Source organism: Camelus dromedarius, chromosome 5 (assembly GCF_036321535.1).
Source record: "Camelus dromedarius isolate mCamDro1 chromosome 5, mCamDro1.pat, whole genome shotgun sequence".
Taxonomy (NCBI): domain Eukaryota; kingdom Metazoa; phylum Chordata; class Mammalia; order Artiodactyla; family Camelidae; genus Camelus; species Camelus dromedarius.
In genome coordinates, this window is record NC_087440.1 from 68,706,952 (window position 1) to 68,995,309 (window position 288,358).

Sequence of the window (288,358 nt, forward strand, 5' to 3'; positions counted from 1 at the left end):
TTGTTTCTGAGATATCAAAATGCTAGTCCTCCACCATGAAAAACAGATTGTCACCAGAGAAGACAGTAGCAATTCCACTGGGAGGATGTTCCCTCACACAGGGCGAGAGGTGGCTGTGGAGGCAGGCAGAGCAAGTGACAAAGCATGACCAGCTCAGCCGACCTGTGTATAAAAAGGGGGAGGGCAGTTGGAGGAAGGGTGACCGCTGATGTCTGGGCCTGATTTGCCTACAGAATAAAGAGTTTACATTCAGAATGTTGCCACAAACTAGCCTATGGAAAAAAAAAACAATATTTGGAAGGTTTGTAGAGTTTTCACTTGATCTTAGCCAAAAGGCCAAGAAGCGACTGTAGAGTTTTTTCAAAGAGGAAGGTCTCACCTCTCTTTTTATTTCTCATCGGGTTAGTGTGTGGTGCTAGGATCACAGCTCTCACTGTAAATGACTAAATTTCTTGATCAGAAAAAACAGAAGCTTTCTAAGCATCTTGTAGAAAAATCATAAGTGAACAATTTATTAATTTCACTGTAGAAGCAACAGCTAATAAAATCTGGATCTCCGTTTGTTAAACTGTCCCTTGGTTTTAAAAACCCTCCTTCCATAACAGATACCCAAACAAATAATACGTTTAGTACTTGCCCTTTACTTGGCCTCAAAAAAACTTTATACATGTGTTCTTGATCATAATTTGTAGAATGTGAGAGAGATGTGAAACCACCACATGAGATGTGAAACCACCACATAAGATCTTCCAGGGCCAGATGTCTCAAGGAAGTCTCTGATCCTGACCCCCAGTGCCTGCCTGGCCTTGCATATTCGCCCGTTCGTGACCTAGCCCCGAAGAAAAAGAGCACAGAAACCACTGTAAAAAGTTTTGTTTGATGTCTTTTGTGTTCCTGGAGTGGTGCTGGAGTCTAAAGATACAAAGATGAATAAGATACATCCTCAGAATGTAGCTGTAGTCTCTTGTTTTCCGGTATATACCATCTTAACTTAAACTTCTCCAAAATGCTGTATACTTTTCAATTACCCCTTTTCACAGTTACTGCTATTGAGGGCATATAAAATTGATGTTCCAAAGGTGACTTCATTCTTCCAGAAGCCAGTCCTTTCAATAAAGTGTACTCCTTTTTCTCTTAAGTTTGCTTTTGGATAGTCTATAAAAACCGTCTGACCTGCCATCCTTCTCACCTCCAAGGGTGTCCTGAGTGCTGAGTTTGGCAAGAGACTTGAAAACGACATTTGGTTTTGCCCTGGAATGAAACAGTATCATCATAAATTTGAGCCTACAAGTGATCTTTGTGATCTTCTTGCCTCTTTAAACTCCCCAAAGACATGAGATTAGGAACAAAGGTTTCAGCTCTTCACAACCCTCATTGAAATTGCAGAGCAGTGTCCCAACAAGCCCGTCCTCACATTCACATCCCAAATCATCTGGATGGCATCATCTCAAACAGTTCTCTCCTCGGGCAGGAAACACCTCAGATTTGTGCGTTAAGTCAGCCTGCTGCTGAAACGAACCCTTCTCCAATGTCACAGCCATTTCCCATGTCCTCCGACAGCTTCGCATTGCCCTGCGGAAGTAGTTGGATCCACCCTGGGCCCTGGAATCTGGTGTTAGCACTTCAGCCTGGTCCCTGTAGTTAGGAAAGATTTCCCAGAAAGCAGTTTCCTTTTTAAAATAAGTGTGTGTTGCAACAGGGCAGCTTCAGAGTCAACTGAGCAGATATAAGACTGTCACATTGACGGTGCATTTGGAGGTGCTGGATTCAGGTTTCAGCCGGATCATTTACCCTCACTTGTTCATTGTCTGGCTTTTGCTTCTACAGACAGTGCTTTGTACATGATTCAGACAGACTGTGAATACATCTTTTTAAAATATCTTTCAAATTCTTGGTAAGATACAATTTTGATAGATGATTGCAGATTTCCCTGTATTTGTCAAATTAATAAAGACTGCATGAATCCAACTGTGCTAGTTTTCTTACATGTAAGTATAATGTGTACCTGTGAGAATTGTTCGGCATTTATCAAGAAACAGTTTAGAAACACAAATGCGTTGTTTTCATCCTTCACTCATAATAAAGTGGCATGGATTACAGTAGACCACACCTCTGAAGGGTACGATATTAAATCTGTTTATGAAGTTGCAAAGCAACTATCCTTAATACTTAGTTTCTGAAAAATACTTTTTTCTAGAAAATATCTCAAATTAATGTAAAGACTGTCATAATTAGAACTTATAGGACATGTATGTTATACAGTACAGATATTTCAAGTGCTAGATGATTATCTTTTTACAATTTTACTTTTTAATTTCTTAAAGTGGAGGTGCTGGGGATTGAACCCAGGACCTTGTGCATGGTAGGTGTGCACTCTACCACTGAGCTATACCCACCCTCCTAGATGATTATCCTTTAAAAATTATGTAGATCCTATCACTTCAGCCCCAAATCCTACAATATCTTTTGTTTCTAAACAGTGAAATTGCACACACAGTGTTGGAATTGTTGATCAGAGAAAAGTTTGTGGCAGAAAAACCAAAGTTGGCCCATTGTCTCCAGAAGGAACATAGGAGAGATGTGTTCCTGGGTATGCTGGCCAAGGGCATCAGGAAGCAGGGAAGGCATTCATTCCCTCCTTTGGGAATCAGAGGCATCGTTTGCTTTAATGAATCTTGTAGGCAGTGTTGCTAGAGTCTGCCACAGAAGCATCATGATTTGTCCTCAGCTGGGAGGGGTTTCTGATTCTTAGGGACCCTAACAGAGGTGCTCTTGATGGAAGAATGTCCTCGAGCAGATTGAGAAGCAGGAGTAAAGAGGCTGAATTTCCTGCATCACTAGGTAAGTACCGCAGCTCTTTGTAGCCCAGCCATTCTCTCTGGGGATTGTTCTGTGTACCAAGCTGGGCGACCCTGCCCACCAACAGCTTAGGATCTGTTTAGAAGTGAAATGACAGCATGCTTGAGTACAAGCAAGACAGTGTAGACTCACTACGTGGTGTGGATGGGAAGGCAGAGTAAAGGAGGGATCTACAAAAGACAGGGTTTAAGAGCAGAGTTTTCTCCAGCAGCATAAGGTTTGAACCAAGCTTGGGGAGAAGGGAAGAGTCTGAACTGGCAAGAAGACAAAGAGCATATGCTAAAAACAAAATGAAATATGTAGGAGACACCCAGGGGTAACTGGTTTTTGAATTAAAGTGATGATTTATTCAGAGGAAAACTTCATTTGCTAACTAAATCTGTTTCCATATTTACTTAGCCTATACCCTCTTCATTAAATGACTTGGAGAAACCGTGGAGAATGATGACCTGACCTACCACGGGGGCCTTTCAGCACAGGGCCTCTTGTTCTTGGCAAAGATTATCTTATGTGGGCTGGTCCTTCTGTGCCTGGTATGCTGTGCCCTCTAAAGAGGGGAGATGGAAGAGCCCCAGAAACCAGGTTTGTGGGAGTCTTAATTCCTGGGAGAAAAGGTGACATACTCTTCTCTGTTTCTTTTTTTTTCCCCCTAAAATTATTTTAATTACATAGTAACCCAAGGTCAATTCCTTATGCAAGAGAGGAAAGGCTTTTGTTATCCTTTCATCCATAGCACACCTCAAGGTGGATCACAGATAAAATTCTGTTTATATTAGTTTTCTTGGGTAGCAGACCTAGTCAAGAACCACTAGACTCACATATAAGGATGATTTAAAAGTGAAAACAACACTGGGAGCTAGATAAATATATTTATACTATGCCTAAATACCTGAACTTAAGTGAGTTTTTTAAGGGCCGGTGCATCCTCTCCCGACGTGGTTATCACAGATGGACACGTAGTAGTCTCTCAGATATCTGCTGAGGAAACTGAGGAGAGGTTTCTGGGACTTTATCCTGCACTTAGATTTTTCAGAGGTTTTGTCCACTTGTTAGGAAACAACTTGTTTTTCTGCTTACTAACTGGATTTACCTTCATCTGCTATAAAATAGCGTAAATGTGTAGTGCGATGACTCAGTATTAGCTTGCTTAACCTTGATAGATGTGAAAGTGTGATTTCTTCAGTCTTTCTGAAATGTTGAAAATGACTTCCATGCCACCCTTGCTGTTTTGGAAATCTCCTTGTCAAATCTTGTTTCTGAGAGTCCTAACCCAGCTCCCCCCAGCCCTTTCTCTCCTGGTGAGAGGTCTTCTCTGGTCTGTACAGCCAGACAGTGATCCAGTTTGAAAACGTCATCAGATGTGAGTGATGTAACACCCCAGTGGAGGGGAAAGGGCTCTTCTGTCCTGGGCAAGCTGCACAGGGCTTGGGGGCACAGTCTGAGGGCGCCAAGAGAGCGTCTGTTCTCACTCTCATTTCCTCGGTGTCTGTCCTATAAGGCAGGGCTGGGAGAGCTGGGCTAGACTTCACGCTGGTTAATGTGGCTACTCTGACTCTCAGGCTACTTCCTTAGGCATTTGGAAGTGAAGTCCATGGCTGTTCATTAAGGGCCTTCAGCCTTTGTGGGAATCCTACAGTGCACCAGCCTGCCCAGGGGTTAATGTGCTGTTGATGGCATCACCCATTTGACTCTCTGGTTCCGGCCGTCTAAGCCAGGGCACCCTTTTTGTGCCAGATGGGCCCATGGCAATGGCCTCAGAGCAGCTCACCCTCCGGAGAGACAGGGTCCTCTCCCTGCCCCTGTCCACATGCAGCAAGTTATCCTTTGGGGATCTCTTTCTACCCAGCAAAGATTAGAAGTCCCCCTTTGTCCACTTGCACAATAGATCAATTCATGACTTAAATAAGTAAATAATAAAGTCATAGACTTGTTACAAGTGATTATGCAACTTTTGTCATTAAAGAAATGATTTACCAAGCACTCCAAGCATTTGATAATTGCTGCATGAATTGACTTTTGTTTTTAAGTCAGATGCACTGGTGAACATTTTTTATGAGGGGATTTGAGTGATCTGACCCAGAGAGAGCCCGTCCCAGATGGAGCTCACCGGAGACCAGGCCTGGGAGTTACCACCACTCTGCCAGGCTGGGCTGACGTGGACGGCCAGTAGCACTATGGGCTCCTGCCCCATCCGTCCTTGGGGACTTGGAAGGCCCTGCCTGTCTCTTCCTGGCAGTGCTCCAGCCTTCTGGCAGGCGAAGGCTGGCCACCCCCTCAGAGGGCCCCTGCCCATGGGGCTGGAGACAAGTCTGGCCCCATCTCCCCACCGGGAACGCAGCCAACCCAGCTGTTTCCTGCAGCCCCTCCCTGATCACCCCACCTCTGCAGTTTCTCACGAGACAAGCCCCTTCTTCCCAGACAATGTTGCCCCAGGATTCTGTCTCTGGCTGGCAGAGGGCCGAGGACCTGCTTCTTCCCTCAATTTACCTGAGGTGTGGCATCCCACCGGCTCCCCGCACCCTCTTTGACACACTCCTTTGTTATTCTCAGAGCAAACAGCCCTTGTCTGCAGACTGGCTCTCTGGACAGGGAAGCTGGCAGAGGAAACTGTCTAGCTCATCCTGGTGCCTCTGAGCCAGATGAGGGAAGCCAGTGTAGGCACCTTCACACAGACCACGGAGGTGTGCCTTCTGTCTGGCCACCCAACTGCCCAAAACCTCCTGCTCCCCAATGTGTGGGGACCAGCCCGGCCTGAGCAGTAAGAGGGAGCTGGGTGCATGCAGCCACCCACCCCAGGGCTCCTGGGAATTGCTCAATAAGTGTTTAGTGAATAAATGAAGTCATGGGTGGATTAGAGGTCCCCGGGAGGGGATTTCCGTGCAGGATGATATAAACAGGGCACATGTGTGGGAATGTGTTTAAGTAAGAACAAATATTAACCAGTTTTGCCCTTGTTTACAGGGTTTTGCTGGAGACTCTGGAGCCTGAAGTCAATTGGCCTTATCCACTTAAGAGACCCAGTATTTAGAAACAAGTGGTCCAGGCTGACTCCAAACAGGATTCCTCCCCCAGAGCACATTTGTGACATCTTGAGAGACATATGGGTTTGTCCCCATTCAACGTCACCACGTTGAGTGCAGGAGGAATAAAGGATAGTGCAGGTCTTAATACTTCTACTCACCCCTCATTTAACCAAGAAAAGCCCCGGAGAAACGTACTTGCCCCATAAAACCACTGTCCATTGAGCATTTGTTATCAACGTGTCCAGACCCTATGCTGAGCCCATCACAAGCATTGTCTCAGGTCATCCTCATCCAGCCTGTGAGTAGGGTTATCCCCATTTTACAGGTGAGAAAATGGAGGCTTTGAGAAGATGAGTAACAGTCCCAGACACACACAGCAACAAAAGCAGGAGAGGCTGCCTCAGCCCTGAGAAGTCTGACTGCTTAGCCGGAGCCGGTGCGGCTTACCTCCAGGACAGAGGGGCGCTGTGAATGGGACCACCTCTCTGGGCCTCTGGTTTCTCTTCTGTAAAATACAGACAACATTTCTCCAGTGTGCTAACTAAAGCTGCTCAAACAACAGGGGAACATGAGAGACCCTGAGGGTCTGGGACACAGCCCAAAGTGGCAGCCACAGGCAGAAATGTCTCCGGAGTTTTAAGAAAACAAAAGTTTTAATTTTATTTCATAATGCATGTTGTTTTATTCTGATAAAATACACATTACATAAAATTTACCATCTTAATCATTTTAAAATGTATAGTTCAATGGTATCAGTACACTCATAATGTTGTGCAACCATCATCACTATCCACCTCCAGGACTTTTTTTTTTTATCTTGCAAAACTGAAACTCTGTGCCCATTAAACACTAACTCCTCATTCCTCCTCCCCCAGCCTCTGGTGACCACCATTCCGATTTCTGTCTCTATGAATTGTCTGCTCTAGGTACCTCATATAAGTAGAATCATACAGTATCTGTCTTTCTGTGTCTGGCTTGCTTCACTTAGCACCATGTTCTCAAGGTTCATCCATGTTGTAAGTCTGTATGTCTGTTTTAATAGAAAAGTAACCACAGCATCATTATACTCTAAGATAGGGGACTGGGATGATGGGTCTGAAATTTACTGGTTAGAGAAGCACCACAAAAAAAGACGAAAAGTTAGTGTTGGAAAGTCTGTTTCTGAATTGCAAGGTGCTGGTCTTCTGACTTTCTAAGTGAGGTTTCCAGGTCTTTGCCACAGGCATAAACACCTCTCAGTTTCTGGGCTTAGAGTCATCCAAATACAGAGGCTGAAGCAGCAGAGGAGATGAGTAATGCCCTGGGAGAGTGATGGAGGCACCAAGAAGAGAGGACTGCAGGAGACTTGGCTGCTGGCCTCTGGGGGTCCCACCCCGGGACCCCTTCCTGGCAGCCCACAGGGACAGCAGCTGCAGAGCAGCAGATGCCAAGCCAGATGTCAGGACCTGCAACAAGAGAGTGACACCTTGCCCTCTCTCTGCAACGACCGAGGCACCGAGGCCACCCTGCTCAGCCACAGGACACCAGGTATGCTCTGGAGGCCAGGCTGTCCACGCTGGGCTGAGAAGGACCCTCCAGCCTATGCTCTACAGGCAGGTCCCACACCCCACACTGGCCTTTCTGGGGGACTGGGCCTGAGCCTCTCCCACATAGGAAGCAGAGAGTGGGTGAAGGGGGCGCTCCACACACCAGCTCCCTTAATGTCTCCAGGAGTTCAGGTGGTTGGCTTCTCCAGAGAAGACTGTAGCCCAGATCCTTGCAGTGTGTGGTGTGTCCATGTGGAAGGAAGGGGATGAGCTCTCTAAGGCTCGAGCCGCTGGGTGGGAGCCAATCAGGACAGGATTTCCAGAAAACCCCTTCTTTTGCCGTTTCTGATGCTCTCCCGTCTCTGGCCTCCCACCCCAGGGCAGAGTCCTGCCCACACCCAGGTTCCTTGTGTGGCCTCACCCTCCTCCTGGGGCTGTATCCCAAGATCTGGATTCAGGCCCCAGGCCACTGAACGACATCCCAGGAATTCTGTTCTTTCCCTCTGGAGGGCCCTTGTGTCTGTGGGAAGGGTCGGGGAACCTGTATTTCTGTCCCAGCTTTGGGGATAAAACTCCCCTCCAAAGTCCATACACTCCCATACAGGTGGTGTATGACAGCCTCTCATCAGCCACACTGAGCATTGCACGTCTCACTCCTGCAGTCCCGTTTGGCGTTTCAAGGTCCTGACTTGAATACGGCAGCAGCAAAGGGAGGAAGGAGGATTGGTACAGGGGGTGGGGGTTGCAGACTGACACTGAGTGAACACTCTCCTCCCAGCAGCCCCCTGCCCCCCCCCCAACACTTTGAAAGACTATATCAAGGGAAATGGATATGTGTTGGAGGGTAAAGAGGCAGTAGAGAGATAAATGGAGAAATCCTCAAATGTGAAGGGCTCTTTTTTCCTTTTGGATTCGGCTGTAGCATAGGTTGTGAATTTATTGTGGAAATACTTGTAAGATTTGTTTTATTCTAAATTAACACACACAAGGGAAGAATGCAGTGCCCTACTAGAAAGTAAACTCCCCAAGTGGGGACGATCTATGTGTTGGAGCCCACAGCTTGGGAGAGCTGACTGCACAACTCTGTGGTTAGTGACATTACCTTGGTAGCTTGAAAACAGCCTTAGTAGTTACATGTCCCTCTGAGGTGGTGGGACATGAGGCTTGAAGACAAGTGCCTGACCTGGGCAGTGACTGCCAGAGCCTGGCTGGTGGGTCCCAGCAGCATTGTGTGGGTTCTGCCTCCCCAACCTCTGGGTCTCCTTTGCATTTGGGGTGAGGAGTAAGGAATCATGGCCCTGGGTGTGTCTGAGAAGCAGAGATCATGGAGGAAAATTAGGAACAGAGCAGGAAGGTGCCTTGGCTGCCCACCCCCCACGGCAGGAGAGGCAGCTGCCTCCCACTTTACAGGAACCTTTGACCAAGCTCAGAAAATTCCTGGCTGATGGGGGCAGGGAGTAGGGTTTTTGAATGGAAGAAACTATTTTCCTTTTCTAGACAAGCTTTGGGTAATTCCATTCCCTTTTCTCTGCCAAGCTTTATCTTTGCCTAAGAACTCACACAACTTCCCAGGGGCCCCTGCTACACAGCTGCTTCTTCTCCTCTCTTCACTGATAGGTAAGAAATGGGCCAGATTTAACATGTTTATGTTTTAATAAGCATTTTGTTTGAGCATCAGTGATGGCCCAGGGAGATGTGCTGCAGGAGCTGGAGGTCTATAAACGGGGTGAGCTCCCCATTGGTGACTTTTCTCTGCCCCAAAGGAGGCCAGGGGAGAAATGCCAAATGGCCAGGCTAGGAAAGGGGCTGAAGGCAGAAGAGGATGGGGGCAAGGAACCAGACTTGTGATTCCCTACCTCCCATGTGCCCCAGGGCCAGTGCTGTTTTTCTGGAAATAAGTGATTTCCAGTTCCAAAAAAAGAGATGGCAGGCAAGGTTGGGGAAAAGAAGGCCAATTAGGAAAGGAAATTAATTTTATCCCATTTATTGAGTTCCTACCTTGATCCCAACTAGTGCTTTAGACACAGGAGATAGGGATGCAAGCTTTACCCTCGGGGACCTCACTGCTAAGTTAGGGAGACTCCAGTTCCCACAGGGTGATGCATCATAGAACTACAGCAGACAGAGGTGGAGACTGAGGGAGCAGGGAGCCACCAACTTTGCCTGGGATGGTGTGAGGAAAGCTTCTAGAGAAGGTGAGTTTGACCAGGGTCTTGAGGGATGAGTAGGAGTTTGCAAGGGAGAGGGGGTTTCCAGAGTTCATTTTCGGCAGTGGTAAAAGGTGGCTGGGAGGTGGGAAAGAGCAGCAGGTGTGTGGAGAAACTCATTTGTGGCCCAATCATAGAATACAGGGGTAGAAGACAAGCAGGCAGCTGGACGCAGGGATGTGTAGGAGGGATGGCACATAACTGGAAGGCTCAGGCGCAGAAGAAATGGGGCTGGTGCCAGCACAGAGTGGAGGGCAAGCCAAGCCTTGGCACAGAGCCAAAGGAATGGAGGCCCTGGGCATCGCTAGTCACCAGGGATGGATGTCAGCAGGGCTGGGTGTGGGGGAGATGGGGCGGGAAGGAAGACAGCCAGCGGCGGGGAGAGAAAGTCCAACCTCCGCAGACGCTCCGGGTGGCCGGGCCGACCTCCTAGGCTTAGGCTGGGACGGACACCGACGGAGCGGCCCTTCCGGCCCTGCGCGCCCAGGACTCCCGGAGACAGGTAGGAGGTAGAAGAATAGGAACGTTGGCGCGGGCGGCTCACCCCCAGGCTGCTGCAGGAATTCGCCCCGCTGGGCTCGCGGGGAGAGCGGCGTCGAAGGAAGTGGGAGCGCGGGAGGAGACCCGGCCTCCGCGCCCTCGGGCCGGGGTGGGAGGTCGCCGGCGGGAAGGAAACGCTGGGAGCCGGGAATAGGGCTGGGGCCGGGCGGTCGGAGGCAACCAGGGCAGCCTCGCGGGGTTCAGCGCTGCCTTCCGTCGGGCGCAGTTCCTGGCGCAGAGCCCCTGAGACTAGCGCAGTCCCTCCTCCGTATCTCTGCGGCCTGGAGCGCCCGAGCCCCGGGTTCCTGCCGGGCCAGCCCCGCGTCCCATGTCGGAAGCCGGATCTCCCCGCCTCCGGGGCTGCACGGGCGCGTTCCTCTGGCGGCGCGGGGTGATCCTCTTTTGGGGGCGGCCGGGGAGGACGCGCGGGGACCCTAGACTCCCGCCCCCGGCACGCCTGGCGCGGAGCCGCAGACCCGCCCCGCCTGCCAGCCCCTTGTAGCAACTATAAAGTTTTTCCCTCTTGTCCGTCTTGCCGCCTCTACCCTAACCGATGCTCATCCCCTCCCCTGAAAGGCTGTCTCTACCCTAGAGCAGCATCACCTTCGTTATTAGTCCTAGAACAAGGGTCCCCAGGCACCGCGGCTTCCCCTTCTGCCCACGGCTCTTCCAGGAGGGCCCTCAGAGCGAGGCTGGGCCGCGGCGGTGGGAAGGGTGAGGCCGAACCCCACCGCCCTCACCCCGCCAAGCCCTGGGAACCTCAGGTTTGCGGTGAAAATGATTACATGAAACACTGTTGGTGCTAAGTTAACGGAGCATGTGCGTCGTTAAATGTGCCAGGTTGTACTAGGTATGCTGTTTTATTCTTGTAAACTGAAGTCATTTTATGCTTAAAAAATTAAAGAGAACTTTCGTAGAATTACAGATTTTAAACTTTAAGCATACAAGCCAGTACTTGTTTAACGTTCTGTACTGAACGGGGCACGTTGTGTGTGTCATTTTCCAGTACAGTGACATGTATACACATGCACACATACTGCACCCACGCACCAGACTACACTCTGTACACACTGCACTCTCCCACTTCGCATGCATGCACATACCAAACTCCACACAGGCAGTCCCCAAACACACACACACACATACTCCCCCCACGACCCACTTCTGGACCCAGACTGTGGAGCTTTTCCAGTGCAGAAATGCTGGCTTGGGTTTCAAGTAAGATACAATTAACATTTTAAAATCATTTGAATTTGGAAAGTGCCTTAAAAAATTTAAAACATCTATATTAACGAGTTTTTAAACAAGTAGTGTAATGGCTTTTTAAAAGGAACTTCTTGCTGAATTAAAACAGTGAGTTTGATTGTTTCGATTCTGAGCTCTGTTTTTCAACAAGGAAGTATTTAATTGTCCTCTTTTCTCCCCTCAAACCCTGAAACCGCTGAACTTTCAGAAGCCAGTTGTAGACAGGCCTTCCCTCCCTCGCTGTGTGAATGGCACGGCCATTCTGCTGCACCCCACGACGTCCCCTCCCGTCCCTCAGCATGTCTCCGGGTCACCTGTGGGCAGCGGGGAGGGAGGGACATGCTGCCACCGCGCGGGCCCAGGAGACGGCTGGGAGCGGGAGGCTCGGGGTGGGGTGTTGCCGGGTCCTTGCCCCGCCCCCTCCAACCCCGGCCTCTCCGCAGGCCTGGCCGAGATGCGGCTGCTGCTGCTCGTGCCTCTGCTGCTGGCCCCTGCACCCGGGTCCTCGGTGAGTGCGGCCCTGCCCCTTGGGAGGACCCTCCTGGGAGGGGAGAGGGGTGACAGCCTCTCCGTGGGCTCGAGCCCCCTGAGGGCTAGAGAGGGCCAAGGTCGGGGAAGGTGGAGTGGGAGGAGGTGAGCCCTGGTCCCCAGCACCTTCAGAGAGGGGTTAGATTTTTGAAGCCATCTGGCCAAGGTGCCCAGAACTTCCTGCCTGGCTGCGGGGCTCAGTTTGCAGAAATGGCACCTTCCCAGCGCCCTCCCCATTCACTAAGGCTGGGAACCTCTGCCCTGGTGGTCTTCTAGGGCGGAAGGAAGAGGGGGTCAGTGATGACACCAGCCAAGGTGCAGGGCTAGGTGGCCCATCCCACCAGACGTCTGCTACCTGCCTAGGACCAAACTCAGCTGACAGTTTGGGGCTGTTTGGGCCGCCAGCAATTCCCCACTGCTCTGGGGGTTAACATCTGGAGCAGGGCTGTCCAATAGAAACTTCTGAGACGATGGAAATATTTGATATCTGTGCTGTCCAATGAGATAGATAGCTGCTCGGTTCATGTGGTTACTGAGCACATGAAATGTAGCTAGTGCAACTGAGGAACTGAATTTTTAAATTTCAATTAAGGTAAATTTAAATGGCCACAGGTGTGATTAGTGGCTACTGCATTAGTGCAGGTTTAGAGAGTGGACAGTGGACACAGGAAGCCAGCTGATGATCAGAGTAGCTGTTTCATTAACAGAGGCCCCGAAGAACATACCTGGATTCTGAGGAGGTACAGGGAATCTTCTAGACTGCCGGACCCACCTTTGGGGAGAAGATGGTCTGCAGAGCTGGGCTTGGCCCTGGAGGCTGCTTCTGCCAGCCTTCTCCTGCGTTGACAGGATGGAGGTCACAGAGGCAGCCAAGCCCTGCCCCTGGAGAGCTTTCCATGGGGAAGACCCACAGCTCTGCCCAGTCCTCTGAGGCTGGCAGGAGGACCTTGAGAAAAGACTCAAATTATTTGCTGCCTTAGGGAGGGCAGGGGAAATGCTGCCACTAGAAATGTGAGTGGAGGATGAGAAGGGCAGAGAGGGGAAGACCCCAGAATGAAAACCTAACAGCTGTGTCCCTAAGCAAACAAGCAGGTCTTAGCTTCCTTTAAATTGGTGGAGGTGGGGGGAGGTAATAACACCCACCCACAGGTTGCATGCAGATGAAATGAGTCAAGGTATCCAAAGCAACCCGGGTCCTATTAGGTGCTTTCTTCCTTAGAAACACCTGGGTAGCCTTCTCTTGCCTCCTACTCATACGCTGAGCTCAGCTGGGGCTGGACCTGGCCAGGCTGAGAACTTTCTTAACCCCCTCCACTGTCTGGGGCAGGGGTGTGACCCAGGCTGGTTCTAGCTGGGGGGCAGGACCCCCACCACCACCACTGGATCCCCAGCACTTCGTGAGATCATTCTCAGTGCTGACAGGGGTCAGCTTGAGCAGAATGAGTAGCTGATTAAGGAGGAATGAAGCTGAGATATAGCACTACCTCCACGCCCCTCACTACCCCCAAGGCTGGTCGGGGGAGGCTTCCTGAGGGGGCCTTCCAGTCTCCTCATCTCTTCCTCTGTTCCCACTCCCATAACAACCCCCCGACCCATGCACACCAGGCAGCTGATCCCCTAGGAACAGTGCAGCAGGAAAGGGGGCTCCTGAGTTGCCTCACACGGGGGTTGGAGAAGGAGCGAGTCGGGTGCTGAGAGTGGCAGGAGGCAGGTGAAGACAGGCCCAGCATGAGGGTGGACTGGACCAGCTCATTGTGGCTTCACACCATCTTGCAGCTCGTGGCTTGGGTAATTACAGAGAAACAAGATGTGTCTGTGCTGCTTCTGGCTGAATGTGTTTTCTTTCATCAGAGAGACTTGAGTACTGGGCAGGGCCTGGCTCTAGGATGCCTGCCTCACAGGTGCTGGGGGCAGGGGACGAGGGGATTTTGCAAGGCTTGGTACTTAGAGGGCCCTCTGTTCGGGTGAGTCACCCCCCACCCCATCCTGATGGCACAAGGTGGCTGCGTGCCAGGGGTTCCCCTTGTTGCCTTACCCACACTGGTAAGCCCAGCCCCACCCCAGGGCAGGGTGGTTTGGGGAGGGTCAGGTCATGTGCTTCAGGAGCAAGACTGACATCCAAACAGGCTTTGGTCAGAGGTAATTAGCAGCTAGGCTGAGGCTGGCAGGATGAGAAAGCAGCAGTCCCTGTGGGCTGCTTCCAGAATTCTTACAATGTGGTGATGAGTCTGGGATGGGGGTAGGGGGTGATGGTTGTCCCAGGAAAGTCACCCTCCTGGCACTCAGTATCTTCCCCTTTAAAATAGAAACTGATCCCAGTAAACTTCAGTTTAAATTTTATCGAGAGAACACTTACATTTCGGTTCACTGGTTTTTGGAAGCTTGGAGATTTTGGCTCAGTTAGAACTGAAGGGTAAATGATTTGAAGAGTGAAACCTCAGACCTTTAGTCTGGCTGGCCCTTCCTTCTCGATTTTGTATGTGGTTCAGCAAGTGTGTGTGATTTGTTCTGATTCAGGGTTCTGATTTTATTTATAAAACAAGGATAACTAGATGTTTGGCACTGGGGTACTAGAAGTACGCAGTGAGTAATCCGCGCACGCGCAGACCTCCATCCACAGCCCAAATGCTGTGACGTGGCTGGAGGCTTACAGCGGGCGGAAGAGCGTGCTTTTCCATGTTAGGACTCAAGTTCTTTCTCTGGAAAATGGTAGTGATTTTTTTTTCCCCTAGAGATTTTTATGTGGCGATGCCCTGAAATAAAAGTCCCCTTCTGGCAAACAGGACATATTTTCAGTCCCCCTTTTGCCTCCCAGCAGGAAATCAGGTCTAACACCTGTCCAGCTCCTTGGGACTCATCTAGTTTCCCCTTTGGTTCCTCAGGTGAGGTCGGTGGGAACCTAGTATAAGAGCAGAGGTCTGGAGTGAAGCCAACCTGCTGCTATGTCCACACATTGCTACGTGGCTCCCACTCCCTCTGCCTCACTTTTCTTATCCATGCACTGGTGTCTGTCAGGTTGTTCTGAGGTTTAAATGAGAGAATATGTGTGTAGCATGTGGGCTTCTGATGCCAGCTGCAGGGTGTCAGATCTTTCTGGTGGGAAACTATCCATTAGGATTGTATCCCAGTTGCAGAGTCCCAAATGACAGCCCTTCAACAAGAGAGACTTGATCCCTCTCTCACATAAACACACAGAGGTCAGAAGTCTAGGGATGGTCTGTCTTACAAAGTACCCCCAGGTTCTAGGATCCTTCTATCTTTGCTTCACTGTTTGAAGCCTCTATTCTCAAATTACCTCATAGTTTATAAGGCTGCTCCAACTCCAGCCATCACATCTGATTTCCAACTAGCAGGAAGGAGTACAGGAGGGAGAAGAAAGAGGACAAATACACATGCAAGCTATCTCTTAAGGAGGTTATAGGCACACTTTGTTTTATTGCACTTTGCTTTATTGTGCTTTGCAGATACTGCATTTTTTTTTTTAACAAATTGAAGGTTTGTGGCAACCTGTGTCAAGCAAGTCTATTGGCTCCATTTTTCCAACAGCATTTGCTCACTTCATGTCTCTGAGTCACATTTTGGTAATTCTCACAATATTTCAAACTTTTTCATCATTATGTTTTTTATGATGATCTGTGATCAGCGATCTTTGATGTTACTATTGCAAAAAGATTAGGACTTGCTGCAAGTTCAGATGATTAGCATTTTTAGCAATAAAATACCTTTAAATTAAAGTATGTATATTGTTTTTTAGGACAATGCAAAAAAACACACAAAAAGACAACGCTATTGCACACTTAATAGATTATAGTATAGTGCAAACAACTTTTATATGCACCCCAAAATCCATGTGACTCACCTTATTGCAATGTTTGCTTTATTCTGGTGTTCTGGAACCAAACCTACAATATCTTTCAGGTATGCCTGTCCTGGAGGCTGCTGCAAAACACTTTTATTTATATCTCATTGAAAAGAATTTAGTGATATAGCTACGGTTAGCTGCAGGAAATCCAGGAAATGAATTTTCACAGGGGGCAGCCAGGTATCCAACTCAGAGTCAAAGGTTCCTTTAATGGGAGAAGGGGAGGATGGACATTGGAGGATTCCTGGGAGTCTCAGCCACAGATTGACAGGAAGAAACCACAACCCACCCCACCCCCAACCCACACACACATGCAGGATTAGATTAAGTTTTTATTTTAATACAAAAACATGGCACTGCCAGTGGGTGACATTCCCTGCACAGGTGGAGACATATCTACCTGAGAACATGCTGTTCTTCCTGCCCTTTTATGTCTCCCTCCTGGAAGGTATGTTCTGCTGATCCATGGGCTCCATTCAAGGCACTGTTTGCAGATTTCTTGGATCTCAAACCAGACTCTGCCCAGCCAGAGGATATCATGGTCAGGAGAGCGAGCCTCTGCCCCTAGCTTGGTCATTTCCCCACTGTACCTGGCAAATAGCAGGGGCTGCTAGTGGCAGTGGCTTTGACAGATGCGAAGGTTGGGCTTCTTATGGTGAAAGCTGGCTAATTCCACAAATGAGTACGTTCAAGTGCCTGGTGATGTTGTAGTCCTGAAGGGCTGGCTCTAGGAAACACAATCTTAGGATCCTTGCAAAGGAGGGCGGTGTTTGTAGGCAGGGGAACTCGGGGGAGCCCTGAGAGCACTTGTGAGGGCTCCGAGTGCTGACTTCCACTCCTGAGCATCTCCTCCTCCAGGCTCTGAAGGTGAGGCGGCAGAGTGACACCTGGGGCTCCTGGGGCAACTGGAGCCCCTGCAGCCGGACCTGCGGAGGGGGCGTCAGCTTCCGGGAGCGCCCCTGCTACTCCCAGAGGTAGGGACGCAAGAATGGGCCAGGTTGTCAAAAGAAGGCAAGCACTCGGGAGTGGCTGGATCCTGGGCTAGGAGCCCTGGGCCAGTGCTAGGCCACATGGACAGAACCCATCACACAATAGATTTGTGCTGGGAAAAGTATTGGTGGAGTGCTTGAAACTGAATCATTTCCCATGTGCTTACACACTGATTGCAACAGCCACCTTACTTTAGGGGAGCTGGAGCCATGTCCGCTTCATCCACCCTTGAGTCTCTAGCTCCTAACACAGTGCCTAGCATGTGGCAGGTGCAGTGAATTCATGTTGAATTAATGAATAATCTTCAGCAATTCTTAACCTGTGCAGTTTCTCTACCGTCAGCCTCTTTGTCAAGTATAGGTGTTTCCCAGTCTAAGTGACTTATTAAGCACCTGCTATGTGCCCTGCACTCTGACAGGTACTTTAGCGCCCAAAAGGGGGCGTGAAGACACTGCCTGTCGGTCGGTGGGTTAACTAGTTCCTGAAAACTGTGTGAAGAGGAAGAGCAATGAGATACTGTTCTAAGTGCCTTATACTCATTTACTCCTTAAGTGGCAGGATAACCTTACCAAGTGGGTATATGTTACATCTTGTTGTATCTCCAAAGGCAGAATTTGAGTCTTCTCTGGGAATTTGCTTCAAGAGGCAGAGTGGCCTCAAGTTAGACAAATTCCAGAAGAGTTAGACTCCTGCGTCTGGCTTCTCCCAAGTATAAATATGGGCTCACTGCATCTACCTAAGGGGATTTATGTACTGGGGGACACCCCTCCTCTCCTTGCTGCCCCTCTGGCTGAGGGTTGCCCACCATGGAGCCCATCCGTAGCTGGGGGGCCTGTGGAAGAGCTCCAGGGAGGCGGGGTGTTAGTTATGGGGGTTTGGGTCTTCCTGGTGCTCTTGCCCTACAGGAGAGATGGGGGCTCCAGCTGCGTGGGCCCCACCCGGAGCCACCACTCTTGCCGGACAGAGGTAAAGTAAAGCCGGCAGGGATGGGGGACAGCTTCCCAGAACCCCTACTCGGCTGACATCCTAGTGCCCTCCTGTTTGTGCACAGACCGAACTCCAGAAGCCCCTTCCCCACCCTGCACCCAAAACACCCCGCACCCAACCCCCCCCCGAGGGGGGTCATGAGCCCAGGGGCACCTCTGAGCCTCCCAGAAGCCGCAGCTGGCGTGGTGGGGCAGCACGCAGTGGGACCCCAGCAGCAGAGTCATGTGCCCCCTCCCCACCCCCACCCCCCAGAGCTGCCCAGACGGCGCCCACGACTTCCGGGCGGAGCAGTGCTCCGAGTTCGATGGCCAGGAGTTCCAGGGGCGGCGGTACAAGTGGCTGCCCTACTATGGGGGTAAGTGCGCAGGTCCCCGCCCCACCCCCGACACCCTGCGGTTGTCCAGTGCTGGGCCCCATCTTTTGCGGATCTCTTTAACAAACTTCACAATTTGCATTTCACAGTTTTCATTACTATATTAAAGATGCAGTGTCAAGTACATTAAAAAAAAAAACAACCCAACCAGTACCCCCAGGCACATACCCATTACAACACAACAGTGCTGATCATTCTGAGGTTTTTACACCCTTTTTCCCTCTGGATGCAAACAAAGCCATGCCCAGGTCTGTGCCATTTTGAGCCTTGTTCTGTGCGTTGCTTTGGCCTGCTCCTGAAGCTTTCCTCACCTGGCAGGAGTTGCAGGGCAGGGGTGGGGGGGATGCTATCCCGCTGAACTGCAAGGTGGTCTCCAAGGGGTTTGGTGGGGCGAGAGCTCATTCTCTCAGGAACTCTGGGGCTGGAGGCCTGCTCTCTGGGTAACTATGAGGCAGCTGTAGGTCATTAATTTTTAGAGCAATACAGTTCAAGAAAAAAAAAATACTAGCATCTGTGTAATTAGAACATTTTTGATGAGTCAGAAGATACCTTAGGTTAATCCTTCTGAGTACTAGTTTTCAGTGCTCCCTGTAAATGACTCCTGGAAACTCAGTGGCACTCTGGATTCCAACTCAGTGAACGGTCATGTCCTGTGTATGCCTTGGGGGTGGGGGGAGGGGGTCTGGGCTAAAGGGGGTGGCCCCAGTGAGTAGTCATTGTTCCTCCCGGATCCTAAGGTAAACATACGTTGGAAATAATTGAAATATCTATAGTGTAGACAAATTAGAACAGGGGAAAGATTGAGAAAGGGGTACCTTCTTTGTGATTGCAACCCTATTAGCACCTCTAGGCTATTTAAACAATGCGTGTATAATATTTAGATAAATGCAAAAACTGAAACAAAAAAATGACCCCACTTCTTTCATAGGATCATTGCTAGCATTTTTCTAGCCTATTTCATGTTATTTTTTCTCTATGTTTACATGTTTGTAATTACTACATGGTATCACTTTGCTTTCTGTGTTATAAGCATCTTCCCACATTATGTATAGTCTTTGTATCATAATTTTTAACAGCACAGTCAACATGCATAGTAGCCTAGTGATAGATAATAGTTAAAGAGTAGCTGATTGTTAACTCTTGGACTATTATACATAATTCTGAGATAGACCTCCTCAAGTATCTGCCTTTTTCCTTATTCTGGGATTTTTATTTGACTTTGTCCCCAGAGATGCAGCAATGTCATGGAGAGCATCCCTTCTCCATGGGCTAGGGGTGGGATTCAGAGCCACTGGGGGTGGGGATGCTGTAGGACTTCCTCTCCCAGCTAGATGTGTGCTTCTGGCTCCTGCCATGCTTTGCTGTTGCTAGGAGAGGCCTTGAACATTGCTCAGGCTCTCAACTTTCCCATCTTGCCTGCCATAGCCCCAAACAAGTGTGAACTGAACTGCATTCCCAAGGGGGAGAACTTCTACTATAAGCACAGGGAGGCTGTCATAGATGGGACACCCTGTGAGCCTGGCAAACGGGACATCTGTGTGGATGGCAGCTGCCGGGTAAGTTGTGTGCCACCCACCCCCACCCCCTGAGCTGGCTTGGGGCTTTATTATAGGATGTCTCCCTTCCCTGAGCCAGTGGCCAGACCTTGATGTCTTCTCAAGACTGGCTTCTAAGGTGCCTTGCATCACAGATGCCCTGCGACCCTCTTACTTTTGCCCTTTGAAAACTCTAGCACCACAATAAAAGGAACCCTCTGGGTGGCAAGTTACAGAAACCCAGCTAAAACTGACTTAAGGGAAAAAGAAAAGCCACTGAGGCATGGGCGGTCTGGCTGGCTGCGGGTTCCTGAATGACACTGCTGGAAACATCTCCTTGTCTCTTGGCTTTCCTCTCTTCTGGGTCCGCGTTTGCATCAGGCAGGTTCTTCTGGTGAGGTATAAAGATGGCCACCAGCAGCTCCAGACATCAGCTGTCCCAGCCTGGAAACCCCCTGGGACTCCCAGGAATTCTAGTGACCTGGGGTTGCTTCTGGTTTGTCCTGGCCTGGGCCTCCCCCTGTACGTTTTGTGCAAGGTATACAACCCACTGATTGACCCAACCCCTATGCTGGGAGCTGTATCCAAACTCAGTAGGAGAGGTGGCTTCCAAAGGGAAATGACGTGTTGTTGCCAGAGAAGGGGACATGGATGCCAAGCAGGCGGAAGAGGTGGATTGATTGTCAGTCACCATTTACTTGCCCCCATGGCTAGTAAATGGTTACTGCTCTTCCCAGACCTGGCCGGGCCACCTGGATTCAAGTCCCAGGGTGACCATGACTTCCTCTGGTCTTTCCTGTCTCCCCTCATCTCTACCTGGCAGGTTGTCGGCTGTGACCACAACCTGGACTCATCAAAGCAGGAGGACAAGTGTCTGCAGTGTGGGGGTGACGGCACAACCTGCTACCCCATCACAGGCGTCTTTGATGCCAATGACCTCAGCAGAGGTGGGGGTCCTCCCAGGGTCCACAGACAGCTGAGACAAGGGTCTGTTGCCTGCCCCTTCCTTGCCTGTCTCCTGTTCTGGCTGAGTCACTCTCTTGGCTCTGAGAGGGTCTGATCTGGCACTTAGGTCATGCCTCAGGGTGGAGGCCAAACCCTTGCCCAGGAGCCTGTGGGCTGATACTCAGGTCTCGGCCCACCTATCCGGTGGCCACCTGGCTGCCTCATCTCTTCCCACATCGTCCCCACCTGTCCCCTCCTCTCCCACCCCATTTGGGTGTTGGAGCCTGCCTGTCCCTCTGGCCTTTATAAAGCTGTTTCTTCCTTCAGGAACACCAAGCACCCCACCCTGCTGTGTCCTACTTGCCCTCCCCTCACCCAATCTGTGCTGCCAGGCACTTAGCATCCTCAGGGCCAAATCCTCCCTGTGCCCGGGTGGTCCCAGAGTATCTCTGCCCCTCAGGCTACAACCAGATCCTCATAGTTCCTGTGGGGGCCACCAGCATCCACATCGAGGAGGTGGCCGCCAGCAGGAATTTCCTGGGTGAGTGCATGTTTGGGTCTGGGGTGAATCTGGGGCTGGGACTGGGAGGCGTGTCCTGCCCTGGCAGCTGACTAGGGTACTCACCCTGCACAGCGGTGAAGAGCGTCCATGGTGAATACTACCTCAATGGGCACTGGACGATCGAGGGCGCCCGGGCCCTGCCCGTGGCCAGCACCATCCTGCACTATGAGCGGGGAGCCGAGGGCGACCTGGCGCCCGAGCGGCTCCATGCCCGCGGCCCCACCTCAGAGCCCCTGGTCATTGAGGTGAGTGGGGCAGGCAGGAGAGGGCCTCCAGGGCGAGTGGGGGGCACCTGGCCCCCAGGGGGCCAGCGGAAGGGCTGTGGGGCAAGCGAGGGAGGCCCCCCTGGCGTCAGGCTCAGAGGGGACCCTCCTGCACAGCTCATCAGCCAGGAGCCCAACCCCGGCGTGCGCTTCGAGTACCACCTGCCCCTGAGCTCCCCCCGGCCCGGCTTCAGCTGGAGCCACAGCTCGTGGGGCGACTGCAGCGCTGAGTGTGGCGGAGGTGAGGGCAGCGGCCTGGGGAGGGCACACAGCTGTGTGCGGGCACTCCAGCCTTGGGTGGGAGGTGGACAAGTAGATGAGACAGCTGCATGTCACGGAGGTCACCTTGGGGTGACTGGGGGCAGAAACCAGGGGTCAGGGTTCCCCGAAGCAGTGGCGTCTCATAGGAGACAGTGCTCCATGGGCAGCAGAGGCTGGGCCTGGAGCTGCTGACTGGGTGTCAGAGTGGGGCTTCATCCCCTATAAACAAAACTCTCTGAGCCTCAGTTTCCTCATCTGTAAACTGAGGACAATGATGGCACCTACCCCAGGGGGTCATTTGAGGCTTAATCAAGATGATACTTGGGAGGTGTCCAGAATGGTGCCTGGCCTAGAGAATGCGTTCAGTGAATGCTGACTGACCGGCTGCCCACTGTGGCTGGGCCGCTGCAGGTCACCAGACACGCCTGGTCTTCTGCTCCGTCGACAATGAGGCCTACCCCGACCACATGTGCCAGCACCAGCTGCGGCCGGCTGACCGCCGGCCCTGCAACCCTCATCCCTGTCCACACACCAAGCGGTGAGGCCCTTGCTAGCTCCCTCTGCCCATGTGGGGTCCAAGCTCTTGGTGGGAAGGGAGTGGGGTCCCTCAGCTGCTTTAGTTGTGGAGCAAAGAAAGAGGTTGGGGGGCTCCTCACAGAAGTGGCTGGAGTGGGGAAGAGGCAGCTGTCAGCGGGGAGGCAGTGGAGGGGTCTGAGCACGAGACCCCGGGCTATTCTGTCCACCTTTGTGAGTCCACACAGTGCCCATAAAGTCCAGGCTGGTGGCAGGAGGGTTGGGGAGGTACCGGAGGAACCTGTTTGAGCCAGCAGGGAACTTGTCAAATGCCAAGGTGTTGGTAATGCCTTTGTTCGTGCACAAAGGACCTCTTACCTGCACCGGCCCAGAGCGTGGCACCTTGCTGGGGCCCAGCGTGTGTGCGGGAACAGGTAATCCGCTGGCCACAGGCTCCCTGATGGGCTGTGTAGTCCTTCCACCCCGTGGCCTTGGTGGCAGCTGGTCTCTTGGGATGGTGGTGGGCTTGGCTTTGCATGTGCAGTGTGGGTGACCTTTTCTTCTGGGTCCTTGGGCCCCAGGGCCAGGCAGAGCCACTCCACACACCCGGGTGAGCACGGCCCCTCAGGGAGACGCCCCTAAGGTCTGACCCGGAGGGAATGGAGTCTGGCTAGGGGTGACAGGGGATCTGGAGAGAAGAGGGGGGGATGCAGGTGAGGACAGGAACACTGAGGGAGGCAGCCGGCTCCATGTTGTCAGGACCAGCACACAGTGGTAGGAGACAGCAACCTGGGCTGGACTTTGGCCTTTGTGCAAAGCTCTTTGCTCCTCACCTGCACGGCCTGATGCTCAGAGGATGGGCTGGGTCAGGGTCCCCCCTCTGCCTGCGTGTGAGAGCTGGTACCCCCTCAGGCCTGGGCCTTGGCCCCTGCTGCCAGGCCAGCCTCACCGGCCTCCTGCTTCCTGCCAGCTGGAAGACAGGGCCCTGGGCGCCCTGCTCAGCCTCCTGTGGGGGCGGCTCCCAGTCTCGCTCCGTCTACTGCGTCTCATCCGACGGGGCTGGCGTCCAGGAGGCTGCCGAGGACACCGAGTGTGCGGGCCTGCCTGGGAAGCCCCCCACCACGCAGGCTTGCAACCTGCAGCGCTGTGCATCCTGGAGTGTGGAGCCCTGGGGGGAGGTGAGGCCCCTGCTGGGACCAGGCTGGGGCTGGGATTGGGGCAGGGCTGGGAGGCCTGTCCTCCGCTGTGGAAACAGATCCGGGGAGTAAAGTGACCTGCTGGTCATATTGGAAGCTGTGGCCAAGGCTGGGACTAGGAGCAGGGACTTGGACTCCTGCTCCAGTGCTCTTCCTCCTTCTCTAGGTTCCCAGGCAGGGTGGTAAAGGCTTTAGTAGAGGGAAAGAAGAAGCTGGGCGCATTTCTGGGGGGCATGGGAAGAGCTGACACTCTTGGGGCTGCTGGTCACTGCTTCCAGCATCTACATATATTCTGGCTGCAAATGAGGGAACGTATTTTACACCTCAGCCTGGTGTCTGCAGCCCCAGTCTGAATGTGGGCAACAGGGTGCTGTCTGCCCTCCATGCCAGGCCAGTGGGCCTCCAGCTGTCCGAGCTGGCATGGCTCCTCTGGGCGAAGGCCAGCTCCTGCTGACAGCCCGGTCCTTACAGTGCTCTGTCAGCTGCGGTGCCGGAGTCCGGAGGCGGAGCATCACTTGCCGGGGTGACGAGGGGTCTCTGCTTCATGCCACGGCGTGCTCCTTGGAGGACCGTCCCCCCCTTAGTGAGCCCTGTGTGCACGACGACTGTCCCCTCCTCACCAACCAGGCCTGGCACATAGGCGCCTGGGGTCTAGTGAGTACTTCCTCTCCCCATATCTGCTGCCCAGGCCTGGTTGCCTGGGTCTCTGACAGGTGCTGTGCCTGTGCCTGTCCTTGGGTCTGTCGTGCAGGACCAGGCACCTCCCCTCTGCCTTCTGGGTGCCCCCACCCCCAGCCTCAAGGTCTGTCTCTTGATGTGGGCATGTTCTCTCTTCCCACTCCCGCCCCGGCCCCAGTGCTCCAAGAGCTGCAGCTCAGGCACTCGGAGGCGCCAGGTCGTCTGTGCCATTGGGCCACCCGGCCACTGTGAGAGCCTGCTGCCGTCGAAGCCTGCAGATGCGGAGCCCTGTAACACGCAGCCCTGCCATCTTCCTCCAGGTAAGGACAGAACGGGCGGGGCGGAGCCTGGCCTGACCTCTTTCCCCACTGTAAACCTGGCCAGCACTTCCTGTGCTGGGCCTTTGCCTGTGCTGCGTCAGTCTCCTGGACCGCCCTTCTCCCCCATCTCCACCTACTGAAGCCCTTGTCACCCCTGAAGTCCAGCTCTAGGCAACCTCCCAAGCCAGCCCTGTCCCCACCCCGCATAGCTCATTGTAACTGCTGTCACTCTTAGGTTGGTTCTGAGCTGCAGTGGTTGTATATGGTTAGGCCGGCCTACTAGCTAGGAGCTGCCTGGGGGCCAGGACCTTGACTTCCTTCTTTCTGTTTTACCCCTGCCCGCACCCCCCCTCCACCCAGAACTTTGCTAGCATGTGGTAGGTACTCAGTAATATGTTTGTTGAATGACCGTGTGACTGAGCACAGAGAGGGAGGTGGTCCAGGAAAGCTTGTCCTCGTACATTGCCCCTGTCTTCCCCACTTCCCCTCACTCCCATCCCCACTGGGAACGACGGTGCCCAGTCATGAGGAGCTGCAGGACGAAGGGCACGGAGGCCAGCACTTAACTTGGTGTGCGGAAGTGTTATTGAGGAAAGGTGTGGGTTGGGGCTGAGCTGGGGCAGGGGCAGTTGGAGGTGATACTGCAGAGAAGTGTGTTTGGCCCTGACGTGCCCGAGGCGGGGGAGTGGTAGGATTCCGATGGAGGCATGTGGTAAGGTGGCTGAGAACCAATGGCTTGGAGTCAACGGCTAACCTGGGTTCAAATCTCCTCTCCACTGCTGAAGGGCTGCGGGGCTGGGCAAGTGCCTCTCCTCCCTGGTCCTCAGTTTGTGCATCTGTATAATGAGTTAGTAAGAGTGACTTTTCAGGCCTGTGGTGATCTCTTGGCAAGGAACACACAGTACTCGATGAGCAAAGGGTCGGCAGCGGTGGCTCCTGGGGCTCCTCAGCCTGGGCCTGGCCCTTAGGGTGCATGAGCAGGAGGATTCCCGAGCTCTTCCAAGCCCAGCCCCCTGGAGCCACTCAGTGTCCCAGGGCCCTGGACGCCTTCCTGGAAGAGGCAGCCCTGGGCTTGCCCTAGAGAGGCATTTGCAATAGGTAGATAGGAAGGAAGCCGTAAGAGAACTTCAGACCAGGTTGAATTGTAAAAGAAATAACCTTCACTGCTGTTTTCATAAGCATAATAATAATGCATGGTCATTGTGGACAGTTTGGGGAAATCAGAAAAGGAGTGTATAGCGAGAAACTTTAATTACCCTTGATCCCGTCGGTGTTGGGATAAATCTTTCCTGAACTTCCTTGTAATGTAAGTGTGATTTTGTATCTACTCTATGCCCTAAATGCCATCTGGTGTGTGAACATTTTCGTCCTGTGCTTTCTAGGTGAGCGCATAGTGGGTGAGAATTTAGAATTTAGGCGGTTTCTGGGGTTTGGGTACCGAAACCAGTGCTGTAGTGCTTACTGGCGAGCACCTGCGGGGAGGGGCTGAGGGTGGGAAGAGGAGGCCCCCTGAGGGTTGGGTGTCCCATGGACACACAGACAACTCTGCTGCCTCTTTTTTCTGGCCTGTAGGGCAGCACTGGCCAAAAGTAAAAAGAAACAAGTGAATTTATATTTAATAATATGTTTTATTTAACCCAATACAGTATTTTTGACATATAATCTATATAAAAATTATGAATGGGATATTTTATGTTCTTTTTCCATGAGATTTTTTTTAACAAAATGAAGTCTTCCAAATCCAATGCATAGCTTACACTCACGGCACACCTCAGTTCAGATGCTAAAATTTCGCTGGCATACCTGATCTGGATTTAGATGTCATCAAATGTCCAGTTCAAAACGTAGATTCACCTACCCAAGTGGTTTCAGGACCGGGGAGAGAGTTTGAATCAGCCTTGTCTGAGGTTTTGGCCTGAGTGGGATGGGCGATAACGTGAAAACCAAGATTTTACCGCCTGCTTCCTAAGTTATTGTTTTTAAAATATCCCCTGGGGACTGGCAAGATGTAGTCCATATGGGAATGGAATTTTCAATTATTTTATTTTTCATAACTTTGTTCCACCATGTAGTAATATGCTTATTGTGGAAAATTTGAGAGACACTAACAAATAGCAGGAAAGGACCACCCCCAACCCCGACACGAAAGGCCGAGGCACTTCACTGTGAGCACTCTGGGGGTGTCCTGCTAGCCTTTTTTGTGCATCATGAAAAAAAGAATAACTGTTGTCCTCATTTTCTCTACTCAGCCTTCTGCATTTTTTTCTCTAACATTTTATGATGAAAAGTCTTTTTAAGAACTTTATTGAAGTGGTCAAGTATCATATACCAGAAAATTCACTCATTCTACTGGTACAGTTCATGCTTTTTAGTAAATTTACCAGATTAGACAGTGAGATGATGAGAAATTTTAGTCATACAGGAAAGTTGAAGAACTGTAGTGAGCAGCCATGTGCCCACCATTTAAGTTACACAGTCAATATTTTGTTATATTTGCTTTTTCTTTTTTTTAAACAATTTTATTATGGTATAATTCCTGTACACATATTTTGGATGTTCAATTTGATGAATTTTGATAAGTGTGTACACATATATTTGCTTTTTCTTTAAACTAGAGGTACTGGGGATAGAACCCAGGACCTTGTGCATGCTAAGCATGTACTCTACCACTTGAGCTATACCCTCCCCCTATGTTTGCCTTTTCATCATCTACTCTCTTTCTGTCCTTTTCATCTATCAGTCCAGTCGGTTTTAATATGGACTTGTTATTGAGGTGAAATTCACATCACACACAGTGGGCGTTCTGGAGCGCACAGTGCACTGTTATTTGGTGTGTTCTCCATGTTGTACAACCACCACCTCTCCTCTAGTTTCAAAAATTTTCATCACCCCGTAAACGCATCTAGTACCCATTAAATAATCACTGCCCGTTAACCCCAGTCCTCTTCCCTGGTAACCCAATCTGCTCTGTGGGTTTGCCAATTCTGGAAGGCAGCTGTGCTCACCACTATACCACCAGCGCCTCCCTGCCAATTCTGGGTACGGCATATAAAAAGGAATGAGCAGGCCTTTTGTGCCTGGCTTTTTTCACTTAGCAGAATGTTTCTGAGGTTCATCCAAGTTGTGGCATTTATCAGTATTTATTCATTTGTTTGCATGACTAAATCACACCGAATTATATGGATGTATCACAATTTGTTTGTCCATTCATCTGTTGATGGATGTTTGGGTTGTTTCCACCTTCGGACTATGATGAAGAATGCTGCTATGAACAGTCACATACCAGTGTCTGTGCGGACTTAGAATTGGGATTGCTGGGCCATATGGTAACTCTGTTTAACTTTATGAGGAACAGCCAGGCTGTTTCCACAGTGGCTGCACTGTTTTACATTCCCACCAGCAGAGCTTGCGGGTTCCAGTTTGTTTGCACCCTCGCCAACAGTTGTTACTTGCCTTTTGCGTTAGAGCCTTCCGTTTACATGTGAAGTGGTGTCTCCTTGTGGCTCTGATTTGCATTTCCTTCACAACTGATGCTACTGAACATCCTTTCATGTGCTTGTCGGCCATTTATTTATCTTCTTTGGAGAAGGGTCTGTTCAAGGTCATTGCCCATTTTTTAACGGGATTGTTTGTCTTTTCATCAATCTAGTTGAAAAAATTTGTGTATCATTTTTGTTTGTTTTATATAGTTGGGATCAAACATAGATGCTAATTTTATATCTGGCTTTTCTTTTCAGCTAAACATGTAGTATTAGTATTTTCTATGTGATTAAAGACGCTTTTGAAACCTGGGAAGGGTGTTTACGAAAATACAAATCTGCTCCTTGTCACTTCTGCTGTCCTGGGTTTTCCAGGTCCTGTCTGAGCAGTGGGGTGGGAGCAAACATTGGTGGGGGTGGCCGCTGTCTGGGCCCATCTCTCTTCCTTCCCTCTGCTCTGACTGCCTCGGCTCCCTGCAGAAGTCCCCAGCACACAGGATGTGCGCACCAGCCCCAGGAACCCCTGGATGCCTTTGGGCCCTCGGAAGACCCCTGCCTCAGGTGAGAAGCTCAGGGGAAGCCCCCAACCTCAGGCCCTGGAGATGGAGGTGGAGAGTGGGGGCAAGTAGTTTTGGGGGATGGAGATAGGTGGGTGATGTAGACACAGGTGGAGGGTGACGAGCCAGGCAGATACATCATATGTCTTTTGTTCCCTTCTTCTTTCTAGATTCCAGAGACCAGTGGTGGGCACCCCAGGAGCAACCCTCAATTCAGGGTAACCCCAGAGGAGACCAGAGCCCCCATCTGCCAGCCCTGGGCCCAGCCCTGTCTCCGCAGCAGTCCTCACACCAGCAGACCCTGCGGTCTGGCTCAGGGCCCCGTGACTGCAGACACAGCCCCTATGGGTGCTGCCCTGATGGCCACACTGCATCTCTTGGGCCACAGTGGCAAGGCTGCCTGGGGGCCTCATGTCAGCAGAGCAGGTGGGTGCCTCTTCCCCCTCACCAGGTCAAAATGGGAGGTGTGTCTTGGTTGTGGGGTGTATGATGGGGTGGGCAGTGTTTCTGCTCAGAAAGGGGTGGGGTGGGTTAGCAGAGCTCAGGAACGGGCCTCTGAGCTGCTCTGATCGTGCCATTTGAGGACTTGGCTTCCTCTTGCTGAGCTCCCTAATGTGCTAAGCAGGGGGTGTGAAAACCCTTGCCGTCTCTAAAGAAGTCAGACTGTTGAGATGTAGCCTAAAGTGCTGGGAAGACAAATGGAGTATGATTCTAGCTCTCAGATCCAAACCAGGCTCCCACTCCCTCAGGGGCTGGGTGCTAAGGGCCTAGACTTCTGGGCCAGCAGCCTGGGGGTGATTCCCAGCTCAGCCACTTACCAGCTATGTGCTGGGTGACTTGGAGAAACTTACTTAACCTCTCTGATCTTGGCTTTCTCTGCTGAGAATTGGGAACAGTGACAGCCACTGGCTGGGGTTACTGTCAAGATGAAACAAATCACATGTGCCTGGCACACAGACAGCGCTTTGATGCGTTCCTTCTTTCACCTTCCTTCCTGACTCCTGTTGGTGGAGGTGAGATAAGTGGTGGGCTCCTCTGACACCCTTTTCTGCCCCATCTCCTATCTGCTGCTATTTTGTAAAAACTCCCTGGGAACCTGGCATTTGGGCAGGCTCAGGTGAACATCCCCCTCCTCTGTTTTACCGTGGGACTTTTGAGTTGAGAATCTGTCATTTACTGGGAGTTCAGCTCTGCTTATTGAGTTACTGCTGCCCTTTCTGGTAGCCCCTAGGTGGTCAGTGGACATGACAGAGACTGGGGTAAGCAAAATGCTTCACCTTGCATACAGGGACAGACTATCCCCACTCAGGTCTTCGCCAGATGAGCTCCCAGCTCAGGGAGGCTCAGGGCCTGGAATCCTGGGATGCTGGAAGCTCAGGGACCCTGGTAGGGTAGGGTTCAGGCCTGGGTGGTGAGGGGAAGGCTGTGTGATGTCTGTCTAGGTTTGGGTGCTGCTCTGACGGCGTGTCTGTGGCTGAGGGGCCCCATCAAGCTGGCTGTGCAAGGTCTTATGGAGGTGACAACACCGGGAGCAGGCCAAGGTCGAGAGCGGTGGCTTCCATAGTAAGTGTCTGGTCATGTGAGGGGCGGAAGTCCAGCCCTCAAGCCTGCTCAGTGCCACTGTGACCCAGGTTCTTTGCAGCTTTGGCCTTGGAGAAAGGAGGGCTCTGGAGCCTGCTGGCCTGGGCCACCCTCTCCAGGGCACAGGGCTTCAGTGACAGGCCTGGGCTGGGGTTGGGGGGTTCATCTGACGTTCTCCTGACCTCTCATCTCCTCCCAGAACTGGGGTTATGCACCATGGGTTCACAGTTCTGTCCCTCTCTCTTCCTGCCATTCTGCCCCTCAGCAACCTATAGCCAGATCTGTTTCCAACTTCCCAACCCTGGGCTTCCTCCCCAGGCTCCCCAGGCCCAGCAGAATGAGCCCAGTGAATGCCGGGGCTCCCGGTTCGGCTGTTGCTATGACAACGTGGCCTCTGCGGCCGGCCCTCTTGGGGAAGGCTGTGTGGGCCAGCCCAGCTATGGTGAGTGGGTACCCCTGCTCGTCCTTCCTGGTGGGTTGGCACTTGTTCCACTGTGTCCCCCACCCCACTCCACCCAGAGCCAAAGACAATACCAGCTCAATTATTTGTTCATTTCTTCCACAAATACTTACTGATCACCTACTAGGTGCCAGGCCAGAGAATGGTGTCAGATGGTTCTCGTGTCCAACAGTTTGTAGTTAGGCTGCCTGGCTGCTTATGGGAGCTGGGGAGACTTGTCAGAGAGGAGTCTATGGAGAAGGAAGGCCTGTGCTGCCCTTGGGCTCAGCCCCCTCCAGAGGCAGGGCGGTCAGTGTCCCCACCCTGCCTGGGATGAGTCCTGGAGGGAGGACTTTGAGGTCAAAGCACAGGGTGCACAGGAGGAGCTGCCAGGGAGCATCATGGGGACGTTGAAAGCCAGACAGGCTAGTGGTCAGAGTCTGCAGAAGGCTGGGCACCTGGATAGGCTTTAAGCAGGAGCCAGCTGTGGTCACATCTGAATGCAGAGAGGCGGGGCTGTTATTACAGGCAGGCTGGGGGCTGGAGGAGGTTCAGAGGCTGGTGAAGGGCCCTGGGAACAAGGGCAGGCCCCTCGCTGGGCATCTTCAAAGGCCTCTGGGGGCTCAGGGCTGAGTCCTTATTGTCAGCTAAGCTCGCAAGATTTAGCCCTCAAGTTGCTCTGTGGGGGCGCTAGGGGGCTGGGGAGGGGCACGAGGGAGCCCGTCCGGGGAGCTCATGGCCCCGACCTTCTGGAGGGCTCTTGCTCTGGGGGCGCAGGTGGACAGGACTGATTCTGGAGGCTGCTAGAGTCCCAGCCCAAGGCCGGTCAGGGGCCAGGTGGGGGTGTAGACATGCTCTTTAAACTGGGAAGGGCCTCTCTCCTAAGTCTGGGGCCGAGGGGATGGAGGGCGCTCTCCGGCAGGGCTCTGCTGGGCAGCATTTGCAGCTTCGTTCCTGGGCCTGATGACCTGCGCCCTCCCCGCCCCTCAGCATACCCTGTGCGGTGCCTGCTGCCCAGTGCCCACGGCTCCTGCACCGACTGGGCTGCCCGCTGGTACTTCATCGCCTCCGTGGGCCAGTGTAACCGCTTCTGGTACGGCGGCTGCCACGGAAACGCCAATAACTTTGCCTCGGAGGAGGAGTGTGTGAACAGCTGTCGGGGGGGCCAACACGGGCCCCGCCGACCTGAGCCTGGGACCTCTGGCCAGAGCACACACACAGATGGTGACGGCAGTGGTCCTAGGGGCCAGCAGGAGGCCAGCCGACATGGGACGGGGCCCATGGTCCAGAGAAAGCCCTTGCCTTCTGGTGGCCTCTGGTGGCACGACCAAGAGCCTGGGCCAGGGGCAGTGGACCGCAGACAGGCTTTTGGAGAACAGCCCCGGGGCCAGGAGCTTGGGCCCAGTGCCCCTGGACTGAGCAGAGACGCAGGCCGACCGGCACCATCCTCCCACAGCTCCTCCTACAGGTGAGGCCCCTCCTCCCCATGGGGGGAGGGACAGGGACCCGTGCCAGGGGCTGAGCCTGTTGGAGCCAAAACCCTGAGGTCAGCTGGCTCTTCGTTTCCATCCCTAACCTGTAATGTTCCAAACAGCCCAGCCTGGAGGGCCTTGTTACCACCATTCTACAGATGGGGAAGCTCAGGCTTCAGAGACCTGAGACTTGCCCAGGGTCAGGCAGTCGGTGGATGGTGACGCCTGGATCTCCATCAGATCTTGCCGGTATAGCCCAGGGTCTGTCTAGTTGGAAAAGCTCACAGGCTTCATGACCTTAGGCAAATCATCCAACTTCTCAAAGCCTCCATTTCTTGACCTGTAAAATGGTGATATAATCTCTTAAGTTTAGTGTGGGTCCCATTTGTTGTTACCCTTGTGACTGTATCATATTAATTAGAGATTTGGGAAGATTAAAAACAAAATTAATAAAACAAAATTGAGTTCTAAAGGTATGTGTTGAGTCTCCCACCTGAATCTGGTGTTGCTTCTCTCCCAGCCTCTCCATCCCCAGGGGTCTGTGCCTACTCTGTGCTGTTGCAGGAGCAGGCGGAGGTAGCAAAGCCTGGGGGCATGTAGGGGGTTGGGGAGGGTGGATTCCCAAGACCACGGGCTTCTGGAGCTTGGCCTCCCATAAGGCCCTCTGGCCTGCAGGTGCCCGTGACAGGATGGGCACCAAGCTTAGTGTGGGACACGCTGATGAAGGGGTAGTCCCTGGTCCTGGCACTCAGACCCTTCCTCCCACCTTCCCAGGATTACCCTATTGGGCTTGGAGCCCTCCCTGGTGCAGGCAGCCCTAGGGCAGTTGGTGCGGCTCTTCTGCCCAGATGACACCTCCTTGGACCCTCATGCCGGGTGGCAGAAGGATGGACAGCCCATCTCCTCTGACAGGTGTGTGCAGTGTGCTCCCCCAGCGCAGCGCCTCTGACCTCCCTGGGATGGGAGGGTGAGTGTGTGGCAATGGTCCCCTCCAGCAGAAACTCAGAGCACTGTTGCCCTTAGGAACCCAGAGCTCAAGCCCTCCTTTCTTCATTTAGGCACAAGCTGCAGCCTGATGGCTCCCTGGTCATCAGTCCCCTGCGGGCAGAGGATGCTGGCACCTACAGCTGTGGCAGCACCAGGCCAGACCACGACTCTCAGAAGATCCAGCTTCGAATCACAGGTCTCTGTCCCCACCCCGCCCCACCCCAGTGGGTTCTTGTGGGCCGCAGGGTAGGAGGGCTTACCGGGAGGGCCTGGGCCAGTGTGCCCCCACACTAGAGGGCTAGGGTGCTTCCTTGGGCCAAAGCATCCTGATGGCAGGGACCACATGCTCCAGTTAGGCTGGGGCAGAGGTCTTGCCTCTTGTGGCCCTCATTTCTCCATATGTCCCCTGCTGGCCTCACGGCCCAGCCTTCCTTGTGTCCCCTTCTCCCCACAGCTCACCCCTTGCTTCTCCTGGTCTCATGACAGGGGGTGATGTGGCCGTGCTATCTGAGGCTGAGGCAAGGCACTTCCCTCAGACCAGGGACCCAGCCCAGGGCTACAGTCCTCGGGACCCCAGCAGAGGTGGGGATGCTGGGGGCCTTGGGGCCACCTCCTCCTCGCACCCATGGCCCACGACCAGGTAACAGTGTGCAATGCTGTCCTGCCCTCGGCCTCCCCAGCTGAGGGCGAGGGTTGGGGGAGGTCTCAGTGGGTGAAAGGAGGGGAAATTGGATGGTCCCCAGGCCAGTGTGTGCTGTGACCAGGCTCTCTGGCCCCTGCTCAGGGCCCTGTGACATGAGGACTAGGAAAACAAGGACCCCCTTATGGCTGCTTGTTCTGCAGGCTGCGTCTGGACCAGAGCCAGCCTAGGGTGGTGGTCGCCCATCCAGGCCAGAGGATCCGGCTGACCTGTCGCGCTGAGGGCTTCCCACCCCCAGCCATTGAGTGGCAGAGAGACAGGCAGCCACTCTCTTCTCCCAGGTTGGTTCAGCTCCTCTCCCCTCCCTCCTGTCCTGCCTCCAGCCCCCACCCACCTGTGCAGCCCACTGGGGCAGGGAGCTGCGGGCGTCACCTCTGGCCAGTGCTGAGCAAGACTCCAGGTCCTCTCGAGAGCTGGGGCTGCTGGGCGTAGGGCTCCTTGGGCAGACCGTGTTTGGGTGTCTGGGCCTTTCCAGAGTGTGGGTAATGGACAGCGGTAGGAGACAAGCTAGCAGAGGTGATGGCTGAGGGAAGAAATGGAGGTGGACACACTTCTGGCTGTAATCATCAAAGCTAACATTTATTGAGCCCATGCTGAGGGTCAGGCTTGCTCTCCTCTGTCCGATCTGCAGACGAGCCACGTTGCTGTTTTATTCCCATTTGACACACAGTTCAACACCACACAGCTCCTAAGCAGCAGAACCAGGATCTGAGCCTACTAACACTTATAGCAAAAACCCCAGACCAGAATTATTTTGTATCAGAAAATTCGAAATGATTTGTTCATTGCCAGGCTTAAAATCAGGCATCTTTAAGTAAACAAGAGTGCCAGCGGCTGGGGGACCTTCAGGCCTAAGGCTGACTGGCCCTTGGTCAGACCCCACCGGCCAGCAGGGTCCTCTCACCAAGGAGGGGAAGACCTTGCCCCCTCCCCCACCGCCCCTTGCTGGGTATCTGGGGATGGTGCCACCTGACTGTGCTTGGCTCCTAGACACCAGCTGCAGCCTGATGGCTCTCTGGTCATCAGCCGCGTGGCTGTGGAAGATGGCGGCTTCTACACTTGTGTTGCTTTCAACGGGCAGGACCGAGATGAGCATTGGGTCCAGCTCAGGGTTCTGGGTAAGGTGTCAGTCCCGAGTGGAAGGGTCAGGTGGGGCAGGATTGGTGTAGTGGCTGACCGTGCCTCCTCCTTGGGCGCAGGGGAGCTGACAATCACAGGGCTGCCCTCTACTATGACGGTGCCAGAAGGTGACACGGCCAGGCTGCTGTGTGTGGTCACAGGAGAAAGTGTGAACATCAGATGGTCCAGGTGAGGCTCTGTTCTAGACGGCCCTGGCTCGCAGACCCTCACACCTGAGGTTGTACAGCCCGAATAGAGGTGGTCCACCTTTCTGCAGGATGCTGCTGTCACCACCGCACCCCCCCCATCCTTCTACTCCTACCTCCAGGCCTGGTTCCGTGGAGGGTGGCAGCACCCTCATCCCTGCACAGTGAGGCCCCAGAGGACTGCTCTCTTTTCTGTTGGTTGGGCTACACCAGGGTTTCCCTCCCTTGGCGCTACTGATGTTTGGGTTGTTGAGGTGCATTACAGAATGTGTAGCAGCATCCAGGCCATCTACCCACCAGGTGCCAGTAGCACCCCCTTCCAAGTCATAGCAATTAAAAAATGTCTTCAGATGTTGCCAAATGTCCCCTGGGTGACAAAAATCTCTGCTGGGTTTGAGAACCACTGGGCAACACTCAGCTTTGGGGACTTTGGTGGTCTTTTACCCCAAACCTGCTGGTCTTTTATTTATGCAGCAAACGTTTTTTCGTCCCCTTCCTCCTTGCAACGTGTCAGGATTAGGCTAGGCTCTGGGGTCCTGGGGTGATCTGAGCCTCCCAGAATCCCCCAGGCAGGAGATGGCCCAGTGTCTGTCTAGGCTCCAGAGGTCTGCCCTTAGGGCGTCTGTGTACAGAGAGGTGAGGCTGCTCCTGTCTGGGAGAATCAATGAAGGGGCGGCCTTGAAGCTGAGGAGGGGAAGGAGGTCCTTGGTCAAGCCTCAAGGGTGAATGCTGGAGAGATATGCTCAGGATGGAGACTGGCCTGCCTGCTGGAAAGAGCGGTGATGGGGTGGCAGGGTCGGCTGCCTCTGTGTGGGGCCTCCCAGGGCTCCTCAGCGGGTGTCCCAGCCCACCCACCCTGATCAGGCCATGGCTCTGACTGTCCTATCAGGCCTGCCTCTTCCAAGCAGTAAAGGCTCAGGATACCGCTCTTCCAAACAAAACAAACATGAAAACACCCTCCTCTGACCTGGTCTTTCCCTGCAGAGCCGGGCCGTGTACTGCGTGTCCCCTTCACAGCATGGTTGTTCATATTGGTTGTTTCCACCTGCTCACCTTCCTACTAGAGGCTTAGCCCTTGGCCTGGGGCCTCACATCCACCCCCGCCCCAGGGACACCACGCTGGCCAGGGCCACCAACTAGCTCCCTGTTCCTGAGTCCTTGGACACACTCGTCCCACACGACCTGCAGTCTCCTTCCTGCTTCTCTGGCTGCTGCTTCTGTTTTCCTGGCCAGCTCATCTCGTCCCATCCCTGAGAGGCTGGTATACCTCAAGGCCTGTCCTTGGTCCTCAGTGTGCCTCTAACTTCACCTTGGGCAGCCTAGTAGACATGCAGTTTCCAGGACCATCAGTGCTGAGACACTGCCTGGGTCCACACCTCAAATCTGACACCTCTTGGTATCTCACAGGTACCCAAAATGCAAAGTGGTAGAAAATAACCTCCCCATTCACCCCTCATCCCTGCCCTGGATTTCCCTAGTGTGGGGGCACCACCATTGCCCAGTGACCCAGGCTAGAAACCCGTTCCCCGTGATTTCTTCTCCCCCCCACCTCTGACCCTCTGACCTTCCCCTGAGTCCCTTTATTTTACTGCTGTTACCCACCTGGGTGCACTTCTGCAGCAGCCACTCACCTGGTCTCCGTTTTCAGACTTGTCCCCCTCCCTGCACTGCAGTCAATGATCCTTTTGAAGTGCAAATACCATGGTCAGTCCTGCTTAGCTCGAACCCCTCTGTTAACCCAGGATCCAGCCCACTGTCCTTGCTCGGGCTGTGGCCTTCCTTCAAGTGCCTGAGCCCCGCTGTCCTCCCCATCACCCAGCTGACCCTCAGGTCAGGCCTTGGCCAGCTGTCAACCTCCCCACACCTCCCTGGAGGCAGGGGGCGGTCACGTCCTTCATTCAGCGCAGGGCCTGGCGCCTCACCGCTGCATAAAAGGCCTTTGTGGATGAAGAGTGAGAGTGGGACTCCTGTGTGGACAAGGGGCAAAGTTACAGTCACTGAGATCAGTTGGTGTGAGTTCACCTCACTTCTGAATCATTTTGCTTTGATGATGTTCTATCATTTTGGTACCCAGACCCATCTCTTCCTTAAGGTGAGGGGCCACGAAGGGGAGTTGTTGGCTCTGGAATGGTCTTGGATTACCTTCTCCTGGCTCTGGGAGGGCCGGCATGGCCTCCCAGGGCCTGAAGATGAGACCCTGGACAGCTCTCCTAGCGCTCTCTCTGCTCCAGGAACGGGCTGCCGGTGCGGGCTGATGGCCACCGTGTCCACCAGTCCCCGGACGGCACGCTGCTGATCTACAACCTGCGGGCCAGGGACGAGGGCTCCTACACGTGCAGCGCCTACCGTGGAAGCCAGGCAGTCAGCCGCGTCACTGAGGTGAAGGTGGTCCCATCGGGTAAGGAAGGCCTACCCAGGCATCTGCTCGTTCTCCAGAGCTGGCTGTGTGGTGCAGAATGTGGAGGGTGCAGGCTGTGCAATCCGAGGGACTCTAGTCCAAATCCTGCCTCACTCTGCCAGCTATTGGTAGCGTGAGTTAGGGCAAGCTAGTTCCCATGGGGCCTGGAACAGCCCTGGGAGAGCACTGCGAGGGCCTTCCTGTGCTGGTCAGCCTGGATGGTCATGACCACTGTTACATGCCGGCCAGCTTGAGGGTGGACCTGGCCAGCGCTGGTGGTTGAAGTCTGGTAGAAATGTTGTTCGGTGAGTTGGACTGACAGTAGGCTTCCAGTCTTCGAGCTCCTTGAGACAGCGACTGGGACGCATGTTCCAGGGCCCAGCCCAGTGCTCAGCATCACCAGGTGCTCCAGTACTCAGTGACTGAGTACATGTGTGTGTGGGGGCATTACCTTGGTGAAAGCACCATACTGCAGGGGCCACGTTTCACTTCTACCGTGCCCAGCAAATAGATCTCTTGTCCATGTCTTCACACTAACCAAATTTACAAGACTTGAGACAAGCCAGGGCACAGATTTATGTGAGAGACACAGCTGTTAGGAGGACCCAGACGGGCATGTTTGTGATTAGCTACAGACATGTCTACATGGGAAGCCAAATCATAATCAGAAACTTGGTTGATGCTGAAGTTTGGTGGGGCTCCTGATGACGTGTGGTCACCAAGCTGAAGTGGCATGATGTGACCTGCTTCCTAGACAGGACGCTTGCCTTTTCTCCTGCCTCCTGCTGGATGAGTGTTGCTTTTGTTGGGGGGGGGGGCGCCTTTGTTTTATTAATTAGGTCACAGATAACTGCTCTCACCCATTTAAGTGTTTTGTAAGCAGCTCACTGCCTGAGGCTGCCTCCCGGTGCTCTATTCATAGTTTGGCAGCATGTTGGAATTGCCGTGTTGGCATGGGGGGGGGCTTGATCTAGTCACACTCTGGTGTAAGGGACATATTTCTCCTGTGAGGACCCCTCAAGCTTTTTGCCTTAAAGTCTGAGGTGAGAAAATATTGTAGGGTTAAGACATAGGGGAATCACTTACTTTTTCAAATGAGTGGGAATGAGGCTATTGGGCCAAACACAGTTAGGTGCTAAGATTTTAGCCATGGTCACTGCGTCCCAGGTGCTGTTATTATCCTCATTTCAGATGAGGAACCGGAGGCACAGGGAGCTTAGGTGATGACTTTCCCAGAGTCCCTCAGCCAGAAGTGGGAGAGCCGGGCTGGTGCCGGGCGCAGGCTCAGGGCGGGCGTGCTTCCCCCTGCCCAGCACCTGCCTCTCCCGCCACGATGGGCCCAGGGGCTGCAGGGGCTGAGATAAAGTGGACACCAAAGTTACAATTTTTAAAAATAAGCAGAAATGGCTTGCTCTTTATGTAAATGTGGGTAGTTCTTACTCTGATTATACTGGTTGGTATGGTCTCTTCGTTGTGTTTTGGGAGGAAGCAGGGGGCGAGGGGAAGGAGTAGGCCTTCCCCAGCCTCATGAGGTCTGACTTTAGGGAGGTGCTGCTCAGGCCCAAGCCGAGTTATAAGCGCCCCTTTCTGAAAGAAAAGGGAGGTTAACTAGACAGGCCATTTCAGTGCTGGGACAAAGCAGCAGGTGGGGATTTATAAGATAAAGAAGCTCTGAGTCAATTCACAGGGGGAGGCAGCCAGCGCTTTGTCTTCAACATAGCATTAGCACCACAGTCCCAGCCTGTCCTCCTGTCCCCTTGCCTGGTACTGCTTTGCTGAGGGAAGTGGAAAAATTGGAAGGATGGGGAACTAAGTGACTGAGACAAGTTGGGGCTATTGAAGGCACAAAACTTTTGAGGCTGGCGGAAACCAGCCGTGAGTGAGACGACAGGCAGCTCTGGCCGACTCAGAGTTGTGCTCAGGGCTGATCCTACCCTCGCTTCCCGATCCAGAGGCCGCGGCTGCTGTCGTTCAGCTCTTCAGGCCTCAACAGTCAGGGTAGGGAGTTAACTTCCAGAGACGTTTAATCGCCCAGTCAGTCACCGCTGGGGTCTGCGATGCACTGTGCGCTGGGCGGGAGCTGCAAAAGAATCATGGGAGGACCGCTGCTTGCTGACGTGAGGGGGGAGGAGGCTGGAACGCGACCCCTCCTGCAGTTAAAGGGTTACAGGGCAACTGCACTCTTTGGGGAATCTGGTACGTCAAGTGCTGCTTTCCTTTTAGGAAAACGAAATGAAGTGGCAGGTGAGAGTTTTCAGCATACTCAGAGCTTTCTTACCTCTCTCCCCGGTCACCTTGCAGCGCGGGCCGCCCAGCCGAGGGACCCCAGCAGGGAGTGCATCGACCAGCCGGAGCTGGCCAACTGTGACCTGATCCTGCAGGCCCAGCTCTGCGGCAACGAGTACTACTCCAGCTTCTGCTGTGCCAGCTGTTCCCGGGTCCAGCCTCACGCTCAGCCCATCTGGCAGCAAGGATGAAGGCGAGCTCCAGCCCCAGTTCGGAAACACTCACAGAGCTGGGGAGAAGGGAAGACAGGCTCTCGGTCTCCCCTCCCTGGCTGGCAAAGAGAGTTATCCTCTGGAGACACTGGTCTGTGCAAAGCTGCCCCAGCTATTCAGCCTCAGCAGCGGTCAGCACCTGCCTCTCTGTGGTCCCAGCTGTGTTTGCATCTCTGACAGAACCACAGGTGGCTGCGGAGTTGTCAAGGACCTATTTGAATAAGGACACCCTTTACTTTACAACTTCCCTTTATAATTTGTTATACAAGATCCATTCACTGTGTTTTAAAGCATGTTACTAGGGTTCTCACTTCACTTAAAGCCGGGTGGGGAGGTGTGTAACGATTTCAGAGTTTATACCCATCTCTAACAGGAACACTAACTCCTTTTGTGTCAGGGAAGCATTTTTTGCTCGAACTAGATCTCACCTGGGGTCCAAACAATGGCCCATTATTCGAGTCTCTCTCACCCTTCCAGGCAGTCTAGCAACCAGCTTCAAACCCCATCTGTGTGTGCAATTAACAACGTGACGTTCATGACAGCTCTCAGCAAAGTGGAATGTAATATAAGGCTCAGTAAAGGGATATGGGATGCGTCGGTATCTGAGCATGAAAGAACTAGAAACGCTCCCTCCTTTCAGCGGGAGGTGGCGCCCTCCTCCTGAGGACTGCCTCCCACCTGCATGGAGCTGACTGATGGGCCTGCTCTGCGCAGTGGCCAGCGAGGAGGAGCCGCTCTGCCTCAAGCAGGAATCTGTGAAGCAAAGTATTTGCTGCCAGATAAAAACCAGATTATTAAAAGCAGCACCAGCAGGGGCTCGGGGGGAGGGAACGAATGGAGGGGAGGGCAATGTGGTAAGAGGGAAGTGGATTCAGAAATGGTTTGAGTTGGAAGTAGTCATTCTCCATCTCTCAGAGCCTCTTCCTTCCTTGCTGCTAAAACAAGAGGCCTGGTTTCAGTGAGCTTCCAAGTTCCTTTCCATTCTGACCTTCTAGAAACCCTCCAGAGGACTGGCTGGGCCTAGTAACAGGAGATTCTGGGACACAGGAAAGACAGGCATTACAGAAGAAGGTGACTTTTATTACCAACACACTGGCTGGGAAAGAGACAAGCTGCATCATGGGTGAGTGATACTTCGTGGTCTGCCTCTCATTCCACAAAACATGGGCCAGGGGCAGAGGTCTGCTTTTCTTTCCATCCCCTTTCATTCCCCATGGCTGGTTTTGCTATAGAAGTTGGAAAGTAGAGGCCACTTTCTTACAGTCCCCCATTCTCTAGTTAAAGTAATATTTGGCTAATTGATGACACACCTCAGAAGGTAAGTTTGAAGTTAGCTCTTCTTAGAAGTAGGCACAGAATAGTGGGTTGAAGTTAGAGGTGAGAGTAAAAATCTAGACCAGTGGTTTTCAACCCTCTTCCATACTGGGGGCTTTTTTAAAAAAAAAAAACCGCACCTGGAGCTTTACTCCCCTGAGGTTTTGCTTTAATTGGTCTGGAGTACAGGCCAGGCACGTTGATTGATTTTAAAAGCTCCCAGATGATTCTAACGTGAATCCAAAGTTGAAAAGTCACTGCTCACCCCAGACTCCTCAGAATGTGGATCTTGTTCAAACGCAGATTCTGACGACCAGGTCTGGGGTGGGGCTGAGGGTCTGTACCTCTAACCACCTGCCAGGTGAAGTCCACCCTGCTGTTCCAGACCACACTTTGAACAGCAAGAATCTGACAGGAGAGATGTGCTTTGGAACAACCAAAGCCTAAAGTATAAATACAAATATGAATTTTAAGAACATACTAGTCCCAGTAAAAGATTCTCTAGCCATCAGACTAGAGCGCTGCAGCAGCAGTGGGTGGAGAGAGAACACGGCCAAAAAAAAAACCCAACTCACCGGCTAATAAAGAAAAGGGGAAAGAACAGCCCTTCATGGCCAAAAGCTTCTACCACGAACATTTATTTTTGTTAAAGCAGATTATAAATTCTCATCAGTACAAATATATATAACTTACATTTGATTGTAAGGCCAACGTTCAAAAGTAAAAATGAGATGCGATCTCATGTTACGAGAGGTCAAGTGGCTGCAGCTGGCAATGGGATGTTCTGCTCACCACGGGGAGAGGGATGAACAGGAACACACAGCGCTAATAAAACCAGACTCTCCATCCCCACGAAACTCGTGGGAACAAAACTTAAGGACAAAACAAAACCCAAGACCTACATGACAAACCAACACAGTAATAACCTGCGTTCCCGTCTACAGATGTGATTATGTCACTGTCACCTTAGTGTTAAAGGAATAACATAAGGAAACTGTAGCAATATATAAAAGAAGAAAATATTCTCTACAGAGCATATTTAGATTGAGTCCATTAACATAATGACATTAGAATTTCATTAGAGGTTTAAAACCAGGACAATACTGCTCGCTCTTTATTTAAAACTACAACCTAGTGACTGTTGGTCATAAGCATGATTGTTGTTGCAATGTGCTACTTACAGTGAATGATACCAAGTAAGCTAGGGATCCCGCCTGCAACTTCCAGCCCCTCCTCTTTTTACTTCAATAGGCATCAATGATAAATCAATCTTATGTACAATTTCTTACAGCTAGCCTTTTTACCTTTGGCAAGATTACTTACAACTCATACAACTTTTTAATGTTGAGAACTATTTAAAATATTCTAAATGCATAAAAATAAAGATTTTGGCTTTTTTTGATATATATTTATAATATTTATTCTTACTTAAAATGGAAGCTCAGCTTTACCCCTAAAATATAGCTCTGCTGGGCAGCTACTGGGGTGTCCTCCTGGGAATTCTGGCAGCATGGCCTGCTCCTCATCCCCAGCCCAAGCACAGGCCACCCTGTCCTTGAGCTGTAAGATGGGCCAGCACTGAGAGAGGAGGCAGGTGAATGGCCTGAAAAACAATGGGAGATCATTTTGCTTCCTGCTGTGTTTTATACTCTAGTAAATGTGCTTTGAATACAGACTCCTGTTCAGATATTCTGCCTTTCTGTTGCCAGAAGTTTGTAAGGGGCTGAGGGAGGAGGAGGGGGACAGGGGATAACATTTCCTTGACTTCTTTTGTCTGACTGCAGGACAGCGCTTCTCTAGGAATGGTTTTCTCCACTTTTTCAATCACCCTTTCTCAGCGCTCTATGCCTGGACATGCTCCTTGGGACCTTTGGGATTAGTGAAAAGCGTACTGGTTGGGAACACAACCCTTTGCTCCTTTGACCTCCACCCCCCGCCCTGGCCTAAGTCCAGACAAAATACATAAGCCATAAGGACTGCTTAAAGTTCAATTTCAAAAGTCTTCTGCAAGTCGCTGGAGAAGGGGTTGGTGGGGGAGGGGTTGGTACGCTGCTTGGACTTGCTCTCTAACGCAGCCCACTGGGCTTCGAAAGGATCCACCGGGCAGCTGCATGCAGGAGCCTCGGTGTGCCTGTCTCCCGAGGCCAACCTGCCATCATCTATGCCATTGAAAGCCGCAGAACCGTTGAGGTGCTGAGCAGGAGGCTTAAAGAAGGGACTGGCAGTAGCACTGCTTGTCTCATACTGAGGGAATGTCTGCTGCTTGACCAGGCCGGGAGATGGATGAGGCTGGACAGCCTGTGGGTGGCCTGCAGTGCCAAACACGTTGGCGACCATCTGGGAGGGAGTGATGCCCACCACAGGCACATTAGGGGCTGGATAGGGCATCCCGTTAGCCACAGGATAGGACTGGGCAGGGACAAAGGCTGGCTGCAGGGGTGGGACCACACCCACTGGCACGGGCTGAGAGGGGAGGAATGCATTTCCTTGGAAAGGTGGCGCCGGCTGGGAGATGGCAGTGGGTGGAGGAGGCTGAAGAACTGGCTGCAGCGGAGCAGGTGAGGCCTGGGGCTGCTGAGCCCGGACACTCTTGGACACCTCTTCCAACCAGCGGTCGGCCTCAGAGGGAGTGCGTCTGTGACCAGCCTGGAAGAGACCTGGAGAGACAGCACCAGAAGATTGACCCCACTCGGTCCCTAGAAACAAGAGGAAGAGAGAAAAAAGAATCAGAGTCTTTAGTGGCTTCTTTCTTCACTTGATAGCCTTGGTTATTCGAATGATCCTAACGTGGAATGAGCCCCCACTGGGATATGCTGTGGCTTTGGGAGGTGGGAGGAATGTCTCTCGTCCCTACTCTAGTCGTAGCTGAGATCAGGGGGAGGACAGGGAGAACCCGTGAGACCATGTGGCACATCTCAGCCACGCTGAGGAGCTGTCTAGATATGCTCAACCTCATCATACCAAGGTGACCGGCTGGCGTCAGAAACCACGCCCCGCACCCCCATTGCTGCGGCTCATCCATGGTCCAGAAACCAGCTTGCACTTACTCTAAATGGCCCAAGGGGTTCACCTTCTGCGCTAACAGAATGAAAAGAAAATAACCAGTGACTTGGTGCTGTACCTTGTGGCCCCTGCATGGTTTCCAGACAGATGTATGTCTTTCTGGTGAACTGCCTTTATTGCTACTTAGAAACATTTTTTGTTAATAAATGTTCATTATTAAAAGAACTAGAAAGTACAGAAAGGCAAATACGACTGCCACTGTAGGAGGCAGGGTCCTCTTTTTGTAGCCCTGCCACTGTAGGAGGCAGGGTCCTCTTTTCCTACAGGCATGTCCACGGATCCAAATCCAGTGATACTCTCGAGGGAGGACCCAGGAGTTTGCATGGTATGAATGCTCTATGGTTGGTTCTGCAGACCTAAGAACTATCAGTCTCACCTCTTTAGTTCCTCTCCTTCATCATCCTGTTTTAAGGTTTATTTCCAGTGAGGTTTATTGGAACGAGGTTTATTGGAACATGGTTTATTTCCAACAGGGAACATACTTTTCCTAGAAGGACTCCTCCCTGGTTCCCACTCAGGTAAATGGCTGATTTTCAAACCAGGGTCACTTATCTGATCCCAGAATCCTCACCACCTTCTGTGGCCACCTTACCCGAACGTGTGGCTGCAATTCCCTTGTTAGCACCATCAGGGGTATAGGCCCAAGGGTTGGTTTCACGCACAGGCATTGCTACGGGTGCTAGAGCAGTATGGGCTGGCTTAGCAGCAAGCACATGGAAGGCTGAGTCAGTGCCATTAGCTACAATGGGAGCAGACAACATCAACGGGGTTAATTCATGCAGGGTGTACGGGCGATCCCTTGGAGCTGGGTCAGTCAGGCCATTGTGCAATACTGGTAGGACAGATAAGACAGAGAAGCTGGCTCTGAGATAACCATGCCATCTGCAGTGGATACACCTTTTGGCAAAGAGGGAATTAGAGATTGTAATTAAAATGGCTGTAGTGATACAGTTAAATGACTCTTCTAGGAAAATGCGTATCAGGAGAGAGGAAATGAAGACTAGAAAAACAATTTCAAATGAATTTGAACAGAGCTGCTTTGTTTTACAAGCTAACTATTATGGATATAGCTTAGCCTTTGGCATGATGGTGGAGATAAAATATCTTCTTTTCCTACCACTTTTCGAAAAGATGAAATTATGCCAATAATAACAATGATGGTTAAGTTAAATACAGTCATTCCTTATTACGTGCTAGGTACTATGCTGACAGTAATTTAGTGTGTGCCATCTCATTTAACTCTCTCAAAAACCCTGTAAGGCTGGTATTATCCCCATATTACAGATGAGAAATCAAACTTGGTATATGTTTTAATTTGCTTAATAATTTTCTAATTTGCTACAGAATTAATTTCATCTCTCGTTTTTAGTGATTTTTTTCGCTTCAGTAATGTTCATAATATCTCAGTGTGTCTACTACTTTTTCCTGTCTCCCTTTATTAAAATCTCCTAACTCTTGCTCCTTTACTCCAGACGTCCATCGCACCAGTTTCTACTCCTTAGGCTCAGCTCTCTGTATTCAGTATGGAGCAGGTGAGCAGGCACCTTCCCCTGCCCTATACTATAATCATTCCATCTTTAGGGCTGGGCAACCATGCTTACTGCATTGCTGCTACTCACCCAGGGCTTGTCTAAAAGTCTAGCTCACCCACAGACTGAGAGTCCCTTAAAGGCAGGGAAAGGACTATATCCTACTCAGTTTTGTACACCCATTTCCCTGTAAATAGGCACCGAGTCAGTAGAGTATAACAGGAACTACATTTAGAAAGGTTTAAATCCTGGCTGTGCAATTTGGACAATTTACTTAACCTCTCTGAGCCCCATTTTTCATTTTCCTCATCTGTGATGCCTACCTCAAAGGGTTGTTGTGGGGATTAAATGAGATGAGAAGATGCATGACTCTTTACCGTGGTGTATGTGGGCAGACACGGTGCTAAGTGCCCAATAAATTGTGCCTATGACTATTGGTATTATAAATACTTGTTAGATAAAATGAAAAGCCACTTGGTGCACATGATTATTAAGGATTTTTTTTTTTAAAAGAGACTCCCTCCTGGAGGAAAAGCATTTTGTAGCTTCCTCCAATAGGAGCAGGGTTCTGTCTCCATAGCAAAACTTTTTCTGAGCTCTTTCTAGAAAGAAATGAAGAAATAGCAATTACAGGAGCTCAAATTCTAAAAGTCTATAATTTAAGTTATATAGACTCTTTGCTGACCTTTGAGCCAATACCAACCATTAATTCAGTACCTCTGAAAACAACAACTTTTAGTAACTCTTCAATGCCACAAAGGCTAATTCTAGGACACTTGTAATAGAAGATGAAATGAGTCAAAGGGCCAATAGAAGTGCCTTTTTCTTTATGAGCCTCTTGTGACAGGGTAGAGACTTGAGTGAGTACAGGGCTTCTCAATCTTGGCACCACTGATATTTTGGGCCAGAGTTCTTTGTTGTGAGGGTGGCTACTGTGTACACTGAAAGATGTTTAGTGGCATCCCTGGCCTCCACCCAGATGTCAGGAGTAACCACCCCCTACCGGACTGCAAAACCCCAAAATGTCTCCAGACAATGAAAGCCGAATTTTCCCCAAGGGGCAAAATCATCCCAGGTTGAGAACCACTGTGCTAAAGAAAGCATACTGCTAGAACCAATTCTCATGACTGTTTGTTTCTGGAGAACTGGTTGGATACTTGACTCTTAACAGTTAAGTAGCAAGTAAAGCAGTGGGTTGGGACTAGAGAAGCTCCTGAATAGAATGGGATGAAAGATGAGGAGGTACGTGCAAAATGACAAATGCACACATCTCAGGAAACAGGAAGGGGAACTGAGCACAAAGACACTGTTGGAAAGGGAAATTAATGAATCTGAGATAATACCAAACAGGGAAATTAGTGGGTCTGACCAGCTCTTGGGAAACTCAGGATGCCAACTTACAGTTAGTGAGCAGTGTCATAGAAGTACTAGTTTCAAAGAGAACAGCTGAGCAGGCTAAACGGGCACCAACCTTGAAAGGCAGGAGACTGTGGTGCCACCACTGTCACTGGTTTGGTCATTGGGGCGGATGAAAAGGGGTCCTCAGAGGGTGTGCTGAAGGCACTGGTGATCTGTGAGCACAGGGAGCTGATGCTCTCCGCCTCCCCTTCCACCTCCGGCACTGCAAGACAAACGGAAGATAGGTCCAGAGAGAAAAACTGAACGATCCTCAAACAGAGCAGTATGATGCAAGGTGGCATTTTATACTGCATCTTTTATTTGTAGAAAGAAAAGTCTCAATTGTCAGGTGGGGCTGTGGGGCTATAAAAGCAGCTTCAAAAACCTTAGTGACTATTATCCATTGACTTTCACAAGAAAATATAAAATGATTAACAATTCATGTACTAAGTCTATCTTCCTCCCTTGGAAATCCCCAGGTTTCTTTTCCTCTCCTGTGTGACACTGTTCAGAACCTGTTTTCTTTTTGTGCTAGGATGTTCAAGATCTCTGTGCCAAGTTAGCAAGATCTTTCTGGAAGACATCTGCAACCTGTTTGTCCTCCAACCAGTTTCCAAGGCTGTGGTCTAAGTTAAAGTTGAAGCCTTTTGGTGACTCTTGTCAGAAAATGAGTTAAAAAAATTGGGGGGAGGGGCGGGGGGTGGTTAATTAGGTTTATTTATTTATTTATTTTAATGGAGGTACTGGGGACTGAACCCAGGACCTCGCGTACACCAAGCACATGCTCTACTATTGAGCTATACCCTCTCCCCAATAAAATAAGTTAGAGTCAGGGGCACCAGTGGATGCTCAGTCCTTTTCCCTATAATAAACTATGACAATGTCATCACTCTGATTTTTCTCCAAAGTACCAAGTACATGGACTGAGATAACATGAAAAAGTGAACCGAGGTCCAGAACTCCAGAGGCTCTGTTCTTAATATTGACCCCGGGATACTTCTGTATCATGGAGGAAGCTAATTATATGTGCTGAACCTCTGTTTGCTCAACTGTGAAAAGAGAGTAATAGTTTTTGTTTCCCATCTGCTCCAGAGGGAGACAGAAAACAAGGTACTTGAAGCAGCCATAGTTTCAGTTTTTACAGGAATGAAATCTAGTCCAACTGTTCTTTAGGCCTAGTTTTATCCATCAACAAACTTAACTCTCTGTACTTTTTGTACCATCATCAGTAGGAGTGCCCTAATGAGACACAGCTTCCTCATATTCTGTTATAGCACTGGTTCAACACATCTCAGAGTGAAGTAAAATAGAGCCTAATAAAAGCCCTGGCTAGATGTGACACTTAGCTCCGGATCGTATGATGAGGATAGAGCTACCGGGGCTGGCTCAGCTGCACAGAGGCCGCACAAAGGCCTGTGTGGCAGTTCTGAAAGGTAATGAATATGTGTGAGCAAGCCCACTGTCTGATGAACAACAGGTCTCAGATTTATACAGGAGACCCGTTTAGAGTTTCTTCCCTATGGAGCCAACCAGCCACAAGGACAAAGAGAACTTACCCATTTCTTCTGGCACATCTGACAGTAATGCTATTTACCTGGATGTGTTTCCAAAGCCTTTTAAATTAATTCCCTGCTGGGTCCCAAATGGCAGAATGAGAATGGAAACTTGAGACCCTTGATGTTTGGAAGCAGGTACACTTTCATCAGGACAAACCACAAACCTCAGGCTAGGAATTCCCATCATGGCTGTTACCTACTTGTTGAAGAGAAATGAATGATGCACATCCCCCTCAGTGAGCCTCAGTTTTCTCTCAATGGGAAATAACACAAGATATGTACAACCATCAGCCAGCCTCAGCGAGAGAGAGGGGTGGCTAGTTCAGTGGGATTAGTGTCTCCACTGGAAGTGATGACAATGCTTCAGTGCCAGAGCACCCAGTGAGTTAGGTGGGTGCTGCATTACCTGCATTTTTTATGGGGAAATCAGTCTTCCTCTGCATAGTGGAAGGCAACTCGTTGATGCGCAGGGATAGTTGGCGTTTAAAGGGTGACATCTTCTGGCTAAGAGCAGGAAATCCTCTGAAAGATCCTTGGCGAGCAAGTTGTTCAATTGGTGCGTGCCGGCGTGGGATGGCATGAGGATTGTTCATCTCCAGAGAGGCAGAGGCATCCGAAGTGGGAGAGGAGGGAGAGGATGGGGATGGGACAGTGTTGCCAGGGGCCACCGATGAACCAACAAGTGTCTTATCTGTTTCAGCTCAAGAAAGTCAAGAGAAGGGACCTTAGCAATGCTTTCAAATAATCTGGCTTAAATAGCTGAGGAACTAACAAACCCTCCTAGGTCCTTTTACCCATCTCCTTCCCCATATCTCTCTTTTTTTTTTCCTTCTCCATATCTCTTAAAAGATAGGTTATAAGCAGATCAGATCTCCTATTTTTCAGACAAATAAAAGGTTTAATAATCTACTACATGGTACATGGTATAATATATCTACCAAGATATGAATATTAGATCTTTGGTTCCCATGCAGTGATTTATAACATAAGACTTTGAACAAGATTTAAAAAAAAAAAAATAGAACCTATGAACTTCTAATGTGAGGTCTTTTAAAGAATGATGGTTCATAGTTTTCAATGTCTGTTTGCTTGTTTGGGGGAGAGGACTTCGGGAGTGGCAGAGTCAGAAAGATCTAAATAAGCGTAAGTTTGACTAGATGTTAAAGAATGCCCCAAAGAAGACATCAGGTCATGGACAATACGCGTTTGTGGCTCATCTGAATAAAAGCATACAGAAGTAAAAATTTAAACTGGAGTAAACTTAAATACAAGACTGTTTTCATGTGAGTCCCATTCTGATCAACTCCTCTCCCCTTGCAATCCCGTTAGATGTCAGGACTCAACAATCTTGGCAACAAAACGTATTATTTGGTGGTATTAAAATCCGTCTGAAAAATCACTGAAGCACACTAAGTAACAGCTACACATATTACATTTTCTAATTAAAACAGCATTTTTTTTATTCTTTGGTATTCTGGCACAAATGTTTATAAGAAATGGAAACAAATCATAATCAATTGTTTAGTTTCAAATAAAAATATGGATCTTTGTGGCTTAAAAAAATTAGAGCTGTTTGGGTCAGTATTAGATTAATGATATTATCTAAAATGGCTAGTTTAGAATTAAAAAAAAAACCTAGCAAAATTACATTAATGTACATTTAAACTGAACTGTTTAAATCCAAAATATTCCTTGTTGGTTTCAACCCTAGTTCTACACAAGAAAGCGAAGCACTCCCCCTAGGCTCTATCCCTCAGCTCTAAGTATGCCCGACCCAACTCCAGACAGCAGCTCCTGAGCAACCTGAACACCTGTAGGGGCGTTTCTGCTCTGCTGCCATGGGCACCTGAAAACACTCACATTCTGCAAAACCACGTACTAAAATTAATGGAGCCAGGGAATAATGAGTTAGGGGCTAGCTTCTCAAATCTGTGGACTTTTTTCACTAGAACACTGAAAAATAGTAATAATCCAAGAAGAGTATCACTGAGAAACCTCTGCCTCCACTTACACCCGGCATCACCGTCAGTGGGTCCTCTGCAGCCTAAACCTGGGACTTGTACTTCCTCCTTCAAGATGTAGGTCCTTGGAAGCATTTGCTTCTCACAGAGATCAGATGCATGAGAATTAAACATCTGTTCCAGGATGTAAGTTTTCCCAATTTTGCTTTTAAATGTCTCTGCAGCTTCTTCAACTGCACTCTCCCCAGTAGCTTTCCTGGTAGCTTAACGTAATGGAAAGAGCAGACACTTTGAAGCTACTAGACAAATCACTCTAAAAGAAAGGACTTTGTTTAGATTTTCAGCTGTGTTCTTAAGGTCTTCATATGTACCAGTAGGAGTTCTCTCTGTGAAAAAGCTTGCCCCTGACAGCTTCCAAATATTAACCTGTTGGGAAAAACTATTTAAATAAACATACATCATAGTAGAACAGATTGTACCTTTCTTGGCATCCTGGATTTGTTTCATAATCTCCTCTCTTTCTGCTTGCTCGGTGGCTGTTGTGACACGGAATGATCCTTCTCTTGTGAAAGTGGTCCGACTGGCATCAAAAGTAGCTGTCACTCCACATTCCTTCTCCCGCTTTTGCTTCCGTTCTAAACAGGCTGCAAAAGCACAGCCCACTGCATGGCTCAGCCTTTCACCCTGTATATAACAGAAGGTTTAAAAAACTTAAGAGTTATGGTGTCAACAACTACAAGTCAGCTTGGACCACAAATAAGTCTGTTTTCACACGTGGAAAAATGTTAGGAACTCCAGCTTAAAATTAGACTTTAGTAAATTAACATGCCAAATTAATTTAAATGAGTAATTACCTTAGGTAATGCTTATGATCCTTCACTGTAGTAGGCACTGGTAAAGCGACCATCAGTGACCTGTGCTTTGTGAGCAGCCACAGACACCTCCTTATTAGTCAGGCTCCCTCTGTCACTCATGTTAGCTCTGGCCACCAGCTGAGAGGACACTGCTCAAGGTTCCAAGCCCTAAGTCTTGACACGCAAACTTCTATTTGTCATTTAGGGGAATAGTGGGAGTATTTACCAAGCATTTCTAAGAAACCACTGGAGAGGCAGGGCAAATTTCGGAGCTTAAATACTGTCAACATGTCTAGGAACAAAAGGTGCAAACTTAAAACTTCAGATAAATAAATGCAACTCCAGCGATGAGAAGGGAATCAGGCAGAGAAAACCTTAGCTTTCTCCATCTCCCCTTTCTGATGCTTCCCCCTGCCCCGCTTGGGCCCTCAGGGCTTGCAGGCTCTTCCCCATAGCTTCCCTCTCCTTTTGTACCTCTAACTCCACTTCTACCTCCCAACCACACACAGGTGGAAGTTAAAGCATGTTTTCATCCACACTTTCTAGTTACAAAGGAATTAAACAGATAAACTCAGTTTGTTTGTATTTGACAGGAGGGCTTATACAAACCAAATACTGGTTTAAAGATACACGGGATTACCTAGAGTAAATTTAATAAATTCAGTGGATTATTTTTACTAGGGTTATCTGTATTTTAAACTATATCCCTAATTATGGAATAAAAAAGTTAGAGATGATATAATAACTGTTGGCATCATTCACAGTGAGGAGATATTTGAGAACAGGGAGCCCTTTGTGGAGTTTCCAAAATCACATTGTGTGCAGCTGCTGCTACATATGGCTCTGAGTCAGTAATTTCCCTGGATTTTATATGCCAATATCAGATAGCATAAGGAGAGGTAATGTCTGAGATGCTTTGTCCCTAAGATTTCACATGACTGTAAACTGTAAAATCTCACATGACTGCTTATTTAAAGACTAACAGACTTACTCTTTATGAATCCACATGCGTTTCCATCTAACTTCTTAGTAGGATAAAAGGGTAGGCATTGAAGCATGAAACAGGAGAGAGTACCAAAAGAATTTTAGAACCTGTCTGCATTTGAACACAGCTCTATTACAAGGACAGAACTTTAGGTCAAGGAAGCTTATTATTTCTCCTAGGTCTTACAGCAGTTCTTAAAGACAGACCCCCTCAAGCTCTACCCTAGATGCACTGAATGAAAAACTTTGGGGGTGTTTTAACAAGTTCTCCTGGTGATTCTGATACAGGAGAATCACTGGCCAAGGACAGTCAGATAGCCTGAAGGACCAGCATTTGACAACAAAATGGTTTTAAAATTAACATAGTGAAGCTCTCTAACTCTTTGGGTTTTGTGAGCGTAGTGATAGCAAAATACGCTGCTTTGTGGCTTACTTAAGGTCTGAGAGACAGAGGAAGAAAGCATAGTTTAGTTACTTCAGCTCATTCTCAAATCACTTGGTCAAACCAAGGAGGAGCAGCTTTAACAATACCAATCACAATTTTGGAGCAGTTACTGTGGATCAGCCTCTGTGCTAAGAGTGCTTATCCTCGCTACCTAATTTAGTCTTAACAACTGTTACCTCCATCTTATTGGAAGGAGACATGAAGACAGAAAATGTTAAAAAAAAAACTCACCCCAAATCCCACAGCTAGTAAGAACCAGAATGAGGACTGGAATCATATTTGATTCAGAGGCTGAGTTCATAATATTTGTTTACACAACTCTCTCCAAGAGCTTTAAGAAAACCTTTTGGTCAATTTTAGAGTATGGCCACCATACTCTTAAAAATGGTCACCTTCCAGGTGAAGCCTTGGCAAGGCTTTATTGAGCTGTAGCCTTCATGAATGGCTACACTGCCTTACTCTGTTTGGACTTTTAAATACTCAGAAATTACACACTCAATACTATACTATGGTTAAGATCATCATCATCTAAGAGACTTGCCTTTATGTCAGAATTTTGGATAATTTATATGAAGGGTGATAGATTAGATTATTCTCTATTTTTAAACAAATCCCCAAATTTCTGCTATGTAGCAATTTGTAGCAGAGTTCACTGTACCATAATTTAGTATTTCTATTTTTTTTAATTAATTGAAAATATACTCCAACTCAGTTCTTTCATTTGTGGTAGAGTCTCTCTGCAAAGGAATTTATAAGTACCTTTCAAATGCCAGTATCTTATACCCAGATGAGTCAGTAAACAAATACATGTAAGAATCTTGAAAATTGTTCTAATAATGAAAAGTTTCAAATAAAGTTTAGCAGCCACGGTCACCAGAGCACTTTCACTTTCCTTTAATGACCCTGGATCTCAGCCAATGATCTTGCTCTGTGAGCTGCAGGGTTGCACCAAGAGTGTGAACTACTGAACTACTTGAATAAAAGGCGGGAAAGCAAGCTAGTTTAGGCAGTTCCAAGTGCTGAAACAGCACATACTTATTAAAAATGTGGAAACTGCTTGGCTGAGCCAATTCGAAAGGAGCTTGGTGAACTGAGGCTAGTCATGATGAAATCCACACTGACGGACTCACCGTGTCCTTGACAGCCATGAAGCAATGACAAATCCAGCGCCGAGTTGTGCCATCACGACATATATAAGAGAAGGCTCTATCGAAGTTCCTATCTGGGGCACAGAAAGAAACTTTTTCTATTGTCTGGTCAACTATGAGGTCCTAGAAGAGGGGAAGCACAAAGAAAGAGGACTTAAGAGGTTATTCAAGCTTCTCAGAAGAAACACAGGATGTTCGTTTCACAACACAAAACCCCTCCATCTAATGCATCAGGGCAATGGAATAGCTAGGTCTGAGCCAGAAGTCTGAACATGAAGAATTTGACCCAGAAGAGATCATAAGAGGCAATCTGCCCAAAGTCCTCCCTCACACTTCCTCTTCATGTTCTAAAATACATGCTTGCTGGGTCTAGCTTTATCATGGTAAATTCCTTGTTCAGTTTTACAATATATGTAAATCAGTTAATTTAATCCAATTTCCATATAGCTCATATTTAATAACATCATCTCCAGAACAGTTCGATGTATTTATTAACCTACTGATCATTTGAGTATGACTCTCTCTGTTTATATACTTGCTCAATAGCATAGTATATACATTGTATAAATATTACACATTTTTTTTTTAATCTTGAGGCTCTTCTGTGTGATATTTTCAATGGCCTGAAATCCCTAGATGCTGAGGTGAGGGCTGTAGGTGCTAAAACATACAATCAAACAAAATGGCTTTTATAAAGCATAACTATGAGAATTCCTGTTGCCCCACAAACCTGCCAGTCAATTTTTTAAAGTTTTCCACATTCTGGTGGCTCATTATAATTTTATTCTGCATAACCTTGATTACATGAATTTCTTCTTCAGCAAAGTGATTCTTCAAGTCTTGGGTTGTCTGTCATTTCTCTTTTAATATGTGTGAGTAATTATATAGTCTAAATATGAGCCCTTTATATATTATATACATTACAACATTTCTGCTCATGATGGGTCTCAGGGTGACAAATCATCAATTACTGTTATCGCTCAACGTGGGAAGAGCTAATCTAATTAATGGCAGTGCTCTAAGTAGCCACCAGGGGGCAACATCACTTTCTAACTATTGCATAAAGCAATTAAAAAAACAGCCTCCACATACAACAAATTTCATCTACACAAATTCTTAAAAATAAGCTAATTAAAATGATGGTTGTTTCCACCTGTGATGTACATTTAAGACTATCACTTTTCTTGAACTTAAAAAAAAAGGCCTAAGGAAGGTCAAAAGAACAAAAATGTAGCTATATTAAACCACTTAAAATGTATCAGGCAAGCAATCCATCAAAACTGCTCTTTACCTGCCAGACTTTCTCCCCCTTCCAGTGACATCTGAGATTTTTTTTTAAACTGCTTTCTTGTTAAAATTTCTCCAGATTTTAGGTCTCTTAGAAAATTTTAATTAATGATTAACTGCACTTATATAATATCTCATGCTAAGGGCAGAGTTTGTGTCTATTCTTATTTAGGTATATAGGATCACTTTCTTTCAAATGCAAAATGCTATTTATTATTTGAGATACAGTTGGATTCTAAGTAAGTGGTAACCAAATGAGCTGTTAACTAGGCTGTACGATTTCACTTAAATTGAGTTTTCAGTTAAATAACAGATTAATCAGTTCAAATATCACTTTCTAAAAGTATTTCTAAAAATAAAGTGTTTTTTTTAAGGAACAAGAAGAAATTTCAGATGTGGTCCCATCATCTTTTTAAAAAAAAATGTTTAACTGTGATAAAAGGTCCATCATCTTTTACATCAAATTTATGGGGGTAAACTTTTTTTTTTAATGTGTAAGAACAAAAATAGAACTCAGATCTTAACATTAAATACAAATTACCCAGTAGGCTAAACATGCTGTGTCATGTAGAACAAAATGCTGAGAGAATTCTATTTTTCATAAGGTAAATGAGTAACTAAATTTGTTTACTGAACATTAACTAGTCTCTCTGAAGATCGTACTTTGGACAAAGTGGAAGGATACACAGTGACTCCAGCAGCTTAATGGCACTGTATTTGATCATTAGGGATACAAAAAAACATGAGCAGTAACACTTAAGCTTATGAAAGTTTTACCTTAGTTTTTTCATCCACAACTCTGAGTCCATCTGCTGATACCCACAGGACTGCCTTAACTGCTTTTTTCCCAGTCTTTTAAAAGAAACCAAAAAGGAAGGGGGAGAGACATATATATACATAATATTAAAAAATTATCTTCCATAGAAAACACTGATTTCTGCCTTCTAAAAGTCACAAGTACAGATGGAGTCCAAGTTCAGGAGGGGTGCCCAAAGCCAGATACTCAAACCAAACTGCAGAAACATTCAGGAAAAAAACAAGCCAAAGCCATTATTTTAGAAACACAATGCAAAACAGTAAGATAAAATTAAGTAAAGGATAAGGAGGACAGATGGAATAAAAAACCAAGCTACCACATTCTGTATAGGGCAAAGAATAAGTAGATTCTTCACCCATTTTAAAACTCAACCATAAAAACCAAGAGTTAGATAAATATTAAATATATAAGGAGTTACACCACAAGTAGCTTCTACTAGTGTATTTAGAGTAGAAAGTAATAAGTAAGTCTAAATTGAGATGCTGACCATTCTACTATCCTTTGACCCCAGTGTGTATAGTAGGGCCCTTGGTCACCTGAAATTTTCATGTTAAAAACCCAAGAAGTCTTCATTATTCCTTTAACAATCTTTAAAAACCATTATTTCTTCTCTCAGGATTAACACAAAACTGGTTTAGTTTTGAATTTGACATTAAATACATAGAGACATTTTGAGGACATAAGAGGATTAAAAAAACTGTTGGAAAAATAGTCATTGTGACATGAATTCTTACTGGCTCAGAAAAGACTTCTTTTGGCACACAAGAATCACGTGAGAACAAGCTGATGTATGATTTCTCCCATGAAGGAATGAAAATGGGACAGTGGAGATTTGCAATAGTAATTTAACAGTTTCCTTTCTTTTTAACTTCTCCAAGGATACAAGCAAAATAAAACATAAGCAAAGTGAAGGCTGAGAACAGGTATCAGAACATCATAAAAAGTATAGATCAAAAGGAATCTGGTACTAAAAGTTGGAGTAGCAGCCTCTAGAAGGGACAAAGGAGGATAAAGAGATGTCTACCATTCTCCTCTATACACGTCCCAGCCCAGCACTCCTCAATATGGAAGGCATAGCCTTATTTAAGTGGACTGGGGAGCTCACACTGGGCTCATCATCTCCATCACCACCATCACAAATCTGATGAGAGCTTATTACGTGCCAGGCAGTAGAGATACACGAGGAGTTCACAGTCCATTGAAAGGTAACAAAAATAAATAATACAGTAATAAATGCCATAGTAGAGTTGAAAACAGTGTACAACAATGTCAGAAAGGAGGCACAGTCAAATCTATTTGTGAAACTGGGGAAAGTTATTCAGATGAGAAAATTGAATTTGGTACTGAAATAATTTTTCTAGCTGCCCAAGGTGGAGGTTAAGGAAGGCAGGGAAGTAATAGAGGTAGTGAACATTCCAGGCAGAAGAAACAGCAGCACAGGACAAAGGAAACAAACAACACAGCAAATCTGGTCTCTATAAATACTTCAGTGTGGCTTGAAAATAGATGGGTGAGTAAGGTGAAGCGGGAGATAAAGAGCAGGAAAGGCCTAGCCATGGAAGGGCCTCATGTGCCCGCTAAAGAATTCTACCTCAATTCTGTGGGCAATTAGGAGCTACTAAAGGAATTTTAAATAATTTGCATTTTTAAATATAACTTTGGAGCAGTGTAGAGGAGTTGGAAAGAGACTGACAGGAGGTAGAAAAACCACAACAAGATTCTAGGTGAGAGAAAATGAGCTCTCTTGGTTGAGACAGGGATAGAGATGAGAAAGTCTTAAATGGTAAATGTAAGTGAGAAGTTGAAGACTCCTCTCTGGTTCCTGGCTTGGGTAACTGGGTGAAGGTACCACAAACTAAGACAGAGAATAAAACAGATGCAAAAGCAAGAGTGAGAGGGGAAGAATAGGATTTCAGTTTGAGACAAGCCAACTTTGATATGTCTATGCAACATTTAAGCAATTGGACAGATAGGTCTAAAACTCAGTAGAGAATTCTAAGATGGAATTTTAGATTTGGGAGACACTAGTCTACATGTTACTATAAAGGTATTTTGAACATGTGATTAACATTTACAATCAACTGACTTTAGGTAAATGAGATAACCTTTGATAGTATGGGTCCTTATAAGGTCCTAAGGGTAAAAACAGAGGTTTCCCCAGAGAAGGAATTCTGCCTCAAGTCTGTAAGAGCAGTCCTACCTGAATTTCCAGCCTTCTGATCTGCCTGACAGATTTCAGACTTGCTAGCCCCCACAATCACATGGACCAATTTGAAACTAAACCCCCCTCTCTATATATACATATGTATAGTTAGATAAGAGATACCTAAATCGGTCTGTCTGTCTGTCTATCTATCTAAACAAACAGTGGTTCTGTTCCTCTGGAGGGTTCTAAACAGAAAGGTGGAAATCAGACTAGAAGGGTTGAGAAGTAAATGAAAGGCAAGAAGAGTCTACAAGTATTAAATACTCTCTTTAAAAAAGCTTTTCTAGCAGGGGAGGGTATAGCTCAGTGGTAGAGTGCATGCCTAGTATGCACAACGTCCTGAGTTCAATCCCCAGTACCTCCATTAAAAAATAAATAAAAACCTAATTACCTCCCCTTCCAAAAAGAATTTAAAAAATTAAAAAACACTTCTCTACAAAAAGTGCTATAATGCAATGGGGGACAGGCAGAGGACCAAGGGAGTTCTTTAAGAACTGTGATAAACTAACATGATATACTAGAAACAGAATGGATTTTTGAGGAAGACACATATGAGTCTGAATTCAGTGCCACTATTCATAAGTTAAGCAAGTTATGTAGCCCTCTGAGCTTCCATTTCTTTATCTGTAAAGTATCTGCAGGATCTGTTAAAGGATCAGAATACATACAGTATCTGGGATTTAAAGAAGGCAGTAAATAATTGGTAGCCATTTATCATCATTATATTAATAAACTTAAGAGTAATACACACAACAACAACAAATCATGCTTACACACTGAATGGGAAAAGCCAGTGGAAAGATGGAGACTGAAGACCCAAGAGAGAGAAGAGTAACATAGAGAACAAAGTCCTCCAGGAGGCGGAATGGGATGAGGCTAGAATACAAGTTTTTGGTGGGAAGGGGAATGTCTCTTTCTTGAAATGGAGGGATGGAATGAAGCCGAGCAGAAATGAAGATGGATTTGTAAAGGAGAGAGTGACAAGTTGAGGAAGTTCACTTCAAAGAGCCACAGATTCATCTGTGAAGAAGATGAGACAACCCGCTTTACTTTACTGGGAAGAATGCAGACAGGCAGGGTAAAGAAGTAAAGATTTACAACAGCAGTACTGGGGCAGTGCAGTATATTGACTCAGAGAACACACCCTGGAATCAAGCTGTTGTGTGGATATGAATTCTGGTTCTGCCACTTACTAGTATGACCAAGAGCAATTACTTGAGTTCTCTATACTTCAGTTTCCACATCTACACAATGATGTTAATGGCGTTACAACCTCATGGGATTATTATGAGGATTCAATAAGTTAATAGATGTAAAAGGTTTAGAACTAGTGTGGTCATATAATTTACTGTTCAAACTGGGACCCCTTTGAAAGAGAAAAGAGGGTGCTATTAAAACCCAGAAACAGGCGTTATATTGGCGCTGTCCAGGCTAACTGGGAAAACAGACACCCCACCAGCAACAGTAACTGCCCATATTTAACCAATGCTTATTATGCAGCATTATGCTGGAAGGTAAGCTCCACGAGGGCAGGGTTTTTTCCATCCTGTTCACTGATATATCCTCAGAGTTTAGAACAGAGCAGGAGTTTAAGACATAGTTGCTGAAGGAATAAATTTGCTAAATATCTGCTGTAGGGATAGGAGACAGCTAATCCGTGACACAGAAGACTGCCAAAAGGCAATGAAAATCCTGTGTAAGAAATTAAATTTACAGTTTTATCAATATGCTCATTATGTAGCTGTGGCCTACAGAGTCCAGCAACTACTTCAAGGTTCGGAGACTGAAGGTGGGCAGAATAAAAGGCCATTTTAGAATGGGACTGTTCTCCATTTAGTTTCCTTATCACATACAGGAAAATACTTTCTTGGCCCAATTAGACATGAAAACATCTCTGCTTTTTGAGGTATGTCTTTATAATAATTTTTATGGTGTTGTACTAATGTATCAGTGAGGCACTGTATCTGTCAAATTTCATAGCCTTTGATCTCTCTAAATAGGAGAATAGAACAGATAATATGAGTTCTTCCATTTGTCCATACACTTGAGTGCTGTTCTGGAATGTCACTATAGTTTGCCACACTACAGTTACTTCAATCAGGTATTAAGATATTAACACTCAAAGACACCTGCAGCTGAAATTAAGCCTAGACTTCCTCTCATAAATTCTATAGTAGCAATGTTTCTATACTACCTGTAAACTTTAGAGTCTTTCATTCTGATAATAAATACAGAATTTACATACATTTCAGTGACATAAACACTCCTTGGGAAAAAAAAAAGACTGAGGGAGTGGAGGGTATAGCTCAGTGGTAGAGTGCTTGTTTACCATGCACAAATTGCTGGGTTCAAGCCCCAGTACCTCCAGTAATTAATAAATAAATAGATAAATAAATCTAATTCCCCCATGATAAATAAATAAATTAAAAAATTTTTAAGTGTAAAAAATAAAATTATCTTTAAAAAGGGCTATATAATACTTCAGACACTAATAGAAATGTAGTAGGGGTAATGCATATGTGAGACATTAAGAATTATTTCATCACCAATGTTCCAATAGTGTCTATTTTAATAATAATTTCAAGGTTATAGGTAGAATTCTCACTGACTAGTGTCAATGTACAAAAATATAGTTTTACAACAAAGAGAAAACTACTTATTCTTCAAAGAAAGAAAATGGGCCTAACATGAAGAGAATGTCAGTAACTTAGAATTTAAACTGGTAAAATCTGAGAAGGATCAAGCTAATCTATGAGAGAAAAACAGGAAATAGTATAATTTTCAAGTAATCACTCAACTCTCTAAATATCCAGCTTAGAGTTTTAAAGCAAACATCTCCCTTAAACATCTTTTATTATAGGTACATATAAACCAATACAGAAAATAAGCAGACACTGACACTGGGTCCATCACAAATGACTGAATCAGGAAAACTGTGCTGCCATTAAAAGAAATGCACGGGTAACCTTCACATGAAAATACCTGTGAAGAAACACAAAGTGGTTGCAGAAATGACATGGAAATAATAACTAAACAAGCTCAGTATACTATAAGATCACTTTCCCCTAAATACAAAAGACACTCACAATAAAAGGCAACTGAAATAACTAATTTCAATAAAGAACTGCCATCTACCTACCTATTTATCTCCAGAAGTTTTTTTTTTTTTCCATTAGACACCACTTTAAACAGTAAATTAAAGAAGAATGGAGATCACAGGGGAGGGTATAGCTTAAGTGGTAGAGCGCATGCTTAGCATGCACAAGGTCCTGGGTTCAATTCCCAGTGACTCCCTCTAAAAATAAATAAATAAACAAACCGAATCCCCTCCCCCACCCCCAAATCAAAACAAAGAATGGAGATCACAAGTTGAAAATATTCTCAGTATGCTGACAAGTCCTTACAGTCACTTTTTTTACATATCGGTGCTATCTGGGGAAGCACTTCAGATTTCCAGTTGGAGAAGTAAGTTTCTAAACTGTTTAAATCAAGGACTGGCAAACTTTCTCTGTGAAGGACCAGATACCAAGTAGCTAAGGCTTTGTAGGCCATATGGTCTATGTCACAACTATTCAACTCTGCCCTGCAGCACAAAAGCAGCCACAGATAATGTGTAAACAAATAGACATGGATCTGTCTCAATAAAACTTTATTTACAAAAACAGGCAGTGGGGTCACATTTTGATGACCTCTGATACAAACCATCCCTCAGAAACAAATCATCATAATCTCTGGAAAGTGATCATTAATTAAATCTTTTTTGGGAAAGACAATTCATTATACTGAAATAGTAGACCTATTTGGAATTTTATGTCCCTCAATTCTTTCTATCTTTTTCTTTTTTTTTTTTTAAACAAATGCGCTCATATCCTATTACTTTAAATTGAGACCCAGAACTCAGGTGCAGTCCAACTCTAATGTTCTACGATTCCCAAGGCCACCAATGAAATAAGAACATGCAATTAATCAACATAAATAGAAGTGATATTTGAAGGCAAGACAATTGTGTTGGGTGTATGATAGATAAAAGAAAAAAGGTGTTCTGACGTAAGCCAAAGCAAGGAAATGCTATAAAGATACACAGAAGCATAATTTGGCAGAGCTATGAAATGTTAAGAAGCAACAGCAGCAGACAGCCAATCTGGGCAGAAAGGGTAGAGTGAGTCACTCTTTCTGAGCAACAGTGATTTGCCATTCTATTGCACAAAGTTCTCTCTGCTACACACCAAAGAGGTCTTCAAGGGTAACCCATGTGTAAAGAATCTCTGGTCAGTCTTTCTGTCATACCTACACACAGAGATAACCCAGTCATTAGGAGTAATAATGTTATGTTATTGTAATAATATGTTAGTGGGCAACTATGACACAGTATGCCTTGTAATGAATGACAAGAGACTTCTCTTCTTTCACAGGAAACTTTTTTTTTTAAAATATCTGAGAAGGGCCTTAAAATCTATAATTTGATGATACTTGAATTTCTTAATAAATCATGTAATGAACAAATTTTGTCTTACAATTTCAAGATACAGTGAGTGTTCTCCAAAGGACAAAACAGTGAAGGGAAACAACTTTCTACAGAATTTGAGACTGGTACTATCTCCAATGGCTGCTTCATTAAAAGTACAGTAACTTTTAGCCCACACTTTCTTAAGTGAGAGTGGCCTTTAAAGGCTTCCAGGAAAAAAATAAGGGTTGGTAGCATGTTATAAACCAACATAGCAAAGGAGAGATTTTTTTGGAAGCAATTTAGCTCATCTAGTTTGCCAAATCACTTTTAATTGCAGGAAGGGGAAATTATTCTAATATTAAGTTCATATTTCAAATGTGTATAATAGCAGAAATGAAAATTCCACAGGGATCTGAAATTCAATCTGTCCAAAACCAAATCCATCATACGTCATCTCAGAGAATCATTCCTGCACCGCCTTGGTCATCCATACCATAAACTTGGGTCTCATCTTCTGTCTCCTTCTGTATATCTCTAGGTTGAATGAATGAATGAGCTGAGGCAGGTTCTCACTCACCCCAGTGGTCCTGTTAATGCTATTCCTTCTGTCTGAAATGCTTTTCTCCTCTAACTTAACTGGAACTCACAGTTTAAGTCTCAGCCTTAGGTATCATTCCTCTCAGAAGCCTTCATCACTATCTCTAGCATTCATTCTCCATCTCTGCTCCAGTAGTACCTGCTATTTTTACACAATTTAGTAACCAGTATTCTACCTGTCCTGTTTTTCCCACTACAGAGTAAACTTGAAAGCATTTGTCATTCACTGACTCATTTTGGAGCAGCTACTATGGACCACATATTATTCTAGGCACTGAAGATTCAGCAGTGAACAAAATAGGTGAAGATCTCTGTCCACACAAAGCTTATGTTTTAGTGAGGAAGAGAGAAACAAGTAAAATGCATGGGATGAAAAATGGTGATAAGCTCTATCAGAGAAAAATAAAGCTATGAAGAGGAATAGTAAGTGTGTATATATGGAGGAGGGTGGTATTTGGAATTTAAAATAGGGTTCTCAGTGACTGCCTCACTGAAAATGGGGCTTTAGAGAAGAGAATGGAAAGAGATGAGGAAGAAAGCCATGCATATGTCTGGATAATATGTGTTCCAGACTACAGGTTATAGCAAATGCAAAGGTCCTGAGGTCGAAGCATACCTAATATGCTCAAGGAATAGCAAGAAGGCTAGTGTGGATGAAACAGAGGAAGCAAGAGTAGGAGAAGACAGGAAAAGGGACAGGGAGAATTCATGTACAATGGCCTACTCAGCCCAAAAGACTTTGATTTTTACTCTGAGTAGGTCAGGAAGCTACTGGAGGATCCAGTGCAGAGGAGCAACACAATCAGACCTCTGCCTTAAAAATCACTCAGGCTGGTATCTTGAGAACAAATGGTAGAGGGATAATGAAAGCAGGTGGAGTACAACACGAATACAATGATTCAGGCAAGAGGAGAAGCTGGCTTGGACCAGGACAGTAGTGGTGGGGGTAGTGAGACAGGAAATACTGATGGGACGGATACAGGGTATAAGAGAAAGAGGAGTCAAGACTGGATCCAGGATTTTGGGCTAAAGCACAGGGACTGAGATGGGGAAGACTAGGGAAGAGTAGTTTGGGAGAGAGTTTTGCAATTTGGTTTGTGACACGTTAGTGTGACATGTCTGGTGTGAAATGTTTAATGATGATGATGATAATAATATCTCATATGTACCCATATGGCAGGCTGTTCTGTACACTTTGCTTATATTTTACTCATTTAATCTTTACAACAATCACATGAGGTTGGTATTAGTATTATCCTTTTTTTTTTTTCAATTGAGGGGAAGCTGAGGTACAGAATGGTTATGAACCTCTCCCAAAGTCACAGAATTAATAAGTGGCTGAGCTAGGATTAAATACAAGGAATCTAGATCTCCAGAGTCTGTGTCCTTGACCCCTATGCTATCCTGCTTCTAAGACAGAAACACCACTATGGAGTTCAGGGGAGATGTCTGGAAATAGAAATTTCAAAATCATCAGCATAGAGATGGTATTTAAACCCATAACACTAGATGAGATCATCACGGGAGAGGTGTAGGTAGAAAAGAGTCCACAGACTGAGAAGTAGGCAGCAATATAAGGGAAAACTGAGAGAGTACGACCCCTGAACTCCAAATGAATAGTGTTTCAAAGAAGAGGAGAGATGAGCTATGTCAAATGCTGTTGATAGGACTATTGGAATAGTAATACAGAAGACGACTTGACAGGTGGTGAGGGTAAACATCTGATTAAATAAGTTTAACAAAGGGAGGAAGAGCAGAAACTGAAGGCACCAAGAAGAAACTTTTTTTTAAAAGATGGTTTGTTTTTATGCTAATGGATGATCCACTAGAGAAAGAAACATGGATTATGGAGACCTGGGTGGGGGGGTAGCACTGCTGGAATAAGTAAGAGCTGGAACAAGAATCTCATGGAGCAGTTGGCCTCAGTGAGGAGCACAGACAGTTCATCTCTTGAACAGGAGAGAAAACAGACTGTATGTGCATGGCTGCATGTAGGTGAGTAGGTGTGGTGTCATATTTGAGGCTGACTGATTCTATTTTTTCAGTGAAGTGAAGCAAGGTCATCAGCTGAAAAGAGAACAGAGTAAGAAATTCTGGAGGTTTAAGGAAAAGGAAGGACTCATCAAACAGTCATCTAAAAATGAGAGAGTAAATGGACTGAAAAATGGAGACTGTCTTGTTCATCATCTTTGATCTGGATAGCGTGGCACTGTCTCAAGTATGTTTTAAACACTATGACTTGAGGACTGAGAACCACTGAGCTTTCATGAATACAAATAACAAAGGTAACTCTAAAGGTAAGTAAAATTTTTTTAATCTAGAAAAGGTCAGTGACCAGGACATTTCACATATTAGTTGCTCACGTCACAGGAAACACTGGAACCAAGGATTAATGGAAATCCTCTGATTATTCTTGGGATTGTCCACTGTTCCTTTCTTCAGAAATCTTTTATAAAGCACTTCAAAAGGAAAAATAAACCAAATCCTAAAAGATGTATCTAATAAAATACAAGAGAAGGTAAAATTTATAGAAGAAAGGGCATGGGAATTTAAAGCAGAAAGGCAGAATGGGAAAGAGGCAGCAGACATTTCTTCACTTGTAAAGAAAAGGATCTAGAATGAAGATAAGCACTAAGTACAATTTGCCATTGAGGAGAACATCTAAATAGAAAGCAGGTGTGAGTACACTGACTTAACAGTGGTCATAATGCCATGAAATGTTTTACTCTTGAGAGTTAGGTGAAAACAATATAATCATGCATTGCTTTTCAACTATGTATTCTCTAAAACCATTTCTAAAGATGCCATTTAACAATTTTAACAGCATAAAAACTTGGGGGGAAAACATATTTGGCAGTACATCAACAGGATCTGTTAGAACAGGTATTATCGTATTTTTGGTGATTTTTGTACAGTTAGAAGTAGTTACCCACCCCTACCCCCCCCAAAAAAAAATCAAAGCGACATAACAGCCCGAGGAGTTCACAAACTCAAATGCCTACAAGGTTAAAAGCTGGTAACAAAATGAGTGAAGCAGGCTGAGTGTAAGGACCATAGGGAGCTGCAGGGATTGTGGCAAAGAGGCAACCAAAAGGCACAGTTGCTGTTCAGCTCAGGCCATTGTTGCCACATAGAAAGCACGCTGTTTTGTCAGATCTTCTAATTCTTGAGAGAGACATCCTAGTTTTTATGTGAAAGCTTTCAATGTCTGAAATATTGGCAGCTAATTCAAATTTATAAACTGTGTGCAGGCCAGACAATGTATATTTGTGGGAAGCATTCAGGCTCTTGAGCTGTCTAGTGTCTCCTGCATTTGACATTTCTCCATTCACTACAATTAAGATCTACCTGAGGCAAGCAGAGGCCAGAACTTTTGAATGAGACAATGTCAACACGGGGTAGGTGAAAGAACTCTGCACCAAGTTTCAGAAAACTTTGGTTTCAGGGTAGGCACTACCATTTACTGCTAGCTGGATGACCTCCTTGAGTTTGTTTATTCATTTGTTAAAAGTAGTTTCATGAACTATCGTGTCTAATTCACTGAGCTGTTATGAGTAGGAAGCTGGAAAGTAGGTCAAAGCCCATCATAAACTATAAAGCTCTATATAAATACAAGTAAATGGCTGTGAGATAGTAGAAAATACATACTGGTGTCTGCCTCTGGTTCCTGGCACAGAGCTCCTGAAATCCTTGTAATTTCCTAAGTGATAAGAGTACAAGGAGCATCTCTTGTTCTGATTTTTGGTCTCTCTCTGACCCCATCCCTGACACATGGCTCCTAAAACCCTTGTAAATTCCTAAGTGATAAGAGCGCTAGGAGCAGCTTTTGTTCAACAAGACAACTCTGAGTGGGCTCCTGGACGACTCCTGGATGAGGGCTGGTCATCAGAAAGACCAAGCTATGATAAACTTGGGATTTTCAGCCTTATCCCCCATCCTCTAGAGAGGGAAGAGGGGCTGGAATTGGAAATAATAATTGATCGTGCCTACATGAGGAAGTCTCTGCAAAATCCAACAGTACAAGGTTCAGAGAGCTTCCGGGTTGTCAAACACATTGACATGGGGAGGGTGACACACTCCAATTTCATAAGGACAGAAGCTCCTGTGCTTAAGACTCTCCCAGACCTTGCCCTTCATCTGGCTCTTCATTTGTATCTTTCGTCATATCCTTAAAAAAACTGGTAAACGTGTTTCCTTGAGTTTTGTGAGCTGTTCTAGTAAATTAATTGAACCTGAGGAGGTCGTGGGACACTCCCATTTGTAGCCAAACTGGACAGAAGTTATAGGTACCTACTACCTGCAACTGGCATCTGACATGGGTGGGAGCAGTCTTGTGAGACTAAGTCCTTAAATCAGTGGGATCTGACACTATCTCCAGGTAGATAGTGTTGGAACTGAATTAAATTGTAGGACATCCAGCTGGTGTCACAAAGAATTGCTTGGGGTAGGGGAAAAAATCTACACATTTGGTGATGAGTGTTTTGTGTCAGTAGTAAAAGACACACGTGAGAAAGACTCACAGGAAGTAGACTGAACTGAGTTTTTCTAATACAATGGCTTTAAAAAGAGACCTAATAGAGTGGTCTAAGAACATTTTATATCTCTGTGTTCAGTCAGTTCCTCATAAAATGTTAATATAGATTACTCAGCTCATGAGTTTCCTCAACTACATTAAAATTAAAAGATCCTTTTCAAATGTTAGGTGCCATGTAATTGCTTTGTAATAAAATATTTGCCCAATATGGCTAAATACACTAGTGAAGGTACATATAATACCCCTAAAGAGTTGAGTACATTCTTGGCTTTCCTAAAACAAGGAGCAATTTAATGTAGCTAAGTCTAGAAAAAGGTATTTCAGGGTTTCAGGATTTTTTTCCCCTTCTAAGATGTGTGTAATCTTACAATGGGTTAATAATACAGTCTTGAACAGACACAGATTTATCTGTTTCTCATTGCTAAAGCTTCTGGAGGCAATGCTCTCATCAGCTGAAAGAACAGGGAATTCTGGTCCCCAACAGAATAGGACAGGGTGGTCAGGTCTAGGACACACCTTAGCAAAAAAGAAGAAGCACTTCTCCTGGCCATGATTTATAAGTTCAGACTTGGGGTTAATAATTCTTCCCCCAACTACTTTTATATAAATATGTTTGATGGAAACACTTCTTGATAACTATTGTTCTCCTTATCCTGGACCATTAAACCACACATGATGTGAAGGCTAGTAAAGTGTCAAAATTTATGAGGAACTGCACTAGATAAAAACTCCCTGTCATATACTGTTCTATGAGATTCTTCAGTTTTAGCTTTCATCAACACATAATTGACTTAGCAAACTCAACAAACTAAATCTCTTCCACCAGACTACCTCTTACAGATTAGTGTGAATGTGAGTTGAATGATGGCAACTTGAAAGACTTAAACGGCTCCAAATTGAACTTCTTTATTTAAAAGCACCTTTCTGGGAAGATTATGAGTGATGATTTTACCCCCTTGGCTTTCCAAACTCATTTAATGACTTACTATAACTTAAAAAAATTGCATATAAGAATAAAATTGCTCTGAAAATGAAAACAAAGAAAAAAGAATAAAATTGCCTTGCCATAAAAAGAATTCTTCCCACAATAACATAAGAAAAAAATTTCTGTTTTGTATCTATATGAGATGATGGCTGTTCACTAAAGTTATTGTGGGAATCATTTCATGATGTTTGAAGTCAAATCATTACGCTGTACCTTAAACTCGTAAGTGCTGTATGTCAATTCTATCTCAGTAAAACTGGAAGAAAAAAAAGTATTCTAAGAGTCATATTTGTTCACGTTATGGGATTATTTAGTATCTTCTAAGGAAATTCTATGGGAGTCAAACTCACTAGTATTATTTAAATATTTCCAAATAAATAAAATGATAGTTTGAACCACCGAAAAAGATTATTTAAAGCTTTAACTGCAATAAAAAAGTAAACTGACCAGAGATAAAAATCCAAAATTAAATTACTACCTTAAAGAAAAAAGTTAAAAAGTAAAAGTGAGTTTCCAGGCAGCTTTTAATTTACTACCATCTTTTAAGGTTAATCTTTTAAACTTTGCTTATAAATAACCTGAAAACAGATTGTACAGCATAATGATTAAGAGTATAGATTATGGAGTCAGATTATCTGGGTTCAAACCCTAGCTTCTACCACTTATCACATCTGTGGATTCATGAAGGTCACTGAACATCTATAAACTTCAGTTTTCTCATTGTAAAACTGGGAAGAATAATAATTTCAGGGTTATTTTAAGGATTAAGTGAGATAATTCAGAGTTTTCTTTCTCATGCCATATTCATTTACCATGTAGCAAAATGCAATGAAAACAGCTAAGAAATGCAGTGTCACCCAGTTCAGTGACACTTTAGATACACCATGACCCCATTTTATATAGCAATGAATATTGCCACCTTGGGACTGAATCTCAAGTGAGAGCTACCTTTGTTCTCTAACATGTTATATAACCTTTTAAAAATTTTACTTTAACATGTTTTTTTCTATAAGCCAAATCAATGTTTTACTAAAGTAGACATAATTAAAAACTGATCACTTAGATGATAATGATGTGAAATTGCTTTGAGAAATTCTATTTGGGAAAGAATATTCCACAAAAAATCTGCTTAACAATTACAGTGCCTATTTATAATGATGCAAATGTCTACAGGACTCATTCTTTCTAGATATAGATAGATTCCACATTCTATGGACCTGTTAATTTGACTCAGGCTCAAAATATTTACTAAAAAATTTTATTATGACATGTGTGGGTAAATTATGTACCTTTTTATTTCAGATTGACAGAAGTTACTAAATTAAACCATTCAATCTAAAATCCTTCAAAATTGTTTACATTAGTATAAAGATGACCTAAACAAGAATATGTAAAAAAAAAACAGGGTTACAACTAAAATATTTACTTGAGAAAGAAATGGAAACTGATTGTTCTTTAAAACAAATTTCCAAAGTAACAAAACCGCCCAGTGAAAAACTGTGATGGGATTTTTATATTCACGTAAACTTTTAGTAATGTACATTCAGTTATTCCATGACAGTAGTTTTATTTCTCATACTGCCTCGGTCTGAATTATTTTGTAGCACTTACTCAAAACTAAACAATGATATACTTAGACACAAAAATGTTAGAAATGTATTTATCTATTTTTGTATTGTCATCCTATAGTCACCTAAGACTAATTTACAGTCTTAATTCTAAGGAAATCTGAACATTAAACAACCATTCTTTGAAAAGTATCTACCTAAAAAACATTCCACATATAACTGATATTTGGTAGACTACTAATTAAGAGTTTTTCTTAGATTAGCATCCCAGGTTAAAAATCATAGGATCCCCAAAGATAAGCTGATGTACTTTCACTTATTTCATCTGAAATTTAACTTAGATTGAAAAAAAGTAATAGCAATGAATGTAAATCTGGGATACATTTAATTTTCAACTGAATTTAATATTTCTTCTCATTTCTCTGTCAACATTGAGCACTAAATAAAATCCACTTGTTAAAAAACTCAACTAATATGCTAATATGAACAATTTTACAAGATCAAATTAAATTTATTTTAACACCTAGTCTTGAGGTAGACAATCCTTTTTTAACCTACTTGGTTTATTTATTAGACTTTCCTAGAAATCATCAGATTTAGTATCAACAGACACACAGACAGCAGCTTTCCAATTCATTAGTTTCTATATTCAGTCAAATCAATTCCTGTATTATAAAGATACCAAAGCTGTACTTTTAAAAAAGTATGTCAGTGCTATACTAGGGGTGTAACTCCTTATAAAGCAAGCACAAATGTGGCATCAAACTTACTTTTCCAAAGAAGCCTTTGAAGAACTTCCTTTCCTGGAGGAACAGGGGGACAAGTCGAGCGCTATTATTGTACGGGCTAAATGTCCCAGGGTTTCACAGCAATAAGCACATACAGAGGTTGGGAAGGGGCAAAGTAGGAAAAGGGGAGGGAGTGAGAGTTTTAAAGAGTTATCCATACTAGGAGTGACAAGGAAAAAGGAAGGGTGCGTGAAAACGCAGGGAAACATACTGTATGGCCTAAGAATCTATGGAAAGAGTGAAAAGAAATCAGAACCTGTATCCATGCAGAGCAACTAGTTAGTTAGTTAGTATTCTCTATTTCCCCTTAAAATAGAAATTATCCAAATTTGGCAGCAGAGAAAAAGATTAGGACATACTCGTTTGGTAAGATTTATATTTAAAATTTTATAATAGTGGGTGGTAAATAGATTGGTTCCATATATACTTTTCAATTTAAAATCACTGGTCAAATATGTGGAGGTCACCAATTAAAAAACCAGTCCACATTCAAATAACCACATAATAACATTAGAAAGTATCACACATAAAATTAAATTTTGAGTGTGCAGGGAGGGTCCTTGGCAGACTTTTTCTTGCTGAATTCAAAATGTCACATAGAGAATCCTTACGCATTAGGATCGATTTGTAGGTATGTGCGTGATGATCAATCCTACAACAATGATAGGGAAATAATAGATATGCTCTATTTCAAACACAGAATAAATCATCTATAAAGAACACAAGACCAATGCTTTCACTGGAGCTGAGGGGAAAAAATATATCTGGGAGCCAAACCACATCTGTGAACGTCAAATGAAATCTGAGGAATAGGGATGTTTTCTTTTTAAAAATGCTACTGTTTTAGAATAAAGAAACTTGCATTCACAATTATAAATATACAATTCTGAAACTATGTACACAAGAGAGACATAGCTGTCTATGGTCCCAGCATCAATTTTTAAGCATATACAAACTGTGAAAACTGACTACCTTTAAAACCTGAAGAACTTACACAAAGTAGATGAGTTCTAACTCACCCAGCTAGCTTAGCTTTAACATCTCCTAGTTTTGGTGGAACTATACTTTAAGCCTTTGCCATTTACAATTTGCTTTTATTATTGGGTAAATGTCTAGAAAAAGACAACTGTACAGAAATCTGCCTCTCTCAGATTATAAACTCATTCAATACTCTCAAACACTGAATAGCTTGTTTCCTCTCTAGGTTTTGAAAATCACAAACAGCATCAAAGATTTCCACAAAATGTTTCAAACTTAAGCTGCAAATATAATAAAGTAATTGGGGTATAGTTATTGGAAATAAGACTAAGCTTATTTCTGCTGCCAAGTTTGGTGACCCTAGCTTTGTTAGCTTTAAGTAACTACCAGCTTCTAAAGTTGCAGCCAAAGTTAAAAGGTTCACCATCCTTTAGGGATACGGAAATGAGGGAAGGAGATCTGTTAATATTTAATTTAGCTCCCGAAAAGCTCTTGTTAAACATGGAGTTTGCCTTCTTTTTAGAAAAGACCTCGGATGTTAATGAAAAAAGTTGCCATGCAAAATGCATAAAAAGACAGTTACTAGATTAGAAAATAATATTAACTAAAAAAATTAAGTTATGATTCTTTTACCTGCTAAAACAAGAACATACATTAAAACAAATATATCAAATAGTGAATAAAAAACCAACATATTAGAAACTGGTAGTATAATGAAACTAGTCTAAAACCAAGACAGAGAGGGAGAAACATTTACAGAGACAATGGAAGATAAGACCTGTTAGAAGGAAGGGCATCTTGGACCAGTGTCAAACAAGGCAACCAAAAGCCCTATATACTTCTTACAAAATAGACTGATAAATGACAGCACTCCTCACCTTGAAACTAACTATGCTATAAAGGCACTGGAAATGGGCAGTAGCCATTTCTGTTATCTATCCTATACAATCTAAGTCCCTACGTGGCTAACTTGTAAAATTACGCCACAGAGGAAACAAATTGCAATAGCTGTAAATAAGTCTATGCATACAAAGTAAAAAAGAAATTAAACACGTTTATACTCTGAGAAGCATGTTGTTTAGTTATAATATCTTTTCATTTGAGAATATTAAGTATGCTAACTTCTAATTGAAGTTAAATGTTTAATAGATGTTTCTAATTAAAAGTAGGTTGAAGGGGAGAGGGTATAGCTCAGTGGTAGAGTGCATGCTTAGCACTTAATATGAAATACCACCACTAAAAGAATTAAAATTTAAAAAAATTGTTTAATTAAAAAAAAGAAATAAAATTTTTTAAAAAGTAGGTTGAAGTTAAAGTAATCCTAAATTGTGAGGGACAACTTCAAGGGAAAAAAAAAATTGTGCTTGCATATTATCCTGCTTCCTCAATGCCCCACAAACTTAAAAAGCACTAGAATGTTACATTTTTAGTTCAAAGATCATTCAAGTGATAGGTTTAAGATGTCTGTTTTCCTCCCCAACCAAAAAAAAAAAAAAAAAAAGTTTGTTTTCCTACTTAACTGGTACATCTGAGCTTTTGTAATTCTTAAAATTTTAAAACTTTTTGGCATTCAAACTTCTTCTGTAGGCATGCTATTTCTTCTTTAACCTGTAGGTTTGTACATTTTTACATTTGCTTCCATTTATTTGAAATTCCAAGAGGAAGATTTATCATCTATGAAAACAAACAAATCTCCAGACACACTGCTTCTGGCACAATATAAGCACCTGGCACAGCAGATTGGAGTGTTTGTTAGATGAATGTTTGGTAAGAGGGGGACAAGACATCTAGAAATTTCTGCATAGTAAAAATATAAAAAGAAAATAAAAATCACAAATTTTTGTGGACTAACATGATCTGAGAAGAATAACATCTGAAGACTTCCAAGTTTCTGCAAGCTTTTCCATACAGCATTAGAAAGGATATTAATAGAAGGGGAAGCTTCACTGAGTAAGATAAATAGGAAATTGGCACTAGTCTCCCAGAAATTCTATCTTTTAAAATAAAAATACATGTTTGCCTATGTAAAATTATTATACAACACTTGCTCCAAGTCTCCTGGATAGGGTTAGTCTGGACAATTTTAAAGAACTTCTTGAATCGAAAGTTCAGAAGTGGTCAATTTCCCCTCAAAGTTCAAAAGTCTAAGCATGTCCAGAAAAGCAATCAATATATATAAAATTTCATTTTAGTCATAAAGGGCACAGGGAAATAAGGATCTTTTAGAGATATGCAAAAGGGTTTCATAAACTTTAAAATATTGAATATAACAAATGGTTATGATGATTATTGTGAGATTCAATTTGACCACATATTGAAGACTAAGTTGTTTTAATGAATATTTATTCCAGAAATGCTTTTTGAGTGGCTATGATGTGCCGGACACTGCATAGATATTCAAGTGGTAATCTGTTTCCTATTTCTGGTGAAAATAAAAACTAATAAAATTTTATTAAATAGTCCTCAAATAATGCTTATGGTTTATAATCTCCTTGGTTCAAAACAAAAAGGTGAAATGAAACAAAAAGACTTACTCAACTAAAAACTCTGTTTTAAAACTAGACAGTGAATAGTTGGCTATTTCTGGGATTACAAGTGATTTTATGCACTGTTTTTGTTCATTTGCATTTTATAGAATGAATATATACTACCTATATAAAGAAGAGATGTTTCTAATTAAAAACAGGTTGAAAAAAAATAACTAGACAGTTAAGAGGACTGACTGCTCATCAAAACAACTAAATACCACACTTCTTAATCATCTTCTGGGCAAACTTAACCATCCCTAGTTTCTCCTTATTTAGAGTAAACATGAAAACATACTCTGAATTAAAAGACTTTCCAAAGGCTCATTCCACAGTTCCCTTTGAAACGTTATATAAATTGTAAGATTTTAATAACTAAAGTTTGTTTCAGGCCTACCTAGTCTATTCACTGACTTGTCTGTTGTTTTCAGTCATTAGTATTACGATGTTTAAAATATTCTTTAATGACTAGCAGAGAAAATCACTGTATTACTTTTTTCAGTGTTCTTAGATAATCTTACCTTATTCTTCTAGTGAATTTAGAATTACTTTGTTAAAGAAGAGACTGAATTTAAATTTCTTGGAAAATTAAATTATCTGAGGCTGTATTTAACTGGAGAATATATGCAGGCAGACATGGAATTCTATAAAGTTCCTTTAACATTTATGATGATTAACTGGAGAGCACAGAGAGACTAAGAAAGGCTTCAATTATTTAAGAATTTAAATCACCAAAATCTGAGGTAACGTGCATCTATGTGTACATATGTCTATATATTGCGGTCTTTTTCTAGTTTTTGGCATACTATAATTATTTTTCTCCTTTCCTTTCTATGACAGATCCAGACATTTGTTCTAAAATATGATCCACTTCTCTGAGTTCATTGCTTCTTTAATTTTATATCTTTTATATTGAGGAATTATATGTAAGAGGTCATATAGAATGTACCAAGAAGCAGAAAAGTTTTGATTACTAAGCAAATTGAAAAAAAAAAAAAAGTACTCATTAGTAGCCAAAGTTGCGGCAGCCCACCACACCAGCAAATCCAAAGCAACAAGTATTTAATGCTGTTTGGGGCAAGGGCATGCAAAAGTAATGCTTAAAGCTTTCACAGAAAAGGGGGAAAGGCCACACACTGAAGAGAAGGAAGGCTGTGAAGAGGGCTGTCAGAGCTTATGAAACAGTCTTTAAATCTATCCAAAATATGAAGTTAACACTTTAACCTGAAACTTTATCAACTCTGAACCCATTCTCTCCTTTTATGAAACACACAGGCATGTGCTTGGGATGAGTTCTATGGCATAACAGGCAAAGTAAACATTATTCATCCTGGAAAAGGACTCTCCATTTCGAGTACGTGCTGAAGTTTGTGCACAAGGCAGGGGAAATACATAGTTTGTCAGAAGAGAAGGAAACCGAGGAGCAGCAGTCACGATAATAAGTTCCCCCCAAATGTAACCCTCACAAGCCAATAACACAGATATCTCTACTTTCTACTTTTTCCTGGAAAGCTGTTTCTTATAGTAGATTTAAAATCAGTAATTTATAACCGAATTATCACAGTTAGGTTAAAAAGCTAACTGAAATAGTTTAATCCTGGTTTTAGGATATTATTCTTCTATAAGAATTCATACCATGTGTTTAACATGGGTTCTGAATCAAAAATATCTTTTAGGTAATGTCTGGCCTAAAACAGAAGTTGGTCTTTGTAACTTACACCTTTAGATGAACAACACAAGGTGCTCGTTATTAGTGAGCCCACATCTTCTGCCTTAAGAGAAACACTGTTCTTACTGGATAGTGGGTCACTAAAATTTACTGAGCAAAATCTTTTAATATTTACAGCATATAGATCAACACTGGCAACCATCAAATACATACAGCTTTCAATCTTTTTACAGCATCTTCACAGATGTGCATTCCTCTCGATTCATCAACTTCCACATGGCCAAGGTACTGTAGAAAGAAGAGAAAAGTTAGGGCTATTGTTACGTTTACTGAGTAGCTGTTGTATGGTAGGTATTATGTGGCAGAAAACTGAATATTATATTTCTGCACTCAAGAAACTCACAGCCATTATAGAAGAGTTAAGATAATGTTACTTTAATTACCCTCAGGTTTTCATATGAATGAGATTCAGAATAAAGATCTCAAAGAGTTGTTATAGAGGAGTAGGTGAAAAGGTACATGATAAACACTAAATGCTGCCTAAGTACTGGATCTGAGGCATAACCGCCTGTGCTAGACACAGTTACTATATCTCTAGACATAAAAATAACCCTAAAACAAAGTGTATGTGTGTGTGTGTACACGGAAAAAAGCACAAATACAACAGTTATTAAAGGGCTGAAGAGATCACAGACTCCTTTTATGGGAAACACGTAAGAGTAGTAGGGCAGAGAACTAAAACAAATTTTAAGAAGGTAGTGCATTTGAATTGTAAAAGATACGTAGAATTTGAAGATGTAGAAATGGAAAGATTAGGAAACTATTTTAGACAGGCAGAATTAAGCTATAGGTATGGGGTAGAATAACTATATACCAGCAAGTATTCCTGTCTGGCTACAATGAGGTATATACAGCTGGGGAATCTGAATGCTAAAATGAGTCTGTACTTAATCCTAGAGGCAATGGGGCGATAATAAAGCTTTTCTGGCAAGGTAGTAATATGATTCAAATTGTACATTAGTATAGGAATAGTGCTGGGTTAGAAAGTAGAAGGGATAATGGCAGTATCTCAAGTGATCTTTTAAAAGGAAATTCAGGGTCTGGTTCTTGGTAATATGAAGTAGACACACTTTACCCTGTCCCACCCTCTAAATGAAATGGTAAAACGTGGACAGAATACATGAGCACCTATTAGAATTCTCTGTAAAGAGCAGAAGATGCACCAGGGAAGAACACCAGAATTCAAGGTATTTCTGAACTGGCTGGAAGTTCACCTTCTCTGCCCCTCCTCCTCTTTGGTACCTCTAGCCTGAACATAATACAGCCAGATATCAAAATTGAGTGCTATGGCACAGAGAGAACTCTGGGAAAAGTACTCTGGCTCTGGCTCAAGAACCAGGCAAGGGAAGAGTATAGGAATCCTCTGCCCTTTTATCTATCTCTTTTCTTTGTTCTTTCACATCCCAGCTCCCATGAAATCCAGTGGTGGTGGTGGTGGTGGTGGTGGTGCAGGAAACCTGCAAGAGCCACACTTGGGAGACAGGGGAACTGTCTTCTTTATTTACAGTGAATGCAGTTCCAGGAAGGTGGGGCCAAAAGCCTCCTTCCCCTTCTGCTTTCCACCCACTCCCGCTTCTCTAACTCTCCCACCAATTGGCCCTGGATGAAGGTAAATCAATGGGAATTCATAGTAGAGTACAATAACCAGAGCCCTAGGAAACACAGGCATAGAGAGTTTAAGTACCTTGCCCAAGGTCACTCAGCTAGTCAATGCTCAAACCCAAGTAGCCCAACCCAGGACTGTCTTATATGCTCATATGTTGAATTTTTCAGTTTTACTCCTATCTTTCCAATACCAAATAAATGCATAAAACTAACATTAAAATCAATTTAGGAAACTGCTAGACTTTAGGTAACAAAATACCTGAGGTATCAATAATAAAGATCATAAACTAAGGACAAGATAATTAAATGTCTAAAGAATTGTAACAGCTGTAATCTTGAATAAACAATATATATAAAACACCAAGAATGCTCACTTTTTTTTTTTTTAAAGTGTCTGGAAGACTTTCTTAAAATTGAAGTATAGTTGACTTACAATGTGTTAGTTTCTGGTGTATAGCAAAGTGATTCAGATATATGTTATGTCTATCTCTCTCTCTCTATATATAGATGTATATTCTTTTCCATTATAGGTTATTCCAAGATACTGATTATAGTTCCCTTTGCTATACAGTAGGAACTTGTTATCCATTTTATATAGTTTGTTTCTGCTAATCCCAAATTCCTAATTTATCCTATGCCCCTTTCCCCTCCAGTAACCATAAATTTGTTTTCTATGTCTATGAGTCTGTTTGTTTTGTAAATAAGTTCATTTTGTACCATTTTTTTAGATTCCACATGTAAGTGGTAACATATATTTGTCTAACTTACTTCACTTTGTATGATAATCTCTAGTCCATGCTGTTGCAAATGGCATTATTTTATTCTTTTTATGGCTGAGTAATATTCCATTTATTCATGCGTGTGTGTGTGTGTGTGTGTGTGTATACACACCACATCTTCTTTATCCATTCATCTGTTAATGTACATTTAGGTTGCTTCCATGTCTTGGCTAACATAGACAGTGCTGCTATGAACACTAAGGTGCATGTATCTTTTGGAATTAAGGTTATATTTTGGTCATTGATCCACCAAATTAATTTTTTTTATGTGGTGTGAGGTAGGGATCAAATTTCATTCTTATTTAAATGGAAATCCAATTTCCCAGTACCACTGGGTGACAAGACAATTCTTTCCCATTGAGTGGACTCTGCATCCTTGTCAAAATTCAACTGGACATAGATGTATCAGACTAATTTTTATTTATCTTATTTGCTTCTTCAATCTGAGGATTCAAATACTGGTTTGAATTAATTCATCCTCCAGTCTAAACCTGGAACTCCCATTAGGTCTGCTAGTGCTACTGGACTTTTTAATGTGTTCATCCATGTTTCTTCACCTCTTTTTCATATTTTCTCTTCAGAACCTTGTGCTGCATTCTGGGTAACTTTATCAAATTTATTTTCCAGTTTACCAATTGCCTTTTCAGCTAGGTCTAATCCACTATTTAATCTATCTACTAAGTTCAATTTCACTAACGATATTTTTCATTTTTAGAAGCTTAGACTTGACTCTTTGTGAAATCTGTCCATTCCTTTGAAAACTTTTTTCCTTATGGTTGAATTCCTTTTTTTATGTCTCTAATAATTTTATATATACACATTTTACAGTCTCCTTTACAGTCTACTATTTCAACTTCTTAGAGTGCTAATCCTCTTGTTGACCTTTATTGTAGAATCTTTTGTTTCTGCTGATCATTTCCACATATGATTTATAACTTTTTAAAAATTATAAATTCATCTTCAGTGAAGCTCAATTTTTCTGGGGGAATTCATGCATTTTGGATTGTGGAGTGATTTTTACATTTGTTTCTAAAAAGTTCCCCAGGTGTATTAGTAGCCTAAGGCCTACCGTACACTAATTCGAAGATTCTTACACTATGCAGGTTATAGCATATGAAGTCCAAACCCACGGTTTTAATTTTTCCTGGGAGATTCCTTTTCTCTCTGAAGTGAGTAGAGGCAAGCTTTTTTTGTTTTTTGTTTTGTTTTGGATTTTGCTTTTCTTTCGGTTTTTGCTTTTCTTTCGGTTTTTGCTTTTTGCTTTTTGCTCTATTTCGCTGATTGTAAAGAGCACTGAAGGTTCTTGTTCCATGCTGCACTCTCAGTTCTAATTCTTTACTTTTTATGAGTTCAGGACTTGCAGAATGAATGTTAAAAACAAAAGCTCTAGCTCACAAACCCTTTCCCTCTTAGACTGCTCCATCAGCTAGCATGATTTCTGCCTTGCTCTCAAATTTCCCCTTAATTTCTGGTAATTGAAGAGAGCTGTCTTTATTGAAAGCTCAGCTACGATTTAAGAGAAAAAAAGTCTGTTTGTTTGAAAACAGAGTCAGCATTTCTAGATATTTGTGTTGGGAGTATTTCTATGTTAGCTTAATCCACATTCTGCCAGAATCAGACCTATAATATTTTCCAACTAAACTGACTGGTTTTTCTATTTATTGATTTCAGCCTGTCTTATAAGTAGCCAAAATTCTAGAATTTCCTATCATATAAAACATTTTTTTTGGTTGATTCTCCTGGGCAGATAGACATCCTCTGCAGAAACAAACAAGACAAAAACATTATCCAGATTTACTACATTTATAGTTTTTATTTATTTTCTCACTCTAAGGTACTTATTACCATTTCTAAATCAGTGTTGAATAATAGTGGTGTTTAAGAGCAATCTGATCTTCCTTCTGAATTTAATGTACATGTTTTACCATTATGCATGGAGCTGGGATAGTTTTTCAATCATTTCAAGAATGTATTAGAGCTAGTTTTATTTTGCTAAGAAGATTTATCAGAATTGAATAATAACATTTTAAACGTTTTTTAAAAATTGAGATGTAATCCACATCACATAGAATTAACCATTTTAAAGTGAATAATTCAGTGGTATTTAATACATTCACAATGTTGTACAATCACCACCTTTATCTAGCCCCAAGACATTTTCTTTACACCAAAAGGAAAACTGTACACTAAGCATTTGCTTCCCATTGCCCCTCCTCACAGCCCCTAGCAACCAATAACCTAAATTCTGTCTTTATGGATTAATTTATTCTGGATATTTCACATAAATGGAATCATACAATATGTGACCTTTTGTGTCTGACACAAGTATTTCATTTAGCATACTGTTTTTGAGGTCACCACACTGTAGTATGTATGGGTACTTTATTGCTTTTTATAACTGAGTAATAAGTATTTCCATAGTTGGTTTTTCCATTCTTCCACTGAGGAGCATTTGGGCTGTTTCCATCTTCTAGCTAGTGTTATTAATGTGATGTTACAGATATGAGTGTACTTGTATTTACTGGAGTACCTGTTTTTTATTCTTTTGGGTATACAGCTAGCAGTGGAATTGCTGAGCCATATGGTAACTCTATGTTTAGCTTTTTGAGGAGCTGCTAAAACACTTTCCACAGAAGCTAAACCATTCTGTGCTCTCACTAGCAATGTAAGAGGGTTCTAGTTTCTTCCACATCCTCATCAACACTTGTTTTCCTTTTTGTTTTCTATTTTTTTAAGCAGAGGCATCCAAGTGGGTATAATGAGTTACTTTATTGTGGTTTTGGTATGTATTTCCTTAATGACTAATGGTGTTGAATATACTTTCATGTGCTTGTTGGCCACCTGTATATCATCTTTGGTTCAAGCCCTTTACCCATTTTAAAATCAGGTTCTTTTCTATATTCTGGATACTAGACTTTTACCAGACATTTGATTTCCAAATATTTTCTCCCAGTCTGTAGTTGTCTTTTCACTTCCTTGGTAACATCCTTTGATGTACAAATTTTTTTAACTTTAATGAAGTCCAATTTATCTAGTTTTTCTTTTTTCTTGCTCATGCTTTTTGGTGCCATAATACTTAAGGTGGTCATGAAGGTTTACCCCCTATGCTTTCTTCTAAGAAATTTATGGGTTTTAGTCTTATATTCAGGTTGCTGATCCATTTTGAATTAATTTTTGTATGTGGTATGAGGTAGGGTCCAACTAATTTTTGGATATCCAGTTGTTTCATCACCATTTGCTGAAGAGACTATTCTTTCCCCACTGAATGGTCTTGTACTCTTGTCAGAAGTCAACTGGCCATAGATGTTTAGGTTAATTTCTGCACTCTCAGTTCTATTCCATTATTCCATACATCTGTCCTTATGCTAGTACTACAATGTTTTCATTACTATAGCTTTGTACTAAGTCTTCAAATCAGGAAGTGTAAGTCCTTCAACTTTGCCTGCATTGCAATGATAAAGTCTTTTTCCTCTTAGGCCCATCAATGTGATGACCTATATCAAATTTCCTGTTACTAAATCGTTTGTGAGTTCTTGAGTTAAATCCTACTTTGGTCTTTAGTATACTTTTAGATCTCTCTTTTTTTTTTCTGCCTACGTTTTCATCTTAAGTGGAGTTGATCTGTGATCTGTGATCTTTTGTTTTTGTGCTATTTTTGTTAGGTAGTTGTATCAGGATTTTGTTAATGTCATTAAAATTTTTTGGAAACTCCTCTTTTTTTTTCTCCTATGTGCTCTGGTATAGTTAGTTAGCATAACAGTTATTCTTCAGGGTTGTGAAAGAATTGACCTGTGAAACCATTTATACTCAGTCTTTTGGGGGAGACAGAGAAAGTTGTTAAAACCCCAAAACTATTTCCCTCATGATTAGTGGCCTATTTAACTTTTATGCTTCTTCTTTAGCTAATTTTAATAGTGTATATTTTCCTAGAACATCCTTAATCTAAATATTTAAATTTATCAGCATAAATGATACAGTATTCATATACTTGAGTCTGTAATTGGGTCTCCCCTCTTTCTTATCTTTACTATCATATATCCATGTTTTCTTTCTTTTTCTTTATTAAGGTTCATTTCTAATACTACCTGCAAATTATTTAATCTCTTTCCACTTTATATTAATAATACAATGAAAAAGTAGGGATTTATGATCTCTGAGTTGCCTTTAGGTATTAAGAAATTAATACAGGTTTCAGAGTGTTCCAAAGGATTTTATTCTGTCATCTTGACTGATGCAACTGGTCACATATGGGTATTTAAGCCGAGAAAAAAAAGGAGGGAAGACTTGGGAGGAAGAAGAGAACAAAAATATCTCATATATGGACTCTTAGTTGCATAATCTATTTTAGAAATATGGAGATGGAAATCAGCCTTGTGTCTTCCTAGACTATGAGAAAAACATGCCAACTGAAAAAAAACATTACTGAAGAGGTCTCTTCTCTTCTCTGAGACACTATCTCACTGAAGAGTTGCAGCTGATTTATGCTTTAATGGCCAAAATATTTGACACTGGGACTTCCTTTGTCCGTATAGCTTTTCCAAATTCCCTCTGAGTAAGGGACTTTTATTCACAAAACTGTAGTTTAGAAAAACTAGCATGTGGAATTTCATTCTTGGATGAATTAAGTCATTTTTCCTTTTCTTGAAAAAAATTATTTAAAAAGTAGATTCTCCCCCTGCTTTGGTACTGTTATCCATAGAGAAGAAATGCAGAGCTCTGATGTGAGAGACTATACAGTCAGCAGTTCCTAACATTAACAAAAAGTGACATAATAATCATTAATTTATAAGAAGCTATAAGGCATATTATCATACATACATAGCCTATGTTATATAGAAAATATAGGACACAGATGTGCAGAACATGACATCAAACTTGTTTGGGGTCTTTAATCAAAAATGAGTAGTTAAATGAAACTAAAATGAACAACCTTTAAGTACAAACCTGTAGTATAGTTACATTTGAACAAACGATCTAAACTAAGCATATATATTAAATCAAGTCACATAAGTTTAAAGTTTACAAGAACTTAGAGAGATTAAAAAACTTCACTTTCCAAATGTGACACCAGGTGTCAAAAAAGTTAACTGACTTAGATAAGGTCATATAACTAAGTAAATTAACAGAGCCAGGAATAGAACTCTGATTTTTTGAGTTCCAGGCAGAGCTATCATCATTCAACTATCTCAACAATACCTCTACAACCCTCCTATTTAAATAATGACCTATAGTTTATTATGCTTACATACATTAACTTAACGGTATTCTTTTTAAAAAAGAGGGTCAATCAAATGGGGGAGTCATCCATTTTGGTCACACTGCCTATCGCTGAAGTGTGGCCTGATCTTCCTAACAGCGTAGTATTTTTTTCATAAATGAAATTACCCTGCCTTTCCTAATTAAACTATACTACTGCTAACCAAACAGTAAATATGGGGAATTCTGTTTTATAGAAATATTATAGCTGATAAATGAAGGGATGACAGAACTGGAGTATCATCATTTTACAACCCTTAATGATTTAATAATCGCAGGCAATGATCATCAATGAGTCCTGTCACCACAAAAAGACAGATAATCAGCTATTATGTGCTTTATGATAATAGTCCACACCACCAATGAAGTATTCCTGGAAAAAAAGAAAAATCAAAACTAAATCTGATCAACTCTCTAAAACTACTAATCCACAAGAACTATATGAAACAGAGGAACATGTTAAACAGAATGAGTTTTTAGCATTTTCAGTTTGCTGAGGGGTGAAGAATGAGAGTTCAGGATCTACTCAAAGATAGGTTCCAGTGAATACTACAGCCTCTCAGCTGGAACACCTGGAGAAGTATGCCCTAGGAGTGGAAGTAAACCAGAGGGAGACAGAGCCTTGCCAAAACTGTAATTCAGCCTCTATTATGTTAATACAAAACCTGGCAAAGGCATTATAACAAAGGAAACTAACAGACCAATCTGTCTCAGAAATATAGATGTCAGATTTCTGAACAAAATATTAGCAAACGTCATCCAAGTGATATACTCAAACCCAATTTGATCATGATAGATATGGATCAAGTTGAGTTTATTCCAAGAATGAAAGGCTGGTTGACCACTCAAAAAAAAAATCTAGTAAGTGTAATTTACCACCTAACAGAATTAAAGATAAAAACCATATAATCATTTCAATAGGTGCAAAAAAAGCTTTTGATAAAAATTAGTTTCCATTTATAATTTTAAAATTATTTCTTAACCAAGAATAGAAGGGGACTTATTTAATCTTTGATAAACTGCGACAGGATCAGGAATGAGGCAAGGAGTTTTGGTATCACCAATTCTACTCAGTACTGTACACCAGACTCTGACAACTGCAATGAGGGAACAAAAAGAAATTAGAAGTATAAGGAGTGGAATGTAAGAAATACAACTATAATTATTCACAGTACATATAATTGCATTCATAGAAAATCCAAAAGAATGTACAAGTAAATTACTAGAATTAATAAGTGAGTTTATTGGCAAGGTCACCAGATATAAAAGTCAACTGTTATCATTTTGCAATATATACAAATATCTAATCATTGTTTTGTACACCTGAAACTAATATAATGTTATATGTCAATCATATTTCAATTTTTAAAAGTCAATTGTATTTCTATATTAGCAATAAGCAGAAAATGAAATTTTTAAAAATATATCATTTATAACAGAAGCAAAACTGAATGTCTGATGATAACCTCCATTCACAAATTTACTCTTCTACAAACAGTCTTCCCCAAAACAACATATGGCAACTCTACTCTTCCAATTGCTCAGGATCAAAACTTTGGCACCATTCTTGATTTCTCTTTCTCTCTGTGATACTTCATAAATCTAATCCATCAATAAATGCTTCATCAATCTAATCCATCAATAAATGCTACCATCTCTATCTATAAAATACATCCAGAATCTGATGCCTTGTCACCACTCCCACTACTACCACCCTGATGTTAGCCACCATCATCTTTTGCCTGGATTTTTGCAGTGGTCTCTATACTGCTCTCTCTGCTTTCATCCTTGCTCTTCTACAATTGATTCTCAGTACAAGACTCAGAGAACCTTTTAAAATATAAGTCATACAAAGTCATCCCTCTGCTCAAGACTCTCCATTGGCTTCCCATTTTACTCTAAATAAAAGTTAAAGTCCTTAAAGTAGTCTACAAGGCCCTACACTAGTGGTTTTTCAAAGGGAGGTTTAGGAAATGTATGGGGGCATTTTTGGTAATGACTGGGAAAATTACTGGTAGGTAGTGAGCAATGGGCCACAGATGACAGACAGCCTGCTTCTTGTATGACATTTCAATGCCCTACTGGACATTCACTTGTAATAGATTAAAAAACCTACTTGGAATTATTTTAGATTAGATCCTAACTCCATTTTACATACACACAGTATTTTTTGCACAAATGCAATTGCTGTGTCAATCAATGGGAAGACTATACTCTGGTAAGAATTTTTACCACAAGTTGTTTACCATTTCAGAAGACACTACCACCATTTGCAATCCATTTGTGCTATATGAGTTACCGATATATTATATCAGTCTACATTTGCAGCTATCTCATTCTATGTAAAGATGTACTATGTTAGGTCTTTTAGTATAGTTACGTTCAATTACTTTACTAAAAATTTCTTTTGTTTCTTCTTTGTATATTTAATTATGTAAGCATAAGCAGGTTATACTATGTATACATTTTATTTAGTACAGTATAAGGAGTATAAAATATTTGTAATAAAAATGCAGGTGATAGGTCTGACAGTATTGGAAAGTACTAAGCTACATGCATAACCGGGCACCCTGCTACTTACCGGATCTCATCTCTACTTGTGCCATCTGCTCTGAAAACACTGGCCTCCCTGTTGTGCCTCCAACACACCAGGTATTCTCCTGCCCTGGAGCCTCTGCAGTTGCAGCCCCCTCTGTCTACAATCTGCTTCCTCAGGAACCTGAATGCTTGCTTTCTTACTTTCTTTGGGTCTTTGCTCAAAAGTCACATTTTTCAGCGGGGGCTTCCCTGACCATACTAATTTAAATCTCACCCTCTTCCCTAATCCCTACTTCCCTTTTTATATAGCAGGTACTCTGTATATATTTAATTGTTCATTGTTAACTCCCACTAGAATGTACACACTGTGCAGGAATTTTGTCTGTTTTGTTCCCTGTGTTCCCAGTGCCTAGAATATTGCCTGATACACAGCCGGCACTCAGTGAGTATCTTTTGAATATATCAATGAATTATGGACTCATAAAGAAGAAAATGTAACACATTACTTCTTGCTACATTAATAAGAGTCATAACAATGAAAACATTTATAATCAACTCAAGACAAAGAAAGGGAGACAATTTATGGTTGTAGGACAGAATGTAAGTGTTACTGACCTACACAATGTTAAAAATAAAACTATGGCTGATTTAAGTTTGAAGGTAAGAGAATAAAGGGTTTTAGTATTTTTACCTTATATGGCAGTGGGGAGTCAAGGGGTACCATCTAAAATTAATAGAATAGAAACTTTACAAGTATAGGAAACCAAGGGAAAAAAACTAAAAATAATCTAATCCCAAAAGTCTGAGTGGAGAAGGGACAAAGAAGAAGGAAGGGCAGGATGTGTGGGTTAAATCATCCTTTCTCTTCTCTCTAGTGGGGAATGGATAATAAACATGGGGAAATGAAGAACAGACAGTAAAACCATATTGTCTAAAGAAATTAAAATATTACCAATGGGAAGCAGAAATTAAAATAGTTAAAAATGTCACTGTGGAGTGGGGCTAGGGGTAGGGAAGGTGTCATTTTTTAGCCACAAGTATATATCACTTTAATGAAAAAAAAATTTAAGTTTAAATTATATTCAACACTGTTTTAGTGAAGTAATTTTTCATTAACATATTATGTTATACAATTATAATATAGTGCTTAAAAACACAACCCTCTAAATCTAGACAACTGGAGTTCAAGTCCTGGCTTCAAATAATCAGGTATTATCAAGGATTCCCTAACAATATCACGTAACAGAACTCTTAACTGCATCTTATGTCACAAAGAAAATCAATTCTTAAGAGTCACTGAACGGAGCTGAAACTTCTTTGCAAAATATACAGCAAATCATGAGTAACTAAAATGCTTGGGAAGAATAAACCATAAAACATTTCACAATTTATGTTACAAACTTGTATGAAATATCTCATTGCTCTGATCCAAGGACACATTTTCCCAAATTTTTAATGTTTCAGAAAGAGCAAATTATGGCATAGTTGTCATTGCCAGCATGCTAGCAACCTTAGCTGTGAGAACAATGTATCTGTTCAACTAAATGTCACTTTAGTTGATTTATTTCATACAGCTGGACATTAACTTAAGTTTTATAGCAGGAGGCAGCTTTGAAATAAAACATTATTGTGTATGCAGAAGATTGTTACACTCAGGCAATAAAATTATAAGCAGCAGAAAATCTCTTGGGATGAACAGAATTTTTAAAGGTAGGAGAGGTTGGTGACCAATGTGTAAGTAATTCCTCAGGCATCAAACATCTATATTGTAAAAGCTCTGGTTCCTATTTAAGAGAAGATATTTAACTTGCAGTGTCAAAAAATCAATTAAGGGAAAATAACCTAAGAAATAAATGCAGATTAAAAACTCCAGTATTCAGCTGGCATCTAACCAATAACAAGAGCGGCAGCAGTAAAACATTTATGGTGCACTCACTACATGACAGTGTTGTGCTTTCTCACGTACTGTACTAATTTAATTTTCATAACACTTATACTAGTTTTAGTACTAGTCCTCATTTTATAGATGAAAAATGGAGGCACAGAGAGGCTAAGTTATTAACTGGCACAGAGAAAACTCAAACTCAGGTAGTTTGGCTAAAAGTGTATACTTTTAGAGAAGTCTAGGTGTCTCTCTAAAACTTTATTACAGAGTCACTGAAGGACAGGAAGCAGGTAAGTGACATAACTGTATTTGCAATTTAGGAAGATCACTAATACAGCACTAAAATAATAATCTGGACGGTCTATTCCTTCCAAGGAAGAAAGCAAGAAAAACAGTCAAGAGTTTTTATAGTAGTCTAAGGGAGAAAATAAAGATGAGGACCTGATTAAAGCAGTGGCAGTAAGAAAAAGGACAGAAAGATCAAGAGGAAAGATACGTAAGATTAGGTATGATACAGTGACTGGGCCTGGCATTGCTAGTTGCCTACATGGCAGCTATTCTTTCAACTGGTTTCTCTGCCAGAAGAACCGGTTTCCAGACTGAAAACACCAAATAACTGCTTCCTGGATTTTTCTTACAACTATGAATTTGATTTGATTCAATCTTAGCCAATGGAAAGTAGTGGGAAGTCTCTGTGTGTATGCTTGTAAAGACCTGTCCCATTCTGATATAAAACATATTCGTTCCCTTTATCTTTTGATAATAATGAGTGAGGGTATAAATTATTCTTTAATTGGATTGCTAGATTTGGCTTATTAATATTTTATCAAGAGTTCTGTGTTGTATCTATAAATTTAGTCTGTAGTTTCCTTCTCTGATGCTCTGTCAAGTTTTAGAATGATATATATATATAATATATATATATATATACATAAAATGAATTGGTAAGCTTATCAAATGAACTGAAAGGCTTTGATGAACAGATAAAGCATGACTTTTATCTCTTCATTAAAGGCTTAATAGTATTCCCTTGATATAACATCTGTGATTATTTTCCCATTTTACTTTTTACTTTCTGCATGTGTGCATTTTTTCCTAATATATTATATTTAGCAGCTTTTAGTTTGGCCTAACATTTTGCACCAAAATCTTCTGAAATCACAGATTATTAAGTGTTATAGGTTAAGTAAGCCACAACTAACCTCTTAGAAATACTGAAATAGTAAGAGCTCTATATTTTGTGCCATGGCTATATGGTTATACACAATAAGAAAGGCCTGTTATTAAAATACTACGTTATAACTTCTAGCACAATAGCAGTTCTTATCTTGAAAAGGATTGGGCCCCTAAACCACTGGTAGATCACTTAATACAGCAAAACGTTGGTCTAGGAGGTAAAAACATTCAAGTCTAGCATTCATATGCTCAGCTCTCCATTTGGTCTCTTCTGTTTGTAATACCAGCACAATTCCTGGTTTAGGTTTATAAACCTAAACCAAAGGGATAAGAAAGTCCCTCCATCTCATTTAACAGTGAATATTTACTGACAAAATAGTAATTAAAATAATTAGACCAATTTATACTAATAAGTATAAATTCTGTATCCAGCCCCTTAATCTCTATCCTTCCAAATTTGAAGATACATAACCTTCAGAATCTACGTAACAGAAGGCCCATTTTTGCATTCTATATATTCTACATAATCAGAGAATTAAGATTTTAATTACAAGTTAGAGGATCAGGGAGAGGGTATAGCTCAGTGGTAGAGTGCATGCCTAGCATGCATGAGGTCATGGGTTCAATGACCCCAGAACCTCCATTAAAATAAATAAATAAACCTAACTAGCTCCCCCTAAAAAAAGTTAAAAAAAAAAAAAAAAGAGGATTGATGAACTGTTTTGGATTCCACTAATTTATTTAACAGCCAAAATTAATACAAGCTTCTTAAAATATAATGTTATTAGGCAATTACAGGTAGATTCTTACTATATCACTTTAGTTGATGAAACATACTATTTAAATCAATAGTTCTCAAATTATTTGGTCTCAGGACCCATTACACTGAGGATGCCAAAAAATTTTGGGGTCAGTTCTATCCACTGATAATTACTATAATAGAAATTAAAAATAAGAACTTAAAAAATATTTAATTCGAGGGAGTACAGCTCAGCGATAGGGCACACGCTTGGTGTGTATGAGGTCCTGGGTTCAATCCACAGTGCCTCTGTTAAAGGAAAATATAACTTAAAATTAAAAAATATATATTTAGTTTTAAAATAATAAACCCAATTACATGTTAACATAAATAATATTTTTAATAAAAATAACTATATATTCCACCTCAAAAAATTCCACACACACACACACACACACACACACAAACAGTGGCACTGTTTCACATTTTTGCAAATCTCTTTAGTATCTGGCTTAACAGAAGAAAACTGAATTCTCATATTTGTATTTACATTTAATGTGTCGCAATATGTCATTTTGGTTAAGTATATGAAGAAAACCTGGCTTCACACAGATATATAGTTGGAAAAGAAACTACTTCAGGATACCATGAAAAATTTTAGGAACCTCACTTTGAGAACCACCAGATAAAGTTTTTATAGGGAACATTTCACTTTTAACATTAAAATTTTCTCCATTAAAAAATTGTATCTGTTATACTAGCAAATGGAATTGCAAGTAAAGCTCTGAAAGCTACTTTACTCTAATTAATCACTACTTTATAATAAGTTATTATACTCACATAAGCACTAATATATTTATACAAGGCAGAGCTCAAACCAGTTGTAGTTTCACTTGATTAATGTCTAGTAACTGCATTTCTATTTCTAGTAACTGCATATTCTTTTTTTAAAACATTTTTATTGATTTATAATCATTTCACAATGTTTAGTAACTGCATATTCTATATTGTCCATTCTCTAGAGTAGTTATGCCACTGTCTTCAAAACCTAATTCCATAACCTTTCTCCTCACTCTTCTACAGATGTCTTCACTTCCCATTTCCTTGAGAAAATACGTCTTTAGAATAGAACTCCATCCATCTCAATCCACCAACACTATAAATTTAAGTGCATATACCCTGTTTTCTACCTTTGTGACTGTTAAAATAAAAGCAGCATCCTTCCTTCAGTCTAAAACTAACCTACTCTCCAAAGAAGATGTGGTATAGATATACACTACTACTCAGCCATAAAAAAGAAATTATGCCATTTGCAGCAACATGGATGGATCTACAGATGATCATATTAAGTGAAATAAGTCAGAGGAAGACAAATACAATTTGATATCACTTATATGTGGAATCTAAAAAATGATACAAATGAACTTATTTACAAAATAGAAACAGACTCACAGACACAGAAAACAAACTTACGGTTATCAAAGGGGAAAGTAGTGTCAGAGAGAAGAGTTAGGAGTTTGGGATTAGCAGATCGAATCACCCTATATAAAATACGATAAGCAACAAGGTCCTACTGTATAGCACAGGGAACTACATTCAGTATCTTGTGATAAATCATAATGGGAAAGAAAAGAAAACAACCACAAAACGAATCCACTCTTTACATGCCTCTTTGTAAAGACCTGTAACTATCTTAAGTCTCTCCCATCTTAAAAACAAAATTCAACATAAAAGCAAACCACCAGTGATTTACACAATTCAAATGAGTATATTTCATGGTATGTAAATTATATCTAATAAAACTTAAAACACACACACACACACAGTTATTCAGCATCACACCCTCTTTGTTACTCTGCCTTTCTGCTCACTTTTGAAGACAAACTTTTTCATTAAAAACAAAATTTAACTGCCTTCTTGAGGTATAACTGACATAAAATAAACTATACATGTTTAAAGTATACAATTTGCTAAGTACCCTAACCAGAGAAACCATCATCACCATCAGTGTAACAGACAGCCATTACCACCAGAAGTTTCCTTGTACCTCTTGAAATGCTTCCCCCACCCCTCCCCAACCTCACACAAACTTGTCTGACAAACTTCTTGAGTTGGTAATCTCTAGACTTGCTGTCTCCTTATTTTGTATCCATTCACTCCTAAATCTAGACTACATCCTCATGACTTCACTATAAGTCACCAAGACTTTCAAATATTTAATCTAATGAAGTTGGATTTCTTACCTGATCTCTTTATAGCATCTGACCACTTTCTCCTTCCTTGAAACCTTGGCTTCTGAGACCACATTCTCCTGGCTTCCCTTCTCTCTGGCTTCATTCTTATTTTCCTTTGAAGATATCTATTTTACTGCCTGTTCCTTCTAGGTTTGTCCCAGGCCTTCTTCTATTTTTTTTTTTTTTTTAATGTACAAGTCTTGATTTTATTTTTCAGCGTGATGGAGGCCACTTGTCTGACCTATGGAAAGTTTTTTTTTTTTTTTTAACATTTTTTACTGATTTATAATCATTTTACAATGTTGTGTCAAATTCCAGTGTGGAGCACAATTTTTCATTTGTACATGAACATATATATATTCATTGTCACATTTTTTTCTCTCTGTGGGCTACCATAAGATCTTGTATATATTTCCCTGTGCTATACAGTATAATCTTGTTTATCTATTCTACAATTTTGAAATCCCAGTCTATCTCTTCCCAACCCCCGCCCCCTTGGCAATCACAAGTTTGTATTCTATGCCTGTGAGTCTATTTCTGTTTTGTATTTATGCTTTGTTTGTTTGTTTGTTTGTTTGTTTGTTTGTTTGTTTTAGATTCCACATATGAGCCACCTCATATGGTATTTTTCTTTCTCTTTCTGGCTTACTTCACTTAGAATGACATTCTCCAGGAACATCCATGTTGCTGCAAATGGCATTATGCTGTTGGTTTTTATGGCTGAGTAGTATTCCATTGTATAAATATACCACATCTTCTTTATCCAGTCATCTATTGATGGACACTTAGGCTGTTTCCCTGTCTTGGCTATTGTAAATAATGCTGCTATGAACATTGGGGTGCAGGTGTCATCCTGAAGTAGGGTTCCTTCTGGATATATGCCCAGGAGTGGGATTCCTGGGCTATATGGTAAGTCTATTTCTAGTCTTTTGCGGAATCTCCATACTGTTTTCCACAGTGGCTGGACCAAACTGCATTCCCACCAACAGCGTAGGAGGGTTCCCTTTTCTCCACAGCCTCTCCAGCATTTGTCATTTGTGGATTTTTGAATGATGGCCAGGCCTTCTTCTATTCTCACTTCCCCTAGGCAATGTCACTTACTCATGACTTCAACAATCATTTATATACAACCAACCCTCATTATTCGAGGATTCCATATTTGCAAACTCACCTACGCACTAAAATTTATTTGTAACTTCAAAATCAAAGTTCAGGATGGTTTTGAAGTCAGTGAGGATCTGCATGTGCATGTCTGGTGTGTACCTCAAAAGAAACTCATCTTCTCTACCCCCAAACATGTTCTCCTTCCATGAGCATGCCTGCTACCCTACTAGTTGCCTATATGGGAAACTTTTTATACCAATTTATGACTAGTTCAGAATTTAGTGGTCTCTAAGGAAAGGCCAGATAAGACATCATTTGACAGCTAACTCTGACTGAGGAAATGCATCAATTTCTAAGCTATGGAAATTTTCAGGTTCTGATTCTCCTTCCTACCCTGGGTCACTTGTACATAAATTTATGGGATGGGGTGGGATAGGATGGGTTGGGGAAGGAAGGCAGTAAGGGGAGGGCACAACATAGCAGACAGGATGAATGTCTTACAGAAAGGATTTCAAAAGGCCATTTGGAAAAGACCAAACAAAAATGCCCTAAATAAGCTTCCCTACCCGTGTAAGGTATAACCTTGTATCTTATGTGTTTATCTTTAAAGCACATCCCAATCAGCTGTTTCTTATGACAAACAAGAACTACACTGAAAGATTTTGAACCTTACTTATCTCATACAAAATACTTTACAGCTATATATTTCATAGCCAATAGAGTGCTTCAGTTAACTCTACTACAATTATTTCAACACTGTATACCAGCCTCTTAGAATCCTGTGAATGAAAAATTTTAAAAATATATATGCTTATTACAAATATGATATATGCTCATGAGAAGAAATGTCACTAGTTCCAAAAGATATACATTGAAAAGTAAAAGATTCCTAATCTTTCATTCCCATTCTGTAGTTGAGTTACCTGTGTCATCTTCTTACAGATTATCTCTTAAATGTATAAGCATATATACGATTTTTCTTTTTAACTACAAACAGAATCTTTCTATATAAACTGTACTGTACCTTGTCGTTATCACTTAATAATGCACCAAAATCATCCTTCTTAAGCACATGCAGAGAATAAGAATATTCTTTCAGTGTTTCCTATATCAATGATCATCACTTCTATCGGTTTGGGACAATAAAGGAGGTATCAACCTTACACCCTAGTCCAGCCTACCATTATCTCTCCTTGGATTAGGGATCCTTCACTAGACTCCTTGCATCCACTATCGGCTACCTCCAAATAACTGCAGCCAGAGTCCCAGTTTGGGAAGATGAAAAGGTTCTAGAGGTAGAGCTGATGACTGCACAACAGTATGAATGCTGTTAATATCACTGTACTGTACACTTACAAATGGTTAAAATGGTAAATTTTACATTACGTATATTTTACCACAATAAAACAAACAAACAAACAAACAAACAAACAAATAATGAAACACATACCATTTAAGGGTTACCCCTTACTCTAAAAGTCCAAAATCCTTAACATGGCCTACAAAGAATGTGGGCCCTACTACTTCCCACATTCTTCTCATATAACTTCCTAAACTACAGACTTCCTTTAGCTCTTCAATATCATTCCTTCCTCTCACCACTAGGGTCCATGCACATACACTTTTTATAATTTTGAAACACTCTGCCTATCTTTGAACCTAATTCATTCCTACTCAATCTTTAGATATCAGGTCACTCTCTCAGGGAAGCCTTCCCTGTACCCTAGTTTAGGTTAAATTTTTTTTGCTACATGCTCTTACAGAACCAGGTTCCTCTTTTTAAAAGCACTTATCTGGTTTGTAATCATGTACTATTAATGCAAATATCTAATTAAAGTCTGTCTCTCCCACAAGGAGACTCTAAACTCCACAAGAGCAAGATGCTTATCTGCTTACCACTTAGCATTTGTCTGGCACATAATAGGTGTTCAAAATAATTTACCAAATATGTGAATATAGATCTACCTTATTCTTTTTTTTAATAGTGGCAAAGAACTCCACTTAATGGATGTCATGATTTCTTTATCCAATCCCAGAATTATGGTATTTAACTTATGTCCAGATTTTTGCTATTACAAACGATGTTAGAATGATCACTCATGCCAGTATTTATCTATCAATGTATTTAAATGTTATTCTTAAGAGTAAAACTGCTGGTCAATGAAAACTGCATTTAAAATTTTAACTGATACTTCCAAATTGCCCCCCCATGAGGTTGCACTGTATACTTCAAGCAATCAAGAATGTCTAAAAGTACCCACTTTCATATACTTAATACTCAACTTGTGTAATCAAAATGAACCTACTATTTTGCTAGGGGGGAGGGTAGTAGAGAAGAGTGTTAATTTTTATGTAAGAGAGGTGTTTTTTACTTTCATATTTTAATATAATACTAAGCATATAAAATTAAATATTCAAGTTTATTATTCCTACAAAAGAAGTTTCAGCAAACAAGTTGCACAGACAAAAAAGCTAAGTAATCAGGAAAATGTTTAGTTATTGACATATGGTGGAAAATTTGTGTATTTTAAAAACCATGTATCATTTTAACCTGTAGATTCTAAAAATCACTTTTCCTGTCACATAGATTTTTTTTTTCTTTCTGAAGCTTTAGTCCACATTTCAATAAATAATACTGAGGCAATAAAATGGAAGAGAATATCACAATAAGAATATTCACACATAAGAATATTATAAAAAATAGAGAAAAATACTAACACTTTATATTAAATTTTTTTCTTCAAGATATTAACATTTTGGTTTAGTTCCTTTTTTTTTTTTTTACCTATACTTAATACATCTCACAGCATATTTATATAATTACTGTAATTGCTTCTTTTCACTAAACAGTAGAGTATGGACATTTATTCCTTCCATGACCTTAATTATAAACCCTTCTTCTCCAGTTTCAAGTAGCAGTAACAAAAAGCACCTGCATGGAACCTCATCTCTAGAGCTTCACTATGTTCTTAGCCTCTTTAAGCTTCCATTTTCCGATCTGACAAATGAAGGCATTAGTTTAAACGACTTCTGTATGATTAAAAGTCACAAGATTAAAGAGAAAATCTCTTTTGATTTAACTCTTCTGATTTAAGATTTTCTAGAACACACCAGGCCTGTATTTAAGCAGACTCCTGCTCCCTCTGCCCCACCACTTAGTAAGCATATCCCACTGAAAATACTTTGATTCTTGATAATTCAGGATTTACAGATATTTCAAGATTAGTATTCTCATCAAAAGCGATCTTATTTGTAGTGATTCCGTATTATATACCAGAAATTCCTGTTTAAATATAAAGAGAAAACTCATTCATTATAATCTATTTTTCTTCTTACTAATTCTACCACTGAAGCAGAATATAAAGGGATTAACTTTCAGAGCGTTCTTTTTTAACTGCCCCAATTAATGGAATTTCACATACAGTAAACTGTCAAAACTTTTCCACATCTAGATTTACAGAAACATGAGCTCTTACCTTAACTGGAAAGCTACATTTCCCAGTACGAACTCCTTCTTCATCTGTCTGCCACTGATGTGGACGACTGGCCTCTGGAACATAAACATCTTTCTTTCTCCTAAAACTTTGCCGTAGTTTATTCATTTTAATTTTTATAACCTGCAGATAGAGTAAAAGAAATATGAAAACAAAGTTATTATCTTCTCACATAAGTTAAAGTTTAGATTACTACACTAATTAAAAAAAACTAGAATCCCAAATTAAAGAGTTTATTTTGGGGGGAAATGAGCAATTAGTGTACTTTCTCTTAGGGTAACTCTAACTTCACACAAACAAATCATTTCGCTTTCTGAGAAGACAATTAGAATACTAGTTCTTATAAAATGATAATAATCTCTATTAGGATTTGAAGAAATGTTATTCTAAGAATTTTCAAACATTTTTACAGTAATAATCCAATGAGTATCCCCACTCTCAAATTCATTCTAACTCCTGAATAAGGAAATCTGTACATGCATGCCAAAATTATAGACTGCTAGCAATTTCTGAAAATATTCTGAAAACTTTCATCTTTATTAGGATAAAATCATTCTGAAATACTGAAATTTGGGACTATTTTTTGCTTACTATTAGAAGGCACTAAGCAAAGCAGGAGCTAGAAAAGCCTTTTGATAGAATATATTTTATAAAAAGAAATAAAATAAAGTTTCCTTTAAACATATTTACCTCAGTAGTGGAGTGTGTGCTTAGCATGCATGAGGTTGTGGTTTCAATCCTCAGTAACTCCATTAAAATAAATAAACGAACAAACCTAATACCACCCCCCAAAAAACATAAAAATTACACATTTAAATAAAATACGTGCTAAAAAGAGGTAAACAAAAAGCTTAAAAATATTTAAAGAAGAAAAAGTTCTACCAGGATTAAATTCTTCTAAAGAAGAAATTTCTTGCAAGCAGTATAGTATCAGAATATAATTTCATATCTATACTCGTTACAGACACAAAAGTAATCTAATAGTTTTTAGGGACAAAGGTCCAAGTCTCATTGTTGACTCCGTAAATTAAAAAGTATTAAGCTACAGTAAGTGTTTTTGTTTTGTTACTGGAAGAGGCACTTCTCTAATGCTTTCAAAGGCACAGTAGAAATCACAAAACTACAGGGAAGGAAGACCTATCTGATAAGAAACAAAGGAGCATTCAAGAGCCAAGTAAACATAATGAATAAGTGTCCCTTTATACAGTAAATCTCAAAATCTGAAACCAATACCTTTAGTTTTCTGTTAAGGAGCATTGCGGGTTTAAGCACCCCAACCAGCCTAAAAAGAGATCTTAACTCGAGAAAATGATGTGCCAAAGCTATATAAAGGGAATATCCTCTCTGTCAAGAGTGTTAAATAGCAAAGGATTGAACATTAATTCCCACATGACACCAATGAAAGACTTGAAAATCAAAGTTTGCATTCTGAGGGAAATCACTTTGTATTTTGAAGTGCATAATACCACAGCAGAACTATTATCAAATTAGCTAATTTACATAGACAAGCCAATCTTACCACATATCTTCTTAAAAGGTAAAAATTCTGACAGATGAATGGTAATGTAAAAATGCCTGGATTTTCTAAAAATGAATTTATTTCTCAATTCAAAGGTGATTTATATGTAGATGAGATAGATAGTAAATAATCAAAAGACTGGACAAAAGGTAATCCATTCCTTTGCCTTTAAGTAGATCACTCATTCCCAAACTACCTTAAATGAGTCTACTTTAATCTAATAGACTTTCAGAAAAAATTCCACAGCCCTCCCTGATAATACATCCTGCTATAGTCCTTTATATCACATTTTAAAAATACACATAAATGCAAATAAAAGAAAAATGAAAAGTACCTACAGCTTTGCTCAAGTTGGCATTCTAAGGATCTTGAGGCAAAAAGCTTGTATGACTCCTTTCTTTTTATTTCTCTTAGCAAAAAAGACTACATATCTACCTGGCTGGCCAAGCCAGACACCTGAAAGCCATTCTTGCTTTTACTTTTTCTCTGACCAAAAACTACTGATTTTACCTCCTTAGTGTATCTTGAATTAATTTCTCCACCCACCACATCAGTTCTATTCTCCTCATTTTTGTTTACATCATTGCAAAGTCTAATAACTTAATGCCCTCTTTGCTTCCAAGAGAGGTCCATTGCAATCTGTTCTCCTGACTACCACCAGAGTGCTTTCTAAAATATAGATCTGACCATGCAATTACTCTGCTTAAAATCCTTGAATTGCTTCACATCACTTTTAAGATAAAGTCCAAACTCCTAACTGCGGCAAACATAGTCCTTTTTCATCTGGTTTCACTCACCAGTTCTGATTCACTTGCTAAGCTCCAGCCATTCTAAACTACTTACAGTTCTCCAAATCATGTATGCCCTCTTCCAGAGCCTCTGTACATTTTCCTTCCTCTGCCTAGCTAACTTTTCCCTGTTTGTTTCTGGCTAAAGTCTACTCACCTTTAAAGAGTCAGCTCAGAGCCTTCAAAGAAGCTAGCATTTTTTTTTTTTCTCACAAGCCCCCATCTTGTCTGAGTCCTTCCATTTCATGTGATTCCCATTAACACCCTCTGCTTACCTATGTTACTGCAGTCATCAAATCTTACAGCAATTTTCTATTTCCCTAATGGTAGACTGTCTTATTTGTTTAAACTTATTTGTTTAAATAGTACCCTTGTATCCTAATACAGTGTGTATCATATATATGGCATACTATTAATTTGAAGAAATGAAAGATAAAGTAGATACCATCATATTTGATGATATTTACTAGGTAGGATAAATGTAGACATATAAGACCAGAGAATCATCAGTGTTGGAAGAGACTGCATTTAATAGTAGGCCAACCTCCCATTGACAAAGGAACCACTTTGACAACTTCCCTTAAAGGAAAACATCCAACCTTTGTCTAAATAGCTCTAGTACAAGTTTATTTGCTATTTGGGCAGCTATTTACTGTGGTATTATTCTATTGACCAATAAGAGAATAGACTGGAAGTTGTCAACCAATTTGGGGATCGAAATATCTTGCCACTTTCACAGCACTAAAATGGTTTGCTATCAGCATTTCTACAAAGAGTATTAGATGTCAGTAATTCTTGAACTATGCTTTACATAGCCCACGGATTTCTGCAGAGGAGACCTAGGGACCACCGGTTGTTTTGGAAGGAAAGAGAAGGAGGTTAGGAGGCTGGCCACAACTCAGGTGGGTCTTCAGGTCCCTGTCACAGCTTCAGACAGACAAGCTCTGCTTTCTCTGACTTATATGTTCTCATTCCTTAAATGCTCTGCAAAACTTGACACCACAATTCCAGCTCTCCTTTGTACACTTCTTTCCTCTCTGCCTCCCCGCCCCCAACTCAGTATTCTACTCCTCTGGTTTATTTTCTTCACCTCTGTTCTTACTGATGCTTTCAGGGCTTCCTCTACTTTCTCCCACCCATTGAGGGTATTCCCCAAGTATTAGTCCTCGATTGGTGTTCTCCTATTTGTACTATCATTCTTGGAGAAATAATCAACACAAACTACTACCCCAGCTATGATCATTTCCCAATTATATTTTTAAGTCTTGCTCCTTTACTCAAATTTCTGTATTTGGGTACACCAGTGTTGCCTCAATCACATTAATTTAAAGTTAAATCATCAACTCTTATCTCGCATTCCTTAAGGGACTGCCCTCTGAACCAATTCATCTGGGTCAGTAAAAACTGTTAGAAAATTTACTATGTGTATAAACCTGAAGTTCAGGGGAGAGGTCAGGAGAACTATAAACTCATTATAGGCAAAACTTTTCTTGTGATGATCTCATCATTACTTTATTTTTTAGGGTTAGAGTTAGGATACAGCAAATAGAATTAAACCCAGCACACTCAAACATGATAGAGGTGCAAACATCATTTAACTGGCCAGCATGAATTAATATATCCATACCAGTGATTAAAATTTTGCAATGCTTAATCTTCCACAATCCAACAACTGGTTAAACAGAGTACTAAGGCCAGTGAACATTTCCACTGGTCAATAACAGTGCAAGTCAAGATTTCAAAAGTCTCATCTCTCTCAGGCACAGTTGTTGGCTTCCCGCAGGGTCCCCAGATGGTTGGCCTGCCTTCATGTGCCTCTGCCCAGTTCCAGGTGGGCACAGCAAGGAGGATCCAACAGTATTCACAAGACCTCCAACCGTCCACCATGGTCCTGAACGCTGGCCCCCATCGCCACATGTTCCCTCAGTGGAATCAGGAATAGGGGAGACAGCACCTTTAGCAGTGACACTAGTTCCCCAGTAGTTAAACGCTAATTAGCTCTTCATCGAACTGGATAAAAAAGCAAGACCCAACTATATGCTGCCTACAATAAACCCACTTAGAACATAAAGACACAAATAGGTTCAGAGCAAAAGGATAAAAAAAAATATACCATATTAATATAATTCAAAAGAAAGCTGGAGTGGCTATATATCCCTTTTCAATAGTTTTCAATAGTTAACTTTTCAATAGTTAATGGAATAAGTAGGAATAAAATCATCAAGAGTATAAACAGCAAGACCTGAATGAAAAACATTATTGGCCAACATGACCTGATTGACTTTTATAGAGCATTCTACCCCATGACAACAGAATACACCTTCTTTAAATGCATGTGGAACATTTACCAACTATAGACCATACTCTGGGCCATAAAACAAGTCTCAAATTTAAAAAGCTTCAAGTCATACAAAGTATGATCATTCTATGATCTCTGATCACAATGGAATTAAGTTGCCAAATATTTGGAAACTAAAAAATACATTTCAAAATAGCCCATGGGTCAAAGTAAAATAAAAAAGGAATGTAGACAGTATTTTGAACTGAATGAAAACATAATATATCAAAATTTGTGGGATGCCACAAAAGGAGTACTCAGAAATTCATAGCACTAAATCAGGGGTTCTGAACCAGGGAACAGTCTTGCATTAGGGGACAACAAACTTGTCACTAGTGAGATGCTACTGGCATCTTATAAATAGTGGCCAGAAATACTGCTAAACATTCTATAATGCCCAGGACAGCCCCTGACAACAAAGAATTATCCAGCTTAAAATATCAATAGTGCCACTATTGAGAAACCCTACACTATACGTCTATATTAGAAAAAAGAAAGGTCTTACTTAAAACAGTGACTTTAGCTCCTACCTATATAAACTAAAGGGACAAAGACATGCAAATTAAGCAGAAAAAAAAAAGGAAACAGTAGGGGTTAGAGCAGAAAGCAATGAAGTAGGAAAATAGAAAAATAGAGAAAAGGAAGCCAAATGCTAGTTTTTTCAGAAGATTTTTTAAAAACTGATAAACTTGTAGCCGGATTATTCAGGGGAAAAAAAATACAAATTACCAGTATCAAGAATGAGAGAGGTGTCAACACTATAGATTTTACAGATATTAAGAAGAATAATAAGGGAATATTATGAACAAGTTTAAGCAATAAATTCAACAACTCAAATAAAATGGAAAAACTCCTTGCAAGTTTCAAACTTTCACAGCTTACTCAAAAAGAAATAAAGGGATAAACTGGGAGTTCAAGATCTGCAGATACTAACTACCATATATAAAATAAATAAACAATAAGTTTATACTGTATAGCACAGGGAACTATGTTCAATAGCTTGTAGTAGCTTATGGTTAAAAAGAGTATGAAAATGAATATATGTATGTTCCTGTGTGACTCAAGTATTGTACTGTACACCAGAAATTGACATAACATTGTAAACTGACTTCAATAAAAATAAAATAAACTGCACAAACAGCTTCCCCAGAAAAAAAAGAAAAAGACAAAGTAACAGATAACCTCAATAATAAACTGCACAAACAGCTTCCCCAGAAAAAAAAAGAAAAAGAAAAAGAAATAGATAACCTCAATAGAAATTGAATTTATATTTTAAAATCTTTTCACAAATACAACTCCTGGGCTAAATGGATTCACTGGTGAATTCTACCAAATATTTAAGGAAGAAATTATACCAATTATACACAAACTCTTCCAAAACAATTGAGAAAGGAGTATTTCTCAAATCATTCTATCAGGTTAAGATTATCCTGAGACCAAAACCAGACAAAGACATTATTTTAAAAGTCAGCTTTTTAAATAGACAGACCAGTATCTCTCATGAACATACATTCAGAAATTCTCAACAAAGTTTCAGTAAATCAAACCAAACGATACATAAAAAATGTATCATGACCACATGGAGTTTTTCTAATAAACACAGCGTTAGTTAACATTTGAAAATCAATCAACGTTAAGTCACCTTATAGCAAACTAAAAATGCCCCGTCAATATGTAAATTTGAAGTTCATAGCAAACTGTATCTTTCCTTCTTTGAATTCTCACATTACATACTGAACAGAGATTTAAAAAAAAAACAGGTTAAAACTCAATTAATTATAAGCATAAATTCTTTTCTATCTCCCAGAGAGAGTTCATATCTAGTCCTGACTTTGTCAAGTCCAGTTTTGTACTTTGAACTCTAATTCAAATTTATCTTAAAACAAGCTCTTCTTCCTGATTTTCCTATTTCTACATAACATCTTTACATCCATCAATGCTTTAAAGTGACAATAGCAAAGTTTAAGGCTCATCTCTGACATTTTTTCACAATTCTTCCATACCAAGTCCATCCACTGGTGCTATTGATGCGAATAGGCACCAATATCTCTGACACTCTGCCATTCCCTCCTATTCCTAACTGCCCTGGTAGGAAAACCACTTCGTCCATGAATGTCTGCAACAACCCTTAGACTCCAAGCCCTCTTTCCTCGGACCTTCCAACATAGTGATGCCAGATTAATATTCCTAAAATTTATCCTTGAATGTGTTCAAAAACTGTTGAAGGTCCCAAAATTTAATTTCTGAGACTGGCATTCAGGAGCTTCTAGAACTGGAACCCAACCTTTTCCCAGCCTCGTCTCCTAACACATCTTTGCATAATTCTATGAAGATAAGGCCTTTCAAATATGCTGCGGCTTTCTCACTTTTCTCTGTCTTCACCCTATATTTTCTATTTGTAATATTTTACTTTCCTACTCTCTGAACTAAAATACTATGCCATGGTATGATAAAGAAGCTGATTTTATAATAATTTTATCATGTAATAGATCTGACTGTAAAGAACAGGAAAAACAGAAAAGTCTCAGCAAGGCAAATTTGAAAATCTTTCTACTCCTTTCAGAGCAACATGCTTTTATTTATAATTGAGGCCCAATAACTCAGAGAAATAAATTTATGCTATTGTTATGAAAAATACTTCCTATTTTAAAATGAAGGAAAAAAGTTTACATTTCAACAAAGTTTATGTCTTAACACCTAGTACATTTGTTTAAATGAATTTTAAATTACATATAAAAGACCTCAAATATTTTAAATAAAGTTTATTCAACAAGCATTTATTGACTGCCTACCATGCTAGTAAACAAATATAGAACAAAAATGCCCTACGAAGGAGATAGAAAATAAATAGCCAGATTATTCACAGTGATGTGCTTGTTGACAAGATCCAACTGTTAAATTTTCAGCAAGTTTGTAAACTAGGTGTTAAACACAGCTTTTATTAAAAATTCAATTATATAAACTTGTTATTTTTAAACAAAGGTAATAAATACTAAAAACTCATCACTTACTTTTTTTTTTTTTTTTTTTTTGCTACATTTCACTATTGTGCTCTTGGGGTCATTTATGATTTTGTATGTTTGGCAGAAATACCATCTAATGCTAGGCTATTGTATATCTCTTCTCAATGTCACGTTCAGTGACTTCATGTTAGTAGCTTGAAATCGACCACGGTAGAAGTATTTATATTTACATTACGGAATTTGGCAAAACTACCAATCATTGCTTGATTTGCTGTTTTGTGATTGTCTAGATCTAAGAAAGTGATGGAAAAAATGTTACAATGCAGATTGAACTTAAAAGTGTGTGGAATATATAATCATTACATTATGAATTGCACAAAAAGTTGAGGAAATGTTCTTCTCATACTTAAAAACTACTATCCAGTTCAGCAAATAAGCCTCTCACATCATTGACAAATGAGTGAAATTTTGACACACATCTTCATTGTTTCACTTTCATCTTATTCATTAAACAAGCAAAGATATCAACCATCATTCATGTTGGAACCACACTTGAAGAACTAGTTGTGAAATATTACCCACACATTACCAACTCTGCAGTATGTTAGAAGGTGGTAAATGCTAAGCAGAAAAAGATAAATAGGAGAAGTGCTGGAGGCAGGGATAAAATTTAAGTTAAGAAATTAACACTTGAGCAAAGAACTGAAGACGGTAAAAAAGTGAGCCATGCACTAAGATGAAGTTAGAAAAAGAAAATTATCAATGCAAAGCTCCTGAGGGGAGAGCCTGCCTGGAGTGTCTGACAAACAGAAAGGAGGTCAGTGTGTCCAGTGCAAAATGAAAATAAGAGAGTAGGAGAGATGACACCAGATGGATTACACAGGGCAAAGTAATATAGGACCTTGTAGGTCAAACACTTTGATTTTTCCTCTGAGAGAAACGGGGAGCCACCAGAGGGTTCTAAAATGCACTTACATTTTACATTTGGCTGCTGGGTTAAAAATGGATTGAACGGAACAAGAATGGAAACAAAGAGACAATTAGGAGGCTACTATAAGAATCCCGCAGATGATAGGGAACTGGATCTAAACAGTTAATGGTACAAGTGCTCCTGAATCTTGTTTCTGTACCAGTTCTAGAAAATACACTGTTCACTGATAATAGTATCTGTTGAAATCAGATTTATTAGACTATTTAAACAAGAGAAAGGCATATTAAATTCCACTGCTGGAATTAAAGACAGTTTTCTAAAACAAAGTATTTGCTCAACTGTTGCAAACAAAGTCTTTTCTATAATACCAATCACAAGATCAGCTAGATTATCATACCTTTCATGGTAATTAACCTTATGCTTGACAAGATAAACAGATTTCTTGAACATTGCCTAAGTATATGACTGTATGAAAAATTATAAACACACACGGTAATTTGCACTACCCAGCAAAGAACAGAAAAAGAACAAGAAGAAATAGTAAATATTAGGTATCCACTGTGAATGGTACTATAACAAGAGTTTCACATGCAAGTTTACAGGTTCTTAAGAAATAACTGTCCCTAAAAGTCACCAGTAATATACCATTTTACATCTATCAGTTTAGCAAATCAGACAATAGGTATCAGACAATAAGATATGGAGCACCAGGTACTCTCATATACTTATAGGAGCATAAACTGGTGCAACCATTTTCAAAAGTAACTTTGAAATATAACATTTTTCTAGGCAAGCTGAAGACGCACATATCAACAACAATTCCATTTCTAGGTGTATATCGTAGAGAAACTCTTATACATGTGCACCAGAAGGTGTGCAAGATAATGTCTGTATAGCATTGTTTATTGTTTGTTTTAACAGTAAAATAACAAATACTAGAATCTAATTATCCATCAACAGAAAAGAGAAATAGAGTATTCACACATTAGAATACCATGCAGAGGAGGGTATAGCTCAAAGTGCTGCCCTGGGTTCAACTCCCAGTACTTCCTCCAAAAAATAAATAAATAAACCTAATTACCTCCTCCCCCCTCCAAAAAAACAACCATGGGTAGAATACCATGCAGAAATAAAAAATTAACTTAAAAACCCTCAAAAATAATCAAGAGAAAATTTAAAAATAAATTATTTACAACTATAATAATCAACATGGTTAAATCTCACAATCATAATATCAAGGTAGGAGAGAAGCAAATTGTTTCTATGATAATTCCTTTATACAAATACTAACAACAAATAGCACCCAGGGAATATTGCCTGTGAAGCAGGCACTGAACACTGTGCAGTTTGCATATATATAATGACTCACTTCATTCTACAACAGCTCTATCAGGTAGATTCTATTTTTTTTTTCTTTTATACCTTTTCATTGCATGTAGATACTTATTTCATAATTTTAAAAATACAATAAATATATTGTAAATATTATTTGGCAAATTGGTTTCTTTTACTTTGTATACCATGAACTTCTTTCCAAGTTCCATACACATCTATTCTTTTTAATAATGTTGATGTTACACCAATAATACCATACATTTTTTACCTTGAAGCTTTAGGTTTTAACTTTCACATTAAAAATTTAATCTATCTTTACTGTGAATATATTGTGACACAGGGCTCTAAAGTTTATGTTTCAAAATTAAGAACCATGAAAAAGAATATGAAAATGAATACATGTATGTGTATGTATGACTGAAACATTATGCTGTACATCAGTAATTGACACATTGTAACTGACTATACTTCGATAAAAAAAGAAATGTCATGTGCAGAAATAACACCAGTAAATAAATAAAGAGCTTTTAAAAAAGTAAAACAACAAAATTAATAACCAAATGTCTGAATATCATTTAATCAGTAACACATCCATTGGTCACTGATTTGAAATGTCAAGGTAGATTCTATCTTTAATCTCTATTTCATGGATAAGGAAACAGGTATTGAGAAGTTAAGTAATTTGCCCAAATTACATGGTTAGAAAGTGGCAGATTTGCCTGACCCTAGAGTCTGTGCTCTTAGTCCCCCAATATTACCCCTAAAAATATGCAAAACTAAACATAACATTTAGAGATATGCACGTAATTAGCAAAACTGAAAAGAAAAACAAGAGAATGACAAACATAATTGAGGGCAGTGTTACTCCTGAGGGAAAAGAAAGGGGGACATAATCAGGAATGGTTCACATGAGGACTTCAAAAGTTTTGGTAATGCTCTAATTCTTAAGCTAAGTAGAAGATATGTAAGTTTTCATTTCCTTATGCTCTATAACCTATATATTATATATATTCTTTGGTATACATCAAGTATTTTATAATTTTAATTAGGTGGAAAGCAAGACACCTAAAATTCTTTCTGTAACTGAGGACAAAGATGAGGAGTATAGAAATATAAATATATACACACATATAATTATGAGACCCCTAACAAAGCATAAGGGAAACAAGTCACATTTAGTTATAAGTCTCACTTTTACCAAAAAAATAAAAAAATACAGTTACTGAAATATAGTTTGTCCAGCCAAATCTAAAATGAACTAAGGGCTTTTGTAGGGCCACTAGAGAGCTACAACTCTTAGAGAAAAGGGGACTCTTCTTTCTAGAGTTTTTGGTTCTAAATCATGTTTATTTGCCTTTCTTTGTTCTTTTGTCACAATTACACCTCTAACTTTAGGCTCCTCTTGTATATAAGTTTTAAGGAAGACTGGACAAGACAGGAGCTTCAGAAACTCACTATGAGGGGAAAAAAAACCCAAACACTATAGCACATACTTGTTATACATAAGAAATAGATAAGACACACTCAGGAAACTTGACCCTGATACTTAAGATTGTTTCCCTTTACAAAAGGAAAAAAAAAAAATCAAAGCTAGGGAAAATGGTAAAATTACTCTGTTACAACAGTATTAGTTCATTTCAAATGTAAGAATACATAAACTAAAATATAAAACCATGGGTACTATTCTGAATATCTGAAAAAAAAAATAGTAAACTCATAAATTTCCCTAGATTAGCTAAACTTAATAATTTTTTCAGTAGGCTCTAGTCTCACAGGGCTAAGTTCCAAAGACAGCAAGACTAAAAGCAAAAAATCACATAAATTCAAAATAATATTGGGAATACTTCAAATCATCCACAAAGTACAGTACTACACTATCTTGCAATAAATCCAACAGAGCCAAGGATTTTGTTTCTAATATGGAACAGTTTGGTGTTTTCAAATGAACACATTTGAAGTAGCTTGCTTATGTTTAGGAGCTATGCTGTGAGGAAAACATCTACCTAGCACTAGCACCACATAGCATCCTCACACTATGGGAGGCATGAAATCACTGTACAGCAGAAACTCATGGACTAGGACAGCAGAGAGAATCTTAATTTCAATGTAATTGTTCTTTAACTCTCACTTCTATTTTAGTATTCTCTGAACAAACATGGTTAAATGTGAGCATATACAATTTCACTGTAGTCTTCACCACACTTCTATTCCAGTATTCTACAGGGAAAGTCACAAGAAAAAAAAAAAAGTGCACTGACTGTCCATCTGCCAAAACAATAATGATGATGATGATGTTGATAATGATTTGTTCAGTCACTAAAAACCGAAGCTAAAAATGCCATATATTAAATCATCATTACAATAGAATATTACACCACAAAGTATTTCATTTTTTATTTTTCTTTGATTTCTACTTTTCTTAAAATGTGGAACTTGCTTTCAAGATTTAGAGTGAAGAAAAAAACTTATTTGATCAAGTTAAGTAAGTGAAAAAATGTAAGGAATCCCAGACTTCAGCACGGCCAAAGGACTTAGGGGTAGGTCTTCTAGTCAATCCCCTACTCAACCAATGAATCCTAAGAATTCTGGGTTTCATTAAATATTGGTCTAACTGGCATAATTTGCCTAAAAGGAAACAATTTATAACTTATTAAGTTGTATCACGAGCTCAGAGTTCCACTTAGGCACTGAGCCAAACGAACGGTAACAAAGTACAGGTTTATCACCGACAGTGAAATAAATATGTCCGGTACTTAATTTACAGGGCTAGTAAAATTCATTTTAGAAGTTCATGGTTGGTTTTGTGAGAAAGTTATTTAACAAACAGATTCATGGAAAAGTAGAGAGAACAATGGGTTGGTTTGCTTTTTATTTTTCTTCAGTTTATTTTTATTGAGTTATAATCAGTTTACAATGTTGTGTCAATTTCTGGTATACAGCACAATTTTTCAGTCATACATGAATATACATATATTAATTTTCATATTCTTTTTCACCATGAGCCACTACAAGATCTTGTATGTATTTCCCTGTGCTATACAGTATAAAGGTTTGTTTGTGGGTTTCTTTTTTAACATTTTTTATTGAGTAATAGTCATTTTACAATGTTGTATCAAATTCCAGTGTAGAGCACAATTTTTCAGTTATACATGAACATACATATATTCATTGTCACATTTTTATTTTGCTGTGAGCTAGCACAAGATCTTGTATATATTTCCCTGTGCTATACAATACAATCTTGTTTATCTTTTCTACATTTTAAAATCCCAGTCTGTCCCTTCCCACCCCCTGCCCCTTTGGCAACCACAAATTTGTACTCTTTGTCTATGAGACTGTTTCTGTGTTGTATTTACGTTCTTTTATTTATTTATTTATTTTAGATTTCACATATGAGTGATCTCATAAGGTATTTTTCTTTCTCTTTCTGGCTTACTTCACTTAGAATGACATTCTCCAGGAACATCCATGTTGCTGCAAATGGCATTATGTTGCCGGTGTTTGTGGCTGAATAGCATTCCACTGTATAAATATACCACATCTTCTTTATCCAGTCATCTGTTGATGGACATTTAGGCTGTTTCCATGTCTTGGCTATTGTAAATATTGCTTTCATGAACACTGAGGTGCAGGTGTCATTTTGAAGTAGGGTTCCTTCTGGATATATGCCCAGGAGCGGGATTCCTGGGTCTTATGGTAAGTCTATTCCTAGTCTTTTGAGGAATCTCCATACTGTTTTTCACAGTGGCTTTCCTTGCTCCCCTCTCCCACTCTTAATGATTTAGATGTCTTATTTTACAATTTTGTGTTTATTCTATTTGTAATTCATGGTAGTTATCACCTTTCCAGTTATGAGTTTCTCATTTCTGTAGCATACTGCTTCTTTTCTATTTAGAGCAGACCTGTCAATATTTCTTTTAGCACGGGTTTAATATTGCTAAACTCTTGTAGTTTTTAATTGTCTGTGAAGTTCTTTATCTCTCCTTCTATTCTAAAGGATAGCCTTGCTGGATAGAGTATCCTAGGCTGCATCTTTTTTTCATTCAGGACTTTGAATATATCTTGCCACTCTCTCCTGGCCTGTAGTGTTTGTATAGAGAAATCAGCTGAGAGCCTTATGGGGGTTCCCTTGTAACTCACTTTTTGTTTTTCTCTTGCTGCCTTTAGGATTATTTCTTTATCCTTGACTCTGGCCATCTTGATTATGATATGTCTTGGTGTGGGTCCGTTTGGGTTCTACCTGTTTGGGACCCTCTGAGTCTCTTGTACTTCGATATCTGATTCCTTCTTTACGTTTGGGAAGTTTTCAGTCATGATTTCTTCAAATACCTTTTCAATCCCCATTGTTCTTTCTTCCCCTTCTGGAACCCCTATTATGAGAAGATTGGCACGCTTTATATTATCCCATAGATCCCTTACATTGTTTTTCTTGTTTTTTATTTGTTTTTCTCTCAGCTGTTCTGCTTGGGTGCTTTCTGTTGTCCTGTCTTCTAAGTCACTTATTTGTTCCTCTACATTATCTAGCCTGCTTTGTACAGCCTTTAGGTCAGCTCTCATCTCAGCAAATGAGATTACTAATTCTACTTGGTTCTTCTTTATAGCTTCTATTTCATTTTTGACATATTTTATATCTCTAAACACTATTTCTTTTAGTTTCTTCAGTACTTTGATCACTCCTTTTTTGAAATCTTGATCTAGTAGGCTATTGACGTCTATTTCCTTGATCGTTCTTTCAGGGGATTTCTCTTACTCTTTTAATTGGGAGTGGTTCCTCTGCTTCTTCATATTGCTCATATCTCTCTGGCACTAGTGGGCGGGCGGGTCACTCCCCTTCCCGATGTCGCAGTCAGATGCTGCATTCGGGCGAGGCAGGTGGGTGGATCGCGCCCCCTCCCAGCACGGCAGTCAGGTGCTGTGTTCCTGCCAGGAAGGCAGGTGGCCGCCCGCCCTCTCCCAGCGCCGGTTGCTCCGCTGCTCTGCGCAGCTGCCTGCTCCATCTTGGGTTGGCACTCTGTAGGCGGGCTCAGGGAAGACCGCGGAACAGCTCCACCCCTGCTCTGTGCCAAATCTCAGCTCCTTGTTTGTCTTAGCTGTGCGAGTTCTCTGAGGTGCCAGGGCAGAAAGCTCCTATCTGCCTTGGGCTGTAAACAAGTCTCAGTCCTGCCTAGGAGGTTGCAGAGCCTCTGGGTGCAGATTCAGGTCTCAGTCCTGCCCTTGCCTGGGCAGAGCACAGCAGGAGATGGCGGCTGTGGCTGTGCCCTGCCTCTCTTCTCGTGAGAAGCACCAGTAATGGTGGCACGGGGTCTGAGGAGACAAAGGCTACGGCGCCCCTCCCCCCAGGGCACACCAGCCATGTTGCTTTGCTTTTTTCGCAATTTATGGGGGACTGAGGTTGTTCTGCTCCATATCCCCTCCCAGCCACGGTGCGCAGCACCCTGCAGTCCCCTGGGGCTGCCTCAGTGCAGCTGCCTCAGTCCTCCGCCCGGCTTGGGCAGTCTGTCCCGGCCCCCAGATGCCACCTCGCGTCTCGGGCTGGGTGTTGCGGGGACCCTTTGTGCCTATTTAATTTAGTTCTGTCGGTCAAGGGGTGCTCAGGGCAGATCTGAGCCTTGGAGGCTCCCCCTCTGTCCCGTTGGCCTCTCCGTTGGAGGGGGGAGACCCAGCGAATGAGCGCCAGTCCTCCTTTGCTGCTCCTTCCCCGCGGGACCGATCCCACACTGTTTCGCTTTTTCTTCTTTCTTTTTTCCTTTTCTCCTACCAGATTTTTGGCGTCTTTGTCTTTCAAAGAGGGCGATGTTCTGTCAGATTTCTGCAGGTGCTCTGGTTGGCTGAGTGGGTCCGTAGATGTGAGTTTTGGTGTATTTGTGGGAGAGGGTGATCTACGAGCGTCCTTCTACTCCACCATCTTGCTTCTCTGGTTTGCTTGTTTTTTTAAACCTACTTTCTCAAAGGAAATATTCATTCAGCTCCTGTATAATCCTAGGTGTCAGTAAATTTGAAATTTGTTTATATTTCACTTCAACTTTCTTTATTACTAGGCTTCATGTTAGGGTATCCTGAATAGCGTATTGCCTTATTTCAGAAAACCCTGCCATCTATGGCACTTCCAAAGAAAAAATTTTAATAGCTAAAGCTAAAAATTATTTTATCAGCTGTCAGACCAAAAGTTTAAACAATAACAACAAACTGAGTCTGGACTGCCCTGAAGATTAATATTTGAGAAGAGAACACTGTCACAGTTTGAATGTGAAAGCTCTCTCTAGCCACATACTCCTCAGCCCTGATTACCATTTAGACCACATATTCTTGACCAGGGCATCATGTACCCTGGTCTTCAGGTTTAGCAATGCCCTAAGATTATGTACAAATCTGAATACACATGTGTCTGTACACTTTCTGAAGCCAGATTCTTCAACTTTCATTGAAATCTCAAAGGATTCTGTAACTACCAAAAAGTGAAGAACCACTAATTTAAACAGTATTCCACGATCCTTATCTATTATCTGGCTTTGATTTTAGGTTTCTGCTGTACTAATTTTCATCTTCCCACTCATTTTGCCCACAAAATTCCTTCTTTTGTTTGAATACATGGCTTCTTTATTCACTCCTTAAAGATAATAACAGAAAACCAAAGCTTCATAAAATGAGGAAAGACCCTATCTACTTAAAATTGTAGTCAAAGGTGGTTTCAAAAGCTGAACCTCTATGTATTTAAGAAACATTAAAAAAAAAAAGCTATCTCTTCTGAGAGTTTTTCTTTCAGTTACACAAACAATTTTATCTTTTAGTTTATCACTGCCTTTCACTGAGAAAACAACTGGTTAACCGAATTTGCAATTCAGCTATACTTACCTTTATCTTTTAAAAGGCATGTTAAGACTTAACAGATAAAAATACATATGACCATTACCCCTAATCCCACAACACACATATACAGAGACTGATTTCACTAAGATGATCTTCTTTCAAGATTAAACCTTTACTTATAGAACAAAATGGTTTTGCTCTAATATAGCAAGGACTGATTTAGCAAGGAACATCTTGATGAAAAAGGCCAGAATTGCTGAGAACGCTAGCCTACTTTTTAACTGACTTTCCTCCTCTAAGCATCTGTCAAGTGTGGGATGAGAAAAAGGTGCTGGAATCTAGAGAGGCAGACTAGAATTAAAATATATTTGGTTCCCAGAATTTAAAAGAGAGAGAGACAGAAATGCCACTGGAAAAATTATAGAAATAAGAAGGTTAAAAACAGCTCTCCCTTTTACTGACAAATAACTTCACAAATTATCTATCCACATCATCTCTTCAATTCTTTAACCCTCTGTGATCTGACTCCTTTTCCTTCATAATCCTCTCCCTTTATTTAAGCCACCACCAAAAGTCTTGTAAATATATCTTAAATCCATCCACCGCTCTTCATCTCTACCATGAGGACCATGGTCCAAGACAGTTTTGTCTCTTTCCTGGACTAGTATAAGCCATCAACTAATGTTTATTTCTATATCCTCTACTGTCTCCCTCTGATCAACTGTGTACAAAGTAGCCAGAAAAATCTTTAAAAACGCACCACGGCACTGAGTAATAGTTCATGGCTTCCCAATGCATCTTCAAATTAAATCCAAACTCTCAGCATTCAGAGAAATCAGTACGGCATAACAATTCACACTGCTCAAGAAGTGCCTGGAACAGTGCCCAGCACTTCACAGAAGCACAGCCGATGTTAGCATATTGAAGTAAGCCCCGTCTCCCTCTCTTACCTTGAGGTGGTGCTCTCCTCAACTATTAAACTTTCAGTTAACTGCAAGCTATTTCCCACTTTGGGCCTTCTATTTCCCTCTGTCTGAAATGTTTTTCTTCCAGACCCTTCAAGAACTTCTGTCTCCCACTCATTCTTCAAGTCTGAATCTAAATGCCACCTCACTGATGAGGTCTTCTTTTCCTCTCTTTCTAAATACCACCCTCTATAATTCTTCACTGTTACTACTCTTTTCATTTCCTTCACAGTGCTTTGTATTTATTACTTTTTTTGTTTCACTGATTAAACTCTTTCTTGAACATCATCAGATGACTAAACATCCATCTAATAAATTCTCTAACTTGCTTAATGTAGGAAGCAATGGGATCTGTTCTTCATAAATCCAAAATAATCTTAACTAATATAAGTATTAATCTCCTCTCACTAAGAAGCTAAAAACCTGGTTACTAATATAAATGTGTCACAGCCTGTGCTATGATTCATTATATCTACACACTTCCCTTAATTGTTAATTAAATACAAACCCTGTGTCCAACAAAGTATTGTGCTGGGTGCTGGAAGAAGAGGAGGCAGGATAAGAAAATAAGGGTTATTTTCTCCCTTAAGGTCCTGAATGATACAAGCATAGGATAAGAGAGACAAGAAGAGGGCATTTCAAGTAGAGGATGGGGTAAGATGTAGAGTCATAGTAAAAATGCTGTCAAAATTAATTGTTAATTAATAATTATCCATTAATTGTGAAATGTCATCAATGTTAAGATGCACCCCAATATGAGAGATACATCCCAGTTTCAGGTACGTTAAAGAGTGAAGAAAAAGGAAGAGAAGAAAGAAAAAGAGCAGAAAAAGAAGGGGGAGGAGGAGAAAAACAAAAAAATTACCATTAAATGATTAATACAAAATCAGCCGTTTGAGACTTCCTCAACATCTCAAGGATATGGAATACTGGGTATTTAACTAAAGTCTGTTATCAGAAAGGGGAGAAAAAGCCACTGAAGAGTGGTCCTAGAGCAACCTTTTCTTTCTTACTGTTTCCATTTGCCTTATTTTTAGCTTCTCTGTATCACCTTGTGTATCTCTTGTATATAGTACACAGTTGAGTTTTGCTTTGTAATACAAATTGAAAATCTTGGTTTTTTTAAAGGTGAGTTAAATATAACAGCAAAATAAATCTCTTAAAACCCACACATTTCAAAAGTCTTAACTGACTTGCAGATCCTGGGTCATTGCTTAAAAGAGGCAAGTATATTTTAAAATCCTAATAGCAAATTAAAAATATTAACCTCTTATAGTTAATAATAATGAAAATACTCAATTTCAAACCTCATGAGCCACTTATAAATGTACAGCTTTAAATATTTATATTAGAAAATAAGGTTAAATATTGGTGATTTAAGCACCCATCTGAAGGAATCAGAAAAAGAAAAAAAAAAAAAAACCCAAAGAAATTGGAATAAAATACCACTAAATTATTCATCCAATTTTCTCACTGAAAACAACTAAAAGTGATGGATAAAATTTTATTAAAAAAAAATACTAAAGCATTGAAGCGCTTACAAGATGGTAAAGGAATAACCAGACCAAAATCTATGAGAAAGCAGACTCAAAGAGATAAGTGGCATAACAGAACTGCTTTTGCCCTGTAGATATCTAACTCACAATGTTGAGCTTCAGTTCTGATGATCTTCTGGCAAAGAACCGAAGCTGGGGGTGGGGGGAAGGGTATAGCTCAAGTGGTAGAGAGCATGCTTAGCATGCATGAGTCCTGGGTTCAGTCCTCAGTACCTCCTCTAAAAATAAATAAATAAATGAGCAAGTAGACCTAATTACCTCCCCTCCATCCCCCCAAATTAAACAACAACAACAACAACAAAAATACAGAAGTCAAAGTTCAAGACCCACTCAACATGGAAAATCTAATAGAAGACCCTTTCTTCATAAAGCTGGGACCCCCTGAAAGTTTCATCCACAGAAAACAAATGAACGGGAAGTAAACCCAGTCCAACCATTCCCAAAGAAATTTGGCTTCCTATTACAGAAGAGAACAAGGATTCCTAAGAGACTATAAAGACAAGCAAGCCCACGCACATAACTGCAACCCAAATTCACTTCATTTTGGTGGTGCAAAACCTCAAGGGATGAATTTAGTCACTAAACTGTAGTATCTTGAGGCAACTGGGGGAAAAAAGGTAAATCCTCTTGAAGCAATGCATTTCCTTCTTAGGCCTCAAAGAATACTCCCATCTTTTTCCCAGGGAAAATAAGCAGTTCACAGTCAAAATCTCACACAGGATAAATAAAAAGAAATCTATACCTAGGCACAACATACAAAACTTCAGAAAATCAAAAACAGAGGTCAAAAGCAGCCAGAGAAGAGGTTAAAAAAAAAAAAAAAAAAGACAGATTCACTTACATGAACAACTATTTGGCAGCTGATTTATCAATAGCAACAATGGAAACCAGAAGAGAATGGAATTAATTCTTCCAATGGCTACAAAAATAACTGCCACCCCATTATTTTATACCTAATAATATACCTATCAAGAAGGAGGGTGATAAAGATACTTTCAGACAAAAACACCAAAAAATGAGAGTTTACTACAGAAAACCGCATTAAAGAGAATTCTGAAGGAAAAAATTTTTCAGAAATAAAGAATGTAATCCAGATGGGAAAATCTAAAATCCTTAGAGGAATCAAGAGCACATCAAGTTGGGAAGGATGTCAAATTTCAGAGGCTCATTTTCACCATTTTCTGCCTCATAGACTAAAGTGTAGAAAAGTCAGTTGATAGGAAGAGAGAAAGAAATAGACCCACAAAGGAAAAAAGAAGTAAGGTCCTAGTAGCATTATAAGCCTTGGTTCCAGCTGTTCTTAAGACCTAATGAAATCCTGTCCTTGGAAACTGGGAGATACCCCACTGTCCTTATTTTAGATTCTGCATTTCCTTTAATAAATGAAGAAAGGAGAAAGGCCAGAAATTAATGAAACAGAAAACATACAAGAGAGAAAATCAAAATCAAGCACTGCTTTTTTGATAAGACTAAGAAAATACATAAAACCTCTAGCAAGACCGATGAAGGAAAAAAAGGATGGCACAAAAAAAATTAGGAATAAAAAAGAGAGATAAATACTCAGACAACAGAAATTTCAAAGATAAAAAATTAAACAACTTTATGCCAAATTTTTTTTTAAAACTCAGACAAAATGGATGGATTCCTAAAAAAAGAAAAAACTTTCTAAAAACTGACTTAACTAAAAACAGAAATCCTAGATAAAACCATTTAGAAAATGGAATATATATCTCCCTTACAAAATACTAAGCTCACACCTCTCTCCCCAAAAAACTAAGACCAGGTAGTCAAACAGAAGTTCAACCAAACTTTCAAAAAATAGATCATTCCAGTCTTATATAAATACTTCTGGGGTGGTGGGGAGGCAGAGTGGTGGTGTTAGCTCCCAACTCATTCTTTGAGGTTGGCATAATCTGGATACCAAAATCAAATAAAGACAATACTATAAGAAATAAAAATTATGGGCCTTTCATCTGTGAACACAGATGCAAAAATCCTAAATGAAATACTAATAAATTAAATCCAACTATATATTTTAAAAAAAAGACCATCATGATTAAGTTAGGTTCATCTCAGCAACACAACAGTAATTCAACATTAGAAAACCTATAAATGCCATTCACCACATTAACAGAATAAGAGGGACAAACATGATCATCTCACCAATGTAGGAAAATCATCTGATAAAATTCAATATTCATTCTTCACACACATACAAAATCTTAGCCAAACAGCAATAGGAATGTCTTTAACCTATAGAATATCTATGAAAAATCTATAGCAAACATTATTCTTAATGGCAAAACATAAGGAGCACTTCCTTTTAAAAATTAAATGCAATACAAGAACACCCACTATTAACACTTGTACTTATACTCAAGTCCTAACTAGCATGAGGCAACAAAAAGGAAGAGTGTAAGCACTGGAAAGGAAGACACAATTGCAATCATCATACTTCAATAAAATAGTTTAGTAAGGTGGCTGAACATAGATCTCTATACCGAAAAAGCTTATATCAGCAAACAGAAAATGGAAAAAGAGAGGAAAAACTTACTATTTACAATAGTAACAAGAAATATGGTATCTAATAATTAAATTTAAAAGAAGATTTGAGAGATTTTATAGAGAAAGAGACATTTTAATATATCTAAATAACCAGAAAGAGATACCATGTCCAAGGATAGGAAGGCTCAATATCATAAAATAAAAAGAATAAATTAAATTCAAGTGTAGATTAAAAGCTACTGAGATTCTGGGCTCATATACAAAGCAAGCCCCTCTTTTTAACAACAGCTCTTGAATTTTTACGTAACTTGACTCAAATTACTCCCTTTTATGAATATTTTTGCAACTGGCATAAACTTATTAGGCACTAATTACAGGTATTTAACTAAATTACAGCAAAAGTTGATATGGTACTTCAGAACTCTGACAGCTGTAATAGACAAGTATGAGTGAAGAGCACATAAAAGAATGTGCTGTGGTCCCACTGGTTCAAAAGTCAATTAGTGTGCACATTCTCCAAAATGTAAATTCTAATAGCCACTCCTGCAAATGATGAAATGTTGCCAACATTTTACATAAAACATCAAGTCTTTCTTTCTTAATAATTATCTGTAAACACTGCCAAAACACCATCTCCTTAAAAGCCATCTAAAAACGTGAACATTTACTCAATACAAATTCCACTTATAAGTGGAAAACAGACAAAACACATTCATAATACAAAGACCATACTGGGCTCAAAGGGTATCTCTGGTGGGCCTATGTGTGGTTCTCATACATACAATATCCTTGTACATATAAGACCTATAAACACTGCCTAGTCTGCTTTACAATAGATCTGGACTTGATCAAATGTATGATTTTCTCTAGGTCAAACTTATTTAAATTTAATTTTGGTTTATGTGAGTTTTGTGATGTATTGCTGCTTAAACTTTGCTTTATCCAAATTTCCTAATAGATAATTAGAAATAATGATCATCTGTTTTACTGGTTGCTAGGAGATGATAATACCAACAGTTAACATTTATTGAATTCTTATTGTGTGCTACGCACTGTTACAAGTGCTTTGTACATGTTAAATCATTTAATCTTCACAACAACCCAATAGGTGGATGGATAATATTACTATCACCATTTTACAGATAGGAAAACTGAGGTACAGAAAAGTTAAGTAACTTTCCCAATGTCACACAAGTAAGTGGAAAAGCTTACAGATTTATACCCAGGTAGCTGTCTCCAGAGCCCAGACCCTCAATTACTATGTTATACTTCTTTTCACAATATTTAAAAGATGCAATAAAATTATTATGGATGAAAAAACTCACCATTAAAAAAATTATCAGTTAAAATTAAACAACAGCTAAGCAATATTAGTATCAATACAACTTATCATAGGTTGATACTTCACAGCTATTTCAAAGTTCCAAGGCCATGATTAAGAGTTCTGAAGTTGGACAGACCTGGCTCTGAATCTTGGCTGTGCACTTTACAAGCTGTGTGACTTTGGACAAGTTTCGTAACTTCACCAAGCCTCAGTTTCCTCATCTGTAAAATGAGAATAATAAACATCTCACAAAATTGTTGTTAATAACATAATTATTGCTACATTACATTGATATGGTAAATCCAAATAAAATACAGGTACACAAAAGAAAAGAGAAGGTTCACAACTTCCCCCAGAAAACAGGACTCCATTGTAATGATATAACAAAGATGACCACTCCAGGTATTCATAGCAACTATAAGATCCACACATTAATGCAGAATCACAATCTCCTCTAATTCATAATATAAAATTTCCCTGGATAAAAGTCAAATGCCTAGAGGTAAATTATTGGATCTTTGAAATATGAAATATATATACACAGAGAAAGAGACAAACAGTAAGACATGTTTGTTGACAACTTCTCCCACGAATTCCATTTCACACATATCCTTTCTAAAATGAGCGGTATTCAAGGGGCCCAAGACAGGAAGAGTTGTGTCAAGAAGGAGTGATTCCTGGTACTGGTAGGAAGGAATTTTTATATGAGAAAAACAGAAATAGACGTCATCAAAGAAGAGTAGAACCATCATTACAACTAAAAAGAATGATTGTGTCCATTTATATCTGGCATTTTACTAGTTAAAACAAGTTAAACTGTCACTACTGCTCTCTTTAGAATCTCAATAGAACAATTTTAAAATAATCAGATTTCTATCAATGCCTGCATTTACCAATAATGTATCTGAGATAAGGTTAGGTGTTTCTTTGAAGGAAGCAATACAATATAATAATCTTTTTAAAAAAGGAAAATTCTATAGGATAATTTTTCTCAAACAGCTCAATACTATCATTAAGTTTTTATGAATTTTACCAGTCTAACAAATATTAATTATTAAAATGACATATTACATAAAAATAATTATTAAAATGACTATGTTCACTGTAGCTCAAAAATTTAATAAAGAACTTCCACCCCCATCCCCCAAATATCCCCTTTCAACAAATAATTGCAAAAATGGCCTTCAAATTTTCTTTATAAATTTGTAAAACTATCTGTCTAGAACAAAGGCAATCTAATTTTTACAAAGCATCTTTTAAAAGAAAACTTACTAAGTTATATAGGAAATGTTCAAGAAATTCTTAAACTACCAATTTTATAAATGTTTAAAGAAATGAACATAGGACATGAGGTGCTTGAGGTCACTAGGCCATGACAGAAATCCAAACAAAAAAATCAGGTCTTTCTGCTCTGTATCTTAACAATTTGGAGTCTTTCTACTTGATCAGTATTTCTTTCACTACTTTACTTGCTTTAAATGATGAGAATAATTTTTTGTCCTTTTAAATAAATTCTGTAAATAATTAATAAGGATAAGTTGGTTCAATCACAATTCAAATATATGAAAAGATTTTAGTTAAGGAATTTTAAGGTAATTTTTTAATGTAATATGGAGAAAATTTGCTATTTGCCACTAATTATTTTACATTTTATCCCATTTGCTTTGTCATTCTCTCTCTTTTTCACATTTTTCTGAACCACGTGAGAGTTGCAAACACTGTAGCACTTCAGACCTCAAAATTTCCATATATTTTCCTAAGAACATGGACATGCGCTTAAGCTATAATATAGCTAACCAAATCAATCAGCACTGTGTCAATGTTAAAATTTCTATTATATAATTACAGTCCATATGTCTAGTATATAATTACAGTTTAGATGTCTTTAACTGCCTTAAAAATGTCCTTTAAAGCTACTGATTTCCCAAGTTCAGGATCACGCACTGCATTTAGAGGTAATGTCTCTTTAGAATCCTATCATCTGGAACAGTTCCTCAGTCTTAAGTCTTTTAAGATTGAGTTCATTTCTAAGATTGGTATTTAAAAGAATACTAACCAGTTACTTTGTAGAATGTTCTTCAACTGATGTTTAATCTGATGGTCTCTCATGTTTAAATTCAGGCTATCCATTTTTGGTAGGAGTATCACAAAGTAATGCTGGGTCTTTCTCACTGCATCATATCAGAAGCTCCAAGAGGCTAGTGGGTTCTATACCAGCGATGCTAACTTTGATCACTTGACTGAGGAGTATCTGCCAAGTCTCTTAACTGTAACGTTACTCTTTTCCTCTTTGTAATAAGTAAATATTTTGCTAGAAACTATCTTGAGACTATGTAAATATCATATTCCTCATCAAACTTTTCCCCCAGTAGTTTTGGTACCTGCAGATGATTCTTGTGTGAAAGGACTATTTTAATTGTTCCAAAATGGTCATTTTTCAACTCCAACAGTTCTACATTTTATTTGTCATTTTAATGAAGAACTTTCCCTTCTCCCCAACTCAGTAATTTATTCATTCACTTATATTTGTATGGTTCTTACTTTACCAATGGATTATAATCTATAACTATCATTATTCATCTGGTCAGTGGATGCTTCTTTGAACTGGTTCTTTTTCCTTTTGACATGTTCCCATCATTCTTCAACAACCTTCTTACTTTCTGAAACAATAGTATTTTCCTAGCTCCCCTTGTACCTTCCCTGATCCAGTTCTTCCTAGGATCAGCCATTTCTCAAGGAGTTCTGATTTCCTTTAAGTGAGGAATGTTTAGAAACCAACACACAGGAGTTAGGTGTGTTCACTATAACTGTTTCTAGGCCTCTCAGCAAACAAAGATGGAATATACATACATACACACATATATGCATAGGCATGCACATAACATATGTATACATATAGATATACAGTCTCTAAGAGAATAGTGTATACATGCGTACAAGTATTTTTTTCTATCTTTATATAAATAAATGTTAAAAAAAACACGAGTTCATAACCTCTAATTCAAATCCAATGTCGCAGGGTTCATTTGAGTCTTTTCTTCCATATATACGAAACTCCCTTCTCCAACAATGAAAAATCTAGCTCCCATTATCCCCAATATACTTATTCATTTGTTCAATCCTAAAATAGACAGAAAATAGTTTCAAAATTGCCAATTCATACCATTACAAAAGACAGCCTACAAACTAAGATTTGTTATTTGTTTACAGTTCTTTTCATCTTGAATTTGAAAGTATACTATGCTCAAAAGTTACTGGGGTTACTTATCTTTCCCCCTTAAGTGTGTTTGTTATTTATTTGAAACACTAGTTAGGTTCATTTGTTTCTTTTTGTATTTTAAGGTTTTATCTCATCTTTATTGATTTTGTTGGCTGACTTTGTTTTGTTCTGTTTAGCATCTAAAACATTGGCAGGACAATGTTCTCTGACATTCTGAGTTGATGGCATATGCAATGCTACCAGCAGTTCTCTGTCTACCAGTGGTTGTAAAAGAGCTTCACAGTTTAGGAAGAATACGTCCCATAAGAAATGAGCCTTTCTGTAGCCCTCAACATGTATCTATCATCACCCCACTGAAGCCCAGTTGTTTTCTGGGAATTACTGTTTCTAGTTATAGAAAGAAGGATAAAATGAAATGGGTAAACCCTACTCCAGCAACCTCATAGATCATTACTTGTAAGATAAGTTTTCAAACTGTGCTACTTAGACGCCGCAAGGTGGAAGAGGGCAGGACCCAGCGGGGAGAACTTCAGGTCCCTGCCCTGACTTCAATTAAAGCCACAAGGCTCTCCATGAAAGACATGGAAGAAACTTAAAAGACATTACTAAATAAAAGAAGTCAGTCAGAAAAAGCTACAAACTGCACGATTCCAACCAAATGACATTCTGGAAAAGGCACAGCTACAGAAAGAATTAAAAAAAAAACCAAAACCATGGTTTCTAGGGGTTTGGAGAGAGGGAGGGAGGGAGGAATGAATAGATGGAGCACAAGGGATTCTTAGAGCAATGAAATTACTCTGTATAATACTATAGTGGTGGCTACATGTGAATTATGCATTTGTCAAAACCCATAGAATGTACAACATCAAGAGTGAACCCTAATGTTAACTATGGACTTTGGTTGATAATAATGTGTCCATGTCGGTTCATAAATTATACCAAATATACCATATTGATGAGGTATGTTGAGGGTAGGGGCGTATATATGCGTGGGTGGGGAGGGCTATGGGTGAACCCTGTATTTTCTGCTCAATTCTGCTGTGAACCTGAAATTGCTCTTAAAAAAAAGTCTATTAAAAAATTAAAAATAGAATTAAAAAAAAAGCCACAAGGCTCTTACTGGTATAATATATTGGACATCAGCTTGAGATTTTGTTCATCCAACTCATTCAGCAAATATTTACTGAGTGCTTATTTTGTTCCAGGCACTGTTCTAGGCACTTTAGTGAAAAAAGTCTTCATGGGACTTACAGTTCTAGTTGTGGGAGAGACAAACTTTAAACCCAAGTAAATTGTATAGTTAGTCAAAACTTGAAGGAAAAAATTCAACAAGATACAGGGGTTCAAAAGTATAAGGGAGAAGGAACATAGTTTGCAGTATTAGTGTGTTCGGTTTAGATCTCACTGAGAAAGGCAAGCTTCCTTTTACATAAATTTTTTTTTTTTAAGTTTGAAAGTCACTAGGCAAGAAGAAGAGCAGCCCAAGTTTCCATAGCTGGTGCTAACCCATGTCTACAGATCCAAGGACAGACCATCAGAAAAAAGTCATGAGATGTTTTCCTTCCTTCTCTCACTGAATCTTAGCCAAAATCTACAAATATTTAGGTTGGTTTTTCTCAATCCAGATCCTCTACTTTGTAAGTATTAAATATTTCTCTTAGATTCTGGCAAAGGGCTTTCCATCAACCTCAAACTCAGAAATATTAAATTTTTATTTTTCTTCAAACTACTTTAATAAGAAATTGGTAGCGGCAATATCAGGCTATTAATCACTCTTTTAGACCTTTAAACTACATTAATTTTTATCCTATCCAAATCACACTATCATTCCCCTAAGTTTGCAATCAGTAAAAGACTAAGACATCTAATCTTTCTCAGTTGTGCTAAATTGTATCACTCAAATCCTGAACAGCTGAGTTTGTCTGAACCTAAGTGCAGAACTTTATAATAATCACAGGTAGTAGTCAATCAGCCCTTACTATGTGCCAACTATTATTTTAAGCGACTTACGTATATCACTTCTTTTATACTTCATAACAACCCTGTGTGATCAGTACTATCAGTACCTCCCTTTAACAGATGAAGAAATGAAGACATGGAGCAGTTAAATAACCTGCTCAAGGTTACAAAGCTTCTAAGTGAGAGAGCTGGGATTAAAAAAGGTAGTTTGTGCCATTAACTGTGCATATTAAACTGATTCTCAAAAAAATATTTATTTACATAATTAATGTATTTTATATCCTATCTTGCTAGATTTAACCAATTTAGCCTATAGAGGGAAAAAAAATCTGACTTCAATGCTGTCATCCAATATACAATGCCATTCTTCAAAGCTTTAACTGAATATTTGATCAGCATGCCATGAAGGGGTCCAACGAAGCTATAAATAAAAATGTGAGCAGGAATATTAGAAAATCAAATCCAACAATGTATAAAAAGAATTATACACCACAACCAAGTGGGATTTATCTCAGGTAAGCAAGGCTGATTCAACACTCATAAATCATTTAATGCAGTCCATCACATTAACAGGTTAAAAAGAAAAATCACATGATAATAGCAAGAGATACCAGAAAAGGTATTTGATAAAATCCAATACTCATTCATGATAAAAACTCTCAGCTAGGAATAGAGAGGAATTTCCTCAACTTATAAAGAACATCTATAAAAACTTATAAAGAACATCTATAAAAACCTGCTGCTAACATCTTACTTAGTCATGAAAGACTAGAAGGCTTCATGATAAGATCAAGAACATGGCAAAGATGTCTCCTCTCACCTCCTTTTTAACATCATATCACCACTCCGAGTTAACATTAGTAACTAACAAATCCTAGTTAATGGAATAAGATAACAAAAGGAAATTAAATGTACACGGATTGGAAAGAACAAAATACAACTGCCTAAAAACTCTTTGTTCACAGATGATATGATCATCCACCAGAAAACCCCAAAGAATCAACCAAAAAGTTTCTGGAACTAACAAGCAATTAACTATATAGTAAGGTTGCAGGATAAAAGGTTAATATACAAAAATCAATCACTTTTCTATATACCAGCAATGAACAAGTAGAATTTAAAATTAAAAACAATACATTTACATTAGCACTTAAAAAATTATACTTCGGTATAACTTAGGGCAAATCTAACAAGATATGTACAAGATCTTGAAAACTAAAAATCTCTGATGAACAAAATCAAAGAATAACTAAATAAATGGAGAGATATTTCATGTTCATAGATAGGAAGACTCCCTATTGATCTACAGATTCAATACAATTCCAGTCAAAATCCCAGCAAGTTATTTTGTGGATATTGACAAACTCATTCTAAAATTTAAAGCTCCAAAACAGGCCCACATAAATCTAGTTAACTGATCTTCGACAAAAGAGCAATGGTACCATACTGGAGAAAATACAGTCTTTTAAACAAATGATACTGGAACAACTGGACAGCAACATGCAAAAAAATTAATTTAGACATACACTTTGTACCCTTCACAAAAGTTCATTCAAAATGAATCACTGACCTAAATGTAAAATGCTGAACTATAAAACTTACAGAAGATAACATAGGGAAAAAAAATCTAGATAACTGTGGATATGATAATGACTTTTAAAATAGACCAAGGGCATGATCTGTGAAATAAATAACTGATAAGCTATACTTCATTAAAATTAAAAACTTCTGCTCTGCTTATGAACTGTCAAGAGAATGAGAATATAGCTACACAGTGGGAGAAAATATTTCCAAAAGACATATCTGATAAAGGACTATTATCCAAAATACACAAAGAACTCTTAAAACTTAACAATAAGAAAACTAACAACTCAATTTTAAAATGGGCAAAAGACTTGAACAGATACCTCACCAAAGAAGATATACAGATAGCAAATAAGCTCATGAAAAGATATTCAAAATCATACATAAGGGAACTACAAATTAAAATAACAATGAGATACAACTACACACCAATTGGGATGACTAAAATCCAGAACTGACAACACCAAATTTTGACAAGGATGTGGAACAACAGTAACTGTCATTCATTGTTACTGGGAATGCAAAATGGAATAGCCACTTTGGAAGACAGTTTGGCAGTTTCTTATAAAACGAAACATACAATCCAGCAATCCCTCTCCTAGGTATTTACCCAAAGGAGTTGAAAACTCCACACAAAAGTCTGCACATGGTTGTTTATAACAGCTTACTTCATAACTGCCAAAACTTGGAAGCAACCAAGATGTCCTTTAGCAGATGAATGGATAAATAAGCTGTGATACACGCAAAGAATGGGATAATATTCAGCACTAAAAGAAGTGATCTATCAAGCCATGAAAAGACATGAGGAAACCTTAAGTGCCTATACCTAAGTGAAAGAAGCCAATCTAAACATACAATGTGATTCCAACTCTACAATATTCTGGAGAAGGTAAAAATACGGAGACACTAAAAAGATTGCCAGTGGTTGCCAGGACTAGAGGGTTTTGAGGGATAAATAGGTAGAACACAGAAGAAAGACTTCAGGACAGTGAAACTATTCTATATGATATTCTGTATGTTAGATATATGTTATGTATTTGTCAAAACCCATAGAATGTACAAGACCAAGAGTGATCCCTAATGTAAATCACAGACTTGGAATGATAATGATATGTCAATGTAGGTTCATTGATTGTAACAAATGTACTACTCCAGTGCCAAATGTTAATAGGGAGGTTGTGTATATGTGGGCAGAGGGAATATGTGAACTCTGTACTTTCTGCTCAGTCTTGCTGTGAACCTAAAACTCCTCTTAAAAATAAAGTTTGTTAAAAAAAAAAAGGGACCAGACCCAAAAAGGATACTTATAATGGGTCAAAAAGACTTCTCTCCAGGATCAAGTCGCAAATGGAACCATATATGTTTACCCTTTGTGTATAGCATTTTACCCAGTTATTAACTCGCCTACCTGAACGATCAAGATAATCCACCTTTTGGCTGGAGGGCGTAGAAATAGGTGAAGGGGATTAAGAGGTATAAATCTCTAGTTAGAAAAAAACTTGGAAGAAATGAGAAAAAAGGGATACGAAAATCCTTAATAAGACCTGCAAAACTTGGCATAATTCAGCCCTTACCTATGAGGCCAACCATATTGGCCTTCTTTGATGCCTTAAACCTCCAAGCTTCTTTTCACCTGAAGTTCCCTAATTCATGGTTCTAACAACCTCTTACTTTTCCCTAAATTAACTTTATTCATCCTTCAGAGCTCTGCTCAAATATCAGTGTCTCAAAGTAGCTGTCCTTGACCACATCCCTCATCTGAACTAAATCTCTATAATAAGCTCTCATAACACCCTGTATGTCTCCTCTACTGTTTATCACAATATAAATAAATGTGTTCTTGGTATCTCTCCTCCCCACAGAGTACAAACTGCATGAAGGCAGGATCCCCATATGTCAAGTTCACTACAATGATTAAATATATGCCTAAAATTGGTTATAATATTGCTTTATTATTATAAATTACTAATAATATTTAATAAATGATTTAATAATACATAGTGACATCCATTAAAAATTATTATTGAGTAGATTGTATCAGACCAATTCTCCTGGCAAGAAAAACTATAAAAATTGCATTTAAAAACAAACAAAAAAAAAATAGAGAAGGGAGGTATAGCTCAAGTGGTAGAGTGCATGCTTAGCATGCACAAGGTCCTGGGTTCAATCCCCAGCACCACCTCTAAAAATAAATAAATAAACCTAATTACCTCCCCCCCTTAAAAACAAAAACAAAACAAAATAAAATAAAAGAAGGCTGCCAGGATATGAGAAGCCAAAATACCAGCGAAAAAAGAAATGCAGAGTTAAGCCTGACATTCTTCACTACTTTTTCCTTCTAAGGCAACTAGCTGCAGACTAGAGCTTTTGGCGGTCTCACAGGGCTGCAGAGATGGAGTTCAGGGCTTATCGAGACTGGCAGGATTTGATGGACTAAATTTCCAGAGAAAAGGCAACCACAGAAAAGTGAGTCTGGACATTGTGTACTGTTTTGGCCCTCGGGGTATTTACGGAATCCTAACCTGTGTAGGGGCAAAAGGCCAAAAACCAAGCAAAGTGCCTACTTTAAAACAAACAAAAAAAAAAGGCAAGTAGAACTTCTGGTAATCTCACAATGCTAGGGAAAGAAAAATTACAGTTCAGGGCCTGCCAAAAAGGAGAGGCCCTGGCAAACACTCTAGGATTCTATCTGGTATCTCTGAAAGACAGAACTCTTATAGAGTAAGGGGAAACTGGATTTAAATCAGCCCCCCAAAAGCATAAAACAAAGTCTCAAGTCATCTCAAGCCTGTACTGAATCAAAGTTATCTGCTTCTGCTCCTACTTTTAACTATCACCAGAAGAAAATTAAATACTCTCTAGAGAAAAATATCATCACCAAGAGCCTCTACAATTTCTCACACACTAAAAGAAAGAAATTACCAAATGAAGTATGTCAGACAGAGAAAGACAAATATATGATATCACTTATAAGAGGAATCTAAAGAATAATACAAGTGAACCTATATTAAAAATGTCTGACATTAATTTCTAAAATTACCAGGAATGCTAGGAGACAGGACCAAATAACTGAAAGCCAGAGAAAAAGCAGATAATAGAAAAAGACAAAAGGGGGATCCAAATGTTATCATTATCACAGACTGTAAAATAACTGTGATTAATATGTTCAGATGACAAGATGAGAATTTCACCAAAGAACTGGAATCTATAAAAACAAATGAAAAATAATAACACTGAAATTCTAGAACTAAAAAATACCTAATGTAAACTTAATAATAAAACACATGCTTGTAACAGCAGACAGGACACTAAATGAACTAGAAAAGAGGTCAACAGAAAATACCCAGATGAAGGACAGAAAAGAAAAAAAAAAAGATGGAAAATACTGAAAAGCATATGAGAGATATATGGGATGCAGAGAAAGCTATAACATATAGGTATCTAGAATCCCAGAAGGAAGTGAGTGAAACAGTGGGGCAGAAGCAATATCATAAGAAATATTCTACACCAGACAAAACCTGTCAAGCTACACATTCAAGAGTTACCTATGGAACTCAAGCATCTTAAACACAAAGAAAAAAACCTAGAAGCCTTACTGAAAACCAAGGACATTACCTCTCTAACAAAAACAATGGAGTCAAAAGATGATGAGATGATATACTTCAAATGCTGAAAGAAAATAACTGCCAACCTGGAATTCTATGCCCAGTGAAAATATCCTTCAAAAGTGAAGACAAAATAAAAAGTGCTTTCAGACCAAAACAGAATATTCACCACCAGCAGACTCACACTAAAAGAAAGAAATTACCAAGCGAAGTATGTCAGAGAAAGACAAATATATGATACCACTTACAAGAGGAATCTAAAGAATAATACAAATGAATCTGTATACAAAACAGAAACAGACTATAGACACAGTAAACAAACTTATGGCTACCAAAGAAGAAGGGGGGGCCAGGTATAAATTAGGAGTATGGGATTAACAGATACAAACTACTACACACAAAATAAGCAACAAGGTTTAGTGCATAATACAGGGAACTTTATTCAATACCTTATAATAACCTACAATGGAAAATAACCTGAAAATATATATATATATATATATAACTGAATCACTCTGCTACACAGCTGAAACTAATCCAGTATTGTAAATCAACTATACTTCAACTAAATAAAAAATTATTTATGAAGAAATAAAATAATCTCAGTTGAACGCACAGTAACACAGGAAAGAATCAGGAATACTAGAAAGAGAAAACATGTGAGTAAAATTAAGTAACTATGAATAATTTAAAACAATAAAACAAAAAGAAAGCAAAAATACCCCCCAAAAAACAAACAAAAACCAAAACGGGAATGATAAATGGAATAAAAGAGTTGTAAGGTACTTGTCCAGAAAATAATAGCAGTAAACTGTGTACAAAAATGGCCACAATAATTCCTCCCATTCCTTATGCATACTCCTTTACAATGTGACTTTCCTACTCTTCCTATCAAGAAGTGGAATCCATTTCCTCTACCTCCTGAACTTGGGCTTGGACATATAACTTGCTTTGGCCAATGGGACATTAAAAAATGAAAAGCACTTGAAAAGTGCTTGCACACTGATCTGTCCTCTCTTGCTACTCTTAGAACTTGGAGCCATCAGGTGAATGAATATGCCTGCTGGAAAGGCAACATGGAGAACAAACTCCCCAACCCTACCCTGGCCAAAAGCTTGCCAATGAGCACACATATAAGTTAGGCTATTCTATACCATTCAGCTCCAGCCAAACCACCACCAGACCTCAGAGACCAATACACTCCAAGCCAAACTGCCAATCCACAGAATCATGAGCTATTACATGATTTATTTTAAGCTACTAAACTTTTTATGAAGCAAAAACTAGCTGATACAGAACTAATAAATGTAAGTAGATCAGAAGTTCTCAAACAAGACTGATTTTTCTCCCAGGGCACATGTGGCAATGTCTGGAGATATTTTTTTACTGTCACAACTGGGTGAGTGCATCTAGTAAAGTAGAGGCCAGGGGTGCTGCTAAACATCATACAAGGCTGCCACAACAAAAATTATCCTCCCCAAAATGTCAACAGTGTCCAGGCTGGGAAACCCTGAAGTAAAGAATGACAGAACGAGGCAGACTTCAGAACAATCCTATCCAACAGAACTTTCTACAGTGATGAAGATGTGTTATATTTGTGCTACCCAACATGGTAGCCACTAGCCACATTTGGCTAGTGAGCACCTGAAATGTGGCTAGTTTGATGGGGGTACTAATTTTTATTTTACTCAGTTTTAATTAATTTAAATTTAAATAGCCACATATGGCTAGTCGCTTCTGTATTGAACAGTATGGCTCTAAAACTTAGAAGCTAGTGATACTGAGAGAAGTGAAAATTAGTTTGGATAACAGTGGAAATAATGAGTTTGATAAAGTTAAGGCCTTACAGTTACTGGCTACAAAAAAATTCCAGACATTCTTTTTTATTTTAATATCTATAAATTCTGAAATATACTACACTGGTAAAACTATAAACTGAACATTTTTAAATAAATTTACCATATCCTAGTAGGAAGGTACAGCTCAAGTGGTAGCATGCACAAGGTCCTGGGTTCAATCCTCAGTACCTCCTCTAAACATAAATTAATAAGTCTAATTACTTTCCCTGCCAAAAATAAAAAAAATTTTAAATAAATTGCAAAAAAACAATTATTCATGAAATGCTGGCTGACAAACTCAACTAGAGAGCTTCTCTAAATTATTATCATGAAAGCCTGAGGGACTTCCTATGGCTTTTTCTTTTTCTTTTTCTTTTGTTTATGTTTAAAGTGATTTAAGAAGAACTACTGTGCTTTAGAGAGAGGCCTTCAAATTGGACCAAATGAATAGCTTTTAATCAAATCATTTCGGGTAATTAAATATTCACTTACTCCCCTACAGCAGTTCACATCTTTTCTTATCCTCTTCTCTACCGTTCCCTTTCTACCACAAAAGAAAGAAGTTGATCCAAAGCTGGTACAATTCCATAGATTTTTTGAAAACTTGTCAGCATTAAGTAGGTCAGTTTTCTGCTCTAATAGGTGTTTTGGCAATAAGTTTTCTCACTAGAACACAGTGGCTACTCTGCCTGGTAAGCACATGCCACAAAGAAAAAGACCGAATAAACTCTCCTAAGGGAAGAAAAGGCTGCCTAATCTCTAGAAGAAAATCCCTGAGTCTTAACTGAATACTACCAGGAAATTCTGACAACAAAACAAAACAGAAGTAAAGAAAATTCCAATTCAAAATCTGTTCTATATAAGTGAAGTCTAAGGATTTTAAAGGCCCTCAGCATCTAGCAACCCACAAAGACTTTGTTGAGACTCTGACATGTGCTCAGCCCAATTCTAATCACTGAGACTGTAAACCAAAGAAAAGGTAATAAAGAATGTCTGATCTGTCAGATGTTTTGTTGACAATTCTAATAGAAGAAACTTCATTACTAAAACTAAACTTCTAGAAAACCTCTCCCCTGTAAGATGTAAGTTCCTTGTTAGAAATTTTTTTAAGAGAGTAGGACTAAAACTCTTTTTTTTCTTTTTTAAATTAAAATTTTTTTAAATTTTGTTTTTTATTGAAGTGTAGTTGATTTACAATGTTAGTTTCAGGTGTATAGCAAAACAATTCAGTTATACATATACATACTTTTTTTTTCAGATCATTTTCCATATGTTATTATAAGAAATTGAACATAGTTCCCTGTGTTACACAGTGGGTCCTTGTTGTTTATCTATTTTATATATAGTAATGTGTATCTGTTAATCTCAAACTCATAATTTATCCCTCCTCCGTCCTTTCCCCTTTGGTAATCATAGTTTTTTTTTTTTTCAATGTAGAAATGACTTAAAACTTTTAATGACAGTATTATAGCAGAAAGCAAATTTGGCAGAAGTTTACTAGAATAAATAATTTATACATAATTTTGTTATTTCTTTTAAAAATCAGTATTGTCTCCCTATTGTGAGTTTGAGAACTCATTTTTAATCATTTGTAAATCAAATATTAAAGAAGAAAATTGACAAGAACACATTTGATCAGTTAACTTATTTCATATCAGACCAAAAATTCCTGCCGGGGCAAGATTAATATCCTCTATTAAGAAAAGTGGTTCAAATGAAAATGGTCAAAACAACTATGTTGACTGGATTTATTTTCCAGAAAATTCCAAGAATTTTGACAAATTCTAGAAGAAGAAAATGGAAATCCTGTAAGTCTAGATCACTTATTGATGTGACTATAAAACACCCTTAAGCTCACTAAAAATAAGAGTCTCATGCTCTACTGATTGAGCTAGCCGGGCGGGCTTCACTAGAAATAAACTGAAATCACATGGGAAAAAAAGAAACAATGCATTGTGGTCAATATTCATACTGCTATAAAATACATTGATATTTACTTTACCATATTGCACTCAATGTTAGAAACAAAATATTTAGAAATATAGAACATTCCAGATGTAATATAAATTTCAGGAAAAATCCAGAAATTCATTCACATTCATCTTTATTTGAGAACTGAAATAAATGCACTGATAGACTTTTTATTTTCTTAAAGAAGTTTCATCTGAGAAGCTAGCCATTCTCTTCTCCATTGTCCCATATTAAGAGTAGATAAAATCAAATAAGTAAAATTTTTAAATCTGAATGTCAAAATATACAATGGCTATACAGGAAAAATCTCCCATCATTATGACCAATTAACAAGTTCTCATCTTTTATTCTATTATGTTTTTAAAAATAGTTAACTCCTTGACAAAATATCATAAAGTTAGCTGGTTGAAGGAACTAAGATAAAAAGAGAGCATTTTTTCAAGACCAACAAAACCATCAAGAAAAATGACAGGTTTTGTTTTGTTTCATTTCCATTTTTACATAAAGCTGCTGAAGTTAACAAGGTAGTTAGCTACATGGCTCATCTAACTTCTATCCATTAGTTCAATTCTACCTCAATTTCCAGAATTTAGTTTTATAGTCTGAAATTCCCCAGGATGACCAGGATAAATTGTGAACCTTGGAATCATTCTGGAGCTAACAAGCTAATAACAATCCACTAATAAGACTCAAAACTACAGAAGTGGGGTATATGTGTGTGTGTCCAAAATCAGCTCTATCCTTGAGATCAATAATCACCTTAAGAGAACTCCCTTTAAGAATGAAAAAAGGCTTGCGGAGAGATCAAAAGACACTGAAATGACAATAATTCATTTGCATTTCTGCTGTGTCTTCTTACACCCCAGTATCAAGAAAGATATCTTTTAGCCCTATAGTACCATTTCTGTAATTTTCTCTTTATTATCAGTATTATCCATCTCAGAATCTATTCTTGTGTTCATTTAAAATTCTACCATAATCTCCCCCATTAACTTGTTTGGGGACAGGGAGTGAAAGTCAAAGGCTTGTTTCAAAAGAAAAAAAAAAGACTATGGTTGGTATCACAGCAAAGACTAAAGATAGTTTGATGTTGCAATACACTTTCTGTTCTATAGATCTTTTGCTCTATACACCGTATCTCCAATAGGGCTGTAATATAGTGACAGAATATTAGACTTGAAGTCTGATGAACTGTGGCTAAAGACCTGACTACCACTTTCAAACTATACGATTTTAAATATGTCACATAGTATCTCTGGCTTCCATTTTATATACATCTTCTCTTTTTATTTCGTATTATGGGCAAAAACTTAAAGCTAATATTATTCACATGTCATGGATAGGGAAACATATACATGATGAAAACAATTTTAAAATCATATGATTAAATAGTCACTGTTTATGATGGGACCATAATGTGTATCTCCTGATTTCCACTGGCATTCTTTCCTCTCCAGTATACTAATTTAACCTGCATTATCAGAGACACTCTGGTTATGTGTATCACCTTACTCTACATGCCAAAAGACCACCAGAAATTAACCTATGCTTACCTACTTTTCAACAAAATGAAAAACAAATGTACCAAAAACCCCTATAACAAAACCCATGTTACGAAGACAGCATGTAAAACAGAAAAGGGCAAAAGACAATGACAGATAACAAAAGAAGTAATATATATCCATAATAAAAATATTTGATCTAGCAATTCTATTTCCAGGAACTATACTAAGGGCATAATAAAAGCAGACAAAGATGAATGCTTAAAAAAGTTCACGCTAGCGCTATTTGTAATAGTAAAAAATGTAAGCTTAAGTTTTTTTTTAAATGGTGCCTGGTTAGGGGGAGGGTACAGCTCAGTGGTAGAGTGCATGCCTGGGTTCAATCCCCTGTACCTCCACCTAAAAAAAAAAAAAAAAGGTGATTGATTGAATAAATTATGATATATCTAAACCATGGCATACAATGCAGCTTTTAAAAGTATTAAGTGCTAAAACAAACCCCTCCTTAAAAGGGGGACCCTCCTATACTGCTGGTGGGAAAGTAAACTGGTGCAGCCACTATGGAAAACAGCACAGAGATTCCTTAAAAAAACTAAAAATAGTTACTGTGTGATCCAGCAATCCCACTCCTGGGCATATATCTGGAGAAAACTTTAATTCAAAAAAATACATACATCCCAATGTTCATAGCAGCACTATTTACAACAGCCAAGACATGAAAGCAACCTAAATGTCCATCAGCAGATGAATGGATAAAGAAAATGTGGTATACATATAATGGAATATTACTCAGCCATAAAAAAGAACAAAATAATGCCATTTGCAGCAACATGGATGGACCTGGAGATTATCACACTAAATGAAGTCAGAGAAAGACAAACATCATATCACTTAAATGTGGAATCTAAAAAAATGATACAAATGAACTTATTTATAAAACAGAAAGACTCACAGACGTAGAAAACAAACTTACAGTTATCAAAGGGGAAAGGGCAGAGGAGAGATAAATTTGGAATTGGGATTAACAGATACATACAACTATATATAAAACAGATAAACAACAAGGACCTACTTATAGCACAGGGAACTATATTCAGTATCTTGTAATTACCTATAATGGAAAAGAATCTGAAAAAGGATATATACATATATGTATAACTGAAATCACTTTGCTGTACACCTGAAACACTGTAAACCAACTATAGTTCAATAAAAAAATATAAATTAATTTTTTAAAAACCCTCCATTGAGAACACATTAGAATATTGGGGTAGATGGCAAATGTAGTTCAAAAAAATTCTGAAGTTATCATAGTTTGATTTGCTTTTAGAAATAGTAATTAATTTATTTTGAAATTTCATTAAACATGAGAGCAGAATAAGATTTTTGTGCTTATCAAAACATGAAAGGTCACATTCTTCTTCAAAGCCGTCCCCAATCCTCCAAAGCAAAGTCAGGTGCTCCCTTCACTGTTTCCCAAATCACTCTTTTGATATCTTTGTTATAGGAGTCATCACCCTGTACTGTCTGTCTTCTTTAATAAGACTGAGTTCCTTGAGGACAAAAGCTAAATCTTAAGCATTTTTGTATTCTTGATACTTATAAAAGGTCCCCATACACAGTAGGTCCTCTATAAAATGCTTGTTGAATGTCTACATTCAAAGTCTACTTTTCTGCTTATTAGATACTTTAGTCAACTTTTTAAACCTCTCAGTCTGTCTTCTTTTCGGCAACAATGGGGATACAAAACCATGACCTACTTTACAGCATCGTGTGAGGGATTAAAGCACCATGTATAAACATATTTGACCTGACTGATAGATAGCATGCAAAAAATGTTACTTTGCTTTCCTTTTTTCCAGAAGACAGTGCACCATAAAAAGAATTAAAGAAACTCATCTCCTTAAAGAGAACTGAAATGCTTAAAATGAACTGTACAGACAATAATCTTGTAAAAATTTAAATAAAAAAAATCATTTCCAGCTGCACTTGTTAAGGAATGTATGAGAACTAACTGTTCAGGTCAAGAACGTAAACTGTGGCGGTATCAATAAGAACAAATTACTGAATATTTACTTAAGGTATTAAATTACTAAATAATCAAATTATTTCTGAGGCTATATAAATCTGGAAGCTTAGCAATTTGGTGCACTCTGTTAATGCCATCATAAAATTAACAGTTTGAGTCCAAAGCTATCATTCTAGGGGGAAAAAAGTCAACAAAGGATGAAGGCTGGAGCAAGGGCCAGTTTTAGTGTTTGCAATTGCTCTTTAATAAAAGTTCAAAATGAAAAACATAAGTGCCAGTCATCAGGCCAATGAAATATGGCAAATCTGCCTGAATTATTTTTACCAGTACTTGTAAGTTCTGGCTCCTAATCTAATAAAAGTCTTTAAAATGAAGTACTTCCAGCTTACTGTCTATGTGAGCCAAGAAGAGTCACAAGTTCTTGCTGAGATCTTTTCTCCCCTTTTAACAGTTTGGCACCATTAGTAGCAACTTTTGCAGCACGCAAATCTGCATACATTTTAAAGTAGTGTTTGATGTAGAGTTCAGGTGGGAATAGAAACTAGTATACCGTTTTTAGAATATAATTTGGCAATATGCATCCAAAGACTTTAAATGAGCATATACCTAGGAATTTATCATACAGAAATCATCAGACCAATCAGATAATTTATAGCACGTCTATACATACCAGTGGTTCTCAAGCTTTAGCATGCATCAGAATCACCTAAAGAGTGTGAAAGACCACAGACTGCTGGGCCCCAGTAGAAGAGTTTCTGATTCTGTAGGTCTGGGTCAAAAATTCGGATTTCTAACTAATCCCCAGGTAACACTGTTACTGCTGCTCCAAGGACCACATTGAGAACCACTGATCTATACAATGGACTTATATGAAGCCATTAAAAATGAAGATCTATATTTATTGATATAATGTATATACATTGTAGTATGCTGATAAACTGGCTCTGGATGGAATTGGGCAGGGAGGAGGAAGCCCTGATTTGTAGCATTTGCCAACTTCCTTGGTGTAACTATCCACCCACCCCCACCCCCTAGCTAATATCAAGTTACCAATGATTTGAGCTTACATAATTCCTTAATTATTGGCTTTGGTAAGTAAATAATTAAGAAAAACATAAAAAAAGATATAAGGTAAAATGGTAATAAGCAGATTATCTTTAAGTAGGATTATAGGAATTTTATTTTCTTCATGGTTTTCTATATTTTCTTAATTGTTTCACATTGAATATTCTTACTTTTAAAATAAAAAGCTATTAACATTTTTGGAAAATAAAATGAAGTTATCAATTTAGAGCTTTGTCATAGTTGAAACTGAGCCTCTCTATCAGAGGGGACAGTGATATTGAAATGCAGGTCTAAGTCTACTCTTGCACCATCCTTCTATGCTAACCTGGCCTTCCCAGAGTGAAAAATAAGAGAGAAGGATAGGGCAAAACTGAGAAATCTTTTAACTCTAACCCTGGAACATCAAGGGCTAAATGTTGTCTTTATAAAGTGAAGTGTTAACAGCTGCCCTAGAATCTAAGCAGAAAATAGACTAAAACAGCCTGCAATTTGCTATAAACCCAGTTTCACATAGGGAGCAAAAGCATAACACCTCTAGCCCTGCATTATCAAAATACAGGCTTGATTAACAGTTCACCATAGTACTGTTAATGAGAGAAAAACCAAAAACAGCATAAATGTCCTATAAGATTAAATAACTTAAAGCCATAAAATGGAATGATATGCACCTATTACATGATGATGTACAAAAATTTCCAACAACATGGAAAAATGGTCATAAATTATTGTGAAGTGAAAAATGTAAGTTATGAAACTGTGTATATGATCCTACTAATAAACAAAAATACCTATCTGTGTATGTGTATGAATATTTAAAGACCAGAAAGATATAGCCAATGTTATTAGCAGTTACCTCTGGATTAGGGTACTAGAGATGACCTTTTTATATTTTTCTACTTCTATTTTAAAAAAATATCTACAACTAATAAGTATTACTTGGGTAACTTTTTAGTCAGTATGTAGGGGAGACAAAAATGGTATCAAAGTAAATAAAGAGATGCCCAATCTCACTCTCAATCACTGAAATGTAAATTAAAATGAAATACCACTTTATTCCCATCAGATTGACAAGACTAAACACATGGATAAGACCAAATACCAGTGAGCATTTAAGGAAATGAGAATCCTAACACTGCAGTTGGGAGCATAAACTGGGCAACTATTCCGGCAGTATTTAATGAAATTAAATATGTGTATGGACCACAAGTCAGAATTCCTTTCTTCAGTATATACTACAGAGAAACCTTTGCACAAGCCAATAAGGGATATGTATATGGAAGTTCATAGCAGTACTATTTGTGTTAGCAATTTTCAAGCCACACCTAGAAACCCATTATTAAAGAAATGCATAAGTAAAATGAAAAAAATGCATATAAAATGTAATATGATACAACAGCCAGCTGGTATAAACTAGATTTACATATATGTTTAAGTCTTAAAACCATGTTGAGCAAAAAACAATAAATGAGATTCCTAGCACACCACCATTATACCAATGTCCCCAAACTCAAGCCAGTTTTATTTTGCATAACCAAAAAGCTCACCTTCAGAACTAAACTTAAAAGCCTTTTTTTGTTTCCCACAGTAACAGTGTCCAGTTTTTGTAGCCGACCAATTTTTCTGAACAGAAGTGAATCTTATAAAATAGACTTCACAAATTTCTAAAGTAAAGTCAATGACTGATTCCCCCATTATGTGGATCCCAAAGTACAGAAATAATAACTAAAAACACCAGGAACAGATGCTTTTTACTGAGAATCTACATGGAGCTACACTGCGTGTGAACGTATGTGTGTATAAAATCAACAATCCTTCTAACAATTCTGATAAACACTGCACATTGATAAACTATCTCAGAGAGATTAACTGATTTGCCTGAGAACATACATCTAGTGTGCAGTGAAAATAGGAATCAAATCAAGTCTGTCCACTATAAAGTCCATGCTCTTCCACTCTACCATACTGCCCACCCACCAAAAACTATAATAATATCTCCTACCAGAGCGCCTCCAATGTAGCAGGCCCTGTATTAGGTAATTTACATAAACTATCTCCTTCACACTTCACAATTACCCTAGAAGCCAGATATTTCAGATGAGAAAACAGACACTCATAAATTCAATAATGCTCAAAGTCCCAAAATTCAAGCCAAGCTTCACCTTGCATAACCAAAAGCTCACCTTCACACCTAAATTTAAATCCATTTTGTTTCTTTCTGTTTCCCACAGTAACCAGTAAGATGTTACTGTATAATTACAAAGCACCTATGTGTTGAACATCATACTGATAAAACTAATATATTTCTAAAGCAAAATGAATGTGATCATATAATTGTGACAGATGCTGTTAACTGGCTACACAAAAGGCCATTCTCAAATCCTTCCTCCTTCCTTGCCTCTCACTGTAGAGGCCAAAAGGCTAACTACAGTTAGAGATGTCCATTTGGGCTCCTAATTTTGGCCCATGAGACATCAGAAGTGCTTCTAAGGAAGTCACTTCTAGGAAAGCTTTCACTTGGCCTGGATCTTTAGCTTTCCTCCTTAACTATGGGTGGAAGGCTGGAGCTGCAAGCAATTATCTTAGCACCATGAAGACCAAACAAATCACAAAGATATTGGTCCCAACATTGTTGAATCACTGAAACATGAGCAAAAGCCTACTTCTAGACTTACATAAGAAAAACAAACTTCTCTTTAAGCCTTGCAGTCAGATCTTCAATTACAGCGTATATAATCCTTACATATCACCATATCAGAAACTCTACGACTTTAACTATAATGTCCTGGCTAATGATTTAAAAATAAGGTTACGTGCTAGTCCTAAATTAGCCTAACAAACTTATAAACTCCTGATATAGACTATTTTTATGAGTGTCTTCTCAGAGAACTGTAGGAAGTCTGAGCTGAGGGAAGACTGACACAGAACAAGAATACAGAATCAGGAAACTCTGTAGCTCTGAATTGTACACACTTTAAGAGCCCAGACTCTTAAAATAATCACCAAGGGTGTATCATCCCCTTGAACAATAACTTAAGCCTTCAAGAGTCAAAACAAAAGCTCTGGAACACTAAGACTATAATCTGAAAAAACTCACACTGTTAATATTCTTAGGTATGATAATGGTATTGGAGTTATATAGGAAAATAATTTCCTTTTATTAAATGTTTCTTAAAGTATAATATTCTTTTTCTTAGAAGATTTACACTTGAGTATTTAAGGGTGAACTATTTAATGCCCCCAACTTTCAAGTGGTTCACAGAAAAGAGAATGCATACATATTAGAATATATATAAAACAAGCAGGGCAACATATTTAAGTTATTGAATTATCAGTGGGAGACATACAGATGTTCACCATTCTTACACATTTGAATGTTTTATAATAAAAAGTTGGTGTTAATGTTAATTTCCCAGTTTAGATATTGTGTTACACCTATGTAAGATGTAACTACTGGGAGAAACTAGGACCTCTCTCTTTTTACAACTTCCCATGAATGTAAATTTGTACTGAAATAAAATTAAAAAAAAATGTTGGGAAGATTTCCAGTTTGGCATAAACACACACCTTTCTTTATCTTCCACTGAACTAAACTGTAAAACCTGGACAGAATGCATGAACAGCTATTTTAAAACTCTGAAATCTAAATATTACAGGTAGATCTGGGAAGAGTACCAGAATTCAAAGCATCACCAAACTTGCTGTAAGTTTACCATTTTTCCCCTCTAGTATCCCCCAGCCTGAATTCAACACAACCCAAAACCCAGAAGTGAGCACTGTGGTGCAAGTAGAGAGATACATGAGAAACTCTCCTTCAAGGCCAGAAAAGATAACTCTTAAAGCTCAAAGGATGTGTGAGAAATCACCTGGGTATTTTTCCATTCTCCTTTCTCTCCATATTCTCATGTCCCAGGCCCTACATCTTCTGTGGTGGATGCAACAGCAAAATATTAAGAGCATCTGGGAATGGAAAACACCTAGAAGCAAAAATTCTGAGGGATACACCTCTCCATTAAATGAAGCCCATCTCTCCAACCTGGCAGGCCAAACTCTATATTGGTTTTTTTCCCTTCTCTTTTGTTCTCAGGAAAGTAACTCTATTAAAGTTGTTTACGAACTCCTGAGCTCACCTTCAACCTGTGTCAGTATGCATTTGATGCTAATTAACATAATGAAACTTTGAAAACTGAGAAAATGAGCAGACTTCCACCCAGATCCCAGACTGGCCACTGAGTGGAACACACATGGGACAGATCTAAAAAGCAGTGACAAAGCCCTGAAAACTGATCAGACATTGGAACTATAACCTACAAACGCTAAAGTAAAAAAATACCAACATTTTCCAAAGAATTTAAATAAAACCTAGAATCTTAACACAATATTCAGAATGCCCAGAATATAAATCAAAATTGCTCAGCGTAAGAAAAACCACAAAAATCTTAGCTCACATGGGAAGACAAGACCAATGAAGATATGGTCTTAGATATTGGAATTATCTCACAAGGACTTTAAAAATGCTCAAATTAACATCAAATACTCTTAAATATTAAATTAGAAATCATCAGCAAAAAAACAAAAAACAAAAAACAAAAAAACACAGAAGGTATAAAGAAGAACAAATAGAAATTTTAAAACTGAAAAACAAAATAACCAAAAGTTATGGATAAGATTTCAATGGCTTTTAAATATTCTTTTTCTCTCGCTCCTATTTTAGTGTTTTTTTAAAAAAAAAAATCAAACTACTGAAATATGTCCAGTATAAAAAAAGGAAAAAAAGAATGAAAAGAACTCAAAAACCATTCATCTCATTTAATGAACAAGGAGGTACCTAGCATTCTTCTTCTTCATCTTTAACCAACCCTTCTATATAGACTGACCTCTTTTCAGAGTTCAACTTACCTAAAACCTTACCTAACCTTCAAGACACAGCTCAAATGCTGTATCTATCCATGAAGCAAGTCAGAAAGAACACTTTTCACCTATGAGCTCAAAAAGTTGTGTAAGTAGCACTGAAATCTGGCATCTACAGTAAGAAACGGAATTTCTTTTTTATAGTTACTACAAGTTTCATCTCCTCTAATCGATTTAAAATTCTTTAGGACCATAAAGTTCGACTGTCATCTCTTACCTATATAATTCAACATCTTCACTGAATTAATAAATCTGTTGAATGGAACTTCAACTATGAAAAGATCTTTGAAACAAAATGTAATGAATTAAAGAACTTTGAGATACTTCAGAACTTTCAGTTTCTGTTTATTAGTTTTGTTTATGAATCAAAATCTACATAATCTATATAATGATAAATCATTATTTTTCACAAAAAGTGAAACAGATTTACTTTATAGCATAGGGAACTATAGTCAATATCTTATAGTAACCTATAATGAAAAATAATCTGAAAATATATATATATAACTAAATCGCTTTGCTGTACACCTGAAACTAACATTGTAAATCAACTATACTTCAAAAACATTTTTTAAATAAATAAATTTAAAAATCGCCTTATATGAAAAATTAAGCCTCCTCCTATGTTCTACTGCATAAGAGTGGTCAAGTGGGATGTCTCCAGAGCCAGATTTTGTTTGGGTTCAAACTGTATCTCCTTTACATATGGGGATATTTGAGCTTCAGATTCCTCAGCTGCCATGTGAGGATAACAATTATAAACTTATAAACTTGCTATGAGGATTAAATGAGTTAATACATGGAAAGGATGTAGAGCAGTACTTGGCACACAGTAAAAGCTCAATCACTGTTTGCTATTATTATTGCTATTACATTTACCAAACTTTAATTTAATACACTCCTATTATGTACCGAATACAGTATGCAGTGTGTGATACAAGAAAAATCAAGGAAACTGATCTTTAATTTTCAGTCTAAATTATATTATACATCTCTCAATGAAGGTTTTTTTTCCCTATAACACCAGGTATTAAAAACAGAAGGCAGCACGGCCAATCGAAAGACAATCTAAAGCTCATCAGGTCTCATTACAAGTATGGGGAATCTAGTCTACCTTTATTAGGTGTAAGCAGGGTCTAAATAGGATGAGGCAAGTGAGGTGCCTAGAGTATAAAATTTAAGAAGGAACTCACTCTCAGGGTCATGCAAGCGTCTCACCCACAAGGCTACAACCCATTCATTTATTCAAACAGGCCTATTTCTTGTCCTCAAGGAGGTAGCAATCCAGTGAAGGATGCAGATACACTAATGAATAACTGCAATTTAGTTTTAGAGTTGCTATAATAAAGGTACATACTAGATACAAAGGTATCACAGAGGATAAGTGGTTAAATTGACTTGGATAAGCCAGGGAGTAATTCAGAGAAGTGATTTAGCTGCATCTTGAAAAATGTATCATAGTACCCCGAGGAGGGCAGTGGGCAGGAAACAGTATTCCAGGCAAAGGGAATAGTTGGCAAAAGCTCAAAGGCAGAACATTTTGAAGGAATTACAAGGAATTTGGTGAGAATAATCTAAAAGGAAGCACTGAGCTGTAAAGCTAAAGTGGTACCTAGAAAGCTGGTAAGTTTAGGTTCGTAAGTTAGAGTTCCTTAAACACCACACTTAGAAATCTATTTCACAAGTAGTAGAATATGATTATGAGTGGTACAAGGAGACCTGTGACCTAGGATACTTTCGGTTTTCTGACTCTTCTGGGCTAGAATAGTAACCTCCAAACTCTTTTTTTTTTTTTTTTTTTTTTTAATATACAGGGGTTCCAATTTCTAACACTTGCTATTTTCCGTCCTTTTTTATTACAGCCATCCTGGTGGGAGTGAAGAGGCATCTCATTGTGGCTTTGATAGTTATTACTTTTTGTTATCATTTTTATTTTTGGGGGTGGGTAATTAGGTTCATTTGCTTGTTTGTTTAATGGAGGCACTGAGGATTGAACCCCAGGACCTCCTGTATGCTAAGCATGCACTCTATACCACTGAGCTATACTGTCCCCCCAAACTTTTTTGATCCAGTACCCCGAACTAAAAAATTTTGAGCATATCCCTCAATGTATGTCTGTTTATACTACATCTAGACATTACTATAGTCACATATTACATTAAACACATAAGACATTTAAAGGATGAGATGATAAATACAGCAATATAAATATAATAATAGTCAAAAAGTAGAAACAATTCAAATGTCCATCAACTGATAAATAAATTTTTTAAATGTGGGTATATCCATACAATGGAATACTATTCAACAATAAAAAGGAATAATGCTGATTGATACATCCTACAATGTGGATGAGCCTCAAAAACATTAAGCTAAGTGAAAGAGGCCAGACACAAGATCACATATTGTATGATTCCATTTATATGAAATCTCCAGAAAAAGCAAATTTTGAGAGACAGAAAGTAGATTAGTGATTACCTGAGGCTGGGGGTAGGAACAAGCACACAAGAAATTTGGAGGTGGGTAATGATAGTATTCTAAAACTGAATTGTGGTGATGGTCATACAACTTTGTAAATTTACTAAAAATCACTGATCTGTATACTTACAACAACTGAATTTTGTGGTACATAAATTATAGGCATACCTTGCAGATAATGCAGGTTTGGTTCTAGACTCCACTGCAATAAAACAAATATTGCAATAAAGCAAGTCAAATTTTTTGGTTTTCCAGTGCATATAAAAGTTATGTTTATTATGTGTGGAACAAATGAACAAACATAACAGAACAGAAACAGAGCTACAGATAGAACAAACAGGTGGTTGCCAGAGGGGAGAGGGGAAGGGAGGAAAGAAACAGGTGAGGGAGACTGAGGTACAAACTTCCAGTCATAAAATAAGTGAGTCATGGGTATGAAATATACAGTGTAGGGAATATAGTCCATAACTGTATGGTTACGTATCACAGACTTACTGTGGTGGTCATTTTGAAATGCACAGTAATATCAAATCACCATGTTGTATAACAGGAACCAACATAGTGTTGAAGGTCAATTATACTTCAAAAATAAACAAACTCAGAAAAAAAGATGAGAACTGTGGTTACCAGAGGTAGGGCGGGGGAGTGAGTGGAGGGAGGGAACTGGATGAAGGCAGTCAAAAGGTACAAACTTGCAGCATAAGATAAATAAGTACTAGAGATGTAAAGTACAAGGTAAGTGTAATGAACATTACTGTATGTTATAAATGAAAGCTGTTAAGAGTAAATCCTGAGTTCTCATCAAAAGAAAAAAACATTTTTGTATTTCTTTAGTTTTGTATCTGTATGAGATAATGGATATCCACTAAACTTATGATAATCATTTCATGATGTACATAAGTCAAATCATTATGCTGTACACTTTTAACTTATACAGTGCTGTATGTCAATTATATCTCAGACTAGAAAAAAGTTATGTTTACACTATATTTTAGTGTAAATATTTAAAGTGTAAAATAATAGCATTATGTCTATGAAAACAATATATTTAATTGTAAATGTAATTTAATTTAAAAATACTATACTGCTAAAAAATGCTATCATCTGAGCCTTCAGTGAGTCATAATCTTTTTGCAACAGTAACACCAAAGATCACTGATCACAAAATACCGTAACAAATATAATAAAAATAAAAATGTTTAAAATATTGTGAGAACTACCAAAATATGACACAGAGACATAAAGTGAGCGAATGCTGTTGGAAAAATAGGGCCAATACTGTTGCTCCATGCACAGTTGCCACAAACCTTCGATTTGCAACAACAAAAAATAGCATCTGTGAAGTACAATTAAATGAGATTATGCCTGTATTTGTCAATAATTTGCCTAAAAACAAAAAATAACGTGAAAAGCTTAATGCACATATCTATGCAAAGTAAGTTCCTAATAGTCTAGAAAACAAAGCTGGAAGTAAAAAGGCTGGTAAGGGAGCCTATTTGACAGTTGAAAGACAGTATGGAGACCTAAATGTAAGACTGTGACAGTAAGAATGCTAAGAAAAGGACTTCTTGAAGTAAGATTATTAAATTATCCACCACAAAAATCATTCTGAGATTCCATGTTTAGCAGGTACATATTATACTAATAAAATATAACAACAATATTCTTATTAATTTTAAAATTCCAAAGACCAAACTCGATCAATACCACCTCAGTTTTGCTCTGACATAAGAGTTAATTTCAATACAGTACCCTATACTCTGGGAAATTCTTTCTTACGGCCTCGTCATCACTCTATAGACAACTTTGCAAGGTGTTCAAGCCTCTATTCTCCTTTATTTTTTTCTTAATCAATGTGTCACATATCAGGCAAACTGCAACTTGTTGGAAAATGGTGCAGTTTTATGATACGAATAACCAGGTTTTTCTTATATGGTTAATGTACTCAGAAAATAACACATTTTTCATTTGATCATGTTTTTCTGTGAAACAAACTTTCAATAAATATTAACTAGTATTAACATCTTCAAAAGGATGAAATACAATTTAAAGAAATACCAATATCAAAATACTCTTATTCCTTAACTCATCCCTCACTGCTCATTCTAACCTGGTTTTATTAAGCACTGAGTCTTCTAATTTACCTTTAACCACTGCCAGAACTGGACTTTCCTGATGTTTATCCAGTTTTAAGATTCTCAAGAGATTTAAAGATGTCAAAATTCTCAAGCCTCCCTTTTCTAAAGATTAAAATATCCCAATGGAAGGGATTCCTCTGACTTCCTTCTGCTATAGTCAGAAAAGGCTTTTAGGCCTCTCTTGTAAATTTAAGTTTATCGTTATATGAGATTCAGAGTTAATGGATAAGTTTTCTCCTCCATAACCAGAAGAGAAAAGAGAAACATCCAGCAAAATATCTCCATTCATTAATGGACTTCCTTCCAATTAGACCTCAATAATTTTCCTCACCTGTTCATTTCTATTATCCTTAGGTCACTATCTAATGTTAATGTTTACTGATTAACATAAAATCTGTGCCCTTATAAACAGAGACCCATATCACGAAGTTTTTACTGTCAGTCCTCTGACACAGACTGCTCAATTTTTAAAAGTAACTTGTAATTAATACAAATTCCAAACTCAGAAGCTAACATTTAAAAAAATATTATAATTAGGTTAAAATCAATACAAATTTATATCTCTACTGCTATCTTACAAAAATGGCCCTGTCATGAATGATTAAGTTATTGTAATATGCAGAATTTCTAATTTACTGATTTTTTTTTAAATTTCTGAACTGATAAAAAAGAAAGGTTGGTATTCTACATATATTACACATAATATGGTGAAACATCATCATATGTGTCAAAAGGCAAGACCTCCTTGGCAAAATGAAGAAAACAGCCTAGCTCTATTAAACACTGTGAACCGTTAAGCATTAAAAAAGAATGTCCTATTCAATACTATACTAGACATTCTAGTTAGAGAATTAAGCAAGAAAAAGAAATAGAAGGAATCCAAATTGGAAAGGAAGAGGTAAAACTATCTATATTCTCAAATGTCATGATCCCATATATAGAAAATCCCAAAGAATACACACCCAGAGAAACACACACAAAAATACAAGAGCTAATAAACAAAATCATTAAAGTTTTCAGGGTACAAGGTCAATATACAAAGTAAGTTGTGTTTCTGTATACAGTTGACCCCCGAACAACATGGAGGTTAGGGGTACTGATCCTCCATGCAGTTGAAAATCCATGTAAAGCTTTAGTCTGCCCTCCACATTCAAGGTTCTTCCCTGCTCAAGGTTCTGCATCCACAGATTCAACCAACCTTAGATCTCATATTATAATACATGTTTATTGAAAAAAAAAATCCATGTATAAATAGATCCTCACAGTTCGAACCCATGTTTTTCAAGGGTCAACTGTACTAGCAATAAAATATCCAAAAAGGCAACTAAGAAAACAATGCCACTTGCAACAGCACCCATAAGAATAAAATTCCTAGCAATAAATTTAACCAAGACTTCCACACTGAAAACTGCAAAGCATTACTGAAAGACATTAAAGACCTAAATAATTGTAAGACATTTCATGTTCATGGATTGAAAACTTAATATTGTTAAAATGGCAATACTACCCAAAGCAAGCCTACCCAAAGCAATACTACCCAAAGCAAATTCAATGCAATCCCTACCAAAATTCCAATAGTCTTTTTCTGCAGAAAAAGAAAAGCCAATCTCAAAATTCATACAGTATCTCAAGAGGCCCCAAACAGCCAAGCTATCTTGAAAAAGAATAACAAAGTTAGAAGACTCACACTTCCTCATTTCAAAACTTAACTACAAAGCTACCATAATCAAAATAGTGTGCTAGTACATAAGGAAAGACAGATAGACTAATGGAATAGAATTGAGAGTCCAGAAATAAACCCATATACCTATGGTCAGTTGATTTTCAACAAGGATGCCAAGACTATTCAATGAGGGAAAGCACAGTCTCTTCAATAAATGGTACTGGGTCAACTGGATATTCACATGCAAAGAATGATGCTGAGCCCTTACCTCACACTACATTAAAAAAAATAAAAATCAACTCAACCTTACACCATATACAACTGGAAACAGATCAAAAACTTAAATGAAAGGCTTAAAACTATAAAACTCTTAGAAGAAAACACTAGGTAAAGCTTCATGACATTTGATTTGGGAATAATTCCTTGTATATGATATGAAAAACAAAGGCATCAAAAGTAAAAATAGATAAATTAGACTACATCAAAACTAAAAACTTCTACTCATTAAAGGAAACAATCAACAGAGTGAAATGGCAACTTATAGAAGATGAGAAAATGTTTCCCAATCTTATATCTGATACTGAGTTAGTACCCAGGGCTCCTATAATATAACAACAAAAAAACAAAGAACTTGATTAGAAAATAGGCTAAGGTCTTGAACAGACATTCTCCAAAGAAACTATACTTATATTTGTACAACGGCCAACAATATTTATATTTGTACAATGGCCAACAATCACATGAAAAAGTGCTCAAATGGCTCAACATCACTAATCTCTAGAGAAATATAAATCAAAACCACAATAAGATACCTCTCACACCCATTAGAAAGGTTATTATTGAAAAACAAACAAAATACCAAGTGCTGGTGAAGATGTGAAGAAACTGGAACTCTTGTGCACTGTTGCTGAGAATGTAAAATGGTGCAGCCACTATAGAAACAGTATGGCAGTTCCTCAAAATTTAAACAAAATTACCATAATTCCACTTCCCATATACCCAAAAGAATCAAAAGCAGAGGCTCAAAGAGATATTTGTACACCAATGTTCACAGCAGCATTATTCACAATAGCCAAAAGGTGGAAGCAACCCGAGTGTCCATTAAAGGATGAATGGATACACAAAATGTGGTACAAACAGGACAATGTAATATTATTCAGCCTTAAAAATGAAGGAAATTCTGACACATGCTACAAGGATGATCCTAGAGGACATGATGCTAAGTCAAATAGGCCAGTCACAAAGACAGTATATGATTCCACTTATATGAGGTACCTAGAATGGTCAAATTCATATACAGAAAGTAGAATGCTGGTTGCCAGGAGCTAGACAAAGTGGAGAATAGGGAGTTGTTCAATGGGTAAAGAGTTTCCGTTTTACAAGACTTAGAGTTTGGGAGATTGGTTACACAACAATGTGAATGTACTTAATACTACTGAACTATACACAAATGGTTAATATGGTCAATTTTATGCTCTGCCAATCACTTCCTTACCACAAATTTTAAAAACTTTTGTTAAACATTTCATACATAAAAAGTACAATACCTTTTAATAATTGGGGGAGGGAGGGTCACAGGAAGGTCACACAACTTCTGCTTTCCCAAAAACATGTATAAGCATGAATGGAATGCCATTTTCAACTGAAAATCATTATAATTTTAGAAAAAAGAATTTCAATGGAAAATAATGGAAAGTAAGAGAACCACCAACCCCAAAGGAATATTTCTGCCTTCCATAATTATTCAAAATTATTTTTGCATTTTAAAAGACTATTTACATAGTCATACATATTTACAAGAGAACCTCATCATTCACCTCCTTCATGGATTGAATAAAGTGACACAGACTAAACACTACCATATTTGCAATTTCTATAGGGTGTTTTAGGAGTTTTTATTTTTGTTTGTTTTAGCTCCAGTCAGAAAGCAGTATCTCACTTTTTTTTAAATCCTCTTAGGCCTTGTGGAAAGGATGCAAGACAAGGCATTCAATAAACCTGGAAAAGACGTTACCAGCAATTCACCTACTCAGACTACTTAAAGGCAAAAGTGGGCTAAAAAAATGCTTAAAACAAAATACGTGGCAAGTTAACTGCTTAGAAGATTTTATATATGTTTGTACCTGAACACATGCATGTATTTTGTTCTTGTAATTTAAGATATAATATTTCATGCTACCTACAATCATTATTCTCAATCTACTAATTTTTTTAATTGAAGTCAATTACAATGTGTCTATCTCTAGTGTACAGCACAATATCCCAGTCATGCATATACATACCTATATTCATTTTCATATTTTTTTCCATTAAAAGTTATTAAAAGATATTGAACCCAATCTATTTCTACTGGAAAACATCTCATCCTGTTTTTAAAAGCAAAAAAAAAAAAAAAAAAAACTTTTCAATTATTGTATCTTTTGGACTAAAATATATTGTTTCACAAATTCAGTCAATTTTGATTATTCACAGTTGAGAGCAAACTTCTGAAATTACCTCTACTGTCACAATAGCTGGTTCATTTTCCATTGTAGAATATCTATCTACCTGTGAGTAGTGGGGAAATAGTAGTGAACCAACTCAGCTGAATTAGGCTCATTATGACATATATCACCTAGGAATGGGAAAGCATCTAGACAGCAAGAAAACTTTCTGGGTCTAAGAGATTAACAAGATGCTTGCTCCCTAGAACTTATTTCCCAGCTATAGTGAATGAACCAACACCCCCACGTAATGCTTAGAGGATTATCCTGTTATATCCAGAAATTAAATATCTGCTATATTCAAACCTGCCACAGACATACATAATTTATATAATTATATAAATGCAACAATTTATATAATTAATGAGTAAGTGTGATCAATAAGACAACTAACTATTCTATAACTTGGCAAGTTTCCTTGTCCCACTGAAAAAAACTTTAAATATTTACCAGAAATTAAGCAGGTAAAATTGTACAATCCTGAAAAAGATTATATAGTTTTCCTTAAAAGAATCAGCGGACAAAACAAACTTGACACATATGATAATAATACTGGCACCAGTTTCTCAAATCTACTATGTTGGAAAGTTTCCCAAATAATTCTTAATTATTAAAATAAACAAAAAAAAAAATGGAAAAACCCAGTAGACTTTCAACAAAAGTAACTAGCATTTTCTCAAAAACAAAAAATCCAAACTACAAATCTTATTCTGCATCTTGTTTATAAATTTTGTCTCTTTTGATTATAGCAGTATGCTGCTTTGTTGATACAAAAGAAAATTCAAAATTTATTTTATTTCTGTTTAGACATCTTATTTTCAATATCAGACTGTAGTAGACAAGAAGAGCACAAAAAAATTCTTACTCGTACACCATAATTTCCTGAAAATATTCTTCTTTTTCATTTATTACATCCATGATTATATTCTTTGTCTTATACGTAATATAAATTGTGGCAGATTACACAGTCCAAAAATAGCTACAATGGCAGATTCTATCCCGTGTGCATCTTATAATCTGATGTTGATACTCGTCCTCTCAAGTGGTGAGGCCTATGTCCACCCTCCTCTGAACCTCAGTGTATCTATTTATCACTACCTCAAGCAACAGAAGAGAGCAGAGTAACACTATGTGACTTCCGAAAGTCTAACATGTAGTGCAATTTCACCTTGCTCTCTTAGGATGCTCTCCCTTGTAACCCAGCCACGTGTTGTGAGGAAGCCATGCAACCAAAAAGAGAGGTCATGTGTAGAGGTTCTGGCCTAAAGTCCTGGCCAAGGTCCCTGCCAACAGCCATCATTAACCACCAGACACATGAGTGAGCAAGCCTTCAGATGATACTAGCTCCCAGCCATTGAGCCACCCTCACCCCTCCAGCAACCCCACCTCTCACCACATGTTAACAGAGACAAGCTGTCCCCACCAAGAGAGCCTTGCCCAAATTGCAGATACATGAGCAAACTAAATGACTGATTATGTTTCAAACCACTAAGTCTGGGTAATTTCTTATACAACACTAACATAAGCTTAGAAACACAATTTGGAAAATATACAAAGAGAGAAAGAGAAAAAAAAATTAATGACCTTAAGTTTCACCACTGTTAACATTTTGACATATCTTTTACAATCAAGAAAATATTTTGCCCAATCACCTAAGATTTCACATGCTTTGTTTTTACCAGAATAAAGGGTTAAATTTTTAAAGGCTGTCAACTGTTTGCATCTAACAAGAAACAGGAAGGAAGAAAGTTAGCATTCATCCTACTTTTCTTATCCTCACTATCTCCTTCACTTACCTGTCCTAAGTGAGGAGTCTGAGGATGGCTGGTCCAGCAATATTCCAATCTATGGATGTGAATCAAGATCTTGGGTTCAACAGCAGCTGCACTGGGCCTCTTCCCTGGAAGAAGTTGCTTAAGCCCCAAATCTGAAATTTTCAAGGAAAGAAAATGCTAAATATAGACATCTCTTTTTAATCATTTTAACTTCTATCTCTACAACTGAATGCGAGCTGATAGAGTAGGGTAAGATTACATGGAAGTGAATGTACAGGTTTCACTAAAAATGGAGTCAGGTAATATGGATTCAAGTCCAAGCCCTACTTCTTAATAGCTATATGATCTTAGGGAAGGTACAAATTCTCTGTGCCTTGATCTCATCATGGGATAAAGACTGAGGTGGCAGGATCAAAATTTGGGGCTGAGAGTCAGGAGACCTAGGCTCTAAACTCAGTGATCATTCTGCCTTGCTGTAAGAACTCTGATACTTCCCTGGTTCAGATACATTATTTCTAAAAGGAGAGGACTGTATTAGATAATAGTTCCTGAAATCTAATTCTTGAACAGATGCCAGCCACCACCAAAAAATCGGTGTAAAGTTACTACCTATACTTACAATAAATTGTCCTTCCCACTTCTTTGGATGTTACAATGACTTCTTTTATGAGATGATATGATACTAGTAGTTGTGTTTTAAATACCTAAAGAGTCAAAATCAAAAACTGTAGCCCTACGTAAACAATCTCAATTTTCTTTTTAGAAATTCTACTGTCTAAAATTCCTTTTACTTCCAACATTTTACATATTTTTCACTTCTCAACTTTTATTAGGTACCTAATACATAACAAGTCCTCTACTAGTTTTTGAGGGGCCCCACGAATATTTAAGACTAGACTCTACTCTAAAAAAAAGTCCCAAACTAACAGGGAAACAGACACATAAACCTCAAATAAAATACAATGGTTTAAGTCTTCCAATAGAGGTTTTGCACCTACGACATAGAGGAGGTAGAATGAATTGAGTTTTTAACTTAAGTAGGATTTTGGAGCAAGTTTTATAGTGTACGAAAAATTAACTCTTTGAACCTCAATTTCTGTAATGCAAAACAGTAATGATTACAGATACCCCTGAATCGTAAATAGATAAGATGCTAAAAATAAAGGGCCAATCCATTCAAAAGTTCGGCTTATACACCTTCCAGAAGGTAAAATTAAAATGTATCATCTATTAATGATCTGGCACAAAAGGGGTTATTTACAACACTAATTTACACTCAGTGGTACCTTTCTCTACTGACCTCTAAACAACTGAAGGACACAACCAAGGCTGCTCCATTTTATATTTCTAGCACCTAGTACAATGTCTTATAAATGATAAGTATCAATAAATAGCTTGTTAGAAAAAAAAGACAATGAATGGCTTTTTTCTTTTATACGAATTAAAGTGATAGTAGCTGAAAGTAAAAATTCTTAAGATTTTCACTCAAAACTAATTTTAAGTGTACATTTTAAGTGTCCAAACCTGTCATATTGGAATCTGGATATGCATGCCTGTTTTAAAAAGCAAAATAAATTCACCAGAGACAATGCAATAGTAGTGTTCCTGAATAAAAAGACTACCAACAGCTAACATTTATTGAGCACTTACTATTTGCCAAAAACTCTTGTAAGTATTTTCCACTTTAATTTTCTCACTTAATCCTAACAACTCTTATGAAATGGACTGTTAATACTATCATTTTATAACTAGAAAAATTGATGCACAGAGCAGTTAAGTTACTTTCAATATCACAAAACTACTAAGCAATAGGGCTTAGATTAAAAAAAATATATCAGAGGGTTCCGGTCAAGATGCCAGAGTGGTAGGACCACGAGCTTGCCTCTCCTTGAGACTACAGTGAAACCACAATTGAATGCTAACCACCGAAAAAAGACTGGAACCTAGCAAAAAAGATCTTCTGCAACTGGAAACACAAAGAAGGAACCACAGCAGGACGGCAGGAGGGGAGTGCTCGCAATATAATTGGGCCCCATACCCCAGGGTTGGGCGACCCACAAGCTGAAGATTTGTTAAGTCACAGAGGCCCTCCCACAGGAGTGAGAGCTCTAAGCCCCACGTCAGTCTCTCAAGCTCGGGTCCTGGCATTGGGAAGAGAAGGAGACCCCAGGACATCTGGTTTTGAAGGACAGGGGGGAGTGGCTCTGGGAGCCTCATGGGACTGGGGGACATGGAGACGTTTTTGCTTGAGAAGCCTACACAGAAACTCACATGCACCAGGTCTAAGGACAGAGGCAGTGATTTCATAGGAACCTGGGCCAGACCGGCCTGCTGGATTTGGATGGTCTCCTGGGGATGTAGGGGATGGCTGCTGCTCACTCAGGGGACATAAAAGCTGGTGGCGGACATTCTGGGAGTGTTAATCTACATAAGCTTTCCTGGAGGCTGACATCTTGATTGGATCATTAGCATCAAGACCTAGCCCCACCCAACAGCCTGTAGGGAAGCCTCAGGCCGAACAACATACAGGGTGGGAACATCAGCAGACTCCCTGAGCCACAAAGGCCTCTAGACACAGCCCTACCCACCAGAGGTGCAGGACCAAGCTTTACCCAGCAGTGAGTAGGCACCAGCTCCTCCTGCCAAGAAACCTGCATAAGCCTCTAGTCCAGCCTCACCCACCAGGGGCAGATACTAGACATAAGAAAACAATGATCTCAAAGCCTGTAGAAGGAATCCACAAACACATAGAAAGATAGACAATATGAGGCGGCAAAGGAGTATCTCCCAGGCCAAGCCACAAAATCCCGTAAGAAGAAATAAGTGATGAGGAGATAGGTAATTTATCTGAGAAAGAGTTTAAAGTAATGATGGCCAAGATGTTCAGAGAACTCAAGAGGAGTATAGATGCACAGAGTGAAGTTTCTAGCAAAGAGTTGGAAAATATAAAGAATACCCAAACAGAGTTGAAGAATAAAATCACTGAAATAAACAATACACTAGAAGGAACCCAGAATAGACTAAATGGGGCAGAAGGACGGATTAATGAGCTAGAAGACAGATCAGCGGAAATCAGTACTTCAGAACAGAGAAAAGAAAAAAGAATAAAAAGGAATGAGGATAGTTTAAGAGAACTCTGGGGCAACATGAAGAGCTCTAATATTCACATTATAGTGGTCCCAGAAAGAGAAGAGAGAGAGAAAGGACCTGAGAAAATTTTGGGAGAGATAATAACCGAAAACTTCCCCAACTTGGGAAAGGAAACAGTCACCCAGGTCCTGGAAGCACAGAGTACCACACAGGATCAACCCAAAGAGGAACACACCAAGGCACATAGCTATCAAATTGATAACAATTAAGGATAAGGAGAAAATATTAAAATTAGCAAGAGAAAAGCAACCAACAACAAACAAGGGAACTCCCATAAGGTTATCAGCTGATTTTTCAGCAGAAACTCTACACGCCAGAACGGAGTGGCATGATATATTTAAAGTGATACAAGGGGGAAACTTACAACCAAGAATACTCTATCCATCAAGGCTCTCATTCAGACTTGATGGAGAAATCAAAAGCTTCACAGATAAACAAAAGCTAAAAGATTTCAGCACCATCAAACCAGGTTTACAACAAATGTAAAGGACCTTCTCTAATCATCAAACCATTAGAAAAGAGAACAAAAAGAAGAGAGAGAGAAAAAAAAGAAACCTACAAAAGATTGCTTTGGCTATTTGGGGTCTTTTGTGGTTCCTTATAAATTTCGGAATTGTTTGTTCTAGTTCTGTGAGGAATGTTGCGAGTATTTAATGGGGGTTGCGTTGGATCTGTGGATTGCTTTGGGCAGTGTGGCCATTTTGATAGTGTCGATTCTTCCAATCCAAGAGCACAAGAAATCTTTCCATTTCTTTGTGTCATTTTGGTTTTCAGAGTATAGGTAACCTCTTTGGTTAAGTTTATTTCTAGGTATTTTGCTGTTTTTGATGTAATGGAAATGTCTTTGCCAGTTATAAAATTCTGGTTTTTAAAGTGGAAAAAAAAATGAATGAGAATGTGACAATGAATATATGTACGTTCATGTATAACTGAAAAATTGTGCTCTACACTGGAAATTGACACACTGTAAACTGACTATAACTCAGTAAAAAAAATGTAAAGAAAAAAGTGAATGAAGGGCCACAAATGGCAAAATACCCTTCTTTTTTATGAGTGAGTTGCACTCCATTACAAATACATACACACACACACACACACACACACACATATATGCTGTATCTCCATTACTTACTCAACTATTGATGTGCACTTAGGATGCTTCCATATCTTGGCAATTATAAATAATGTTGCTGTTAATAGCAGGGTGTATGTATCTTTCTGAGTTAATTCTTAATTTGTGGTTGGCTTTATTCCTTTGACAACTATGTAAGTTTAAAAAGCTAAAGCTCTAAACGTTCTTAGAAACAATGAACAGCACATATATGTAAATTTAAAAATGTATGTGCAGTAAAATAAAAAAAAAGATCTATCAAGCCATGAAAGACATAGATGAAACTTAAAAGACATATTACTAAATGAAAGAAGTCAGTCAGAAAAGGCTACTAACTGTATGATTCCAACCAAATGACACTCTGGAAAAGGCACAGCTACAGAAACAATAAAAAGATCGTGGTTTCCAGGGGTTTGGGGTTAGGGAGGGAGGGAGGAATGAATAGATGGAGCACAAGGGATTTTTAGGGCAGTGAAATTATTCTGTATGATACTATAGTGGTGGTTACATGTCATTATGCATTTGTCAAAACCCATAGAATGTACAACATTAAGAGTAAACCCTAAAGTAAACTATGGGCTTTTGGCTGACAATAATGTGCCCATGTTGGTTCATCAATTGTACCAAATATGCCACACTGATGAGGGATGTTGAGGGTAGGGAAGTATATATGTATGGGTGGGGAGGGCTATGTGGAAACTGTTATTTTCTGCTCAATTCTGTTGTGAACCTGAAACTGCTCTAAAAGAATAGTCTAGTAAATTACAAAATAAAAATAAAAATAAATAAAAAATCATTTATCAACATAAAAAGAAAAAGATCAAACTACATGAAACCAGAGCCCTCTTTTTCATTTTTCTTTAATAACTTTTTTTAAAAAAGAAAGATTCCTCCAGAACTAGAACATTTGCTCGTAATAATTCTTTAAAAAAAAAAAAAAACTAAACAAAGAGTCCTTTAATATGTGTGCTAAGCAAAAATATACGATATAATCCCTGCTCTCAAAGGTCCCACGCACCAATGTGGTAGTGTAATATTAACAAGTCACACCCTAATTTTACTTTTTAAAATTTAATTGTTTCAACGTTAGGCTTATCTGTAATTTCTTTCTTATTTACTTTACATTTTACATTTATATTACTTTTTCATTTATTTTATATTTCAATTACATTTCCAGGCTATCTTGAGTTTTCAGAATATATATAGAATAGGCTTATATAGTCCTAAAGAAAAAGTAAGTTAAAAACTAGAAGACATTAGAAACTTATTTTGTATGGACATCTACTTTCAGATAATTACATTTTTAAAAACCCACAGACTAAGAACAGCTAAATTTCATTTCCAATAGATGCTCTAACAAAACAATCACATGTAATTTGCAAAATATATTTTTAGCCTACAGTGTGTTTCACTTCATTTCTTCCTTGGTCTGATTCTAGAACAGACTATAATGCTTTTGATGTTTTACTTCCAGTTTTAACAGTTGTGTTAAAAGAGAACTAAATACCAAAATAATGGTAAGTGTCCTAAATGCTTTTAAAAAATGCCAGAAATCTCACTGAGTATGTTACTAGTGAAAACACATGATATGTATTTGATCATAATGAACCAATATAATTAAAGGAACATTTAGATTTTGTCCATGATTACTTTTCACATCTTTCTGCCTCCACAACAGCACAATAACTAAATCTCCTTACTAGACTGTAACCATTTTGAAGGAAATCAATATTCCAATGACACTAAGCAGCCATAATAAATTATGAGTATTAATAGTAATTCCCCAATATCTTCAGAGTGGAACAAACTAGGTACCATATTAAAGAGGATATATGAGTATATATTACTTCTAAAAGTGTACCAGAAAGGAAAAAAAATCTAAATTTCTAAAAACACAACTAGAAACACCAGCATTGTAAATTCCCAGAATTGAATAAAAAGACTGCTGGTTCAAAGATTTGGCCCCTCAAATTTTTTCCCTATGGATAAATGTTCAATACCCACTGGACATTTTATACCACCTCCAAGATTAAGAGTCTTCTGCTAATTCTATGAAGTTAAATGAATTCCCAGGTTGTTTATGCTCCAAGTAGCTGTCACTAGAAGAACAAGATCAGGGAAGGACAACTTAACATTTAAGCTTTATTCCAGCCTGTAAAACAAAGAAATCTGACATACTCTCCTCAGGGAATATGCCTATGGGAAAAACATTACACTATTTAAAAAACCAGTACTTATTTTTACATTTTTTTCCACTAGAATCACCATGCCAGTTAGAATAAGTATAAAGCCCAATTACAAAGTAAGTCCTCCTAGTCATTGCTTAACTCTTTCAAATTTTGTTTATCTGACTAGATATTTACTTTTATCATACCTGAAGATCCTCATCTCTTTTATCTCCTAGTGTCTTCTCAAAGGTTTTAGACCCTACCCACCATCCAATCTCAATTCTGGATGCCATCCAAAAAATAGGTGTTGACTACCTCCTTAATATACCCTCTTTATAGATGAATATTAACAGCTCTTAAAATTTCATTTCACCAAGACCAAGTTCCGAGTTGATGTGCTGCTCAGAATTCCATGTCCGTGCTGCATGGCACCAAACCACTCCTCTCAAAATGGCAGCAGGTTATTCTTCTTTTCTCTTAACTATGTATTAACGTATTATGTATTCTACTCAACGTGTGGTTCAGAGATTGGAAGCAGAGGCATCACCCATAAGTTTGTTAGAAATGCACCATCTCAAGCCCCACCTTGACCTACTGACTCAGAATCTGCAATTTAACAAGATCCTCAGGTGATTCATACACACAGAAGAATCTGAGAAGCACTGTCCTTTTTCACTCATTGAGGGTCCCTTTTTCCTGCTTTACAGTTCTTAATTTCCCATCTGGTATATAAAAGATCAAATCCTCTTTCTTTTGAGCATACTGAGACCCACCAAAATGAAGTCAGAAATCTTTAAATAAAACTACACAGTTTCTTCATAACCTCCTTTTCTTAAAAGGCTGTAAACTCCATGAAGCCAGGATCTTCATTATATCCTCAAAACAAAGACAGTGCCAGGCAAATATTTGTAGAGGGAATAAAATAGATACCAAATAATCCCTCAAGTCCTACAAGTCTTAAATCTTAAGCTCTTCTGTTTGCTATGTAGGTAAAATTCTATCTAAAGCAAGGGAAGCTAAAATATAAGATCATCTAAATTTACAAAATGAAAAATATACCACTTTAAAGGATCTGATCAAGGTCACAAGGTAGATTCATGATTAAGTTCATAAGGCTCAACAACATTTTAATAAAATCATTGTATCATTTTAATGTTATCTTATTATTATATTCTAGGTCAAATAACTATATTTCCTCTACATATACTTCCTCCACCATCATCCAGGGAGCTAGCAAACTCAACTGTCCAAGAAGAGTTGCACACTCAGAGTTTAAGGAAGGCTAAAATGTACACACTGCTGGGAAGAATCTGTACATAAAAATTAAAGATTACATGGTATGAATAATTTCTTTAAAACCAGAAGAAACAAGTGCTTTCAACCCTTATCAAGCTCACACTGAAACAGAGAAAAACAAAAGAAAAAAAAAAAAAAAGAATAAAGGTATGGAAAAGACAAAAAAAATTAGAGACCAGACATAGCAACAAGACAGAGCAAAGAAGAGAAAAGAGATTAAGAGTAATCAATCGAAGGTCTCAAAGAATGACATTTAGGGACTAGAAAAGGCAAAGGCAGCTATAAAGGCAAAGAGCAGAATATCAACAGAAGCAGCATCTACTTAAACTCTAACCATGACACACAATGCAACTAATTTTTAGAGCGAGTGAACTATAGAATACCTCATGAGGTCACTGTATCATTTTTCCTGTCAATTATAACCTACATATCTAAATTAACAAGGAAATAACATTCTGAACTCTAAAGATCAATAAAGAGCAAATTAGGTTCAATAGGTACTTTGTTTTCTATGGCAAGTAAGTATTGGTTTGGAAAAGTTTCCATCAATCTTTATGAAGAATTTCATCAAAAATAAACAACAAGGACCTACTGTATAGCACAAGGAACTATATTCAATATCTGATAATAATATATAATGGAAAAGAATCTGAAAAAGAATGTGTATACACACACACACATATATATAAAACTGAATCACTCTGCTGTACACCTGAAACTAACACAACATTGTAAAGCAACTATGCTTCAACTAAAAAAAAAAAGATGTCCATCAAAAAAAGGTTAAAATAAAGTTTTGACTCCTCACCTGCCTTCTACACCTCATTTTCCCTAACTACTTACAATCTCAGATTTAGTCCAAACAGATGTCATCAGTTCACACAGATTTCTATTTCTAAAAATATTTTCTAGAAACCTCTCAATTATATGTGTGTGTGTATGTTAAATAATTAAGGTTAAACCAGAAGAAATAAGTGCATTCAGCCTTTATCAAGCTCACACTGAAATAGAGAAAAACGAAAGGAAAAATTAAGGTTAGATGAGGATAGAGCAAGACCACCACCACAAGGGACAAAAATAGAAATCATAAAAGACTAATAAAACTGACTATAAAAATGTAAAACATCTACACTGCAAAAGACATTATGAAGAAAAGTTAAGAGACAAACAACAAATTGGTAAAATAGCTACAATATAAAACAAAGATTTAATATCCTTAGTGTATAAGGAGCCCTCACAAATTAATGAGAAAAAGACAGGAGCAGAAATATATGAATACACAGCTGACAAAAGAAGAGATAAAATCATAAGCACAAGATAGTCAACTTCATTAGTTGTGACCAAAGAGATGCAAATTACTATCATTTCAGATTGACAAATAGTAAAAAGATCAATAATAACCAATGTTTTATAAGGATTGGGGAATCTGGCACTCCTACTTACTATTATTGAGACTGTATTTTAAAATAGTTTGTCAGTATAAAAACTTATAGGAAAATAATCACATTTCAAAATATGCCTATCCTCTGATCCAATAATCCCACTTCTAAAAAAATTTATCCTAAGTGAATGGACATGTGCAAATATGTATGTACAGAAGAGCCATTACATATGCCTAGCACATAGCAGGTGTTCAATAAATATTTGGTGAATAAATGAATCATAACATTGTTCATAATAGCAAAAACTGTTAACAATAGAAATGCCTACAAATAAACCATGACATATCCATCACTAAAACCCTATATAGCCATTAAAAGTGATACTGCAGACCTATAATTATTGATTAAAAATACATCTAAAATAAATTACAGATGTAAAAATAACCCCAGTAAAATGTACATCCATTCCTAAGAAAAACTAAACATAGAACTACCATATGATCCAGTAATTCCATCACTGGGTATATACCCAAAAAGAATTGAAAGCAGGGCTCAAAAAGATACTTGTACACCAATGTTCATAGTAGAATTAGTCACAACAGTCAAAAGATGGAAGCAATCCACATGTCTGGTGACAAATTAACCAAATATACATACAATGGAATATTATTCCAAATATACATATACTGGAATGCTGTTCAATCTTAAAAAGCAATGTTCTGACACATGCTACAACATGGATGAATCTTGAAGAAATCATACTAAGTAAATAAAGCCAGACACAAAAGGACAAATATTGCATAATCCCATGTAAATGAGATATTCAGAGTAGTCAAATTCACAGAAACAGAAAGTAGAATGCAGGTTGCCATGGGCTGAGGGAAGAGGAGAATGGGGAGTAACTGTTTATTGGGTACAGAGTTTCAGTATGGAAAGATTAAGTTCTGAAGATGGCTGGTGGTGATGGTTGCACAACAAAGTGAACATACTGAATGCCACTGAACTGTACACTTAAAAATGGTTAAAACACTAAATTTTATGTTAATCTATTCTGCTACAAAAAAAAATAGTGCAAACCATAAAACAACTTCTAGACTGGAATGAATACTGTGTTTATTATTTTTGAGTCCTATGTTCATAAAAAATAAGATTTAAAAATATATTAAAAACAGTACATTGGTTATTTCTGTTCCTAGTATTACTATTCAGGACCACCTACACAAGTCATCAAGAATAATACCAAGTAGGGAGGAGTTCAAGATGGCAGAATAGAAGGATGTGAAGCTCATCTCCTCCCACAAATACATCAAAAATATATCTACACATGGGAACCTCAGAGGCTAGGAGGAGAGTGCAACAGTCAGTTAGCGGCAGGCAAAACAGAGAGACCAATACAGGGAGTCCGTGCCACCTCGCTGCACTCCCCAGCCCAAGATGTGCATCTACTGGTGTGTGTGGGGGCTGTGTGCTGAAACTCAGGCTTCAGAGGACAGACCTGGGGAGAGGACTGGAGTTGGCTGTGGGGAGACAGCCTGAAGGGGCTGGAGCATGGTAAAGGTCACAACTGGGAGTATGTGCAATGGAGACTGGGTCCACCATAAAAAGATCCACTGTTAACACATGCAAAGTGGAGGTGGGGGGACCTTACCACAGCAGCTTCTTCCTTCCATGCCAGTGGGCATGGCTTCACTCTAGAAGCACTATTGTTAACATGCATGCACAAAGGTAGGAGCAGGACTCCGCCACAGCAACCTCCTTCTCCACATGCTCACAACTGAGGAGCCTCTACAAGCTCTGGGAGCACACAAGCAGGCTGCCCCCAAGAGGAGGCCAGACTGCAAGCTGAGTCCATTCCCAGGGGCCATGAGATTTCAGAAGTGGGGCTGAAATCTGAACCGTGTCCCAGGTACCGTTAGTGGATTTACGTTTTTGGAAGCTCAGCACACGCGGGACATCCAAGCAGATTATTGGTGCGCAGCTGGGGCAGGTCCAGCATTAGCAGCTGCAGGCTTTGTGGGTATGAGTGGTGGTGGAGCTGGGGTCTGGGCTGACTCCGTAGCTCCCACGGCAGGTCCAGGTGCATGGTTACATGTGACTACATCGAGTCCTGGTGCCTGACTTCAGCAGATCTACCCTGGTGTCTTTGTGAGAACAGTGCATAAGGGACACCTAGACAGATTGCCTGCATTCCCATGGCTGAGGAGGAGCCAAGGACAGCACCAACAACAGTGTACTTTGTGAGCCCACGCAGTGGATGACAGGTGATACCACAGAGTGCACTTTCCAGGGGACAACTCCTGCAGAATACTCAGTGGCTCCTCACCCAGCAGAAGTGCTCCAGTTCTGCCTACCTCACACAACTCAGAAACAGATCTGGGGACTTCTACTCCAACATTAGGGAGCAGACCTAGCCGCCAACACAGCTATGACAACCACAGAGCAAAGAGTAGGCCCCACTCAACATCCAGTGCAGGATCTGGTCACCACAACACCAAATCACACCCTCTATCGAAGGGATAATAACAAGTACACATCGAGGAAAGACGTGGCAGGCATCCACACTAAAAACAGCCCTTACAATAAAAATATGTAGCTCTCACACAGGCTACACAGGGATATTCCAACGTAAAAACAGCCCTTCAAGACCACAGTAGATAACTGTTACTCCTAAATTCATAGAGTCAGAGAAATATAAGTAAAATGAAAAAGCAGAGGAACTACTCTCAATTAAAAGAACAAGAGAAATCCCCTGAAAGAACAATGAAACAGACTTCTCCAATCTATCAGATTCCAAATTCAAAAAGGAGATAACAAAAATACTGAAGGAATTAAGAAAGGCTATTGATAGAAATGCAGATCACTGTAACAAGGAATAGAAACTATACAGAGGAGCCAATTAAAATTAGAAAACCCATTTGCCAAGATGAAAACTAAGCTGAAGGCAATAAATAGCAAACTAAATAAAGCAGAAGAATAAGTAAGCGATCTGGAAGATAGAATAATGGAAAACCCCAATCAGAACAGCAGACAGAAAGACAAATGAAAAAAAAAATGAAAGCAATATTAGAAACCTATGGGATAATATAAAGCATGCCAATCTATGCATAATAGGGATCTCAGAAGAAGAAAGAGAAAAGTGGATGGAAAATGTATAAGAAATTATCGCTGAAATCTTCCTAAAGTTAAAAAAGGAAACAGATATCCATGTACAGGATGCACAGAGGGTCCCAAACAAGATAAACCCAAGTAAGAGAAAAACAAAGAGTTAGTTACAAGGTAACCCCCATAAGGCTATCACCTGATTTCTCTACAGAAACGTTGCAGGCCAAAAGGGAATGCCAAGATATATTCAAAGTTCTGAAAGGGGAAAAACCTGCAACCTATGATACTGTACCCAGCAAGATTCTCATTTAAACTGCAAGCAGAGAGAAAGAATTTCCCAATCAAAACCTAAAAGAATACAGCAATAATAAACCCATCTTAAAAAAAATATTGAAAGATCTTTTCTAAACAGAAAAGCAAGAATCTACAGAGAAGAGAAAGTCACAATGGAAATATGGTAACTACAATGAACAGCCAAAGAATAAACAAGAAGATGTAAAAGAGGACATCAAAATCATAAAATAATGGGAAAGGGGAGCAAGAAAATGTAGTTCTCTCTCTCTCTCTTTTTTTTTTTTTTTTTTTTGAATGTGTTTGAGTCTTTAGACTACCAGTCTAAAGCAAGTAGATACAGTAATGGGTTAACATACTTGAAAAACAGGGTAACAACGAATCAAAAACATACAATAGATTCACAAAAACCAAAAATAAGAGAACTCAAGCATAATACAAAAGAAAATCATCAAACCCCAAAAAGAAAAAGAATAAAGAAAAATACAAAATCAACTGGAAAATAAGGTTTAAAATGGCAACAAACACATATGTATCGATAATTACCTTACATGTCAATGGATCTAAATTCCCCAATCATATGACAAAGAGTGGCAGACTGGATAATAAAACAAGAGTCTACAATAAATATGCTGCCTACAAGACACCCACTTTAGGGGGAAGAACACACATAGACTGAAGGTGAGAGGACAAAATAAGGTATTTCATACAAATGGAAGTGGTAAGAAAGCAGCAGTAACAATATTCATATCAGATAAAATACACTTTAAAACAAAGACCATAAAGAAAGATAAAGAAGGGCACTATATAATAATAAAAGGATCAAGAAGAGGATATTACACTCATTAACATATATGCAACCAACATGGGGTCAACCTAAATACATAAAACAAATACTAACAGACATAAAGGGAGAAACTGATGGGAATACAATAATAGTAGGAGACTTTAACACCCCACTAACATCAATGGATAGATCTTCTGGACAGAAAGTCAACAAGGCAAGAGAGATGCTAAATGATACAACAGAACAGTTAGGTTTAATTGATATTCTCAGGACATTACCCGCCCTCCCCCACAAAAAAAACAGAATATACATACTTTTCAAGTGCACATGGAACATCCTCTAGAATAGACCACATACTTGGACATAGAACAAGCCTCAACAAATTGAAGAGGATAGAAATTATTTCAAGCATCTTTTCTGACAACAATGGCATGAAACTAGAAAACAACCACAGAAAGAGAAATGAGAAAAGAAAAAAAATGACTGCATGGAGACTAAACAACATGCCACTAAAAAGCCAACAGGTCAACAATGAAATCAAATAGGAAATTAAAAAATACCTTGAGACAAATGATAATTACACAACCACACAAAATCTATGGGATGCAGCAAAAGCAGTCCTAATAGGGAAGTTCATAGCAATACAGGCCCTTCTCAAAAGACAACAACAAAAATCTCAAACAAACAACCTAACCTACCACCTAAAAGAATTAGAAAAAGATGAACATACAGAACCTACACTCAGCAGAAGGAAAGAAATAATAAATATCACAGAAGAAATAAATTAGAGATTTTTAAAAATTAAAAAAAAAAAAAACAATAAAACCAAGAGCTGTTTTTTTGATAGAATAAACAAATTGACAAATATCTGGCCAGGCTCGCCAAGAAGAAAAGCAAGAGGACCGAAACAAACAAAACAAAACAAAAAAATGAAAGAGGAGAAATAAAAAGCCATACCAGAGATATTCAAAAAACCATTAGAGAGTGCTATGAACAATTACATGCCAACCAAATGGACAACCTAGAAGAAATGGACAAGTTTCTAGAAACATACAGTCCCAAAACTAAATCAAGAAGAAATAGATAATTTGAGCAGACCAATTACTACACATGAAATAGAATCTGTAATTTGAAAAAAACAAAACAAAACAAAACAAAACAAAAACTCCCTGAAAATAAAAGTCCAGGACTGGATGGCTTCACTGGGGATTCCTACCAAACATACAAAGAATTTATACCAATCCTTCTCAAACTCTTCCAAAAGACTGAAGAGGAGTGAACACTCCCAAACTCATTCTATGATACTGCCATCACCCTGATAGACACTACCAGAAAAGAAAATTACAGGCCAATATCGTTAATGAATAAAGATACAAAAATTCTTAACAAAATATTAGCAAACTGAATCCAACAACTACAATCAAGTTGGATTCATCCCATAGTAACAAGGATGGTTCAATATATGCAAATCAACCAATATGATAGATCACAGAAACAAAAGAACGGACAAAAGCCACATGATCATCTCAATACGTGCAGGAAAAGCATTTGATAAAATTCAACATCCATCCATGATAAAAAAAAACTCTTACCAAAGTGGGTATAGAGGGAACATATCTCAACATAAGGTATTGGTGAAAAAAAATCACAGACAACATAATACTCAATGGTGAAAAGTTGAAAGCCTGCCTGCTAAAATCTGGAACAAGACAAGGATGCCCACTCTCACTACCTCTATTCAACATACTATTAGAGGTCCTACCCACAGCAATCAGACAAGAAAAAGAAATAAAAGGGATCCAAATTGGAAGGGAGGTAAAATTGTTACTATATGCAGATGACATGATACTATATACAGAAAACCCTCAAGACTCCACACAAGAGCTGATTAATGGACTCAGCAAGGTAGCAGGATACAAGATTAACATACAGAAATCAGTGGCATTTACAATGACAATGACAAGACCATAAACCTCCTAGAAGAGAACATAGGCAAAACATTGTCTCACATAAATCATAGCAATGTTTTCCTAGAGCAGTCTAGAAATAAAAGCAAACATAAACAAATGGGACCTAATCAAACTTACAAGCTTCTGCACAGCAAAGGAAGCCATAAACAAAACGAAGACATTCTATGGACTGTAAGAAAATATTTGCATACAATGCAACTGACAAGGGCTTAATTTCCAGAATATACAAACAGCTCATTACAACTCAATAACAAAAAGACAAACAACCTAATCAGAAAATGAGCCGAACACTTAAATAGACATATCTTCAAAGATGACATATATATGGCCAACAGGCACATGAAAAGATGCTCAGTATCACTAATTATCAGAGAAATGTGAATCAAAACCACAGTGAGGTAACACCTCACACCAGTCAGAATGGCAATCATTAAAGAGACCACACACGATAAGTGCTGGAGAGAGTGTGGAGAAAAAGGAAACCTTCTACACTTTTGGTGGGAATACAAATTGGTTTAGCCACTATAGAGGACAGTATGGAGGTTCCTTAAAAAACTAAAAATAGACTTATCCTACGGTCCAGCAATCCCACTCCTGGGCATATACCCAGCGGAAAATATGATTCAAAAAGACACAAGCAGTTCACTGCACCACTATTTACAATAGCCAAGACATGGAAGCAACTTAAATGTCCATCAACTGTTGAATGGATAAGGAAGTTGTGGTACACACGCACATATACACGCACACACGCGCATACAATGGAATACCACTCAGCAATAAAAAAAAGAATGAAGTACTGCCATTTGCAGCAACATGGATGGACATAAAGATTATCATACTAAGTGAAGTAAATCAAAGAAAGAAAAATATGATATTTATATGTGAAATCTAAAAAATGATACAAATGAACATATTTACAAAACAGAAACAGACTCCCAGACATAGAAAACAAACTTACGGTTACCAAAGGGGAAAGGGGAGAAAGGGATAAATCAGAAGTTTGGGATTAGCAGATACAAACTATTATGTATAAAACAGATAAACAACAAGGTCCTACTGTATAGTACAGGGAAATACATTCAGCATCTTGTATTAACCTATCATGAAAAAGAATATTTATATATGTATAACTGAATCACTATGCTGTATACCAGAAACTAACACAAGATTGTAAATCAACTATACTTCACTAAAAAATAAAATAAACATTTTAAAAATATTGCCAAGTAGAAATATCTCCCTCTGAGGTTGAAAGCATAGCTCTGTTACAATTGTAATAATTCTAAATAATTAAACACTAAATCAAAGTTAAAACATGTAGCTTCTCTGCCTAACTTTATAATTACTTAAGAGTAAAGTCAAATAAATTTTCATGTAAACTCTTTTTTCCTCTTCAGCCAAAAATTCATGCTATCTACATTGCAAGAAGAATGAAGAATTCAAGTAAGAGGAAGTATCTGAAATATCTGAACATGCACATTAGGAAGTCAAAAGAAAACTGAAAACTATTGCAACCTGAGCCTTAAAGAATACAGAGTTTACAGTTAAGTAAAAGGGGGAGCCAAGTCTGATGCAAATATCAAGTACATATTTCATCACAGTAAATATCAAGAATAAAATACCCCAACCAATCCCATCCTGCCCCTTGCATCCTCAGAGATTGGCGCAACTCTGGCATAACTCAAAATATTTAGTTAAAGCATACCGAGGAAATTCATTTCATCAGGTACTTAAGGGCTGAATCCAAATTTAGTCCTGGCTGAAACTGTATTGAGCTCAAGAACCAGATGTTTCCAGGTGTGGGAGCATTGATCCTGCTCAGCCAGTTGCACCCTCACCTCTGAATGAGATGAGATGCTGCCCTCTGACACATTCTACAAGCAAAGGAAAGGTGGGTCAACACAATTGCTCTCCAAAGGAAACCAAGTCAACTACCTTGAACTGTGAAAACCAAGTGTGAAATCATTTAGGGCACAATCAGCACCTAAAGAGAAGAGAGAGAAATAGAAAGGAAAAGATGAATACATCACTTGTAGTAAGGGTGCATACTGATTCTCATTTTTCTGTCAACTCTATGTGTAGGGGTAAGGGGGAGTCACCATCAAAAATGTTTTAAATTCACTGTTGCATAGAAACACTTATATACGTGCACCTGAAGACATAAGCAAGAATATATTTGTAATACCAACAATATGGGGGAAAACATGTCCATCCTCAGGAGAAAAGATAAATTATATGATACAGTCATACAATTAATACATATATCTGAAGAAATGAACCACTTTTACACAAATTTACATAGATGAATCTTTAAAAATTCAATGTTGATTAGCCAAAGCAAATAAGAATATACATACAGTATGGTTCCATTTTTATAGTTAAAAAATAAGCAAAACTAAACATATTTTTGAAATACATACAAAATGTAGTAAACTTAAAAAAAAAAAAGGAAGGGAACAATAAGTAAACAAAACCAAACAAAATTCCGAATAGTTTCATCCCTTGTGGAAAGACAGGTGGATGGAAATCAAGGATAAATATACCAACAACACTGGTGATGTTTTATTTCTTAAGCTTGGGTGGTGGGCTCACAGGTATTGGTTTTTTATATGCTTCATTACTTACATATACAGTACCATATTCTTATCTATATATCAAATAGTTCGTAACAGGAAGGAAAAACAGAAAAGGAAGGGAAAGGGAAAAAAAGGAAAGGAAAGGGACGAAGACAAGGACAGACATCAATAATGTAGGTCAACACAGACCTCCTATCTCCCTGGAAAGGTCACACAGACTTCCATTAAATATAGGCTGCATCTTGAATCCCACTAAAACAGAAGTTTTTTTGAGACCACAAATCTAAAGAGAAATGCAAATTGGTAACTTACCTATCCTTGGTTTTTAAAATTTAAGATAATGCCTAATAATAAGAGGGAAAAAAGTAATTTTAATAAAATATTTTAATATGTAAATGCTGAGGTATAATCTTCCTAGAATTCACATTAATAAGGAAACAGACACTTGCGCCCACACATAGAAATGCCATGAATGTGACAGCTACAAATGAAAACTGACACAAATGAGTTGTGTTGGGAAATCAAATACCAAAAGGGGCAATGCCACTGGTAATATGGTTTTCTCAAATAGTTAACAACTCTTGTTATAGTTCTGAACAAAACAAAGTACAACTTGCCCTTGGTTTACTCAGTAGTTACATTCCTGGAAAATGCAGTGTCTATTAAAACCATGCAAAAAAAAAACCAAAAACCCAACCACTTTGTGTTTAAATGTAAAACAGAATTAGGATCAGGTAAGTACAAACAGGTTTTTCACCTATAAGAAGGTCTGGAGAAGTGTTCAAAAGTCATGCAGAACTGCCTCAGACTTGTGGGATGTATGGCATTCCTGCCTCTCACTCACCGAGTTCCAACGCTACATTCACCCTACTCTTATCATTGTGGAGACCAAAAGTGCACCCTCAAAGAACTAAGCATATCACAGGGGAGGTACTGACCAACCCCACTAAGAACCAGTAACGTCAAGAAGGCTAAGTCCCAGTGCGGCTCCAGATAGCCCTTATTTTTCATGACACTATGAAGCTGAACGTAATGATAAAGCCTAACTAATTTCCAACTTTGGCAAAAGAGGAATCCTTATACAGTGGAGAAATTTATTGTTAGGGAAAATACAAAGGCAGACAAAAAATCTAAGGATATTCACCCTAAGTGAAACTGACACATCAAACCAAAGGTGGGCAGTCTTTTCATCCATATGATGACAATCTGTGAGGACAGCACTGCTATTTTGCCAAAATACAACAAATACCCCAACTGAAAAACACTGTCACATGCAAAGAGTATGTTATAGTTTCAAAACATTTTCATTTAATTTTAATATTTATAGCAATTGTATGAGACAGATATTATTCCTTTCAAATTACTTACAAGGAAAAAAAAATCTCAAAAAGGTCAAAGTCACAGAGCTAGTAAACTGACAGAGGCAGGACGTCAAGTCCTCTAATTTCAAATCCTGTGTTCTTTCCATCAAACTATATACTGCTTCACAAAGGTCCAATGTGGCAATACAGGTCAAAGGAAATTCACCAGCCAGTATAATAGAAGTGTCAATGGCAAAAGCTCAATATAAAGCCTCAATCTATTCTGATGTACGACAATTGTATTTATAATACATACATCAGTTATTTTTCAATATGAGAATTTTTTAAACATTAACAGTCTTGTGTCATACTGAAAAAGAGAAAAAGGAGAGGAGGGTATTGATCAGTGGTAGAGCGCATACTGAACATGCATGAGGTTCTGGGTTCAATCCCCAGTACCTCCATTAAAACAAACAAACAAACAAACAAACAAACCTAATTACCTACCCCCCCCAAAAAAACAAAATTTTAATATATATTAACAAAAACAAAAATACGGAAAAGGAAAAAAGCAAAATTTTAGCAGTTACCGTGACATATAATGTCTAATTATTTCCTAACACAAGAAAGATTCTGGATCAGAATTATAATGAATCTTCTACTTAATCAAATATTTCAGAATCACACCACAGTTTCTGACAAACAGACTTGTTAAGTCTTTTAAAAAACCTTTTATTTTGGGGAGAAATGCATAACCACCAAGAACTTGATAAGATCTTAGCTTAACCAAAGTACTGCAAATGTAGTCACTAGACAAGATTAGTCCTCCTCGAAACACATATCTAAAGGTCACCTGAGAATGACTACATGATGGGCTGGCATACTGAATTAGTTCTCATTCGTGACTGGTAGATTAACTTTAAAACTCTAAGTGTTATCGTGCCATGTTTCTTACTTGATACTACACTTTCATGGTTTCAAACACCTAGATGCACACAAGAGTTTACAACATAAGACAAAAATAAAAGCAAAGGCTTATTCAGGGCTTGATGTAAGAGGAAAAAGGAAATAATGTGTCTTATTATTCTAGCTAAGGAAATAAGGAAGTAAGATCATTTATCAGCAAGCACAATCTGAGACACATTGCTAAAGGACAGAATAATATACTTGGGCCTCCCTTAAAAATAGTAGTAGATGATAATCTGTAAGACTCATCCCTCCATTAATTCAAACCCAAGATCCAAGAAAAAAGAATAATCTGACATTTCTATTTCAAAAGAAAAAAATTTTAATTTATGCTTCTGAATTCATGGGTAAAGTTTAACTGACTAGAGTAAAGGCTTTAGGGGTTACAATATGCAAGTGTATTAGTTCTCATCTAAACACACAAACTGGAAATCTGTCTTACAATATTTTATCCCTCTTTTTTATTCCTCTTTCCTAAAGAGGATCTCTACCTCAATCATAATTATGGTTGTGGAAGCCAGTACCTCCATCTCAAAACTACCCTTTTTCATCCCTCAGGCACACTTTAACATTCCATTTTCCTAAAATTTACTCCATTACAACTTCCATAATCTCTATGATATCTACACATACTGCATTGACTTTTTTGATTAGTAGCTAATGGAAAGTACCTGCAATAGAGCTTAAAAGAATATCAGTTACCCGAACACCACAAATACAAAGAATAAAGCACTTCAGCACTTTATTACATTGAAAAAAATTTTTGCAGTTCATCCTGAAAAACCTCCAAATCAAGGCTGCTAGGGCATAGATTAAAATTCATTTTAAATGTCTCAGCCAAAAGCCTCAAAACATGCCATAATCTCCAGACACATTTGCAGAAATTTCAAATAATGATTGACAAGTGTTTTGGGGTATATATATATATATACAGCTAGCTGTCTAAACACAGAAACCAACAAGGAATTCTAGGACTCACTTGAAAATACAATAGCTTCCATATAAGGAGAACTGACTTTATGCTAGATATTGTTATAATGTCATCAACACAAAGAAACACTAAGAAGTAGGGGCTATAATTCCAATTTTTACTGTAAGAAACCATGGTTGTGAAAGATCAGAAAGGCTTCTAGTCAAGATGGTACAGTATATTCACACAAATAACAATATATAAATGTATCAAATATATATACAAACAATGCATAGCTGGCTCAAAAAATAATATAAATATCTCTCCGGCAGTGAAAATAAGGAACATAAATGCAAAAAGTACGTGGTGCTGAAGCCAGGGGCCCACTGGGCTCCTGGTCCAGAAACAGGCAGTGGCAGTGGGGAGTTTGGCTTCCCTGGAAAAAAGGGACTAAAAGTGCTCCATATGAGACAGAGAACTTAGACAGAAGACTTATCAGAGCTCGATCATAGCTAGGGCTGGGTAGGGCTCCCTTATAAGGAAAACAACTTGTCAATTCTGCCTGGGGCTATGGCTTACAGGAAATAACTCCCAGGAAGGCTGCAGGATACAGACAGCTTCAAAACCAAGAAAGAAACCAGGGCACCTGCTGTATCTGTGACTGGGTCTGCAATATCCACAGTATCACCATATCTCTGAGGGGCAGGAACTCTAAGTGTGGTTCTAGAACTGGGGTCCAGCGGCAAGTGTGAAACTCCTATACAAGGAGGAAGGTGAACATAAGAGGGACAGTGAAAGTTGAGTCCTATGAATAGAAGGCCACTAACGCAACAAGTTTATACTCTATAGCACAGGGAACTATATTCAATACCTTGTAGTAACTTACGGTGAAAAAGAATATGAAAATGAATATATGTATGTTCCTATATAACTGAAGTATTGTGCTGTACACCAGAAATTGACACAACATTGTAAACAGACTATACTTCAATAAAAAATTTTTTAAAAAGAAGACAACTAAAGCTGCTATTATATTCTGAATGACATTCTATTATCTATTTCCTGAATGTATAACTATTTAGTCTGTTTCTGGTGCTTTCTCCTATCCTCTCAGTGTTTATAAAAGAAATCCTCATTACTTATGGTAACCAGAAAGAACCTAAACTCTTAAACCTTTCTACCTTCCCAACAAACCAATAATCATAATAATCTGAAAAGATTTTTTTTAATGCAGTGAAGTTACAAAAGCTTATTTCTAACTGGTAGCCTCTGACAACTCCAAAACCTAGCATCCAGTTTTCCACGGTTAAAGCAAAGTGTCTTTATAACTTGTTGACTACGTCTAAGCAAACTCTAAGTGATGTAGTATCTCTCAAATTTAGCCTTCCTATTATCAACCAGACACAGGACTTTCCTACCACTAGGAAGGGAGTGGTTTCCAGCTTTAGGAAGACACAATTGAAAGGTTCTGAAAAGGAATTAAAAATAGTCTGTAGAAAGAATAACTTAAAATAAAAAGTGTGTTTTAGAAAAACAAACAACAAATTAGGAATCTATCACTTAAATTCTAGAACTAGCTCTGCCACTAATTAGCTGTGTGTAACTTTAGCTAACCTAACCCAGGCTTCAGGTTCTTTTTCTTTTTTTTAACATTTTTTATTGATTTATAATAATTTTACAATGTTGTGTCAAATTCCAGTGTAGAGCACAATTTTTCAGTTATACATGAACATACATACATTCATTGTCACATTTTTTTCTCTGTGAGCTACCATAAGATCTTGTATATATTTCCCTGTGCTATACAGTATAATCTTGTCAGGCTTCAGGTTCATCTGTAAAACAAGGACACTGTGTAAGTCTCTTGGGCTTTACTAACTCTATCATTGTAACATTCTTTTAAATATATGATAAGAATGTTTGCTAAATGTAGACAAATTCAGCATTTACTCTTTTTCTGGAGCTTCAAAGAATTTCACAAATGCCAATGATGCTTATCCACCACTTTCTCCTCCCAAAAAGTTACATAAGCAAAATCTAAAAACAAACAAAATAACATTTTCTTGAAATAGTTTCCCAAAATACTTTTTTATGGTAACATATATACTAGAACTTTCAGTATAACATATATACTAAAATTCACTTAAAAATTTTGTCGGGGAGGGGCGGGATTATGTTTGTTCGCCTGTTTATTTAATGGAGGTATTGGGGATTGACCCAGGACGTCATTCATGCTAGTAAGCACACACACTACCACTAGCTATACCTTCCCCCTCTAAAATTCACTTTTAAGTGTACACTTCTGAGTTTGAAAAACACAGTCATGTAACTACCACCCCAATCAAGATATGGAACAGATATAGACAATATAGAACACCACAAAAAATTCCTTCCTGCCTTTTGCAGTTAGACGTCCCCCCACACTGCACCCTGGCAACCACTAGTCAGTTTTCTGTCCCTTTAGTTTTGCTTATTGGAAAATATCATTAAAATGGAATCATACAGTATGTGGCCTTTTGAAGTCTGGCTTCTTTCACTTAGCATAATGCATTTGATATCCACCCATGTTGTTGCATGCAATGCCAAATAGTATTCCATTTTATGAATGTACCAAAGTTTATCATTTCACCAGGTGAGGTACATTTGGGTTTGTTTCCAGCTTTAGCATTAGCATATAGGTTTCTGCGTGACTGTTAAGTTTTCATTTCACTGGAGTCAATACCAAGTGAAACTATTGGATCATTACTGTAGCCAGTAAGTCTATGCTTAACTATACATAAGAATTTGCCAAATTGCTTTCCAAAAAGACTATACCAACAATAAATAAGTTTTCTAATGGTTTCAAAAAGTGAGTTTAGATCTTATGTCACAAATTTCATAGAAAGACCCTAAGTAGATCCAGATATTTATCAGAGAAAATTATTTTCCTGTGCCCTATTTATAGAAAGCAGAAGTTAACACAGAAAGTTGACTTGATAAATATTGATAATGGATAAATACTGATAATGATAAATATCCATTCCTATCAAGTAGACAAAACAAATTTTAATAGACTTTAAAATGTCATGTTTGAAATCACACTCATAAGCTCTATAAGTCATTAACTCTGTGTGTGTGTGTGTGTGCACCACACACCTGCATCTGTTTTGCTAGAATGCAGGTTTAAACTGTCGATTTAGAATGGAAGATTCCAAGTAGTTAAATCTGCACAAATTCTAGTCATTTGGTACATAAATGAAAAAGACTTGATCTTTCCAAACTCACTTGTTCAACTGGCCCTCAGAAATAATTCTTAGTTCTTAATGAGACCACCTATTCATGAAACCCTTCACTTTCTCCCTTCTCCCTATCAATCTCCTAGTTTCACTCTCTTTTTCATCCAGTTTATATTTCACAGTCCATCCGTATAATCACTCCTTGAACTCAATTCGGTGTTTCCCATGTCTCTCTCTAATACGCTCCTGGCAGAAATCCAGCTAACCTTCTCCATGACTGCAACAGACCAGTGGAATACTGAAGAAAATCACATATCTAGGCAGAATGGTTATTGTCATAAATTCACAATTAACAACCTCAACCATAGCAATATTATTGTCAAACCCAAGTTCATGTGCCTGACACACAGTGAGGCCAAACAACCTAAAATGTTGGAATTTTGAGCAGAGAAAAGTTTACTGCAAGGCCCAAACAAGGAGAATGGGATGGCTCACGCTCAAAAGGTCCACCCAAACTCTCCAATGGTTTTCAGGAAAGAATTTTTATAGGCAAAATTGGGGGGAATGCTGCGGGGTGTGTGACCCTCCTCTGACTGGCTGGTGATGAGGTAACAGAGGGTGTTCCAGGAATCTCTACTATCAGCCTTGCAGTTCCAACCAGTCTGGGGTCTATGTGCTCAGGTTCATCCTGAAGTTACCACCCTCCACTTGGGTGGGGGCCTTAGTTCCTACAGAACTGAGATATGTATCAAATTGCTATGCACATCTCCCTAGGAAGAACCAGGACCCCGCCCCATTGCTGTACTATGGTTTTTTCTGCATTCTTTCACTCCGCCAATTAGCAACTGTTAGAATTTGTCCTTTGGAGCTCAGGGAAGGTCTAGCAGGCTGAAAGCCTTTTTCCTACAAATAAGAAACAGGGACACGGAAAGGCCTCTGTGCCCGGCAGGGTCCCACAGGGTCCTGCTCAGTTTCAATATTGCTCTAAAAGCTCCCTGTAGTTGCTGCTTTATACTTTTTCCTCATTCTTAAACATCTCACCTGTCCTCTCCATTTCCTCCCACCTCTTTAAAGCACTTTCATGAAGAAACAGGAAGCCATCAGATGAAAGCTTCCCATTCTTTCCACAATCAAATCTATAACAACCCCCCAAGCTAAACCAGTCATCTCCTTTTCTCCTACTTTAAAATGAGTAAGCATCTCTGATTACTATTAAAGGGCCACCAAAGTATGCTCTTTCTTTTTCACATAAAGATTTCCTTCCTTCCATAACTCTCTCCTATATCATCAATCTTTCCTCCGCTAGCCAAAATCATTCCTATTATCATATAAAAATGTACCATTATCTCCCATATTTATATGTTTTTAAAAGTATCCCATCATTCCCTACACAGCTATGCTCTACCTCCTCCCCTATTTCTCAGTTACCCTTTATAGCCACACTTCTCAAATAAGTATTAGCTCTCAAAGTCTCTAATTCCTAATCTTCCACTCACTATTCAACCTGCTCCAAACTGGTCCCCCTTCACAAATTCAGTGAAACTGCCCCTTAAACAGACAGCACACTTAAAGGGATAAATGAGGAGAGGGTAAATGGAGAGACTATTTACAAAGGTATGGGCAGGATTAAGAAGACTTCTCCCCACCTCCCATCCTCTCTCTCTCCACACATATATATACACACACACATATATATATACATATACACACATACACACACCAGGGATTAGCAATCAGGAAGCTATTAACTCCTCTAAACTCATAGAAGGTACAAGGGTACAAACTCTCACCTCTCTGAAGTCTTAGTTTATCAGAACCAGAAAAGACACCTGTACCCACAAGCTTGGATAGAGAAATACAGCCTTTGCTCAAACGTCAGACAGGTAGGTAGGAGGAAAGGGAATAAATACCCTAATTTCTTTTTCCTTCTGCAGTCCGATCTCCTGCCAATTGTACCTTTACTGGCTAAATGCAACCTCAAGTCAGAAGGCAAAGAAGACGGGGTGATGTAATCAAGAGAGGGCAGCCTTCTGAGGCACAAAGCAAGGAAAAGGGCAAAAATAAATCTGAAGGGACATTCCAAGAATAACCAACACAAGATCACCAATAATTTCCATTTTGGTAAATCAAATGGGCACTGATCCTCTCTTCTCTCTTGGTTTCCATGATATGACAAATCCTGGTTTCCCCCGTCCTTCTTCACCCGACAGCTATATCTGGAATTCTTCTAAGCTCAGGTCCACAATTGATCTCACTCTTTCCTCATGGCTGTCAATCCCATGTATAGAATGACAATTTTCAGCAGTGCCTCTCCTTAAACTCCAGCCTCCCATATCCCAACATTATCATTTAGATGTCTCTTGAAAATTTACAGATCTGAAACAATGATTCTCATTTTCTTTAAAAAAAAAAAAAAAGTTTCCCAGTCCTCCTCTATCTCAATAAATACTAAGCCAGAAATCTGAAATAATCATTGATTCCTTTAATTCCTTTTTCTTCTTCACATCTAATCCATGAGAAATCTTGAAAATTCTGTTATCTTAAATCTATCCACTTCTATCTCTACTTCCACCACCCTTCTAAGTTGCTCTTCCTGCTTTCCTTCTTGCTCTCTTCCCCTACAATCTAATTATCAGACAGTAGCCATAATGATCTTCTTAAAATCATATTTATATTGTCCTCTGTATAAAATCCTTCAATGGTAACCCATTACATTTAGAACAAAATCCAAATCCCCTACAGCAACCTACAAGGCACTCCATGACCTGGCCTCTTTATATCTAATATCACCTTAAAAAACGTTCTTCCTCAACTCACTAAGTGCTAGCTTACTTCAGTTCCTCAAAAATTCAAGCCCTTTCCTACTTTAGTCTTCCCACATGCACAAAATGCTCTCCTCCAGTTCTCCACATGGTGGCTGCTTCTAACACTTCATACCAATTTAAATGTCAACCTTAAGTGTGGTCTTAGAGTTGACATTTAAACCAACAAGATCAAAACTGGTTCCCCCATTACTCTCTCATAATAACATACTATTCATTATTTTCATCATATATTTTCAAATGGCAATTTTTCTATGTATTTATTTATCTTCTTATTGTGCATCTCTTTCCACTATGCCATAAGCTCCATAAAGGCAGAGATTATTAAATTAATTCCATTCAGACATCACTGAGGACACATGACATGCAAGAAACTGTGATAGGCAGCTATGGGAGTTTCAAAGAATAAGTCAAAGTGACAAGGATCCTGTTCCCAGTATGTACATAATCTACTTAGGGGGAAAGATGTATACTTAATGATAATGCAAAGCAGATAATATGTCATAAAATATTGGTACAAAGTGCTATGGAATCAAAAGAGAAAGAGACAAAATGTAGAGAAAGTGATGAATAAGAAAGCCCTTATATAAGAAGGTGGTTCTATTATGGCTTGGAAGGGTAACAAAAAAAAGCATTCAAAGCAGATCAAACAAACTTAACGAGAAGACAAAAAGCAAGAAAGTAAAGGGTTTATAAGGAGAGGAAGTTAAAAGACCAATGCAGCTAGAGCATGAGGAACTACAGAGTTCTACTGCAATGTTTGATAATGGTAGTTAGGAAATAGGAAAACAAAATTTTCAGTGAGTGTGATATAGAACTAAACTTCATCCACTATATACATAAAAATATGAAATATTTTCAAGTAAATGAAAATGTCCTTTCTAGGTCTGAATTCCAAATTATGGATCTTATGTAGACAACTACTTTTAAAGTAAAAGGTGCTCATTAAAAATGTTTCATCAATTTCATGTGGAATTTATCATGACTTTCAAGGTGGTTTTAAACTATCTGTCTAAACAACAATTTTTCAAAAATCCTACTTACTCTTTCCAAAACTGTAATCCAAAGGGAGTATGAAATGAGGTGGGGAAGAAGGGAGCATTCAAGATACTTAGTATTACACCCAGCCCAAGGTTCAAAGTAATTTAATTAAACATTTCCAAAAGGAAAAGCCAAGTATTTTAGCGGTATTCTCAAAAGTCAAGAGTCATATTTTTACTGGCATTAATTTGTTCACACTTTGTTATCCATAAGCTTTATAGAGCCTAGCTGGCTGTTGTTCATTATACTCATTCAGTAAGAAGGTATTGATTACTGAGCAGTATGACAGTATTACACACAAAAATCACAGGATTTTTAAAGTTAACAGAGAGAAAAAAAATCAAGATAATTTTAAAGAATAACAAAGTGGAAGAATGAGGCTTCACCATACCAGATATCTGAATTTATTATAAAGTGACAGTAAGTAAAGGCAGTGTAGTACTGGCTCAGGGAAAGGCAAACAGAGCATAAGAACAGGCGTACGTGCATGCAGAATATGACATGTTAACTCAAGATCTTCACTGTAGATCAGTGAGGGATGGATGCTACTCAGTAAATGATGTTGGTACTACTTCTTTTCTATATGAAAAAAATTGAATTATATTCATTGTATTAGTATAAGTTTTAGAATAATTTAAATATTTCAGCATCAAAAAAACCTTAAAAGATCATCTAATCCAATGCCTTCACTTTGTTAAAAAAGAAACAAAGACCCAGAGAAACTAAAACATTTAGCCAAATTATAGTGTGACAGCACAGAAAATAAACCCGTATCTAATGATTAATTCATTCAAGAATTTACATTCTCTCATTTAATATACACAAAACACTTCTCATCCACCCCAACTTCTTTATTTTACCCATAATATCAACAATGACACCAAATTAGAAGTGGAGGAAGCCACAAAAGATGTGGTGAAGGAAAAAGCCAATACTTCTTTTATTTTCTTCTATCTCCAAACCTTCTTTCAAGGAAATTGGACAAAAATACAGCCCTCTCCTCAAAGATTAATCTTGTCTAAGCCCAAACTAGTGACAAAGAGTTTCACGGTTTCAATATGCAGCGGATTCAGAAAGAAAGAAAAGAATTCTAAGAACTGCGATTCCTGTGTCAACACATCGTAAGTATATACGAATATCAAGTATTTAGTGCTGTTATTAGGTCCAACATTTTTCAGGCACAAGTTCCATCAACCTCCTATCTCACTCAGTTTGTTTCCAGATGATGTTAAACATTTACATTTAGAGATTTTTACAAAGACCAGTTAAACAAACACTGCTGAAGACTGTCTGAAAATAGGTGCTCCAATTCCAAGACTCAATTAAGGTATAAAGAGAAATGACATTTTCTCTAGGAAAGCACTCAATCTCAGGTTACTAGGGTTGTCCTCCATCTGTTAATTCAGATAAAACTTTCCTTCCGTAAATCACCACTCTGGGATACATGACAGGAGTGTTGATAGTGAAGAGAGAAAGGCAGGTAGAGAACCTATTTGCAAACTTAGAAATCCCAATTTAAACTCTGGCCACCAACTACCATAGAATGATGTTCTCTATAAAGAACATCAAAAAAATCTTTTAAGAATGCAAAACTGATTGTATTTGATTTAATTACCTTAGCACTGAGGGGTAAGAATATGAGTTCACCACTTGCTCTATGATTTGGGGCAAATTGCTTAACCTCTGTACTTCAGATTACTCAAATGGAAAATAAGGATAAAAGTAGTACCTACCCTCATAGGGGTTATCGTGATGATTAAATTAGTGCATGTGAAGCACTTAAGAGCAATGCCTGGAATAAGAGCATTAGGTGCTGCTAGTATTATTATTATTATTATTATTATTATTATTATTATTATTATTATTATTATTATTATTATTATTACCTGATACCCTTCCTAGACTATCAGTTCTCAAGTATGACTCAAATACAGAATAGTTTTCAAGCCAGATTATGCAATTTTAATGTTCCTGGATCAATGATTCAATACGCCAAAATCAAAAAGCAGCTCTACAAAACAGTCTGAAGTATTTCTTTTGAATCATTTACTTATCAGTCAAAGTTCTCACAAATATTAATCAACAGCAAATATTTACTTAACTCCAAGAAATCTGCATGCCTTATCACTATGATATGGAACTTCTGAAAAATCTTCTACTTGAAATGTTTTTTATTTTACTTTTAATTACAAATTACTCTGTGGTCTTACAATCAGATTAGTAAGTCTGAACCCTGAACTGAACCCTTTATTAAAGCATTTACTATCAACTGGTAAATTTGCCTTTGTAAAAGATTTTAACAAAAGAAAATAAGTGCGCAACACCTTTACTGGCAAATTAAATGGCAGTTAAAACCATTCTAACATACCACTTTATACCCACTAGAATGGCTAGAAGACAGAGAGACTAACAACCCAAGTGGTGGCAAAGACATGGAGCAACTGGATGTCATACACTGCTAGCAGAGAACCATTTAGCAATTACTTATAAAGTTAAACATACATCTACCCCTATGACCCAACAATTCCATAACAGGCAAAACCCTGAAATAATGCAAATGTCTATCAACAGGAGAATGGAAAAACAAAGTGCAGTATATTCATAAAATGGAATACTATGCCACCTAGGAAGTTACCTGTTGTTTACAAAAATGATTTGAATTTATTGTTCAATGAGGATGTCTTATTTTTATTTTCTTAAAATTCTGCCTCATTTTAAAACGCATTTTAAACCCCTAGTTGAAGATAATTTTTATTCTGAAATTTAACCTTATTTTTTGTTTAGTAACTTACTTGAACTTTCTTGCCACAATATAAACTTTTGAGAAATTTTTTTAATTGGTGCTTTTAAGAGGCAAATAAAACCCACGGTTTCATTAAGTGATACTCCTACAGAAACTCTAAAATGTATTTGAATATATTTATATATTTTTTCTTATGCATTCTTGATCCATCTGCATCCTGAGTAGAGTGCTCTCTCCAGAAATTACTCATATATAAAAATAAGACTGGCTTAAAATGCCTACTGTGATGGAAACAGTGCCTTAGGGAGATAAAAACTGGACTTGAGGTAAATTAAACAGTTAACAAACTGGTTTACAGAATTTAAAAAATGCATTAATGGCATTTTATTTAAGAGAGTGTACCACTGCTGTAATTTTCTATTGGTTATGGTTAACCTAATTTTTAAAAATGTACAAAACAAAATGAATTTCAAAAACATGTTAAGCAAAAGATATCAGATAAAAAGAGCACATACGGTATTATTCCATTTGTATGAAATTCAAAAACAGACAATCAGAAAGTTGTTGCAGGGAAGAAGGGAAAACTAAACTGAAAGGGACATTAAACAACTTTTTGCTGATCATTTATATAAATTAAGTCACAGCTCTGAATATTATCCATCCCTAGATTCCATGTAACAATTGGAGGTCACTCCAGAAAAAAAAAAGGTGGGGGGGACATTTAAAGGTTAATGATCATATTTAAAATATTGCACTAGTGATCAAATAAATTCAGATCTCAGAAACCAGGTACTATTTTCTCCCTATGAAATTAGTTACTATTTTAAAATGGCAAAGGTATATATCTCAATCTTGGGGGAAAGTATAGCTCAGCATTAGAGTACATGCTTAGCATGCACGAGGTCTGGGGTTCAGTCCCCAGTACCTCCATTTAAATAAAAAAATAAACCTAATTACCACTCCCCAAAAATCAATGCGTTTCAATCTCATGCATTACTAATGGAAATGTAACTTAATACAACCTTTCTGGAGAGCAACTGTGCAATGTATGCATACTTTGGATAATTCCATTTATAGGAATCTATCCTAAGAATATAGAAATGTGGGGGGGAGGGTATAGCTCAGTAGTACAGCATGTGCTTAGCATGCACAAGGTCCTGGGTTCAATCCCTAGTACCTCCATTAAATAAACAAACTTAATTAACTTCTCCCACCCCTCCCCAAAAAGGAATATAGAAATGTGGACAAAAATATGGATTTAGCAATATTGACTGAAGTTTTGTTTATAATAATTAGAAATTAATAATCTAAATGTGAACACTATGGAAACTGGTTACATAAATGATAATATATCCATTATTGGCATATTCCTCAGCTGTTTTAAACTGTTTCCAAATAATTGTAAAGATATTAAAATGTATGTTAATAAAAGCAGGTTTTAAAATTATGTATTTAGTAAAATATATATGCATGAGGAAAAATTAGAGACAATAAATGTTGATATCATTATAAAATAGTAACTAGGGGTCAACATCATAGAAACTAGGATTATATTTCACAAGTGTCTGGGCTTCATTGTGAGAACACAAGTAGATACCCCTAACTAATGACGCCTACTGGAGGGGAAAAAAAAAGACCAAAAGAATAAGAACATTCATTAAAGGAACACACCATTAGTATTCTTTCAGTTACGAACTGCCAACTTATCAAATGAAGTCAAAGTCCTTTGGGATATGCTAACAAATCTAAAATAAGAAAAAGTTACAGAATTCAGTACAATGCAAATATATACCAATCATGTTTAATTTGAGCTAGAGAAAATAATTAGATGATTTAGTGATTTTCCACAGGACTGAGCTCAGTTCTTTTACAAAGCAACAAAAGAAGGGAAAGGCACAGCAAGAGGTCAAGCCAGCAACCTGATTTCCCAGGAAATTAGTTCTTACTTGGCAAAGTACTGGCCTCATATTCTAAAGAAACAGAACTCTACAAATAGAGATGAGACACAAAATCCAAATACTCTGTAAAAGAGGTATACTTTTCCCTTTGCTTATTATAAGACCTCCAAAAGACAATCATTAATGTCTATTATGACATAGGAAAAAAGTCAAAAGCCCAGTTTAGGGTTAATTGTTCAATAAAGAATAAGTTACAAAATGCTAAGTAAATCTCACAAGTTGTTAAATAATTGTATTTTTACTTTATTAACTTTTAAATAAAAAGAAAAATACCATGCTATTTCAATCTTCAATTAGGATTATGTGGAAAAGAAAACTTTGATATTATTGATATTAATTCTGGATCTTAAATTTAGCAAGTTTAATAAAAATACTTATAATTTCTCTATAATGTTTTCAGTCATCATTATAGAACATTTTCTTGAATTTCCAATTTAAAAAATAAAGCCTTAGTTTGTGATCTTCCTTCAGAAAAAGGATATGTGTTAATAATCCAAAAAGTCTTCTTAAGATAAAAAGGTAATAAGGTAGGTGAGTTTAAAGAGGAAAAGGGGAGAGAAGAGGGGGAAGGAGAGATATGACACAATTTTTTTTTCCTTTAAGTCACATATTCAAAAAGCTGACCCTTATTTCCATTAAATGGTCCAGCACTGAAGCTTCTGTAAAACTATGGATACAAGCCTTCCCAGTAGGCAGAAAAATGGCAGCTGTACTTCATTTAATAGTCAAGTTTCAAGTAATGTAAAGATGAAATTAGACAACTGTATATTTATATCAGTGGGTTCATTTATAACCCTTTCTTGCAATTCGTAATTGCTTCCCTCAGCACCATGACCCCAACTGTGACACTAGACCCAAAAGCCAACAAATTGCCACTTCGAAGAATTAGTAACAAAGCAGAGAATTTCATTAAACTTGCCTAAGAAGCCAATAAACAAAAAGTAATGGTCTCGGGGAAAGGGTATAGTTCAGTGGTAGAGTGCATGCTTAGCATGCATGAGGCCCTAGGTTCAATTCTCCAGTACCACCATTAAAAAAATAAACAAATAAATAACCTAATTACCTCCCCCCAAAAATTTAATAAATAAATTAAAATTGAAAAAAAAAAATAAGTAATGGTCTCAATAAACGGTGCTGAGACAACTGGATAACCACATGTAAAGAATTAAGTTGGGCCCCTTAGCCGCACCATACACAAAAATTAACCCAAAATGGATAATAAAACTAACTGTTAAGTGCTAAAAGTATAAACTCTTAGAAGAAAACATAGGCATAAATAGTCATGACCATGGATTAGGCAATTATTTCATAGATACCATACCAAAAGTACAAACATACTGCTTTATCAAAATAAAAAAATTTTGTGCTTCAAAGGACACCATCAAGAGAGTGAAAATACAAGCCACATGTTGGGAGAAAATATTTGCAAATCATATCTCTGATAAAGGATATATATTCAGAATAAATAGATTTTTAAAAAACTCATAACTTAAAAAGACAACCCATTTTTTAAATGGGTAAGAGATTCAAATAGGTATTTCTCCAAAAATATACAGATGGTCAATAAACCCATGGAAAAATTCTCAACATCAACAGCCATCAGGAAAATGCAAAACAAAACCACAATGAATTATCACTTCTCATCCACAAGCATGACTTAATCAAAAAACAGATATTAACAAATGTTGGTGAGGATGTGGAGAAGTTAGAATGCTCATTCCCATTGCTGATGGGAATATAAAATGGTATCGCTGCTTTGGAAACTGAGTTACCAATGGCCCAGCAATTCCACTACTAGATATACACCCAAGAGAAATGAAAACACATATCTGTGCAAAAATGAAAAAGAATGTTCACAGCTTTATTTGAATAGCCAAAAACTGGAAACAACCCCATGTTAGCATTATAGATTTTAATAACTGTGATATATCATATATTGGAACAGTACTCAGCAATAAAAAGGAACAAATTACTGATACACAAAATAATATGGATGAACCTTAAGCTATTTAGACAGAATGAAAGACACGAGACTTCCCTCTCAAGAGTAAACATCATACAATTCTCTTTATATAGAATTCTAGAAAATGCAAACTATAATGACAGCAGTTTGTTACCAGTGGGAGTGGAAAAGGAGAGATGGATTACCAGGGGGCACAAGGAAATTTTTAGAGTGGTAAGTAACATTCCTTATCTTGATTGTGGTATACATAGAGATTTTTAAAACTCAGTCGAACTGTATACTTTAAATATGTGCAATTTCATTATGTATCAATTATACCTGAATAAAATTGTCCCCAAAAATGCATATGCTATGCTGTGGGAACAGAAGTATACTAGGGTTTCAGAATTGGCACATTTGGGTAAGAAAAGAGTAGAAAAAGTAAGGTGAGAGCTTTTAAGTATGATGAACCTTTCTAAAAGTCAAAATATTAACTGATCCCTACATGGTAATAACTGAATTTTCAGCATCCACTGATGGAACAAATAGTGAAAACAGCCAAAGCCACAATAAATTCAGTCTAAATAAAAAGATTAAAAAATTCATCTCAACATTTATTTGAAAATATATATTCTTCAAATATATAAGTATATGTGTATATATGTACAACAGTAATCAATTCTAAATATATATATAACTGTATAGGCATATATATATTTAGAACTTATTACCTTTGCCTACAGATAATACTTGATGAGCAAATGGATTTGAGAATGCTTTACTAATTGCAGAAAATATCCACCCCAAATCAAAAGAGCTGCAGGTAACAGATTAAGAACTGCTAATTGGGATATTCAATGCCAAGGAGATTCAACACTTAAATATTAAATAAAGTAGAGTCAAGTCTAGTGAAAAATTTATCTAAGAGGTTCCATAGCTGCACTACATAATCCAAAAGAATTCAGGGATTAGTTAAAACAACACTAATCTGAGTGTAAATAATTAAGAATTAACTGTGACTGAAAAGCAAAAAAACACAGCTGAACTAAAGATTCAAGTTTTTCCACAAACTGGACTAAACATAACACAACAGGGTCAAGAAGAATTCGAGATTGCTTTGAATGTCTAAATGAAGATTCGGTTTCATAGTTCACTAATACTCTTTCACAGTTCATGCAAAAAACACAGAAAAATCTTTTGCCTCCTATCTGATTTATTCACTTTACCTCCTATTTGCAATTCTGGATCCTTACAACAGTAGGTAACATTTACTAAGCATTTACTATGAGCTAAGTACTGTGCTAGACGCTGTATGCAAATTATCTCATATAATTCTCAAAGCAATTTACTTTACAGATGAGAAAACTGAAGCTAAATTAACTTGCCTAAGGAAGTAGAATTAGATCTGAACTCAGGCAATCGAAGTTCATTTAGGTGATGTCATAAACTCAGCCTCCAATCAAGGTCTTCCCACCATTCATTCAGTACATTTATGTATATCAGAAAATACCAAAAAAGATAAACTCTACTTGAAACAATTTACAGCTTTATGAAGAGATTAAATCTAACATCATAAGATAAGATTTTTAAAAATCTTCAACAATATGATAAAATACCAAACTGCATGGTTTCTAAAATTAAGCTAGAATATAAGAGAAAGATATCATTAAGAAATAAACAGCTTTTGGGACCTAATGAAACTAACAAGCTTCTGCACAGCAAAGGAAACCAGAAGTAAAACAAGAAGACAACCTACGGAATGGGAGAAAATTTTTGCAAATGAAACCGACGAAGGCTTGATCTCCAGAATATATAAGCAGCTAATATGACTCAATAAGAAAAAAATAAACCCAACCCAAAAATGGGCAGAAGACCTAAACAAGCAATTCTCCAAGGAAGACATACAAATGATCAAAAGGCACATGAAAAAATGCTCAATATCACTAATTATCAGAGAAATGCAAATCAAAACTACAATGAGGTATCACCTCACACCAGTCAGAATGGCCGTCATTCAAAAATCCACAAATGACAAATGCTGGAGAGGCTGTGGAGAAAGGGGAACCCTCCTACACTGCTGGTGGGAATGTAGTTTGGTGCAGCCACTATGGAAAACAGTGTGGAGATTCCTCAAAAGACTAGGAATAGACTTACCGTATGACCCAGGAATCCCACTCCTGGGCTTGTATCCAGAAGGAATCCTACTTCAGGATGACACCTACACCCCAATGTTCATAGCAGCACTATTTACAATAGCCAAAACATGGAAACAGCCTAAATGTCCATCAACAGGTGACTGCATAAAGAAGAAGTGGTATATTTATACAATGGAATACTACTCAGCCATAAAAACTGACAACATAATGCCATTTGCAGCAACATGGATGCTCCTGGAGAATGTCATTCTAAGTGAAGTAAGCCAGAAAAAGAAAGAAAAATACCTTATGAGATCACTCATATGTGGAATCTAAAAAGCAAAAACAAAAACAAACAAACAAAAACAAAGTGTAAATACAGGACAGAAATAGACTCATAGACAGAGAATACAGACTTGTGGTTGCCAGGGGGGTGGAGGGTGGGAAGCGATAGACTGGGATTTCAAAACTGTAGAACAGATAAACAAGATTATAAACTGTATAGCACGGGGAAATATACACAAAATGTTATGATAACTCACAGAGGAAAAAAATGTGACAATGAGTGTGTATATGTCCATGAATGACTGAAAAATTGTGCTGAGCACTGGAATTTGACACAACATTGTAAAATGATTATAAGTCAATAAAAAATGTTAAAAAAAAAAAAAGAAATAAACAGCTTTTGATGAACCACGTTAATGTTAACATTTTTAGAAATGATGACCAGTCACACAAATTAACATTTACAGTTCATTTTCTTGCCAATATTTTAAATACACTATTTAGTACCATAAATAGTGTAAGAGTAAGGAAGACTTGGCTATCATAGGAAATATCATCTTTTCATACTACCAATAATGAATAATTTTCAAAAATAAGAATTAATCTACTCTTTAAATAATTAACCATTCAAAAATTATGTTCATTGATGAAACTGAAAGTCCATTACGTCATGAATATTATGGAAATTATACAGCTGCTTTCATCAGAGACAATTTAAGAGATAATATAGCTTTTAACAGCTTTCTGCAGATGTAAAAAGATTTTTCTTTCACCTTTGCTCAAATCCTTAACTAAGAGAGGTACAGGACTTAACTTACGAAATAAAACCTAATTCTACTTGAATAGTGAAGAGGAATGTATTAACTGCAGGGGAAGACAAACAGATCCTTTCTAACTGGCATTTAGAACTAATTTTGAATCATTTAATCTATAATGTTCAATTGTTTTTTCTAGCAGTAGAGTTAACAGTTCCCACTGTTAATGAAAACTTATACATACCTGGAAGAGGATCAGGTAATATGCTAGAGATACACCTGTGCCCACATGATAAAATATTAGCCTCATGCTTTTATTCTCAACATCATTAAGGAGGATAGTATAAGCTTCACTTTATAGATGACAAAACTGAGGCTATGAGATGTTTAATAAACTGCCCAATTAGTCAAATAGTAAATGACAGAGCAAGGATTCAAAAACATGGTCATACAATTATAAAACTTGGATTTTTTCCATTCTATCATTCTTCCTCAGAACACAAATAATGCTTTTTTCAATTTCATAATATGGTAGTTACAAATATACTTCTGTTGTCATCAGGCTATTCTATGGTTCTATGAGATTCTAGGTTGAAAAAAAAAGTTTACCTTGATTAAATAATACTTGGAGCTAAAGTTCCTTACAACAAAGTTGGCTATATTAAAATAATTAAGTAAATAAACCCTCATAAATTATGCAAAGCAGCACCACATGAAAGGTACCTAACAAGTACTTGTACACAACTGACCAGGACAAAAGTACACTTTTACTTTTGTAAGATTGAAGGTAGCCAAAGTCAATCTTAAAAATAAAGATATGAATTTTGGTTTTTTCTGTGTTCTTGACTTCCCTGACTTTGCCTTTATTCAGGAGCCAAGCAGTGTTTTACTACTTTAAATCCCTCTTCTTCACTAACTAAATTGGAAAAAATCTGATAATCATCATTTTCCCAATTAACTATATACACCTTAACATAAACAAATTACCACAATTAAGATTTTGCTATCTAATCAGAGAACTCAAGACTCTGATCCTGAATGTAATGTATCAGCACGCAAGTAGGGAGAAAGAGTTTTGGTAGGGAGAGAAGGGAAATCACTGAACATTAATTATTGACTTGATTAATCCATTTAAAATGACTAGGAATCTCTTCCTACTGCCTAATTCCAGACTCCACTGGAAAGGACAAGTGGGAAGGGATTGGCCCAGTTGTAACTGCTGGGCACCTATTCCCAAGAGCTGGAGAAACAGAGACAAGTGTCCAGCATTCTAAACCCACATGATCCTTGCCCAGGCTTCCATTCTCTAGGACTAGAAATTCTCAGTCTATTTATTTGTATTCTAACATGCTTTCCTGAGTGGAAGACAAAAAAAAGAAGAATCATAGCAAGCCGAATGAAAAATACGTCCATGTGAGACTGCTGCAAATAGGATCATCCTCCTTTACATATGTCACTCCAGGAAAACTGCCAAGAATGGCTCACTCCTCTAGACATACTTCCTGTAGATGCTCCAGACTCCTTAAACACACGTCCATATTCTCCTCATTCTCCCTTAGTCTCAAACCTCCTTCTGCTCCAAGATTTCCAAGTGCATATTTTATATTTTCAAAAATATGCAGCAATACCATAATGACATCCTATTTATAAGGACCTATGTCTCAGATCTGAACATCCTAAAGCCTAATATAGAACTTCTATCTTTAATAATGAGATTTCCAATGTTATATGATTGAATATAAATTTTCTTTACAAATTTTCTTTTATTTGCAAAAAAAAGTATATTTCTTTGCAAATATAAGATTTTTTTATGTCAAGATAAAAAAAGATAGCAAAAATTTTTAATTTAAGGACTACAATATGTCCAAAAAATCATATATAAGTGTTCAGAAATGCAGAACTCAAGATACATTTCATACAAATAAAAATTTATTTATTTTTTGAAAGGAATGCATTTAATTGACATATCATAACACATAACAAATTGAGGCATCCATGTAAGGGGATAGGCCAAGGGACAAAAAGGAGTTCTTCACTCTGAATGTAGCAGACTTTATCGGAAATGGCCACCTGTGAATTTCAAAAAGTTGAAAATTCACACTAATTACACCAGTGTCCAGGCAAACATCTTGAGGAAGCTACCCTTAGTTTAGTGTACCCTTAGTTTAGTTTAGTGGAACCACAAGCAAGTAAGCACAACAAAGGAGAATGAAATGCCAAGTCCATATAAACATGTTAGTTGAACAATGTGAGCACAAAATTTGGAACAAAAAGAAAATATTTCAAAATATTATTATCCCTCTTAAAGAGATGACAAAATACCAATTAGAATAATCATTCACAGTCCAGAGAGCAAAAGAAAAAATCATAATTTATTAAACACAATAGATGTATTTTAGCAAATCCAAAATAAAATGTAACTTTCCAAGTGCTCTAATAAAAGATTTTTTTTAAGGTAATAAGTTTACCAAGAGACCTTTTCTGATAAAAGGAATTCTCCCAGCAAACTAAAAACCAGGCACAGGGGTTTCGTACTCTTACAGAACTAGATTTTCAGGCACCAATATTTCCATTAGGATTTACCATATGGGTAGTCAGAGGGCAAGAATCAGAGAAAGCAGATCAGAAGCTGTTTATAAAAGAAAATAACACTTTACAGAAATAGAAGATAAACTTAATTAACTAGTGTTAATTGAACTTCCACTTTTTAAATCATTTACCTGAATAACCCATGAAATGTGAAATTCAGCCTCACTAAAATGTAGTCAGGAGCAGTTTCTTTGGGATTTAAAAACCACCATTTATTCAACTACAGATTAACAAATCTCACTATAAAAAGGGTTGAGCAATCAGAGCTATTTGTAGATAAGATGATTAAATTATGGGTGAATAATAAGTCAAGTGAATAAAGTCCATTTATTAAAAAGCAAGTCAGTAATCAAACTGGTTAATGTTCACAATTATGAAGGAACTTTTATATTTTTCCCACACACGATTATAAAGATTTTACATTCCACTATCAGTTAGCAAAGAACTGAATGATCTACACAAATATGCCCACCAACAGTACAGTGACTTAGAGAACAACCACTTTGGTGGTAGGGATACTCCATTTAACTCAATATAAGGAATTCAAAAGCTTTCATCCTTGGAACTTTTTTCACAAAAAAATTAGTAAATTTGTTTTATGAAAGACTACTTATGCTTCTCAACTCAAACATGCAATGATTACATGTTTTGCAGTCTTCCAAACAAAAATTAAAATTTTAACATAATGATCTGAAATAAAACTAAGATTTATTTTTGAAAAAGAAAAAAATTATCTAAAATTTTTGATGCAAAGCTACTCCGTAAGTTTCTTCATAGTTTCATAAAACACTAGTGAAAAGGTTACATAAATCCTCTGGATTAATGGGGAGCTGTAAGAACTTTCAGTTTTCAGTCTTACTTTCTCTGTTTTTACATCCATAAAAACAGATACAAATCAACTATTTCTAAATATAAACCATCTAGTTTTTTAATAGAAGAAAAATCAAACCAAAAACAGCACAAAACATACACATATATTCTTAATAAAGCTTAAAATTATTGTAGATTAGTTAGGTCCCTCAAACAAGTTCAATTTACAACATATGCCACATTCAGTTCATCCTCAAGGGAGAAAACCATCACAACAAAAGCTCCTGCTTAATCAACTATTTTTGTAGTTAAGAATCTATCCCAGGTGCATTCTACAGTAGAGTGTTATCACTACTTCTTCTCCCTTTAAAAACCTAGAAATCTAAAATACACAAGTAAAGTATATCTGGTTCTCTTAAAAATGCTTCTACAGTACATATTTTGTATTAGGGCCATGAAAAGCCTTAAAATACCTTTACTCTCTACAAAGGAAACACCTTTTTGCTTTTCTCTTTTGAAACGTCTTACTTGGTTTTCGCTTATTCTCTATACATGAACTGTTCTCAAACCAGTCTGTTTCAGTGTTGGCTGTTTACTGTCAATATGTCTGTGTATACTTAGGTTTGTTACAGTGTTTGACAGTAGAGTGGTAAAAAAGAAAGGGTATATAAGAAAGCATGAGTGGAACAAAAGTGGACCACGCTGGAGAAACACCACTCTATTTTGTTTCTCTGCCTCAAATTCCCTTTGGTCCTCATGCCAAATAGTATCAATATCTAAAAAGAGGCCCAACACAATATGTGATAAGGCAAACACAGAAGAAACCAAATCAGAAACTGAAGAAATTTAATAGAATGTATCACCACCTGAGAAAGAATTACCACAAAAAGATAGATAGATAGGTAGATAGATAGGTAGGTAGATAGATAAAAAAAACCCAGTTCCTAGATGCCCCTACTGAAGGGTTGTTTTTGCTGCACTGTATGGCTCAACACAGTTTTTCAAATTCTTTTAACTGTAAGAAATATATTTTACATTGTGACCTAGTACATACAACATGTATGAGCAAGATTTCCAAAAACAGTATTTTTCCCTGCCATGTGCAATGCTAGTCTATTTCATTTTATTTTCAATGCTGGTGGTAAACTACTAAGTTGATTTTAAAAGTTACTAATAAATCATGATTCATAGTTTGAAAAACAGGCTTAAAATATGGTAGTCCTTACATTAGGATCTTTTTTGCAGTTTGCCTCTACCCATCTCTAACAGGGTATGCAGGTATTTTAAGAATTGCTACATTAAACTGTTTTCATTAAAGCAAGTGATTCTTAAAGTGTTGTCCCCTGACCAACATAAGCATAAGATAAATGCAAAATTCTCAGGCCCCCTCCGTAGACCTACAGAATCAGAAACTGTGGACGGGGCCAGCAGTCTGTATTTCACCTGGAGGCGGGATTATTTAATCACTTCTGGTGCAAGTTTGAGAACTGCATAAAAAAATTCAGGTCTTTCTTTATCCTCTACACATTTAACAATCCAGTGCTTTCTCTGTGCCAGACACTATTCTAAAAGTTCCACAAATATTAACTCATGTGAAAAAAACGACACTAAGAAGTAGAAACTATTGTTATCCCTATTATACAGATGAAACTTCTGCACAGAGATAGATTAAGTTGTCCAAGTTAGTTGGTGGAACGAGAATTCAAACTTACTTCTAATTTGGCGAGGGTAAGCTTATCCTCTTCATGTCTCTCCTCTTTCTGATCAAGTTCCCGGTCCTACTTCTTTAGTTAAGCTACTCCTACCCTTTCCCCACTGAAATTCCCCATCCTGTCAATGTTCTTTTTTTTTTTTTTTAACATTATTGCTGTCGTCCTAAAACAAATTTCTTTTCTAAAGCACTGTAATTCAAGTCACAACCTTGCTTTTAGGATCTTTTCTCTGGTCCTACACGGCATCTCAATATTAAGCGTCTTCTATTTCTGAAGTCCTTATAACCTGTTAATGGCCCCATGTTAATTTCTCACATCTGTCTGGCCAGCTTCCAAAAGACCACTACTCTCTTCCTGAGCAACTTTCTCGCTCCCTCCTACTCCGCCCTATCTCCTACTCCCTTCCTACAAGGAAACAACTACTCCCCGCCCACCCCCGTGTCATTTTGCTCCACTTCTCTCCAACAGAGAGAACTTCGACTCTGCAGCTAGACTCCTCACCCCAGACTCAAACACAGACTACCCCCTCGAGGATTTTTTTCCCTGGTCTCCCGAGGATCCTCAGACGCACGAGTTCCCAGTCCAGTCCTGGGTCTCCGATCCCAGACCAGCGGTGGGGGGAAGGGCGCTCCAATTCCACCCCAAGCTGTTCAAGGTCTCCACCAGTCGGACCCTCCGAAGACCCGCAGCCTCTTAACTCCCCAAGAGCCCTCCTCCCTCGAGACAGCCGCCTTTCTCAGGAGAGTCCTCAGCCCTCTCCCTGCCTTTCCTCGACGCCCTCGCTCGGACCCCGACCGCTCCCTGTCCCCCACACACTGGCCGCCCTCCGTCTCCCCTCTCCCTTGGACCCGGGCCACTCCCAGTCTCCCGGCACCGCAACCCCCCAACCAGCTTTCTCCGTTCGGGCCGCTCCCAGGCTTCCCGAGCTCCCCTTCTCCCTCGCATTCAAGCTGTCCTGGGCATTCCCAAGTCACCCCGCCTTCCGACCAGGTCGTAACCGGTCACCCTGGGTCACCCCCCTCTCTGGGACCCCAGCTGCTCCTGTCTCCCTGGGGACCTACCCCTCACACACCGGCTGCCGGTTAGTGCCCCAGACCCGAGCAGCTGGGCGTTCCAAGGGACCTCCCAGCCTGACCTGCTCGGATCTGGCCCCAGCCTACCCTACCACCGCGAACTCCGCGGCCAGGAGTCGGGCGGTTCTCCCACCAGCCCAGTCAGCGCGAACTCGCCGCCGCCGCCGCCCCCGCCCTGGCTCCCGCCCCAGCCTCGGCCCGACCCGTCCGCAGTCCAGGCCCCCCTCCGCTGGCCTTCGCCTCTCCGAGCACCGAACTGGAGTTTCCGCACTGTGACTGACCCCAGACCTCAGGCCCACGTTACTCGAACTCACCTGCCGCTGCCCCCGACCAACTCCAGCGCCACTGTCTCTACCTCGGCCGCCAGTAGCCACCAAGCGCCACCACCTCCCCCATGACAACAGGCCCACCCTATTTCACATTTCCTACCTCTCCACTGGATAGTGAGGCGGCAACCCTCTGCTCTGATTGGCTTATTTTAGCCGTCCGTCATAGCTTCCTTACCGCCCCTTTTCCTGGACCCGGTATTAACCCCCTCCCGGACTTGGAGCGTCCTAGACGAAGCTTTAGTTGTAATTGGTTGATAGTTGGGAAGTTCGAAGTTCTGATAGGCTGCGGAAAGTGTCTGTTAAGTCAACTGGCAAGGGATGTGACGGCCATGGTTGGTTCGAGTTTGGGCACAGTTTGGTTGCGCAGTAGAAAGCAAGGAAGGGGCAGACGCTCACATCCGAGGGGGAGGGTTAACTCTTTGTTGTAGAGTTGACTCTTGGAATCTCACCCCTTTCTCCAGCTGCCTCCTTTTAAGAGGAAGCTTATCACTGCTAGCTTTCCCAGAGGGTAGTACTTAAAAAACAGCAACACCAGAGGTTGTGTTTAAGAAGTGTTTCCAACTCCTTGTGAGAAAAACACTATATAGATTAAAGTTCCCCCTTCTTTTCTTGAGGTCCCAGGGTGCCAAATTTTCATGAAGTTCTTTCCAGAAGTCTCCATTCTAAAGCACAAAGCATAACCGTTCATTTAGCAGAAGTCAGTCCACTTTTGTTGCAATTATAAACGTCGTTAATAAACTGAAGTAGTATATTGATTGTTCTCCAGCTTCCAGACTTACCCTGGCTGGCTGCGAAGTGACCAGGCAGCCATCAGCAAGTTTGGACTAAACGGGCAATTTTACCCTTGCAACGCTCTGGAAATGAGAATTCGGCTCCCTGCAACTTGATTTTTATGCTCAGCAGTTCTTAAATAGCCCTACTAGATGTGTGTCAGATACTTTAAAAGCTTGTCTTTTTTTCTAAACTTCTCTTCTTCCTAGCAGTCTAAATTAGGACCATTGAATGAACTGCAGTTCTTTTCTCACGTTGGCACAATGCACAAGAGTAAATGCTTGCATTTTTCATTCATTTGGGTACAAATCACAGTAGGCACTTTTGAGAAATCTAGTGTTGCTATAAAAATTCTTGTGCTCCTAGAAATATATCCATCATTAGCTTTTTGCTTTTCTTTTTCATTTCCACCCACTTTTCCTGCTCCTAAGTAACAAAATGCTAACCTAACTACTCTTTCAATTTCTAAATCAAATTTAAATATACCTTCCTCACAACTCTACCTATAATGCACAAATCCACGGGCAATGAAAAATACACTCAGAGATGGATTGGGAGAAGTCAAGAAGGTACTCCACTCAAGGGCGTCACTTTATGGTTGGGGACTTCCTGTGGCGCCAAGAATTTGGACTTTGCCCTTTTCTTCTTCCTGCTAACTCATTGTTCCATATCTCTTCTATTTACCCTCCAGTCCTTTGCAAGCAAACTATGAGTCTAAAACTGCATGGTTCGTTATCCAACAACAACAAAAAAATTGTCTATTTTCTAACATATTTTTAGTCAAGTTTGAATAAACCACATTCCTCTATCACCAGATTAAGTGGAAATTATTCCTCCAGTAACTCTACATAACAATAAGGAGTCTTTTCCTGGTTTGTTTCTGGAACTTTTCTCCCCCTTCTCTTATCCTCATCTTCCAATTTAGAAATAACCTCCCCTTCAATTCAATGACTCATAAAAAGCCTGTAAAAGGAAAGTGGAAAAGCCAAAATAGCTTCAGAAATGTCTGAATCACTCAGTTGAAGGAAATATCAGACATTGACCATGATAAGATGGAATCCAAGACACAAGGCAAGCCTGAACCAACATCCCATAACAAAAGAAGTAACATGTAAGTGTTAAGATGCTCCAATGAGAAGACAGGTATCAGTATGTCCTTTACAGAGCTTTTAAATATATTACCAGCAGCTTTCTTCTCCCTAGTCTTGGCAGTGTGCCCTACTACCAATTTTAGAGCAAGTTAGAAGGTAATTAATGTCCTGGCAGATAGGAAACAATAACATCATAAGAGGGCATGACCATTATTATGGTACTTTGGGTAATAATGGCTCTTGCACAGCCATGGTGACTATGTGCCACAGAGAACATAAAATTAGTCCAGCCTCACTAAGAGGACTTGCCATCTAAGTTCGGGAACTCAAGAAAATTACTATCACAAAACTAGGAAAATTGCCACAAAGGTCAACTATTTGTTCTATTTCATAACCAAAAAAAGTATTCATAAATGTTTTTGCTCATACATGCATATATATATTTCTACCACTCCCATTCCTTGTGAAAATCAGTTAAGAAGAAAAATGTAAAATAAACATATACAACCCAGTAAGAAGAGAAAAAAATCTTAAAGAAGGAAGGTTTTAAGGAACATTCTTTGATCCAACAGGAGGCTATTGTGTTATTGAAGCTCATGCAGTAATCGAAAGGTCATTGCTTCTACCCTACATTTTGATTTTGCATGCATAAGGTAACCTTATAACATAACTACTTCATCTGGCTTCTCTTTTCTTTCCTGTGTTATGTGCTTCTCCACCACTCTCAAAGCCCCCTCTTGAAAAGCAAGAACACTGGAGTCGGGGAGTCTGCAGCTTTGTGTTGCACGGCTGGCTGTGGAGGTGGTGCAGATGGTATCTGTGCAGAGCCACTTGAGTAAGACCAGGATGGCAGGTATATTAAAGGCAAAAAATAGCCATTATAAATCCTAAGTGGAAAATGATGGACTCAGAGTGGTATCCTAGTATCTTAGGAGTGGTATGATTTGCCTTGGGCTCTGGTGTGTGCTGGTGCTACTTTTTGCTCTCTTTGCTACTTCTACCCTCTTTTCATCATATCAATTTCAGGGGAGCAGAATCCAAGTCTCTTCTCATTTCCGTTTTTGTCAAGCGGCAGGCAGTCTCACTAGGGAAAAGCTCCATTTTGGGACTTTTCGTTTGTTTGGTTGTTTGGTTGGTTGGTTGTTTTGGGATTTTTTTTTTTTTTTTCTCCCTGGTTTCTACACACAGTTCGAAATGGATTACAGAAGCAAACAACTGGTGGAGAAGATCACTCAGATAAGCAGACGAGGGCAGAGCTGCCTGCTGCTAGTAGTTAGGGGCAAAGCCATACTATTTGATAAGAGATGGTTCCCTGAGTTTGGGATCCCTGAAAGTGGAGGCTGACAGAGATAAAGGGATTGGAGAGAAGGGAGGGAAGAGAGAGACACAGAGAGAGAGATAGAGACAAAAGAGAGCTGGGAGAGAGAGAGAGAAGGCCCACAGAGAAGAGGGTAATAAAAGCTAGTAAGAGAGTCAAGAGGCCACATTCAGAGTACTGAGCCAGCTTAGAGTCCTACCCCCACCTCCCTGGCTGTGAACTTTACACCAGGTTACACAATTATACCAACAAAGTGCAGCCTCTGCCACTGGTTGAAAGGAGAAAGGGTCTAGAGTTCTAGCCTATGGGACCATTGCTCTACTGACACCTGGAAATCCTCCCTGAGCTCAAAGCCTGTTGCTCTGGCACTGGGGCAAAGCTGACAAGGAAGAATAGGTTCCTGCAACCAGACAAAGAGCGCATCTTCATTTGATTTCATGAAGGTGACCACTGGCATCAAGCTCTGGATAAACAAAGGGAAAATTTCTGGAAGATGTTTTTACCATCCCAAACTGGGGAGCTCCCAACAAAGGGAGGTGCCAAGCTGCTTTCCATACTGGAACAAAGCACTGTGGTTTCAATGTTCAAGGCTCTGTTCCGAGGATGGGAAAAAGAGTAAAAAAAAAAAAAAAAAAAAAGAAGAAAAAAAAAAAAAGTCAGTGCAAGAGAGTTTTTACTCAGGGAGAACCACTTGCTTTCCAATTCTAGGGGGTCATGTGATTTTTAAATAGCACAACATACCGTCTCATTACTCAATGCATGCATTTTCATCCTCAAGAAGAGTGTCTGTACCTCTCTACACACCTTGCATAGCATAGTTAAGATGGCTGGAGTGCTTATAAAATGGATGGGCAGCAGCTCTTAGCCCTGCCATTGTGTTATTGAATAGATCCCCTGGTTACTATCACCAGATCTATGGGTGGACCAGCCATTATTCTGCAGCAGGGAGTGGGCTGCTCAAAGTACTTAGCACCATTTAAACTTTTAGCCATCCCTGTTTTACACACACACAAAGAATTTCCTGGAAACATGGCTACACTCCAAGGATTTCAGAGAGTAGAATGCCTTCAGAACTCCAGTTTTCGAGTCACTTGGAATCTCATAAGAAAATAGACTTGAACTCAGACTCTTGAACCTAAATGTGTTCAGATTCTGGCCCTGCTATTTACAGCTCTGTGAGTCTGGGAAAGTTGATTCACCTATCTAAACTTCAATTTCTTCTTCTACACAATAAACTATGTATCAGTTATCTCTTGCTGCATAACAAATTACCCCAAAATTTAGTAGCTTAAAATAGCATTTATTATCTCTGTTTCTGTGGGTTAGAAATAATGATGCAGCTTAACTGGATCCTCTGGCTCTGGGTGTCTCACAAGGCTGCAGTCATCTTAAGGCTCAACTGGGATGAATCTGCATCCTGGCTCACTCATATAATTGTTGGCAGGATTCTTTAGCTCACAGGCCTTAGATCTTCATGAGCTATCACTCAAGGCTTCCCTCAGTGTCTTGCCTTATGGATCTCTCAGAGCATTTCAAAACATGGCAGCTTACTTCATCAGAGCAAGCAAGCAAGAGGGCAAGGGAGAGGACCTGCAAGAGTGAGACTACTAAAAAGACAGAAGTTATAGTCTTTTGCAATCTAATCACAGAAGTGACATCCCATCATTCTTGCTACATTCTCTTAGTTAAAAACAAGTCATTAGGTCCAGCCTACACTCAAGGAGAAGGGATTACACAAGGATGGAAATACCAGGAGGGGGATCATGGGTGCCACTTTAGAAGCAGCCTACCTTAGGATAATAATAATAATAATAATAATAATAATAATAATAATAATACCTGCTTGTAGGCTTTGTTTAAAGATTAAATGAGAGAATATGTTCAGTTCAGGGCCTGGCTTATATTATGTACCTGCTGTATACAATAACTGTTATTACTATTAATGTTATGATTGAGTATATAATGATTGGTTTTCTCTCTCTTCTAGCTACTAGAAGAAAACCTTTTATGAGCAATAAATGAGATAATATACATAATTCAGGAAAGACCTGACAGATAGTAAGTTCTCAGTAACCATTAATTATTATTAACATTGTATGAGTGTGTGATATCTGGTTGCTTCTCCAAGCTACTGGAAGGATATGCTATGACTACAGTTAACTTTTCAAGAATGGTCATATTTACAAATATATTGTCTCATTTATCCATGTGTACCCTGTACTTGCCAGACCACAATTCCAGATCTGGGCTCATAAAATATGACCAACAAAGCCATGATCCAGTCTAATTTCCTGCCTGACCTATACTAAGAAAGATATACTCAAAACCAGCAAGATGGGCTAATCATGGCAGCACCTCCAATAGGTGGAAATCGAGCCTGGATCCATGAAAGTTCCAGAGAGAGGGAAGTGTGCCCAGAATGAGCAGGGACTTGGCTGTGTGACTTTTGTTGCCTTTAAAAGAAGCTGGTCACTGTGCGGTCGGCTGTTAGTCCTTAACTGAGGATGAGAGGAAGGAGGATCCTACTTAGGCTCTGTGGGTGGAGTAAGGGTGCCCAAGAGACAATTTTCACACCTGGATTGGGAGTAGTCAGAACAAGGAGACTGAAGAAAGAGCAATTTTGCAATCAGGAAATTGAAAGAAGAGAGTCCAGTTTGCAGCATGAAAGAAACATTACTAGGAGGTTAGAGTGACCCAGCAGGGCTGGGTTGAGTGGCTTCCTTATAAGGGAGGAGATTGACGGCTGGCCTGTGGCCAGAGAAAATGAGGAACTATAATCAAGGAAACCCCATTATTTTGGCCTTGAGTCACTCCTCGGGCTCACCCATGATTATTATATAAGAAAGATGGAAAGAAAAAAAAACTCTCCTCAAGTATAAAGGATCTTTAAACCAAAAACACTGTAGAAAGACAAAATCCAAGTGCATAGCTCATCTCTCTCACCTTTTCAGGCCAGGAGTATCTACTTAAGTATTCTCTTTCTCACCCCCTCTCTTCCTTCCCTCTCCTCATATTTGTACATGTTCTTTCCTTTTGTCTGTGTTCCATGCAGAAGAAAAAACTACCCTCACAAGGAAATGCCTTAGGATCCTTTAGATTAGAACTGTTCCTGATCCGGAGTTACCATCTCAAGTAGTTTCTGCTGTGGTGCTAGACCGTTAGAGCTCAATAAATACGCACAGATGATGACAGTTACACCTCTGCCTTCAAATCAAGTCACCTGTGCAGCTGATTTAAACAGACCCCCTAATTTTCTGAGCTGCACCAGCCCTGGCCCCTTGTCCTCTGGGCACATTCCCAGGCATTACTAGGTTTGGACACAGAAAGGCTCAAAGCAGAAGTTGCTGGGAAAGTTCTGTGAGGTTAAAGGAGAGATGTGTAGCAATATACAGTTCCTCTTCCTGTCTGTCTTGTCTCCTCTTCTTCTAATTCTGCATTTCCTCTGCGTTTGAAAAAGAGGAGACTTATAAATATGTCTCAATACCTCTCAGTAGCCAGAGAAGACCTCTGTACGCTTTTTTGCAGGATAGCCAATTTTAGAAGAGAAAGAAGGGGTGAGGAGATGAGTACTTGCCCCCAGGAAGTCTGCCTACACAATAGGGATAATGTATTTATTTATTCAGCCCTTTCCTACAGGCAGCCAGAGTAGCAGCCATTTCATTTTGCCCTCAGGAAGTGTATTTAGTGGTAGGCTTTCTTTCTTTTCCTGTTAGTTTCCTGCAAAAGGACATCAGTGTCTCCTCAGAGCAGCAGCTGATAAGGATGTTGTTGCTCAAGTGAAGGCAGACAGGCGCGCATTTCCCCGTAGCAGACCCAGATCATCCCCAGGGCATGGAGAATGGGATGTGGATGTGGGCCTGGGATGGAAATAAAATAACCTGATTTTTCACACCTATTTCCCTCATGCCATCTTCCTGCCTGAAATACTCTCTCTAGCGGGATACGATAATTACACCTTCCACTTGTATAGAGTTTCACACTTTCCCAAGGTACTGTCACATTGTACAAGCAGAGTTGGAGGCACTGTATTTGACATAGCCTGGGAATTACTTGGGAGGTTAATATGAGGAGGCAGCTTTGGGTTTAACTTTATGTTCTGGAGAAATTACCCCAAGTTGGATTCCATTAACTAGCTCCTACTCAGCCTACAGATAAGATCTCACCTTCAAAGTGACTTCTACTGGGAGCCTACTGACATCCTCTCTTCCAGCCACCATTGGGTTGGGTGCCCCTCTTACACACACTGCACTTCCTTGTTGAATATACCCATCCCACGTGGAAACTTGCTTAATGCCTAGCCCTCCTACAGCATTGTGATACCAAGGGCCTCATCCATCCTGCTCATAGCTCCTAGCTCAAGGCCTGACTCAAAGTAGTTCACTAAGTGTTTAGTGAATGAATGAGTCAGGAGCTGTCTCTAGGAGCAGCCTTCCCGCCCTATACCATCATTTATTTTGGGGTGGTGCTATGGGAGTTATAAAAAATGCATGTGCTAATTATCATATAATGGTCACTAGTGGTTACAGTAGGTAAAAGCACAGTGGTGGAGTATGACGAAATAAAGCCCTCCACCAGTGTGTACAGTGCCTTCCCTGCATTATGAATTTGGAATCTCACTGCTTATCTCTTTTGGACTCCCGTAAATAAACAGGATTACTCTTTTAGTTGCCAACCATGGGGACAGGGAGAACTCAGTTTCTTCTGACTCAATGGTTTCACACTCTGGTCTGAAAATTAAATTAAAATCTGGGCCAGTAATGGCCCTCTGCTATTTCCCTCTCAGGCTCTGAGACGGATTTCCCCATCAAGGGTCTGCACTGACTTTTTTTTAAAAGTCAACTCCTTCAGGATGAGTGATGGGAGCAAAGATTCATCTTGCTAATCCTCCCGTTAGGGCCAGGGTTCACAGCCTGGGCCCCCTCCTTGGGAACAAGAGGGCAAACTGAGAGAAAAGACAAGACTTTTAATTTCCATTCATTCCTACCCCAAAAGCTCTTAGTCTGTGGTTTCCTCTTCTTCTGCAGAGGAGAAGTGAGGTTGGAGATAGAGAACGAAGGATAATAAGCCAGAGGACACAGCCCTTTGATGGCCCTGAGGTTGTGGGGGAGCTGTTAATTGGGATGAAAGACATGAAGAATCCCTGGAGATGCTTCAATGATGCTCACATCCCAGATAACCAAGGCATAGCCCAGTTGCCAGGACACAGGGAAACAGAAATCCAGTGGGAGGTGATGACAGGAAAGAAGTAGGCAGATCTGATACACAGGCTTCTACAAAGAACTGTGCCCCAGGGGAGCATCACAAACTGCTGAAGACTGGTTAGTGAAGAGAGGAAGTGGGCGTAGAGTGTGAGACCTTGAATCAGGAGGCCCATATTCTATTTCTAGCTCAGTCATCAGTTGATGGAAGGACCCCAAGCAAAAGATGACTGTCAAAGATGTGGCTTAATTAGCTGCCCATGAGATGGGCAGATGTTTGTGAGATGCTCTGAAATTTCTAGATGAAAAGAACATCAGGAAAAGCTATTATTATTTTGAGTGTTGATTCATAGAGGAGTCAGAATATCTTTGAGCTCCTGTATTGGAATCACAGACCACAGTATTTGCATCTTGGGTGAATTGGAGATTTGTTTTCTAATAACCTCAGTTGAGAACAAGGTCATTGTTGAGTTCCACAAGGAGTATAACCAGAAATCTCATCACTGGAGTATTGAAAATTTCCAACAAAGCTCCAAAATGTTTTCTGTGCAAACAGATCCTGGCCAGGCCTAACTTGCCTAGAGGGATCTGTAGGCTATGACCTGATGACACTTCTCCCTCTCTTTCTCTAGAGCCCTCCCTCTCCTCTCTTTCTCTTTTATGTGTGCATAAGGCTACTTAAAAACTTTGACTTATCAAAGGACATTTGGAGATTCCAAAATTATCACCCCAATTGTGGCTCTCCATATCCATCCAACCACTTAGCTCCCCTCCTTTTTTAAGGAAGTGGTTAAGCCAGACCCTTTTTCTTTTTATTTGGCAGGAACATGGCCCTGGTATTCTACTTCACCATTCGCCCCTTGGATACTTTACTGTAAATACTCCTGCATTATTACCTCCACTGGTCTCTGTTCCACAAACCATCCAGACTGTCATTCCAAAAGGATATGTTAGTAATTGAGTTCTTAAATGATGGTATATTCCCCTTCCTGGTCTCTCCAAAGCTAACAGGATGACTAGACTCAAAAAAGGACTTTAACCCAAGCCTGCAACAAGGACTTACCTGTCCTGAATGACCTAAGCAGCAGAAATCCCAGGTCACAATCATCAATAGGGACAGATATTATTTTTCTGCTATTGCACAAAGTGGACAAAGGTTGTCTAACTGATGCAGAATGGAGCACTTAATAAAGCCAGAGCTGCTTGCAAACCAAGAAAAATCTCAAGAATGAGCATGTGACAGCTAGGTATGCTTCAGGGGGAAAGCTGAGCTAAGTCTGTAGTATCACAAATAACATGGGTAAGATCAGCATGAACTCCACTCTCAAATCCCCAAATCCTAGGATTTCAATGTTATTTATAAATTTCCAGTAGAGTTGAGGACCAATAAAAAGGAATACTTCAAGCTGAAGGTAATAAGTGCATGAAACTCATTTTCCAGGAAGGTAATATAATCAGAATACAGAAACAATTAGAACAAATTTATGAATTGCAGAACCATACCTAAGTGAACCAGCCATTTTTCAATCCTGCTCTTACATCAGAATCCTAGGCTCCTCTTCTGGTTCCAGGGATTCCACTTCACTGGGTTGGAGAGGGTCCAGGAATCTGTATTCTATTTTTGCAAAGCTCCCCAAAGTGATTCTGATTCAAGTGAGTCTGATTCATAACTAGGTTTAAGGACCACCACGTGAACAACCTTTCCTTCAACATAAGAAACTATTAAATAAACTATAGGTCTGACCCAGCCTAGTAATTCCTAATTGTCAAACTTCTTGGTTAATGAATGACAACTCAAAGACAGAGACAGCTGGTATCTGTGATGTGGAACAAACTCCAGAGTAGCCATTAGATGTGGGATCCACTGATCAAATCTAGTAGTATAATAATTCTCTGATCCCTGTAGTATAATATGTAGTATAATTCTCTGGCTCAGTTAGATCTTCCCTAAGATCTGTGAGACATTCCCACCTCAGCGATGAATCAACTGGAGCTATTCTAAAATAAGTCACTACCTTTGGAAGAATATATTCAGATCAGCTCACCAGAACACGGTGCAGACTTCTTTAAACATTTTCCTCGTGGCTTTTTAATGCACAGTGCTTAAAGTACTAGGCATCTGTTCATTCAGTAAATATTCATTGTCTAAAAATTAGACACACACTCTATGCTAATGGTTTGTTGCTGAGGATATAAATAAGTAAATAAAATGGTGGTAAAAGATGTGGTCCCTAGCTTCCTAGGTAACTATTAGGCTTTCAAAATTTTTCAATTTTATTATAGTGGCTGGGTACAGTAGAACAGCCATCCCAGGAAATTCTATGAGGGTCATTCTACCCTCTTAGGAACACAGCATTTGAGCTTTAGATAGAGCTCGCCTGAGGCCAAGAACAACTATAAAGTGAGATGTCCATATTTTTATATGTACCTACAAATAAAGGGTAAAATGAATTTCCAGAGGACAAGAACTATACTTTTTCACCTTTGGATCCACAATGCCACATAGAGTGAGTATCTTGCACATAGTAAGTTAGGTTCAGTGTTTCTGAATGAGTGAATGAATGAATGAATGAAGCTTGAATCTCAGTTCTACCACTTACTGCGCAACCTATACAAGTCACAGAATTTTTCTGACCCCCTGCTTCCTCAGGATTGGGGCAATAACTACCTTGCCCACTTGTCATACAATTAGAAATCACATGTTCTAAGAGTCACTAGCTCTGTAGCTGACATAAGGCAATGAATGGCTGTGGGGATAGTGCAATGTTGTTACTCGATGAACAGGTAAACAGAGACCTCGAGGAACAAATTTATATGGTCAGACTGACACCTGGTGGTGCAATCTTAAAACCCACACCAAAAGTATAGTCAATTGCTGGTTTCAAATTTAAATTGGGAAATAATCAGGAATTAATAAGGACTGCTTTACCCGAGTAACTTTTTTTAAAATGCAAGTAACATTATTTAATCCTCACCAGTGGTTTTCAATCTTGACTGCACATTAGAATAATCTGCAAATCTTTTAAAATCTACTGATACCTAGTTCTCACCCTCAGGGATTCTGACTTAATTTGCAGGAGGTATGGCACAGGCTGCTACATTTTTAAAAAGCAATGTTAATATGCAGCCAGGTTCCTAGCCACAGCAATCAGGCAAGAGAGAGAAATAAAAGGGATCCAAATTGGAAAAGAAGTGGTAAAAGTGTCATTATATGCAGATGACATGATACTATATATAGAAAACCTAAAAAGGTCCACACAAAAACTACTAGAAATAATCAAAGAATTCAGCAAGGTAGCAGCTTACAAGATTAACCTTCAAAAATCAGTTGCATTTCTTTACACTAATGATTACAGAAAAAGAAAGTAAAGAAACAATCCCCTTTAAAATAGCACCCAAAGTAATAAAATATCTAGGAATAAGTCTAACCGAAGAGGTGAAGGACTTATACATGGAAAACTATAAAACACTGATTAAGGAAATTAAAGAAGACTTGAAAAGATGGAAAGATACCCCATGCTCCTGGATTGGAAGAATGAATATTGTTAAAATGGTCATACTGCCCAAGGCAGTCTACAGATTTAATGCAATCCCTATCAAATTACCCAGGACATATTTCACAGAACTAGAACAAATCATAATAAAATTTATATGGAACCACAAAAGACCTAGAATTGCCAAAACATTACTGAAGAAAAAGAAAGAGGCTGGAGGAATAACTCTCCCAGACTTTAGACAATACTATAGAGCTACAGTAATCAAAACAGCATGGTGTTGGTACAAAAACAGACATATGGACCAATGGAACAGAATAGAGAGCTCAGAAATGAGCCCACAAACTTTTGGTCAACTAATCTTCGACAAAGGAGGAAAGAATATGGAATAAAGATAGTCTCTTCAGCAAATAGTGTTGGGAAAACTGGACAGCAGCATGTAAAACAATGAAGCTAGAACACTCCCTTACACCATACACAAAAATAAACTCAAAATGGATCAAAGACTTAAACATAAGACAAGATATGATAAACTTCCTAGAAGAAAATATAGGCAAAACATTATCTCACATACATCTCAAAAATATTCTCCCCAAGCAATAGAAATAAAAGCAAGAATAAACAAATGGGACCTAATTAAACTTACAAGCTTCTGCACAGCAAAGGAAACCATAAGTAAAACAAAATGACAACCTACGGAATGGGAGAAAATTTTTGCAGATGAAACCGACAAAGGCTTGATCTCCAGAATATATAAGCAGCTCATATGACTTAATAAGTAAAAAAAAAAAAACAATCCAAAAATGCGCAGAAGGCCTAAACAAGCAATTCTCCAAGGAAGAAATACAAATAATCAATAGGCACATGAAAAAATGCTCAATATCACTAATTTATCAGAGAAATGCAAATCAAAACTACAATGAGGTATTACCTCACACCAGTCAGAACGGCCAACATTCAAAAGTCCACAAATGACAAATGCTGGAGAGGCTGTGGAGAAAAGAGAACCCTCTACACTGTTGGTGGGAATGTAGTTTGGTGCAGCCACTATGGAAAACAGTATGGAGATTCCTTTAAAAACTAAAAACAGACTTATTGTATGCTCTAGCAATCCCACTCCTGGGCGTGTATCCAGAGGAAACTCAAATTCGAAAGATACATACACCCTAACAACCCAATGCTCATAGCATCACTATTTACAATAGCCAAGATACAGAAGTAACTTAAATGCCCATCAACAGATGATTGGATACAGAAGATGTGATATATATATATAATGGAATACCACTCAGTCATAAAAAAGAATAAAATAATGTCATTTGCAGCAACATGGATGGACCTAGAGACTGTCATACTAAGTAAAGTAAGCCAAAAAGAGAAAGAAAAACACCATATGATATCACTTATATGAGGAATCTGAAAAAAAAAGAAAAGACACAAGCAAACTTATTTACGAAACAGAAACAGACTCATAGACATAGAAAACAAACTTACGGTTACTAGGGGGAAGGGGATGGGGTGGGATAAACTGTGAGTTCGGGATTTGCACATTCTAACTACTATATATAAAACAGGTAAAACAACAAGGTCCTACTGTACAGCACAGGGAACTATATTCAATACCTTATAATAGCCTATAATGAAAAAGAATATGAAAAGAAATATATAAGGGGGGAAGGTAAGGCTCAAGTGGTAGAGTGGATGCTTAGCATGCATGAGGTCATGGGTTCAATCCCCAGTACCTCCTCCAAAAATAAATGAATAAACCTAATTACCTGCCCCACAAAAATAAAAAATTAAAATTAAAAAAAGAAAAGAAATATATATATATTCAACTGAATCACTATGTTTTTTATCAGAAATTACCACAACATTGTAAACTGACTCTACTTCAATTTTTTTAAAAAGATAAATTTAAAGCGTTTTCTTTTTTTTCTCTTAAGATTCAGTTATTTACAGGTCTCGTCAAGATGGCGGAGTGGTAGGACCATGAGCTTGCCTCTACTTGAGACTACAATGAAACCACAACTGAATGCTAAACAACCATCGAAAAAAGACTGGAACCTAGCAAAAAAGATCTTCTGCAACTGGAAACATAAAGAAGGAATCACAGCAGGATGGCAGGAGGGGCGTGCTCACAATATAATTGGGCCCCATACCCCGGAGTTGGGCGACCCACAAGCTGAAGATTTGTTAAGTCACAGAGGCCCTCCCACAGGAGTGAGAGCTCTAAGCCCCACGTCAGTCTCTCAAGCTCGGGTCCTGGCATTGGGAAGAGAAGGAGACCCCAGGACATCTGGTTTTGAAGGACAGGGGGGAGTGGCTCTGGGAGCCTCATGGGACTGGGGGACATGGAGACTTCATTTGCTTGAGAAGCGTACATGGAACCTCACATGCACCAGGTCTAAGGACAGAGGCAGTGATTTCATAGGAACCTGGGCAAGACCTGCCTGCTGGATTTGGACAGTCTCCTGGGAAAGTGGGGGACGGCTACTGCTCACTCAGGGGACATAAAAGCTGGTGGCAGACATTCTGGGAGTGTTAATCTACATAAGCTTTCCTGGAGGCTGACATCTTGATTGGATCATTAGCATCAGGACCTAGCACTACCCAACAGCCTGTAGGGAAGCCTCAGGCCGAACAACATACAGGGTGGGAATATCAGCAGACTCCCTGAGCCACAAAGGCCTCTAGACACAGCCCTACCCACCAGAGGTCCAGGACCAAGCTTTACCCAGCAGTGAGTAGGCACCAGCTCCTCCTGCCAAGAAACCTGCATAAGCCTCTAGTCCAGCCTCACCCACCAGGGGCAGATACTAGACATAAGAAAACAATGATCTCAAAGCCTGTAGAAGGAATCCACAAACACATAGAAAGATAGACAATATGAGGTGGCAAAGGAGTATCTCCCAGGCCAAGCCACAAAATCCCGTAAGAAGAAATAAGTGATGAGGAGATAGGTAATTTATCTGAGAAAGAGTTTAAAGTAATGATGGCCAAGATGTTCAGAGAACTCAAGAGGAGTATAGATGCACAGAGTGAAGTTTCTAGCAAAGAGTTGGAAAATATAAAGAATACCCAAACAGAGTTGAAGAATAAAATCACTGAAATAAACAATACACTAGAAGGAACCCAGAATAGACTAAATGGGGCAGAAGGACGGATTAATGAGCTAGAAGACAGATCAGTGGAAATCAGTACTTCAGAACAGAGAAAAGAAAAAAGAATAAAAAGGAATGAGGATAGTTTAAGAGAACTCTGGGGCAACATGAAGAGCTCTAATATTCACATTATAGTGGTCCCAGAAAGAGAAGAGAGAGAGAAAGGACCTGAGAAAATTTTGGGAGAGATAATAACCGAAAACTTCCCCAACTTGGGAAAGGAAACAGTCACCCAGGTCCTGGAAGCACAGAGTACCACACAGGATCAACCCAAAGAGGAACACACCAAGGCACATAGTCATCAAATTGACAGCAATTAAGGATAAGGAGAAAATATTAAAATTAGCAAGAGAAAAGCAACCAACAACAAACAAGGGAACTCCCATAAGTTTATCAGCTGATTTTACAGCAGAAATTCTACATGCCAGAATGGAGTGGCATGATATATTTAAAGAGATGCAAGGGAGAAACTTACAAACAAAAATGCTCTATCCATCAAGGCTCTCATTCAGACTTGATGGAGAAATCAAAAGCTTCACAGATAAACAAAAGCTAAAAGATTTCAGCACCACCAAACCAGCTTTACAACAAATGTTAAAGGACCTTCTCTAGTCATCAAACTATAAGAAAAGAGAACAAAAAGAAGAAAGAGAAAAAAAAGAGAGAGAGAGAAACCTACAAAAGATTGCTTTGGCTGTTCGGGGTCTTTTGTGTTTCCTTACAAATTTTGGAATTGTTTGTTCTAGTTCTGTGAGGAATGTTGTGAGTATTTTAATGGGAATTGCGTTGGATCTGTGGATTGCTTTGGGTAGTGTGGCCATATTGATAATGATGATTCTTCCAATCCAAGAGCACAAGAAATCTTTCCATTTCTTTGTATCATTTTGGTTTTCAGAGTATAAGTAACCTCCTTGGTTAAGTTTATTTCTAGGTATTTTGTTGTTTGTGATGTAATAGAAATGTTTCTGCCAGTTATAAAATTCTGGTTTTTGAAGTGAAAGAAAAAACTGAATGAAGGACCACAAATGACAAAAAAAAAAAAAAAAGATTCAGTTATTTACTTCATAGATTAAATACATAAAGCACCATAGGATCTTCTCATTTTGTATTCTCCTACTTCTTCATGGGAAGGTCAATTTCACTGATGAAAAGAGATAGTAAAAAGTTTGTATGGCTATTCTCCCAACTCCTATTTAGAAAACAAATGATTATGCTAACTTTGCAGGGTCAGGATACCATGGCCATTAAATAAAGTGTTTTTTTCCTTTTCTGAGATCAGGGATACGTTAAAGAAATATAATGGATTAAATTAAGCATCCAATATTGAGTTCCAGGAAACTGCTACTGCATACTCACATGTTTGGCCAATAACAATTGAGGTGATAGGTATTCACAGGTAAAATAAAATGAAAGGGTTAAATCTTAACATCTGAGACTGTGTCCCTAAATTGGCCTCCTACAGAGATCCTCAGAGGACAGATGATCTTGAAGGGCATGGGAAGCACAAGTCCCTTCCAAACCAATCGTGTAGAAAGTGCCAGCTCAGCCCAGGCATGGAAAATGAATGGGGCCTCATTGGCTCATTGAGGAAGCCTGCAGGCTCTTATAGAGATGGATGGCATCCAGGCCACTGCCTGACTGAATTACTTGCTAGGATGATTTCCCTGAATTTTATGAGGTGTTTTCCTTTGGTTGGTGCTGGGCAGCATATGGGAGCAGGCTGAGGGTGCTGAGGGTCAGCCAAGCGGGCAAAAATCTCGAAACTCACCATCTGAAAAGTCTGCGTCAGGAGTCACAAACTGTCAGCCCAAGGGCAAAATTTGGCTCACAAATGGCTTAACAGTGTTAGTTTACCATGTTTGTATTATTTTTAAATTAATTTTCAACATTTTATACTGGAGAGGTTTCATGTAAAAATCCAGGTTTTTTGCACGCGATATAATGTAGAGAGCCTTGACTGTCCTGGTCACTGCTGTATCCCAGAACCTAGAACAGTACCTAGAACATAATAACTGTTCAATAAGTATTTCTTGAATGAATGTCTTTCAAAAAACAGTCCTGTGAAATAGGAATTACTGTCACCAATTTACAGTGAGTAAATCTCAGAGAATTTAAGTAATTCACAAAATTGATAACTGATAAACAGCAGAATACTAGAACTCATGTGTATTGACTTCCAAACTGGTGTTCTGTTTACTATGTCACACTGCCCAGCATCCTATGCTGGTGGGCCTTTCAGTCATGAAAGGCTTTCAATTTAGACTTTTTAAAAACAGCTTAACTGAGATAAAATTAACACACCATACAATTCACCCATTTAAAGTGTATGATGCTATAGCACAGGGAACTATATTCAGTATCTTGTGATAACCTTTAATAAAAAAGAATATGACAACAAATATATGTATGCATATGTGTGACTGGGACATTGTGCTGTACACTAGAAATTGACACATTGTAACTGACTGTACTTCAATTAAAAAAAAAATTTTTTAAGTATATGATGCAAAACTTTTTGGTATCTTCCCAGGGTTTTACAGTCATCCTACCACAATCTAATTTTAGAACATATTTGTTCCTCCTATAAGAAACCCCACTAGCAGTCAATTCCTGTTCCCTTCTCTGATGTTCCCTCCTACATTCCCACCTGTCCCAAGCCCAAGCTATCATCAAATTTCTATAAATTTCTGTCCTCTGGAAATTTCATATAAGTGAAACAATACAATATGTGGTTTTGTTAATTGGCTTCTTTCACTTGGTATAATGTGTTCAGGGTTCACCAGGTTATAGCAGGTATCAGTACTTTATTACTTTTTATTGACAATATTTTATTGTATGGATATACCGAAGTTTATTTATCCATCCATTAGTTGATGGACATTTGGGTTTTTCCACTTCTTGGCTATCATGAATAATACTGCTATGAACATTCATGTGAGTTTAAATTTTTGACATTGTTTCAAAAGTTAGTCATTGTAATTTTTTGTGTGAAAAGCAATAATTTAAATGTATACATTAAAAATCTACCGTATTTTAAAAAATTCAGTTTTTGCACTTCATTTTTAAAAATATAGCTGAAGTCTCAAAAAAGTCAGAGTCTCCAGCTTACTTTTGACCTCTGAAAGGCTCTGATGTTGCCTCCACCAAATGAGCCCATTTTATCCAACTAGACAACAAACTCCTCTGAGTCCTTATACTTCCTGACGTATCCATCATGGCTAAATAATTCCTGCATTTGGTAAATATCTGCTGACAAAATACAATTCTTCTAGAAACGATGGGGTAGAGTTGGGAGGATTAATTGATAACTAATAGGAGGCTGTGGGAGAGGAGAGAGTAAACACAAGGGGCTTTCCTCCTGACCTACAATCCCCACTTTGCTGTTGGTCTGGTCAGGAAAATTTCTTTTGATGTAGTTCCCCAAGGGATGCTGACTTAGATGGAATGTATAGACTAATAAAGACGTGAATCTTGGTTGGAAAATGGACAATTTCTCTAGATCTTGACCCAGAGATGGTCAGCATGGTGTTTCTCCCACATGCTGGGCCAAACAGAAGCTTCCTTCTATGCAGGATAGGGAACCTGTGTAATCAACCAGTGGAGTTAATGGATGTCTGCAGCAGGAAGAAGGAGAGGAAAGATGAAAAGAGGAGCCATGGAAAGGAAAGAGCCGAGACATTCTGAATGAGAAGAGAATCTCTAACAACTGCCTCGATCAGGAAGGACGTGCAAGGATTTGTGGAAACACTATTTTGTTGTTATAACATTTTACTAATATGAAGAGACACAGATAGAAAGCAGGAGAGTGAGCAGAATGGATGCCCAGCTTCTTTATTGTGAAGTAACAAATGAAAAGATTTGGAAACAGGAGAGGAAAATGGAGCTGCCATGGACCCCTGCCAAATTCCTTCCTCCAGCTTTTCTCCTGTCCTTCCCCTCACCTGAAAGGTCTTCCCTCCTCGCCTCACTAAGTCTAAGTCCTGTGCAGTCTCTGAGATCTGTGACTACTCTAGTACTCTCCACCCCCACCCTGGACTCCCACGGCACATCTGCTGTGTACCACACAATTCCCACTAGATTAAGCATATTGTCTTTGAAAGGTTCTTATATGTATGTCTTATAAAACCCCTTGTAAACTCCTCAAAGACAAGGGTTGTTTCTTCCTCTGCTGCTACATCTCCCACAGTGCAGATGGCCTAACAGACCCTCTGTGTGTCCTTGGTGATTGACTGAAGGGTTCAGTTTAGCTCTCTGATTCCTGCCAGAGATGCAGAGAGCACAATCAAGTCCTTTCACTATGAAATGACAAAGTCGAAGATAAAAGGGCTGAGAAAGTACTCTTACAGAATTATTTATTGTCTCCAATGTCTTATGGTAGCCAGATCCCAGAATTTCCAGATTTGATAGATGTGGAAAAAAGTTTGATATGTGCGGTAGTGCTTTTGGGATTCGTATTTCACTTGGATGGAATGTGTAAATTAATAAAGACATGGGTTACATGAGTCAGGAAAAGGGAAGATTTTCTGTTACGCAGTTAACTGATATCCCCCAAAGTTCTTTTTCCCCCATGTTCCATAGCTGCTAGATGGTCATAGTGGAAATTATTGCTTTTTACATTTCTGATGATAACTGTGCTACCAGAAGAGAGACTCTGCTTAGGGGAAGAAAAAAAGAGATTTATATTGCCTTTATTTTCATCATTGAATGTCCCAAAGCTGTTTAGCGTGTAAACAGCAGTCAATATTTAGGGAAGAAAGCTGGATTCACACTACTTTGAATTGTGGGTCTTTCCTTTTCCATGGCAATTTTTTGGGTATTGTGTGCTCTTATAGAATCCCAGCTTAGGATCCAGATATAGTTTGCAACTCTCCCATGACGCCTAAGTCTTTTACGCATTAAGTACATTGAGGCTCATGAGAATTGCTAATCAGCCTTGTGAAACTGCAGTGATGTTTCCCAAGGATCTAAAAGTGGTCACATCCACCCACGCAGTACAAGGGGGAAAATATTGTACTGGCTCAGTTTTCTTGTAATAGTCCAGTGACATGGCTTCCTCATTGCCTTGTGCATTACAGTTAAAGAACCTGCTATAGAACAAGACTAGACTTGTGATAAAAAAACATCACCTAAGATTTTCTTTCTTAGACAAATGGGATTCTAGTTTGGGTTTCAAAGAGCTCTTTATTTAGCTTGCAAAAGATTCTGGGTCTTTCAATATTTCTGCTCTAGTAAACTCTGGAGTTCTGACCTATGTGTAGCATATGAGTTTTCTGGGTTATGGAAAAATACGCACTATCACTTCATGTGATGTCAGTTTTCTTTAACCCCCTGTGTAAATGGTGCGTATTAAAAAAGCAGGTCTACTGTTAAATAGATTTTTCTTTATAAACATAATGACAAAATGATTATACATCAATAAAAGAGACAGAATGTGACTGTGTCCACTACTGCCTGTGTCTTGAAGCAAGAGAAGGGCTCATCCTAGAAATAATCACCTTTCCTTCCAGGGGAAGATGGCATGACCCTGGAAAATACTTCTGCGTTTTTAGGCATCTGGAGATCTTGGTTTTCAGATCCAAATGGTCCCATCGCAATCCTTTTTTCCCGGGCAGTGCGTAAATCTTTGACAAGTGATGAGTGACCTCTGCTTCTTGTATTTAGGCCCAGGGCTGGACTCTGTGACCAGGGATTTGGCGTGCGGGGCCTCACAGGCTGCAGGGAAATAGTAACATGTGAGTACATATGCCAAACATGTGGTCTTATGTGATAGGTAGATCTAAAGAGAAAGCCTCTTCAGCCATAGTTTATCAGAATAGCTCTATGAACTACTGTAATAAATAAGAAAATAGAATCTCTGAGTTCAAGACCTGCCTCCTTTGACCCCAGTCAGAAACCTAATGTGGAAAACATGCCTGAATTGCCCACCCAAGGCTTGGACATCTACCTGGTGATCTTTGTGGTCAGCCCGTGTTTTCTGTCTTTATTATTATATAGAAGTAGCAGCAACTATGGAAACTCTTGTAGCTATGACTAAAGAGTCTTATTCCTGGGATGTGCGGAGGTGGATTCACTCAGGTGACCAGCCCCTGGGAACACAGCACTGCTCTATTTTCACCCTATAAACCAGTGTAGTGATGGCCAGGGTTGAGCTGGTGCCTAGGTTACAGTGTTCCTAGGAGTCTAGGTGGTTCTAATATCAATATAGGTTTCTGTTTTGCTTTATGGAATATAAGACAGATATCCATCTTATTCTCAAATGAATTCTTAGCTTAGGGCCAAAGTACAAATGGAAATTCATTTATTAAATGTCTAAATGTTTAAATGTTATGAATCGAGCTAACCAACTGTTAAAATAAAATACATTCTATCACCTACCTTGACAAAAAGACCAGGTTTGAATTTGGAATTGTTACATTATTCAGAGTTCCCTGCTAGAATGTGGTGGTGCAGGAAAACTGCATTATAAATAAATTCACAATATATTTTTCCTTTGTGATAGGAATCAAGCAGAAAAGAATAAATCAGAATTGTGTATTTATGGGGAGCAAACCTGTAGTTGGTACTACAAATGGTGAATTTGTTTTCGTGTATGTATCTATCTTCCTCTTTCATTAAATAAATAGGAAAATTTTATTATGATGTCTAATGAATTTAATGGGATTATTCCTGATTTTCACATACTTGATTATTCTTCAATTAATCTCAAAAGCCTAACCCCAGAGTTTGATATATACTTACATATTTGCAGAAAGAACACCATGTCTTATATAATCTTATTTCACAAATAACTTATAATTTCAGCTATATATTATATTGTATTATTGCTATTTAAGTAATAAGAACTAACACATTATTTGTCATCTTATTTTTCATTAATTAAAAAATTGGATAAATCAATTATGATGGGCCGTATCAGTTTAATTTTGACTTTCAAAATGTATTCCTCTGTTTCTCAATTAGTTTTAATTATTTTATTTAATTATTTTATTAAAATATATTTATTTATTTTATTATAACATATTTAATTATTTTATTATAATATTCTTTTAATATTATACTTGAAATGAAAAATGAAGTCATGATAAAAAGTAAGTCTCACTTGCATATGAATATTTGTAGCAGCTTTCTTTATCATCACTAAAAACTAGAATCAACCTTCAGGAGGCAAATGGAAAAACAAACTGTGGTCAATCTATATGATGAAATATTATTCACAGATAAGAAACAAGTTACCAAGTCATAAAAAGACATGAGTGAACCTCCTTGAATGTGTATTGCTAGGTGAAAGAAATTAGCCTGAAAAGGCTACATAGATGTTTTTAATTATGACATTCTGGAAAAGGAAAAACTAGAGATAATAAAAAGATCATTAATTTTCAGGTGTTTGGGGGGAGGAGGAGAGGATGAAAAAGAGGAAACACAGATTTTTAGGATGGTTAAACTATTCTGTATGATACTGAAATGGTAGGTACATGTCATTACGTATTTGTTAAAACCCATAGAACCACACAGCACAGAAGTGAACCTAAAGGTATACAAATTGAAAAAAAAAAAATTTAGGCGGTCAGGGGATCCCAGGAAGGAATGCAGACTATGACAAGAGAATCTAACTGCAACCTTAGTTTAAATACATATTTTTGTTACAGATAATGTAACAGTGTGATAATGATGAAAAATATTTTCAAGCATAAACATATAGCATATTAGAATAAAATTCTGTAAGGAGGTCTGTAACAGATATGTAAGTTTTTAAAAGATACTAAATTTTCAACTTCAAAGAAGATTTTGTTTATTTTATAATATTTTTAAATGGATGGTGGTAGGCATCAAACTGTTATGGTATTTAGATTCAGCTGGATGCATTTTAAAGTGATATAACAGTTTTAATTTAAAATATCAAAATACAAATGCTGGAATATGTAAATGTTAGAAATTAGATGCTTTGCATTTATTTGAACTTAAAAACATTTTTGATGTTAATTTAAAACTGTGAAGAGGTGACATAGCTTTTCACGATTCTTTTAGAGGGCACATAAGCAAAAGAGTTGGAAGTTCAACCTCTTAGACCACATCTTACATCATGTATTGCAGGACTTGGCAGACTTTCTGTGAAGGGCCAATTAGCACATATTTTAGGCTTTGAGGGCCAGACGGCCTGTGTCAAAACTACTCAGCTCCGCTGTTGTAGCATGAGAATAGGCACAGACAGTTCGTGATGAATGAGTGTGGCTGTGTTTCAACAAAACTTTATCTTTGGGCAGTGAAATTTGAGTTTTGTATAAATTTTATGTCACAGAATATTCTTCTTCTTTTGATTTTTTTCAACCACTCAAAAATATAGAAGTCATACTTAGTCCATAGCAGGTATAAAACAGAAGTGAGGCCAGATTTGGCATGAGGGCTCTAATTTGTTGACAGTAATTTGGTAAAATAGTCTTATAATTAACAAGAGTCAGTATTCTCAAAGTTAGACTGTAATCTGTCTCACACTTGCCAAAGCAAAGTTCTATATCCTTGAGGCCTTAAACAGAATATTTCAGAAATGTATTAAGTTAAGCATGAAAGTTCTCCTATTGCCAATAAACTCATTCCCCAGAGGCAAGCTATGACTTCAGCTTGGTGTATATCTTTCCAGATATTCAACTGTGCAGACACATTCACACATAGAACATACAAAGAAACTATATATAAATGTATATGCATTTTTTAACAAAAAAAAGGGGCAACATACAAATCCAGAACGAGTAAAATGTCTAATGCATTAAAAAAACAGGACAACATACATACTGTTCTGCAATTTGATTTTTCAACTTACAATATATTTTAAACATTTTTTCTGGTCATTATTTTTAAAAAGAATTCTTGTTCTTTAATAGACATTTGAGTCATTTCCAATTTTGAAATGATTAGCAATGAACACACACACACACACATATATATATACACACACACATACATACCTATATGTAGATGTATACATATCTTTGTACACATGAGTGAATATTTTTGCAGGATAGATTCCTAGTAGTAGTATTACTGGATCAAAGATATTCAAGTTTTTACACTGATGAAGTCATCCAAAAGTTTATACTAGTGTTTCTCAACCTTGGTACATTTGGGGCTGGATAATTCTTTGTCGTGGGGCTCTAGCGCACATTCTAGAATGGTTAGCAGCATCTCTGGCCTCTACCCATTAGATGCCAGTAGCATCTACTCTGTTGTGACAACCAAAAATACCTCTATAGATATTGCTAAATGTCCCTTAGGGGGCAAAATTACCTCAGATTGAGAACTACAACCCTGGACATTTGTTTTATTTACCTTTATTTCTGTCTCCCTTTAAACAACTTCTCATGGTATCCTTCTTTCATAAGGGAAACGTGCTTAAAGGAATTCGTGATTTAGTAGATATCGCCCCTCTATTATGGGCTAAATTGTGTCCTGCAAAATTCACGTGTTGAAGTCCTAACCCTCAGTACCTCAGAATGTGACTGTATCTGGAGACAGAGTCTTTAAAGAAATTATTAAGTTAAAATGAGATCATAAGAATGGACCCTAATCCAATATGACTGGTGTTCTTATAAGAGGAAGAAATCTGGACACAGACTTGTACAAAGGAAAGACCATATGAAAATTAGGAGAAGACAGGCCCCAAAAGGAGAGGGGCCTCAGAAACCAGCCCTACCAACACCTTGATCTTGGACTTCCAGTCTCCAGAACTGTGAGAGAATAAATTTCTGTTGTTCAAGCCACCTAGTCTGTGGTACTGTTACGGCAGTCCCAGAAAACTAATATATCCTCCCAGTGTATTTGAATTTTAAATAAAGAATGACTAAAAGAGGCAATGACTAATCCAAAGGAATAACTATCTAACAATGGGTTTTGGTGCCGCTGATAAGTTTTCCGAGAGGCCTCAAATCATTCTACGTAGATTTAAACATGGGGCTGCTCTATTCATCCTCTTTTCTACAGCAACTTCTCTGATGAATAATTATTAACTTTTGTAATCTCAATGTCAAATTTCTTTAATTTTTTAAGGTAATTATATCAATTCAAAAAAAAAAAAAAACCAACCCAGATGAGCAAGTCAAGCGATGATTAGAGATCAGGAAAAATTAAATGAATTAGGGAAAGTGAAGTGTGTTGTTTTAAAAACATAATATTTTTAATTGCACAAATGATATGCGTACAATGTAGGAAACCTAAACCATGCAAATAAGCAAAGAAGAAGAAAATAAAAATCACCTGGAATCCTTCCATCCAAACGTGATCACTGTTAAATATTGTGGCATAGACTCCCAAACTTTTCTCAGTAGTATGTGTGTTGATGGATTTATGGATAGATAGATACACACATGCATATTCCCCAAATGGGATCCTACTGTAATACTTATTTTGTCTGCTGTTTTTCTTACTCAATAATATACTAAGAACATTAGTCCATGTCAGTAAATTATATTTCTTAAAATGGTTATTATTAGCTGCTTTTGTCATGAGAACTAAGTAGAGCCACAGGAAAAATGATGAAATTAAAGGTAAATCAGTGCCCCCAGTCACAATGGAAACTAGAAGACAGATAGCTACAACATTATTTTAGGAAATCACAAACTGTCGGGTGAAGAAAAAAGGATGAGGTCACAAGAAAGACTAAGAGGAGGAGATATTTGTACAGGATGTGGAAAAGACAAATTTAAATCCCTCCTCTAACAGAGTACAGTGTCCCCCCAGCTTTGCAAACAGAGAAGCGCAGGTCATCCCCTCAGTTCACTATAGGATATATCGGCCATTGCTTACTGAAAACCACTCCCCTTAAAAAGGCAATTAAAGCTCCCAGTGACATCCTTGACCTGCCCTTTTCAATATTGTCCTAGGGAATCTGATATCAGGGTCTTGCCAGCACAGACAACCTGCATGTCAATTAGGAAGAGGGCTCCCCCACTACTGGCTCTTCCTTCAGACACTGCAGCCCTAGATTAGAGCATGGGACTTGCAAAGAGAACATCTGTTGGTTTCAGTCCCTACTCTGGCTGTTGGCCAGGTAACTTTGTGCAGAGAGGTATCTCATACAATAGGCCTGTCTTACACGGTCCTGCTGACCCACTTAAACTTCCACAGGGCATATGCAAAAGTAGTCTTAATCTCCCTATCCCATTCTGTCACCTTGCGCAGTTCAAGAACCTCTCTGCCTCCCCTACTCCTAGTTCCTCTGAACTAGGCCAGTGGCACATAAACCACCATATAGGGCTTTGTTCCATAATAAAAAATTATTTATAGCTACAATATTTCAAGTGTTTAGGTCTGTACCAAATCCTGTACTGAGTGCCTTACATGCATTATTTTATCCTCACAACAATTTTATGACATATGTTTAATGACTATTTCCACTTCATGGATGAGATTACTGAGACCTGAGAGAGTAATTTGACTGAGCTAATGCCACAGATAATGAATAGCAGGGACTCCATTCTGGTTGCCTGCTTCCCACAAACATTTCCTGTGCACCTTCTATGTGAAAAGTGGTGTGCTAAAAGCAAGAGAAAAAGGCAGAAGGAAGTTCCTTCCCTGAAAGAGTTTACAGTTTAGTAAGTTTAGGAAGAAATATGACAAGTACATAATACACCAATATAAGGCACAATATGCTAAGGCAGTGTGAAAGGGTCAAAGTTCTCCTGTGACTATGGAGATGGGAGAGCCTTTTGAGGGAGAGACGGAATGTGAGATGGGCTTTAACAAGAGTTTTGACAAAGGATACTTGGGAGACAGCATTTAGAGTGAACAGAGTAAAGGTATGGAGGAGAACATAGGCAAAGAACAGCAAAGAGTCTTGTAGAAGTAGAGTTTAAGAGAGTTGTAGCTGATTTAGCTGTACCATTACGTGATCAGTACCTACCTGAGGAGCTTGGATTGGCTGATGGGGCATATGGATGGGATTTGAGTAGGGTGATGGCAGGTTTGGGGCCACAGCTTATGAAAACTAGTTTTGTAGATGCCTGTGTTATAAATTGGCATAGGTAGCAATGAAAATTAAAGAGACTAGTTGGGAGGACACTTGTAATTGACCAGGGTTTCTCAGCCTCAGTACTATTGACATTTTGGGTTGGATAATTATTTGCTAGGTGGGGGTTGTTGTCCTTTGCATTTTGGTTGTTTAGCAGTATCTCTGGCCTTTACCTGTTAAATGTTATATTATCACCCCATTTCCCCAAAGTGTTCCCTGGGGAGGCAAAATCGCTCCCAGTTGAGGATCACTGTAATAGACCATGTGAGAAATAAAAGGGGTAGATGTGACACCTGGGAAGGGGTAAAATCTAAAAGCTTTGGCAAATGTTTGGATAGGAATGTCAGTGAGAAAGAGGATTGAAAGAGCAAATAGAACCACTGAAAAGGCCCTAGAGGCCATGTAGTCCAATATGATCATAACTGGGAGGGAGTTTGGTAAAACCTGTTAGAAGTCACAAAAATTATCCTGCCTTTTGACCCAGCAATTCCACTCCTGAGAATTTATTGTAACTGATTCAAATGAAGACAATCTTTATGTATAAAGCAACAATAGTAACATGGAGACTGACAATTGTGAAATAAAATTCATATTTTATGGCAAGGCAAGAAAAATTTAAACACAAAAATTTTTCTCTGCCTTTTGGCCTTCCCTCCTCTTTACACTGTGCATTGTATATCTTCATTATGCCTCTACCGAACCTCCTCCATCAGTAGAAAAACTTGTTCAACCATAAAGAGCAACATTCTCCTAGCATCAATAAGACAACTCCTTAAAATAAAACACTCCATGATCTTGCAAGGGGCCACGATGACACTTAGATCTGGATTGTGTAAACTGTCAGTATAATGTCGTTTAATGTACAACCCTCTGTCTTAAAAAAAACTTGTATTGTTTTTTGACTTCTAACGGGTGGAACAGTCCTCGGAGCTTTCTGAAATGCTGTTCCCTGGTTATAATTCTCAGTTTGGCTTAAAATTTTCCATTTCTTTCTTACATGGACTAATTTCTCCTGGACACCATGTTCTCAACAACTGCACCCTCATGCCTACCACAGTGCCTGTTTAATGAGGGGCCCAGATTTGAGAAGTGGATTTAAGATTCAGAGAAGGTGAGATTGAAGATTCTGGAGAGAGAAGCTGTACAGAATGAAACAAAATCCCAGAGGGCGTGAGAAGAGCAAATTTCAAGAATCCAAGTATAAAAGTCCGTAGCTTCTTTGTGTGTGTGTGTGTGTGTGTGTGTGTGTGTGTGTGTGTGTGTGTGAGAGAGAGAGAGAGAGAGAGAGAGAACAATGACTGAAAATTTGAAACGGAGAAAGGAGGTAAGGAAGTAGGCAGAGGAACTTAGAAAGGATCAATCATCTGTAAAGAAACCAGGTGACCCAGACGTTTCAGCCTCGAACCTTGCCTGGGGACAGTCCTGTGCACTTTACAATGCAAAGTTGAAGGGAACGTGCTGTTCAGAAAAGAGGACGTCCCGGGGAACACTGAAATATGCAGACACTAGGAGAAAAGAAGAGTTAAATAGCCAGCACTTTTTCTCCTGGAGTCCTAAGCAACTTGATTTTTAAACTGCTCTCTAAATAAGGAATCTATGTTAATTTGGCAGGGCCTGCTGCCACATTTAATTGCAGGAGGCGCAGCGGGAAGAATGGTGGGCGTGGATAACCCAGAAGCGGCTGGAGGCCCGCCCCCTCCCCAGAATACACCGCGGCCGCGGCCTGCGGGAACTGTTTTCTCGCCAGCTCCATCCCGGCTCCGAAGAGGGTCCGACTATGGACGGGCTCCGGGCTAGCGCAGGGCTGCTGAGGCGCGGGCGGCTGAGGCGCCGGCGCCAGTCCCAGCCACACAGCGGATCGGTCCTGGCCCTGCCCCTGAGGCCGAGGAAGATCCGAAGGCAGCTGAGGAGAAGTGTCGCGTCCCGCATGGCCGCGCTGAGGGCCCAGACGCTGCCGAGCGAGGACTCGGAGGACTCGAGGGTGGAGTCGACGGTCGACGATCCCGGGGACCCGCTGGCCGGCGGGGCAGCGGCCCTCCCGGATGCGGCCCGGCGAGAGCCCTACGGCCACCTAGGACCCCCGGAGCTCCTGGAGGCCTCGCCCGCGTCCCGCTCCCTGCAGACTCCCCGCGCCCTGGTGGAGGCGCAGACCCCGGCGGCGCGCTTGGTAGAGGCGCAGACCCCGCCGACGCGCCTGGTGGAGGCACCTGCCCTGCCCGCGCGCCTGGTGCCGGCCTCGGCGCCGTCCGCGCGCCTGGTGGAGGTGCCCGCTACGCCGGCCCGCGTGGTGGAGACCTCGGCCCTGCTGTGCTCTGCCCAGCACTTGGCCGCCCCACCGCCTGTGGCTCCCGCGACGCTGTCGGGGCCGCAGGGGGAAAGCACGGGCGGGGAGCTGCCCTGGGACTCCCCGCTGCAGCGCGTCTTGGCGGAGCTGAACCGCATCCCCAGCAGCCGGCGGCGGGCGGCGCGCCTCTTCGAGTGGCTCATCGCGCCCATGCCGCCCGACCATTTCTACCGGCGCCTTTGGGAGCGGGAGGCCGTGCTGGTGCGGCGGCAGGACCACACCTACTACCAGGGTCTTTTCTCCACCGCCGACCTAGACTCCATGCTGCGCAACGAGGAGGTGCAGTTCGGCCAGCACCTGGACGCCGCGCGCTATGTCAACGGGCGGCGCGAGACCTTGAACCCGCCCGGCCGCGCCCTGCCTGCCGCCGCGTGGTCCCTGTACCAGGCCGGCTGCTCCCTGCGCCTCCTCTGTCCGCAGGCTTTCTCGACCACCGTGTGGCAGTTTTTGGCTGTACTCCAGGAGCAGTTTGGGAGCATGGCAGGTTCCAACGTTTACCTCACGCCCCCCAACTCGCAGGGCTTTGCCCCTCACTACGACGACATCGAGGCTTTCGTGCTGCAACTGGAAGGTAGGAAGCTCTGGCGGGTCTACCGACCCCGGGTCCCTACTGAGGAACTGGCCCTGACATCCAGCCCCAACTTCAGCCAGGACGACCTCGGTGAGCCGGTGCTGCAGACGGTGCTGGAACCGGGAGATCTGCTCTATTTTCCTCGAGGTTTCATTCATCAAGCAGAATGCCAGGACGGAGTGCACTCTCTGCACCTGACCTTGTCCACATACCAGCGCAATACCTGGGGCGACTTCCTGGAGGCCGTACTGCCTCTGGCAGTGCAGGCTGCAATGGAGGAAAATGTGGAGTTTCGTAGGGGACTGCCTCGAGACTTCATGGATTACATGGGGGCCCAGCATTCGGATTCTAAGGATCCGCGGAGAACGGCTTTCATGGAGAAGGTGCGGGTCTTGGTTGCCCGCTTGGGACATTTTGCCCCTGTCGATGCTGTGGCTGACCAGCGAGCCAAAGACTTCATCCACGATTCTCTGCCCCCTGTGTTGACTGATAGGGAGAGGGCACTAAGTGTTTATGGGCTTCCAGTTCGCTGGGAGGCTGGAGAACCTGTAAACGTGGGGGCCCAGTTGACCACAGAAACAGAAGTGCACATGCTTCAGGATGGTATAGCTCGGCTGGTGGGTGAAGGAGGCCATTTGTTTCTCTATTATACAGTGGAAAACTCCCGGGTTTATCATCTAGAAGAGCCCAAGTGCTTGGAGATATACCCCCAGCAAGCAGATGCCATGGAACTCTTGCTCCGCTCTTACCCAGAGTTTGTCAGAGTAGGGGACTTGCCCTGTGACAGTGTGGAGGACCAGCTTTCCTTGGCAACTATGTTATATGATAAGGGGCTGTTGCTCACCAAGATGCCTCTAACCTGAACTAGTCTTGTGTCAATTACTGGTAACAAGATGGGAGTGATCCTCTCCTACGACCGCCACCACCTTTTTAGGGGTAAAAACTCATGTTCTTACCTTGATAACCATCAGTGTGCTTACATTTACCTTTATGACTGCTTCAATGTCACAGAACTCAGACGGTCTTCCTGGAACCACCACCTCATCTAGGCACAAAAGTAAAGCCACAGTTGGAGGTGGAAAACGGAGCTATTTCTGCAGAAGTAACTTTGACTCTAGATCATTTCAGAGTACCGACTTCACCCTTAGGCTTTAGTATACTGTGTAGCATTTGCTGTGTTAGTCTGCTTGAGACATTAGAAGTTTTTATTTGGAATTTGCATCCTTCATTTGAGTTCTTTTTCATCAGTTTTGGGGGAGGGTTTGGGTCAGTATCCTGTTTGTTACTGTGAGTTTGTGTGAATGTTAGAAAAGTTATTAAAGTGCCAAAGAATATTTTCCTTTTCTTAGGCTAGATTATTACATGGCATGGTTTGAAGGAATGTGGGAGGAGGGAGGTAGGCAGGGAAAATCTACAATGGCTGACATGAAAGGTAACCTGGGGAGGTTGTAAGACTGGGGCCAACTCTGCCACTTTGGGGGTAATTTATTCATTTTAATCATGCTACTTGAACCCCAAACAGCACAATCCTATTAGAAAAGTTATGAATATATTACGTTTTTAAGAGTATATTAAGATTTTGCACAGTGCTTGCTTGCATCAGTGGCTGGCATTGCTCCCAGAGAGGCAGCATGTCATCTTGTTGTGCTAACATAGGCCTCAGTCAGCCAACTTGTAGCAAGCTGGCCATGAGGGAAAGCTGGTGTTCAAGTTACTTTCCGCTCTCATTTTTTTCTGGCAGTTGGAAGAAACTTCCCCAAATCTGGCAAGTGAATATTCTCATGGTTGGTGGAAAAGAGCCTGGTGTACCAGAGAGAGCACTGGACTTGGAACCAGAAGACCTGGGTTTGGGGTGGTGGCTGGTAGGCAGCTGGCTGAATGACCTGAGGCTGCTGCTACACCTGGGCACACTGATTTTGTAAGTATGTTTTGGTACAGCTTGATGTCTGCACCTCATCATTTAGGTTGTATCTGGAACTTTTAAGATCCTCTCACTATAATGGATAGGTTCAGTTATAAAAGGTTGTGAACTTAACGGAGTCTTTTTTTAAAAGGTGCAAAAGCATAGATGTACATAAAGTAAAAAACGGTAGCTCTCCCTCCAATCTGACTTTCCAGAGGTCACACCCCTATTTATCTTCAGGATTTCTTTTTTGAGACCTTAATCAGACATACACATGACAGTTTTTTGTTTTGTTTTTTACTCATGTTTTTCTAAGTTGTCCTTTTTTTGACCTGACTTTCAAATTGGTTCAGATAGAGCTATGTCATTCATTTTTTTTTAAGGGACAGATAGCAAATAAAAGCCTGGGGGGAGAGCAGGGAAAAGATAACAGAAGACCTGAGGGGATGGTGTCCAAGAAGAAAAGGAAGCATCCTTTCCTGGCTCTCATCCTGGGGGTCTCACAAGTAAGTTCACAAACATCCAATCCTGGAAAAGGCTTATTAAAGAAGTCAAGGCATAGGACTCACCCCTAGAAAACCTACCTTGAAAAATTTCTTGGAGAAAAGTATGGAGTTTCAATGGTTTTTGCCCTTCTTTGGGTTCCAAGTAAACACGTTTTGCTTCCTCCTTCACTTTTCTTATGACTGTCTCAACCTTGAATATTTTTTGTACCAACAATTCCTTTTGACTCAGTGTTTGAATCTAGATCAGGGCAAATGATGTTAAAAAAAAAAAACAACAACTGTACTAGGCTGCAAATTATCAAAAAGCATTAATAAAGTACATACTGCATCATGCTTATTAATATTAGGTGGTATATAAATGCCTGAGAACATTGTTCTCTTGTGATACTGGTTGGACCTTTTTTACACCTGTTAATGAAAGATTTATTTTAGCTTTTTGGGCATGATGAAAGGAACCTGCTAAGAAGTGTTTGCTTGGTGTGAAGCTGGTTTTGTGAATTAATATGAAGAGAGAATCTTTTACCTTTTTGAAGTCCCTTTTCCCTCTATTCCTTCATCTCCTTTAACAGCTTTGAAAAATTAGAACTACCTGTTAGATAGAATTCCTTTGGTGAAAGAGCCCAGATGAAGAATTAAGGAAAGTTTAGAAGGAAAGGGAAAACCTAGGGGGCCAGCTCCAATCCCTCAATTCTTTATACCTGTCTGCAAAAAAGAAAGAACTTAGATTTAGATGATTGGGGAGGGGGGAACAATATTTCAGAAACAACAAACTCTGATTTTGAGGGTTACTTGATAGGACTAACGGGATTTTTGTTTTGTTTTGTTTTTTTTACTAATAGGATTTTATAATCTTACCCTGCAGAGATGTGTTTTGTATCTTCAAGTGATACGGTATCTTTGGGGCTGTAGAAAGTATTTCTGTGATGGGGAAAAGGGGGTGAGGAACTCTTGAGAGCCCTGAATTTTTTCTTGAAAACAGCTTGTACTTATCTACCTTGTTCTTGATCTTCTGAAGCATTTCTTGGTTTCCTTCATTTTCTAAGTTGAGTATCTTCATTGTATGGTGAATTTCTCTGAAAGGTAAGAAGGACTTCTTAGATTGTTCTTCCTATCCTTAAAAAAAAAGCACGTAGGTGGAAAATACAGGGCTTGGAATCAGACAAGAATCCTAAATTCCGGTTTTACTGAACTTTATTTGCAAATATGGTATGATGCTTGCTTGTAGGGCTGTTACATAGTTTTTGAGATGATATATTTGAAGATGACATAGATATTATTTATTGAACACCTTTATGATAGGTTCTAATATGTTATCTCATTAATCATCACCAGAGACCCGTAAGGTAGACTACCATCTGCATTTGATACATGAAAAAATGGGCTCAGAGAATTTAAGTAACTTACCCAGACTCACATAGTTAGCACATATCTGAGCTGGGGTTCAAGCCCTGGTCGTTTTGATTCTAAAGCCTGTTGTCACTAAGTAGGCACTTGATAAATGTTACTTGAATTAAAAAAACCCACTGAGGATGGTCAACAAGTATGTAAACTACACAAGCTTGACTTTCGATCTAATTCAGGCCAGTTTTCCTGTTACCTGCCTAAGTAAACAGATGAATAGCACGGTTGAGCCTGTGCTTTTTACAGCCGTTAAGCAGCCTGGAGAAGCACGGGCATGCTCTGTGGGTTGGGAGAATTGGCAGTACAGGAGATCATGGCAGGAACCAGAGTGTTAGTGCTTACTTTAGAACAGCTTCGTGGTCCTCTAAGAGTAGCACGTCTAGGAAAGTGTCCCGGACCCGGTGTCCTTGAAGTTTGAGGGCTTGGATGCTACGGCAGGCTTCAAGTCGTACACCTGGTGATTTTTCATAGTGGATAGCCCAGAGCAGGAGGTCTGTCAGCTGGGGACTCACTTGGCCAATTTGTCCCAAAGCTGCAGAGAGTAGAGGACAGCATGATTCACTGTCACTTAAGACTGAGTTGGCTATATCCTAGCATCCAGAAACAGCCTTATTAATAAATAATAATAATAAAGTATAGGCAACCACTTACTAAATTAAATATTGCAAATGCTAAACTAAGTATTTTGTCTGTATCTTCCCTTTTAGATGATGTCACCATTAGAATCTTAGGGATGGGTTAGAGCTGGACATTATCTCCAAAGGATTCCTAGGAGGGGGGTGTCCATTAGGATGTGAGAATACATTAATTTACCTATTTATCTAGGGATGAGATACAGGATAGATAACTCAGAAGACCAGCCTAGCCAAGGCAGGGTAATGGGGAAAGAAGGCACAATTACTTCACAGGTTTACCCAGGGCTGATTCTTATGGGGACCTGCCAGGCTGTCAGAGAGATGCAATGTCAAAGATCCCTAAAAAGAAACTAGGAAAATTTGAGGGCAGGATTTTAGGTTTGTAGCAGTCTTGAATCTGGTCCGACCTATGTTTGAAACTTCCAGAGAAAGCAAGCGTATCCAACCATGGATACCTACCTGGAACTCATACCTAATTCTATTGGCCAGGGACTGTCCTGTCAGCCCTTTGCCTTAACAAGTTTTACGTAGTCCTAGACTCGGGATCCTTAACTACAAATTAAAAAGAAGAAAATAATCTTTAATTTCTGGGGCAAGGAACTTCTGAGAAGCTGTGATCATCCCCTCCCCTGTACTCTATCCTCTTCCTGGAGAGATTCTGGGGGTCATCTCTACTAACATATGGGCAAGTATTAGACATTGAGAGCTGGGGCCACTCCTGTAATACCTCGAATGGCAAAGGCCTTGATTTTCCAGTAGGGATCTTTCTCTGTCAGATTCAGAAGGCATTCAAGGACCTGGGATGGATAAAAAGCAGTGTTGAGTGGAGAGAATCAGAGCAAGAATGAACCAGGACAGGGACCCCTCTTGTCTCTAAAATGTGCTTTAACTAAAAAAGTGACCTTCTGTCAAATCTAGTGACCAATGAGCTGGAGCCTGAAGTATATTAGCCTACCCACATGGTGTTTTATCTCGTATCTGTAGATTGATTTTTCTCAGCTCAGATCTATGGTCATACAGGCTTCTTTTGAACACCTCCATCAGGTTTTCCACTAGTGACTAGAAATTATAACTCCATTCACTGGAGTTGGTCCTGAAGCCTCTCAGCACCCATGTAATGAGCTAGTTAACTGAGGTGAGAACGGGATTCAGGGATGTGTTAGAGTGAAGTCTGGGCTGGCTTGGAGCTAAATGTGGTCCTACCTGTTGATGTGGTCTACGTAATCCCCTCACCTTCCTGGTTCTGATCTCTCATTCTGTGTCCCCACAGAATGCTGAGTGTACTGGGTAGAAGGGAAGCACAGGGTAATGACCCCTTGGGTTAATCAGGTAAGACGGGTACATGTTTCCTTGACTCACCATCTTATCACGGATCTGCAGGGCACCGGCTGCCAAACAAGCTGCCTGCCGAACTGCCATGAAGTCATCAGAGAAGCAGTTCAGGAAGCTGGGGAGAAGCTTGGTGGTCATGAGTTTGAGCCCACGAATCAGGGAGAGGGCTTCCACACGCTCGTGAGGATTTCCTTGCCCCAGCTTGACTCTGTAAAGCACAGGTGCTGTTATTTTCCCTCCATAAACTTTTGATGCCCGCCCCCCCCCCCAGTGTCCTCAGGATGGAATCCAACTTCTGTAGGTGCTCTATTATCCATTCCCACCCTTTCCTAGTTAGCCTTATGCCCATTAGGTTGTTTCGCTGGGTAGAGACCTCAACTGTTTATTTACTTGAATCCCTATTACCTAACATACATTAGGCACTAAATTATGTTGGATGACTGAATAAAGGAAACTTTAAACATGCACTTCTTGATATAGTCAAGTTCTCTTCCCCACTTGCTTTCACATGTGCCATCTTCATTTCTGTATTTGGCTCCCAGTATAGAATGTCTTTTCTTCTCTTGCCTATGTTGTGGTATCCATCCTTCATGAAAATTGACCTTACTAGGCATTGTAAATCCTGCCTGTATAGTCAGTCATACATCTGAGCTCTCTCAAACATTAAAACTGCCTAACACCTAGTGGGTACTCAGTGAATGATTCTTTCCTTAGCCACATTGTTAGTGTTTGTAGGGACTGTTAACTTTTTATTCTATTGAAAGAAAAAAATCCTACAATGGGATCTAGTACAATGCTGAGCATATAGAGCAGCTCAACAAACACTGGCTGGATCCCAGGTTCCCTGAACAGTGAATAGAAGAGGTTCTCCCTCTGGGTTGACGAGGTGCTACCTGATTGTGTCATGCACTTCTTTCCCAAGGTTCATTTGCCCCAGAGCCCGGGCAGCTGCGTGTCTCACTTTCTTATTCCAGTCACTCAACATCAGCTGGATCAACTTATGTTTCATATCCTATAAATAAGTGTCATAATTAGCTACCATTGATTGAATGACAGTTTTGTACTTGGCACTGTGCTAAGTGTTTTTACCCATCACTTAAATCCTCCCAAACGATCCAGTAAGGCAGTTATTACCATTTAAAGGTGACAAAAATAGAGGCTTAGATTTCTTGCCCAAGGTTAACCTGCTTAGTGCTGGAGCCAGGACTCAGACCCAGGCCTGTTTTTGAAGCTCATGTTTTGAACTACTATACTATATTGAGACACTTAAAATTTGAAGGGTAACCAACTCATCCAGCTTTGCCTCAGACTTTCCTGGGTTTAATACTAAATATACTATGTGCTGGATAAACTAGGACAGTTGGCCACCCTATGTGTTGGGACTTCTCTCAAAGGGAAAGGGATGAAGATTACCAGTTGATGATTGTGTAATGTGCCCAAAGCTATTCTCCCTGCCTGAAACATCTCCCTTTTCTACCCCTATCTGGTACCTGATGTTTTTCTATTCTTTTAGGATTGAGCTCAAAAAGCATCTCCTCAGTGAACTCTCCTCTGCCTTCTGTAAGCAATAGGAAATCCCCATAATACTTTACATCTACTTCTGTTATAGCTCTTTATGTATAACATTTACCAAGAGAAGACACATTATCTTTGCATCCCCAATACTAGCATGTTGCCTAGCTTGTAGGATTGGTCAGAAACTGCTTTCTAACTGAATGTGTGAAAGAACTGCTTAATCCCAGCAGTCTGACTTGAAGTTCTCATCTTTACCCCATCCCCTGCTTGCTCTACATGGCTTCTTACTTTCAGTTGGCCATTCTGAGTGACAGATGCTAAGGAGATGAATGTGCAAATAAATCAGATGTTGTTAAAATGATGTTGTTAAATGCAGATTCTGATTGAATTGATCTGGGGTGAGATTTTGCACTTCCAGCAAGCTCCCAGGTGATACTTGTGCTATTGGGGCAGGATTTTAGCAACAGGGCACTACTGTGGCAGCCAAGATGGAATTAATCCAGACTAAAATGTCTTCAGGTGATCATATTGAATGGCCAGATGGTATGCTTTCCACATCGAAATGTGAGGGTCAAAGAGTGGAGGGTGCTCACTTCTCATGAGAATGGCAGTGTTCCGAGCCATTCTTGAGTTACTTGGTGTTATAAGGAAAAGATAATGGTGCACAGGGAGAAGGAGAAAATCTCATTTGCACAGCTGGAGATGATTTTAAAATTATAGCAAGAAAGAGACCAGGTGCAAGCCTAAGTGGTGGTCAGGGCTTCCCTTGCCTGGAGGTCTTTTTTCAGCTCTAAGTCTTATTCAGCTGTCCCACGCTCCTTCACGGGATTTTTAAGTGATAAGTTCAGCCCACACTAGCCTCTGAAAAGTTTTAAGAGAGTACCTTGGTTTTATCACTTGTTCTTGAATCATTTGTGTACGTTAGCCTTGTTACTTCAACTCTAATGTCAGGTTTCTGAAAGAAGGGACTGTGTTGACTGATACTTATAAAGTACCTTGATGTTGAGGCAATGTCAGATTACTATAAAGGTTTCTAAACCTTATCTTTTTTTCTTGCTTATTTCATTGTAGGTAGGTTATAAGCAGTTTGTGAGCTGCTACCATGCTGGGAAGCAGTGGCTTACATAACAAGAATATGTTGGCATTTGGAGAGAATTCTGGGTTAAGAGTAAGAGGTAGCAATGTAGGCACAGACATCTGTTTGGTAAGAATGGGACACTAAATAACAGTAAAAGTGGAAGAGGTCCCTAGCCCGGTTTTGCTTAGGCTTTCTGTCCTGGAAACAGAAAGAGAGAAGAAGTCTTACCAAACTGACATTTCCACCAATCCGGGAGAGAACCCGGCAGGCCACAATCCGGTCTTTCCACTGGTGGCTGTTCAGCTCCACAGCAAGCATGGTGTGTATCAGGGTCTGAGGAAATGGAAGACTTTCTTGGTTATTTGGTATGGTTATTCATGATCACTGTTAGAGATGTCAGAACCTTGAAGAAGTTACAAACTAACATGGCATCCAGCATAATTAATGTCACAAACACATGAGATGCCCATCCCTAGCAAAGGAAAGTGGATTTACAAGATACGGGGTACTCTTCCATCCAAGCCAGCTGACTTCTGGGATCATAAATCAGGGAACAAAATACATATTTAGTAATCTGAATGGAAATTCCTGGGATCTTCCTTTAACTATCTTTAACTATCTTTCCCACTAAAATGAGTTGTACATGCCTCAATCTGTGAGTTTCACATTTCTACTAAAGGTAAACCCAGTTGTAGGTCTGTTCAGTTTTCAATGGTTAACCTCTAGTAGAAGCAAATTCTACACAGCACAACTCTTCTTGTATACAGTTAGAAACCATCTACAGCCTACTCCCACCTTTCTCAATCAGCTGCTGTCACTTTTCCCTGTATATGCCCCAGTTCACCCACACTTAGCCCAGTTTTACCTGTGCTGGAGTTCATCCTATCCAATCACTTGCATTTTCAGTTCCTTACATGCACTGACCTCAAAGACCCAATTGTTCTCCCAAAACTTGATTTCTTTCTCTGACCCTGTAATGGACACATACTGTCTTCCCATTGAGATGGCTCAGGAGCATACAAGACTGGTGCTCGGTGTCCTCATCCTTCCTGGTAAACAGCTGATGGAGGATCCTCTTAATCACAGGATAAGTGGCAGCACCTTCCAGAGCCAGGCACTGAGCTGCAGCCCAGCTGTCCACGCTATTACCTGCCACAGTGGGGTGAATAAAGGAGTCCAGAATGGCTGTGTGTTCTCCCCACAGAGAGGACAGCTTTGATACCTCACTCTCCTGTGCCCTCCCAGTCTAGAAATTCAGTCCCTTATTTAAACCGTATTTAACTGGATTGTATCAAGTCTAAATATAGACTGAAAATCTTAACCTGAAAAATCAGATCCTAAAATATTTTTGTTAGGTAACAGCCATAAGGCACTCTGGCTTGAGTGAGAAAGAGAGATTGGGAAGTCTGGAGTGGAGGCTTTCTTAAGACAGAGGAATTAAGTTGTTGAGTGCCTCTAAACCGGTCAGCCAGTTGTCCTCACTCCCTCCTCCCCACAGCTGCATCCAGACAAGGAATAGGCACATCTTTCAGATGGAGCAGTTCGGCACCTTGGGCCTATCACTGGACAGAACCTTTTTGCTTGTATTACTCCAACAATGCATGTAGACAATGCCTGTAAGTTAATATGCAAAAATGGAAGCATGATGTGTTCAAATGGTAATTTTAAAATTTTCAGATTGTATTCTTTCATATTGTTACACATCATCTTTTCAATTGAAAATCTGGTTGTGTGAAAAAGGGGGCATGTTTTCTAGGCAAATGTACTGATGAAATGTTTAGCCCAGGTACCACTAGGTGGCAGTGCTCCCACTCTGTAAAAGTACCTAGGAAGAACAAATCTCTGAATATTCTAACATAAACCCAAACCCAGTACAGTAGACATCACAGAGCACGATGGTGGAGAAGAAAGGATGAGGAAAAGCTGATAGTGAGATGCCCTCTCTTTATCCCCAAATTTCCAGGTCATAACAAGAAGTTACTCACCCTTCAAAAGGGCAGTCTGCATGATGTCCCGGGCAAGGGGATTATGTGACTGTACGGCATACTGGCATACTGCTGCTGCCATCCGCACATTGGCATTCTTGTCACAAAGAGCAGCCTTCAGGGCGGGCTGTAGAACCTCTGGCAAGCCCTGGATAGGTGGGGCTTTCACACTTTCTTTGTGATCAAAAGAGAGCCAGAAAGAAGGTGTTAGCTAGCCCCTTTGCTTTTCTCTGAAACACAGCCTTTTTCCTGTAGCCACGTGGTGACCAAGCTCAGTCTCCATTGCAGGTGCTTATTGCTACTTAATTAGAGTTTAGTTGAGCCCCTGCAATGGGCAGGATTTTATGGCTCACTTTTGTGCTGGGTATGCCCGTTCCTAACCCTTTATCACCTGATCTCTGCAGAGCTGTATTCAAGCCAAAGGAGAATGTTTCCAGCTAGGCTATCGTGACCTTCACCATTAGTTTTAGTGATGAAAATCAACCTAATTATATATTTTTGTATTTTTAATAATAGTAAATATATTTAGATAGTGCTTTGCCATTTATATAGTGTTTCATTTTCACGATCTCATTCAGGCTTCTAACCTTCATTGAAGTAGGCGAGGTAGGTATTACTGCAAGAGCTCACCTGAAATACATGTACTTCAGGAGTCCTTTTAGGTTTAACTAAACAGACTCACAAGACTATTAGGTCACATATGCCACTAGTCTTTAGAGGGAAATAGGATGTAAGCACAGTGTTCCCATAGGACGGCATCAAGCGTTTCTTTTGGCCAGAGTTCTTGAGGTTTTTTGTCTAGCATTCCATGGAGCCTTCTGGGGTAGCCACTCCAGGTTTAAATCTTATGTTGCACTGGAGTTATTATCTCTTATATAACAACTCTGTAGATATAATTCCAGAGTTCTCAAAGGGCATGCCTTGATAAGTCACAGCATCCATGGGAGCCCAAAGGATGGTGACTCCTTCAGGCGTGTATATTTCACTTGTAGTTCTTTTCAGTCCAAATGCAGTTTATCAATCAGGGTTCATTTTTATCAAGCAATGTTGCCTACAAAGATAGTTCCTACCCTTATCAAGTTATCAAGGCAACAGGTAGGCATTTAACTAAAGCTCATTTCTCAATTAGAAGAGGAAATGTTTTGTTAACCTTTTGTCCACAACTATCTTCATTTTATAGATAAGGAATTTGAAGCTCAGAGAAGTTAACTGACTTCCCAAGAAGTGGCAGAGCTAGACCTGTAATTTAAGTTTTTAAAATTTCTTATCTGTCCTTTTTACTACTGTTATGGGCCACTAAACCATCTGTTAAGAATGAGCTAGATGGAAATATGTGCATTTCAGGAAAATAAACAAGTCAATTGAGTACTTCAAGAAATAATAACATAAGTTCCTTTGGGAAGGTGTCAGGAGGAAACAAGGCATATCAGAATCTAGACACCGAGGAAAGGGATCACCTGAAAGGCACAATTCTGGGGAAAGAAAAAAACACATTCTTTGTATGTATGTGGAAGATTTGGGGATGAGATAATATGTATTGCCACCTATTGAAGGTTTTCTGTGTGTGCCAGGCGCTAACATACATCATTCCATTTCATATCCAAGAAAATAAACAGTTAAAATAGAAAATGTATATGAGTGGAAGAATACAGCAGGAACACCAAACCAAGCCTGGGTGATGGGGCAGGAAGACTCCTCAGAGGAGGTGATAACTTTAGCTTAACACTGAAGGGCATGTATAGAAGTTAATCAGGTGAAGAGACAGTTTTCCAGCAGAGGAAGCAGCAAATTTGAAAACCTGGAGTTAAAATGCCCATATCTGGAACTCAGTGGATGGGAAATAAGTGAAATGAAACTCTAAAAACCTGACAACTTTATAGAGATAAAATTAGTCCCCATCTCTGAGAAGTTCCTTGCCTGATAGAGATGGCAGAAAAGTAAACAGTTATGACAGGATGATAAATATTAGAGCAGAATAATATTAGGATGCTACCAGCAGCAGAGAAGGAAAAAGTGTCAGCTCAGGCTTCACACAAAAGATGTATCTGAGAGGGCACTTGAGGGATAAGAGTCAATTTGTTTTATGTCCTTTCAATAGCATTTTATAGTTTCCATCATCTGGGTCCTGTGCCTTGTTAAACCAGCTCCTTAGTAGATTATGGTTTCAGCTCTCAAAAGTGGGAAATTTTCCTTTTAAGTGCTTATTGCTAGCAAAGAAAAAAGCTATTGACATTCATTTCCTTTTCAAAAGATTACAGATCAAGGTGGGGAGGGATAAATTAGGGGTTAAGATTAACAGACACACATTACTATATATAAATTAGATAAACAACAAGGGCCTACATATAGTACAGAGAACTATATTCAATTTCATGTAATAACATATAATAGAAAAGAATCTGGAAAGAAAAAATATATATGTATGCATATGTATAACTCACTTTGCTGTAAGCCTGAAATTAACATTGTAAATCAACTATACTTTATTAAAATTTTTTTTAAAAAAGATTACAGACCATTAGAACAAATGGCCAAGTCTTTAATTCATTTTATAAAGCTAGTAAAAACTAAAACTTAATAAAGATAGTATAAATAAAAACAAAACTACTGATTTCACTTAGGAAGGTAGTGAAACATTCTAAAATATTAACAAATCAAACCCAGGGGAGTAATAAAAGAATGATCCACTAGGATTTACTCTAAGAAGTTAACAACAGAATTTATCATATCCACAAATTAAAAGAGAAAAAACTAGAAAATGGCTAATAAAATTTAGGACTCAATTTTGAAATAAAGAGAAAAGCCCACATATACATTGGCATATGTTTGTAAAAGCATAGAGAAAGGTGTAGAATGCCAGACTAAACATTGGCTGCCCTGGAGAATGACATGGGCATGGGATTAAGACTGGGAAGTGGGTTGGGGAAAGGTAATGACCTCTTTTTATATTCCTCTGTGTTGACTGATAATGACACTTTATATATTTCTTTTATAATTAAAAAAAAAAAAGTTTAGCAGGCAGAATCAGTACATTCAGTTGGTTGTGGGGGTGAGGAAGGATTTGTCCAAGATGAATCCCAGGGTCCTGTCTTGAAAACTGGATAGATTATGGGGCTACTGATTGAGATCTGGAATATGGGGAAGGGGTCTATGGTGATGAGTTCAGTTTGGGACATGTTGAGTTTGAGACAGATTGTCAAAAGAAGGGCTAAAATGGAGTTGGGATAAAAGTGTGTATATACATATACTTTCTGGCTATTATGAATAGGATCTCTCAAAGTAGAACAATGTGAACTTTGTAAGCTACTGAGCAAAGCATGATGAAATTAATTAGTGCAAAAAGCACTAGACTAGAAGTCAGGAATTTCAAACTCATCTCTATGGCTGATAAGGTGTACATTCAGGCCAGTCTCATTTTGTACAATGATCTCAGAGAAGCTCCAAGGTCCCTGTCAGTTCAAAATCTCTATGGCTCTGTGAATTATATTCTCAAGCAGTCCAGTTCTGGCTCTCACCTGAGTCCTCCTGGCTGATGGCAATCCGGGGCCGTTCTAACGCAGCTGTGGCACATGTGATGATGGCTTGGATCCGAATGTCATCATGGATGTCCACCAAGCTCTGCAGTAGGCCCTCTATTGTCTTATAGTGCCACTCAATGACTGTGCCACAAGGCGGAAAATTAGAAGAGAACCACTTGGTTAGAGTAAGATACTGTGTTGCAGGCAGGGGACAAGAAGTCCCCTTCTCCCAGGACAATTCAAGCAAAACATTAGCTCAGAAGAATAAAGGGCCCCAGAGATGGGGTTCTTGGGAAAGTTATTTCTCTGATGATCCATGTACCTTCTTAGGTACTTCCCAAACAAAACTACTCCCAATCCCATCCTATATTCTATCATCTTTTGCTTAAATAAGTCTTTATTGTTATATCTAATAGTATGGGCAGTAAAACATAGTGGTTAAGAGGACTTTGTTGTCAGACATACCTGGTTTGGAATCAGAATTATCAGTTGTATGACCTTGGATAAGTTACTTAACCACTCTAGGCTTGAGATTTCTCATTTGTAAAATGGGAATAATGCTGGAATCTACCATATTGCATTACTTTGAGTATTAAATGAGTTAACTAGAGAAAGTATTGAGCAAAATGTCTGCAAGATAATAAGGGCTCAGATGTTAATGACTGTGGTTATCATTAGGTTTCCTTGACTTTGAAGACTCTTCTGTCTGGCTTTCAAGGTCTTCTTCCTTTTAATGCTAGCTGCTCTCTTTGTTAGGTATGAACCGTTTATTTTAGTGCTCCCACCACTTGTAGATGCTCTCTACTGGTAGCTTTTACCCTTTTTTTGTTTATCTGATCCAGTTTAGGTGATGGATCACTTCTCTTTTTCCTGCACTAACTAGTTTTTTTTTTTTTCTTTTTTTAAACGGAGGTACTGGGGATTGAACCCAAGACCTCATGCATATTAAGCATGCACTCTACCACTGAGTTATTGCCACCCCCACCCCAACTAGTTTTTTATATTCTGAAAGCCAGCAGTCCTTGAGTCCTCAAATCTTGCAGCTTCTAGTAGTCCTTGCTGGGCCCTTCCTCTGCCCCAGGCACTCAGCCTTCTACTCCCATAACTCTGAAGGCAAAGTAGATATGTGATAATCCCAGCTTTACAAATGAATTTCGGAGAGGGGTTATTTATACTATAGTCAACTGCAATTTCTTTTGATCACTACATTTCCACTGCTTGGGCAGCATATTTTGCCCTTCCCTTCATGCATCATTTATTGATTGGAAAGTTTCAGAGATCAGTAAGATAGGATCTCTGCCTGTGAAGAGTTCTCAGTATAGTGAGTTTCCACAAATCAAAATTACTGACGTAAAACTCGCTCATGTAAAAAGCATCTAGATAAATGCAAATTGTCACTGTGTGAAAGGCTCTCTCATCCAATCTAACCTTGATGAGGCAACCAGATTTTTATGTTTATAAGAGAGGGAGGGATCTTCAAAGATTGAGAAACGCTAGGCCAAGGTGAGAACCTCCTCCCTCACAAATACATGCTGATATGTCAGGCCCCTGGCCTGCCCCTACTTCACTCACTCAGAGCCCAGGCGATCCTCCATTCCTGCAGCATCCTCCGCAGGGCCACCAGTTCCCAAGTCACATTCTCCTTCAGTGACTCTGCCTGCTTCTTCAGTCTCCTGGTCTTCATGGGCGTGTCCTCCTCAGCCACCTGCAGCAGCAGATCCTTGGCCGGGGTGGGCAAAGCTGTCCAACGCAGGGCTCCTTTGACAGGCCTGCAAGCTGTGTGGTATGGCAGTACAAGGTATTTTCACCCCACTGCCCTAGGCCTGTGTCCCCAGCCAGCATCACATTCCTATTTCTGACTAGCACCAAGGCAAAACAAAGCTGTCCAGCATGAACTTTCCTATGATTATGTAGAGAAACAAGGACAAGATCCATAAGGAGTTATGACAAGTCCTGACTACAGACATGATAAAGCCATGATGATAGGGCAGAGAAATTTGGGGAAGAAAAACTGAGATGCATACAAACCCTTTTATAAGTTTAATAAATCTTTAGGAAAATAAATGTTTATACGTAGCAAGGTTTGCTCATAAAATTCAATATTTGACATATTGCCATTTAAAGTAGAATGTTATTGGCCATTAATTCCTAGTTTATTAAGTTTTCTTTTTAATGTTTTTAATTTGGGAGGAGGAAGGGTGCTATAAGCTGCTAAAGTTTTTAAAGTGCCTTGCTGTAGGAATGATCAGTATCTCAGTTTAATAAGGGAGCTGAAGCCCCAGAAGGTGACCCAAGGCTTTGCTTGCATGCTTTCTTCACTGCTTTATAGCGGTAGTCCTCAACATAGAAGGAGCATATGTGGGTTTGGTGGAAACTGCCCATACCTGCTGTCATTAGCACCTCTATCCTAGTGGCTACTGCCTATAGGGCGAGGCAACACTAGAGACAGAGATTTGGGGCTGGTGGGAAAAAGAAGCGGTCACTACCATTGCTAGTTTCTGCACACCAGGGGCCCATCTGAACAACGACACTGTGAAGAACAGAGTCTTGGAGCATGGGCACTTTTTGTTTCATAAGCTCTTTTCTCGGTTGGCTCCTTCCCCACCACCTTACCTGTCTTACAGAATGAGTAATGATGTACTTGTGAAACAGAAACTTGAAACACAGGTTGACCCTAGGGCCTGAAGCCAGTATGGGCCTGAGAATGGAATGGGAGGGTAGAGTCAGCCCAAGGAAAAAGGTCCGAGTGCTAGGTCAGGGATTTCATGTACTTCCTCTGGAAGCATTAAGATGGTATCTGTCCTATTGGTAATTACTGGCCTAAACCACTTGGTTATACCTAAGTTCCACCTGATTTCAACTGTATGGGCCACAAAGGCTTTTCCTAGCTACAGTTAGTACTATAATTTTACGAGATGATTTTTAGTTGGTAGGAAAGGACTCCCCTAGATGTTGGTGGAGCTCCAGCCTATGAAAAGGGGCCTTAAAGAAATAGCCACACTTCCATCTTTACCCCCATTGTAGCTTCCTGCTTACGTGGTTCAGGAACTGGCTGAGAAGTCCACCTTTCTGGGGTTTCAGGGAAGACCTTAGATAGCTGCTTGTTATATCGATTGAGGTTTTCCAGGAAAATCTGGTCTCTCTTTGCACCAATCTGGTGGATGACCTGGACTTTATCTGTGAACAGATAAAGAAATAATGAATCCCCAGCATGTCCCTCCTTCTTCTCTTCCTGGGTTTTTGGCACCAGGATGAGACTTAGTTTCCTTTTGCCCTACCCTAAGCCCCTAGGACTCATGGCTACCATGCTGTGCGGGCATCCCTTGAAGTTGACTATTGCTTGGACATAGGAACTGGTGGCCTCATAAAGGCAAGTCAGAACCTAGCTTATAGGCATTGTCCCCCAAGAAAACCTAGATACTAATGAAGGGGTACCTAATTCATCTGTTATCAGTCATAAATACCTTTGTCTGAATAATTTTGTTAAAAACTTTAAGAAGACTTTCAATTGAAAGCAGTTTAGGAACATCATGGCGGTAGAGAAGAATAAACAGCTTGGAACATGCAGACCTCGATCATGTATCCTGGAAGCCCAGGCATCTCAAGGATAGCAAGATAGCAAGATGGAAGGGGAAGGTAGTAGACATTTATGGGGCACTGGACAAGAAGTATTATATTTCTTGTCTACTGGAAGTTCATTTTTGTTACTACTGTTTTACAAATAAGGTACATAAGGCTCAGAGAGATTATATAATTTGCTGAAGGTTAGTAGGAAGGGGCTAAGCCAGGATTTAAACTCAAATCTGCCTGACCCTAAAGCCTGTGATTTTTTTTTCCAATATAGCACCTCAGTGGGGGACTATCTCAATGAGAGAAGGGAGAAGGGTGCACAGAGAAGAGGTAGGTTGTTTCCAAAGCCAATCTTGCTTACTTTGCAATCCTACCCTCCACTGCTTCCTTAGTAAGCATAAAGGGAGAAGAGGAAGAATAGTTTCCTCCCCATCAGATACCTACCCCCCCCAAAAAAAACCTTCCTGTGCTAGTAACCAGGAGATGTTACCATGAACACCTGGTTCCTCCAGGGCCTCTCACCCACACCCACGACTGTTTCATCCCCCAGCTACCTTCTACTTCCCTGCTCCATGTCCACCTCAGCCCCCACCACAGGGCCCCAGCTCTGTTACCAAAGTAAATCTCCTGTTCAAAGGTGTTGTCCGTGGAGTAAGCAAACTTTCCAGCTCGGGGATTCACCTGTCGGAAGTAGCTTTGGTTTGAGGGCTGGTAGGCACTGCCCTTTACATCGATATTTTCGGCGGTCTTATTGTTGCCAGGCATGGTTTCAACTGTCTGCACTTGTGGCAAGTAATTGGGCAATCTTGGCAAGAGTGAGGTGGGGAGAGAAGCAGGGATAGGTAGCTTTAAAACTGGTGCTCTTAGAGGGTGCATGGACTTGGGGACGGGAACCCACTTCCTACATTACCTCACTTTGGCTATCATGTATGTAGTTATTTAGAGGACAGTCTGTAAGCTCTGCAAAGGATAGGTCCATGTCTGTCTCTATTATGTTGTATTCCCAGCACTTGCAGAGTACCTGGAAAGTAGTGGGAATGCAATTTATATTTGCCCAATAAATGAATAAACCTTTTCACTTATTTTTAGTTCAATTTTGGGAATCAAGGAGATTATAACAGCCCCAGTCGTCCCTCTAGCTATAAATGAGAAGGACGCAATCTGAGAAATGCGCAGTTATCCTCCTCTCTTGGGTTGCTTAGTTCTCTATCCTGCTGCCAGTCAGTTCTGAGTCAGTGACACTGACTCCTTATTCAAAGTGAAGCAGGACCAGAGCCATGAGGTCTCTGCCTTCCTCACTCTCATCATGGACACATTTCTCGGAGCACCTGGATAGTAACTGGAACAGCAGAATGGTTAAGTCTGCTGGGAAAGGCTGAGAATTGCATTCTTTTATAGGCAGTGGTTCTCAACTAGGAGCGATTTTGTTCCTCAAAGGGACATATGTCAATGTCTGGAGACATCTTGGGTTGTCACAATTGGAGGGTGCTACTGGCATCCAGTGGGATGCTGCTAAACATCCTGCAGTGCACAGGACCAGCCCCCCTCAACAAAGAATTGTCCAATCAAGGATGTCAACAGTACCAAGATGGATAAACCCTACTTTATGGAAATCTGAGAAAGCAGGTTGTTGGTGGAAAACGTGAGTCTAATGGGAGAGTGCCTTCTGAAATAAGGAGTGTGAGCCCACCCAGGAGTCCTTGAAGGGGAGCCAGGGATTCTCAAAGGCACAACTGAGTCCCCAGCCAATATACCTGTAATAGACAGGAAGCAGCAGCTCTGGCTTTTTCTCCTGGGTGGGCAGGATGACACTTCGATCCTCAAATTCTGCTGTCTCCTCTTCCTCCAGTTGTTTCAAGAGCTCCAGGTCACTGGTGGAAGTGAGCTCATCCCGGATGTGGCTCCAGTCATATTGCTGGCGCAAGAAGCTCTGCCACTTACTGGGGGACACCCCAGGCCTCAGAGGACGCTTGTTCTGGATCCATCGGGCAGTGCGCTTGTTAAGCTTTTCCAGCACAACAGCCTCCCAGGCTCTGGCCTCCTTCTCAGGAGGTGGAAGCCAGGCTCCCCTCTCTTCCAGGGTCACATCTGGAGAAAGTGACAGATCCAGCATGTCTGGATCCCTGCTGGGACTAAGAACAAGAGGGCCAGATGCTTCCTGGACTGCACTTCCTGGCTTTGATTTCTTCAGCTTCTTAAGATTGGCAGCACTTTCCATCTTCATAGCCTGGGAGGTGACCCTTGTTGAGGGGCCTGAAGAATCCAGGAACTTGAGGCTGACAGGTTTCTCAGGTCTGGCCTTCCTGATCTGGGGAGGCTGAATGATGTTGTCTGCATTGTAGAGATGGTCAAAGCTGTATTGGCTATAAGGAACGCTGGGAAGCCCTCGCTGCCATACCACCTCCTGAGAAAAGCTGAAGTTTGCAGCCGCCTTTTTGAAATATTGGCTCTTGACATGTGCACAACGCTGCGGACTGAAGTGGAGGACTGGAGGCACACTGGAAATGGAGGAGCACTCCTTGTTTCTTGGTTTCAAGTAGAGAATCATGCCCCATCCCAGCCGTGGAGGGAGTGACTGATGGAAACGGTGGGAGAGAAAGGACTTCCCCTTTTGGGTCCTAGTCATTGTTTCTCAGCAAATGCTTCCTTCCACACTGCCTGGTCCAGAGGAAGGCCTGGAGGCGCACCTGTTAAGCGGGTGGGAGGAACTGGTGAGAGCTCTGGGTCAGCAGAAATTGGGAGCCCACAGCAGTACAGTAAGTAGAGAACTTGGAGAACAGATTGGGGGATGGGGGAGGCCATGGAAATTAGAAGGACAAAAGAAAGACTGCAACATTTGAAGTATTCCTTGTGTCAGACCTTTGCTTCTAGTTCTTACATTTGTCCCACAGCTCAGCCCTCATCTCCTTATGAGGGATTGTGGCTTTTCAACAGCATCCCAGGCTTCTAGTTCTCCCCCAAATATTGCTTTCTCCCTCTTCAAAAAGCTTACAGTGTAAAGTTCAGACAACTCAGCCTGACACTCAGGGTTCTCTCTGAGTGTGACCCCAGTTTGTGACCTTGTCCTAACATGTAACCTCTTCTCTCCACTCTTCTAGCTCTTCTCCCAGTGGCCTTCCCTCCACAAGTAGAGCTTCCTTCTGTGACCTCTACATGAAATAGCCTTTCTTCCATACTTGACACAAATTCTATCCATTATTCCAGGCCTGGCTCAATTCCTTCCTGCTCCATAACTCTTTCTTGACCTATCCAGGTCTCCGTGTGATACAAGAATTTATAAATTCCTGCTAGTCCATTCCAGTTATTTTAACTTTTAACCCTGTGACACCTCACATCATTAAGTATTTGGCTGTAACTGCACCGAAAGGACCACATCTCCAGTATGCTGTCCTTCAGAATCACCCAGTACTTTTCCATATTGCTACATAGTCTTCAGTGTTTTATAGCTGCAGAATATTTTATCAAGTAGGTAAGTCACCTTAGATTTCCTTAATTTCCTGGCAAGCTGTTTCCAGGTTCTAGCTAGCATGGAAAACACTGTAGAGAACATATCCCTAGAGTTAGTGCTTTAAAAAAATATTCCTTCTGAAGCACTTCCTCAGCCTTACAATGATAACTGGCAATTATGGAGTACTTTGCTAAAGGCTTTACACTGGGAAGATACTATGGTCTTTATTACCTATGGGAAGAAGCAGAGGCTCACAGAAGTAGGTAAATTACTTCAGACCACATGGACCGTAAGTAGAAGAGTCAGGCTTCAAAGCCACCTGCCAGATTCCAACCCCAGAGAACTTCTGTGCCACACTGGCTTTGGCTTAGGCTCCACTCTCCACCAGTCATTGTGTTGGCCTTGCCATTCCCAGGGGCAGGTAGGCCTCCCCACAAACATTAAGCAAGAAGGTGAGGCCATTATTCGGTGTCCTGTCATGCTTTGTGCCTTTCCTTTCCTTTGCACAAGGTGCCCGTTAGCCTAGATCTGACTCCTTTCTTTCTTGCACAATACCCAGCACAATACCTTCTCTCCTTAGGGCTTGATTTGTTCCATTGTCTTCTGTGTATTAAATCTGACCTCTTGGTGTGTTTCTTTTTGTTAGGGGTCAGCTTTTATCTAGATGTCACTAGGCCAGAATTAATAACCTAACTCAGATTAAGTCACACATGATTAATGTGATACCCCTCCAGAAATTTTTGCATATAAGGTTAAATTTAGTTGTTCCATCTCTTCACAACCATGAAGGCAACATGGCCACAGGGCACTATTTAAAAAGTTAGACTAGAAAAATTAGGGCAAGCCTAGAGGGTGGTCAACAGGTGATATTTCTCCTTAAACAGTGCCTGCTCTCACTGGTTGAAAATGAATTGCTAGATGAAAACAATATTAGTGTCTTCCTTCCTTGTATATTTCCTAATAGAACATTGTATCATTCTTTTTTTTCCCCTTAAGTTTGTGCTTTATTTTTAAAATTTAATTTAATTTAATTTGTATATATTTGTATTGAAGTATAGTCAGTTTGCAATGTTGCATCAATTTCTGGTGTACAGCATAATGCTCCAATCATACATGAACATACATATATTTGTTTTCATATTCTTTTTCACCATAAGTTACGACAAGATATTGAACATAGTTCCCTGTGCTATACAGTATGAACTTGCTATTTATCTATTTTATATATATTAGTTAATGTCTGCAAATCTTGAACTCCCAATTTATCCCTTCCCACCCTCTTCCCCCCAGTAACCTTGTTTGTTTTCTATGTCTGTGAGTCTGTTTCTGTTTTGTAAATAAGTTCATTTGTATCTTTTTTTTTTAGATTCCACATATAAGTGATATCATATGGCATTTTTCTTTCTCTTTATGGCTTATTTCACTTAAAATGACAATCTCCATGTCCATCCATGTTGCTGCAAGTGGTCTGATTTTATTTTTTATGGCTGAGTAGTATTCCACTGTATAAATATACCACAACTTCTTTATGCAGTCATCTGTCAATGGACATTTAGGTTGTTTCCATGTCTTAGCTATTTTAAATAGTGCTGCTATGAACATTGGGGTGCATGTATCTTTTTGGATTAAGGTTTCCTCTGGATATATGCTCAGGAGTGGAATTGCTGGACCATAGAGTAAGTCTATTTTTAGTCTTTTGAAGAATATCCATACTGTCTTCCATAACAGCTGCACCAAACTGCATTCACACCAGTAGTGTAGGAGGGTTCCCTTTTCTCCACACCCTCTCCAGCACTTACCATTTGTGGACTTTTGAATGATGACCATTTTGACTAGCATGAGGTAATACCTCATTGTAGTTTTGACTTGCATTCTCTGATAATTAGTGATATTGAGCATTTTTTCAAGTGCCTATTGGCCATTTGTATGTCTTCACTGGAGAACTGCTTGTTTAGGTCTTCTGCCCATTTTTGGATTGGGTTGTTTGTTTTTTTATTAAGTTGTATGAGCTGTTTATACATTCTGAAAATTAAGCCCTTGTCAATCTCATCTTTTGCAAATATTTTCTCCCATTCTGTAGGTTCTCTTTTTGTTTTGCTTAATGTTTCCTTTGCTGTACAAAAGCTTATTAGTTTAATTAGGTGTATCATTCTTAACATATCAATGTGTCAATATCTTGCTCTTAAATCAGGGGGCATTTTGATCCTGAACACTTGAAAAACAGAGTGAGGACTGATTTTACCCCAAGATGACTACCTATATAGAATGACTTTGGGTGTCCTCAGATATATGCCCTTTAGCCTGTGACATATAGAATCTTTAGTTACAATGCCAACATCCCAGAAAGAATACCATATTATCATTATCAGTTATTATAAATCTCAAGGAATAGTTATCATCATCTAAGATGACAGCTTGTTGAAAAAGAAGGAAACACATGATAGATATGTATTATAATGGAACTGGGACAGGACAAATTGTCTTAAGGTCTGTCAGAAGAGTCTTGTCCTGGACAGACTTTAAAGAGTCAGAAGACAAGTGTCAGGCCATGTTCTGCACTTCCCAATCATGTTATCCTGGGCAAATGATTTAATATCCTTGGTTTGCCTGTTTGTCAGTCTAAAAATAGAGTCTGAGACCTGTTCTAGTTTAGTGTTGATATAAAGCTCAAAATTAGGGAACATGTATGGAAGTTCTTTGCAAGCTGCAAAGTATTACATAAATGTGAGGAATTTTTATTATTGATTTAGAGCGTGGCTAATAGAAGGCAAGTCGCTGAGGCCCCACAGACACTGGGCACTTAGGGAACAGTCTAGGAATACTAGGGCCCTAGGCAATGAAAAGAGAAGATGCATAGAGAAGGAAGAAAAGACCTACAAACAGAGTTTGGAAGCTCCATATTATCCAAACTAAATGTTACCTGGACCAACACTGAGGCAGGGTCCACTCCCAACAAATGGCCCTTAAGAACCAAAAGCAGAGTGGCAGGTCTTAGGTGCTTTTGTGCACTGACAGCATAAGAAATTGAATAAATAGCACCCTAAAGTTATTCAAACCTGGTGTAACTGCAGACCAGGCCCTGTAATCTGGTAAGCAGCAACCACTAGCACCATCTCTTGCACTTCTAGAACTTGGCTGGACAGGCAAGGGTAGGGTTGGAAGGTTTATGCTACATGCTTCCAGTTAAAGCCTGGTGTAAGAATCCAGAATCAAAATGGGTGCTAGCTCAGATAGCAGTTCCAAATTTAGCTCCACTCTCCTAGTCACCTTCCCAGTCCTCTCCCCTCACCCCGTGGTGTGGTGCCTTTATTCTGCAGAAATAATTGAAATGGGCTAAATAAATAATGCATGCTAAAAGGAGTAATATCTTTTTTTTTTCTTGTTATTAAAGGAGTGGAAACTGCCACAGAAGAAAAAGCTGTAACCTTAGCACAGTATCTTCTGAGAGCTTTAAAAAAGTAATATACTCTCATCTCCCCCAACAGACTCTGAATTTCTGAGGTTGGGCCCAAGAGGGGACAGTCAGCTTCTGGGAAAGTGTTAGATATGGTTAAAGGACCTTCTGCATCAAGCTATCTGAGGAGTTTGTTAAAATACAGATCCTTATGTCCAAGAGTTCCTGAATGATGCAGTAGGCTGCAAGTGAGACCTAGAAATCTGCATTTTAACAAGCTCTCAGAGGTTCCAATACACATTAAATTTAGAGAAACAACATCCCCAGGAGGTACCTGTGAGATTTATGAAGGAAGCTTGGCTACTGGGGAGAGCAGGATCAGGGAACACAGCTTTTTAATCTGCCTTATTTCAAATCCCCTCTCTCTGCTGCCTCTTACCAGAAAGTTCCCTTCATTTTTTTTCCCCTCAACTTTCTAATTACCATTCTTTGCCATGCACTAACACAGATATACTGCTGTCTCCTGAGATTACTCTGGAAACTCTACCATAAAGAAGATCTGTTCCAACTCTTTTATAGTACAGATTTCAAAATTGAGGTCCAGAAGCTACATGTAAAAGAATGAAATTAGAACATTCTCTGACACCATATACAAAAATAAAATGGATTAAAGACCTAAATGTAAGATCGAATACTATAAGCCTCCAAGAGAAAAACATAGACAGAACACTCTGACATAAATTGCAACAATATTTTTTTATCTGTCTCCTAGAGTAATGGAAATATAAAGAAACAAACGGGACCTAATTAAACTTCAAAAAGCTTTTGCACAGCAAAGGAAACCACTTAAAAAAAAAAAAAGACAACCTACGGAATGGGAGGAAATATTTGCAAAAGATGCGAGTGACAAAGGATTGATTTCCAAAATACACAAACAGCTCATATAGCTCAGTATCAAAAAAATAAACAACGCAATCAAAAATTGGGCAGAAGACCTAAGTAGATATTTCTCCAAAGAAGATATACAGATAGCCAATAAATACACGAAAAGATGCTCAACATCGTTAATCATTAGAGAAATGCAAATCAAAACCACAATGAGGTATCATCTCACACCAGTCAAAATGGCCATCATTCAAAAGTCCACAAATGGTAAGTGCTGGAGACGGTGTGGAGAAAAGGGAACTGTCCTACTGCTGATGAGAATGTAAATTGATGCAACCATTATGGAGAACTATGGTGGTTCCTTAAAAAACTAAAATAGACTTACCCTATGATCCAGCAATCCCACTCCTGGGCATATATCTGGAGGAAACTCTAATTCGAAAAGATACATGCACTTCAATGCTTATAGCAGCACTATTTACAATCGCCATGGCACAGAAGCAAGCTAAATGTCCATTGACAGTAAAACGGATAAAGAAAATGTGGTATGTATGTGTACACACACACACACACACACACACACACACATATACATACACAGTGGAATATTCCTCAGCCACAAAAAAGAATGAAATAATGCCATTTGCAGCAATATGGATGGACCTGGAGATTATCCTACTAAGTGAAGTATATCAGAGAGAGAAAAATAAATATCATATGATATCATTTACATGTGGAATCTAAAAAAATGATACAAATGAACTTATTTACAAAACAGAAATAGACTGCCAGACATAGAAAACAGACTTATGGTTACCAAAGAGGAAAGGCAGGGAGGGTGGGATAAATTAGGAGTTTGGGATTAACAGATACACACTACTATATATAAAATAGATAAGCAACAAGGACCTACTATGTAGCACAGGGAACTATATTCAATATCTTGTAATAACCTATAATGGAAAAAATCTGAAAAGGAATATATATACATGTATCTGAATCACTTCGCTGAACACCTAAAGCTAACACAACATTCTAAATCAACTGTAGTTCAATTAAAAGAAAAAAACCCCAGAAACCTGAGGTCCAGAGAAAAGAGACTAAGATCAGTGCTGATTAGTACCTGAAGCACTACTGATCCTTTGGCACCTCTTCCAAAATCTTTTCAACTACTTCTGGTTGTCTTTAATCAGCTGATGCTAATAAGCTCCTTCACATATTAATGAAGCATCGGTGTTTTGAAATTACCTTCAAAATAGCTTCCCACGCACAATCTTCAAAGGGAAGCAAGGTTCTGCCATCTTAACCTTCCTTAGTTTTAGGTTCCAAAGCTGCTTTTATTGGTTACCAAGCAACCATCTGTTTAGAATTCCCTGAGGCTACTCAGAGAACCTGCCCGTTCAAGCAGGGATGTCTTCAGCTACTTATTAATTATCTTCTTTGTAAAGTGAGCTTTGAGAAATTGCATTGTACTTAATGGTTGGGGGCCAAATCGATTTCTTGGTCATCCTTTGAAAAATAAATTTCTAGGTCTATGCAGCTCATTATCCCCCCACCCCTTCAATATTGGTTCATAAGTCCTACCGAGAAAGAGGCAAAGCAGGGAACACATGAACACCCATTTCTGGCATGCTTCAGACCACCAGGCTGACAGAACAAATGGTAAAGCAGAATGAGTGTCTTTGGGGCCTTTCCCATTCCTCTTTCATCTCTGCCCCTGCTTAATCTCCTTCCTTCACACCATTCAGTTCCATCTCTCCTGCTCCCCAAATTCTGGCCAGATTATCAGCCAATAACACTGTTTTTACAAGGGTACTCTTCAAGTCCTATATTCTTAATAATAAGATTCCAGGCCTACAGAATACTGGTCTTCCGGATTCCCCTTGTGAAAAGAACTGATTTGTCATGACAGTAAGGAGGATTTCTGGGTATAAGGTTCTGTCTTCTAGTTGACCTAGGGCTGTGCTATTCAGGTGGTCACCACCTCTTGCTGACCAACCTGAGCACTGACTTTAGTGCCTCAATTTGTGCTCAGATCCTGGGACCCTCACAAAAAGGGTGAAAGGACATGTTCTCTGAGATGAAATGACTGAAAGACTTAAAAAATTAAACATTAAAACCCTGGTTAAGGTTCCTCAAAAAATTAAACAAAATTACCATGTAATCCAGCAATTCCACTTCTGGGTATACACCCAAAGAATTGAAAGTAGGGGCTCATACAGGTGTTTGTACACCCATGTTCATAGCAGCATATTCACAATAGCCAAAAGGTGGAAACAACCTAAATGTCTATCAGTGGATGAATGGATAAACAAAATGTGTTATATACATACAATGGAATATTATTTAGCCTTAAAAAAGAATGGGGGGGAGGGTAGGGCTTAAGTGGTAGAGCACATGCCTAGTACACACAAGGTCCTGGGTTCAATCCCCAGTACCCCCTCCAAAAAAAAAAAAATTAAAAAGTAAACCTAATTACCTCATCCCCCCCCAAAATAAATTAATGAAAAAAAAAAAGAATAAAATGCTGATATATGTACATACATGGATGAACCTGGAAGGCATTATGCAAAGTGAAATAAACCAGACACAAAAGGACAAATACTGTATGATTCCACTTATATAAGGTATTTAAAATTGTCAAATCATAGAGACAGAAAGTGGAATAGTGATTCTCAGGGGCTGTGGTGGAGAGGGAAGAATGGGGAGTTGTTTTTTAATAGGTACAGAATTTCAGTTTGGGTGGTGAAAAAGGAGATGGATAGTGTCAAAGGTTGCACAACAATGTGAATGTACTTAGTTAAATATGCATTTTTAAATGGTAAATTTTATCTTTGTATATTACCAGGGTTTTTTTTTTTAACCCTGTTTAATTATAAAAGCTATGGATTTGTTTTTTTTCCCCTGTGGTAGAAATGTTGGAGAAAGAAGAAAATTAAAACTGCTCATAATACCCCAAAGCCTAAGACACAATAGTTTAGGGTAGTTTTCTACTAGTCTTTTTTTTTTTTTTTTTTTGTATATGTTGTTTTTTCTTTCTTTCTTTTTTGAGGGGTCAGGTAATTAGGTTTATTCATTTACTTATTTTTTTAGAAGAGGTACTGGGGTTTGAACCCAGGACCTTATGCATGCTAAGCATGTGCTCTACCACCTGAGCTATACCTTCCCCGCTTCTACTATTCGTTTTTAAAAATGTTTATATATATATTTAAGTTCTACAAATTGTTCTTTACATGCTTTCAATGTTATGAAAATTTCCTCATATTCTTCTGCTGTATCATTTTTAATGGCTACTGCTCTCCTTTTACACAGTTATATTACAATTAAATTGATTAAACCAAATTTATATTGCTAGTTTGTTTCTAACTTTTCCTCTGTTAAAACGATATAAGCACTGATATAGCCAAGTATTTACATGCATTTATGAATATTTACTTAGGAGAAATTTCTAGCAGGGGAATTGTGAATCAAAGAGAATGCATCTGTTAAATATTCTTATTCAGATTGCTCTGAAAAAGTCATACCAGTGTATGTATCTACCAACAGTATATGAGTGTTTCCCAAATCTCTGACATAGAACACCATCATGTGAAAGGCAATTAGAGCATAATGGTTTAGAGAAAGGGCTTTGGAATCGGATTGTAAAGGTATAAATCCCAGCATTTCCACATTCTAGCTGTGTAATCTTCAGCAAATCAGGCCACCACTCTGGGCCTTAATTTTCTCCTAAGGTTCTCGTAAGGATTAAGAGTTAGCTGTTATTAATTAAATTCTTTAGTTTCTGAGACTCTTGTGAAAAAAATAAATGTACTGTGAAGTATCCCACAGAACCAGTACAAAAGTAATTGGAACTAAAGGGAGTTGGATGGTTAATGACCAGGGGGACAAGAGAACATCTGAAACTAGGTAAAAAGTTTCTGGGAAAGCTCATGGGGGTGACCTTATTAGGAGCAGAGGCAAACACGAATTTGGTGGGCTTTACGTTTATACAATTTGCAGGCTTCTCTAATAAAAAAGGATATGAATTTATAAATGTAAAATCAAATTCAAGGCCTTGTAAGACACCTGCAGTTAAATCCGATGAAAAATTCACCACTGGGTGGAACCCACAGCTTATGAAAAAGTGGGAAAAGGTGAGAAGGTCCAGGGTGAGAGAGAGATAAGATTTGCCTAAATGGAGCAACATGAGAGACCAATGTAACAAAACATTAACTATTACCTCATTTGGCGAGTTTTACATCCAGAAGGGATGAAGCTAAGGTCATACAACTAGTAAGAGGCCAGGCCTCTTAGATGTGGGATGGTGTGGAAAGCAAGTATATACACAGATAATACACAGGTAAAACACCTTGGTGCACATTTAAAAAGAAAAGTACTATGTTCATTAGCCAGTGTGAATTGCTTAACAAAGTGATAAAACTCAATTCCAGTCCACTCCTCTTGGCTATTAAGTTTGGCTACTGTAACTTTGCTAAGTACCAATTTCCCTCAAGGGCAGGCCTGGTCCAGCCCGCTCTGCACGAGCCAGGAAATTCCTTCCCAACATAAAGTTCCTCTGTGTAGTTTCCCTCTTGCTTTGGAAGGTAGGCCACTGACTGGCTGGACTTCGGCCCTCCAAACTCAATTTTAGCAGGCTGCTCTGCCCCACTGGGCGCTTAGGCTGCAAATAGGCAGCGTGCCGCCAGAGCAGCCCTACCAGTTTCTAAATTGCTCCACAGCCTGTTCAGTTGATCCGAGATCAAAATGGTGGCCTCATTTCCGGCTCTCCTGCGACGGTCCAGATTCTGCCAGTGGTGCCTGACAAGGTGGCCACGGCTGGCAGGACCCACAGAGCTGAGACCCTGTGACCCAATCTCTTGGGCTCCTGCCCGGATGGTGGCGACAATAACGCTGGAGCCCGAGGGCCGCTGCTGCTGGGATGAGCCGGTGCGCATCGCCGTGCGCGGCCTGGCCCCGGGGCAGCGGGTCACGCTGCGCGCGTCCCTGCGCGACGAGAAGGGCGCGCTCTTCCGGGCCCACGCGCGCTACTGCGCCGACGCCCACGGCGGGCTGGACCTGGGGCGCGCGCCCGCGCTGGGCGGCAGCTTTGCGGGGCTCGAGCCCATGGGGCTCTTCTGGGCCCTGGAGCCTGAGAAACCCGTGCTGAGGCTGGTGAAGCGAGACGTGCAGACGCCCTTCGCCGTGAAACTGGAGGTGCTTGATGGCCATGAGCCCGACACCAGGCGGCTCCTGGGCCAGACGGTGCACGAGCGCGACTTCCTGCCGCCCGGGGTGCGGCGCGAGCCGGTGCGCGCGGGCCGGGTGCGCGCCACGCTCTTCCTGCCGCCAGGTGAGCCGCCAGCTTCCCAGGCTGTTTCTGACTGCCTTCCTCTTGTCTCTGAGAGACAAAAGAAAGGATAGTAGGTAGCTCCCAACATTCCGGAAGCCAGGGGGGGCCTGAAATTTTTGGGAAGACGGGAATGGACTGTGAGGCAGGCTGGGGAGGTGGTTCTGTGGCTCCAAAACTGAGCGGTCAGATAAAGGACATCACAAGGAAAGGGGAAAGACAGTTATATTAAAAAAAAAAAAAAAAGTTTGAGGTATCCAGTCTTTAACGTTTTCTTTCAAGTTTCGCAATTTTGCAACTTTGTTTCTGCCAACTAAAAATTGGCATTTGTCACCTCTCTCTACAAGGATTAAATCATGAGCTGCTGCAGCTGTTCAACACACCCTGACAGTTGTTCAGGATCGAGATCAGGAATGAGGCACTCTGCTCTGGGCAAAACTGGCAGAACAGGCCTTCAGATAGATTTTTTTCAGGAGAAGATTTTATAAATTCTCGTGTCTCCCATATCTAGAAAAACACTAAAATTATTAATGGTGACATCTGCTCCTTATGACTAGCAGCAAGCCTCTGCCTAAATGTGGGCTGGACTGCACCTTCCCCCGCTGACTAAAATCATATATAATAATGATGTTCCCCCTACCTGTTTGGAGCAGTTATGCAGAGCTATCTAAAATGCTATCTCCCAGGCTATAGTCCTCATTTTGCCCCAAATGAAACCTAACTCACATCTCTCATGCTGTGTGATTTTATTTCAGTCAACAGTTTTAACTCCCACAGTATACTAAGATGTAAGAAAATTAGCATGAAGGAGGAAGGCCTCTTTCTATCCACTGGAAGTCACCTGAAATTACTGGTTAATTTTATCATTATATACAAAGCAACTGGCCAATGAAAAAATTAAAATATACTTATCCTAATTAGGAATCAGAATTGCAAACCAAACCTATACACTACATTTCACACCCTCAATATTTACCAAAACGTAGAAATCTAACATTACCAATTGTTAACAAATATGTGGAGGGAAAGGAACTCACATAAAAGGAATATAGTTATTCATCTGCTCTGGAAGCAATTTGCTTTTAGAAAGTTAACTATGTCATTCTACTCCTGGTACATGTGCACCAAGAGGTATTAATGTTTCTAAGAGCAAAAACAGACCAAATGTCTGTCACCTATAGAACTAATGAATAAATTGAGGTACATTTACAGCAGGAAAAGGGATTAAACTGCAGTTACAAGAATCAACATGGATGAATCTCAAAAACAGTGTTCATTGAAATAAGTCCCCAAGGAACACATTCAGTATCATTACATTTAGATAAAACTCAAAAAATAAGCAAATAAACAAAATGCCATTTAAGATACATATGTAAGTATAATATTGTAAGAAAATCAAGAGACAAAATCCATGGTAGTGGAAAGTGAGGGAAAGGGCACAGGTACTTTGGGGGCTTTGATGGTAAGAACAGAGTTATTTCTTGAAGTGTTGGGTATAAAGTGTTTGCTTTATTATTCTTTAAATTTTGCACACCAAATACAAACTTTTTATATAAATGGTGAAAATATCCAATAACTAGAATCATACAGTAAGTAGCTTTTTGAGTCTAGCATAATGCATTTGAGATTTATTTGTGTTGCTACCTATATTAGTAGTTTCTTCTTCTTGTCTCTTAGAAGTTTCCCATCATATGGATGTACCACAGTCTGTTTATTCATTTGCCAGCTGAAGAATATTTGGGTTTCACATCTTTGGAGATTATGAATAACGTCACTGCAAACACATGCATCCAAGTTTTTGTGTGAACACAAGTTTTCATTTTTCTTGGGTAAAAACCCAGGAGTGAGAGTGCTGGGTCATATCTTAAGTATATGTTTAACTTTACAAAAAACTGCTCAGCTGTTTTCCAAAGTGGCTGTATCATTTTGCATTTGTTGACCTTAAAAATAAGTCAGCTATTTGACTAGCCAAAATGGGTTAATTTGGGAATAGCAGAGAACTGCAATTTAGGACAAGCAAGCCACAGCAAAAACAATATGCACATCCAACAAACCAAAGAGAGGCAAGATATTTTACAGAGAAAAAGGAGGAGGTTGGGAGGGGTTGTTTTGAACAAAAATACATTGGAGAAAAGTGAGAATTTGAGGTGATGGTGGTTTCTCATTGCTGAGTTGCTGGAGTAGTCAATTTCTTAGAGGAGATGCACTGTACAATTTTTCCCATTGGGGCTTGCAACTGATGATTCTGTCCTGTTGATTTTTCTGTTGTGATCTGTAATTGACAATTCTTCCTGTAATTGATAAGGAGTGGTACTCCTGAGAGCTCCCCATTCTGGCCTCCTGACTCCATTTCAGTGAGGTTTCCTTTTATTAATTTTCACAGTTTTCCCCTTTTAATCAAGACCTTTCTCCAAACAGATTGCTGAAGAGTCAGTAGTCTTTTGTCTGTTGGTGCCAGGAAGGAGCTTTCCTGGCTGTCATGTCCTTCGTTGGAGGGAAACTGTAGAGACTAGAAACCTATTGAAGTCACATTTGAGTAACAAGGAGGGGGAGATGGGAGAACTTTCAGGTACTTTTCATCTTGAGTCAATATTTATCAGGATCCTAAACAGTGGAGATCATCTCCTCATTAGGTACACTGTTTTTAACATAGGTTTGACAGGCTACAAATATAGAATCAAAAGTAACATAACAATTCCAAATTGTATCATGGTTTTAAACCAGGACGGTAGGCCTGAAGGTTGCCAACTGAACAAATACTTATTGGCACTTGCTCTGATTGCAGGGAGAAAAGTTCTCCCTATGGAGGCAAACCTAGAGTCATATATGCCTCCCGGAAGTCCCCATTTAAAGCAGCCATGAAAGCAAACTAGGATGGTGAATACAGCAAGAGCACACTCAGTTTGAAAGAATTAACTGAGTACATTTGGGGCACAGACAGAAAGCAATAGCTGAGGAGCTCTTTGTGAAGATAGAGAAACTTCAAAGATGTTTTAAAATAGTACTGTTATCTCAAACAAACTTTAGGAACCAAATGTGTTATCAGTAATACAGCCTGTAAGGTTGCAAGTCCAGAGACCCTGAATTTGGATAAGAATCCGGAGTCAGTTAATGATTCAGATGAAAAGAGACTTCTGTGAATCCTGAACTGTCTAACAGTCCTAGGCTGGACATCTTGGCAAAGCTTGTCTGGTCAGATGTTGTCTGATTTAATTTCAGGAAATTTTTACTTTAGGTCTTCATATGGTACGAGGTCCAGTCAGGGTTTGGTGCTCTTTTAGATATGTCACGTGAAATGAAGAGTATTCCCTGGAGTCTGGCAGCACAAGGATAGGTTAGCAGTACCTAAAAGTGGCCTTTCCAGTGAGGTTAAAAGCGTCTTTCTGGAGGTGTCTTTTCCAATAGATAAAATCTCCAGGTTGTAAGGTATGATGCTTAAAGTCTTCATACCCTGGGAGCTCACTGAGAAAAGTCTGCTCTACCAAAGCATGGTTGTTTTTACTGGAAACAAATAGGCTTTTACAATATTGAAGTATACCGCCTTTTATCAGCTGCGGATCAAAAGTGGCAGGGGCCAGGTGCATTGGATATCCTGTGACTCTCTCAAAGGGTAGAGTTTGAGTTCCAAAGGCAGTGGATCTGAGATTTAGAAGGACCAATGGCAATTTTTGGCTAAGGTATTTGGAGAGTTTCTACGAATTTTGCCTTTGAGTCTTAATAGTGCCCTTTGTTTGATTTACACTGAGGATTCAGGACGGTAAGAGAGCACAGTGAAAGTGGTGTAAAACCAGACAAACAGCACAGACTTATTGAAGTACCAGACTGGTAAAATGGGTTCCCTGATCACATTGCAGTTGAAGAGGGGTTCCCAGGTAGGGATGATCTCAAACAGAATCTTAGCTACAGAGGAAGAAGTAACTTCTCTATAGAGGGAAGTTCTGGTCCAGTGAGAAAACATACAAACTGTGAATAAAACATTTTTATCCATGAGACAGAAGAAGCTGTATGAAATCCATTTGCCAAAATGTGAACGGCCCATTAGACAATTCAAATTGTGTGGGAAGAGTGCATATAGGCTTTCCTGGACTGTCTTTTGCACAGGAAAGTCAAGTGAGGTGTAGGTACTTTTTGTGACCTTATTAATATTTCCCTACCAATATTTGTTCATGAATGCTATCATTTTATCAACAAATAGACATTGTTTAATGCATGTACAGTGCTAGGGAGTGGGAATTTTAGAATTTCTGGCAAGACTGGATTTTTAGTAAAGTATATAGGGGTTGGGCCATAAAAGAAAAATTTGGAATTAATTTTGAGAGTAGGTAGCTAGTCCGAGAAAACCTATAATTAGAACTTAATTTTAGGTTTTGGGAAGTTTAGGATGTCACAAAATCTACCTGGATCAAATGTAGTGTTGCCATTGTAAGGTGTACTTAATATCCAACTCGAGTTAGAGCAAACTGCAAATTTTCTTTGGAGAGTGTGTGTCCCTTGAAGGCCAAAAGTTTTAACAGGTGGATGCTGTCTTCCCACAAAGGGTTCTGAGGAGAGCAGAGAAGCAAATCATTAACATACTGTAACAAAGTGCAGCCTGCAGAAAAGTGTATATTATCCAAATCAGCTTTCAAGACTTGTGAAAATGAAGAGGGACTCCCTGTGTAACCTGGGGCATTACTGTCAAGGTGTATTGCTTTTCTTCCCAAGTGAAAGTAAAAATGTATTGGCTAGCCTTATCAATTGGAATACTAAGGAATGCACTGTATAAATAAACTGCAGTGAAAAACTTGCTTTCATTGGGAATGGATGTCAGTAGTGTGTGGGTGTTAGGAACAACAAGGTGTGGAGGATAAAAATGTTTATTGCTCATAAGTCCTGGACAAACCTTCTGCCTCAGCCATTGGATTTTCTCACAGACTAAATAAGAGTATTCCAGGGACTAACAGGGGATAATGAGGCCTTGAGCCTTGTAATCCTCTATTATGGACTTTATGCCTTGAAAAACTTCTTTATTTCCAAGGTACTGATTAATTCTCAGGAGAGGTTTAGAAGGATATGTTTCACACTTGATGGGAGATGCACTGTGGATTCGGCCCTCATCAGTTGAAGATTTTGCCCATAAAGAAGATGGTAGCTGATCCAAAAGGGACAATTGATTAGTGTCTCCCAGGTTCAGCTATAGTGCTGTCAGAAATGGAGCCAATAAAAGGTGTCATTTAATTCACTTGGTTGGCTATTCTGATTGCCACTGTGAAATTCCAGAATTATTTCTCCCTTCTAGGAGACAGAAATTCTAACATGGTACTTTTCTAAGAAGTCTTGGTCTAGTAAATGAATAGGGTGAAGGAACTAAGGAGAAAAGGGTGCATATCCCTCAAAAGCCTCAACAAAAGGGGATAGATTCAGAGACAGGAACTTCTTGAGATTCACTAGAGAGCCCCACTATTTGAACTGTTTCAGTACTCCAAAGCAGGGCTGCTTCATAGAAGTGGGATTTGTGCATGAGAGTATCTCTGGTGTGTCCGTAAGGAAGAGAGATTTATCACCAATCTGGAGAACTGTTTCTCTGAGACAATCACGAGGGAGAATTGGGAAGAGCCTCTGTAGTTCCTGGGAGCCCCCTCTTTGGAAAGGCTGGCTAAGGGCTGAAGGCACCCAGAGAGCTAAAATCTGTAAATACATTTTTTTCAATGTCCTGGCTCTTTGCGGTAATAGGGGAACTAGGAGGTTTTTAGCTCTGTTTAGGGACCTTCAGTTGCCCAAGTTGAAAATTAAGAATTCTAGTGGTGCTTCTTTTAGTTGACTCATCTGGGGTGCAAACGAGCTGATTTGTCAAATTATCTAAATCTGGAGTGGACAAAGTTTCCTATTCCACCCTGGTTCTTTTAACTGTAAGAGGAAGATCCTGGCTCAGCACATTAATAAAGTTAAAGACTACCTGAGTGGATTCAACATCTGAAGGAAGACAGAATTTTCTTTGAAAACAATCTGAAATCAATTATAGTCATGAACAGGTTCATCAGATTTTTTTGTGCAAGCCTGAATTTTGTTCCAGTCAACATGCCTAGGAAAAGCTACTGTAATTGCTCAGTAGAGGTTTTCAGCAAGCATTCTAGCATTTTTCCAAAAGTTAGGGCTTTGTTTTTCTAAATCTGTTCAGAATGTTCCCATCAGGTAAGCTTCATCCAGTGTTCGGCTTGACTCTCACCAACAAGCAGGTGTACTAACTGACAGAAGTCTAAGCAACCAGGTTGGGAAGTTTGAATACCTGTATTAAACTCTTCAGCAAACCTAGGAGGGTCCTCAGATACTTCAGGAAACTCTTCAACTATGGCTCCCAATTCAGCCTTAGTCCAGGGAACATAAGAGATTTGGGGTTTATTTGGATCCTTAGAAGACCTAACTTTAGAGAGGCAGGTTCACTTAGAGGAGAAGGGAGTAGAGAGAAGTTCAGGGAAAAAGGGAAATTTAGCCAGAGAATTAGAATGGGGAAACTGAGGGTAAAGAAGCAGTGAAGACAGTGCAGAAGGAAGGAGGAGGGTGGCACTGGACGTGGGGCCTGAGCACAATAAGGTGGCTTCCAAGTGTCTGGCGTAGAAGGGAGAGGGCAAGGGGCCTCAGAAGACTTGTTACTTTCCTCAGTTGTTTGACTTAGTTAATTTAGAAACTGTATTTTATAGAGGTAATTTCTAGATTCCTGATAATGTTTGGAAGCCTCAAATGGCCAATCAAAATAGGCATCCAATTCAGTTTTAGGAAAAGTTAAGTTTGGGGAGTTCCAAAGTTCCCCATAATGTTGACTGGTGTTCTAAATTACTTTTGATTAAGTCGATCCATTTAGTTAGAAATGCACAGGAGGAGAGACCAAGGTTTCAAATACAAAATCAGCTAGGATCACAGAAAGGGGGCATCTTCGAAGCATTTTGATGATGGGGATTCTATTTCTTAATGTTTTTCTCTAGAGCAAAAGAAAAAATCCTAAACAGCACAGTCCCAATAGGCATAGCCCAGTTCCTAAAGGAATCAGCCCAAAAGCCAAAGGAGTATTCTCAGAAAGGACAGAGCCTTTAAACAGATTCTGAATAAAGCCTGGAGAGCTCAAAATGCACAGAATGGAGCTTAAAATCCAGGACAGACTTACCCTCAAACTCTAGGGTCCGCTAGAAGGCAGTGAGTTCATTGGGCTCTGTGAGTACTGGCTCCTGTTTCCTCAGCAGCCTGGGAGTTGTTGGGGGTCTTCCCTGGGTCCCACTTCTGATCACCAAGTAATAGTGACCTGAAAAATTAAGCAATTATTTTACTAGCAAAAATAGGTTAATTCTGGAATAGCAAAGAATTGCAATTCGGGTCAGCAAGCCATGGCAAAAACCATAGGGAAGCCCAACAAAATGAGAGGAAAGTTATTTCATAGACAGAAAGGAGGAAGTCAGGAGGGGTTGTTTTGAATAAAAGTCCATTGTAGAAAAATCAGAGTTCAGGGTTGATGGTTTCTCATTGGCTAAGTTGCTGGGGTAGTTGATCTGTTGGAAGGGATGTCATGTACATCTTTTCTTATTGGGTCCTCTGATTGATGATTCTTTCCTGTTGATGATTCTTCTGTTGTGATCTGCAATTGACAGTTCTTCCTATAACTGATGTGGTGTGGTACCGCATGAGAGTTCCCCTTCTGTCCTCTGAAATCCATTGTTAGAATTCCTTTATTAATTTTCACACCACCCGCAATGTATGAGAGATCCAGTTGCTCCATATCCTCACTAGCATTTGGCACTGTTTTACTTTGAGGGTAGTGGGTAGAGGGCAATGACTTTGCTGTTTTCATTGTCTGTAAATTACTTTGAGGCTCTGGGTGTATAGGGGAATGTAGAATTAGTCCAAAACACGTGCATCTTTGAAGACCAGAGTCTTTCAGCATTTCTGATTGTCAACAGAAAAATATGACATCACCAAGGAGGCAATAAATGGCTCTGACACCAGTGCAAAGAGTTTCAAGAACAGTTTTTTGTTTTGTTTCTTCCTAAGAACCTGGGCCCTTTCCTGGAATTGTGGACATTTTTGGAGTTGGAGGTGGCCTTCTGGAATATCGAGCTAGTCTGCTGGCTGGGAAGGGTTTTGCTGTGATGGCTCTGGCTTATTGTAACTATGAAGACCTCCCCACGGGCATGGAGAACCTACATCTGGAGTACTTTGAAGAAGCTGTGAACTACCTGCTTAATCACCCTCAGGTTGGCACTTCTCTAAGTTTTGTGTTCTATATGTCAGCTCTCCTCCTCTTAAATGCTCTTGATTTTCACACAACTTGACAAATTCATGACCATCACTCCCTGTCCCCAACACACGCTACCTTTCATAGTCACTTCTTTCAGACAGCTTCTATACAGTTAGATGTTACTTTAATAGATTTCCTGCTGGTAAAGATGTCCTAGTTGGAATTATGGAATTTTAAATTCCAGTATTTTACAGCATTTCATTACAAGCCCAAACACATTGAGAACCCTCGGTTTGATATAGGAAGTAGGCAGAAAGGGAAGGGGATCCCTGGCCCCAGAAGGCCCCAGTATAAATGTTTGTATTCAACAACCATCCCTTCTTTGTGCCCCTCTAAGAGCAGAGTATGAAGTTTTAAGGAAGGAGCTGGTGGTCAAGAACCTAGGAAATGTTTTGAGGTTTCTAGGCTCAGGATATCAGAGGATCCAAAGATTAACCTCTCTTATTTTACAGTCAAGCAGAGTTCAAAGTTCAAAGCAGATGAAAACTTTGGAGCTCTCAGAAAAGGTGATGGGGTGTAGTGGAACCAGCATAAAATATTTGACAGAGAAAAGTTAAATTTTGATTTCACCAATTACTAGCTCCATGACCTTGGGGCCTCTGTTTCCTCCTCTGAAAAATTGGGACGGTAATAATATCATCTAATTCTTGGTACTTTTATGGGGAATAAATGGTTGAAATCAGTCAAGAGTGCTGTTATAGAATCTATAAGGTTAAAAAAAAAAAAAGACTGCTCTTGAGAGGTCACGCAAAAGGCCATTTATAACACAAGAGTTTGGTAATTGACAAGAGCAGGCCTTCTGGAATAGGGCAAAGCCAAGTACCCTGGAGGGGACTGAGCAGACAATGAAGATCAGAGAGAGAACAACTACAGACAACTTTCCCCACAAGTTTTGCTGTGAGAGTAGAAACTAGAGCAGAGTGGACGTGAGGTCAAGGGGAATTGTTATTAAAATGTAATACATTCTAAAGTGTGCAGTACTGATGGGCCTAAGCCAGCAGAGAAGAGAGTTATGAAGGAGAGAGAGTGAGGAAGTAACTACAGGAGCAAAGTCCTTGAGCATGAGAGTGGATGGGATCTAAGCAGAGACAGAGTGGTGGCCTTTGAGAAGAACAAAGACACTTGGGAAACAGGAGGAAGGGGAGAGCTTGAGCTCATGTGGAAGTAAGTAGATTTTGCAGGGGAAAATGAGGACGAGTTCCTACCTAATATATAGCTTCCATTTTCTCCATGAAGTAGGAAGGGCTGAAAGTGAAAGGGAGGGGAGTTAAATGGGCTTTTGGAGATAGGGGACAGTGTGAAATGGTCTTTTGGAGAAGTGAAAAACAAATATCAGTGAAGGGTGGCAGGACTGAGGAGCAATATAGATGCTTATTTGAAATTCATGGTCATGACATGAAAGTAAGACCTGTCACACAAGCATGGATTTTTTTCTCCATCAGTGTTCATCTGCACAAATGCAGACCTGGAGGAAGTGAATAGTAGGTGGATTTAACTGAGGTTAGTACTTTTCCAGGCAAATATGACCAAGGGAAGAGAGGTATTAAAGGAGTTATGAGTGTTTGCAAGGGAGCAAAATTAACGATGAAGCTTGAAATCTTAGCTGGATGAGGTGGGAATGGAGAACATGAGCGAGGTACTGATAGTGAGAAAGTGGTAGTCAGTCTCAAAGAGACTTTGGGATGGGCAGTACTAGAATGGCTAAACTGGAGTAAGAGAGATGGTGATTAGGGAGTAGAATGCTTGGGCCTGAGATTTTGGAGATGATGTCCTTATTGATGACTTGGTTTAGGTTATGACAGTGGGAGTGTGTGGCTGAGGTGGGGTAGAAAAAAAGATCATTGGTGGTTTGGAGGTCAAGGAACTGAACGGCCAGTGTATTTAGTAGTCATCCACGAGACTGCTGAAGTCTCCAAGAATGGTGATGGAGACATTGTGGAAAGCAATGTAGAGAGGAAGGACAGTCAGCATCCCAAGGCTGCAAACCTTGGTAAATGGGAAAGCCGAGATTCAGGCTCAGTTCCTCCTGACTCTCAAGAACAGGCTCTACTCACCCGCTGCACTGTTTTTCTTGGACTCATTCTCCTTTTTCCTCTGTCTTTTTCTCAGGTAAAGGTCCAGGAGTCGGGCTGCTTGGGACTTCCAAGGGGGGTGAACTCTGCCTCTCCATGGCCTCGTTCCTGAAGGGCATCACCGCGGCTGTCATAATCAATGGTTCTGTGGCCAATACCCTTGGAAACTTACACTACAAAGGTGAGACCTTGCCTCCCTTGGGTTTCAACCCAAAGCGAATCAAGGTGACCAAAGATGGCTTTGCAGACATTTTGGAGGTCCTGAACAGCCCTTTGGAAGGACCTAACCAGAAGAGCCTCATTCCTCTGGAAAGAGCTGAGAGCGCCTTCCTGTTCCTGGTAGGTCAGGATGACCACAACTGGAAGAGTGAATTCTTTGCTAATGAGACCTCTAAACGCTTACAGGCCCATGGTAAGGAGAAGCCCCAGATCATCTGTTACCCAGGAGCGGGGCACTATATTGAGCCTCCTTACTTCCCCATGTGCCCTGCTTCCCTACACACCGTGGTGGGTGGTCCTGTCATCTGGGGAGGGGAGCCCAGGGCTCATGCCACAGCCCAGATGGATGCTTGGCAGCAGCTCCAGGCTTTCTTCCACAAACACTTGGGTAGGGAAAAGAGGACAATCTCAGCAAAACTGTAAGCTTTTATCTGATTTTGTGACATCTTTGATGCTAATCTGTCTTGGGAACAGCTGCCACAATTAGTGTGTCTGTGTAGATTTTTTTCTTTTCAATAATTACATAGAGTTTTTCACCCCTTCACTGTTAAACTGGACTTACTAATAAGTTTTCAAGATATTTATAAATTATTTACTTTTTCAGTTGTTTGAGGGGACAGTGATTCTACAGAAAACACAACGGGTGGAGGAAAGCATACCTTTTAGTATCTAACAACACACAACCGATAAGGCTGTACCTCTGAAAGGAAAAAACTAATACCTGATAACCATGCCTGGTACTCAACTGGTGCACAGTAATTATTTGTTGAATTATTTATTATTATAATTTAATTTGTTTAATACTTAATTTATTAATGAATAAATGACTACTGTGGAAGAAAAGCATTTAAAATATCAAAATATTATTCAGCTTTGAGTTTTTCCTTTAAGAATGGATGTGTTACATTAATTACTAATCTAGTTAGATTACTACTTAGTTGTAAAGTTACTAACAGTTACTAAATTAGATTTCTACTTAGATGTAAAACTACTAAATATTTTCAAAGCAAATGCATTTTTAGTTCTTTGATAGCTACTCCTTGAATGAGTAAGGATTCTCCTAGTGCAGATAAACTAAGTTATGTTCCTATTGACACATATGTACCTTTATGATTTATTTGCTTTGAAAGCTGGTAAAACATTATTTTGGTGAGTTTCATAAGTGATTTTAATAATGATTAGCTTGCAAATAAATGATGACTTAGTATTCCCAACACTTGATAGAAGTAATTCCACAATAAACTTACTTAACTTTTCTAAAGTTTAATGTGTTCAAAATTTTAAAAATACATTAATTTATGATTATGATGTTCTGTTGCCTCAACTTTCTTTTTCAATAAAGCAATTCTTGACATTTGTTTTTCCCTGAAACTCAAAACTGTATAGTGCTTTTTGTTTTGTCAGCTTTTTCTTCTATACCACTGTGAGGCAGGTGTCATCTTCTTTTTACAGTTGACGAAATCGAGACTCAGTGAAATTCTCTGCATAGTACCTGTAGACTTGGGGCTCAGTCTCCCTGTATAGTTTCTTCTCTCCTTGCTAAGCCCATCCATGCTCTCTGTGGGATAACAGCACCAGCCACAGGGAAAGGAAGTGGCTCTTCTTTCTCCTGTGTAAGTTTTCGGTGGAATTCCTGGACTTGCAGTGTCAGGATGGGGGTTGTTTCAGGGTACCAGATGTTAAAATTACATATAGGAGTAGATCTGGAACCATGTTTGAACCCTGGCCTTGATGTGCTGTGATGGTTTTACAGGACCTGACAGACACCTCAAGATGCCTACACCCCTTCCCTTGATTGTTAACTATGTGTAAGTGATCTGCCCTCCTCCCTTCCTCTCTCCTCTCTTTATATCTCTCCTTCCACTACTGCCTGTAAACAGGGTGATCCAAGATATTGAAGGAACCTCCAGTTTATCAAGCTGGAATGCCAGGCTTCTCTAGAGATTCTAGGGCTGATCATGACGGATAAAAAGCAGAAGCAGGAGAGATTTGAAGGCCAATTAATGACCCATTCAAATTGTAGACTATGTATTTCAAAAGACCCAAGATAATTTCCTCTTTAAATTCTTTTGGGTGGGAGGAAGTAAGAAAAGGCAGAATAGAGATGCCAGAGGCATGGATTCTGGAGAGAGGAGTGAAACGACATACTATTGAGGTGAAAATTAGTAAAGAATTCAGAGGGATAGTGGCTTTTGGTATGGGTCTTAACTGATAGGATTTCCTTTTCTCTGAATCTAAAGTAATAAAAATTCATAGGAAACTTAGAAAATAGAGATTATTCAGTAGAAAAGAAGCTGCATATAATCCATTCACTAGAAACTAGTACACTTAACATTTTAGTATATTTCCATTTTCCTCCAGCCTTTTATTTTCTGCATATGTATGAGTATTTTAGAAAACTGGGGTTTTGTTGTGTGTATTGAGTTTTACTCAATTACATGTACATCCTTTTTTGCTTAATATCATATGATGATTATTTTACCATTTTTATATTATATTCTTCAAACGTATGACTTTTTAAAAACAGTGACTCATATTCCATTGGTGCTACTATCCTTCATTTAACCAATCCCCTATTATTAGGCCTTGACATTGTTGTTGGGTTTTCATTATAAAGTCTGGTCCTGTGGTGACAGGACTTGTACATGTGTTCAGTCTTTGTGTGTGTCATTGATTACTTCTTTAAGAGAGATAACTTTGAAAGGAAATTACTGGGTCAAAGTTATGAACACTTTTATGACTCTTTAGTATGCGTTCTGGAAACTGTCAGTCTACACCATCAGGGGCACTGTATGAGACACCCCTGTTGCATTACCAACACTGGTGCAATGTATATGTACATGCTGGGTGTGTGTCTCTAACCTTTTTATCTTTTATTTATTGGAGGTCTTCTCCATTTAATTTCTTTCACTGCACATATCCAGGTGTTTCTTTTTAACTGAAGTATAGTTTCTGTACAGTATTATGTGTTACAGGTTACAGTATAGTAATTCACAATTTTTAAAGGTTATATTCCATTTATAGCTATTATAAAATATTGGCTATATTCCTTGTATTGTACAATATATCCTTGTAGCTTATTTTATATCTAATAGCTTGTATCTCTTGATCCCCTACCACAATGTTGCCCCTTCCCCATTCCCTCTCTCCACTGGTGACCACTAGTTTGTTCTCTATAAGTCTGCTTCTTTTTTGGTTTATTCACTAGTTTGTTGTATTTTTCAGATTCCACATATAAGTGATATTATACATTATTTGTCTTTCCCTATATGACTTATTTCACTTAGCATAATGCCTTCCTAGTCCATCCATGTTGCTGCAAATGGCAAAATTTCTTTTTTTATGGATGAGTAGTATTTCACTGCATATATATATACACATATGCATATATATATCTCACAACTTCTTTATCCATTCATCTGTTAATGGACATTTAGGTTGCTTCCATACCTTGGCTATTGTAAATAATGCTGCTATGAATACTGGGGTGCATGTATCTTTTTGAATTAATGTTTTTGTTTTTTTCAGATATATACCCAGGAGTGGAAGTGCTGGGTCACATGGTAGTTATATTTTTAGTTTTTTGAGAAACCTCCATACTGTTTTCCACAGTGGCTGCACCAATCTACATTCCCAGCAACAGCGTACGAGGGTTCCCTTTACTCTACATCCTGGCCAACATTTGTTATTTGTGTTCTTTCTGATGATAGCTATTGAGGCACATGGCAAGCTGGTGCATGAGTGGTAAAAGAATTTACCAGAGACAAAGAAAAGTTTAAGAAACAAAGGAGAAGTTTAATAGATATGCTGCTATAGGCAACAGTGGGCCACACAGATGAGAGGTGCCTGTGTGAGCACTGGAGTGAACATGCAGGGTCTTTTATTGGGGAAGGGGCTATGAACACAAAGGGATGGAGGCTGTGTGATCAGCTCGTGCACAGGTACCTGATTGGTTACAAGTGAGGTAAGACTTGTCAGGGGTTATTCTGAGTAATGGGACTCCAAGAAGGGCAGGATGTGTAGTGAGGCCTGTCTGCCTGGGGAATGGTGAGATTAGCCATTTCTTAGGGTGGTTAGTTCTGTTAAGGTAAACACATGTCAAGGAGAAACGTTCTTTATCTTCTTTGTGAAATAACGCAGGCACACAGAGGATCCAGGAGTGGGGGTTAAGGCTGACAGTAGACTCCAGGCATATGAAGAGCCCACGAGTGGGGGTTTTATGGACTTCAGAGAGCACCAGCCCGCTCCACCAGAGCCATCTGGCCTCTGGGAGGAAAAGGACATTTACTTTAAAAAAAAAATTGTTATAGACATTTAGAAGAATAATGCTAAGTCCCTGAAAGAAAACTATCCTGAAGTAAATATTTCCTAAACAATTAAAAAAAAAAAAAACTCTAAGAATCATAAAGTCTGCAGGAACTTGGCTAATCAAATCCTAGAGCACTAAATTAATCAGTACAAAATTGAAAGGCTTTATATCTGTAATAAAAAAAAATCATCTTTGTGGAGGAGGAAACTTTAAAGTAGGCCACCAATTAGAAACTATGGAGAAAAGCAGTGGGAAAGGTGAACTAGCTCACTGAAGTTGTAAGGATGTGTAAACTGTCACACCAGTGTAATTTCTTGATTTTTCATGGAAAACATATTTTTTACTTCCATATTAAAGTCCAATGGTGCCCAATTTTTTTTGCTTACATTTTTTGTCTTAGTTTTATGGTGATATTACCACAGAATATTGAGCTTAGTTCACTTCCTGAAAATAGAAAAACTGGGTGATTCCCTGCCTACTGTAGAAAAAGAGGTGATTTCGTCAGCCCCACAGTCAGCTGCCCCTCACTCTTGGTGGCATCTCTACTCTGCATCAGCAATTCAGGTGGTCAGGACAGCCCTCTGAATGAGCTTACTGATAAGAGTATTGTATCTTCTATACTGGTTGAAAGATTCATCCAGAAGAGGTTCTCGGAATCTGACACAGATTTGGTGCCTCCCTTTCCATTTTTGCAACATCCTTTTGGGCTCTATTTCAATACTTCTTGCTATTCCAATATCAACAAAATTCCTGCCAGGAATACATGTGAATTCATCTTATCTCACCTGTGTAGGGGAGCAAAACTTTACCACTACTCTTTTAGGGTTTCTGGCTGGGCTTGGGAATAAACTTGACTTAAGACAGATTGACAAGAGAAAAACATACCAAGTTTATTTTTACATGTACATAGGAGACTCCACAAGAAAATGAAGCCCCAAGAAGCGGAAAAACCTAAGTATTTATGTACTACGTTGAAGGGAGGAGAAACTGGAAAAAAATATATGGGGGAGATTCAAGGAAGAGAAGTTTTCTAACAACATCATATGCAGAATTCTCTCAGGCTTGACTCCTGTTTCTGGTGATAAGACTGATCTTTCCTCCTGGTATAGGGAGGGCAGCTGTCACATGGGAGGTGGATCTTCTGCTTTCAAGGGAGAAAAGTAAGATAAGTGCCCTTCTTGTACCTGCTGCTTTTCAAGTGCCTTTAACTCAAAATAATCAATATACCAAAATGATATATCTTGGAATGGCATCACCTGAACGCTTCACCTGAATCATTTCCACAGTGTCTCTCATCCCACTTGATTCTGAAATTTGAAGATACACTGAGGAAGAATTTTTTCATCTTCAATACTGCTATGTGCTTAATTTCTTTTTGTTTCCTAACATGTTTTTTCTAATGTCAAATTCTGAGTTCAAATCTAAAGCACAACAATCTTCTAAAAGTCAACCTCCAAATTCCTAATTAGTCCCATTGATAGTTGTAATTCCTATTAATCTCATATTTTCTTTCTCTAAATTCTAAAAAATTTCCTTTCTTATTCTAACTTCTATAAAGCCATCAATACCATAGCAGGTACCCTTCACTGCTCTCAGGGATATCGTCAAGTGCTTGCCCAGCAAACATTACCCTTCTCCCTGTTTTAAGAATTCCTGATTTTCATTCACGTATTGGCCATCTCTTGCGACTACGGGCTTTAGGAAAAGCTAACTCCACCCTGATGGCAAGTGCAATGACAGTGATCCCTATTTGGTTGAAGTCCATCTCAACATTCTGTCCAGGGGAAAGTGTGTGACTTAGGTGACATACTTGGAATTCTGGATGTTTTCTCTCCCACTAGATATGAATAAAGATGCAAGAAGCCCCAGTTTTTCCGGCAGCCACCTTATGACACTGTGAATGTCAGAGCAGACAAAAAAGAAACCGTTCTTGGTGTCATCACTGAGCTATTGAATCAATCAGATACGAAGCCAGAACTTTTCCTGACTTACTATCCAATAAATTTCCTTATTTCTTTAAAACCTTTATTTTTTAAGCATGTTTAGATTCATAGTAGATGGAGAAGAAGGTACAGAAATTTCTTACACAGCCCCTTGACCCACATATGTACAAGCTCCCTCACTATCAACATCCCACACGAGAGTCCTAACATTTGTTACAACTGATGAGACTACATTGATCCATTATTATCACCCAAAGTCCTAAGTTTATATTAGGCTTAACTCTAGGTGGTATACATTCTATGGGGTTGGACAATTGTGTCATAACATGAATCCATCCTTACTGTATCATACAAAATAGTTTCACTGCCCTGAAATTCCTCTGTGCTTCACCTATTCAACCCTCCCTCCCTCCAACCCCTGGTAACCACTGATCTTTTTACTGTCTCCATGTTTTCTCTTTTAGAATGTCATGGAGTTGGAATCATACAGAATGTAGCCTTTTTACATTAGTGTCTTTCACTTAGTAATATGCATTTAAGATTCCTCCATGTCTTTTCATAGTTTGATACCTCATTTTCTTTTTATTGCTGAGTAATACTAAATTGTCTGAAAGTACTACAGTTTGTTTTTCCATTCACCTACTGAAGGACATCTTGGATTCACCCAAGTTTTGTCACTCTCCTCACATTTTGAAGCAAGTTGGGCACCAATCTTCAGAAGCACCTCTTTAAGCCTTGCTTTACAGAGCTGACCTTTTTCTAAGATGTAGCTCTGCCAACTGGAACGCCTGTGTTAGGTTCCAAAATTGCCAAGGAAAGGAAATAGAAGGAATCGTGTTTTATGACCAGCCCAAGGGGTATCATTTTTGCCGTCATTCCTTTTGTAGAACTTAGTCATCTAAACCTACAAAACCACAGGGGAGACTGGGAAATATTGTCATCCTATTTTCCAGGAAAGGGAAATAAACTGGTGGTGTTGATTAATTTAAAAGTGCATCCAGGATGGTTGTGGCATTGGGAACCAGTCATGCTCTTTGGCAAACACATCCTAACTGAGCTACAGGTCCTGGAGCATTAAGCCCCAGGTAACACTTGAGACCACACTCAATAAAATGTGAAGAATTTGCTTGGGGGAATATCCTACTGGTAAATATACAGGCTTCAAATCTCCACAATGAGGAGGGGGAGGCAGATCTGTCCAAAGGGGGGACTAAACTAAATACCTCCAGTTCAAGAAAAAAAAGAATAAAGTCCTCTTTTTTAAAAATAGGACAGGGGAGTTGTCCCCAGTGAGCCAGCATATTCAGAAACCTGAAGTTAAGCCTGTTAGTGACATTAATACACCTCATACATTTATATAGAACCTACAGTCACTTGCCATTCAGAAAGGGGCCTGTTGGAGAAAAAAGATTTCTACAACTGCAGAAGAAACATGCAAGCTATCTAAACCAATGACTCTAACCCTTCATTCATAAATATAAATGGACCATGAGGAAAACCAACAGCATGAACCATAAGGAATACAATGAGCAAACAGAACCACTGACCCAGGAGTAAACACAGATAATCCACAGAACCACATATAATTTAGAAAAAAATCCTCACTGACATCCTCAGATTTTATATTTGAGAATATTTTACTGGAAGAGAAGAAAATTTTTAAAAATCGGAGAAAAATAATTTATTGGAAATTACAACTATGATCGCTGAGATATACAATTCAGTAGATGAGCTGAAAAAAAGAAAACGGACAATGGCTAACAGCCAAATTAGGAATTCAGAAGGAAGAGTTAAGAAAATCTCTCATAATTTTGCTAAAACGAGAGGTTGGAAATGTATGAGAAAAAATTAAGGCAGAGAAGATTGCAACACACACTGTGTTCTACTAGCAGCAATGGTCTTTTTTTTTTTTTAATTGAAGTATAGTTGCTTTACAATGTTGTATTAGTTTCTGGTATACAGCAAAGTGATTCAGTTATATATTTTTTTCATATTATTTGCCATTATGGTTTATTATTAAGATATCGAATATAGTTCCCTTTGCTATACAGTAGGACCTTGTTGTATACCTATTTTATATATAGTAGTTTGTGTTTGCTAACCCCAAACTCTTTATCCCTCTCCCACCCCCAGTGGTGTTGGTTTTAGATTAACAAATTACAAAACAGAATAGGCTTTGCTCAGCACCAAGTTTACTTAGCTTTAAGAATTCAGGATAAGAGAAAACACAGCCACAGAATAAAGTAATTCTATACTCAGGATGCATGTGGTCACATGAGATGAGGCTAAGAATGTACAGACAACTTCTGGCTTCAGATTAAAAGGCTCTGTACAGAAGTGAAAAGAAATTCATAAAAAATTCCCAATTATGTATTGAAGAATCAACACTACCAAAAGAGAGGCATGACCTTTACCCTCGGCTAATCTCTAGGCTATCCGAATGTTATGCCTGATATCAGTACCTTTGCCCAGAGGCCTTGCGTCACACTAGATGATTTAGGATCGGCACTGTCCACACCTTAGCATAGGGACTGGCCATACCAGAAAGACCAATAGTGTGATTCAGAACAGGTGCTTTGGGTATCAGTCCACCTGCAGACTTAAGACTGAGATCAACCACGCAGTCAATCAACCACACCTATGTAATGGAGCCCCAATAAAACTCTGAACACTGGGGTTCAGGTGAGCTTCCTGGTTGTGCAAAGTACTCTACATCAAGGCCAAGAGTAACACGTCTTGACCCCACAGGAGAGGACAACACAAGCTCCATGTTATGAACTGACCTGGACTCTGCCCTGTACACATCTTCCCTTGGCTGATTTTAGTACGTATCTTTTCCTGTCATATCCAGGAATATGATGGCTTTCATTGTGTTCTGCGAGTAATGCTAGGAAAATTACTGAAACTGTGGGTAGTTTTGGGAAGCTTTGTCTCACCCAAACTTACAAGTGGTGTCAAAAGAGGGTGATCTCTTTTAAGGACTATTCCCTTTAACTTTGTAGTTCACCCCAAACACCTTGCACCAATCAGAATGAAGTGGATAATTTATCATTTCTTTGGCTGCCTAGCATCTGAACCTCCTTTCTAAGTTAGCATAATTTCCTTAGTTTTATGCGACTTGCTTGGGGAGACCCCAACTATTAGAACAGAATTTAGAAAGAGCATTAGCATTAGAGATTGTTGGTAGTGACAGAAAATCCCCCAAAGAGTGGCTTAAACAAGATAGATGTTAATTTCTCTCTCATGAAAATTGCAGATAAGTGGTACACTGCAAGGATTATTTTCTACAGTGTCAGGCACCCAGGCTCTGCTTTCACATCATGGTATAAGGAAAGCTAGCTGCTCCAGCTATCATGTACGATTCCAGCCAGCAGGAAGAAGAAAGGAGTAGGAAAAGGGCACACTGTCTCCATGATAATACTTTCCCCAACATTCACATTCTCCTTCTGCCTCTACCCAATTGATCTGAACTTCGTTACATGTCCACATCAAGCTGCAAGAGAGATGGGGAAATACAATCTTCATTCTCGGAAGCCATGTACTCATAAAATATGCAATCCAGCAAGACAATAGAACAGTCACAGATATTTATATATCTAATATAGTTTCAAATATATAAAGCAAACATTTTACAATACGGGAAGATATCGAAAGATCTACAATAATCATATTTGTATTTAAACTTAGAAACTGACAGACATAAGATAAACAAGTAAATGTATGGAGGATATGAATTACATAAATAATCAATTTGATTAGACAGATAGAGAGAGAAAGAGAGTAGGAAACTTTGTTCCCATCTGTATGTGACAGATAACACACGTTCTTTTCAAACACTCTTGGGATATTTAAAAAGTTGACAATGCACAGAATGTTAAAAAATTCAAAAAAAAATCTCAAGAATAGAAATGATGCAGACTATATTCTCTAAATACCATTCAAGAAAATCAGAAATAAACTAAAGGTTACAATCCACTTGGAGCATTAACACCTTTCTTGGAGACATGAAAAGTGGAAGTTAAATCACTTTGGAAAACATAGGGGTTGCTAATGTGTCTATCTTCTAAAGTCATACATTTAGTTGAAAGTTGATGAAACAAGAAATAAAGACTCAAATATATTATTTAAAATTACAAATGCAACCAAAAGAAAAACTGAAAATAACAATACGTCTATCAAACACTGGGAGGAGAAAAAGCAAGTAGAATGTTCACAGACAGTAAATAATTCTAAAATGCACGAATTAAGAAATAGAGAAATAGGCATAGTATTTAATATAACAGAGATAACTATAAAAACTAGTGAAACGAGAAAATAGAGATAGTTAAAAGAAGTTGCTCAAAGAACACAGGACTTTATGACAGAGGAGGGGTGGAAAAGAAGACTGCTGATTTGCATTTTAAGTTCTTTTCCTACTCTTATACTGCAGAAATTACTTGGGAAAAGTGTAGATTTTTCAATTAAAACAAAAGCTGTTTCTAAATAATTTGGATTTAAAAGGAGCTGAAATGTTACGGAAACGACAGGCCAGCCAAGAAACAAGCACCACTCGGAGGGCTGGAGTACTCAGATTTATTACACCGGCGGGCTCAGAGGGGCTTCTGCTCCGAAGCTCTGAGCACCTCCAAGACGTGTGCATGAGGTTTTATAGGGTTAATTACAAGCTTGGGGTATTTGGCCAATAGGCATGGAACAGCTTTTAGCAGCATCATTATCACAAAAGTAGAGGCAGGGAGGCAGCAAACTAACATTTCAAGGCCAGATATGTCTCTCTGAAAATCCAGCTGGCTAGCAAAAAAAACATGAGCAGGGAATCAGCAAACCAACACTTATTAACTTAGATTTATGAGTTAGCCCAGCGGAACTCAGATCAGTAATCCGACACTTGTTACACTTGGAATTACGAGTAGGCCCAGCCCGGCTCTTCCCTCACAATAGAAAGCTAAAAACTATTTTAAGATTATGATGATACAATAATGAAAACACAGTTAACTGTTGAATAACACAAGTTTGAACTGTGCAGGTCCGCTTATACATGGATCTTTTTCAGAAACACAAACTACACCATTCACTGTTGGTTGAATCCTTGGATGCAGAACCACATGATAAAAAGCACAAACTGTAAAGGTATACTAACATTTTCAACTGCATGCAGGGTTGGTGCCCCCAAACCCTGAGGTGTTCAAGGGTCAACAGTACTCCATATAAAACCATCACACATGTAGCCATATTAGTATTCAGAGGAAAACTATAGCCTAAATAAACTTGTTAGTATATAAGAAAAACAAAAGAAATAATCATTCAACTCAATAAACTTTAAAAAATTTAACCATATAAATGAAAGAAGGCACGATAAAAAAAAATAAAAGCAGATATTAAAGACATAGAAACAGGAAGCAACAATAATATGAAAGATGAAAAGGTTGGTCAAAGTACAATCAACCCTCCACATTCCATGGTTTTTGCATCTGTTGGATTCAACCAACTGCGGATCAAAAATATGAGGGAAAAAAACAAAATCCCAGAAAGTTCCAAACAACTAAACTTAAATTTGTCATATGCAGGCAACTATTTACATAGCATTCACATTGTATTTACAACTATTTACATTATATTAAGTACTACAAGTAATCTAGAGATGATTTAAACTATATGGAAGGATATTCATAGGTTATATACAAATATTATGCTATTTTATATTACAGACTTGAGCATCTACAGATATTGGTATCCTTGCAGGTCCTGAAACCAATCAGATACTGAGGGACAAATGTATTCTAAGATTTTTGTCATATTCAAGAGAAAGGTAAAGATACTATCTGTACACTCTGTTAAAATATTAAGAGTAACCATTAAAATAACCATTCAAAATATTTTATTTTGAAAAATAAAATTTTCAAAAATTCAAGAGTAACTACTAAAAGAAGGTTTAATTTACATATGAATAGAAGAGAACACAAGAAAAAAGAAAACTCTATCAAATCGAAAGAAAGGCAAGAAAGAAGTACAAAAGAAGCACAGAGAAAGCACACAATAAAATGATAGAAACATCTGAATATATCAGTAATCACAATACTTATCTATGGATCAAACTTGCCTGTTAACATAAATGGGTTATCAGACTGAATTAAAAAAAAATTAGCTTCAGCCATTTCTAGGAGATATACCAAAAAAAATAAAAAAATAAAATAAATAAAAACGGAAAACCGAGAAAAAGATATATCAGGCAAATGCTAACAAAAAAGAAAACCAGTGTTGCTGTATTAATATCAGTCCAAATGAACTCAAGGCAAAAAAGTATTTCTATAGGTAAAGGAGATGATGATTTTTTTAAAAAGTTCAATTTACCAAGAAGATACAACAACTCTGTTGTACTTAATAAGATCACTTCAAAATATAAAGGATAAAAGTATTTGAAGAAAATGTAGGAAGTTATTTTCTTAGTTTGAGAGTATTTATGCTTGGGTTTTCTCAAAAACAGACCCTAAAACTACAAAACATTGTTGAATAAAAATAATGAAGGCCTAAGGAATGAAAAGATATCCCATTTCATGGGCCAGAAGACTTACTATTAAGTCTTATTTAATGTAGTTAGTCTAAGTTAAGATGGTAATACTTCCTATTATGGGCTGAATTGTGGCTGCCCAAAATTCGTAGGCTAAAGTTCTTTTTTTTTTTTTCTTTTGAGGTACTGGGAATTGTACCCAGGACCTTGTACATGCCAAGTATGCATGCTACCACTAAGCTATACACTACCCACCATATGTTGAAGTTCTAATCCCCAGTACCACAGAATATGACTGTATTTGAAAATAGGGCTCTTAAAGAGGTAGTTAAGGTAAATGAGGTCGTATGTGCAGGCCCTAATCCAATATGACCGGTGTCCTTATCAGAAGGGGAGAATAGGATACACATATGCATGAGAAAAGACCATGTGAAGACACAAAGGAAAAGCCATCATCCACAAGCCAAGGAGAGAGTCCTGGAACAGATTCTTCCCTCATGGCCACAGGAAAAAAGAAAGTTGCCGATATCTTGATCTTGAATTTCTACCCTCCAGAACTGTGAGAAAGTCAATTTCTGTTGTTTCAGCCACTCAGTCTGTGACTGGCAGCCCTAGCAAACTAATATACTCTGCAAATTAATCTACAGATTCAATGTAATCTCCATCAAAATTCCAGCTGGCTTCTTTGCATAAACTGAGAAGTTGATTCTAAACTTCCTATTAAATTTAAGAAACCCATAATCTTGAAAAAGAAGAATAATGCTGGAAGACTTATAATTCCCAATTTTAAAACTTACTAGAAAGCACCAGTAATTAAAACAATGGTACACGCACAAGCAGAGACATAAAGATCAATGCAATAAAACTGACATTCCAGAAATAAATACTCACATTTACAGATAATTGATTTTTGACAATGTTGCCAAGCAAATTCAAGGGGGAAAGAACAGTCTTTCAAATTGTGTTGACACAACAGGATATCCATATGCAAATAATTAATTTCAATCCTACATATGCATACATAAAAATTAACTCAAAATGGATCAAAGACATAAATTTAAGAACTAAAATACAGAATTCTTAGAAGAAAATATAGAAGTAAATCTTTGTAATCTTGTATTAGACAATGGTTTTACATCAAAGTATAAGCAACAAAAGAAAAATAAATTGGACATCAAAATTGAAAACTTTTATGCATCAAAGGATAACAAAAAATTAAAAAAACAACTCACAGAATGGTAGAAAATATTTCCAAATCACATATATGTAAGGGACTTGTATCTAGAATATACAAAGAACTCATCAATTCAATAGTAAAAAGCAGCAGGGAAAAGCAACTAGTACCAAATAAGAAAATCCCTTAAGAATGTCAGCTGACTATTCAGCAGAAATTATGCAGACCAGAGGGGAGTCACACGATACATTTAAAATGATGAAAGGAAAAAAACCTACCACCAAGAATACTCTACTCAGCAAGGCTATCAGTCAGATTTGAAAGAGAGATAAAGAGCTTAAAAGATAAGCAAAACTAAAAGAGTTCAGCACCACTGAACTACTTTAGAAGAAATATTAAAGAAACTTCTCTAAGGAGAAAATAGGCCACAACTAGAAATATTAAAAGTGTGAAAGAAAAAATCTCATTGATTAAGGCACAGTAAAGGTAGTAGATCAACCACTTGTGAAGCTAATTTCAAGGTTAAAAGACAAAAATAGTCAAAACACTTATAGCCACAATAAATAGTTAAAATATACATAAAACAACAGGAAGTAAAGTATGATGTCACAAACAGTAAATGTGTGTGGGGGGAAATGCAGTGTGGTAAAATGTGTCTGAAATTAAGAGATCAGCAACTTAAAATATTCACAGATATATGTTGATTTCTATAAATAAACCTCATGGCTGCCACAAAGAAAATTCTATAATAGACACACATATACATAAAAGAAAGGAATGCAAACATAATACTAAATATAGTCATCAAATCACAAGGGAAGAGAGCAAAGAAGAAATAAACAAGAACTACAAAAATAACCAGAATACAATTAACAAAATCACAATAAGTACACATGTATCAACAATTATTTTAAATGTAAATAGACTAAATACTTCAATCAGAAGACACAAAATAGCTGAATGGGTAAAATAACAAGACCCACCTATATGCTGTCTATGAGAGACTCACTTCAGATCTAAGGACACACACAGACTGAAAGTGATGAGATGGAAAAGGTATGCCATACAAATAGAAAATAAAAGTAAGCAGGGGCAACAATACATGTATCAGACAAAAAAGACTTTAAAACAAAGACTGTAACAAGAGACAAAGGAGGATATTACATAATGATAAAGTTATCAATCCAACAAGAAAATGTAACACTTGTAAATATAATGCACCCAACATAGAAGCACCTAAATACATAAAGCAAATATTAACAAACATACAGGGAGAAGCAAGCAATAACATAATAATAGCATGGGTCTTTACTACCCAACTTACATCAATGAACAACTCATCCCATCAGAAAATCTGTAAAGAAACACAGGCCTTAAATGTCATGTTAGAGCAGATGGACGTAAGGCATATATAGAACATTCTAACCAAAAGCAGTAGAATATACATTCTTTTCAAGTGCACATGGAACATCCTACAGGATAGATTACATGCTAGGCCACAAAGCAAGTCTCAATAAATTTATAAGACTGAAAACATATCAAGCATCTTTTTCACTCACAATGGTGTGAGACTAGAAATCAACTTCAAGAAAAAAACTGCAAAAACACAAACACTCATGAAGTCTAAACAACATGCTACTAAACAACCAATGAGTGATGATATCAAATATGATATTGAAAAATACTAGAGACAAATGAAAATGGAAAGAAAATGATACAAAATCTACAGGATGCAGCAAAATCAGTTCTAAGAGGGAAGTTTAAAGGGATAAGAGCCTACCTCAGGGAACAAGAAAAATCTCAAATAATCAACCTAGACTTACACCTAAAGGAACTAGAAAAAGAACAAACAAAACCCAAGGTTAGTAGAAGGAAAGAAATAATAAAGATCAGAGCAGAAATAAATGAAATAGACATATCAAAAAAAAAAAAAAACCCCAACAGAAAAGATCAATAAAATTAAGAGCTGGTTCCTTGAAAACAAACAAAATTCATAACCTTTACCCAGAGTCATCAAGAAAAAAATGAAAAACAAGGGCCCAAGTAAATAAAATCAGAAATGAAAAAGAAGTTACAACTGTAACCACAAAAATACAAAAGATCATATGTAATACCTACAAACAATTATATGCCAATGAAATGGAAAACCTATAAGAACTGGGTACATTCCTAGAAAACACAATCTCCCAAGGGTGAATAGGGAAGAAATAGAAAATATGAACAGAACAATTACCAATAATGAAATAGAGTCAGTAATAAAAATTTCACCAAACAATAATAAAAAGTTAACGTCTTTCTCAAACTATCCCCCAAAATTGAAAAGTTCAAAGTGAAGGCTTATGAACTCATTCTACAGGCCAGTATGACCCTGACAAAACCAAAGACATCACATACAAAAAAGAAAATAATAAACCAGTATCACTGACAAACATAGATGTAAAAATTCCTGACAAAATATTAGCAAACTGAATTCAATGATACATTAAAAGAATCATACACAATGATCAAGTGGGATTTATCCTAGGAATGCAAGAGTTGTTCAATATCCACAAATCAATCAATGTGATATACCACATTAATAAACTGAAGAATAAAAATCACATGATTATCTCAATCAATGCAGAAAAACCTTTTCTCTCAACATCCATTTATGATAAAAACTTTCAAAAAAGTGGACATAGAGGGAAGGTTCCTCAACATAATACAGACCATACATGACAAACTGAAGCTAACATCATACTCAATGTTCAAAATGTGAAAGCATTTCTTCTAAAATCAGGAAAAAGACAAGGATGCCCACTCTTTCCACTTTTATTCAACATAGTATTGGAAGACCTAGCTACAGCAATCAGGCAAGTAAAGGAAATAAAAGGCATCCAAACAGGAAAGGAAGAAGTAAAACTCAGTGTCTACAAATGATGTGATACTATATATAGAAAATCCTAAAGAAACTACCAAAAAACTATTTGAACTAATAAATTCAGTAAAAAAAATTTCAGGATACAAAATTAAAATACCTAAAGCTGTTGCTTTTCTATACACTAACAACAAACTATGAGAAAGAGAAATGAAGAGAAAATCCCAGTTACAACTGCATTAAAAGAAGTAAAATACATAGTAATAAATTTAACCAAAGAGGTGAAAAAGCTGTATTTTGTAAGCTATAAGATATTGAGGAAAGAAACTGAAGAGAACACAAATAAATACAAATACATACTGTGCTCATGGACTGGAAGAATTAATATCTTTAAAATGTTCATACTACCCCAAACAGTCTACAGATTCAATGCAATCCTTATCAAAATACCAATGGTATTTTTCACAGACCTAGAACAAACAATTCTAAAATTTTTGTGGCGACACAAAAGATCCCCAAGCCAAAGTAATCTTGAGCAAGGACAACAAAGCTGGAGGTATCATGTGCCCTTGTTTCAAACTATACTACAAAGCTACAGTCATCAAAACAGCATGGTATTGGCATAAAAACAGACACCTAGATCAGTGAAGCAGAATAAAAAGCCCAGGAATAAACTCATACCTACATGGTCAATTTACCTATTACAGAGGATACAAAAATATACAATATGGGAAAGATAGTCTCTTCAGTAAATGGTGTTAGGGAAACCAGTCAGCTAATGCAAAAGAATCAAACAGAACTACTTTTTCACACCATAGACAAAAATAAACTAAAAAAAAGGCTAAAGACTTAAAAGTAAGACCTGAAATCAGAAAACTCCTGAAAGAAAACAGACCGTATGCTCTTTGACGTTGGTCCTAACAATGCATTTTTTAAAATGTCTCCTCAGGCAAGGGAAACAAAATAAACAAATGGAACTACATCAAATTAAAAAGCTTTGGGGTAGCAAAGGAAACTATCAACAAAATGAAAAGGCAGCCTATTGAATGGGAGAAGATATTTGCACATGGTACATCTGATAAGGGGATAATATCCAAAATATACAAAGAACTCATACTACTCAACATGACAAAAACAAACAACTTGATACAAAATAGGCAGACTATCTGCACAGACATTTTTCTAGAGAAGACATTCAGATAGTTAGCACACACATAAAAAGATGCTCAACATCACTAATCATCAGGGAAATGACAATCAAACCCACAATGAGATATCACTTCACATTTGTCAAAATGGCTATTATCAAAAAGACAACAAAAACAAGTGCTGAAAAGAATGTAGAGAAAAGTGAATCCTCATGTACTGTTGGTGAAAATGTAAATTGGTGCACTCTGGAAAACAGTATGGAGGTTCCTTAAAACATTAAAAATAGAATGCCCATATGATCCAGCAATTTCACTTCTAGGTGTTTTTCTAAAGAAAATAAAACACTAATTCAAAAAGAGAAATGCACCCTAATGTTCATTGC

General features: G+C 39.4%; 5 protein-coding genes and 1 non-coding gene across 18 annotated transcripts; 3 read left to right on the forward strand and 3 right to left on the reverse strand.

Annotated features, from left to right (window-relative positions):
- Positions 1-9,350: 9,350 nt before the first annotated feature.
- Positions 9,351-42,567, forward strand: PAPLN (papilin, proteoglycan like sulfated glycoprotein). Of its 2 annotated transcripts, none has more exons than XM_031453993.2 (27): positions 9,351-10,117; positions 11,844-11,908; positions 16,649-16,764; positions 17,686-17,746; positions 18,020-18,122; positions 19,566-19,696; positions 20,061-20,622; positions 21,081-21,161; positions 21,255-21,427; positions 21,563-21,686; positions 22,118-22,244; positions 23,190-23,397; positions 23,887-24,069; positions 24,272-24,413; positions 28,373-28,453; positions 28,620-28,875; positions 29,892-30,012; positions 30,349-30,472; positions 31,460-31,937; positions 32,716-32,853; positions 33,000-33,124; positions 33,415-33,568; positions 33,772-33,909; positions 34,619-34,746; positions 34,828-34,936; positions 37,185-37,351; positions 39,653-42,567. In XM_031453993.2, exons 1-27 carry the CDS (start codon positions 9,841-9,843, stop codon positions 39,826-39,828), a joined length of 4,548 nt encoding a protein of 1,515 aa, XP_031309853.2. In that variant the 5' UTR covers positions 9,351-9,840; the 3' UTR covers positions 39,829-42,567. The 2 variants fall into 2 exon arrangements, with proteins under 2 accessions (XP_031309853.2, XP_031309860.1); XM_031454000.2 differs by having other exon boundaries at positions 9,979-10,117; positions 20,499-20,622.
- NUMB (NUMB endocytic adaptor protein) lies at positions 41,786-199,163 on the reverse strand. Of its 10 annotated transcripts, none has more exons than XM_064486097.1 (13): positions 199,144-199,163; positions 154,643-154,773; positions 120,540-120,624; positions 97,355-97,495; positions 76,716-76,790; positions 71,313-71,345; positions 56,166-56,240; positions 54,084-54,224; positions 51,150-51,354; positions 49,116-49,409; positions 47,227-47,376; positions 44,819-44,965; positions 41,786-43,859 (listed from the first exon to the last, which is right to left on the reverse strand). In XM_064486097.1, the coding sequence occupies exons 4-13, from the start codon at positions 97,478-97,480 to the stop codon at positions 43,144-43,146; spliced, it is 1,962 nt and encodes a 653-aa protein (XP_064342167.1). In that variant the 5' UTR covers positions 97,481-97,495; positions 120,540-120,624; positions 154,643-154,773; positions 199,144-199,163; the 3' UTR covers positions 41,786-43,143. The 10 variants fall into 10 exon arrangements, with proteins under 10 accessions (XP_064342167.1, XP_031309867.1, XP_031309868.1 ...); XM_031454007.2 differs by having other exon boundaries at positions 199,029-199,144; XM_031454008.2 differs by lacking the exon at positions 199,144-199,163 and adding an exon at positions 197,642-198,810.
- A 19,278-nt stretch (positions 199,164-218,441) lies between these two features.
- On the reverse strand, positions 218,442-249,073 carry HEATR4 (HEAT repeat containing 4). Its single transcript, XM_064486100.1, has 17 exons — positions 248,187-249,073; positions 247,047-247,237; positions 245,899-246,039; positions 244,435-244,638; positions 242,860-243,003; positions 239,345-239,518; positions 238,348-238,508; positions 237,588-237,692; positions 235,660-235,778; positions 234,794-234,974; positions 234,162-234,231; positions 233,142-233,331; positions 232,393-232,471; positions 231,473-231,636; positions 230,445-230,455; positions 229,976-230,016; positions 218,442-219,788 (listed from the first exon to the last, which is right to left on the reverse strand). The coding sequence occupies exons 1-17, from the start codon at positions 249,056-249,058 to the stop codon at positions 219,558-219,560; spliced, it is 3,078 nt and encodes a 1,025-aa protein (XP_064342170.1). The 5' UTR covers positions 249,059-249,073; the 3' UTR covers positions 218,442-219,557.
- Positions 227,750-234,951, forward strand: RIOX1 (ribosomal oxygenase 1). Of its 2 annotated transcripts, XR_010381028.1 has the most exons (3): positions 227,796-229,925; positions 230,731-230,907; positions 234,815-234,951. XR_010381028.1 is itself a non-coding variant. In XM_010976540.3 (1 exon), exon 1 carries the CDS (start codon positions 227,852-227,854, stop codon positions 229,850-229,852), a length of 2,001 nt encoding a protein of 666 aa, XP_010974842.2. In that variant the 5' UTR covers positions 227,750-227,851; the 3' UTR covers positions 229,853-230,325. The 2 variants fall into 2 exon arrangements, 1 of the variants encoding a protein (XP_010974842.2); XM_010976540.3 differs by lacking the exons at positions 230,731-230,907; positions 234,815-234,951 and having other exon boundaries at positions 227,750-230,325.
- On the reverse strand, positions 243,770-243,845 carry TRNAI-AAU (transfer RNA isoleucine (anticodon AAU)). The gene has a single exon. It is a non-coding gene; the product is annotated as a tRNA-Ile (tRNA).
- A 9,671-nt stretch (positions 249,074-258,744) lies between the features above and the next one.
- Positions 258,745-271,399, forward strand: ACOT2 (acyl-CoA thioesterase 2). Of its 2 annotated transcripts, none has more exons than XM_031454014.2 (3): positions 258,745-259,488; positions 267,502-267,704; positions 269,858-269,989. In XM_031454014.2, the coding sequence occupies exons 1-3, from the start codon at positions 258,903-258,905 to the stop codon at positions 269,930-269,932; spliced, it is 864 nt and encodes a 287-aa protein (XP_031309874.2). In that variant the 5' UTR covers positions 258,745-258,902; the 3' UTR covers positions 269,933-269,989. The 2 variants fall into 2 exon arrangements, with proteins under 2 accessions (XP_031309874.2, XP_064342169.1); XM_064486099.1 differs by having other exon boundaries at positions 258,758-259,488; positions 267,502-267,720; positions 269,858-271,399.
- The last annotated feature ends 16,959 nt before the right edge of the window (positions 271,400-288,358 follow it).

Excerpts from the sequence above, each read along its gene's own strand:
- PAPLN (XM_031453993.2), top strand. The coding sequence starts at position 9,841 with ATGGGGCTGGTGCCAGCACAGAGTGGAGGGCAAGCCAAGCCTTGGCAC. Across the intron at positions 33,910-34,618 it reads CAGCCACTCTCTTCTCCCAG|ACACCAGCTGCAGCCTGATG; the intron begins GTTGGTTCAGCT and ends CTTGGCTCCTAG. Across the intron at positions 34,747-34,827 it reads GGTCCAGCTCAGGGTTCTGG|GGGAGCTGACAATCACAGGG; the intron begins GTAAGGTGTCAG and ends CCTTGGGCGCAG.
- NUMB (XM_064486095.1), bottom strand. Across the intron at positions 97,496-154,642 it reads AGACTCCTCACTTAGGACAG|GTTATAAAAATTAAAATGAA; the intron begins GTAAGTGAAGGA and ends CTCTATCTGCAG. Across the intron at positions 54,225-56,165 it reads TTGTGGATGAAAAAACTAAG|GACCTCATAGTTGACCAGAC; the intron begins GTAAAACTTTCA and ends CCCCTCTTCTAG.
- RIOX1 (XM_010976540.3), top strand. The coding sequence starts at position 227,852 with ATGGACGGGCTCCGGGCTAGCGCAGGGCTGCTGAGGCGCGGGCGGCTG.
- HEATR4 (XM_064486100.1), bottom strand. The coding sequence starts at position 249,058 with ATGACTAGGACCCAAAAGGGGAAGTCCTTTCTCTCCCACCGTTTCCAT. Across the intron at positions 246,040-247,046 it reads TGAACAGGAGATTTACTTTG|ATAAAGTCCAGGTCATCCAC; the intron begins GTAACAGAGCTG and ends ATCTGTTCACAG. Across the intron at positions 243,004-244,434 it reads GAGGATCGCCTGGGCTCTGA|TCATTGAGTGGCACTATAAG; the intron begins GTGAGTGAAGTA and ends CTTGTGGCACAG.
- ACOT2 (XM_064486099.1), top strand. The coding sequence starts at position 258,903 with ATGGTGGCCTCATTTCCGGCTCTCCTGCGACGGTCCAGATTCTGCCAG. Across the intron at positions 259,489-267,501 it reads CACGCTCTTCCTGCCGCCAG|AACCTGGGCCCTTTCCTGGA; the intron begins GTGAGCCGCCAG and ends TTTCTTCCTAAG. Across the intron at positions 267,721-269,857 it reads TCAGGTTGGCACTTCTCTAA|GTAAAGGTCCAGGAGTCGGG; the intron begins GTTTTGTGTTCT and ends TCTTTTTCTCAG.